Source organism: Pteronotus mesoamericanus, unplaced genomic scaffold (genome assembly GCF_021234165.1).
Source record: "Pteronotus mesoamericanus isolate MK-2021 breed Mesoamerican mustached bat unplaced genomic scaffold, CSHL_Meso_final contig_26, whole genome shotgun sequence".
Taxonomy (NCBI): Eukaryota; Metazoa; Chordata; class Mammalia; order Chiroptera; family Mormoopidae; genus Pteronotus; species Pteronotus mesoamericanus.
In genome coordinates, this window is record NW_026555109.1 from 3,071,614 (window position 1) to 3,359,971 (window position 288,358).

The 288,358-nt window shown below is 38.6% G+C and overlaps 1 pseudogene; it reads right to left on the minus strand.

Moving 5' to 3' along the window:
* Window positions 1–258,683: 258,683 nt before the first annotated feature.
* Window positions 258,684–260,116, minus strand: LOC129071170 (lupus La protein homolog; annotated as a pseudogene).
* Between the last annotated feature and the right edge of the window lie 28,242 nt (window positions 260,117–288,358).

Consider the following 288,358-nt stretch of genomic DNA (forward strand, 5'->3'; position numbering starts at 1 on the left):
GCACGTGGTTAAACATGGAGGAACAGCTGGGGACTGAGACAGACCATGAAACCCAGGGCTTGAGAGTGGAAAAGGAAAGCCTCAAAACCTCTGGCTGTAAAAATCTGTAAGGGTTCCAGCAGTGGGAGAAACTCCCAGCATAACAGGAGAGTTCATTGGAGAGACCCACAGGGCCCTAGAACATACTCAAACCCACCCATCTGGGAATCAGCACCAGAAGGGCCCAATTTGCTTGTGGGTAGTGGGGGAAGTGACTGAACACTGGCTGGGAGCCGAGCAAGTAGCATTGTTCCCTCTCAGACCCCTCCCCCACATACAGCACCACAATACAGTGACCTGGGCTGCCCCACCCTGGCAGATACCTAAGGCTCCACATCTTACAACATAGCAGGCATGCTGAGACAAAGAAATATGGCCCAAATGAAAGAACAGATCAAAACCCCAAAAACAGAACTAAGCAACTAATAGATAGCCAACTTATCAGATACACAGTTCAAAACACTGGTAATGAGAATGCTCACAGAAATGGTTGAGTATGATTGCAAAATAGAGGAAAAAGTGAAGGCTATGCAAAGTGAAATAAAGAAAAATGTACAGGGAACTAACAGTAAAGGGAAGGAAACCAGGACTTAAATCAATTATTGGGAGTAGAATGAGGAGACAAAAATTCAGCCGGAACAGAATGAAGAAACAAGAATTCAAAAAAATGAGGAGAGGCTTAGGAGCCTCTGGGACAACTTTAAACATCTCAGCATCTGAATCACAGGGGTGCCAGAAGGAGAAGAGGAAGAGGAAGAAATTGAAAACTTATTTGAAAAAATAATGAAGGAGAACTTTCCCAATCTGGCCAAGGAAATTGACTTCCAGAATATTTAGGAAGCTCAGAGTCCCAAAGAAGTTGGACCCAAGGAAGACCACACTAAGGCACATCACAACTATGTTACCCAAGATTAAAGGTAAAGAGAGAGAATCTTAAAAGCAGCAAGAGAAAAGGAGACAGTTACCTACAAAAGGGTTCCTATAAGACTATCAGCTGACTTCTCAAAAGAAACTTTGCAGGCAAGAAGGGGCTGGCAAGAAGTTTTCAAAGTCATGAAAAGCAAGGATCTACATCCAAGATTCCTCTCTCTAGCAAAGCTACCATTTAGAATGGAAGGGCAGATAAAGTGCTTCCCAGATAAGGTAAAATTAAAGGAGTTCATCATCATCAAGCCCATATTATGTTAAATGTTAAAGGGACTTATCTAAGAAAAAGAAGATAAAAAACTATGAATATTAAAATGACAACAAACTCAGAACTATCACCAACAACTGAATCTAAAGAAAATAAAAACAATCTAAGAAAACAATTAGAAGAGGAACAGGATCACAGAAATTGAAATCAGAAGGAGGTGGAAATGGGGGGAAAAGCACAGGGAATAAGAAGCATATTGGTAGGTACAAAATAGACAGGCAGAAGTTAAGAATAGTATAGGAAATGGAGAGGCCAAAGAACTTATATGTACAACCCATGGACATGAATTAAGGTGGAGGGTGATGTTGGTGGGAGGTGCTGCAGCAGGGAGAGGAATAAAGGGGAGAAAAAATGGGATAACTATAATAGCATAATCAATAAAATATATATTAAAAATAAATAAATCAACAAACAACAAGTGCTTGTGAAGATGCAGAGAAAAAGGAACCCTAGTACACAGTTGGTGGGAATGCAGACTGGTGCAGCCGCTGTGGAAAACAGTATGGAATTTCCTCAAAAAACTAAAAATCGAACTGCCTTTTGACCCAACTATTTCACTGCTGGGATTATACCCTAAGTATCTTGAAACAACAATTCAAAAGAACCAATGCACCCTTATGCTCATAGCAAAGTTATTTACAATAGCCAAGTGTTAGAAACAGTCTAAGTGCTCATCAGTAAATTAGTGGGTCAAAAACCTGTAGTATATTTTCACAATGCAATACTATGCAGCACAAAGAAAGAAGGAACCTCTACCTTTCATGGCAGCATGGATGGAACTGGAAAGTGTTATCCTATTCAAATAAACCAGGCAGTGAAAGACAAATACCATATGATATCACCTATAACAGGAATCTAATGAACAAAACAAACAAATGAGCAAAATAGAACCAGAGGTATGGAAACAAGGAACAAACTGACAGGGACCAGAGGGTTGGGGAGAGGGAGATAGGGGAGGAATGGAGGGGGAGGGCCTAATTAAAGAATAAGTATAAATGACCCATGTTTATAGACAACGGAGTGAGGATTGACTGCAGGAGTGGAGGATGGGCAGGGCAGGAGAGAGCAAAGGGGGAAAATTGGGACAACTGTAATAGAAAAACAATTAAAAAAAATAACAGAGAAAACCTACAATAGAGTCTAAAACCCATGCTTTAGTTATTGATGATGATGACTGGAGAGTTACCTTTCTTTGAATTGTTTTTACATCTCCCAAATTAATTTTTTTTACTGTTGCTTTTCTAAAGAAATCTATCCTTCCTATCCATGAAAAAAAAAATCCACTCAGACCAGTTTTGATCACCTAGTTGAGTTTTGCATGTCTAAAGCAAGCTTTCAGAGCAACTGGGCTCCCAGAACAGAGAGAAGGCTGTATTATAGTTTAAATTATTATATAGCAGTTGACAGTTTTGTTTTGATTTAAAGTCTTCTCTGTGATAATAGTATGGAATAGTATAGAATAGAATAGGAAACATGTTCACAGCTTATCTCTGGCTGTAAGCTTTTGAATGGCACTGCAGTTCAAAGCTAATCTTTGGGACAGCATTACTTTAAAAAAATGTGAATCTTTTCTGAGCTCTGGTAGGTTGTCATTCCTATATCAGACACAGTTTAGTTAAGAACAAGAATTCCAGTTTTATTTTTTCAGATATTCTTATGTGCAGATTCTGCACTGAGGACATGACTTTGACCAAATATGCCTATTTTAGATTTTCTGATGTAGTGTAATTAAATACTATTCTGTTATATTTGGATGGTTTATTGACATATGGATCAAAAGAGGTGAGAACAGTTACATAAAGACCTGCTTGTCCTAAGCTTAATTATGAGACATTAGAGTAAAGGAGTGAACTTGTGTCTGTGACTCTTAGAAAGCCCTTGGAGTCATATTTTTGATCACTTTTATTATACCAGGAATATTCTGTATTGCCTTTATTGGTTCACTTATTTCCTGTCCAAGAATCAAGAATGCTTTCCAGGTTTCACCTTGTAGTGCCTGTAATGTAAGGTTTATCTTCTTTCTCTAAGACCCCCAAGTGTCTTAGACTGTGCCAGCTGCTATAATAAATACCATGGACTGGATGGCTTATGAAAAACAGAAATTTCTCACAGTTCTGCATGCTAAGATATCCAATGCACTTGCAGATTGAGTATACACTGAGAACCTGTTTCCTGGTTGAAAATGGTTGTCTTCTCTTAGTGTGCTCACATGTTGGAAGGGACAAGGGAGCTCTCTGGAGCCCCTTTTATAAGGGCAATAATCACATTCATGAAAGTTCCACCCTCATACCTCATCATCCCCTGAAACCCTCCCACATTCTAATACCATCACATGAGGGGTCAGGATCTCAACATATAGCATTACAAAGATAGATAGATTTTTATTAAATACATGGAAATAACTACATTGCCATTGAAACTGGAAAAGCCGATGTATAGGCTGCCTGTCACCTACCAGACCCAATAAGTAGAGACAGGGATTGAATCTTTATGGACACTTTACTCAGATGGCCGACAATCTAAGAAGATGATGGGTTTGTACCCTAACAGATCGTTCCATATTTCCTTTCAAATCAGTCTTTTAATAGCAGATAACAAAGTGTGGTGAGGGGTTTGGAATTCAGGGAAAATTAGATTAAAAAAAAAACTGCAGCATTTTCACCGTGGGTGGTTAGATGTGCCCCAGGTGTCTGTTTCTCCCTGGAACACAATGGCTAGGATACCACCTTGATTGCTTATGGTCTCCTGTGGAGCACAAATTGCTGTGGTCTCCTGGGGTCAGGGTGGGCTGTACATGCAGTCCCTGAACAATAGCTTCTCACATGCATTAACTACTGTGTTTATTAACTACTACCTTAAACTAAAGTTTTCCAACTTTTGAGTCCCCCATCACCATGAGAAGTAAAGGGACTTGATTATAAGATGGTGGTGGAATAAGTGAAAGTTACACTGACCTTATCCCAGGACCAAATGGGAATTACAACTATATTAAGGAAAAATCATCCTGAATAACTAACTGAACACTAGCTGGAGAGAAGCATTTTAACCAAAAACAGAAAGAAAAAACTTCACCACAATGAAATTGGTAGGGAGTGCAGAGGAGGCACAAGAGGGCTGGCTGGGTTCCCACAGGTAGTAGCTAAAGTTCTGGAGAGACATTTCAGTGGCCATGGGTTTCTCCCTAAGTGAGGGGTCTAAACCCCAAGCTGAGCTCCCCAGCCTATAGCACGAGAACTGGGATAGGAACACAAATAATATCCAGCTGTGAAAAGGAGTGGGGTTTCTGTCTGCCAGGGAGAGATGGCTGGAGATGCAGAGAGCCTCTTAAAGGGCCAATGCACAAAATCTCATTTGCAGCCACTTAACCTGGGCACCAGCAGAGAGAGGGCAGGGTATACTAGAGACGTGTGAAGAGAGTCTGGGGAGGTGGCTCTGAAAAGAGAACTGAAGGAACAGCCACCAGGATCCTTGTGCTGAGTCATTTCCCATACTGCAGAAGCCCACCTTTCTTAAGCAGAGCACTCCCCTCTAAATGGCATTGGCCTGAGGGGAGCAATAAACCCACCCATAGGAATTCCTCTTGCCCATCCTGTGGTACTTAAGCCTGGTACTTCTGCTGAAGACTACAGCTGGACTATTTCAGAGACAAAACCTAACAGATGGACTTCAGACAAAGGCAGATCTCTGGGAGGTCTGAGACTTCAGATGACTCTCCCTCAGGCCTGATACTGGTAAAAGCCAGCCTTGGTGTGCAGCCTTGTTATTTATACACATACCAAGGCCCATAAGAGGGAGCCACAATCTGTGGATCATTGATAACTCTGAACAGGTTGCCTAGGGCCAGTCATAGGTGGTTTCTGACAGAAGGCTGCACCAGAGTCTTTGCAGATCTACCTAATACATAGAAACAAATACAAAGAGGCAGCCATAATGGGAAGACAAAGAAACAGGTCCCAAATTAAAGAACAAGAGAACTCTCCAGAAGTAAAACTAAATGAAATGGAGGCAAACAATGTATCTGATAAAGAGTTTACAGTGATGATTATGTGGACACTCAACAACGTGAAAAAAGACATAGAAACAATAAAAAAGTACCAGCCAGAAATAAAGAATGCAATATTTGAAATAAATAATACACTGGAAGGAATAAACAATTGGTTAGATGAAGCAAAGGATTCAATCAGCAATTTGGAAGACACGGTAGGAAAAAACGCCCAAGCAGAGAAAGAAAAAAAAAATAAAAATAAAAAATGAGGAGAGCTTAAGAAACCTTTGTGACCACATGAAGCATAACATAATCTACAACATGGGAATACCAGGAAAAGAGAGTAAGCAAAGTATTGAGAACCTACTTGATGAAATAATGATCAAAAACATCCCTAGTCTGGTGAAAAGAAAAGACACAGAAAAGAGTCCCAAACAAGATGGACCCAAAGAGGCCTACATAAAGATGCATCATAGTTAAAATGGCAAAGTTTAAAGACAAGGAGAATATCCTAAAAGCCAAAAGAGAAAGCAGGTAGTTACTTACAAGGGCTCTCCAAGTAGACTGTCATTTGATTTTTCAACAGAAACATTTCAGACCGGAAGGAATTGGAATGAAATATTCAAGGTGATGAAAATCAAGGACCTACAACCAAGGCTATTCTACCCAGCAAGGCTATAATTTAAAATTGAAGGAGATACTTCTGGCCAATATGGAGGAGAGGTAGACACACTTCACCTCCGTGTACAGCTATGGAAATAATTACAACCAGGTCTCAAAACTAAGAACACTCAGAACTGTCACAAAATTGAGCTGTATGGAAGTCACAACCAAGGATTTAAAGAAGACACATTCGTTTAGACAGGTAGGAGGTGTGGAATTGTAGGGATGGTTAGAGAGGTAGAGTGGCTCATAAAGGCAGAGACAGCCATGGTGGTGGAATGGATGGGAGGAATACCTTTTCAGTGAATGCTCCAAGCCCCAGGCCAGACCACATAGCCCAGAGTTCCAGCAGCAGGCAGATAGATTCCCATTACCACTGGCTGTAAAAACCAGCGGGGGTTGGGGTGGCAGAAGAAACTGCTGGATTTTCACTGCTTAAAGGGCCAGGATAGTCTTAGAATGTACACAAACCCAACTACTCCAAGATTCACCATCGGGACAGCAGGTGGAGGGCACCAGTTGCACATGGGAAGGGGGTGAAGTGGCTGAAAATGGGGTGAGTGCTGGGAAAACTGCCAGAAGGCAGGTGGCAGCATTGTCCCCTCTTGGGGACCTCCCCACACAACCACAAAACAGAGAAGTGGGTTGTCTTGCCCTGGCAATTACCTAAGGCCCCTACTCACAGTTTACAGGTGCCTCTTTTACATAGGCCACACGACTAAGACAGGAAGTAAAATCAGCTCTACTGAATACACAGAAACACAGATAGGAGGCTGCTTAATGGGGGGGGGGGGAGAGAAAAATGGACCAAATGAAAGAACAGAACTAACCCCAGGAAAAGAACTAAGCAAAATGGAGATAGCTAACCTATCAAGAAGGAGAGTTCAAAACACTGGTTATCAGGATGCTCACAGAACTCCTTGAGTGTGGAAAAAAATTAAAGGAGAAATGAAAGTCATACTAAGTGAAATAAAGAATAATCCACAGGGGACCAACAGAGAAGGGAAGGAAGCTGTTATTCAAACCAATGATTTAGAATATAAGGAAGAGATAAACATTCAACCAGAACAAAAAGAAGAAATAAAAATTCAAAAAAAGTGAAAGGCTGAGGAATTTCTGGGACATTTCCAAGTGTGCCAACATCTGAATCCAGGATGCCAGAAAGAGAGGAGGAAGAGCAAGAAATTGAGAACTTATTTGAAAAAACAATGAAAGAAAAGGTCCCTAATTTGGCAAAGGAAATAGACATACAAGTCCAGGAAGCACAGAGTCCCAAACAAGCTCAACCCAAAGATGACCACACCAAGACACTCATAATTAAAATGCCAAAAGTTAAAGATAAATACAGAATCTTAAAGACAGCAAGAGAAAAGCAGAGTTACCTACAAAGGGATTTCTATAAGACTATCACTGGACTTCTCAAAAGAAACTTTGCAGGCAAGAAAGGCCTGGCAAGAAGTATTCAAGGTTGCCCTGATTGCTGTGGCTCAGTTGGTTGGGCATCATCCTGCAAAGTGAAAGAAGTATTCCAAGTGATGAAAAGCAAGGACCTACAACCTAGATTACCCTATCCAGCAAAGCTATCATTTAGAATGGAAGGACAGATAAAGAGTCTCCCAGACAAAGTAAAGCTAACGAAGGACATCACCAGCCAAGCCATAATTACAGGAAATGTTAAAGGGACTTTTTGAGAAAAAGGAGGTCAAAACCATGAACATTAAAAGGGCAATACATTCACAACTATCAGCAACTGAATATTAAAAAAAACCCCAAAAAACTAAGCACAAAACAACCAGAACAAGAACAGAGTTATAGAGATGGAGATCATTTGGAGGGTTATCAGCTGGGAGGGGGAAGGAGGAGAATGGGGAAATGGTGCAGGGATTAAGAAGCATAAACCTTAGGAACAATATAGACAGGGGGAAGTTAAAAACAACATAGGAAATGGAGAAGCCACGGAACTTACATGTATGGCTCATGGTCATGAACTAACGGGGTGGGAGGTGATTGCTGGAGGGAAGGGGGTACTAGTTGGAGGTGGACAAAGGGAGAAAAATTGGACTAAATTTTAAATAAATAAAATGAATAAAATAAAATTTTATTTAAAAATTGAAGGAGAAATAAGGAGCTTCCCAGATAAGAAAAAGCTAAAAGATGTTGGTAACACCAAAGCAGTGCTGCAACAAATGTTAAAGGACTTGTTTTAAGAAGAAGGAAAAGAAAAAGGAGAAGAAAAGAAAAGACAGAGGGAAATAGTTTCAAAATAGAATAGCAATAAATGTGTATCTATCAATAATCACCTTAAATGTAAATGACTTAAATATTCCAACCAAAAGACATAGGGTAGCTCAATGGATCAGAAAACAAGATCCAAATGTATGCTGTCTCCAAGAGACCCATCTCAGACTGAAAGATCCACACATACTAAATTATTTTAGGAATGGAAAAAGATATTCCATGCAAAAAAGAAAAAAAAAAAAGCTGGGGTAGCAATACTTATATTTGACAAAATAGACTTTAAAACCAAGTCTATAGTAAGTGACAAAGAAGAATACTACAACAGAGACAAGAGGGAAGGAGGGAGGGGGGGCGGGGAAAAGGAAGGGAAGGGGAAAGTCAAGGAACATATAGCAAGGACTCATGGACAAAACCAAAGGGGAAGAGCTGAGGGAGGGAAGGAGGGAGGGGGCAAGAGAAAGTGGTGGGAGGGAGGCAGAGACAAATGTACTTGAAAAAATAAATTAAAATGAAATTAAAAAACAAACAAACAAACAAAAAGAATACTACATAATGATAAGGGAACAATCGAACGAGAGTATCTAACCCTAGCAAACATTTATGCACCCAATAGGAGCACCTAAATATGTAAAGCAAATCTAGATGGACATAAAGTGAGAGATTGACAGAAGTACAGTAATAGTAGGGGATACTTAAACCTCAATGACATCAATGGATACATCTTCCAGATACAAAAATCAAAAAGAAGGTAGTTGCCTTAAACAACGCACTAGATCAAATGGATATAATTGATATCTTCAGAGCATTTCATCCCAAAGCTGCAGAATATACATTCTTTTCAAGTGCACATGGAATATTTTCTAGGATATACTGATGTTAGGACATAGAAAATGTCTCAATAAATTTAAGAAATTGAAATATCAAGCATCTTCTCTGACCACAATGCTATGAAAATAGAAATCTATCACAAGAAGAACATTGAAAAACACAGAAAGACGTGGTAGCTAAATAACGTTACTGAAACTGAATGGGTTAACAATGAGATTAAAGAAGAAATTAAAGGATATCTTGAAACAAATGAAAATAAGAACACAACAATCAAAAATCTGTGGGACACGGGGAAAGCAATCCTAAGAGAGAAATTCATAGCATTATAGCCTATTTCAAACAACAAGAAAAAGTTAAAAAAAGTCCACTAACTTTACATTTAAAGGAGCTAGAAAAAGAACAAAAATAGCCCAAAGTGAGTAGAAGTTAGGAAATAATAAAGATCAGAGCAGAAATAAGTAAGATAGAGTCTAAAAATTGATACAAAAGATCAATGAATCAAAGAGCTGCTTCTGTGAAAAGATAAACAAGATTGACAGACCTTTAACCAGACTCATCAAGAAAAAAAGAGAGGACCCAAATAAATAAAATCAAAAATGAAAGAAAAGTCATAACAACTGACACCAAAGAAATACAAAGATTTTTAAGAAAATATTATGAACGACATGAACAACTATGTGCTAACAAACTGGACAACCTGGATGAAATGGATAAATTCCTAGAAACATTCAATATTCTAAAACCAAATCAGGAAGAATCAGAGAATTTGAATAGACAGGTTGCACATATTGAAATTGAAACAGTGATCAAAAAACTCCCAGCAAACAAAAGCCTGGGACTGAATAGTTTCACAGGGGAATTCTACCAAACATTCTGAAAAGAAATAACACCTCTCCTTTTCAAACTATTTCAAAAAAATTCAGAGAATGGGAGACTCCCAAGCTCATTTTATCAGGCCAGCGTTTTCTTAATTCCAAAACCAGGTAAAGACACTACAAACAAACAAAACAAAAATTTCAGGCCAATATCCCTGATGTACATAGTTGTTAAAATCCTCAACGATATATTAGCAAACCAAATACAGCAACACATCAAAAAGATGATGCACCATTATCAATTGAGATTTATTCTATGAATGCAAGTTGAGTACAACACTCGCAAATCAATAAATGTGATTTACCACAAAAAGAAGTGAAGGAAAAAAACACACATAATCATTTCAATAGATGAGGAAAAAGCATTTGGTAAAATCCAGCACCATATGATGAAAACTCTCAGCAAAGTGGTAATAGAGAGAACATACCTAAACATAATAAAGGCCATATGTAACAAACCCACTGTAAGCATCACACTCTATGGGCAAAAAATACAAGCATTCCCCTTAAGATGAGGAACAAGCCAAGGATGTCTGCTTTCACCTCTCTTATTCAACATAGTACTGGAAGTCCTAGCCACAGCAATAAGAGAAGGAGAAGATATAAAATACATCTAAACTGGAAAGGAAGAAGTAAAACTGTCTTTATTTACAGATGACATGATACTGTACAAAAAGAACCCCAAAGCTTCCTCCAAGTAAATACTAGAACTGATAAATTAATTCAGCAAAGTAGCAGGATACAAAATTAAAATGTAGAGATCAGTTGCATTTTTACATGTTAATAATGAACTAACAGAAAGGGAAATTAAGAAAACAATCCTATTCACAATTGCATTAACAAGAATAAAATACCTAGGAATAACTCTAAGGATGTAAATGGTCTGTATTCAGTAAATTACAAGACACTGAAGAAATTGAAGAAGATACAAATAAGTTGAAACAGTTACCATGTTAATGGATAGGAAGAATTAACATTATTAAAATGTTCATGCTATGCAAAACAATCTATAGATTCAATGTAATTCCTATCAAGATAACAATGATGTATTTCACAGAACTAGAATAAAAATGGAACGACAAAAGACCCCGAATAGCCACAGGGATCTTGAGAAAAAAGAACAAAGTTGGAGGAATCATGTTACCTAATATCAAACTATACCAGTACAGTACTGGCATAAAACAGACACATAGGCAGATAGAACAGAATAGAAAGATAAGAAATAAGACCACATCTTTACAGTCAGTTAATATTCAACAGAGGAAGCAAGCACATACAATGGGTTAAAGATAGTTTATTCCATAAATGGTGGTGGAAAAACTGACAGATGAAGAAAACAAACATGCAGAAAAATGAAACTAGACCACCTTGTTACACCACACTGAAGAATAAATTCAAAATGGATCAAAGACTTAAGAGTTAGAAGTGAAACCATAAAATTCCTAGAAGAAAACAGGCAGTAAAACCTAGAACGTTGCTTGTAGAACTATTTTATCTGATATATCTCTTCAGGCAAGGGAAACAAAAGAAAAAATAAACAAATGGGACTTCATTAAACTAAAAAGTTTTTGCACAGCAAAGAAAATCATTAAAAAAATAAAAAGACAACCCACAGAATGGAAGAACATCTATGCTGATTCCTCTGATAAGTGATTAATATTCAAAATTTGTAAAGAGCTTACAAAATTCAACACCAAAAAAATCAAACAATCCAATGAAATAATGAGCAAAGGGTGTGAATATACACTTCTCCAAAGAGGACATACAGGGTTTCAAGATGGCAGAGGAGTGAATGGAAATCACACTGACCTCCTCCAAGGCCAATCTGAAGTTACAACTAAATAGTGGAAAAATCACCCAGAACAAACAACTGAACAATAGTGAAAGAGGAGCCTTATAACCTCAGACTGAGAGAAAAATCAGTTTTAGCACAACCTGACTGGTAGGGAGTGTGGTTGAGACTGAAGAAGGCTGGCTGGGTGCTCATGGGCGATAACGCCAGAGGGATATTTAAACAGGCAGTTGGATCCCCCTGAGAAGAGTGGGGTCTAAACCATGAGCGAGGACCCCCAGTCTATGGCAACAGAGCTCAAAAAGTACAAGATAACAGCCAGCTCCGAAAAGCAGCAGGGTTGCTCTCTGCCAGAGACAGGCGGCTGGAGATGCAGAGTCATTTAAAGGGCCAACAGATTTTTATTTGCAGGCACTTACCCTGGGCTCTGGCAAAAGTGGGGGCAGAGTGGGCTAGAGACACCTGGGGAGAAAATGGGAAAGGAGGTTTTGGGGATAGAACTGAGGGAGCAGCGTGCAGGATCCCAGTGCTGACTCCTCCCCCATACAGCAGCAGCCATTTTGCTGAGGCAGACAACTCCCCTGAGCAGCAGCAGCATGAAAGGAAACAATAGCTCCATCCCAGGCAAGGACTCTGCTCTGCCCTGTGGTGCCTAAGCCTGACTGCTGAGTGCAGAGAGACTAGATTAACAACTGAAGGAGACAGCCACAGATAGTATATTCCTGGAAGTTTCGAACAGACTGCCTAAGGTAAAACAGGGTCAACATCTGACATCATCAGAGGCAGATAAAGAAACATAAAAACAGTGGTAAGTACTAGAGGCTATTGAGAAAATCTCCATTGTTGTCTTCTCCATGATTTGTGATATTTTCTTTACTACATAGCTTTTTAACGTTCATTTTGGGTCCATCAAGGCTGTGCATATTAAGTAACTAAATATTATACTAATAGTTTATTTCTCTTCTTCTAATAGTCTTGGTCTCTTTATAGACTATCAACACTGGTTCATTTGCTATTGATAGTATGATTGCAGGGGAGAGTTATTTTTGTGACTGTGGGTTTGTTTCCTGGGCTTTGTGGTTTTGTCTTTGCAGCACCTGCACAAACATACACAAGACTTGGTGGGAAGAGTGACTCTCAGTCAACCACCTGGAGGGTAGGACCCATCAAAGAAAAACCAAACAGCAATCAAAACCCAATTACTTACAGAGCCAACATAAAGGCATGAAAGGCATCCAAAAAGCATCAAGTTCAGGAGATCAAGGGGACTGCACCACTGAATCTTGCAGATCTCCTACCATGAGAGTTTACACCACAAAGTCAGGAAGTCAAGACAGATCAATTTAAGAAGCAGAAGCAAAAGAGAAGAGTCTCATAAATAATGGGAAGACAAAGAAACAGCTCCCAAATGAAGGGAAAGGAGGAATCCCCACAAAGACAACTAAATGAAATAGAGGCAAGTAAGCTATCAGATACTGAGTTCAAAACAATGGTTCTAAGGAAGCTCAATGAACTCAGAGAGAATTACCAAAAACTGCAGGGAAACTATGAGGAACTTGCTGAAGACTATATCATCCTGAAAAAGAACATAGGAACTATCAACAAGAGCCAAGAGGAAATGAAGAATACAATTTCTGAATTGAAGAACACAGTAGAAGGAATCAAAAGCAGGCTAGAAGAAGCAGAAGATTGAGTCAGTGAGCTGGAAGATAAGGTAGAAAAAAGCTCCCAGAAAGAGCTAGAAAATGAAAAGTGACTCAAAAAGAATGAAGAGGCATTTAGGGAAATGCAGGACAACCTGAAATGTAACAATATCCATATAATAGGAATACCAGAAGGAGAAGAAGAGGAGCAAGGGATAGAGAATCCATTTGAAAAAGTAGTGATGGAAAACTTCCCTATTTGGAGGAGAGAAAAAGTCACACAAGGCCTGGAAGCATGGAGTGTCCATTCAAGAAGAACCCAATGAGGCCCACTCCAAGACACATCATCATTAAAATGGCAAATATCAAAGACAAACATAGAATCCTAAAGGAAGCAAGGGAGAAACAGGGAGTAACATAGAAGGTGGCCCTGTTACAGCTAGCAGCTGACTTCTCAACAGAAACACTACAGCCAGAGGGAATGGCAAGAAATTTTCCAAGTCATGAAAAGCAAAGGCCTGCAACCAAGACTGCTCTACCCAGCAAGTCTCTCAATTAAAATGGAAGGTGAAATAAGGAGTTTCCAAGACAAAAGAAGGCTAAAAGAATACGCCACCACCAAACCAGCACTGCAAGATATGCTAAAAGGACTACTTTAAGAAGATGAAGAAAAAGAGTGAGAAAGAGAGGAACATAGGTACAAAGGGAAAAGAAGAAAAAGTACCTATCAATAATAACCTTAAATGTTAATGGACTAAATGCTCCAATCAAAAGTAGTCCAAGCAAATGGACATGAAAGAAAAGCAGGGGTAGCAATACTTTTATCAGACAAAAGTAGATTTCAACACAAAGGCCATAAAAAAAGACCCAGAAGGACACTTTACAATACTCAAAGGAAGACTCCATCAAGCATACATCAACATTGTAAACCTATATGGACCCAACATAGGAGCACCGAAATATATAAAGATAATCTTGGAGGACTTCAAGAAAGATATAGACAGCAACACACTGAGAGTAGGCAATGTCAACAGTCCGCTGTCAACAATAGATAGATGGTCCAAACAAAATATCAACAAGGATATTTGGAACTGAACGATGCATTAGATCAAGCAGATTTAACTAATGGATATAGAACCTTTCCTCCCAAAGAAGCAAAATGCACATTCTTTTCAAATGCCCAATGAAATATTTTCAAAGATAGATCACATGATAAGACACAAAACAAGCCTCAACAAACTCAGGAAAGTTTAAATCATAACAAGCATTTTCTCAGACCACAAGGGTTTGAAACTAGAAGGAAATCTCAAGGAAAAATCTCAAAAATATTCAAAGTCATGGAGGTTGAATAGCATGCTATTAAACAATGAATGGGTCCATAATGAGATCAAAGAAACCAAAAAGTTTCTGGAAACAAATGAAAATGAACACACAAGAGTCCAAAACCTTTGGGACACAGCAAAGACATTCTTGGGAGGGAAGTTCATAGCAATACAGGTCTTTTTAAAAAAGATAGAAATATTTCAAATAACCAACTTTACCCTATATCTTCAAGAACTAGAGAAACAACAAACAAAGCCCAGAGCAAAAAAAAAAAAAAAAAAAAAAAAAAAAAAAAGAAGAAGCAAGACATCCAGATGGTCAATAAACACATGAAAAGATGCTCAATGTCACTAATCATCAGAGAAATGAAAATTAAAACCACAGTGAGAGACACCTCATGCCTATCGGTATGGCTATCATCAATAAATCAACAAACAACAAGAGCTGGCGAGGATGTGTAAAAAGGGGAACCCTTTTACACTGTTGGTGGGAATGCAGATTGTTGCAGCCATTGTAGAAAGCAGTATGGAGATACCACAAAAAATTAAAAATGAATCTGCCTTTTGAGCAGCAATCCCACTTCCAGGAATATATCCAATGAAATCCAAATCACTAATTCAAAAAGACCGTAAGCATCCCTATGTTCAATTCTGTGTTACTTACTAATGCCAAGATCTGAAGCAGTCCAAGTGTCCATTAGTAGATGAGTGGATAAAACAATTATGGGATATTGGTACAATGGAATACTACTTGGCTGTAAAAAAGAAAGTTTTACTCTGCAAAAACATGGGTGGACCTGGAGAACATGATGCTAAGTGAAATAAGCTGGTCAGAGAAAGACAAATACCATATAATTTTGCTCATATGTGGAATTTAATGAACAAATTGAATTAACAAGTGAAAAGACACAGGCTCATAGACGGAGAACAGGATGACAAGTATGGGGGTGGGGTTGGTTAGGGGGCAGAGGGACTGAGCAAAATGGAAAAAGAACTCATGGACATGGACAAAAGTGTGGTGATTGCAGGGGGAAGGGAGGTATAAGGGGAGTAAATGGTAATGGAAAAATACAATAAAAATTTTAGAAAAAGAAGTAAAGGGACTCACGGCCTTGGCCAGGTTGTTCAGTTGGTTAGAGCACTGTCTGCATATACTAGGGTTGCAGGTTTGATCCCCAGTCAGGGCACATGCACAAAACAACCAGTGAATATATAACTAAGTGGAACAATGAATGGATGTCTCTCTCTCTCTCTCTCTCTCTCTCTCTCTCTCTCTCTCCCCCCACACCTTCCCTTCTACATACTCCTCTAAAATAAAAAAAAATAAAGAAGTAAAAGGACTCAGTGAAGGCACTTTGTTCAAATTAGTTTTGCAGATAAAGCCTATCAATATACAGTACAGTGTTTTCTACAGACTCGTCATCCTCAAGTTCCCTTGTTAATTTGTTAGCATATAACTCAATAAATTTTTCATAGGGTGTTTCCTATTAATTCTAAAGAGAGATTTAGAGTAGTACAGTATGCAATAAGTGTTTCCTTGCAGTTTTCCCAACATTTGCCTAATAAATTCTAGAAAGGAAAGATAGCTGAATATTAAAGGATTTTTTTCCCTAGAGCTGTAAGTAAAAACACTAATCACAGTTAAATTACCCATTTTACTTCCATTTAGTCCTACCACAATTGATTCCATTTTCTGCTGGCTCTTGGGTCAGCAGTTGGCTGTCAGTTACCTGCTCTGGGCTCCAAGAGTTCTGGACTCTTCATTCTCTGGGATAGTCTCACAGGTGGTGATGTAACTTCACAGTAGCATCATTACTATGTGGAACAATGCTCTCCTGAGGCTCTGATTCCTTTGATTTTCCAGATCAATTCCTGATGTGTACCTTGTAGCAGAGACATAAAAAAAGGGGGAACCACATTTTTGTGATAAAAATGAATGATTACAGTTAATTTATTACAGTAGTGTCAAAGAAAACTAGCACTAGTATCTACTCCGGTATCTACTAAGCTCAACTCCAATAAGACAAAAGTGGCTGAGGTTTTTAAAGGGAGAACATAAAGGGAAAAGGAGCTATGGAAAATTAAAAAGCAGGGGGTACAAAAAAGATGCTAGAGGGAATACGGGGAAATGGAAAACTGCAGGAGAGTCAGCAGAGAATTACAGAAAAAGGTTTGGCAATGTTGTTTGAGAGAAATGTACATTTTGACATTTGGTAGCATTGTGTTTTCTTGGGCAAAAACTCAGCATTAAGGGCTGGGGCCACCTTTAGGGGCATGGTGAAGTACAAGTATGAAGTTCAGCCAGGCCCCTTAGTACAGTGTTCCAACAGTTCTTTGCGCCATGTGGGAGTTCACTGTAACAGCAATGAAAGAATGGAAGTGAGTGAAATTCAACTATTTTGTAATGGCTAATTATCCTGAGGGTAAAAATATTTATGTCATCAAGGACACTAATAATTCTCTGGGACTTTCTGACCAAACCAGTAAAGAATATTTTAAATATAAGGATATTTTAAATTGAGGGAGGAAATCTTAAAAATGAATTTGTTAGTAAGCTAATCTTTACATTTCAGTGTGTGATTGCTCTGATCCATCCTGATAGGTCTATGATGGCACAATAATTCATATTAATAACCTAGGTATAATTTTACATACTTAGTGATATGGGGAATTGAGTCTCTCTTTGACTTCGTAGTTTTCATACTGTTGACTTGGTAAGCAGATCACCTCACACAACAGTACTGAGTTATTTGAAAATTTGGAGGATGCCAATGCTGATTGTTTTAGCATCCTTACTTATTCCTAAGGTTGCTGGGATAGGCCTAGTCACACATAAGATTTCCTGCCCTACTCTGCACATCTTTCCTAGTCCTAGGATTCTGGCTCTTAACTGGTGCCTGGAGCATTCTCAGGATAAGGCTGATGTATCTAATTTCTAAAGATTTAAGGATATTTTCTGCCTTCCTGACTTATTTCCCAACCCTTCCCTCAGGGTCCTACCCTCTATTTTTAGGTCAGCCAATGAAACAGTTAACTCCCAGGGCCCATCAGGAAGGGCTTAGACATTCGTATAAATCCAGTCTTCTCATTTTTCATATTTTTGATGCTTTGCCATCTCTAGGCCTTTTTGACTCTGGAGGGACTGCCCCTTCCAAGGTTTGTCTTTCAATTACTAGAGATAGCAAATGACTTACCTGTGAGTATGCCTTTCGTATGAAAACCAACCACTCCACAGTGCATACCCCGAGCCACCTCATTTATTGAGCTCTTACATCCAAGCCACTATTTACTTGCTCTACTTATCCCAGGGCCAGGTATGGGACAACTACGGACAGTCCCTACACCTAAGAGGCTGCTGAAATTTTTCAAACTAGCCAATCCTAAGCCTGTTTACCTTGCTTTGTATATTCCTTCCCACAGAAACCACAATGAAGGCTCTTCTCACAGATCCTATATTTCTCCCTTGCTCCCTAACCCTCTTGACCAGGCTAGTTCTCCTTGTGTGGTCCTGCATCATTGGACGTGTTTCCTTCTCTTGGGTTCTCTGAGTATAACAAACTATCCCTTCAATGGTAATCATTCCTAACCTGTTGGCCTCACCATATCTGAACAATAATAAAATGTACATTTTAAAACCATGGTAGAAATACCAGGTGTTCCTACCTCCTATGAAAATGTTGTGGGAATCAAATCCCCCTCCCATCTCAAATGAAGAAAACTACTTCTCTCTCTTTCCACATCAGCTCTTCTACCCCCACCTTGCCAATGACCCAAGGAAAGTAAGGAGGAACTTTCTGTAATAACAAGAAAATTCTAAGAATTTCATCCCACCAGGTAAGATTTGGTAGTCTACCCTGATGTGTTTCTATTTTTAAATCCTCTTCCTGTTTTTGTTTTTATTGTGTATGTTTAAGGCATATAACTTGATGATTTGATATATCTATACATTGTAAAATAATCACTTTAAACTAATGAACATCCTCACTTAGTTTGTGTCTGTGTTTGTGTGTGGGTGTGTGTGTTATGAACACTTAGGATCTACCCTCTTAGCACATGTTAATACAGCATTTCAAGTACAACATGGTTACCTATAGTCACCATGTTGTATATTAGGTGTCTGGAACTTATCCCTTTTTGGTAACTAAAACTCTGTATGCTTTCACCCACATCTCCTCATTTCCCCTCCCCCTAGCTCCTAGTAACTAATATTTGCTCTCTTCTTCTGTGAGTCTGGCTTTTAGATCCCACATATGAGTGAAATTGTACAGTACTTATCTTTCTGTGTCCGGCTTGTTTCTGTGTTTGTCCTCCAGATTTGGCCATGTTGTCACAAGTGACATTTTTTTTTAAAGCTGAATTATATTACATTGCATGTATATACCACATTTTCTTTCTCCATTTATCCATTGATGGGCATTTAGGTTATTTCCATATCTTAACTATGAACATTGCTTCAATAAACATAGGACTACCAGAAACTCTTTGAACCCAGACATGAGAAATGGTTGTACCAATTTACATTCCCATCAACACTGTACCAGGGTTCCCTTTCATCACATCATCACCAATATTCATTATATATTTTTAATTTTAATAATAGCCATCCAAACAAGTGAGGGCTTTAATTGGACAAACAATCCAATTAAAATATGGGCAAAGGACCTGAATAGATAATTCTCCAGGATGGACGTTATGAAAAATGTATCTCATTTTGATTTTGATTTTCATTTCTCTGATGGTTGGTGATGTGACCTTTCCTTTTCTTGTACCTTGTGGCCATTTGTTTGTCTTCTTTGAAAAAACATCTATTCAGGTCCTTTACCCATTTTAAAATTGGATTTATTTTTTTGGTATTGTGTTGTATGTGTTTCTTTTTTTTAATTTTTAAAAATTGTTCAAATACATTTGTCTCCATTTACCTGCCACCACTTTCCCCTGCCCCACCCACCCCTACCTCCCCCTGTCAATCCTTCCTCACCTTGGCATCGTCCATGTGTCCTTCATACCTGTTCCTTGATCTGATCCTTCTCCTTCGCTATCCTGCTCCTTCCCTCCCTCCCTCCCTCCCTCCCATCCCTATCAGTTTTTGTCTTTTTCAATGTGACTGGTCATATTTTCCTTGCTTGCTTGCTTTGCTGGTTAGGTTCCACTTATAGGTGAGATGATATGGTATTTGTCTTTCACCATCTGACTTATTTCACTTAGCATAATGCTCTCCAGTTCCATCCATGCTGTCGAGAAGGGTAGTAGCTCTCTTTCTTTCTGCTGCAGAGTATTCCATTGTGTAAATGTACCATAGTTTTTTGATCCATTCATTTGCTGATGGGCACTTAGGTTGTTTCTAGCACTTGGCTATTGTAAATTGTGCTGTTGTAACATTGGGGTGCATAGGTTCTTTTGAATTGGTGTTTTGGGATTCTTAGGGTATAATCTCAGCAATGGAATCACTGGGTCAAAAGACAGTTTGATTTTTAACTTTTTGAGGAAATTCCACACTATTTTCCACAATGACCGCACCATCTGCATTCCCACCAACAGTGGACTAGGGTTCCCTTTTACCAAGACTTTGCCAGCACCCATTTTTTGTTGCTTTATTTATGATGGCCATTCTGTCCAAGTGAAGTGGTATCTCATTGTGGTTTTAATTTGCGTTTCTCTGATGGCTAGTGATGATGAGCAACTTTTCATATGTCTCTGGGACTGTGAATGTCCACCCCGGAGAATTATCTATTCAGGTCCTTTGCCCATATTTTAATTGGATTGTTTGTCTTCCTGGAGTGGAGTCATGTGAGTTCTTTACATCTTTCAGAGATCAAATCCCTGACTGAGGTATCATTGGCAAATATATTTTCCCATAAGGTTAGCTTCCTTTTCATTTTGCTGATGTTTTCTTTAGCCATGCAGAAGCTTCTTATTTTGATGAAGTCCCCATTGTTTATTCTTTTCTTTATGTCTCTTGCTCTAGGGGACATATTGGTGAAAATATTGCTGTGTGGGATATCTGAGAGTTTGCTGCCTATGTTCTCCTCTAGAATTTTTATGATATCATTATTTATATTTAAGTCTTTTTTCCATCTTGAATTTATTTTTGTGTATGGTGTAAGTGGGTGGTCAAATTTCACTTTTTTGCATGTACATGTCCAGATCTCCCAACACCACTTGTTGAAGAGGCTATTATTACTCTATTTTATGCTTCTACACCCTTTGTCAAATATTGGTTGACCATGGAGACATGGGTTTAGTTCTGGGCTCTTTATTCTGTTCCTTTGATCTATATGTCTGTTCTTATGCCAGTACCAGACTGTTTTGATTACAGTGGCCTGGTAATATAGCTTGATGTCAGGTATTGTGATCCTTCCTGCTTTATTTTCCCTTTCTCAAAATTTCTGTGGCTATTCAGGGTAATTTACGGTTCCATATAAATTTTTGAAATGTTTGTTCTGTATCTGTGATATACATCATTGGTATTTTAATAAGGATTGTGTTGAATCTAAAATACTGCTTTGGGTAGTATGGACATCTTGATGATGTTAATTCTTCTAATCCATCAACACAGTATAAGCATCCTTTTATTTGTGTTTTCCTTAATTTTTTTTCAGTCCTGTATAGTTTTCTGTGTACAGGCCTTTTACCTCCTTGGTTAAGTTTATCCCTAGGTACTTTATTTTTCTTGTTGCTATAGCAAAGGGGATTTTTTTCCTGATTTCTGCTTCTGATATTTCATCTTTGGTATACAAAAATGCCTTCAATTTCTGAATATTGACTTTGTATCTTGCTTTTTTGCTAAATTCACTTATTAGGTCAAGTAGTTTTTTGGTAGAATCTATGGGGTTTTCTATGTACACTATCATGTCATCTGCAAACAGTGATAATTTTACTTCCTCCTTTCCAATTTGGATGCTTTTTATTTTTTTTCTTGTCTGATCAATGTGGCTAGGACTTCCAATACTATGTTGAACAGAAGTGGTGAAAGCAGACATCCTTGTCTTTTTCCAGATCTTAGTGGGAAAGCTTTTACATTTGCCCGTTGAGAATGAGGTTGGCTATAGGTTTTTCATATATGGCCTTTATTATATGGAGGTATGCCCTCTTTACTTCCACTTTGCCGAGGACAAAAGAAGGCTCAATCTATTCACTCTGCATTCAGCACGGTGCCTTAGACATCTCAGGGTGGGGCGGAGTCCCTCCTGGGGGCAGGGTTATTGGGTCCACTCACGCTGCTGCTGTATGAGGGAGGAGTCCGCACTGGGATCCTGCTGGCTACTCTCTCAGTTCTCTTCCCAAAGCCTCTATCCCCAGTCTCTCCTCAAGTGTCGTCAGACGTCTCTGTACCCCCTTAGCCAGGGATCTACTGTCTGTGGCTGCTACTCTGCACTCAGCAGCCAGCTTAGACAGCACAGGGTGGGGTGGAATTCCACCCGGGGGTGGAGCTATTAGGTCCTTTGATGCTGGTGCCACTCAGGGGGAGTGGTCTCCACCTGAGCAAGATGGCCTCTGCCACATGGGGGATGAATCAGCACCAATATCTCACTGGCTACTCTCTCAGTTCTCTCCCCAAAGTCTCCTTCCCCAGTCTCTCCTCAGGTATCTCTAGCCCACTCTCCCCTGCCTTTGCAGACCAGGGTAAGTGGCTGCAAATAAAAACTTATGCATTGGTCCTTTAAACAGTTCTTGGCATCTCCAGTGGCCTGTCTTTGGCAGAGAGCAACCCTGCTGCTTTTGCAACAGGCTGTTTTCTGTGTACTTTTTGGGCTCTGGTGCTGTGGGCTAGAGATCCCCACTTTTGATTTAGACCTTGTTCTTCTCAGGGAGATCAAACTGGCCATTTTTCAATATCCTTCTGGTGCTGCTGCCTGTGGGCACCCCGCCTACCTTCTTGAGTCTCTATCATACTCCTTACTCCTCACCAGTTAGATTGCACTAAAGCCAATTCTTTTGTCTCTGAAGTTACTAGGCTCCTCTCTCGCTATAGTTCAGTTGTTTGTTCCAGGTGATTTCTCCACAATTTAGTTGTAATTCTAGGTTGGTCCTGGGAGGAGGTCAGTGTGACTTACACTCACTCCTCCACCATCTTGATTCTCTGTTTCCAGAAACTTTTTGATTCCTTCTTTGATCTCACTATGGACCCATTCATTGTTTAATAGCATGATATTCAGTCTCCGTGAGTTTGAATGTTTTTGAGTTTTTCCCTTGAGGTTGGTTTCCAGTTTCAGGACATTGTGATCTCAGAAAATGCTTGCTATGTTTTCGATTTTCTTGAATTTGTTGAGGGTTGTTTTGTGTCCTACCATGTGGTCTGTTTTTGAAGATGTTCTGTGTGCATTTGAAAAGAATGTGTATTTTGCTTCTTTGGTAGGAAAGGTTCTATATGTATCAGTTAAGTCTACTTTATCTAATGTGTCATTCAGTTCCATAATATCCTTGTTGAAATTTTGTTTCAAAGATCTATCCATTGTTGAAAGTGGGGTGTTAAAATCCCCTACTATCAGTGTGTTACTGTCTATATCTTTCTTGAAGTCCTCCAAGATTTTCCTTATATACTTGGGTCCTCCTATGAGGGTGAATATAAGTTTACAATGTTAATTTCTTGATGGGTTCTTCCTTTGAGTGTTTTGAAGAGTCCTTCTGGATCTCTTTATGGCCTTTGGGTCAAAATCTATTTTGTCTGATGTAAGTATTGCTACTCCTGCTTTTTTTTTTTTTTTTTTTTTGGGTATCCATTTGCTTGGAATATTTTTCTACATCCCTTTATTTTCAGTCTGTGTAGGTCCTTTGTTCTGAGGTGGGTCTTTTGTAGGCAGCATATGTGCAAGTGATGTTTTCCTATCCATTCAGCTATCCTATGTCTTTTGAAAGGGGCATTTAATCCATTTACATTTAAAGTTATTATGGATAAGTACTAATTCATTTTTTTCATTTTTAACTGTGATCCTCTCTTTTTCACCCTTTTTCTTTACCTTCTTAAAGCAGTCCCTTTAGCATATCTTGTAGTACTCCTTTGGTGGAAGTGTATTCTTTTAGCCTTCTTTTGTTTGGGAAACTCCTTATTTTGCCTTCCATTTTAATTGAGAGCCTTGGTAGGTAGAGTAGTCTCGGCTGCAGGCCCTTGCTTTTCATGACTTGATTATTCCTTGCCATTTCCTTCTGGCTTGTATTGTTTCTGTTGAGGAGTAAGCTGCTAGCCATTTCGAAGCTCCCTAGTATGTTACTACCTGTTTCTCCCTTGCTGCCTTTAGGATTCTCTGTTTGCCTTTGATATTTGCCATTTTAATGATGATGTGTCTTGGAGTGGGCCTCATTGTGTTCCTCTTGAATGGGACCCTCTATGCTTCCTGGTCTTGTGTGACATTTTCTCTCCTCCAGTTAGGGAAGTTTTCAATCATTATTTTCAAACAGGTTCTCTATCCCTTGCTCCTCCTCTTCTCCTTCTGGTATCCCTATTATATGGATATTATTACGTTTCAGGTTGTCCTGCATTTCCGTGAATGCCTCTTCATTCTTTTTGAGTCACTTTTCATTTTCTTGCTCTTTCTGGGAGCTTTTTTCTACTGTGTCCTTCATCTCGCTGATGTGATCCTCTGCTTCATCTAGTCTGCTTTTGATTCCTTCTACTGTGTTCTTCAAAGCAGAAATTGTATTCTTCATTTCCTCTTGTGTCTCATTGGTAGTTTCTATTCCTTTTTTTCATCGTGTTATATTTTGCAATAAGGTCCTCATAGTTTCCCTGTAGTTCTTGGTAATTCTCTTTGAGCTGACTGAGTTCATTGAGCTTCCTTAGAACCGTTGTTTTGAACTCAATATCTGATAGTTTACTTGCCTCTATTTCATTTAATTCCCTTTCTGGGTATTCATCCTTTTTCTTCGATTGGGTGGTGGTTATTTTTATTCCCATTATTTGTGAGACTCTTCTTTTTGCTTCTGTTTCTTAAATTGATCTGTCTTGACTTCCTGACTTTGTAGTATGAACTTCTATGGTAGGAGACAGTTTTTTTTTTTTTTTACTTTTTTCTTTTTTCTGGATCTGCTTTTGATAATATCAGCTGTTGTCCTTGTGTGACCTTAGGCAGTCTTTAAGAGACTTCCAGGAATCTTCTTTCTTTGTCCGTCACCTCCAGTTGTTAATCTAGTCACTTTGCCCTCAATAGTCAGTCTTCGGCACCTAAGTGTGGGGCAGAGTCCCTCCTGTGGGCAGGGTTATTATGTCCTTTTATGCTGCTGCCACTCAGGGAAGTACTATGCCTGAGCAAGATGGCTGCTTCTAATAGGGAAGGAATTAGCACTGGGATCCCCTTGGCTACTCCCTCAGTTGTCTCCCCATGGCCTCTGTCTTCAGACTTTCTTCAAGTGTCTCTACACCACTCTGCTTCTCCTTTAGCCAGGGATTTACTTTCTGTGACTGCCACTCTGTAGTCAGCACCTACTCCTGCGCAACAGGCCATGGCCGAGCTTCCTCGAAGTGTGGCTATTATGTTCTTTCATGATGATGCTGCTCAGGAGAGTGGTCCACCTGAGCAAGATTGCTGCTGCTGTATGGGGGAGGGTTCAGCACCAGGATACCCCTGGCTACTTCCTCAGTTCTCTCCTCAAAGCCTCTGTATCCAGACTCTCCTCAAGAGCCTCCTGGGGGTGGGACTATTTATTGTCTTTTCATGCTACTGCTGCTCAGGGGAGTGGTCTTTGTGAGCAAGCTGTGAGCAAGCTGGCAGCTGTGGATTGGGGTGTGAGTCAGCACCGGGACCCCTGGCCACTTTCTCAGTTCTTTCACCAAAGCCTCCTTCGCCAGTCTCTCCTCAGGCAGCTCCAGCCCACTCTTCCCCTGACTTTGCTGGAGACTGGGTAAGTGGCTGCCACTACAAATTTTTTTTGTTGGCCCTTTAAATGGCTCTTTGATCTCCAGCTGCCTTTGTCTGGCGGATTGCATCCCTATGTTTTTCACAGCTGGCTGTTGTCTCTGTGCTTTTTGGGCACTGGTGCTGTAGGCTAGAGATCCCCGCTTATGGTTTAGAGCCTGCTCTTATCAGGGGGATCCAACTGGCCATTTCAATATCCCTCTGGTGCTGCCGCCCATGGGCACCTAGCTTACCTTCCTGGGCCTCTACTGCATTCTTTACCAGTTAGGTTGTGCTAAAGCCAATTCCTCTGTCCCTGTCCAAGGTTATAAGGCTCCTCTCTTGCTATTGTTCAGTTGTTTTCCAGGTGGTTTCTCCACCATTGAGTTATAATTCCAGATTGGTTCTGTGGGGAGGTCAGTGTGACTTCCACTCACTCCACCACCATCTTGGAAGTGCAGTTGTATGCGTTTCTTACATATGTTGGTTTTCAACCCCTTATTAGGTATATGGCTTGAAAGTATTTTTTCCCATCTGTAGGTTGCCTTTTCATTTTGTTGAATATTTTCTATCTTATGCAAAATCTTTCTAGTTTGATGTGGTCTTATTGTTTACATTTGCTTTTGTTGCCTGTGCTTTTGGTGTCATATCGAAAAATCATTTCCAAGACCGGTGTCAAGAAGCTGTTCTATGCTTTTATCTAGGAGTTCTTTGATATCAGGCCTTTTGTTTAAGTCTTTTATCTGTTTTGAGTTGATATTTGTGTGTTGTGTAATATACAGGTCCAATTTAATCTTTTCCATGTGGCTCCCAGTTTTCCCAGCATCATTTACTGAAAACCCTCTTTTTTCCCCTTTGTGTATTCTTAGTGCCTTTGTCAAAGTTTAGTTGACTGAATATGCCTATGTATATTTATAGGGTTCTTATTTTGTTCCACAGGTATAACTGTTTTTATGCCAGTACCATAATGTTTTGATTACTATAGCTTTGTATTATAATTTGCAATGAGGAAGTGTGATATCTCCAACTTTGTTCTTCTTTTTCAAGATTTCTTTGGATGTTCATGACTTTTTTTTGTGGTTCCATATGTGTTTTAGGACTGCTTGTTCTGTCCCTGTGAATTTTGCTTGAATGGGTCTCTGAGACCTTTCACTGGACTCCCAGGTTCCCACTGATGTATATCAATGGGTGGTTATCAAAACTTATGTTTCTGTGAATGTGTGAGCGCTGGAATATCCTATTTTATTATCTTGTTGATGTCATCTTTTCAAATCCCTTCTTTATACTTATTAAGAATAGTATTAGATTTGGAGTTGGAGGCTACACTGCTTTGTGTCCATCTGATTCTGTGAGCTTTTATGAGACCCAAAGCCTCAGCATTTTATTTTCTACCTTTATTTATAAGAATTTTGTATTATATTACCTAATTCCTCTGATACTGTTTTCTTAGGTTTTAACATTTAAAATTTCATGCTCTTATGGACATTAGAATATTTCAGTTATGAACAGAAACAAAACAATTTTATATATATATAAAAACTATATATATTTTATATATATAAAGTTTTTTTATATATATAAAATATATTGAGAAAATACTCTAGAGTATGGCAGTTTTACAGCTTATTTTATACATTAGAATCAAAGGAGGGGCCACAACAGGGTCACATGAAAATTCACTGGTGATAGATTAGGGAGGCAGGAGAGAACGAAGCAAAGGAAGTCTCTGAAATTTGATAGAAAATAAAAGAGAGACACATACTTCTTTTACATTGGTGGGTACAAGATAGTTAACATTTACAGTACATAGAATTAGACTGTGGGCAACAAGATAACAATGAGGAGTTCTGTGGTCACCTGCTGTGGTGGGAGGTTGTGCCATGGGAGGTCTGGAAAAGGAGATTATTCTTACATTTCAAACATATGTTATTTTAGATGCAGAAAGAGCAACTGACAAGCTGATTTAAGGTAAAGACTGACCTTTGTCAAGGAAGATAGCAGCCTAGGACATGACTACCCATCATGACTTGTTTTTACTTAGGAGTTTGTATGTTCAGACCATTGTATGTGATTACATTTGACCTCTGAGTTTCTAAAGTCCACCATGCAGGCATTCCCTGAGCTTTTCAGGTTTAGTATGTGGCCCCCTTTCCATCCACACTCTGATAATACTTAAGGAAATTCTGTTGTCTGCAGTAATGTAAACAGACAAAAAAAATGGAGGTTTGTCACCACAAAAGCCAAACTCATGAAGCAGCTGCTGTTGTAAAGGAAAAAAATGTTTTATTTGGGTCAGTGTGACCTGGGAGAATGGCAGACTCCTGTTTCAAAGCACACCTACTCTTTCTACCATGGAAAAAGTCCAGTCGTTCTCAGCAAGGCCAACACAAAGGCCAGTGTCCAGAGTCCCTGTTCCATTTTAAAGTTCAGTCCTTTGGAGCCGACTAGAGGCTGCTAGGTGGTCATAGTCTCCATCTAGGTAGCTTAGCTTGTCCTCCCGTGTTCATTTCAGGTTCCCTTCTGTAGCCTGTGTGTAGAGCCTGCACAGCCATGAGCCACATGTCTGCTAGGGCCACGAGGTCATGTACTCCTGGGACAGCATGCAAATGCACTGGCCAGTGCATCACGAGATGGGCAAGAGAGAGCCACGGAAGCTCCCTCCTGAAGATCATGGGCAATGTGCACCATGTGAATCCAGGTTATGAGCAAGAGTGAACCCCAAGCGTGAAAGATAGCCTCTTTGTTCCCCTGTCATTCTGTTAACTTGGGTGTGGGACAGACCAGGTGCTTCCTCAAAACGACCAATCAACTTCCCAAACTTTCCACTCTTTGCGTGGGTCCACCTCTTAACAAATCCCTTCTTTTCCCAGACTAGACTGACAAGCCTCTTTGGTCAGTACTTCACCAGTGCCATTTTGACTTCTATGGCACGTGTCCGACCCCCAATATGGTAAGGAGGGAAGGGGGAAGGACTTTTTCTCTGTCCATTTTTCTTTCTAGCTCTTCATACTTGGGCCCTATACATTGATATTTCTAGGTTTCTGCACATTCAGTCTAAGAACCTCCCCTGCCACCATCTTGGCCAATGGAGGAGACTTCCCAGCACTCTGGACAGACTGTTTACTGATAACTGTAACTTCCAGTAGCCTTAGTTCATTCTGGGATTTAGTGCTCAAATCTATGTCTTTGCACAGATTTTTGTTAATGCTTAGAGTTGCAGCATATCACCACAAACTCTTAATGATGTCAAATTGAAAACAAATATGAAGTTAGTAGGGAGCGACTTTTTTCCAAAGGATTATTGCAAGAGAGAGAGAGTGGGGGGGGGGGTAAGGAGAGATAAAATAATAACCATAAAGTCTGTACGTATCTTAAAAGTTAGGCAAAGAGGATTTTTTTCTTTTGTAGGGAGTAGCAAACAAAGCTAGATGTACCTGGCGTAAGGAAATACTTGACCCTCAGGCCAGCTCAGTCTATTACTCAGGCTGAAGATAGGCCAAAGTTAAGGGGCCTGGAAGAAGGAGAAAAGCCTAACTGAAGTTTGGTTTAAAAGAATTTTGTACTGGTATATAATTGAGCACAAGCCATTTAGCTAATCTTTTATGAGGCCAAAGATGGAAATTGGGGAGTCTGTCTGGCCTTGTCATAGGCTAACGGAGGCAGAGGTGGGAGGGCATCTGTGAGTCATATCTAAGTCACATAAGGAAGTGGGTACTTTGTAGTAAGCCACAAAGAGTGAAGAGTTTCCTTAACCTGCACTATTTTCTGGGATCACTGGGTTCAAGTAAAATCCAGCATTGCCAGTGGTTATGCTTATCAGTGAACTGATATGTTTATAAGTGTGGTATGCCAGGTCATGTGCTAACTTACCTGGGAGAAGACAGATTCTAATCAGCTAAAGCAGAGTGATGTTATCAAAAAGAAAGCCAACAACCAGGGTGATTATACTCAGCAAAGCCTTTTGTTTAGGGAGATAGATTGTTTTGGAAAGAGAACAACTCTCCTGAAACCAAAGTAGGAACAGACCAAGACCTATTCATTGCTAAAGAAGAACAAAGTCATGCTTAATAAGGCAATGTTAATGCAGAATTATGAGTGGGGCTTAGATAGGGAGTGGGTGATGATTTCTTTTTTTATTTTATTTGTATGTATTTTTTAAAAAATTAAAAAAATTTATTGTTCAAGTAAATTTGTCTCTATTTTACCACCACCACTTTCTCTTGCCCCACATGCCCCTACCTCCCATCCTCAAGGAAATGGGTGATGATTTCAAAGCTGGGAATGGGTAACATGCAAGAAAGGTTACATTTTCATTTTACTTTTGGTGTATGTGCAGTATTGTTTATTTATGATGTTCATTTCTGGTCTGCATTTGTTCAAGTACTTGCAAATGAATACTTATTTCACATGTATAAGAAATGAGGTGGTTCTGCATGTATTCTTGGTTGTTAAAACCTGAATTCATCTCACAGCTAATAAAATTAGAGCATAGTCCAGAAGAATACAAAATCTCCTTTTTGGGTTTGCTCCTCTCTAACCAGTGACAGGAATAGCAAACCAAGTCTAGGTCAGCTTCTATCATCTATCTTACAACTTGTGCCTCTAATATCATAAGCTTCAAGTGATATATACAAACTGTAAAGACAACCTGACACACTGTTCTTTAAATGTATTTGTTATTACATAAACACTTTTTGTTTTATGCAATTAAGTAATTATTTTATAAAGAGGACTTTTAAGATTCTATTTGTCTATGTTGATTACTAAGCTTTGACTACATGCACTTGAAAACAAACTTTAAAAAAAAAATGTAACTCATCTTTTATATTTACATGCTCATAGATTTTCCTATGCAATATTTTTGTAAAAGTGGATGGGACCTTTATTTTGAAGTCTTTTTCTGTGCTGTTCTCAAAGACATTTTCTCCTCTCTCTTTCTTTCTTTGTTTCTCTCTCTCTTTCTCTCTGTTTTTCTGCCCTGGTACATTTAATCTTTCATATTCCTTAGCTTCAATATACATGAATGGTGACTGAATAAATTAAGGTTAAGCATACTGTTTTGTTCTTCTAAAGTCTGTATTTATTGCTGTGATTTATCTGACAATTTACATAAAGTGCTAGTTAATATAGCTGAAATTATTAATTCTTCAGAGAATGAGATGTTCAACTGTTTCCACAGCTCCAGGCAGTTTTTCCACATTGATATTCAGGAATTACACAGACCACAACTTGCTTTTGGAATTAAAATTCATCATTGGTGCAAATTTTAAGGAAGTCTCTATATTGTACTCCTATTTAATCAAACATCACATTTCCTCATTAAAATATCAGCATCCATAATGAAGTACTCTGCTTTATAATTTAAAATGTCCCACTATGTTGAATGCACATTTGAACATTTAAATGTAATTCTGCTAATGTACTGATTAATTTATGTTATTCTCTTCCACTCACATGGCAGATTTTAATTGCAATTAGTTAGCTGCTGTTGGGTCTCAGCATGCCAAAGGCTAGGGGAAAATCTGATCTTCATGGGCCAATTACCAGGATTTTTGAGCAGGGCTGGTATTAGAGGGAGAGAAGGAACCATCAAAGTTTTGAGTCTTAATTCTCCTGGTAATAGCTATGCTTGGGGCGGGGTTGAGGGGCAGCATTTGCTCTGAGGAAAAAAGCCAAATAAATGGGAATTATCTGAGTACTATAATACAATTAAGCTGTCACAACAACTCTGGGGACTGATCTTTTGTACTCTTTCCACGTCTGTTGCAAATGCTTGGGGGTTGTTGTAGCAGGGAACATGTTCTCACTAGTGTCCTGGGCTTTTGATGTGGGCGATGTACAGCTGTAACAAGGCATGGGGTACAACACCCGCCTTTCATTCAGTGTTGTTGAGCTACAAATTCATGTAATTAATTTTAAGAAGGCATTGCTTTGATCTTCATAAATATGCCCAGGATTCAAATGGAAAACCTTGAGGGGCATTTTCTCAGGAGGATGATGATAGGGCCAGAATGCAATTTCATTAGGGTCTACTGCTTGTCTGTAAATGAGCCCGCCCCCTGCCATCCTTTATTTTAGCAGCTGCTATTACCAGCTGCACTGCTATATTATGCAGAAAATCTGCTTGCTTACCCTGCAAACAAACTGCCTTGGTTCAATGAGCTATTTGTAATACTACGCTGAACTTTGCAATATACTGCTATAATTTGGTTTAAAGCACTTTAGTTTTTACACTGGTGATATTATCTTAACTATAGGGAACTGGTCTTTATAAATGAAATGGAAACATAGTCTCTGCAGTATTCATTATTAGTGAGGTACAGAGGAGGGAGCTCTGGCCCCTTGAACTTGGATTCTAGTCCTATTTCTGGCACTTCTGATCTCTCTGGATCTCAATGCTCTCAGCTAATGAATGGGGATAATAACTTGGATTTTAGTCCTTGAACTTGGATTCTAGTTCTACTTCTGTCACGTCTGGTCTCTCTGGACCTCAATGTTTTCAACTAATGAATGGGGATAATAAGGAATGTTTCCTAGCTCAGGATTGTTAAGTGGGGCACATGACAAATGTAGGTAAAAGAGTTTTGTCAACATGAGATTGCGACACAGGTTTAAACCTTGATGTTAGAGTAGTTTTCTACCTTCCCTTTCTGTTGTCAGAATGATTTAAAAGTCTAACAGAAATGCTGTCTTAGAGAAATGAAATAAAAACTGCTATTCTCTGTCTTTGGTATATTATTTCTAATAACCTAATAAATAATAGAGTTAAAGAGTAAGTTTTTTATGCCTATTATTTTAATTTTTCAAATACATTTGTCTCCATTTTACCACCACCACTTTCCCCTGCCCCACCCATCCCCACCTCCCATCCTCAATCTTTCCCCACTATGGCTTTATCCATGGGTCCTTTATACTTGTTCCTTGACTTGATCCTTACCCTTTTTTCCCCTTTACCCTGCTTCCTACTCCATTTTGATTAGTTGGTTTGTTTTTTTCTTTCATTGTTGCTGGTTATATTTTCCTTGTCTTTTTATCCACCCCGAGTTTATTTTTGTGTATGGTAGAAGTTGGTCATCAAATTTCATTATTTTGCATGTACATGTCCAGATCTCCCAACACCACTTGTTGAAGAGATTTTTTTACTCCATTTTATCTGTCTGTCCCCTTTTTAGAATAATAGTTGACAAAGAGACATGGATTTATTTCTGTGTTCTTTATTCTGTTCCATTGGTCTATGTGTCTGTTCTTATACTATTACCAGACTGTTTTGATTACAGTGGCCTTATAATATAGTTTGATGTCAGGTATTGTGATGCCTCCTACTTAGTTCTTTTTTTCTCAAGATTGCTGCAGCTATTCAGGGTCATTTATGGTTCCATATAAATTCTGAAATATTTGTTCTATATCTGTGAAATACATCATTGGTATTTTAATAGGGATTGTGTTGAATTTATAAATTACTTTGGGTAGTATGGACGGTTTGATGATGTTAATTCTTCCAATCCATGAACACAGTTTATGCTTCCATTTATTTGTGTCTTCCTTAATTTCTTTCTTCAGTGTTGTGTAGGTTTCTGAATATAGGTCTTTTACCTCTTTGGTGAAGTTTATTCTTAGGTACTTTTTTTCTGTTGATAGTATAGCAAATAGGACTTTTTTCCCGTGGAATTTTGATTCTGGTATTTCAGAAACTGTTGTTGTAAAAAATGACCTCTATTTCTGAATATTGACTTTGTATCTTGCTGTTTTGCTAAATTCACTTATTAGGTCAAGTAGTTTTTTGGTGGATTATAGGGTTTTCTAAGTACACTATAATGTCATCTGCAAACAATGACAGTTTTACTTCTTCCTTTCCAATTTGGATGTCCTTTATTTTTTTCTCACCTGATCACTATGGCTAGGACTTCCAATACTATGTTGAATAAAAGTACTGAGAGTGGACATCCTTATCTTGTTCCAGATCATAGTGGGAAAGCTTTTAGTGTTTGCCCATTGAATTTGATGTTGACTGTAGGTTTTTCATATATGGCCTTTATTATGTTGAGGTATGGCCCCTTTATTCCCACTTTTCTCAGTGTTTTTATCATAAATGGGTTCTGTACATTACTGAATGCTTTTTCTGCATCTATCAAGATGATCATGTGGTTTTTGTTTTTCCTTTTGTTTATGTGATGTATTACATTTATTGATTTGTATATATTGAACTATCCTTGCATCCCTGGGATGAATGCCACTTGATCATGGTGGATAATCTTTTTAATGTATTGCTGGATGCAGTTTGCCAATATTTCGTTGAGCATTTTAGTGTCTATGTTCATCAGTGATATTGGCCTGTAGTTTTCTTTCTCTGTAGCGTCTTTATCTGGTTTTGGGATTAGAGTGATGCTGGCTTCATAAAAAGAGTCTGGAAATCTTCCCTCATGTTGGATTTTTTGGAATAGTCTGAGAAGGACACGAGTTAGCTCCTCCTTAAATGTTTTGTAAAATTCTCCTGTGAAACCATCTGGCCCAGGGCTTTTTGTGTGCCAGGAGTTTCTTGATTACTGCTTCAATTTCCCCAGGTCTTATCCCACAGAAATACAAAGGATTGTAAGAAATTACTATGAACAATAATATACCAAGAAATTTGAAACCCTCAAAGAAATGGACAAAATTCTAGAAAAGTATAATCTTCCAACACTGAATGAAGAAGTAGAAAGCCTAAACAGACTAATTCTTGAAGATGTAGGGTTAGGTTGATATATTGAAATATTCTACCTTTTATAGATAGACCTGTATTGCTATGAAACTTCCCTCTCAGGACTGCCTTTGGTGTGTCCCATAAGTTTTGGACTGTTGTGTGTTCATTTTCATTTGTTTCCAGAAACTTTTTGATTTCTTCTTTGATCTCATTATTGACCCATTAATTGTTTAATAGTGTATTATTCAGTCTCCATGAGTTTGAATGTTTTTGAGTGTTTTCCTCGAGGTTGGTTACTCATTTCAAGCCCTCGTGGTCTGAGAAAACGCTTGTTATGATTTCAATTTTCTTGAATTTTTTGAGGCCTTTTTTGTGACCTATCATGTGGTCTATCTTTAAAATTGATACGTGTGCATTTGAAAAGAATGTGTATTTTGCTTCTTTGGGATAATGGTTCTATAGACGTCAGTTAAGTGTGCTTGATCTAATGCATCATTCAGCTCCAAATATCCTTGTTGATATTTTGTTTGGAACGTCTATCCATTGTTGACAGTGGGGTGTTGAAATCCCCTACTCTCAGTGTGTTGCTGTCTATATCTTTCTTGAAGCCCACCAAGATTATCCTTGTATATTTGGGAGTTCCTATGTTGGGTGCATATATGTTTACAATGTTTATTTCTTCTTGATAGATTCTTCCTTTCAGTATTATAAAGTGTTTTTCTGGGTCTCTTTTTATAGTGTTTGTTTTGAAATCTATTTTGTCTGATGTAAGTATTGCTACCCCTGCTTTTTTTCCCCTGCCCATTTGCCAGGAATATTTTTTCCATCCCTTTACTTTCAGTCTGTGTATGTCCTTTGTTCGGAGATGGATATCTTGCAGGCAGCATATGTGTTGCTCATGTTTTCTAATCTATTCAGTTATCCTATGTCTTTTAATAGGGGCATTTAATCCATTTACATTTAAAGTTATTATGGATAGGTACTAATTCATTTTTTTCATTTGTAACTGTGATCCTCTCTTTTTCACCCTTTTTCTTTACCTTCTTAAAGCAGTCCCTTTAGCATACCTTGCAGTAGTCCTTTGGTAGAGGTGTATTCTTTTAGCCTTCTTTTGCCTGGGAATTCCTTACTTCCCTTTCCATTTTAATTGAGAGCCTTGCTGGGTGGAGCAGTCTTGGCTGCAGGTTCTTGCTTTTCATGACTTGGAATATTTCTTGCCATTCTCTTCTGGCTTGTAGTGTCTCTGTTGGGATGTCAGCTGCTAGCTGTATGAGGACTCCCTTATTAATACCTGTTCCTCCCTTGCTTCCTTTAGGCTTCTCTCTTTGTCTTTGATATTTGCCATTTTAATTATGGTGTGTCGTGGAGTGGGGACTCTATGGATTCCTCTTCAATGAGACCCTCTGTGCTTCATGGACTTGTGTGACTTTTTCTCTCCTCCAAATAGGGAAGTTTTCCATCATTACTTTTTCCAACAGGTTCTGTATCCCTTGTTCCTCTTCTCCTTTTAGTATCCCTATTGTACAGATATTATTATGTTTCAGGATGTCTTGCATTTCCCTGAACCTCTCTTCATTCTTTTTGAGACTTTTTTCATTTTCTTTTTCTTTTGGGGGCTTTATTCTACCTTGTCTTCCAGGTCACTGATTCGATCCTTGGCTTCATCTAGCCTGCTTTTGATTCCTTCTCCTGTGTTCTTCAATTCAGAAATTGCATTCTTCATTTCCTCTTGCCTCTTATTGATAGTTTGTATGTCTTTTTCATGCTGATATAGTTTCAATAAGTTCCTCATAGTTTCCCTGTAGTTTTTGGTGATTCTCTTTGAGCTCACTGAGCTCACTGAGCTTCCTTAGAACTGTTGTTTTGAACTCAATATCTGATAGTTTACTTGCCTCTATTTCATTTAGTTCTCTTTGTGGGGATTCCTCCTTTACCTTTGATTGTGGGGTGTTTCTTTGTCTTCCCATTATTTGTGAGACTCTTCTATTTTTCTTCTGTTTCTTAAATTGATCTGTCTTGACTTCCTGACTTTGTGGTGTGAACTTCTATTGTAGGAGACTGCTTTTTATTTTTTTCTTTCTTTCTGGATCTGCCTTTGATGATGTCAGCTGTTGACCCAGTCTGACATTAGGCAGTCTTTAAGAAACTTCCAGGAAATTACTGTCTGTGTCTGTCTCCTCTAGTTGTTTATCTAATCACTTTGCACTCAGCAGTCATGGCCAGGCCAAGTCCCTCCTGTAGGTGGGGCTATTGTTTCCTTTTACGCTACTGCCTCTCAGGGAAGCAGGGAAGTAGTATGCCTGAGCAAGATGGCTGCTGCTGTATGGCTGAGGAATTAGCACTGGTATCGCTCCAGCTACTCCCTCAGTTCTCTCTCCACCGCCTCCATCTCCGGACTTTCCTCAGGCATCTCTAGACCACTCCGCATCCTCTTTTGCCAGGGATCTACTTTCCGTGACTGCCGCTCTGTACTCAGTATTCAGGCTTGCCCAACACCCGGCCAGGGCTGAGGCTCCTGAAGGTGGGGCTATTGTGTCCTTTCACAGTGCTGCCCTCAGGGGAATGGTCTCCCTGAGCAAGATGGCTGCTGTCTTATTGGAGAGGAGTCAGCACTGGGATCTCCCCAGCTATTCCCTCAGTTCTCTCCCCAGCGCCTCTGCCTCCAATCTCTCATCAAGTGATTCCAGACCATCTATGTCCCTTCCAGCCAGGGACCCACTATCTGTGACTGCCTTTCTGCACTCAGTACCCAGGCCTGTGCAATAACTGCCTGGGGCAGAGCCTCCTGGGGGCAGGGCTATTGTGTCCTTACACGCTGCTTCCACTCTCCCCCTGCTTATTTTGTACCTACTATTGATGCTGTTTATACACTGTACCTTTCCTCCCATTCTTCCCCCTCACCTCGCCTCTGTTTTACTGCTCATAGTTTTTGATCTTCTTTTTCTTAGATAAGTCCCTTTAACATTTCATATAACAAAGACTTGGTGATGATGAACTCCTTTAACTTGACCTTATCTGGGAAGCACTTTATCTGCCCTTCCAGTCTAACTGATAGCTTTGCTGGGTAGAGTAATCTTGGATGTAGGTCCTTGCCTTTCATGACTTTGAAAACTTATGTCAGCCCCTTCTTGCCAGCCAAGTTTCTTTTGAGAAATCAGTTGATAGTCTCATAGGAATCCCTTTGTAGGTAACTGTCTCCTTTTCTCTTGCTGCTTTTAAAATTCTCTCCTTATCATTAGTTTTGGATAACTTAATTATGATGTGCTTTGGTGTGTGCTTCCTTGGGCCCAACTTCTTTGGGGCTCTCTGAGCTTCCTGGACTTCTGAAAGTCTATATTCTTTGCCAGACTGGGGAAGTTCTCCTTCATTATTTGTTCAAATAAGTTTTCAATTTCTTGCTCTTCTTCTCCTTCTGGCACCCCTATGATTAGGATGTTGGATGGTTTAAAGTTATCCCAGAGTTTCCTCAGCCTCTCCTCATTTTTTTGAATTCTTCTTTCTTCATTCTGTTCTGATTGAATGGTTTTCTCTTCCTTCTGCTTCCAGTCGTTGATTTGAGTCCTGGTTTCCTTCCCTTTACTGTTGGTTCCCTGCATATTTTCCTTTATTTCACTTTGTGTAGCCTTTGCTTTTCTTCCATTTTACAACCATAGTCAACCAATTTAGTGAGCATCCTGATTACCTGTGTTTTGAACTGTGCATCTGATAGGTTGGCTGTCTCTTCATTGCTTAGCTCTGTTTTTTGAGTTTTCATATGTTTTTTCATTTGAGCCATATTTCTCTGTCTCAGTGCACCTGCTACTTTGGGAGGGGTAGAGCCTTAAGTATTCACCAGGGAAGGGCAATCCAGGTCACTGAGTTGTGATAGTGTATGTGGGGGAGGGGTCCAAGAGGGAACAATGCTGCTTGTTGGACTCTCAGCCGGCTTTCAGTTACTTACCCCGCTGCCCAAAAGCAAATTGGTCCCTTCTAGTGTTGATTCTCAGGTGGGTGTGTTTGTGTTCATTCTAGGACCCCATGAATCTTTCCGACACACTCTCCTGTGAGGCTGGGAGTTACTCCTGCCTCAGCCCCCACAGGTTTTTACCTCCAGAGGGTTTGAGGCTTATTTTTCCATACTGGAACCATGGATTGGGCAATCTGTCTAGCTCTCCAGCTGTTCCTTTGGTTTATCTGCATGCAAATGTGGGACCACCCAGTCTGCCAGCCACTACCTCACCCACTTGGTCCTCTAGCTACCACCTTGCTGTGCAGCCTCTCCAGCCCCACTGCCTGTCTCCTGTTCCTCCTACTGGTCTTGAGGAATGTTTCTTCTTTAACACCCTGGTTGTTGGACCTCCATACAGTTCAATTTTCAGGCAGTTCTGGTTATTTTTTCTTTTTAAATTTGTTGTTGTCCTTCTTTTGTTTGTGCAAGGAGGCAAAGTATATGTACCTATGCCGCCATCTTGGCCAGAAGTTCTCCCCTTTTTATTATTTTCAATCTATTGTTCCTTTTTCATTTATTTTTGGTGCTTTAATTTTTCTTTCACATCTCCTAATTTATTTTTTATCTGTGATTACTCTATCATTCCCTTCTTCTTTCATTTTATTATTTTTGTTAATTTTTCTGTGTTCCTTTCCCCCATTTTTTCTCTTTCAGTTCCTTACTAGTATTAATTCTCTTCCTATTTTTCCTTTCTTAATCACTTTTTTTTCCTTTGGTCTTCTTAAGTTCTTTTTCTTTATCTCCTTCCTCTTCTATTCCATTTCTCTTTCCATTTTAATTATTCTTTGCTCTCTTGTCATTGCTATTGCTGCTATGGTTGGAGGGAGGATTGCTTGTATAGGTGTTTTTGTGTTGTTTTATTTTGTTCTGCCAGGACCTATACAACAGTATATAAGATGTGGTGGGAGATGAGACTCTCAGTCAGCTAGCCACAGTTGATTTCCCACCAATGTACTGGCCAATAACAATCAGGACCCAAATATAAGAGGAGAGTCTACATAAACCACACTGAGGACATTCTTACAGCTTCCAGATCCAGGATATCAAAGAACTTGCATCACTTGGTCCATCAGGACTCATAACACACAAGGCTACTCCACAAGACACAGAGTCAAAGCAGACCAATATAGTACATACAAACAAACACAAAGAGACAACTAAAATGGGGATACAAAGAAACAACCCACAGATGAAAGAAAAGGAATCTTCAGGAAAAAGAGCTAAATGAAATTAAGACAAGCAATTCATCAGACATGGAATTCAAAGTAATGGTTATAAGGATGCTCAAGGAATTTAGTGAAAATTACAGGGAACTTATTTGGGAACTATATCAGCATGAAAAAGGACATAGAAACCTTGAAAAAAACAAGTTGGAAATGAAGAATTCAATATCTGAAATAAACAATTCAAGAGAAGATATCAAAAGCAGTCTAGACAAAACAGAAGATCAACTCAGTGAGTTGGAACAAGGTACGAAAAAACCCTGTCAGAGCAACAAAATAAAAAAAGACTCAAGAATAATGAGGATAACTTAAGGGAGCTTTGGGAAAACATGAAACATAACATTTGCATCATAGGGGTACCATATGGAGAAGAAAGGGAGCAAGGATAGGAAACCTGCTTGATGAAATAATGAGAAAAAATTTCCCTAATTTGGTGAGGAAGAGAGTCATGAAGGTTCAGTATGCACAGAGAGTCCCAATCAAGGAGAATCCAAAGACACGTCATAATTAAAATGTCACAATTTACAGACATAAAGAGAACATTAAAGGCAGCAAGAGAGAAATAGCTAGTTACATAAAAAGAAGCTCTGATAAGTCTATACACTGATTTCTCAACAGAAACACTATGGGACAAAATGGATTAGAATGAAATATTCCAAGTAATGAAAACCAAGGACCTACAACCAAGACTACTCTATCCAGCAAGGCATTCATTTAAAAAAGAGGGTGAAATAAAGAGTTTCCAAGATTAAGAAAAAAAAAGGTTAAAGGAATACATTTGCACCAAACCAGCAATGCAAGAGATGCTAATGGGACTGCTTTAAGAAGAAGAAATATAGAGAGAAACAAAGTACAAAGAGGAAAATATCAATGAATAAATACATATCAATAATAATCTTAAGTGTAAATGGAGTAAATGCTTCAATCAAAAGACACAGGGTAGCTGAATGGATAAGAAAACATGACCTGCAAATATGTTTTCTGAAGAAGACCTACTTCAGAACAAAAGATTCACACAGGCTGAAAGTGAAGGGATGGAAAAAAATGTTCCATACAAATGGACATGAAATAAAAAAACTGAGATAGTAGTTCTTCTATCAGACATAACAGACTTCAAAACAGAGATCATAATGAGAGACAAAGAATGTCACTACATGATACTTAAGGGAGCAGCTCAACAAGAGGATATAACCCTTGTAAACATATATACAGACAATATAGGAGAACCTAAATATATAAAGAAAATCTTGGAAGACTTTAAGAAAGAGATTGACAGCAATACAGTAATTGTAGGGGATTTTAATACCCTACTGTCAATAATGAACAGATCTTTCAGATAAAAAATCAGCAAGTATATAGCAGGATTAAACAATACACAAGATCAAACAGACTTCACTCATATTTACAGAATATTTCACCCCAAAGAAGTGAAATATACATTCTTCTCAAATGCAACATGGATCATTTTCAAAGATAGACCACATGGTAGGACACGAAATAAGCCTCAACATTCAAGAAAATTGAAATCATATAATGCATCTCAGGTCATAATAACATAAAACTAGAAATTGATTTCAAGAAAAAAAGCTCAAAAACATTAAAATATAGAAAGGGCGAATAACATGTTATTAAACAATGAATGGGTAAACAATGAGATCAAGGAAGAAATCAAAAAGTACTAGGAAACAAATGAAAATAAACACACAACAGCCCAAAACCTATGGGACACAGTGAAAACAGTGCTAAGAAGGTGGTTCATAGTATTACAAGCCTATCTAAAGATAGAAAAGTCTCAAATAAATGACCTAACCATACACCTAAAAGAACTAGAGAAACAAAAGCAAATAAAGCCCAGAGTGAGTAGAAGGAAGAAAATCAAGATCAGAGCAGAGTTAAAAAACAGAGACTAAAAAAAACAGTTCAAACAATCAATGAATCCAGAAGCTGGTTCTTTGAAAAGATATACAAAATTGAAAAACTCTTAACCAGACTCATCAAGAAAAAAAGAAAGAAGACCCAAATAAATAAAATCAGAAATTAAAGAGGGCAAGTCACAACCAATACCACAGAAATACAAAGGATTGTAAGAAATTACTATGAACAACTAACTATATGCCAAGAAATTGGACAACCTGGGAGAAATTGATAAATTTCTAGAAACATACAATATTTCAATACTGAATCAGGAAGAAGCAGAAAACCTGACTAGACCAATAACAACTAGAGAAATTGAAACAGTAATCACAAAACTCCAAGCACACAAAAGGCCTGGATGAGAGGGCTTTGGGTGAATTTTACCAAAATTTCAAAGAACTGACACCTATTCTTCTCAAACTATTCCAAAAAGTCCAAGAAGAGGAAAGACTCCCAAACTCCTTTTACAAGGCCAGTATTATCCTAATCCCAAAATCAGGTAAGGACACAACAAAGAAATAAAATTACAGGCCAATATCTCTGATGAACATAGATGTTAAAATCCTCAACAAAATACTAGCAAGCTGGATTCAGCAATACATTAAAAACATCACACACCATGACCAATTAGGATTTATTCCAGGGATGCAAAGAGGGTTCAATATTCACAAATCAATAAATGTGGTATATGACATAAACAAAATGAAAGACAAAAATCACATGATCATATCAATAGATGCAGAAAAAGCATTTGATAAAATCCAGTACCCAATTAAGATAAAAACACTCAGTCCTCCTTGATCTCATTGTTTAACCATTCATTGTTTAATAACATGTCATTCCCACTAAGTGGGAATAGAGGTAGCATACATTAACTAAAGCTATATATGAAAAACCTACAGCCAACTCAATGGACAAAAACTAAAAGCATTTCCCTTAAGATTAGAAACAAGACAATGGTGTCCGCTTTCACAATTTTTATTCAACATAATACTAGAATGCCTAGCCACAGTGATCAGACAAGAAATAAAAAGCATCCAAATTGGAACAAGAAGAAAGTAAAACTGTCATTATTCACAAACAATATGATATGGTACATAGAAAGCCTTATAAGATCCAACAAAAAAGCTACTTGACCTAATAAGTGATTTTGGCAAAATGGGGTTCAGAGTCAATATTCAAAAATTTATGGCATTTTTGTACACCAACATAGAACTATCAGAAAAACTAAAAAAAAAAAATCCCATTTATTATAGTAACAAAAGCAATACAGTACCTAGGAATAAATTTAACCAAGGAGGTAAAAGACCTGTAGTTGGGAAACTATAGGACATAGAAGAAAGAAATTGATGAAGATACAAATAAATGGAAACATAAATCTTCTTCATGGATTGGAAGAATTACATTGTTAAAATGTCCAGACTAGCCAAAGCAATCTATAGATTTAACACAATTCTTATTAAAATACTAATGGCACATTTCACAGGTCTAGAATAAATATTCCAAAAATTTATATGGAACTAAAAAGACCCCAAATACCCTCAGAAATCTTGAGAAAGGAGAACAAAGTTGGAGGGATCAAAATACCTGATATCAAACTATACTACAAGGCCACTGTAACCAGAGTATGGCATAAGAACAGACATACCGATCATTGAAAAAAGGTTAGAAAGCCCAGAAATAAACCAATGTCTTTAGGGTCAATTAATAATTGACAAAGCGGGCACAAGCATACAGTGAAATAAAAACAGTCTCTTCAATAAATGATGTTGGGAGAACTGGACTTGTACGTGCAAAAAAGAAAAAGAGAAGAAAGAAACATGACTACCAATTTACACTATACATCAGAATAAACTCAAAATAGACAAAAAGGTTAAATATAAGCCATGATACCATAAATGTCTTGGTGGAAAACATAGGCAGTAAAATTTCAGACAACTCCTAGAACAATATTTTTGCTGATTATATCTCCAAGGGCAAGGGAAATAAAGGAAAAAATTAAAAATGAGACTGCATCATATTAAAAAGCTTCTGCATGGCTAAAGAAACCAGCATCAAAATGAAAAGGGAAATGATTGTTTAGAACATATTTGTCTATGATACACGAGACAAGGGTTTATTCTCCAAAATATACAAAGAAGTCATGCAGCTCAACACCAGGAAGACAAACAATCCAATTGAAAATGGGCAAAGGACCTGATTAGACATTTCTCCAGAGGGGACATACAGAGGGCCCACAGACATATGAAGAGATGCCCAATATCACTAGCCATCAGAGAGATGCAAATTAAAACAACAATGAGATATCACCTCACACCTGCCAAAATGGCTATCATTAATAAATCAACAAACAAATGCTGGCAAGGATGTGGAGAAAAGGGAACCCTAGTGCACAGTTGGTGAGAATGCAGACTGTTGCAGCTACTGTGGAAAATAGTATGAAGTTTCCTCAAAAAATTAAAAATGGAATTGCCTTTTGACCTAGTGATTCCCGTGTTGGGAATATACCCTAAGAATCCCAAAACGCAACTTCGAAAGAACCTATACACCCCAATGTTCATAGCAGCACAATTTACAATAGCCAAGTGTTGGAAGCAACCTAAATGCCCATCAGTAGATGATTGGATCAAAAAATTTTGGTACATTTACACAATGGAACAATACGCAGCAGAAAGAAAAAAAGAACTACACTTCGCGACAGCCATGGATGGAACTAGAGAGCATTATGCTAAGTGAAGTAAGCCAGGGGGTGAAAGACAAATACCATATGATCTCACCTATAAGTGGAACCTAATCAACAAAACAAAGATGCAAGGAAAATAAGACCAGCAACACTGAAAGAAAAAAGAAACCAACAGAGACAAGAAGGAAGAAGGGAGGAGTGGGTGGGGGAAAAGGAAGAGAAGGGACAAGTCAAGGAACATATAGCAAGGACTCATGGACAAAGCCAAAGTGGGGAAAGATTGAGGAAGGGAGTGGGGAGGGGGAGCAGGGGAAAGTGGTCAGAGCCAAATGTATTTGAAAAAATAAATTAATTAATAAAAAAAGCTTTAATTGACTTTTTGGTATTCTTTACCCATTTTTTGATTAAATTTTTGTAGAATTTTTTCTCTAAAAAAAAAATTAACCCTTTTTTAGGTGTGTTGCAAATACTTTCCTATTCTATTACATGTCCTTTACTTTTTTCTTATGTATATTACTATATAGTCTTCAGTGTTTAATATAGTCATATTGTCAGTGTTTTACTTTATAGCTTCTGGGTTTGAATATTTTACTTCAGGGTAAGAAAAATATTAGTCTGTATTTTCTCCTAAGACTCCTTAGATTTTGCATATTGATTTTTAACTCACCTGAATATTTGTTGTATAATGTGCTATATATTTGTTTTATTTCAAGTAATAGTTGTCCATGCACTTTATTTGTTGAATGAGCCTTATTTTCCCCATTGATTTGAACTATCAATTTAATCATATATTACATTGTTAGATATATATGTTTGTTTCTAGAATGCTCATTTTATTTCATTGATCTACTTGATTAATTCTGTCCTGGTGTCATGTGGTTTTAATTGCTGAGACTTTCTAATAGATTAAATTTTTTAATATTTTATAATGGATCTTGACATTTAAAAAAATAAATAAATAAAATCAATCTGCATTAAAAAAAAGGAAAGAAAGAAAGGAACTCCTACCTTTTGCAACAACATTGATGGAACTGGAGAATATTACGCTAAGTGAAATAAGCCAGTTGGTGAAAGACAAATACCATATGATCTCACGTATAAGTGGAATCTATTAAAAAAAATAAACAAATGAACAAAATAAACCACCAGCATGGAAATATGGAGCAGACTTAAAGTGACCAGAAGGGTTGTGGAGGGAGGACAATGGTGGAAGAAGAAGGGACTAAACCAAGAACATATATGAATGACCCTCGGATAAGGACAACAGGGTGGGAATTGACTGTGGGAGAGGGGGGCGGTGTGGGATTGGTGAGGATGGCAAAGGGGGAAAAATTGAGACAACTGTAATAGAATAAACATGATTTAAAAATAAAAAACATTTAAAGTTTAAAAAAGGTATAAAATAAATAAATAAAAATAAAAAATTAAAAAATGTAAGGCAGACCGAGGGTTGCGATTATGGACAAAATGCAAGTAAAGGAAGACTCTAAAATGTTCAGGGAAGAAATTGAGGCTAAAGGACCCTTAAGATCATATTGCTCTTATACCCTCAACACTCAGCACAGTGCCTGGGAAACAGCTTTTTCACAGAGTTGAGGGAGAGCATGAATGAAACTCTGATTAGTGAGTTACCAGGGACTCTTCCTCAGAGACACCAGGTTTGGACTTGGCCTTAAGATCAGGCTCTGAGTAGCTGAGGATGCAGGAGAAATGGAAATAAACAAAGGGAGCAGCATGAGTATGTAGTGATGAAGATAGCCCTACAATTAGGAAGACATCGTCTGTCATAAAACTGCCGGCCCATGGGCACAAGTTCTATTTAGTTGAACCCACACATTGGGGCATTTTTTATTTTTAGTTAGTTGCTGAAATTAAAAAGTGGATGATTTCATACAGAATTCCAGGCAAGCAGTCAACACAGACTCACATTCCCATGCAGCAAGAGAAAGCTGGAGAGCAGAGGCTACCCTTGGTAGGGACTTAACACTCAATGTCCACCTGACCCCCCTGGACACCTGTCTGGCTCCAGAGGCTTATGTGGTTAGCTCACATGTTGGGAAGCTATGGAAATAGTAGAGTGTGGCCACGCAACATAGGCCAAAAGCCGGGCTGTGGGCTGTCTCAGTCACCCATTGAGTGGTCAGGAGCCACCAGTATTGCCTCCTTGTCCCTATGACCCTTAATAAAATAGAGTTGAAAATAAATAAACAGGAGAGGTGGGGATTATAGGAGACATCTGTACTGTGTAAGTAGTTAAGAGGCAGAAAAGGCCTTTGGAAAAAACAGGATACAGTTTACTTGTATGAGGCTGACCTGGCCTAGCTCCCCTCCTTCTGTTCCAGGCTAGAAGGGCCCCAGAAGAGGTTTCTGTGTGGTAAGAACCAACCCATCCTCCAGCATGCACACATATAACATGTGCTGTTATGGGTTAAACTAATTATGTCCCCCAAAATTATGTTGAAGCCCAAACTCCATACCTCAGAGTGACCTTATTTAGAATTAAGGCCTGTACAGAAATAATTAAGTGACAACGAGGTTATTGGAGCAAACCCTAGTCCAACTTTGGAGACAGACATACACAGAAAGAATGCCATGTGAACATAAAGATGGCCATCTACAAGCCAACAAGAGAGGCCTGAACAGATTCTCCTCATAGTCCCCAGACTTCTCCCAAACCTACCAACACCTGGATCTCAGACTTCTAGCCTTTAGAACCATGAGACAATACATTTCTAGTTTCAGAACCCCCTAGTTTGAGGTACTTTGTTATGGCAGCCCTCGTAGACTGCTGTGCATGTGCACACATATAAGCACAGCTACACAGAGGCCCCTACATCTGCTCTGACTTTAGGGAGCTTCAGGCCTCTGAGAATTTAAGAACAAATTTGTGAAGAAAGTGTATATTATTGGCTCTGCAGTATACATTGCCCTCTTCTCCCCATCCAAACCCCTTGCTATAAATTCATCTGTGCGGTCAATCTGCCTGTGAACAGTAATTCCAAAGTGAAGAGCTAGTGGCACTAGCTGGCAAAGTAGGCATGATGCTCACTGCACATATTTCCATGTATGTGCAGTGTGCCACTGCTTTTATCTTATTTAAATGAAATAAAGGCTGACTCTGAGCCCTCTTCTGTTGGGCTGATGGTAAATTCATAATTAGGACTCTTCTTCTCATCCCCTGAGCCCTGGCATCTTGGATAGAAGAAAACATTTGGGGAGGTAATGGAGGGGCCACTGATCAAGCCCTGAGAGTGAGGGGTCCAGGGATCTTTACCCCTTTCTTACCTGGAGGAATCACCCCCTGTGTTGAATGTTTTCTCATCTTTGTAGCAGATTTCACACCAGTAGCTCAGTCTTCCTGAAAACCACTACTTTGGGGGACAGAATATACAGGCAGCTTTTCATCTCCAATCTGCAACCCAAACTAGAGGCTGGGGCTTGAGAATCTGGCTGCCTGTGGGAACTAGAGAGAAAAATGCAATGAACACGCGACTCTGGCCTCACCAGGGGAAATGCAGGACCCCATCCATAGCAAAAGTTTCTCATCTGTCCTGGCAGTACTCTAAGTGTTCTCATCTCCACAGTCATCTAAGAAGGTTAGTAAGGTTAGAGCTCTGATTTTACAAAGGAGAAAACTGAAGCTGGTAGAAGTTCACCAATTCTGGGAGAACCAGAATTCAAATTCAGGCAGTGGGCTTCAGCACCTACATTCATTACCTCTAGCTTTTCACTCTGTTCTAAGTCTGCTTCCCAGGGTACCAAGGGTTAGCTGGCTCCCCAAGAGCTGATAACACACATTCTAAAAACGCAACAGGAGTGTAGTAGTCATTAGTGCTGCTTATTAAATATTTCTAAGTCTCTTCCTTCAGGGCACCTGGAGGACCATAGTCCCAGCCCCTTTGAAGTCAGGCATGACCACATAACTTGATGGAGCCAATAACATGTAGGCTGAGGTTTCTTGCATGATTCCAGGAGGAAGTGTTAAAGAGTCTGTGCAAATGTCCTGCATCCTTTTGCCCTGCCTTGGTGGTCTCAGATACACCTATTGAGACAGTGACTCCAAGTAGCACAACAATGTACATGGTCTTAATGCTACTGAACCGAACACTTACAAATGGTTAAGATAATAAATTTCTTCTTATGTATATTTTTCTACAATTAAAAATAAAACAATATAGGGCCTCTGTTAGTCTGGGTCCCTGTGTGACCACATTCAGCAAAGGCACCCGGACATGTGGCTGAGCTAGAAATACATTTCTGTTGTATTAAACCACTGAGATTTGAGGATTGTTTATAATATTGTTGCATTTTATTGAAACCAGGGAAGATTTTTAGCTTCCATAATTCCTTTTGAAAACCTTACAGTTAAAACTCATCCTCTGAGGGCAAGATGGCAGAGGAGTGAATGGAAGTCACACTGACCTCCTCCCAGGACCAATCTAGAATTACACCTATATTGGGGAGAAATCACTTGGAACAAACAACTGAACAATAGCAAGAGAGAAACCTTAATACCTTGGACAGACAAAAGAATCAGCTTTAATACAGCCTGACTGGTAAGGAGTATGGTGGAGGCTCAAGAAGACAGGTTGGGCACCCACAGGCAGCAGCACCAGAAGGATATTTAAGCAGCAAGTTGGATCCTTCTCAGAAGAGTGGGTTCTAAATCATAAGCAAGGATCCCCAGCCTAGGGCACTAGAGCTCAAAAAGTACACAAATAACAGTCAGCTGCAAAAAAGCGGAAGGGTTGCTCTCTGCCAGAAACTGGTGGCTGGAGAAGCAAAGAGCTGTTTAAAGGGCCAATGCACAAATTTTGATTTTCATCCACTTACACTGGACTCTGGTAATGGCAGGTGCAGAGTGGGCTAGAGAAATCTGAGGAGAGACTGGAGAGAGAGACTTTGGGGAGAAAACTGAGGGAATAGCCAGTAGGAACCCAGTGTTGACTCATTCCCCATGTGGCAGCAGCCATCTTGCTTAGGCAGACCACACGGCTGAGCTGCAGCAGCAAGAAGGAGACAATAGCCCCAACCCCAGGAGGAACTCTGCCCTAGCCCTGTGGTGCCTAAGCTTGACTGCTGACTACAGAGTGACTAGATTAACAATGGAAAGAGATGGCCACAGACAGTAGATTCCTGCAAGTCTCGAACAAGCTTCCTATGGTCAAACGGTGTCAACATCTCACATCACCTCAGGCAGATCCAGAAAGAAAAGACAACGGTAAATACTAGAGGCTACTGAGACTAAATCTACTGTGGTCTTCTCCATGATTTGCGATATTTTCTTTACTACATAGCTTTTTAATGTTTATTTTGGGTACATCAAGTTTATGCTATTGTCATTATTTTACATTTCTCTCCTTTCTTATAATAGTCTTAATCTCTTTACAACCTTTTTAATACTGGCTCATTTCCTGTTGATCATGGAATTACAGGTGGAAGTTATTTTGTGGAAGTGGGTTTGATTCCTGGGTTCTGTGGTTGTGTTCTGTCAGCCCCTGTACAAAAATATATAAGACATAGTGGGTAGAGTGACCCTCAGTCAACCAGATGGAAGGAAGGACACACAAAAGGATGACCAAATAATAACCAAAACCAAATTACTTCCAGGGAGCCAACATAAGTAGCATAAAATGCATCCAAAGAGCAGCAAGTTCAGGATATCAAGGAGAATGCACCACTGAGTCTCACAGGTCTCCTACCATGGAAGTTAACACCACAAAGTCAGGAAGTCAAGACAGATCAATTTAAGAAGGAGAAGCAAAAGAGAAGAGTCTCAAAAATAATGAGAAGACAAAGATATACTCCCTAGTTGAAGGAAAAGGAGGAAACCTCAGAAAGAGAACTAAATGAAATAGAGGAAAGTAAACTATCAGATATTGAGTTCAAAACAGTGGTTCTAAGAAAGCTCAGTGATGTCAGTGAGCTCAAAGAGAACTACCAGAAATTACAGGGAGACTACAAGGAACTTACTGCAAACTATATCAGCATGAAAAAGGACATAGAAACTATTAACAAGAGCCACGAGGAAATGAAGAATACAATTTCTGAATTGAAGAACACAGTAGAAGGAATCAAAAGCAAGCTAGATGAAGCAGAGGATTGATCAGCAAGCTGGAGGACAATGTAGAAATCTCCCAGAAGGAGCAAGAAAATGAAAAAAAGTCTCAAAAAGAATGAAGAGGCATTTAGGGAAATGCAGGGCAACCTGAAATGTAATAATATCTATATAATTGGGATACCATAAGAAGAAGAAGAGGGCCAAGGGACAGAAAACCTTGTTGATAAAATAATGATGGAACAATTCCCTAATTGGAGGAGAGAAAAAGTCATACAAGTCCTGGAAGCCCAGAGGGTCCCATGCAAGAGGAACTCAATGAGGCCCACTCCAAGACACATCATAATTAAAATGGCAAATATCAAAGACAAACAGAGAATCCTAAAGGAAGCAAGGGAGAAACAGAGTAACATACAAGGGAGCTCCAATTAAACAAGCAGCTGGCTTTGCATCAGAAGCACTATAAGCCAGAAGAGAATGGCAAGAAATATTCCAAGCAATGACAAGCAAAGGCCGGCAACCAAGACTGTTCTACCCAGCAGGGCTCTCAATTAAAGTGGAAGGTGAAATAAGAACTTTCCCAGATAAAAGAGAGCTAAAAGAACACACCTCTACCTAACCGGCATTGCAAGATATGCTAAAGGTACTGCTTTAAGAGGCTGAATAAACAGAGTGAGAAAGAGGAATAAAAGTAACAAGGGAATAGGAGAAAAACTACCTATTAATAATAACCTTAAATGTTAATGGATTAAATGTCCCTATCAAAAGACATAGGGTAGCTGAATGGATAAGAAAACATGACCCACACGTATGCTGCCTACAAGAGACCCATTTCTGAACAAAGGACCTACACAGACTGAAAGTAAAGGGATGGAAAAATATTCCTGGCAAATAGACAGGGGAAAAAAAGCAGAGGTAGTAATACTTATTCAGACAAAATAGATTTCAAAACAAACGCTATAAAAAGAGACCCAGAAAAACACTTTATAATACTGAAAGGAAGAATCTATCAAGAAGAAATAAACATTGTAAACATATATGCACCCAACATAGGAACTCCCAAATATACAAGGATAATCTTGGTGGGCTTCAAGAAAGATATAGACAGCAACACACTGAGAGTAGGGGATTTCAACACCCCACTGTCAACAATGGATAGACGTTCCAAACAAAATATCAACAAGGATATTTGGAGCTGAATGATGCATTAGATCAAGCACACTTAACTGACGTCTCTAGAACCTTATCCCAAAGAAGCAAAATACACATTCTTTTCAAATGCACACGTATCAATTTTAAAGATAGACCACATGATAGGTCACAAAAAAGGCCTCAAAAAATTCAAGAAAATTGAAATCATAACAAACATTTTCTCAGACCACGAGGGCTTGAAATGAGTAACCAACCTCGAGGAAAACACTCAAAAACATTCAAACTCATGGAGACTGAATAATACACTATTAAACAATTAATGGGTCAATAATGAGATCAAAGAAGAAATCAAAAAGTTTCTGGAAACAAATGAAAATGAACACACAACAGTCCAAAACTTATGGGACACACCAAAGGCAGTCCTGAGAGGGAAGTTTCATAGCAATACAGGTCTATCTATAAAAGGTAGAATATTTTAATTAACCAACATAACCATATATCTTCAAGAATTGGGGAAACAACAACAAACAAAGCATAGAGAAAGTGGAAGGAAAGACATAAATCAAAATCAGAGCAGAGCTGAGTGACATAGAGACTAAAAGAACACATTAAACGCCAATACAAAAGAACCTATGCACCCCAATGTTCCTAGCAGCACAATTTACAATAGCCAAGTGTTGGAAGCAACCTAAATGCCCATCAGTAGATGACTGGATCAAAAAGTTATGGTACATATACACAATGGAATACTACGCAGCAGAAAGAAAAAAAGAAGTACTAAACTTCGCAACAGCATGGATGGAACTGGAGAGCATCATGCTAAGCGAAATAAGCCAGGGGGCGAAAGACAAATACCATATGATCTCACCTATAAGCGGAACCTAACCAACAATGCAAAAAAGCAAGGCAAATATGACCAGCAACACTGAAAGGAAAAGAAATCAACAGAGACAAGAGGGAAGGGGGGTGCAGGGAAAGGGAAGGGAAGGGGAAAGTCAAGGAACATATAGCAAGGACTCATGGACAAAACCAAAGGGGAAGAGCTGAGGGAGGGAAGGTGGGAGGGGGCAAGGGAAAGAGGGGGGGGGAAGGCAGAGACAAATGTATTTAAAAAGTAAATAAATTAAAAAAAAAAAAGAATATGACATTGAAAAAAAAAAAAAAGAACACATTGAGGATCAACCAATCAAAGAGTTGGTTCTTTGAAAAGATAAACAAAATAGACAGACTTTAAGCTGACTCATCAAGAAAAAAAGGGAGAGGACCCAAATAAATAATATTAGAAATGAAAGATGAGAAATAACTGATACCACAGATATACAAAAGATTGTAAGAAATTGCCATGAACAACTATATTCCAAGAAATTTGAAAACCTAGGCAAAATGGACAAATTTCTAGAAAAATATAACCTTCCAACACTGAATGAGCAGAAAGCAGAAAGCCTGAACAGACTGATAATATCTGGTGAAATTGAAGCAGTAATCAAAGAACTCCTGGCATACCAATGGCCTGGACTAGACAGTTTCACAGGAGACTTTCACAAAACATTTAAGGAAGAGCTAGCCCCTGTCCTCACACCATTCCAAAAATCCAAGAAGAGGGATGACTCACAAACTCCTTTTATGAGGCCAGCATTATCCTAATCCCAAAACCAGATCAAGGCACAACCAAGAAAGGAAACTACAGGCAAATATCGCTAATGAACATAGATGCTAAAATCCTCAACAAAATATTGGCAAGGCACATCCAGCAATACATTAAAGAGATCATCCACCATGATCGATTGGGTGTCACCTCAGGGATGCAAGGATGGTTCAATATTCACATATCAATAAATGCAATACATCACATAAACAAAAGAAAAGACAAAACCACATCATTATATCCATAGATGCAGAAAAGGCTTTTGATAAGGTACAGCACGCATTTATGATAAAAACACTCAGCAAAGTGGGAATAAAAGGGGCATAACTTAATATAATAAAGGCCATATATGAAAAACCTACAGCCAACCTCATAGTCAATGGGCAGACACTAAAAGCTTTCCCACTATGATCTGGAACAAGATAAGTATGTCCACTCTCAGCACTTCTATTCAACATAGTATTGGAAGTCCTAGCCACAACAATCAGACAAGAAAAAGAAATAAAAAGCATCCAAATTGGAAAGGAAGAAGTAAAACTATCATTGTTTGCAGATGACTTGATAGTGTACATAGAAAACCCCATAGACTCCACCAAAAAACTACTTGACCTAATAAGTGAATTTGGCAAAACAGCCCAATAGAAAGTCAATATTCAGAAATTGAAGGCATTTTTGTACACCAAAAATGAAATATCAGATTCAGAATTCAGGAAAAAAGTTCCCTTTGCTATAGCAACAACAACAACAACAACAACAACAAACACGTAGGAATAAACTTAACCAAGGAGGTAAAAGACCTATATGCAGAAAACTAAACTTCACTGATGAAAGAAATTAAAGAAGATGCAAATAAATGGGAGCATATATTGTGTTCATGGATTGGAAGAATTAACATCATCAAAATGTCCATACTACCCAAAGCAAATTATAGATTTGACACAATCCCTAGTAAAATACCAATAGCGTATTTCACAGACATTTCAAAAATTTATATGGAACAATAAATGACCCTGAATAGCCACAGCAATTTTGAGAAAGAAAAACATAGTAAGAGGGATAAAAATACCAGTCATCAAACTATATTACAAGGCCACTGTAATCAAAGCAGTCTGGTACTGGCATAAGAACAGACACATAGATCAATGGAACAGAATAGAGAGCTCAGAAATAAACCAATGTCTCTATGATCAATTAATATTTGACAAAGGGGGCAGAAGCATAAAGTGGAGTAAAAATAACCTCTTCAAAAAATAGTGTTGTGAGATATGCACATGTACATGCAAAAAAATGAAACTCAACCACCAACTTTATACCATACACAAAAATTAACTCAGGATGAATAAAAGACTTAAATATAAGTCACGACACCATAAAAGTTCTGGAGGAGAACAGAGGCACGAAAATCCCAGATATTCCATGCAGCAATATTTTCACCAGTATGTTCCCTAGAGCAAGGGACATAAAGGAAAAAATAAACAAATGGAACTTCATCAAAATAAGAAGCTTCTGCACAGCTAAAGAAAACATCAGCAAAATGAAAAGGGAGCCAACCGTATGGGAAAATATATTTGCCAATGATACCTCAGACAGGGGTTTGATCTCTGAAAGATATAAAGAACTCACACGACTCCACTCCAGAAAGACAACAGTCCAATTAAAATATGGGCAAAGGACCCGAACAGACACTTTTCCAAGGAAGGCATACAACAGGGCGGGAAACAAATGACAGGATGCTCAGCATCACTAGCCATCAGAGGCATGCAAATTAAAACCACAATGAGATACCACTTCGCACTGGTCAGAATGGCCATCATAAACAAATCAACAAACAGCAAGTGCTGGTGAGGTTGTGGAGAAAAGTGAATCCTAGTCCACGATTGGTGGGAATGCAGACTGGTTCAGCTGCTGTCGAAAACAGCTTGGAATTTCCTGAAAAAGCTAAAAATGGATCTGCCTTGTGACCCAGCAATTCCACTGCCAGGAATATACCCTAAGTATCCCAAACACCAATTCAAAAGAACCTATGCACCCCAATGTTCACAGCAGCTCAATTTACAATAGCCAAGTGCTGGAAGCAACCTGAGTGTCCTTCAATAAATGAGTGGATCAAAGAAAACTATGGTACATTGACACAATGGAATACTATGCAGTAGAAAGTAAGAAACAGCTACTACCCTTCTTGACAGCATGGATGGAACTGGAGAGCATCATGCTAAGTGAAATAAGCCAGACGGTGAAAAACAAATACCATATTATCTCACCTATAAGTGGAACCTAACCAACAAAGGAAGCAGGCAAGGAAAATATGATCAGCCACACTGAAAAAGAAAAAACTGACAGGGATGGGAGGGAGGGATGGAGGAGGGTAGTGGGGAGGGGAAAGGAAAGGGTCAGATCAAGGAACAGGTATGAAGGACACATGAATGAAGCCAAGATGGGGAAGGATTGAAGCGGGCGAGTTGGGGGTGGGCGGGGCAGGGGAATGTGGTGGTGGGTAAATGGAGACAAATATATTTAAAAAATAAAAAAAAGAAAGAAATGAAAATTAAAAAAATAAGCAGGAGCATGTTAAAAATAGTATAGGAAATGGAAAGGCCTAAGAACTTATGTGTACAACCCCTGGACAAGAACTGAGGAGGAGGGGAATGCTGGAGGGTGGGTTGGTGCAGGGTAGCAGGGAGTAAAGGAGAGAAAAAAAATGGGACAACTGTAGTAGCATAATCAATTATATATATATGAAAAAATATATTTATATATATAAGAAAATATATATATTTATTTATATAAAGAAAATAAAAAGGGTATTAAAAGGAAAAAATAGCACAAATAATGGGAAAAGCAAGTGGATTTGTTTCAGCTGAGTTTAGTGCTTTCCTGATGGTTTCTCTCCTTGGCTATCGTTCTAATATCTGAGTCTGATGTAAGTCAATATCAGGTAGTGTCTGTGTCTGACCCTTGGCAGCCTTTTCAAAGCTACAAGTGATCCACAGTTTGTGGCTAATTCTTCTGTTTTTGGCTCCTCCCAGGGTGGCCAAACTGCTCTGCAAAGCAGACTTTTATTAGCACTGGGTCCAGAGGGATGTCAATAAACATTCCAAGTCACTACAGCATCTGCCTTTGCCTGTTTCTGTCTGATGGCCTGCTATCAACCTTAGATTAGTTGCAGACCCTACTATTTCTGAAAGGACTTCTGGTGAAAACAAGGGGCTGTGATTTCTGGATCTCCTGTGGAAGGTGTCTTTCAGATTCAGGGGAGATGGCAGGTGTGTTCTATCTCACCTGAGCCAGTAGTCTGAGTCTGTCCAGGATTATTTTCATGTACTCGGCTTGGGTAGGGCCCCTAGTAGGCCTCCAGAGGCCAGATTTTGGGTCTGCTGTATGCCAGGAGTGTTTCTGCGGCTTTCCCTTTAGGGGGAGCATCAGTCTATTTCCCAGTAAAGTGTATGAATAACCATGCCCTTTAGCCAATCTCTGACAAACCCTGAGTCTGTTTATGTTGCTGTCTACTCAGCAATGGTTAAGATGCAGGATGGGAGAAAAGAAAGAAGGGGAAGAAAAAACTCAAACAAAACAAAACACCAAGACAGAGCAAAATTGAAAAAACAACAATAAAGGTGCAGGGTGGAGGGAATAAAATTTCAGAGGTTGTGGTGAGTGGAATTCCAGAGGGTGGAGGCAGTGGTATCCCACAGGGTATGGTAATTGATTTTCCCCTGGGAGGGTCTAGCTCTTCTTAAGTTTGATGGCTGCTGAGGGGCCAAAGTATAACCCAGTGAGAAAATTTCAGAGCCGCTCCCCCAAGTCTCCAGTGCCTCCCAATCCAGCCTCTCCTGCAGGACTCCAGTCCATACCATCCCTTTGCTGGGGCCCATGGCGAATAGCCACAAACATAAAACCTGTGCTTTGTCCCTTTAAGGAAAAAAAAATGATGAGTTTTGTCTCTAGCAGTTTTTGTTTCTCCCTAGCAGAGAGAGCCCCCATGGCCTTCCACCTTTGGATGCTGTGTGGTGGACCAATCTCAGCACTGGGTTTCTGTGCTTGGGAGCCTGGTCTCTGGTCCTGGCTTCACTCCTCTCAAGCGGAAGCTCCCGCACTGCTGACTCGGCCCACCCATGTGTGCAGGGCCAGTCCCATTAAGATGTCCCTGCCCTTCCTACCAGTCTAGGGCTGGTTTTTTGTCCATCTTTGGTTAAATATCTCTTTTTCAGGTAGCCTTCAGTTTAACTTGGGTGATTGTTCTCCATTTTAATTTTATTTCCAATCTGATTCTGGGAGGCGTGCGTGATATATTCTCCTACTCCACTGCAACCTTACCAGATCTCTCTCTCTTTTTTCTTTCAACTTTACTTTGTGTTGATCTCAGGTGTATAGTTTAGTGGTTAGACAATCATATACTTTCCACAGTGTTCCCCTCAATATCTCCAGTACCCCAGCAGGGGGATATGTCTTACTTGGATCCCAGCTTTTCTTCACAATCTCATACCTCAAGATAAGCTCCCTGTCACTCGAGTTCCAAAATTCTGACTTCTTAATAATGGTATTTGAGAAGGAGTTATGTATTCTGGTCTATTTTGGTCTCTGCACTATTTGTATAACCTCTGACATTAAGACCTTGTGTCAGAGAGGACTTGCCAAAGACAGCAGTCATTCATTTAGGGGGCATAGCTTGGGCACTGGTCCAGAGGCAAGTAAGCATACTATCAAAAGAAGTTTGGATGGTTGGTGGTGTAGGACCACTGTGAATTGTTGTGTAGCTCATGTACTGAACAATGATGGGGGTGACTTTTGCACCATAGTCTTCATGATTGCTCTGTCCCCTAGTGTTGGGCAGTGACAAACTGTTTGGCCACATACTGTCTCCAAGGGGCTTGTAGAGGGAAACAGAGAAGGAGAAGGTAAATGATGATGACAGAGAAAATCAGAAGTGCTAGATAAGGCATGGCCTTATAGCCATGTTGAAGAGTTTGGAATTTTTCCAGAGGAAGGTAGAGCCAGCAAAGGGACTGAAATAGGAGAGGGGCTGTACAGAGAGTGTCCTGGAGAGTGACCAGCCTAGAAGTGGGGAGGCCAGTTTGGAGAGATTATATGACCCATTACGTGATATATTGTGTGATTAGGGTCCTAAATGACAGTTGGGATGAAGAGAAGCAGCAAGACTTGAAAGATATGCAGGAAGCAATGTTAGCCAGACACATTAAGCCTGACCATGTTTGGATACATTCTCCTTCACCTTACAAATATTTTCTTTTGTTCCTTCAGAACACGCATGTTCTATTTCACTAATTCCATTTTGAACATTTAGAAGACAGGGATTATATGTCCTGTTCCTTGGATATGCTTAAATAATTTTCACTGACAAGATATTCCATAAATGTTAACTGACTCATCATCAATTCACTTGCCACCTGATCTAAGTTAGCATGCCAGAACCCCATTCTCCGGTGTATGGATAGTGGGAATGACAGAAAAGAGGGCCTGAAGGAACAGGTGTCCTCAGGGAGCATTTCCCAGGTGTCTCATGCATTGGTAGAATTTCCCTTGGAAATGAGATTGACTAAACCAGGTGATGCTTCCAGAGCTTTATAGATATTGTCACTGAGGTTATTTATCTTAACACATTTCATTCAGAAGCTCAAAAGATCAATTAATCAAACTTAGAGAACTCATTACATGCCTAGAGCTCTTCCAAAGAAAAGGTTGTATGAGATATGGAAATGCAAGCTGAAAACAGCTTATGATGTACTCAAGTATACTTCTTAAGAAGCAAGACAGAAGCACATGGAATAGTTAACTGCGTAATACCCTTATTCCCTTCATGCATTAGTTTCCTATTGCTGTTGCAACAAATTGCTACAAACTTGAGCAGTGCATTGGATGCTGTGGTGTAAAGAAGACAGGCTTTGGAGCAAGACTGATTTGGGGTCAAATCCTGGGTCTAATCATGCAGCAGGTTCCCTGATGCTGGATTGATATGTTTTCATTAGCTAATAAAGTTCCCTTTTCTTCTGTTCATTCATTAAACACATATTTAGCAGCAAGGTGGGCCCTGGCAGATATAAAGATGGATATGACTTTTATCTTCATTGTCCAGAGGACTGGGCTCCTGTATTTCCTGCCAAGTCTTCATCCCTCATAATTTTTAACATTGGTACTATGGACCAGAAAAATCTGCATCCCAGCATCAATAATTTCCTTCCTCTCTCTTTAGGAGCTTTCCCTGCTGCTTTCCATGCATGCTCTCTTTATCCTACTTTGCAAGATCATTTCTCTCCCCCTGTTGTGAGCATCTGGCCCACTTCATTATCCTCTGTCTAGTTTACCTCTTAAATGTCTCTCCTCTTTTATCTTCATGCCCACTGTCTTAAGTCATCATCATTTCTTAACTGGGCATTAATTTCCTGCTTCCTGGCTTGTCCCCTGTACATTGAAGACCCATAGTCTCTCTTAATAAAATGACATCCAGTTCACCTTGAGAATGGTGGTGGAGGTTCTTGGTAGGGAGTGAGGGTTACCTGGACCTCATGCTCTTGTTCTTTTGTTCTGGAGATTTAGCCTCAGTCATGGCTGTTAACTTTCCTTTTCCCATTGTCATTTTGAGGCATGGACCCTTTCTTCAATTTTTAATTTTATAGCTGAGACAAAGACTAACATGTAAGCACTATAAAAGGCTTTGCTCTCCATGAAAAAGTAAGACTGACAATATAAGGAGCCATCATGTACTTAACTAGTAAAGATGCTTAGTAACTTCATGAGATCGGCAATATTTCCTTTTGGTTTCTGTGCTCCTGAATTAGGGCACAGGCCATGTTTTCCCTTCAGTCAGGGAGTTCTTCCAAGAATCTATCTCTAGGGACCTCCTTTCCCTTTGATCTTACAACAAAACTTTAACTCCTCAGTTCACCCTAGAATCTGTCTTTCCAAGAGAACTGATATTGGGACTCTACTCCCTTTGGGGCAACTACACCCCTCACCTAGAAGGGTGTGGCCTAGCCCTGCCATCTCAACATGAAAAACATATCTAAAAATGATAGTCCAGCCTTATGACAAGAGAAGCATGAACAGTAGCAGGGACATCCGTCCCTGACCTTTCTCCTCACATCTCTTTATAGAGATAATTACTGCCTTTTCTCTGTCTCTAATATATATACACAGCTTCTTAGGGAAGGAAAAAACACTTCCTCTACTTTTCAGTTTCAGTGATTGGAGACTTGTGAATTAAATTGACAAATAACAGAGTAACAGGAAAAATAAATACATGTTTATCAACATTAATATTTTTACATGCTTGAAGGGTTCACAGGAAAGAAGTGAAAACCTAAAGAATTGGTAAGACTCAGAAGCTTATATACCATTTTAAGTAGTAAATTATGGAGAAGTGACTGCATAAGGAAAGGGAAATTTGGGCTTATAGGGGCAGTAAATTATGGAAAGGTAAACATATGGTGAAATTAGTGGAAGATAAGGGTTATTTTGGTAAGGTTGGTTTGTGCAGATTTATCTTGGTGTCAACTTTCTATCTTCATGGTCATAAACCTTCTTGGGAGACAATATTTATGGCAGTGCTCATTTCTCAGAAATATCTGTTTTTAAGCAGATAAGGAAGTTCTGAAGGGACTTTTCCTCTGCATCTGTTCATTCTCAATTGACTTCAGTTCAAAATAATTAAAGTGCCATATTTTGAAACAGCATTTTCTGATCTCCCTGTACTCTCTAATATGGCCTATATTACATTATCTTGATAGCTGGTTTATCTGTTTCCTCCTCTGATGAGAGGAGCCCATTCAGGAGCAAGATTGTGAATTATTTATTTTTGTATCCAAACTCTTACGCTTGGGTCTCATAGCCACAGATTCTCATGTAATTAACCGGGGTGCTGCCTAGACACTAAGATAGTTAAAAGCCCCCTATGTGATTCTAACCTGTAGACGGGTTGAGAACAACTGTTTTTGAGAATATTTTAGATAACAGCATTTTCCTATCCTTCTCCCAAACTTTTGAGAAACTTTCAAGGGGTGTCAGCGATGGAGAGGAAGATGCTGAAACCAACCCTTGGCTTTGGCTTTGCTGTAAAGCCAGAGTGTATGTGATAGAGAAGGTGGGTATTCTAAGCAGAGATCTAAAATCATATGGGTGTCACATTGGGACATCATTGCATTTTAGGCCCCACAATTAGAATGATGTTTATGATATTCCTTAGATAAGACTGCTGTTCTGGAAGCATGGGGCTTAGGTATTCTGGGCTGGGCGGGGTTGTGGAGACCCTCCTATTGAAAAACAATTAGATTGTCAATAAAACCTACTTTTTGATGTATTACTTAGCCTGAAGGATGGAGGGGATTTTCCCTTCCTGCCTTCCACAAAGGAGCAAATTGTGAGTGACCATGAGCAATAAGTTAGCAGGAGAAAAAGGGTTATGCTGAAGGAAATGCCAACAGCAGCATCTTATTCTATGATTGGGTACTAAACTAAGGGCCAGCACATGGAGGGCAGCTGAGCTGAAGACTTGGCATTGACTCACTGGAGCAGTGTTTGCTGGGTAAAATATACAGATTTAGGATAGCACAGAGCCAGACATTACAAGGAGGTCCCTGACCTTGGGTTGAGGGGCTTTAAAATGTATGGTTTGGAAAGGATACAATAACAATATGATGTGGCAGAACTTTGGCTCCAGCGCTGGTCTGTCAACTCAGTGTTCTTGGATGAGAAAGTACAGGGCATCCTCTGGCATGGTCAGAGAAGGCTGCAGGCCAAACTTTGAGGCTGACTAGGATTGATTGCGTTAAGCACTGAGTCATGGCTGGTTTCCATGGAATTTTGCAGGCAGCCAAGTACTTTTCCAGGAGGCCAACCTTTAGGGAATCTGTTTTGGACAAGTTAACCCTTACTGCTCATAGAAGATGGAGTCACAGAGATAAGCAAGCAATAGGAAACATTAGGAACCATCAAGGAGATTCAGAAAAGAACAAAATATAACTTCTGAAAATGAAAACTCTGTTGAAATAAAAAAAAGAAAAACCTCAGTGGGGTAAAGAAACAGTGAATTAGTCACCCCTGGAGAGAGAGTTACTGGAAGATATCTTTGAAGAAGTTGCCAAGAGCACACATAGATAAAAAGAGATGGAAAATATGGCAGAAAATTGAAGAGAAAGCATAAAATAAGTTATACAAAAAATCTAAGTGATTTTCAAAAGAGAGGATGGAGTAAATCAAGTGAAGAAATATTTGAAGAGATAATTGCTGAGAATTTTTCAGAATATTGAAAGAGCAGAATATATAGATTCCATGTCTAGACACAGCATAGCAAAAACAGAATATTAAAGCCAAAGAGAAGCTTTTAAAGTTGTCAGAGAAAAAGATAGATCACTGGTAATATTCAGACCACATTCTCTATCCACAATGCAATTAAGTCAGAAATCAATAGTAAGAAGATTAAATTGAAAAAAAATCTCCATACATTTAGAAATTAAACCACATATCTAAATAGCCCAACATATCAAGGAAGAAATCATTATGCAAATGAAAAAGATGGTCAAGAGTTGGGAATCATTTAGTCCAGTCTTATATGCACTTGACCCAGGGAACCAGGTAGGAGGGATAATGACTCTGACAATGACTCTGGGAAGCTCCAGAGAAGAACTTATACTGAAACAATTAAGGTAAAAACAACCAAATCTATGACCTGTGGAGATTTCAGTTCTCTTTTTCCTTCTTTATGAAAAATTAAATTTATTGGTGTAACATTGGTTAATAACATTATATAAATTTTAGGAGTATAACAGAATATGATATCTGTGTACTCTATTGTGTGCCCACCACTTGAAATATAGTCTCCTTCTGTCATCACATATTTGACCTCTTTGTCCTCTTCATCTTCCCCTCGCCTCTTTCCCCTCTGGTATATAATATGATACATAAAACAATAAAATATGTAGAAGAAAATATAGGCACTAAACTTATTGGCCTTGGTCTCAGAGGGGTTTTTGTAAACTTGTCTCCAAAGGCAAAGAACTACATCAAATTAAAAAGCTTCTGCAGATCAAAATAAACCATCAACAAAACAATGAAGCAACAAACCCAAAGAGAGAAGGTATTCACAAACAATACCTCTGATAAGGGTGAATACCTAAAATACAAAAAGGACTCATAACTCAACAGAAAAACAAACAATTGGATTAAAAAAGACAGAGGACCTGAATAGATACTTTTCCAAGGAAAGCATACAGATGTTTAAGAGATATATGAAAAGATGCTCACATCATTAGTTATAAGGAAAATGCAAATCATTTCTCTGTTTTGATTGGTCAAATGGTTCAAGTTCCCTAGTTAGGGTTATTTCTTCTCTATTAAAAATAACATGTTTCTATGTCATATTGCATAGTGCTGGGGAAATAGCCCATTAAGCAGAACTTATGTTGGAAGACCATGTTGGTAGGATGCACTTACCTTGATTTGGAGATGCCAACTGGGGTGTAATCCCCAAGATTACACAATCTTGATGCCCAAGAGGCATCAGTAGTTGTTATATGCCTACTAACATGTAGGCAGGGCCTTCTGGACACAACAGGAAAGGGCCTGAAGCCTGGAGGCAGCTGGTTATAATTTAATTACCAGGAAGATCATATCCTACTCAAGTGTGCAGACTTTCAGCTTTTGAACTGAAAAGCTAAAGGAAGTGACTGTATTTTGGGCTTCTCTCTCCTTCCAAACTCCACTTTTATTTCTCCACTTTCAGCTCCTGCTTACCCTGGAAGGAGGCAGGGTAAGAGAAGCCCATATTTGTTCTTCTGCCTTAACAGATTGCAAGGAATGAGGGGCATGCCTGTGCCAAGCACTGTGTAAACCTTAAGTCCAGTGCACACATGTCATTCTGACCCTAATCTTTTAGTATGTCAACCTAGAGAAATTCTATGCTGCTTTCTGCATTCTAAGGCCCATAATGCCAGGGCAGAGCCTACCAATCGAAATTCTTTTTCAACTTATTAAAATTAAAACACAAATCTATAGATGATAGAGAATCTTTCATCTATTCCTACTTCACTGAATCTAATTTCTTCATCATAAATGAACTGATTGATCCTAAATGGTTAATCCTAAAATTATAATGGAAACAAAGTCAAACCTTCCACTTCCCAAATACAAATGTTTAAATGAGCATCACTAGCCATCAGGGAAATGCAAATTAAAACCACAATGAGATACCACATCACACCTGTCAGAATGGCCATCATAAACAGATCAACAAACAACAGGTGCTGGCGAGGCTGTAGAGAAAAGGGAACCCTAGTACACTGTTTGTGGGAATGCAGACTGGTGCAGCCATTGTGGAAAACAGTGTGGAATTTCCTCAAAAAGCTGGAAATCGAACTGCCTTTTGATCTAGTGATTCCCCTGTTGGGACTATACCCTAAGAATCCCAAAATGCCAATTCAAAAGAACCTATGCACCCCAATGTTTGTAGCAGCACAATTTACAATAGCCAAATGTTGGAAGCAACCTAAATGTCCATCAGTAGATGGGGGAAAAGGAAGGGAAGGGGTAAGTCAAGGAACATATAGCAAGGACTCATGGACAAAGCCAAAGTGGGAAAGGATTGAGGGAGGGAGATGGAGGAGGGGAGCAGGGGGAAGTGGTGGGGGGAAGGCGGAGAAAAATGTATTTGAACAAACAAAAAATTTAAAAAAAAGAAAAGAAAAAATAAATGCAGCAAACTGCTGCTTGAGCCAAAATGCTGATTATTTCAATCTTTTGTGTATGGTGCATAAATGCGAAGTCCTTTAACGGACTTTTTTGTGCAAATAGAATTGGATTTGCCCAAAGGTGACACAACTAGAAAGCTCTGCCTGGCTTTCTTGTCTGTATTTTGAAGTACAACTAATCCTAGAAATTTAAATTCTGTTGTGTACATTTTCCAGGTGGTTTAGTGCTGGTATTTACCTCTCAATATGGAATAAATTTATTAGCAAACAAATTAAATCTCCAAACAAATCCTGCAAATAAATTACAGTAAATATGTGCTTGATATACATTTCATATTCAGTTCAAAATAGGCAGAGAAAAGAAGCATCCTTTTCTTTTTTAAGGGCAATTTTCAAAAATGAATTGAGTTGAATAATAATATCAACTAAAAGCTACAGCACATTCCAGAACCAAAGGGAGACATACGATTACTGTGTTTTATTCAAGCAATATCTAGGTTCTAGAATAAGGAGGTGGGAAAACACAGATGCATGACTTGAGGCAGGAAAATGATCCGAAAGAAGACAATTTGTTCCCACCCCTGACAAAATTGATATTATTTCCTTGTGTATTTTCTCACTTGCTCCTCGCCAATACTATAATTAAAAGCCTCTCTCCAAGGAGCTCAAAGTGCTTTGGAGACATGGTCTAATTAATTCTCCTCACTTGCCTGTAATGTCCACAAGCTCCTGGCCCATCTTGCTGGGAGAACTAGTCAGTCCCATCCAGGCCGCTCTTCTTGAGCAGCTTATGAAAAGTGACAGCAGCTGTTGAAACCAGACTCTCTTCCCAGGAGCTGTGAATACAGCCTCAGTTTAGTACCAGGGATAGTGTGTGCCAGCTGAAGGGCCAAAAAGCAACTATATTGATAATTTACACATTCATTCTTCCACATTATGGTCTGTTGCCTTGATTGTGTCTGGAGCCAAGCCTGTGGCTAGGTATGAGTGTGTTTGAGACTTATAGCCAGTTCCTCTTCCTAAATGAATTTGGTTTGGCCTTAGACATTGCTCTGTTCCTATTATCACTTACTTGTTATATATATATTTGTCCTCACTTGAGGACACTTTTTTCATTGCTTTTAGAGAGAAAGGGGGAAAGGAAGGGAGAGAGAGAAGCATTGATTTGTTGCCTCCCATATGTGCCTGGACCAGCGATCGCTCATGCCCAGACTGGGGATCAAACCTGCAACACAGGTATGTGCCCTGACTGGCAATGGAACACACAACCTTTTGGTTATAGGATGACACTCCAACCAAATGAGCCACAATGGCTAGGACTACTTGATTTTTGCTTTGTTTCTATTTTATCTTTTGTGAAGTGGGAGACAGTATTAATGTATTGGCTGAATTGATGATTATTATAAGTTGTTTTCTGTGCAATTCTGCTCCTGACAGTGTTAAACATTCTCTTGGCCATTTCAGCCCCAGAAATGTGTTGGGCTAATGGCTTTCAATAGCACTGTCCATTCCAACTCCGCATTTGCTCTCTATATGCGGTTCATCTTAGAACCCTCATGATGATGCCTGCCTGTAGTAAGTATGAGCATCTAACAAGTGGATATTGAAGGAATCTTATGAATAGATTGATTCGTTTACTCCTATATACTTGTTATTTTCTGTCATTTTTTTTCCTCACCCATATCAGTGAGATCTATGAAGGTGACAAGACATTGGGACAGGCTTCTAATTAAATGTAGCAGAGTCAGGGTTTTATAAAATCTTAAAGCTTACTTTAATTTTCTTATTTATTATACCACCTGCAAGTCACATAGCACTTTGATACACTCAATGTAATCTTTAAAATAATAGCAAAGAAGGTATAATAGTAAACATTAATGTCATGTCTCATAATGAAATGAAGGTCAGAGAGGTTAAATATGGTTTTCAAGATCACAGAGGTCAAATTCAGTTTTACTCCTTACAATATCAATTTTCTTGTCACTCTTATTTGTCAATATCCATTCTCTTTCCATTTCTACTATCATTATGTCTTTTTTTTTTTTTTTGGTGCCAGACACGGTGCTGTGGCCTAGATATACAAAATGTGCAACACACTATTCTTACTCTAAGAAAAACAAAAATATTTTATGTGAGAAAGGGTCATATAATAGATTGGTGCAATACTGTGTGATTGAGGCTATAATCAGATGGCATTACAAGAAGTAATTCTGAACTGGAAAGAATGATAAACAGAGAAGTGTACATATATGCAAAGACAGAAATCTGATGAACCAAGATGTGCTCTCTGGGGAACTCCAAGTAATTTTTTGCTAGAAGTGGGTAGAAAAGCAACAGAAGAGAAAGGTGGAGAGACTATTAGTACCATATCATCAAAACCATTCTAGGGAGTTTGACTTTGGTCCTCAAGCCATGGGAGGTCATTAAAATCATGTATGCAGGAAAATCACATGATCAGATCTGCTTATTCAACCAAACACTCTCTGTTTATTTGAGCCTATTTGATTGGCAAATATGGAGGATGATGAATGTGTTCCATGTTGCAGAGAAGGCCCTGAAGTGGAAATTCTTTGAAAATGTTACCAAAAGAATGAAATTATATATCCTTGCTGGAAAAAACTTTGGCAATATGTATTCAGAGCCTTAAAAATGCTCATTTTAGTTGTCAGTAGTTATGCTTTAGCAAATATATTTTAGGAAAATTATCTCAACTAAAATAAACATTCCAGGGCAAAGTTGTTGTTTGGATGGCTATTTTTTTAATAGCAAGATACTGGAAATAACATAAAATGTCCAACAATATGGTAATAGTTAAAAATGATATGCTCTCATCCATTTATGATGATGCTGATGAAAAGTTTGAAATAGAGTGAAATAGTGAACAATTGCATGATATTTTTTTGCTGCCTGACATGCACTCATGCTTATTTTGATAAAAGAACTTTGCCTTCTGTCTGGCTCCAGGTGGGGAACATGGACCTAGATCAAACCAATCAGCATATTTCATTGACTCTGGTCTTGGAGGCTGGTTTAAGGGAGATCGTGTAAGCTAAACCCATCTAATCCTAGTGAATCTCAAGAATTATTCTGGAAATGCTGGGACAAAAATGCACTCATTTGCCTGCTGGATCTGGACAGTTTGTGGTAATTTTTTAACAACAGAGATATAATACAAATAGAAAGGTTAAAGCAGTCTTTAACCAGATGCTAGGAATGGCAACATTTTATTATAGAGTTAATTAAAAAACATTTCAGAGGATGTGATGAGACGAGTTGTTTCTTTCAGAATATTTGGCTTTTGAAGAAATGTAAACTCAGTACTTCATTTATAAATTAAATAAGTTAACAGGTAAAAAAATAACTTATTTTGGGAAATTCTCCTTCAAACACTGAAATGCTAGAACAAAATATTAAAGTAGTGCACAAAGATTCAAAATTAATCCTATTGTCAGACTCTAGAACCTTTGTTAATTGAAATGAGAAAAAGTGACTTTTTCTTTAGAATTGCTGAGCTTCAGTGACCAAAACTTCAGGATTGTGGAATATGAAATGTAGGCAGCAAAATGCAGCCTCAGAAGATGAACTTGCTGAATTGACTTGTATTGTATGACCTCCAGCAAAATCTCTGAGTGTTACTGCTCTTAAAAGCATAGATTGATTTCCAAATCTTATTCACTCTAGGCTTACTATATGGTGAAGAATCGACAAATCTAATATAATATGAAGTTAATATCGTAGATGTTTTTTCCTGGGTATGGTGTTTGGCTTCTATTTGTCTTGGGAATATTTCAAGACACATTTGGCTGTTTGGGGATATTAAGGTTGAAGGTGACTGATAATCATCAAGGTCAATGCTGTTCCTTGCAGAACACAATATAAGCTTGCAGGAGGCTGAGGGCTGTGTGAGAAAATTAAGTATTGATTGGGGGAGTAGATATGATGTTGTGCAATGTAGTTATTAGGCTCAATTCAGTGCTGTTAATTTGAGGTCTCTCACTTTCTCAAAGATTATAGCAGTTAATAATACATTATTGAAAGCTGGGGTGCTTTTGTTCTCTGGTCACTGCATCCTCTTTTCTCAGCTGTAGAAGACTACTTTGCCCAATTGTGTTTTTATTGAACACAGTTGATGTAAACACTCAGCTCCAATATAATCATTTCCAGGAGTCTGTGACACTTGGCAAGGTCAACTTTCCTTCCAAATACTCTTTTCCTATCAAGAAATTGAGAATTCTGCACTTAATTGTCCCTATTTCCAGTTCCTATTAATTATAATGGGATCTCAGAAAAGAAGAAGAAAAGATATTCATTCTTTTGCTTTCAGTGATCTTTGCATTAAAATTATTTAAGGGCAGTGCAATTTACGGTGAATATAGACTGGACAAAATCCCTGGATATTGAAAGGGATTAGAACAGCAGACAGAAAAAAATCTTCAAAAAATTGTAGAACTGAAAAGGTCCTTAGAGACTACTAGGCATAGTTCCTTGGTTTTACAGATGATTAAATCCATATCCAAAATGGCTGTGGCATGCCCAAATATAGCTAGTTAGTGGCAGAGCTGGGAAGGTAATTTGAGTGTCTTGATTCTGAATCTAGTTTTTCCACTGCACATCCCACCTGCACAATAGCCTCCGAGTCAACAATTCCGTTTAGAACATTTACATTTATAAAAATCTAAATTTACATGAGATAACTTTCCCCAAACCCTTAAATGTCATATGTGGCTAATGTACAGACATCTGAAAACCTTGCACATGGTTTTATGGCATTTTCTAACAGCTCTGTTTCATAGAGAGCAAAGTTTTTAATTGTTCCCACTCTGCTGATGACAAAATTGAAACCCAGAAAAGCTAAGTGGCTTGTCTTAAATAGCATAGTCATTTATAATAGACAGGTAATACTCAAGTGTAAGTCTTTATACTTTTAGTTCAGTGCTCCTTCGGTTCCATGCAGCATGCATTGCTTATTCTAACACGTGTCCTCCTATAAGATTGCAGGCAGTTAACACTTCTCTAGTTATTCTTCCCCTTCCCTCAAGCCAAGAGCTCTGGAAGAGGATAATGTGTGTTTAAAATTTTAGCACATACTCTGGCTTAATGCTCACATGTAAAATTGAGGAGAGAACTATAATATTATTTCTATCTTCTCTGGGCCTGGCAAATACTGTGTTGATCACTTTACTCATTGCTTGCAATCTGTTTCATTATGGCTAAATTGAACATGACATATAATATGTTATAATGACTCATTTGTTAATCTCTCTAAATTTATGTTTGGTTAGATGTTTCTCACAGCCTGCACAAGTGAATGCACACAGGATTACTTGTAATAGGAACAATACCTTAGAAACAGTGTTCCTTCCTCAGCCATCCTCTGTGACCAACACTTTCCTTCCTAAGGAAAACCACTCTGGTGGACAAGGGCCTCCAATGTGGAGCTTCCTTCTAAAGTGATGGCAATTTATCTTTTCCAATCAAAGTGGGAACAATTTGTGCTTTTTTTTTATGACTCCAGAGCTTCCATAAATTGAGGTAATAGATTTTTCAATGTCTGGTAAGGAAAGTGCAGGCTGGGAGCTTTGAATGCAGTGCCAAACTCTCTCCCTTGCAACCATCCTATTTTATGTGCTTCTAGGGCAACCTAGAAAACAAGGCTGGAGGAAGACAACTTTAAATTCCTCATGCTAAATTAACTACTGTGATGCTTCTGGGAAAAGACTGCCAATGAAACTCGGTTTTGAAAGTGAAAATATTTATAATAAAATACAACAAAGTAAAATTTAAGTCCCAAATTGCCCCAACACAGAGGCACTAAAATTGCAATTGTGATTATAGTGACACCTCCAATTACTTCACTTTGAGGAAATGAATACTGGCTAAGGATTATTACACTCACACCAGAGGCTTCAAATCCACTCTCTGATGTTACTGCTGACCTCAGACAAGCAAAATATACTCACCATATCTGTTTCTGCCTCTAAAGGCACCGGTATTTACCAACAAGTCATGGGGCTTATGCCCTGGCTGTGAAGCATTGTCAGACAACTCTAGAAAGATCTGAGTACATATTAGGAACTTTATTTATTTATTTTTTTGCTGCAGTAGTAGTAATTAGTAGGAAGTAATTTAAAAATCTCAGTGCTATCACCCTTATGTAGGCGACACTAATCGCCATTGCCTCAAAACTAATTCTCATGAGTAAAGAAAATATATGACACAATCTGCTGGTTGCTTTGATCTTTAGTGAATAAATTCATATGTTTATTCCTTTATTTAGCAAATATTCATTGTATCCTTATTGTACATCAGGTGTCGTGCTTGACACTGAGGACACAAATGGGAATATGACTGATGTGGTCATTTCTCAACCAGATATTAAAGAAGTACATAGTCAATTCTTGATATTCAGAGTAGTTTTGTTCTAGTCACTGCATACATTAAATTAGTGCATACTGAACCATTGTGCCTAGTGGAAATACAGGATTAGGTTCTCATGAACCTCTGTCCACAACACTTTTTCAACTGATCAATACACACTTGTAACCTTACTTTATGTGCGTTTCTGTGTAAAGACTATAACTCATGCTTGAATGAAGCTTACCAAACATATGTATTTTCTCCACAGGCAGACTTCAGTGCTACATTTGGGGGACATTTAAAATGTCAAGACCATCAAGAAAAAGCACAAAGATGTGAAAAATGTGACACTGAATATGTTATGAAGACAACTATTTACAGGTTCAGAGCTGAAAGAAGAAGGGAGTACATTACGTTTTGCTATCTTAGCTGGCAATGTACACAACAGGTGACTCTAATTTCAGCTTTCTTAAGCATGTCCACAAATGATCATGAAAGTGGCTTGAGTATTAATTTTGGGGTTGCAAAAACATTTTAATAAGTAGGTGAATTTGCAAATACAACTGTACCTCTTTCACTCTCAACTTCTTAAACACTCTGACCTTGAAGTTAGGGACACTCTATCTTAGGTGGAAGCTCCCCCCATATCCCACACTTATTAGCAGGGCAATAGGAGGAAGTCTTGGCTAGAAGGTTTCTGGCATTAGGATCTACTTGCAGGGGTGTCCAAGTCACAGCCCATGGGCCGCGTGTGGCCCAGGATGGCTATAATGAGGCCCAACACAAAATTGTAAATTTACTTGAAACCTTTTTTCCTCATCAGTTTTTGTTAGTGTTTGTGTATTTGATGTGTGACCCAAGACAACTCTTCTTCCAGTGTGGCCCAGAAATGCCAAAAAGTTGGACATCCCGATACTGTTTTATTGGGAATTTGGGTTCCAAGAAATAAAGACTACCTTGAGTTACCTCATGAAAAGAGATGTTTATAATAAGGACACATTTGAAACTGAAGGCAGCTTGATGGACCAGCTGTCTTATGACTCTCATGACCATATAGCTCTACTGTCTGTCAGCTTCCTCCTCCTTTCTACCGCATGGTTGCCTCTGTTTAGTTATCACTTTTGCTTTCCCTTAACTCCAGCATGAATGGTGCTCATCATGGCTGCTCTCCCTCTCTATCATTCCCCTGTCTTTTTAGCTCCCTCTGAATTAGCTCTAACTCTCTCTGTTTTCTAACTAAGTGTCAAAGAGGGAAAATTTAAGGGTCTCAGCTCATTATTTCAGTTCCTCCTGTGTCATTGGTCCCTGACCAACCTCTGGATTGGCTCCCCTTAGGTCAGGTGCTGGCCTCAGAGAATTTTCATGGTTAAGCAATGGGTGGGATCATGTAATACAAAACTTATGCATAACTGGTAGAGTTAGCCTTGTATTGTTCTTGTCCCAATGCAACTGACCTTTGCCTTGTACTTCAGATCCAGAAGTCTGAAATCATAGTATCAGCAGGGCCATGCTCTCTCCCAAGGCTTCTTTCACCTTCTGGTGGCTGCTGGATTTCCTGTGCTTGGGTCCTGCAACCCTGCCCTCTCCTCTTCTGTATGTAATTCTTTCTCTGACTCACTCTTATAAAGATGCAAACTTATGATTGGGTTTAGGATAATCCCCATGTCAAGATCTTTAATTTAGAGGTTAACAGCTGAAGGAGACAGCCACAGACAGCAAATTCCTGGAAGTCTTGAACTGCCTTAAGGTCAGACAGGGACGATGCCTGACATCATCAGAGGCAGATCTGGAAAGTAATAACAGCAGTCTCCTACCATAGAAGTTCACACCACAAAGTCAGGAAATCAAGACAAATCAATTTAAGAAGCAAAAGCAAAAAAGAAGAGTCTCACAAATAATGGGAAGGCAAAGAAATAACCCCCAGTCAAAGGGAAAGGAGGAATCCCTGCAAATAGAACTAAACGAAATAGAGGCAGGTAAACTATCAGATACTGAGTGCCAAACAATGGTTCTAAGGAAGCTCAATGACCTCAGTGAGCTCAGAGAGAATTACAAAAAACTACAGGGAAACTACGAGGAACTTACTGCAAACTATACCAGCATGAAAAAGGACACAGAAACTATCAATAAGAGACAAGAAGAAATGAAGGATACAATTTCTGAATTGAAGAACTCAGTAGGAGGAATCAAATGCAGCCTAGATGAAGCAGAGGATTGAATCAGTGAGCTGGAGGACAAGGTAGAAAAAAGCTCCCAGAAAGAGCAAGAAAATGAAAAAAGAATAAAAAAGCACGAAGGGGCATTTAGGGAAATGCAGGACAACCTGAAACATAATAAATATCAATATAATAGGGATACCAGAAGGAGAAGAGGGTGAGGAAGGGATAGAGAACCTGTTGGGAAGTCATGATGGAAAACTTCCCTAATTGGAGGAGAGAAAAAGTCATACAAGTCCAGGAAGCACAGAGGGTCCCATTCAAGAGGAACCCAATGCAGCCCACTCCAAGACATATCATCATTAAAATAGCAAATATCAAAGACAAAGAGAGAATCTTAGAGGCAGCAAGGGAGAAAGAGGTAGTAACATATAAGGGAGCCTTGATACGGCTAGCACCTGTCTTCTCAACAGAAACACTGCAAGCCAGAAGGGAATGGCAAGAAATATTCCAAGTCATGAAAAGCAAAGGCCTGCAACCAAAACTGCTCTACCCAGCAAGGCTCTCAATTAAAATGGAAGGCGAAATAAGGAGTTTCCCAGACAAAACAAGGCTAAAGGAATACACCTCCACCAAACCAGCACTGCAAAATATGCTAAAGGGACTGCTTTAAGATGAAGAAAAAGTTTCTATGACTACCCAGTTCCTTTCAGAGTTGTCAATACTTGATATTACCAATATTTTTAGTACTTATTAATATGATTGTGACAATGATGTTATTTTAACTGTTCCTTTACTATTTGTTGAAACTAAACTTGTTGTTGTATATTTCTTACCTATTTCTATTATTTTTAAAAAGCTTTAAATGACTTTTTCGTATTCTTTATCCATTTATTGATTAAAGGTTTGTAGAATATTTTTCCCTAAAAAAAACAACTATTAACTTTGTAAAAAAAAAAAATCTGTAATTTAATCATGTCTACAAAGACTCTTTTTTTCCTTATAATGTAACATTTACAGGTTCCAGGGATTAGTGTTGGTATCTTTAGGTGGCCATTATTCACCCTACTGCATTACCTCCTAAGATTATTGTGAGAATTAAATTTGTTCATTTTTGTAAAGCTCTTAGAACAGAGACTTGATAAGCACTCCACTAATGTTACCAGTGAAGAAGGGCACACAAGGATTGTAGACAACAAGAAGGATGATTCAGCAGATATTTGTTATTTTTGTCTGGTGACTTGGCATCTGGATCCCAATGTTTAAAGAGTTCCCCAATTTAGGAATCTTGATGGATTGCCAAGTTGCCTTCCATTATAGGACCTTAAAACAACAGATACATGTTTTCTTTTTTCTGTGAGAATATGGAATTTGGTTCTTAACCCAAGGTTCATCAACTTGATGCCTTCTTCCTTTACAAAGATATTGGGATCAGACAGGTTCCAGTGTAGAGGCTTGTTCTAGCAGAAGCAGTGTCAGTTTCCAGAGCTCACAGTGGCTGTATTGCATGTCCTGTGCTTCATGTTGCAGGGGGGAATGAATCCTCACTGCACTGGTTTTTAGGGAGGGGTTTAGCTGTAGTAGCTACTGTCTATGCACCTTCTTTTCTGGTTTTTCAGCAGTACTGTCCAATGTGATAGAGAAAGGCACATGACTATTTAAATTAATTTAAATTATATACAATTATTTTTTTGTTTGCTATGTGCTAGCCATATTTCAAGTGCTGAATAACCATGTGTGTATTTGACAGTACAGTTATAAAACATATCCCATCATTGCAGAAAATTCTATTGGACAATACCATTATGCAGCCTTCCAGTAATTTTTTGAGTTTCTCAATATTCTTTAAGTAATGTTGTTCTTACTTAAATCAGAGGTCATTTTTGCAACAAATATTTGCCTGCAGCAAGTAATCTTTAATGATTGATATGGACAATATGGGCATTACGAGCAGCAAAGTATTCCTATGACTTATCATTGGGGTGAAAATCTCCCTTTTAGAGTACATTGCAAGTGTACTTTCAGAATGAAAATCAGAGTGTGATGCACACTCCTGAAAAATGATTAAATCGTTTTAAGATTGATGGTTGTCCAGGGACCTGAACATACATATCTTATATGGGAAACAAAATGCTTTCAGTGAAACTTAGATGACAGTATATATCTATTGATTAGTAAAATGCTGTTTCTTCCATGCCATTTAGCATTTCAGTAAAACGTTTTGAATTAATCACTTGGAAAAATTTGTAAAATACTTTACAAAACGATTTATAATCAGTTTTATTACTCACTTTCTATTTCTCTCCCTGACATTTAATAAAATCAACCCTAACAATTATGAAACAAAAATGGAGGTTCAGCTGCCTACCACCACCAAAGGCAAACCTGAAAGCCAGAGACTTATGAGAAAAGAAAGAGGTTTTTATTAAAATACTGCACAATCTGGGAGAATGGTGGACTCCTGTCTCAAAGCCCAATCTCATTTGGAAAAGCTGGGGGGGGGGGAGGGGGAAGCAAGCTATCCTCAGCCTGACCAAAACAAAAGGCATTGTTCTGAGTTCCTGTTCCCATTTAAAGTACCATCCTTCGGAACCTGTAGGTGGCTTCTAAGCAGTCATTGAGGTAGCTTAGCTTGTTCTCATCTGCTATCGACTTGCGGCTCCCTCCTGGAGTGCGGGGGAGGGGGGGGCGAGGGCGGGGGGGGGGGCCTGTGCTACCACTGGCCATGTGACTGGTAGGCCTGCCAGGTCCGGAGGACATGCCAGCCACTGCATTCACCAGGTGTGGTGGGGTCGGGGGGGGGGGGGGGGAGAAAGAGACTGACTCCCTCCTGGAGGTGAAGGGCCACATGACCTTAGACATGGCCATTGGAGAAGATAGGCCAGTGCACCATCCGACTACGAGTCCTGGGCAGCAAGCCAGGAGCAAGAGTTTCCTCTTCCCCTGAGTTTATATTAGTTTTGGTATGGAATGGGCCGAGTACTTTCTTAGAATTACCAGTTAACTTCCCAAACTTTCCTGCGCTCTGGGTGGGCCCAGCTCCCAACCACCCCATTCTTTCCCTGAAATAGACTGACAGACCTCTTTGGTTCAGCACCTTCCCCCGCTACCATTTTGATTCCTGTTGGGCCTGCCCTCCCATGGTCCCACCCGCAATGTTACTGGAAGGGGATTGGAGGGCTTCTTCCTCTATCCAATCATTGGTATCTTGCTAGCTATGCACAAGCTCAGTATAAGAACTTCCCCTGGCTGCCATCTTGCTTAGGCAGGCGAGACTCCGTAGCACTCCATCAGTTACACCTGCACCCCACCCATGCTCTAGTCCCCACACGTAACAGTTGCCCACATTCGGAGCCCACTGACAGAGAATGAGGGAACCAAAAGGCTAAATGAAAAGACCGTGGGAACCCCACAGAATCTCTCAGGCAGCGCCAAGGACGGCCACAGTGAGCAAGGCGCAGCATCTGCAGCCACGAACGGGACATCCGCACCAGGGTGGAGCTCGCCGGCACCACTCGGTTACCCAGGCAATGAGGCCTTGCTTGTGGGTCCTGGTGCTGCCTGGCCATGGCCCTGGGCGGTTAGTGAACTCCTACCCTCCCCATCCCCCACAGCCCCACCTGTTTGCAGCCCTCAGCCCACTTTCAGGCTATCAGTATCAATTAGAAAATATTTTAAACACATGTTACAAATAAAAAAAAAATGGCATTAGGCAAGTTGACAAAATGAAAACCTCAGGAGGGGATACACACGACTGTATGTTCCTGAAAAGGCAGGCAGCATTTGCCAAAATGCCCTGCTTTTATCTGCAATAATCTTTGTTTTTAAATTACTGAGGCTAAGGTTAGCCTTGTTTTAAGGTTAGTGGAGACAGCCTGGCTTCCTCACCCAAGGTGCTTGGGTAACTAGGGGGCACAGCTTCTCACAACCTTGAATGAGTCTGTTAAAGCAGTGTTCTCACAACCTTGAGCCTGGATGTGGTAAACTGCCCCTTAGCCTTGTGTAGGCTCACATACACAGCTCATGCGAGGTTACCTCCCACTTTGGCCTGAAGCTGGCTTTGTTTGTGCTAGTACTTAGGGAGGTAGGGACTTCTGGGGGGGCGGTGTGGAGAGAGAGGTGAGGGAGAGTAAGTGAGGGAGTTGGGGTGCCAACATAGACATGGGTTTGTGGCCTGTGTGACTCCCAAATAAAGGCATATCAAGCATCCCCATGGTTCCACTCATATTCTTCCATCTACCTGAGTCTCAAGAGGACCTGCCCAGCCTAGGGAGGCTGCAACAAACTTGCTCAGCTCTCAAATGTCCTAGAGCTTTTGATCAGGCTGTGCAAAAATTTAGTGTTGAGTAGAATTTGTATTTATTTGTGTGGTATTTAAAGTAGGATTTTAGTTTAGTTAAACTTCTATTCTTAATAACATGCTCAAAATATTTTTAAAGAAAGGAATCCTAAATCTTTCTTGCCATTCGCAACTATTCTTTTCACATATATTGACAACCGAGCACTGTGACTTAATCATGTGTGGCATAAGCCCATACCTTACATGTGATGTGTGAAGGAATACAGTAAAAGGCGAATATTCTTATAAAGGCAATTCCTTTATTATAGCTTAATACATTGTGAAAATCTAACTCCAACAGGCATTAACCAAAAATTGAAGTTTTTATTTTTATATTTTATACCTAGTTTTACACAGAAAACTATATTTTCATGTTTATTGTTTTACATGTTGTTTTCCAATGAATTAATTCTAAGATGGTACAATGTAGAAATATATAGATCACCGATACCACAGAATTATTAATAATTTTTTTGTAAAGCACTGATCAATGATGGCAAGAGTTGGGGAAAGGGGTCTTTATATGGATTACTGGGGATTGAACACTAATGTCCAAGTTAGGTGTGAAGGGAATGCATGTCCTAGGGAAAACCAGTTGAATTCTGACCTCTGACAGATTCTTTAGGGTACATTACTGACTCCCTGAGGCTCTTGTAACAGCTCAAGAAAGTTCCTGTGTACCACTACTCACACATGACTGAGACTGGATTTCCATCCCACTGTAGAAGCTTGTAGCTGAGTCATTTTATTTAACTTACCAGATGAAAGCCATTCATTCTTATACTTTTGAGTGTTATAAAGCAAAATTATACTGGACTCAAGTAAGTTAAGCAGCCACCTTGGTTTTATATATTCATATGATTTTTTTTGTAGTTATAGAATGTACCTGCTATAGTACTTAGTGTCTTTTTTTTTTTCTGGTAAGGAAATCAATCTTCAATTTGTCTTACAAGCCCCCTGGTTACCTTGAGGGAATTTTCAGTTGAGTGAGAATTTTGTTTTAATGCAACAAAATAACATAAAATTTACCAATTTGATCATTTTAAGTATACAATTCAATAGCATTAAGTACATTCACAGTGTTGTGCAATCATCACCACCATTTATTTCCAGAACTTTTTCATTATCCTGAGCTGAAACTCCATACCCATTAAACAATAACTCCCCATTTCCCCCTTCTCTTTTCTACTCTCTGCCTCTATGTTTGACTAGTCTAATTACCTTATATAAGTGGAATCATACCATATTTATCCTTTTGTGTCTGGATTACTTCATTTACCATAATGTTTTCAAGGTTCATCCATGTTGTAAAAAATATCAGAATTTCATTCTTTTTTAAGGCCAAATAAATATTTCATGGTATGTATATACCAAATTTATTTTTATCCAATCATATTAGATTCTATTTTTGTTCTAATTCTTTTCCAGGCTATGAGTCCCTGGAGGGCAGAGGTACTATATAGTGTATCTTTGTACTCCCAGTGCCTGGTGGGGTTGAAAGAAAGAAGGGATGAATGGTCTTTATTGAAAAATTCAATAATGGTCATAGAATTATATAGCTTATTCATCACTGGAAGGTACTCAGCTTGTCAGTGGACCTTGAGCTATAGTCCTAAAAGATAAAAACTGCCATTGTAGGCTGTGTCCTAACAGGGCAGCCTTCTGGAGACCAAATGCTTATTCCATCTCTGTGCTTTGGGGGAAGGCCACAGCATACAGTAGCTGTCCTTAGTCTGGGTTTTCACTCAAGGAGAGGCGGGCAGGATGGGCTGGTGGAGGTGTGTGTGGAAGAATGAGTCAGAATTCAGTTAGGGGAGCCTCTGACTCACTGCTTCACAGTATTAGGCAGAATGTAAGTGCAGAAATAGATTCTGAAGGGAAATTTAATTTTAGCCTCATCTTGCATTTTGCAATACGTTACTTTAGTATTGACAATCAAATGTAGCTTTTGGAGCAGATCCAACATTGAATGGAATTAAATAAAAGTTCATCCTGACAACTTAGTTAAGATGGCCCAATAAATGGTATTCCTCAGGTTTTTAAAAACAGCTTAGGGAATTTCTACAAATACAGAAATAGCTAAGCCACTGTGCTATATGACAGCAGAAGATATTTCCTTTAGTCCTGTAGTTAGTTGTGCTTTTCATCTTTTCCCATCTGGGGCCCATGTGTACATTTATTTCAAGTTTGACAACAGTCAAATATGGCTTTATTAATGTCAGAGAAAGAATGCTCTGGTAAAGAGAATTAAAATGTGTGGACGGCAAAATCAAAGAAACATGTGAAGTAGCAGAGGCTATGGCTCCCTGTGAAAGATGATGTTAGTGTCTGGAAGCAGAGAGACCTGGGTTTGAATTCTCAGCCTACATTTTAGTAGCTGGGTGACCAGGGGCAAGTTACTCTCTAAGATAAAAATTCTGAAGGATAAAAGAAACTGTAGTAGGCAGAATAGTGGTCCCAGAGATATCTTCTTCCCTATGTCTGGAACCTGTTACATGGCAAAAAGGAATTAAGGTTGCAGTTGGAATTAACTTTGCTAATCAGCTGACCTTACACTAGGGATATTATTCTGGATTATCCAAAGGGGCTCAATGTAATAACAAAAGTCCTTCGAATGAAAACAGAGGAGAGCCAGAGAGATGGCAATGGGAGAAAAACTTGACCTTCTATTTCTGGCTTTGAGAATGGAGAAAGAAGGACAGAAATTGAGGCATGTAGGTGACTTCTATAAACTGGAAAGGGCGAGGATTTGGTTTTCCCTCTAGAACCTCCATAAAGGAATGCAGTTCTGCCAACACCTTGGCTTCAGCCTAGTGAGACCCATTTCAACTTCTGAACTGCAGAACTATGAGAGAGTAAACATTTGATTTTTTTTAAGCCATAGAATTTTTGTTAATATGTTATGGCAGAAGTAGGAAACTAATATAGGGAGCAAAGTGAAAAGAGAAATGACCAAAAGAGTAACGGGAGGTGGGAGTATGCATGGGTGCCTTAATTGAAGACCTAGATAAGAGCATTGTCTATAGACTCAGAAGGGTAATTGATTAAATGCACATCCTTCCCACACAGAACCATCAAACAGAAGCCAGAGAATGTTAAATCTGGAAGGAATTCTATTAATCATCTAGTCCAGCCTCTTCATTTCTCAGATAACACACCCAATCAATGTTCAAGGACACATAATTACTAGAGTTCACAGATCAAAGTGGGGAATGAGCCAGGGTGAGGATTCTGTTCTCCTGATCTTTTGGTTAACACTTCATATATCACATCACACTCATAAAGTAATTATTTTTCAGATACAGGAATTATCTCTTTAAACTTCAAAGAAGTACTTAAGAATATATTTTAATCCTCCATTGCCAATTAGTGAGTTAACTCAGAGCAAGATGGCAATTCTGCCTCCTGGACTCCCTATGGCAGTGTCTCTGCCCATAGAGTCCTCTCCTCACTCTGTCATTTGGACCTATGATTGCATATCCTTAGGACTCTGCTCATCCACTGTCACCTGCTCAGGGAAGTAGAATATGGTGTTAAGAGAGCATGTATGGCTGGTGATAATTAACCAGAAGAAAGAAAGAGATTTATGGTGCTGTGAAGAGAAGTTAACTGAAGGAGTAGGGATTTTGAAAAATATGGAATCTAGAGCACAGAAGGGGGTTTGGGTTTCTTATAAGGTCAAGGACACTTGCTCTATTGAGAATGGAGGGCACACAATTTGGGTAAACATATGGCAGGTTAATAACTTTAGAATAAGAAAATGAGGGAGTTGTCTAATTATATTTTCTTTTTTATTGTATATAACTTTGTACACAGTTCTTAAATGTCTATTATCTTTAATTACTCTATTAAAGACTGTCATAATTTTGGCCTGGAAAAAAAAGAGAGGATGTGTGGGCATTGAGTCAAGATAGACCTGAGTTCTTATCTTGGTTTTGCCCCTGACATGATATGGTGTATGTGGATGTTCAGCATCCTTATCTGTAAAATAGGGATAATAATTGAATAGGATTCAGTAAGATAATTCATATGAAGCATTGAATGTGGAGTCTAAAACATAGAAGTGTTCTTATTGAGTGGTATCACACAGTGCTGTAATATGTAATTTACTTGGGGGTCTCAGTGCTCCAGATTGTAAGCAACTTGGAGTCAGTAACTGTGGCTTCTTGTGTTTGTATTTCCCAGTACCATGCACAGTACCTGACTCAAAATTTGATGAAAAAAAAACAACCCAGCTTTATTCCAGGCTTTCAGATGGTTACCTGAGTACCTCATATGGCAGAAATTCTCTCTCTCTCTCTTCTCCTCTCTCCTCTCTCTTCCTCTTTCTGTCTTCTTCTGAGGGCACTAATCCCATCAGACCAGGGCTCCCCTTTCATGACATAATCACCTTGGAAAGGCTCAACCTTCTAATTCCATCCCATTGGGAGTTAGGGTTTCAACATAGAATTGTTGGGGGAAACAAACATGTAGTCCATAACAGAGCTTAAAATGACCAACTTTTTGGAGGACAATTAGGCAATATGTATCAAAACTTTAACAAAGAGGCTATTTTGTTAAAATTATTCCCATAATAGGAATTTATCCTAAGGGAAAACTTGGATCAGTGTTCAAAAGTATACCTACAGGTTGTTCGCTGCAGGGGTGCTCACCTTAGAGAGGTGTTGGAAATGGTGAACAGACACATCACTCTGGGATGAACTAAAAAAGTTATAATACTCATATACCAGAGGTCAGCACTTTTCCTTAGAGGGCAAGATTAAAATATTTTAGGCTTTAGAGTCAAAAGGCAAAATTGACGATATTGTGTGGGCACTAATATAATAATTTAAAATGTAATTATTTAAAAAGATAAAAATAATCTTTAGCTGTGGACCATACAGAAATAGTCAGTGGGCCAGGTTTGGCTAGCAGGCCTTAGTTTGCCAATCTCTGGTCTATATAGTGGAATACTAAAAAGCTATTGAAAATAATGATAAAGATTTTTATTTATTGTTATGGAACAAAATCTCTGATAAATTATTAAGATGAAAAAGACAGAGGAGGGAGAATATGGCAGGGGAGTGAGTAGAAGTCACATTGACCTGACCAAACTGAAATTACAACTAAATTGTGGAGAAATCACCTGGAAAACAGTGGAATGGTAGCAAGAGAGGAGACTTGGATCCTCGGACAGACAGTGGATTTGGCTTTCACACAACCTAATGGGTGAGAATTGCAGTGGAAGTTCAAGAGGGTGGGCTGGGCACTCACAGGCACCAGCACCAGAGGGATATTGAAATGGCCGTTGGATCCTCCTGAGAAGAGCAGGATCTGAATCATAAGCAGGGCCCTCTAGCCTATACCACCAGAACACAAAAAAGCACACAGACAAAAGACAGCTTCAAAAAGTGTAGTGGTGCCCTCTGCCAGAGACAGGCAGTAGGAGGTGCAGCCATTTAAAGGACCAACACAGTAATTTGTAGTGGCAGGCACTTACCCTGGGCTCCGGCAGAGGAAGGGGCAGAGTGGGCTGGAGCCACCTGAGGAGCGACTGGTGAGGAAAGCTTTGGGAAGACAACTGAGATAGAGGCCAGCGGGGCCCAGTGATGACTCACTTCCCACTCCACAGCTTCCATCTTGCTCAGCCATTAAGGACACAGTAGCCTCACCCTCAGGAGGCACTGCCCTGGCCAGGAGTTGCACGCAGGCCTGAGTGTTGAGTGCAGAGTGGCCAGCACAGATAGTAGATCCCTGGGTAAAGAGGACACAGAGCTGTGTAGAGAAGCTTGAGGAGAGACTGGGGACAGAACTGAGTGAGTAACCGAGGGATTCCTGGTGCTGGCTCCTCTCCCTTTCTGCAGTCTCCATCTTGCTCAGGCAGGCCATGCCCCAGAGAGGCAGGCGGGAAAGGAAACAATAGCCCTGCCTTGAGGACACTCTGCCCTGGCAAGAAGTTGCGTGCAGGCCTGGATGCTGAGTGCAGAGCAGCCGGCACAGAAAGTGGATCCCTGGTTAAAGGGGAGTCAGAGCTATCTAGAGACAATTGAGGACAGACTAGAGACAGAGGTATTGGGGAGAGAGCTGAGGGAGTAGGCAGGGGGATATCAGTGCTGACTCCTTTCCCACTCAGGTAGATCACTTTCTGAGTGGCAGAAACCAGTAAGGACACAATAGCCCCATCCTCAGGAGGCACTGCCCTGCCCTGTGGTGCCTAAGCCTGATGGCTGAGGGCAGAGTAACTAGATTAACAATTGCAGGAGACAGACACAGACAGTAGATTCCTGGAAGTCTCAAACAGATGCCTAAGGTCAGATGAGGTCAAATCTGACATCATCAGAGGCAGACCCAAAAAGAAAAGAAAAAAAATACCCTTCTACTACCATAGAAGTTCACAGCACAAAGTCAAGAAATCAAGGCAGATTAATTCACGAAGCGAAACAAAAAGGAAGAGTTTTACAGGTAATTGGAAGGAAAAGAAACACCTCCCAAATAAGGGGAAAGGAGGAATCCCCACAGAGAGGACTAACTGAAATAGAGGCAAGTAAACTATCAGATATTGAATTCTGAACAATGATTCTAAGGAAGCTCAATGAGCTCAATGAGCTCAAAGAGAATTATGAAAAATTACAGGGAAACTATGAGGAACCTACTGCAAACTATATCAACATGAAAAAGGACATAGAAACTATCAATAAGAGACAAGAGAAAATAAAGAATACAATTTCTGAATATCTGAAATATCAATTTAATCATATATTACATTGTTAGATATATATGTTTGTTTCCAGAATGCTCATTTTATTCCATTGATCTACCTGATTATTTCTGTGCTGGTGTCATATGGTTTTAATTGCTGAGACTTTATAATGGATTTAAATTTTTTAATATTTTGTAATGGATTTTGGCATTTAAAAATAAATAAATAAAATCCATCTGCATTAAAAAAAATAAGGAACTCCCACCTTTTACGACAACATGGAAGGAACTGGAGAATATTATGCTAAATGAAATAAGCCAGTTGGTGAAAGACAAATACCATATGACCTCAGCTATAAATGGACTGTATTCAACAAAATAAACCACGGGCTTGGAAACATGGAGCAGACTGACAGTGACCAGAGGGGATTGGGAAGGAGGACAATGGTGGAAAGAAGAAGAGATTGAGCAAAGAATGTGTTTGAATGACCCATGGACATGGACAGCAGAGTGGGAATTGACTGTGGGAGAGGGGGACCGGGGTGGGATGTGTGGGGATGGTAAAGGGGGAAAAATTGAGAGAACTGTAATAGAATAAACATGATTTAAAAATAAAAAAATACAAAGATAGACCACATGATAGGACACAAAGCAAGCCTCAGTAAATTCAGGAAAATTGAAATAATACCAAACTTTTTCTCAGACCACAAGGCCTTGAAACTCGAAATCAAACTCAAAGAGAAACTTCAAAAACTTGGAAACTCATGGAGACTGAACAGTACACTATTAAACAATGAATGGGTCAATAATGAGATAAGAGAAGAAATCAAAAAATTTCTGGAAACAAATGAAAATGAACAGACAACTGTCCAAAACCTATGGGACACAGCAAAGGCGGTCCTGAGAGGGAAGTTCATAGCAATACAGGCTTACCTTAAAAAGATAGAAACATTTCAAATAAAAGACCTAACACTACAACTTGAAGAACTGGAGAAACAACAACAAATAAATCCCAGAGCAAGTAGAAGGAAGGAAATAGTCAAGATTAGAGCAGAACTGAATGACACAGAGACAAAAAGAACAATTCAGAGGATCAACCAATCCAGAAGCTGGTTCTTTGAAAAGATTCATAAAGTGGACAAACCTTTAAGCAGACTCATCAAGAAAAAAAGGGAGAGGACCCAAATTAATAATATCAGAAATGAAAGAGGAGAAATAACAACTGATACCACAGAAATACAAATGATCATCAGAAACTATTATGAACAATTATATGCCAAGAAATTTGAAAATCTTGATGAAATGGACAAATTTTTAGAAAAGTATAATCTTCCAACACTGAAGGAGGAAGAAACAGAAAGCTTGAACAGACCGATAACGGTTGGGGAAATTGAAGCAGTAATTAAGAAACTCCCAGCACACAAAAGCCCAGGGCCAGACGGTTTCCCAGGAGAATTTTACAAAACATTTAAGGAAGAGCTAACCCCTGTCCTTCTCAGACTATTCCAAAAAATCCAAGAGGAGGGAAGACTGCCAGGCTCCTTCTATGAGGCCAGCATCACCCTGATCCCAAAACCAGATAAAGACCCTACAAAGAAAGAAAACTACAGGCCAATTTCGTTGATGAACATGGATGCTAAAATCCTCAACAAAATATTGGCAAACCGCATCCAGCAATACATTCAAAAGATTACCCAGCACGATCAAGTGGGATTCATCCCAGGGATGCAGGGATGGTTCAATATACGCAAATCAGTAAACGTGATACACCACATAAATCAAAGAAAAGACAAAAACCACATGATCATCTCGATAGATGCAGAAAAAGCATTTGACAAGGTACAGCACCCATTTATGATCAAAACACTCAGCAAAATGGGAATAAATGGGGCATTCCTCAACGTAATAAAGGCCATATATGAAAAACCTACAGCCAATATCATACTCAACGGGCAAAAACTGAAAGCTTTCCCACTAAGATCGGGAACACGACAAGGATGTCCGCTCTCACCGTTTTTTTTCAACATCGTATTGGAAGTTCTAGCCACAGCGGTCAGACAAGAGAAAGAGATAAAAGGCATCCAAATAGGAAAGGAGGAAGTAAAACTATCATTGTTTCCAGATGACATGATAGTGTACATAGAGAACCCTGTAGACTGTACCAAAAAACTCCTCAACCTAATAAGTGAATTTGGCAAAACAGCAGGATACAAAGTCAACATTCAGAAATCAAAGGCGTTTCTGTACACCAGCAATGCAATAGAAGAAGAAGAAATCAGGAAAAATATACCATTCGATATAGCACGAAAAAAGATAAAGTACCTAGGGATAAATTTAACCAAAGACACAAAAGACCTGTATGCAGAAAACTATGCAACATTGAAAAAAGAAATTAAGGAAGACACAAATAAATGGAAGCATATACCGTGCACATGGATTGGAAGAATTAATATCCTTAAAATGTCCATACTACCCAAAGCAATTTATAGATTCAATGCAATCCCTATTAAGATACCAATGACGTATTTCACAGAAATAGAACAGACATTTCAAAAATTTATATGGAACCATAAACGACCTCGAATAGCCGCAGCAATTTTGAGAAAGAAACACAAAGTAGGAGGGATCACAATACCGGACATCAAACTCTACTACAAAGCCACTATACTCAAAACAATCTGGTACTGGCACAAGAACAGACCCATAGACCAGTGGAACAGAATAGAAAGCCCAGAAATAAGCCCAGGTCTCTATGGACATCTAATATTTGACAAAGGGGGCAGAAGCATAAAATGGGGCAATAACAGCCTCTTCAACAAATGGTGTTGGGAGAGCTGGATGGCTACATGCAAAAAATTGAAATTGGATCATCAGCTGACACCATACACAAAAATAAACTCAAGATGGATAAAAGACTTAAATATAAGTCGCAACACCATCAAAGTCCTAGAGGAGAACATTGGCAGGAAACTCTCAGATATCCCACGCAGCAATTTTTTCACTGATACGTCTCCTAAAGCAAGGGACATAAAGGAAAGAATAAACAAGTGGGACATCATCAAAATAAGAAGCTTCTGCACGGCTAAAGAAAACATCAGCAAGATGAAAAGGGAGCCAACCATTTGGGAAAATATATTTGCTAATGATACATCAGATAGAGGTTTGATCTCCAAGATATACAAAGAACTCACTCGACTTTACTCCAAGAAGACCAACGATCCAATCAAAAAATGGGCAAAGGACCTGGGCAGATGCTTTTCTAAGGAGGAGATACAGAGGGCCCAGAGGCATTTGAAAGGATGCTCTGCATCACTAGCCATCAGAGAAATGCAGATCAAAACCACCATGAGGTATCACCTCACACCGGTCAGAATGGCCATCATAAACAGATCCACAAACAACAGGTGCTGGCGAGGCTGTGGAGAAAACGGAACCCTAGTCCACTGTTGGTGGGAATGCAGACTGGTGCAGCCACTAGGGAAAGCAGTGTGGAATTTCCTCAGAAAGCTGAAAATGGAACTGCCTTTTGATCCAGGGATTCCCCTGCTGGGTCTATACCCTGAGAACACCAAAACGCCAATACAAAAGAACCTATGCACCCCAATGTTCATAGCAGCACAATTTACAATAGCCAAGGGTTGGAAGCAACCTAAATGCCCATCAGTAGATGATTGGATCAAAAAGTTATGGTACATATACACAATGGAATACTACGCAGCAGAAAGAAAAAAAGAAGTACTAAACTTTGCGACAGCATGGATGGAACTGGAGAGCATCATGCTAAGCGAAATAAGCCAGGGGGCGAAAGACAAATACCATATGATCTCACCTATAAGCGGAACCTAACCAACAATGCAAAGAAGCAAGGAAAATATGACCAGCAACACTGAAAGGAAAAGAAATCAACAGAGACAAGAGGGAAGGGGGGGGCAGGGAAAGGGAAGGGAAGGGGAAAGTCAAGGAACATATAGCAAGGACTCATGGACAAAACCAAAGGGGAAGAGCTGAGGGAGGGAAGGTGGGAGGGGGCAAGGGAAAGAGGTGGGGGGAAGGCAGAGACAAATGTATTTCAAAAGTAAATAAATTAATTAAAAAAAAATAAAAATAAAAAAATAAAAAAATAAAGTTTAATTACAGCTTTCTGTTTTAATTTGAGAACTTCACAAAGCCAGTGAGCATAAAGATCACCTAGCCAGAATGAGAATGTGACCTGGGGACAAAAACTTCAGGAACGCATCACTAAGCTATTTAGCTAAAATCAGTACAGAAATTATTTTTTATCCCAGATAAATTAGTTACCCAAAGCTTGCAAAATATCCTTTTTGGATGTGGTTTTTAAAATTAGCTTTTAAGCTTTTTTCACCACCATTGGAGTTTCTTTTTGAGTGGGTTCTTTGAATTGTTGATTATCCCTAGTGATGGCAGCTCATTTTCTTGCTTCCTATGGGAAATGCAGGTGTATATGTATGTTCAGTAAAAATTTACTGAATGCGTAGCAGTCACTAACTTCATGGAGATTTTAGTCTGGCTGGGAAGTAGACATTTAAATGTTTTGAGCTGTATAGTTCTGTTATAGAGCAAAGACAAACAATAATACTAAAGATAATAATTACAAGCTTTGATCTATTAAGTACTTATCAGGCCAGGCTCAATACTAGATAACACAAGTATTACTGCACTCATTTTGAGATATAAAATTAAAGTTCAGAGAGGCAAAATAACTTAAGTCACACAGCTAGTAGGTGATAAAGATGTAACTGAAACATAGATCATTTTAATTTTGTGTACTTTCTGCAATGCCAGTACACTGCCAGAAAGTACACTTCTGGCAGTCACCGCATTGTTGTCTGTGTCTATGGGTTATGTATATATGTTCTTTGGTTAACCCCTTCACCTTCTTTCAGCCAGTCCTGAGGCTCTACCCTCATGACTGCCCAGTATACAGTAAAAATATAAACTATAATTGTATTATCTGTTAGTCTTCTCATCAATCATTGTCATGCATAATGTCTTAGACAGTTTGGGCTACTGTAAGAGAACACCATAGATTGGGTATTAATAGTATTAACAGACTGGGTGTTAACTGGATTAAACAACGAACATTTATTTCTTACAGTCTGGAGGCTGGAAGGCTGAGATCAGGGTGCCACCATGGTCAGATTCTTGGTGAGAGCCCTCTTCCTGGTTATGTCCTTATATGACTTCTCGTTGGTTCATCCTCTGTTTTTTCTTTATTTTTGTTGTAGACGCTACTACATTGTCCCCATTTTCCTCCCCTTTGTCTGCCTCCACCCATACTTCTCCTTTCTTCCTTCTGGCAGTGACCGCATTGTTGTCTGTGTCTATGGGTTATGTATATATGTTCTTTGGTTAACCCCTTCACCTTCTTTCAGCCAGTCCTGAGGCTCTACCCTCATGACCCCATATAGATCTAATTACTTCCCAAAGGTATCACCTCCAAATACCATCATAGTTCAGGCTAGGCTTTAACACAGGAATTGGTGGGAGGCACAAACATTCAGTCCATAGCATGTAATAATGAGTTGATTAGTAGTACAAAACCATATCTGAAATAAATACAGTGAAGCTTATAAAACCATTATGAAGTTGTTGAATTCAGAGGCACTCAGTCTTGATTATTAAAAAGCCATTGCCTCAATGAAATTCACTGTTACCAATTCCTTTTCCTTTAGTATAGAAATATGCTCTTGACATGGTGCATAGTTGAACTAAGCTGGTATCAGATGGGCTTGGCATGTCTTATGTATCTCAGTCTTTTGGAGAAGAGAGATTTCTGGGGCATATTTGTCTCCTGGCAGAAATGTAAAGCTCCTAGAAGGGTGAGCAGAGACACACAATGCCTCTTAAGGCTCTGGCTCAGGACTTCCACACTATGACTTTCACCCATATTCCATCAGCAGAAACAAATTCCATAGCAAAACCTAACTTTAATGGGAAGGGGAATAAACTTTGCCTCTAGTAGAAGGAATTAAAGTCACAAGACAAAATGTGAGAACACAAAGATGGGTAAAGAGTTGGAAACAATAATGCAGTCTACTTTAAGGGTAGACTGCATTAATTCAGTCTGGATTTTTCTCTGTCTGAAGTGAACTGAATATTTATTTTGCTTCTGAGTATTTAGCATTGAGTAATTTTTTTCAGATTCTACAATGTGTGATAGTATGCTTGTACCATTTGGGTAATTTCATCATTCTTTTCTGGGACAACTACATTAGCAGTCACATTAGTTGAGTAGAAATGATCACAACCTGTTATCCAGTTGCTTCACTTGGTAGATAGAGCACCATCTATCTATTAATAGATAGAGAGCAATGAAGCTGATGTCCCAGGACTGATGTGTACATAACTGCTGTTTGCAGCCATGGATACTCTCAGAAGGTACTTTGTCTGGTGTAGGGGACTAGCAGACACTCATTGTCATGACTGTGAAAACATTTCAAAGTGGATGTCCCCTGACAAAGGGTCAGTTTAGAACAACATAACTAATAATGCGGTGTAAGTAATTTAAACACCCTGTAAGCAACCAAAGTGGAAGGAACACTAAAAAAGGAAGTATCATTAATGCATTTGCAGAAAGAGAAAATTGGAACAGCCCCTTTTGTAGTTACCTAGTAGGTAGCCCTTGGCTTATTATATACCCCAGCTATCCAGGTGAAGTAGGCTCCACAGAGATAAAGAGGAAAGAACTGCTAGGTGGCAGATTAATATCTATAGGGCTTGCAGTTAGACAGGAGAGACAGAAATAAAACAGATTTGGCCACCATAGGAAAGGAAATTTATAGGAAATAAATAATTACAACAAGTGAAGTAGACAAGAAAAAAACAAAAGCAGTGATATGAGAAATGGCAAGATTAAAAATTTCCAGAATGGTTATTCTTGACCTTCGGGTTTATAATTACATTCTCCAGGGTTCATGAGTTTTATTCAACTTTATGATCTTTATATTTTCACTCACTTTTATTTGATGGCAAGCTGGGTGACCTGCATGACTATCATTTAACTGGGTATTGTCTAGAAATTTCAGGCCTGCATTTGCCTTTCTATTTACCATCATACTTGTGCTAAAACATAAAGCAAAAAAAGTGTTCTAAGACACTGGATGAAAAAAATGATTCATAGTACTTCAAATATAAAAAATTTTGAGGTTAGATTAAGTACCCATGGTGTGCAGCAGCTAAACCTGAAAGAATCAATAATTAAAGTATTGATCGATATTACTTCGATCCTGAATGTATACATACCTCTTTGCAATAATTTATTAGTAATAGTTATAGTATTAAATATAATTTTTTTCTTTAAGTAACATTATAAAATATTCCAGTGTTTTGATTTTAGATGCACCAATGACAGATCTATCATAAAATGAATCTGGATTACATTTTAGTTTAGTGCCAAAGAGGAAAAATAACAATAGAGGTAATAGTGAAAGCTTTGATGATGATCCGTCTTGCTTAAAGTCCGAAGTCAATCTAATAATAAATGTTTAATGTTTTCTTGTTTTAAAAATATTACAATAAAATTATTTAAATTATTTAAATTGATACCAGTAGTATTTGAGAATATTTTTCTCAAGAGAAGTAATTTGTTTAAAAGCTTAACAAAAGAAAAAATGATAGGAGTCAGGTAATGAAGTAAAGATTTCCTAGGAGTATAATGATAGTCCAAGAAGATATATTAGTTTCCTATTCCTGCTGTAAAAAATTACTGCAAACTAGTGTTGTAAAGAAACATAAAATATTCTCTTCTAGTTCTGAAGGCCAGAAGTCCAAAATCAATCACACTGGGTAAAAGCCAAGGTGAGGCTCTAGGGGAGAATCTATTTCCTCACCATTTCCAGCTTCTGGAGGCCAGCTGCACTCCTTGTTGCATTATCCTTTCCTCAAACTGTTCTTTAAGTTCAGTTGTCACATATCTACTTCCTCTTGTGACAGTCTTGCTTCCCTCTTAAAGGACCCTTGTGGTTACATTTAAGATTTACGTGCATAATCCAGAATTATTCACTATCTCAAGATTCTCAGCTTACTCACATCTGCACTGTCTCTTTTGCCATATAAGGTAATAATCAAATTGTTTCCCTATTTTGGGGACAATTATTCAGCTTACCAGATAGGGACAGTTTTATTAAATCCAGGTTATAAGAAGGAATCTAAAATAGTGTTGGGCAGGGGAGGTGAATTCTTCATGGAATAATGTACCCAGCATTTAACTTAATCATTTGATGAGTGAAACAAGGCATGTAGGTAGTTTCTTTAGAAAGGAACATTGAACATAAGAAAAGATTTAGAAAATAAAATTTTGAGAGAAGAAAATATAAGGGTACTGTAAATTTTGGGGGGATATAGAAAGAGATATGAATATTAGTGATCAACCATTCTTCTTATCAACAACTACCAGATGTTAGTAAGCACTGATTTTTCTAAAGATAACAGAGTATGTCACTCCAAAATATGACTCTCTGGCATAAGGATTATTTTAAGATGATTATTTTTGAGAAAGAATGGATATAGAAGGAGCTCTGAATAGAGGGTAGAAGTTACCCTTTGGAAAAAAAACATGTTTGTAAGGAAAAGAAGAGAAGGATGGCTCTAAATCACAAAAGAATATTATCAATGGAGAAGGTTTAGAATTAAATCTTTGTAAACAACCATACCTTTGTTTACTCTGCTTTTTTGGTCACTTCCCATAACCCCATTACCCACTCCCTTTTCTTTCTTTTGTCTTTAGCTGAAGATTATATTTAAAGTAATGTCTTGGACCATTGTGACAGTGGAAAATTGTAATTGTGGGAAGCTGTAACACACCACACTATTGTTTTGACATTGTTTCTGTGAGTGCTAACTCTGACTAATATATAGCTTATAGAGAAACAGTATGTTTGTATAACAATCCTAGGAATTACCTTCAAAAGATACAGACCATGACCTTCAAACATACAGGCTCTGGGAGACTTGTTGACCTTCAACCAGGGAGCCAGGATGACATTAAGCCAGGATGATTAAACTAAGATAATCAATACCAGACCATCACTCACCTTATCAGACTGGACTGTGTCTATCTGCATATAGAGAATTTTGCCATCCCTCCTCCCTTGATCTCTTTGTTCTGTTCCTCTATCCCTTCTTATAAAATATCTCTGCCTCACTAAGAGGTAGATAAGGGCTTTGTGACATGAGTCCCCCATGTTCCAGATGGCCAGAATCTACAAATAAACCACTTTTCTTTACATCAGCACTTGCCTCTTGAGTATTGGCTTTCACAGTGGCAGGCAGTTGAAACTGCATTCAATTACAGCTTTTAGCAATGCCAAAAGGGACTATGTGGACCTCAGAAAGATGTAGAGGGCCCAAGGCTGAGGGGATCTCAGCTGCTTATGGCAGGTTGACCCCATGACAGGGACTGCAGGAATTTCCCAGTTCTTTATCTTGGGGACTCTTTCTGCTCTCCATTTCAAGAGCTCAGCCTCCTTTAAACACTTTCCTGGTGAATGGAAACGGTTCTCTGGGGAGTCAACAGGTTCTAGTCTGGGGGTGTTTATGGACTCAAATCTTAATAGTTATGTTTTTGATTTGGAATATTATTTTTCAGAGAAATTTGTATGGGAAACATACTGCTTTTTAACTGTAAGTTTTGTGTCTCTGTTCCCCCATGGGAGGAAGTCAGTTTCCTTTTGAGGGCTCTCTGCTGTCTGTCTCGATTACAGTTATTCTTTGCTTGCTTTCTTATCTTTTGGGGAGTTGGTTTGATCTTTGCTCTTTTGTATACACTGGGAATCTCCTGTCTTCACCATTTTGGCTGTTCTATTTGGACCTTGTAAAGGTTATTCACTGTACTAGCTGGTGTGAGAAATGTCTCTGCTGCTTGGGCTTTTGTGTATGTATGGTACCAGGTGGTATGAGGTAATGCCTCCACCATTGGACTTTGTGCATTTGGACCTCATCAGGGTCATTTGTGATACTGGTTGGTGTGAAATAAGATTCTAAGGCTAATGTCCCAGTCCCTCCTTGAAGCTCTGTCTTGGCTTTAGATTTCATTTTTGTTTCTGTTTTGAAAAGGAGCAGTTTGGTTTTGATTCAATCAGAGAATCTGTTAGGTAGGCAGTAAACCTCAGGAAGAAAAGAAAATGAGTCTTTTAACACCCTGAATTCTCCTTTTGGAAGCCTAGAAGCCCTGGGGACAAACCATGCCAAGTCTGATACCTCCTTCACCTCTGTAAAAGTTGTCAAGGTCACTAGATAATAAAACAGCTCACTTTTGAGCACAATAATCACCAAGGAAAAAGTGTGAGTGTATCTGCCAATGGGGAAAAAACTGTTTCTAAAAGTTATAAAATGTATTCATAAATTTTCCAATCTAAAGAATGCTAGTTACTTTTAGTTGTCACTAAAAATGAAAAATTCTAATTAAATTGGGGAAAATATATGGTTTTGGTAATAAAAGGTATAATTTATGGAATTGAAAGTGGGTAGGTTATTGCTAGATGAGATAAATGGGCAAACGAAAAGGGACTAGGAAACTTTCTGGAGAGTCTGTGTAAGTTGCAGAGGGTCTGTGTAAGTTGCAGAGGGTCTGTATAAGTAGAAGAGGGTCTAAGTTGAAGAGGAGCTGTGGAAGTCAAAGATGGTTTGTGTAAGTCGAAGTGGGTCTGTGCAAGTTGAAGAAGGATTGTGTAGAGGGAAGGAGCAAAAAGAGAAGGAATTGAGGTCATGAAAAAGAAGATGAGAAAAGATATAGAAAAGAGATAGAAATATAGGAAGTAAGGACATTTGGAGTAGGAAACTCAAGAAGTGACCTGGAAATAAGGAAAACTAGGAATAAGAAAGAAAATAAAGACACATGGATAGATGGTAGAGCAAAGAGATAATTTTAATAACAAATTAAAAAAAACAAAGGCTCCCTTTAATTTTTCTGAAACCAACTGTTATTTCCCAACAGAAACCCCAGGTACTATGGACAGTAAGGAATAACTTAATTGATTTCTTGGTCTGATATACTTTCTTTTTTTCTTTTTTCTTTTTTTTTAAAAGATAGTTTAACAAGTTTTATTTTATTTCTTTTTCTTTTTTTTAACATTATTTATTTTTTCAAATACATTTGTCTCTGCCTACCCCCCACCACTTTCCCTGGCCCCCTGCCTCCCTACCTCCTTCATCTCTTCCCCTTTAGTTTTGTCCATGAGTCCTTGCTATATGTTCCTTGACTTTCCCCTTCCCTTCCTTTCCCCCCGCCCCCCCCCTTACCTCTTCTCTCTGTTAGTTTCTTTTCCTTTCAGTGTTGCTGGTCTTATTATCCTTGCATCTTTGTTTTGTTGGTTAAGTTCCACTTATAGGTGAGATCATATGGTATTTGTCTTTTGCCCCCTGGCTTATTTCGCTTAGCATAATGCTCTCCAGATCCATCCATGCTGTCGTGAAGTTTAGTAGTTCTTTTTTCCTTTCTGCTGCTAAGTATTCCATTGTGTATATGTACCATATTTTTTGATCCAATCATCTACTGATGGGCATTTAGGCTGCTTCCAACACTTGGCTATTGTAAATTGTGCTGCTAGGAACATTGGGGTGCATAGGTTCTTTTCTATTGGTGTTTTGGTGTTCTTAGGGTATAGTCCCAGCAGGGGAATCACTGGATCAAAAGGCAGTTCCATTTGCAGCTTTTTGAGGAAATTCCACACTGCTTTCCACAATGGCTGCACCAGTCTGCATTCCCACCAGCAGTGCACTAGGGTTCCCTTTTCTCCACAGCCTCGCCAGCACCTGTTTGTTGATTTGTTTATGATGGCCATTCTGACTGGTGTGAGGTGGTATCTCATGGTGGTTTTGATCTGCATTTCTCTGATGGCTAGTGATGCTGAGCATCCTTTCAAATGCCTCTGGGCCCTCTGTATCTCCTCCTTGGAAAAGCATCTGCCCAGGTCCTTTGCCCATTTTTTGAGTGGATCGTTTGTCTTCTTGGAGTGGAGTCAAGTGAGTTCTTTATATATTTTGGATATCAAACCTCTATCTGATGTATCATTAGCAAATATATTTTCCCAAATGGTTGGCTCCCTTTTCATCTTGCTGATGTTTTCTTTAGCCGTGCAGAAGCTTCTTATTTTGATGAGGTCCCACTTGTTTATTCTTTCCTTTGTGTCCCTTACTTTAGGAGACATATCGATGAAAAAATTGCTGCGTGGGATATCTGAGAGTTTCCTGCCAATATTCTCCTCTAGGACTTTGATGGTGTTCCATCTTATATTTAAGTCTTTTATCCATCTTGAGTTTATTTTTGTGTATGGTGTCAGCTGATGATCCAATATCAACTTTTTGCATGTAGCCGTCCAGCTCTCCCAACACCATTTGTTGAAGAGGCTATTATTGCTCCATTTTATGCTTCTGCCCCCTTTGTCAAATATTAGATGCCCATATAGACCTGGGCTTATTTCTGGGCTTTCTATTCTGTTCCACTGATCTATGGGTCTGTTCTTGTGCCAGAACCAGATTGTTTTGAGTATAGTGGCTTTGTAGTAGAGTTTAATGTCTGGTATTGTGATCCCTCCTACTTTGTTTTTCTTTCTCAAAATTGCTGCGGCTATTCGGGGTCATTTATGGTTCCATATAAAATTTTGAAATGTCTGTTCTATTTCTGTGAAATATGTCATTGCTTTCTTAATAAGGATTGTGTTAAATATGTAAATTGCTTTGGGTAGTATGGACATTTTGATGATATTAATTCTTCCAATCCATGAGCATGGTATATGCTTCCATTTATTTGGGTCTTCCTTAATTTCTTTCTTCAATGTTGTATAGTTTTCTGTGTATAGGTCTTTTACCTCTGGTTAAATTTATTCCTAGGTACTTTATTTTTCTTCTTGCTATATCGAATTGTATTTTTTTCCTGATTTCTGCTTCTTCTATTTCATTGCTGGTTTACAAAAATAGCTTAGATTTCTGAATATTGACTTTGTATCCTGCTGTTTTGCCTAATACACTTATTAGGTTGAGGAGTTTTTTGGTAGAGTCTACAGGGTTCTCTATGTACACTATCATGTCATCTGCAAACAAGTATAGCTTTACTTCCTCCTTTCCTATTTGGATGCCTTTTATCTCTTTTTCTTGTCTGACCGCTGTGGCTAGGACTTCCAATACAATGTTGAAAAGAAGTGGTGTAAGCGGACATCTTTGTCGTGTTCCCGATCTTAGTGGGAAAGCTTTCAGTTTTTCCCACTTGAGTATGATGTTGGCTCTGGGTTTTTCATGTATGGCCTTTATTATGTTGAGGAATGCCCCCTTTATTCCCATGTTGCTGACTGTTTTTATCATAAATGGATACTGTATCTTATCGAATGCTTTTTCTGCATCTATCGAGATGATCATGTGGTTTTTGTCTTTTGTTTTACTTATGTGATGTATTACATTTATTGACTTGCGTATATTGAACTCTCCCTGCATCCCTGGGATGAATCCCACTTGATCGTGGTGGATAATCTTTTTAATGTATTGCTGGATGCAGTTTGCCAATATTTTGTTGAGGATTTTAGCATCTATGGTCATCAGCGAAATTGGGCTGTAGTTTTCTTTCTTTGTAGGGTCTTTACCTGGTTTTGGGATTAGGGTGATGCTGGGGTCATAAAAAGACTCTGGGAGATTTCCCTCCTCTTGGATTTTTTGGAATAGTCTGAGAAGGACAGGGGCTACCTCTTCCTTAAATGTTTTGTAAAATTTTCCTGTGAAACCATCTGACCCAGGGCTTTTGTGTGCCGGGAGTTTCTTGATTACTGCTTCAATTTCCCTAGCTGTTATCGGTCTGTTCAAGCTTTCTGTTTCTTCCTCCTTCAGTGTTGGAAGATTATACTTTTCTAAAAATTTGTCCATTTCATCGAGGTTTTCCAATGTCTTGCATATAATTTTTCATAGTAGTTTCTGACAATCCTTTGTATTTCTGTGGTATCAGTTATTATTTCTCCTCTTTCATTTCTGATATTAGTAATTTGGGTCTTCTCTCTTCTTTTCTTGATGAGTCTGCTTAAAGGCTTGTCAATTTTATTTATGTTTTCAAAGAACCAGCTTCTGGATTGGTTGATCCTTTGAATTGTTCTTTTCGTCTCTATGTCATTCAGTTCTGCTCTAATCTTGACTATCCTTCCTTCTACTTGCTCTAGGATTTATTTGTTGTTGTTTCTCCAGTTCTTGAAGTTGTAGTGTTAGGCCTTTTATTTGAAATGTTTCTATCCTTTTTACAAGGCCTGTATTGCTATGAACTTCCTTCTCAGGACTGCCTTTGCTGTGTCCCATAGGTTTTGTACTGTTGTATGTTCATTTTCATTTGTTTCCAGAAATTTTTTCATTTCTCCTCTTATCTCATTATTGACCCATTCATTGTTTAATAGTCTACTGTTCAGTCTCCATGAGTTTGCAAGTTTTTGAAGTTTCTCTTTGAGGTTGATTTCCAGTTTCAAGCCCTTGTGGTCCAAGAAAAAGTTTGGTATTATTTCAATTTTCCTGAATTTGCTGAGGCTTGCTTTGTGTCCTATCATGTGGTCTATCTTTGAAAAACTGCCATGGGTATTTGAAAAGAATGTGTATTTTTCTTCTTTGGGATGTAAGGTTCTATATACGTCAGTTAAGTCCAGTTGATTCAGTGGGTCATTCCGCTGCACAATATGTTTATGAATGTTTTGTTTGGAAGATCTGTCCATTTTTGACAGTGGGGTGTTGAAATCCCCTCCTATCAATGTGTTGCTGTCTATATCTTTTTTGAAGTCATCCAACAATTTCCTTATAAACTTGGGGGCTCCTATATTGGGAGCATATAAATTTACAATGTTGATGTCTTCTTGATAGATTCTTTCTTTAAGTATTATAAAGTGCCCCTCTGGGTCTCTTTTTATGGCCTTTGTTTTGAAATCTACTTTGTCTGATACAAGTATGGCAACCCTGGCCTTTTTCTCTTGCCCATTTGCTTAAAATATTTTTTTCCATCCCTTTACTTTCAATCTGTGTAGATCTTTGGCTCTGTGGTGGGTCTCTTGTAGGCAGTATATGTGTGGGTCATGTTTTCTTATCCATTCAGCTACCCTATATCTCTTGGTTGGTGCATTAGGCCCTTTATATTGAGAGTTATTACTGATAGGAACTTATTCATTTTTTCTCTTTGTACCTGTGGTTTTCTCTTTTTCACTCTTTTATTTCATCTTCTTTAACCAGTCCCTTTAGCATATCTTGGAGTGCTGGTTTGGTAGAGATGTATTCTTTTAGCCTTCCTTTGTCTGGGAAACTCCCTATTTCCCCTTCTATTTTAATGGAGAGCCTAGCTGGGTAGAGCAGCCTTGGCTGTAGGCCCTTGTTTTTCATGGCTTGGAATATTTGTTGCCATTCCCTTCTGGCTTGTAGTGTTTCTGTTGAGAAGTCAGCTCCTAGCCATATTGGGGTCCCCTTGTATGTTACTTTCTCCCTCTCCCTTGCTGCCTTGAGGATTCTCTCTTTGTCTTTGAGAGTTGCCATTTTAATGATGATGTGTCTTTGAGTGGACCTCCCTGAGTCCCTCTTGAGTGGGTTCCTCTGTGCCTCCTGGATCCACAAGACCCTTTTTCTCCTCAAATTATGGAAATTTTTTCATCATTACTTTTTCGAGGATGTTCTCTAACTCTTGCTCCTCTTCTTCTCCTTCTGGTACCCTATTATGCAGATATTAGTGTGTTTCAGGTTGTCCTGCATTTCCCTAAATGCCTCTTTTTTTATTTTTGATCTTTTTTCCACTTCTTGTTCTTTCTGGGAGCTTTTTTCTACCTTGTCCTCTGTTTCACTGATTGAATCCTCCACTTCATCCAGCCCGGTTTTGATTCCTTCTACTGTGTTCTTTAGTTCAGAAATGGTATTCTTCATATCCTCTTGTGTCTTCTTGATAGTTTCTATGTCCTTTTCCAGGTTGATATAGTTTGCTCTAAGATCCTGATAGTTTCTCTGCAGTTTCTCATAGTTATCTTTGATCTGGCTGAGCTCATTGAGCTTCCTAGAGCCATTGCTTTGAATTCAGTATCTGATAGTTCCCTTGCCTCTATTTCATTTAGCTCTCTCTGTGGGGAGTCCCCTTTTCCACTCATTTGGGGGGAACTTCTTTTTCTTCCCATTTTTGTTAAAGTCTGTTAAGTAATTTACTTACTTATTTATTTATTTATTTTGCTTCTGCTTCAATTGGGCCGTCTAGATTTTCTGACTTTGTGGATTATACTTTTGTGGTAGTAGGCGGGTCTATTTATTTATTTATTTATTTATTTATTTTCCTTTACTTTTCTTTTTGGGCCTTCCTCTGATGATGTCAGTTGTTGACCCTATATGGCTTGGGTCATTTGTTTGAGTCTTCCAGTCATCTACTGTCGGTGTCTGACTCCTGCTTTGGGCAGCTGTGTGACCCCTTCGGCCAGGGATCCACTATTTCTGTGGATTGCTCTGCACCCTCCTGTCAGCTCCTTTATCGTGCTCCCCGCCGGGCAGGATTCCCGCTCCTCCGCCTGGGCTCGTCCGTGCTTGCTCCAGCCCAGGGGCTTCTTCGCAACCTGGCGTACTTGTCTGGCCCCCAGGCCAGAGGACACCCCTGCACTGGTCTGTTTAGGGTCTTCTATTGTGTACTTTCCCTGCTTTTGGCTCTTTGGATGTGTTGCTTGCCCTCGCCAAATGGCGACTACAGAAATGGGAGGAAGTCAGCTCCAGGACTCTCTGGTTAATCCTGTCTCCAGTCTCTCCTCCAGGGAATCTAGGCAGCTCTGTGATCCTTTCGGCCTGGAATCCACTGTTTCTGCGGCCTGCTCTGCACTGGCGACCTGCAGGTCGGTTTACACCTGCGCTCGGGGATCTGTGCACTCCCTCGCAGGCCCCATCGGTGCCAACCTGTGGGAGGCCTTGCCAATCCGCGCAAGCCCTTGCCAGCCCACGCGGGTCCACACACACACTCGCCATCCCTCGCCGGCCACTCGGCGCAAGTGTGCGCGTCTGCACTGGGTATTTTTGGGCACTCTCTATTGTGTGCTTTCCAGTTTTTGGCTCTTTGTGGGTGTGTCCTTTTCCCACCCATGGAGACTACGGAAAGGAGAAGGAGTCGGGATTCCCCCGGTTCCTCCTCCTGTTCTTTCCCGAACGCCTCTGTCTCCAGTCTTTCCTCAGGGCTCTCCCAGCCAGTCTGCACTTAGCCCCCCAGCTCACAGGCACACAAGCTGTGTGCGGAGCGCACAAAAGGCAGGTTAATTGATTCCCTTATGCCTGATCGAGATGGTAGCTGCAGAGTGGGAGGTGTGTTATCTCCGGGGCTCCACCGGCTGCCGTCTCAGTTCTCTTCACAAAGTTTTCCTCATCTGTCTTTTCCCAGGCACCCACCCACCCTGCTGCTGCCTCTACCCAGAGATCAAGGAGGGTGACTGCCACTGCAATTTTTTGCGTTGGCTCTTTAAATGTCTCTTTGCATCCCCAGCCACCTGTCTCTGGCAGAGAGTGCCCCTAAGCTTTTTGGGGTTGCATTTTGTCTGTATTTTCCTGGTTTTAGCTGCTGTAGTTTAGAGGTCCCTGTTTATGATTCAGACCCCGTTCTCGGGGGAAGCTAACTGGCCATTTCAATATCCCTCTGGTGCCAGTGCCCGTGGGCACCCAGCCCACCCTCTCGAGCCTCCACCGCACTTCTCACCCGTTGGGATGTGTGACAGTTGAATCCACTGTCTGTCCGCGGCTCCAAGGCTCCTCTCCCACTATAGTTCCATTGTTTTCCAGGTGATTACTCCACTATTTAGTAGCAATTTCAGTTTGGTCTGGGAGGAGGAGGTCAGCGTGACTCCCATTCACTCCTCTGCCATCTTTCTTCTCTCTGATATACTTTCATTTGTAATTCTGATTGTTATCTTAAAATTCTGTTACAAAAAAAGCAAATTCCTTTGTCAATTACATTATAATCAGGTTTATGTCATTTTAAGTATTTTTTTTTGTCATTTAGATACAGTCATTCTTTAACTCTGATGCATTTGCAAAAATGTTACATCTTCTGACTTATTCTAAAATATAAGTTTCTCTTAATAAATTTTCAGATTATACCTTTGAAACAGATGGGGATTTTGGGGGCTCTGGAAAATGACTGTGTTCACAGAGATATTGGTAGATAATGGGGGTAAACAGGAATTGATTATGGGACTGAATGCACTAAAAATAATTTTTGTTCTTGTGACTTTGTTCAAAATATTGCTGATTTTTAAAAACTTGTTTGTTTCCTTAGAGCAATTTGGTAAATTCTAACAATATTGAATCATTTTTATTTTTTTTCTACCTGATCCCTCCAGAATTTGGAAATTCTTAATGAGTGAGTTTTATTATTTTCATGAAAATATGTTTATTCATAGGAATCCAATAAAAATCTGATTTCCTGTTTCCAAATTTGGATTTATTAACTAAAACTTTGACTGGAATGTCATGTCTAAAAGAGACATGCCTAGACTGAATGTCAGCAAAAGGCTTTAAGGAATAAAGATGGAGTTTGGAGCCAGTTAAAAGCTCCTTTGAAAAAAAGCCAGGTACTTTGCTTATTCTATGGCTCATGGTAGTCTTTTCAGGTAAGGAGAAAAGGTTGCCTTCTTGAGAGATGGCAAGGAAAGAACCTCAAGACATTTTGGGGACATTTGAGGAACTCACCCAAGCCTCAGGTACTTCAGGCAAAGCCTATGGCAACTCTGTGGCTTGGCCTCCCTGCCCTGAGGGGCTAATTAAAGTTCAATCTTGAAATTCCTTGTAACATTCCAGCAAGGTAAATTTAAGAAAGCCTATATGACCAATTGCTATTCTTGTGTGTATGCAAATAATCAGGCTGAATTGCAACTGGACTTAATACAATTAATAAATTGGTCCGATTTATCACTTTTATAATAATGAAGGTAATTGTGGGAGAAAAATTATGTTTCAATAGAATCTATTAAGTACAGTTTTGGAAATTAGACTCTCAGTCAATGAATTGTATGTAAAATTTCTTTTTCACCTATGAACTAGACTGGATCCTGAATTTTTCTAGTTTTCTGAAGTGTTTTGGCTAAAACTTCTAACTTCTATATAAATGGAATAAAAATTGACAGTAGAGGTTTGTAACAGTGAGAAATGGTAACCCACCCCACCATTGTTTTGACATTGTTTCTTTAAGGGCTAACTCTGACTAATATATGGCTTGTAGACAAACAGCATGTTTGTATAAAAAATCCCAAGAACTAACTTCAAAAGATACAGACCTCGACCTTCAAGCTCCCAGCTCTGGGAGATTTGCTGACCTTCAACTATGGAGCCAGGATGACATGAAACCAGAATGACTAACCAAGCTAATACACACTGGACCATCATTTGCCTTATCAGAATGGACTGTGGTCCTCTGCACATAAGTTTGCAACCACCCCCTCCCTTGACCTGTTTGCACTGTTCCCCTCTCCCCATTATAAAAAAACCTCTGTCTCCACTGAGAGGTAGAGACAGGCTTTGTGACAAGAGTCCCCCATCTTCTAGGAAATTGGTTTTGAGAAATGAGTCCCTCATCTTCCAGATGGCCAGCATTTGCAAATAAACCACATTTCTTTACATCAACACTTGTCTCTCAAGTATTGGCTTTCATAGCGCAGGCAGCTGGACCTGGGTTCAGTTATACCATCTTCTGTAGTTGCTCAGTTTTCCTGAGTCTCTCCCATGTATACATGAAGTATGCATGTTAATAAACTTGTTTGTTTTTCTCCTGCTAATCTGTCTTTTATTATAGGAGGTTTCAGCCAAAAACTCATAAGTATAGAGGAAATAATTTTTCCCCAATACAGTTCATATAAACACCAACAATATTAGTTTAGATTCTAGAGGAATGAGGAAAGTCCTACTATTTTTTTGATTGAATGAAATAAGCTACTAGTATAGATTATTAACAGATGTTTTGAAATATTCTGGAAAATGTTAAGATGAAGATAGGACACTATACCATGGAAGGTAGTGGGAGACTGTTAGAAGAGGCATTGTATGAGAAGAGTTTAGAAGCTTTTGAATGTAATCAATCATAGTTAGCCATTTTGGTAGAGCCTACTAGAAAATAAGCTTGTTCTCAAGCCTTTCTCATTGTTCAGCTGACTTGGAAAAACTTTCTGGTCAACAATGATTAGTTATCTGTCCCAGGGAGCAAAGATACAAAACTTTGTAAACAACCTTTTGAAGCTGTTTTTTCCATGTTTACAATGACACAGTGAGGGAGGGTTGCTGAGGTCTCCTCTGTTGTGTGTAGCAGCCTCCTAAAGTGCAGGTCCCATCAGGGATTCTGCAAACACAGTTCAGGCTGTGTATAGCCCGTACAGGGCCAGCTCCATGTGTATGCTATCTGAATGGTTACAAAGGACCCCATGCTCAGAAGGGTCCTGTGCTCTGCTGTCGTCATCATGAAAATCTTAATCATTTTAGAATAAAGGAGCCTGCATTTCCGTTTTGTACTCGGCCCTGCAAATTATGGAACTAGTCATGCCTGTACAACCTCACTCAGTGTTTATGTCACTTACTTCTATGTGGTCAAGCCTGTCCAAATTAAAAAACAGACATGCATCTGAAAATCATGCAGTAAGAACAGTAGAAAGAGCAATTATAACAGTCACCATGTCCTATGTTATTACATCAGGAATTGTTAGGCAATATTTTTCTTTCCCCCTCACAGAAACCCAGCAAAATCCATGCTATTGCTTCTTTTTTATAGAACAGGAAACTGAGTCTTGGCTGTAAGGAAACTTGCCCGTACTATTTCAGTGCTGGTACGTAGCAGAGCCAAAATCAAGCAGAAATCTGTGTCTCCAAATCTCATGCTTCACCAAAATTAACTATCTTCTCTGCCATTTCCCTGTATTTTAAGAGGAACAGTTGCCTTTCTGCCTAATTTCATAAGGGAACTCACTTTATTTGTGGACCTCTCCATCGACAAGAAAGTTCTTATTCATTCTGAAATACATGAAAATCTTCACACACAGGGATACTTCTTGTAACATAATTTAAATATGTAAAACATTTTGAAACAGCCTCAAAAACCAAAGTATAGGGTGGTTCATCCACAAAATGGACTGTTATATATTGCTAAAAGATAAACTGAAGGGTATTAATTTTTTTTAAGTTTATTTGAGCAAAACTTGATTTGAATTTGGCAACACCAAACTGGAAGTGGTTACAAGTGCTCCACCAATAGCAGCTCAGAGAAATACTTTAATAGAGAAAAGGTGGAACAAAGAAAAAAATTATTGATAAACTATAGCTTAAAGCCTAGTTGGCAGTTTGTGGTTGATTGTTCTTAGCATTTTGATTTTGTAAACCTGAAGCATTTATAGGCTTAGGTTTGCATATATATGACATCAATGGTCTCAGTCTAATGGCCTCCTTATTTTATTAATTAAACAATAGCTATATAAATTTTTTATGATAATTTTAATGATAAAGAAAATAATTTTAGTAATGTAAATAAATTACACAAAATTGTTTATTTAGACCATGCATAAAGTGCATAAAGAAAAGGCTTGAAGGATATGTTAAGATATTAATAGAGATTATCTCAGGACTAAAAGTAATTTTGATTTCTTCATTGTGATTTTCTGTGCTTTCCAAATTTTCTAAAATCCATATAAATTTCATTCCTAATTTAAAAATTTGGATGGAAAGTATGTTGTGTTACTTGTCTAATCAATATATATTGAGCACTTACTGTGTGCTAGGCAGTGTTCTTGGCTTCGGCAGTGTACAAGACAAAGTACTCTCCTAAATTAGCTTATAGTCTATAATTCTTATTTTAATAAAATCAGTTATCATTACTTAGGCATTCATGTCAAGCTCATAGACACTATTGAATTCACAGGCAACTAAAACTATTTTTTTTCCTTTTTTTAATTTTCTTTTTTTGTCTTTTTCTTTTTCTTTATTTTTTATTACTTTTTTAAATTTATAAATCATGTTTATTCTATTACAGTTGTCTCAATTTTTAGCCCTTTACCTCCCTCACCCATCCCACCCCCATCCCCTGCTCCCACAATCAATTCCCACTCTGCTGCCCATGTCCATGGGTCATCCATACATGTTCTTTGGCTAGTCCCTCCCCCTTCTTTCCACCATTGTCCTCTTTCTCCATCCCCTCTGGTCACTTTCAGTCTGCTCCATGTTTCTGTGCCTGTGGTGTATTTTGTTCGTTAGTTTATTTTGTTGAATAGAGTTCACTTACAGGTAAGATCATATGGTATTTGTCTTTCATCAACTGACGTATTTCACTTAGTTAATATTCTCCAGTTCCATCTATGTTGTCGCAAAAGGTAGGAGCTCCACCTCCCTCTCTCTTTCTTTCTTAAATGCATATTGATTTTATTTATTTTTTAAATGTCAAAGTCAATTATAAAATATTAAAAATATTTAAAACCATTATAAAGTCTCAGCAATTAAACCAACATGACACCAGCACAGAAATAATCAAGTAGATCAATGAAATATAATGAGTATTCTAGAGACAAACATATATATCTGTCTAACAATATAATATATGATTAAGTTGATATTTCAAATCAATGGGTAAAATAAGACTTATTCAACAACTAAGGTGCATGGACCACTATTACTTGAAATAAATATAGAACCTTATTTCATATATTGTACAAGAAATATTCAAGTGAGTTAAAAATCAGTATGTAGCATCTAAGGAGTTTTAGAAGATAATAGAACTAATATTTTTCATGACCTGAAGTAAAATATTCAACCTCAGAAGTTATAAAGTAAATATTAACAATATGATTATATTAAACATTTAACTATATAGTAATATACATATAAAAAAGTTAAAGGACAAGGAATAGAATAGGAAAGTATTTGCAACATATCTAAAACATGGTTTAATGGATTTTTTTTTTTTAGGGAAAAACGTTCTACAAACCTTTAATCAATAAATGGGTAAAAAAATACCAAAAAGTCATGTAAAGCTTTTTTAAAAAAAATAATAAAAATAAGCAAGAAATATAGTAAAACAGGTTTAGTTTCAACAAATAATAAAGGAACAGTTAAAATATCATCATTGTCACAGATTAATGAGTCTAAAAATACTGGTAATATCAAGTATTGGCAACTCTGAAAGGAACTGGGTATTCATAGAAACTTTTTCTTCATCTTAAAGCAGTCCCTTTAGCATATTTTGCAGTACTGGTTTGGTGGAGGTGTATTCTTTTAGCCTTCTTTTGTCTGGGAAACTCCTTATTTCGCCTTTCATTTTAATTGAGAGCCTTGCTGGGTAGAGCAGCCTTGGTTGCAGACTTTGCTTTTCAAGACTTTAAGTATTTCTTGCCATTCCCTTCTGGCTTGCAGTGTTTCTGTGGAGAAGACAGGTGCTAGCCATATCAAGGCTCCCTTATATGTTACTACCTCTTTCTCCCTTGCTTGCTTTAGGATTCTCTGTTTGTCTTTGATATTTGCCATTTTAATGATGTGTCTTGGAGTGGGCCTCATTGGGTTTCTCTTGAATGGAACCCTCTGTGCTTCCTGGACTTGTGTGACTTTTTCTCTCCTCCAATTGGGGACGTTTTCCATCATTACTTTTCCCAACATGTTCTCTATCCCTTGCTCCTCTTCTCTTTCTGGTATCCCTATTATACAGATATTATTGTGTTTCAGGTTGTCCTGCATTTCCCTAAATGCCTCTTTGTGCTTTTTTATTCTTTTTTTCATTTTCTTGCTCTTTCTGGGAGCTTTTTTCTACCTTGTCCTTCAGCTCGCTGATTCGGTCCTTAGTTTCATCTAGCCTGCTTTTGATACCTCCTATGTATTCTTCAAATCAGAAATGGTATTCTTCATTTCCTCTTGTCTCATTGATAGTTTCTACGTCCTTTTTCAGGCTGATATAGTTTGCAGTCAGTTCCTCGTAGTTTCTCTGTAGTTTTTTGTAATTCTCTCTGAGCTCACTGAGCTCTTTGAGCTTCCTTAGAACTATTGTTTTGAACTATATATCTAATAGTTGACTTGCCTCTATTTCATTTAGTTCTCTTTGTAGGGATTCCTCCATTCCCTTCAAGTGGGACGTATTTCTTTGTCTTCCCATTTTTTGTGAGACTCTTCTCTTTTGCTTCTGATTCTTAAGTTGATCTGTCTTGATTTCCTGACTTTGTGGTGTGAATTTCTGTGGTTGGAGACCACTGTTTTTACTTTCTGGATCTGCTTCTGATGATGTCAGATGTTGACCATGTCTGACCTTAGGCAGTCTGTTCGAGACTTCCAGGAATCTACTGTTCTTGGCTGTCTCCTTCAGCTGTTAATCTATTCACTCTGCACTCAGCAGGCTGCCTTACCCAACTCAAGGTTGGGTGGAGTACCTCCTGCGGGTGTGGTTTTCGGGTGCTCTCATGTTGTTGCTATAAGGGGGAGGAGTCAGCATTGGGATCCTCCGCCCAGCTACTCTCTCCATTCTCTCACCAAAGCCTCCCTCCCCATTCTCTCCTTCAGTGTTGCCGGACCTCTCTGTGCCTCCTTTAGCCAGGGATCTACTGTCTGTGGCTGCCACTCTGCACTCAGCAGGTGGCTTAGACAGCACAGGGTCAGGTGGAATCCCACATGGGGGCTGCCCTATTGGGTGTTTTGATGCTGGTGCTGTTCAGAGTGAGTGGTCTCTGCCTGAGTAAGAAGGCTGTCACCACACAGGGGATGAATCCCCACCGAGATCCTGCTGGATACTCTCTCAGTTCCCTCCCCAAAGCCTCCCTCCCCCATCTCCCTCCAGCCATCTACAGCCCACTCCGCCCCGGGCTCCACTGGAGACCAGGGCAAGTGGCTGCAAATAAAAGTCTATGTGTTAGTCCTTTAAACAGTTCTCTGTCTCCAGCTGCCCTTCCAGGGCAAAGAGCAACCCCGCCGCCCCCCACCCCTGCAGCCCACTGCCCCCTGTGCACTTCCTGGGCTCTGGTGCCATGAGCCAGAGATCCCCATCTCCTGTCCAGACCCTGCTCCTCCCAGGGAGATCCAACTGGCTGCCCTAACATCCTTCTGGTGCAGTTTCCTGTGGACACCCAGCCCACCCTCCCAGGTCTGTACCACACTCCCCTCCAGACAGACTGCGCCAAAGCCGACTCCCGTCCCTGAGGCCACAAGGCTTGTCCCTCACCACTGCCCAGCTGCCTGCTTCAGGGCCCCCCCCATAACCCAGCCACAACTCCAGGTTTGTCCTGGGAGGAGGTCAATGTGACCTCCACTGACTCCTCCGCCATCCTGATTCCTTTTTTCTTGTTTAAAGAAATTGTCGTCTTTGTTCTTGGAAAGTTGATTTTTTTCATGGGATAGGCTCAGTCACTTGATATGATTTTATTTCAGGAGTGTCAATTCTGACAAAAAAAATCTTAATTCTTCCTTCTAGCACTGAAACATTTATACATTATTCAAGCATATTTTCTCTGACTTTTGTAGAAGAGGAAAAATCTCTTCCTCTCTCTTTGGTTCTCTAGCTGAGACCCTTTACATTAGATTGACATAAGACACATTCACAAGAGAAAAAGGGCCAGAGGTTTAATAAGATGTACACCGTGCATGTAACACATGGGAGCACTCAGGGATAGGAAACTCATAGGTTTGATTAGAACTTGAGTTTACATAGCATCTTAGCAGAGGAACAGTACATTTTTATAGAAATTACAAGAGAAAAGGACCTTGTGTCCCTAGGGGCAGCAACTTGTGTGAAAGGAAATACAGGGGAAACTAAATGATCAAGGCTAGTTGGGAAAATTTGTTATGTGGATTCCTCTGGTGCCATCTCCAGGCTGATGAAGGGCTAATGTGTCATCAGTGATTAACTTTTGTCCTTCCTGGTAGAAAAGGGAAGAGGGATGCTTTTCCAACTGCTCTTATCAAATAGGAGGAAGGTAGGAAGCTTTTTTTATGGTTTGCTGTCTTCAGCTTAAAATAATTCTTATGTCAAAGAGACATATTTTGGAGCGACACATTCAGGTTTTGTTTACTTTATTCAGGCCAATACTAGACATATTGATGGAACAGTCCAAAGTATGGAGTCAGAATTTATCTACAAGTCATATCTTTGAGTCCCACGTATTCTAATTAAACTCTGGGTGTGATTGTTCAAACAACTGATTCATCTGCTAGGAAGTCACGAAAGATTTTCCTAAAAGCCTTAATGACAGTTGGGTATATTATATTTATGAAATTCTCCTTTTAGGCCAGTTTGGCAACTCTCTCAAAGAAGAAAATAAGGTTATTTGGGCACAACTTGTTCTTAACCTTCATTGCCTCTTAGAGTCCACTGCCTGTATAGAAAGCATTTTCTAACTACCTACAAGCCATCTGTCAAGTAATTTGTTATAGAATTTCCCAGTGAATAAATATTAAGTTCATCTGTCCATGGGTTTGAGAGTTTGCTTTTTTTTTTTTTGTAAATCAGAACAATATTTTTCCATAATAAAATTCTTGATAGGCTGAATGGAGAATCACAAATACCTTGATAGGTGGTCCTTCAGATGAAAAATTGTCTCTGATCCTGATTAGCCAGGAGACCACAGAGTGTCTTGGCCTCCTCTCTGTGGTTCTGAAGGCCCTCAGAGAGGTGAGCTCTGTTAATTAAATACTCTTTATCTAAGACAAAGCTTGCCAGCACAAGGAGATTTCAAGAGAACGATAAATGTAAATTTTATTTTGCATTTAAAAAGCCACGCTTTATGCAATTGATGTGTTGGAAAAAAGATTGATGGGGAACTTAAGTACATGAGAGGGGCTGGTGATTTGCATATTAATTTATGTACCCAAAATGAATGCAGACAGCCATAAAATGCACTTGTAATAATTATACTACTATTGAACTGTGGGCTTTTAATTAAATGGAATGTTTTTATCTCATGTTTTTCACGTTAGCCACATTGCTGTGGGTGTCAAGCTGTTCTTGCAAATCAAAGCTTTGGAGATGCCTGATCCTGGGCTTCCATCGCTATGTGGCCCCGCAGTGGCCTGAATTCCAGGACTGTGGAAGCAGGCTCTAGTGCTCTGGGCAAGCTCTGGGCACCTCTGCTTTATGCAGTCTTTAAAGGGAGGCACTGGAGACCCAGCTTATTCACATTGGCACAAACATGCATGACAAACCCTGGCTTTGGAAATGAGAAAGGATGCTTGCAATCTGTGAGCCTTTTTTTTCTTTTCATTTTTAAAAAAGAGTTTATTTATTTATTTTTAGAGAGGGGAAGGGAGGGAGAAAGAGAGGGAGAGAAACATCAATGTGTGGTTGCCTCTCGTGCACCCCCTACTGGAGACCTGGCCTGCAACCCAGGCATGTGCTGTGACTGGAAATTGAAGTGGCCACACTTTGATTCACAATGTGTAAAGATTAAATTAAAGCACCAAGAGTTAATATTCTTTTTTTTTTTATAATAAATGCTTTATTAAACTCTGAGAAGATGAGGGTGATCCCAGCTCAACCAAACATATCTGTGAGAAACCTATGGAAACACTCTGCTTAATAGTAAAACATTTAAAATAGTTCCATGAAGCCAGGAACATGCAAAGAAATTGTCATCAAGTTACTTAAAGAGTTAATATTCTTATCATTTTGTCCATGAACCTCATGTAATCACCAAAAGCCCACATGGAATTGCTGGCATTCCTTTTTTCTGACCTCCAAACACAGCAGTTTCACAATGTCCAATATGATGTACAAGTAAAAGGGGAATATGAAATGCTGGTATATGATTTAAACTAATTGCTCAGAGTACATTTTGCCAGTTTGGAGGAAATCATCATAGGATTGGACACAGCTTTTAGATGCACTATGATCTTTTCAGTTTATGACCAAAAGAAAAAAATAGAGAAAAAAAACCCCAGTAGTTGAGGATTCCCCTGGGACTGGAAGCTGAGTGATGAGAGCTGAGCCCCAACAGCACGTCACTCTGACTTGGGCAATGACCCTGTGATGCCGCTTTAAAAGAGAAGATGAGATAGACCCTAAAAGTAGTATTCAGACTTTTCAAAACCTGGAAGATCCATGAGCAAGAGAAATGAAAGACTTTCCTGAGGTTATGAAACCAAAATGATAACAGTTATGCTACTTAACTTATACCCCACTTTTACCATTACTTTGAATCTTAAAAAATAATACCTTTATTAAAAGGTTTCTGTGAGCCTTTTAAATAAACCAGAAATAAAACCCTGGGTGTTCTTGAGACACTTACGTATTATTTGTTTGTCGATGCTAGCTATTTTGATCTCCATTGTACAGTGTGGTCATATTAGTGTTCAAGGAAGAAGCTGTATTACACAAATGATTATTTTCACACATTTCTTTTTTTTCTTTTTAAAAGAAAGTGTTTATTATATCATTGCTAATTAATTTTTTCCCTCTTTTTTTAAAATTTATTTACTTTTTAAATATATTTGTCTCTGCCTACCCCCCACTACTTTCCCTTGCCCCCTCCTTCCTTCCCTCCCTCAGCTCTTCCCCTTTGGTTTTGTCCATGAGTCCTTGCTATATGTTCCTTGACTTTCCCCTTCCCTTCCTTTCCCTGCCCCCCACCTTCCCTCTTGTCTCTGTTGATTTCTTTTCCTTTCAGTGTTGCTGGTCATATTTTCCTTGCATCTTTGCATTGTTGGTTAGGTTCCGCTTATAGGTGAGATCATATGGTATTTGTCTTTCGCCCCCTGGCTTATTTCGCTTAGCATGATGCTCTCCAGTTCCATCCATGCTGTCGCGAAGTTTAGTAGTTCTTTTTTTCTTTCTGCTGCGTAGTATTCCATTGTGTATATGTACCATAACTTTTTGATCCAATCATCTACTGATGGGCATTTAGGTTGCTTCCAACCCTTGGCTATTGTAAATTGTGCTGCTATGAACATTGGGGTGCATAGGTTCTTTTGTATTGGCGTTTTGGTGTTCTCAGGGTATAGACCCAGCAGGGGAATCCCTGGATCAAAAGGCAGTTCCATTTTCAGCTTTCTGAGGAAATTCCACACTGCTTTCCCTAGTGGCTGCACCAGTCTGCATTCCCACCAACAGTGGACTAGGGTTCCGTTTTCTCCACAGCCTCGCCAGCACCTGTTGTTTGTTGATCTGTTTATGATGGCCATTCTGACCGGTATTTCAATGAAGTGACAAGAGTGCTCTTTTCTCCTCTTTCTTCTTCAAAAGGGCTATTAAGTAGAGCCACCTGTGATTGATGTAAATGATTGGCATTGTGTTTTGATGTTCTGGGCTGGACACTCCTGGATTTCTTGTTTTTTACTTGTTGCTTTATCCCAATCCATTATTTTAATGGCAATGGAAGACACTAGGTGCATCCAAGCCAATGACAACCAGTCAGAATCTCTGGGAGGAGCCCAAGGGCACTCGAGTTGCAGTTGGAGAATGTCTGTGATATAAAATGAGTAGTATGCAGACTCTGTTTTTATGTCCAAGAAAATTCACAAGGGGAGTACATATGCAAGGTTTTATTGTTTGTTATGACTTTTGCTACAATTAAATTCCAGGGACTTTTTATAGTAGCTATGCACTATATTTCTTTCTTGGTTTCAAGTAACAAAAATAAATTTAAAAGCAGGAATTTATTTTACGAGAATGATGTTAATTAAACAGGAGGTCATTAAACTGAGGTGGTTGGGGTGCATTAGTAGCTACTTAAGAAAACCAAAATCTAAGCTTGAAATGCCTCAAGGTTACTAAATTGAAACCTAAGGACAGCTCAATCACAGCCCACTAGGCTTTAAGTTTAGCCAATCAATGATTTCTTGCTTTGCTCCTGCCTTTTTCTATAATAGTCTCTTCCCAACTCCTGTTCATGGACTGCTCCTATCCACTTGTAGTCTGGCCCGGCCTGATTATGATAGATTTTTGCTCAAATAAACCCTTAAAATTTTAATAGACCTCAGTTTCTCTTTTAATAACAGGTAGGTATGTTTTATAGAAGTTAAAGACAAAGATGGGTCTGGGATTTAAAACCAATCAGTACAGGAACTGGTGATTTCACAGACTCAGAGAATGTTCTGCCCATCACTTGGTATATTTTTCTCTGTATTCGTTCTTTGTTCTTTTCTCTCGGTAGACTGGTTCTCCATGCTTCTCTGTCAACAGGGCAAGCAAAGCCAGAGACCACTGAGACCTCTCAAGTACTGAACTAGACTCAAAACACGTCTATGTCACTTTTTGTTTCCTCAGTTCCAGTTTGGGACCCTGGCCTAACCTGAATCAATTGCCTAACCCAATCCAATCAACTGTGACCAGGAGTGGGGGTGTGTAACACAGCATGAATGTGTGTGCTTATCTGTGTGTGGGAGTAGGAGAAACTGATGAATATGACTGTGGGCTGGTAAAGACAATTAATGACACCCACACCACATGTCCTTACCTCTGCATCTACCTCTTTTTAGTGTGAAGCTCATTGACTCCATCTAGGAAGTTTCCTAATAAGGCAGAAAGTCATGAAAAGTAAGACCATGATGGCTAGGTGTCGGTGATTCATATTTTTTAAAAACGAAGGGAGCTCTAAATACATTACATGTTCTTCAAATGAGTCACTTGGGGGAATAGCAGTATAGCATAACCACAATATAATTCCCAGAATTGACAAGCTAGGAGGGAGCAGAAAAGGGTTGTGATTTCTCAGGCTGACAAAATGCTTCTGAGAGCTTCTCCAACACACTTACCCCTTCATGAAAGAAAGGCTTGGTCAGAGAGTGTTCTGAAATTATACTCATCATGCACTGAGTGATCCACTTAAAAAATTCTTACTATAACAATAATCAGAATTTTGAAAGTAGGATCATAGATTTCATCTGTGACTGACTGCAATCTCCAAAATTTTAGTTCCTGCTTTGTCCTATAGCTTCAAGCTCTCTTCTTCCTCTTTCATCACCCCAATTTGCTGTCATGAAGTCACATAATTTATGGCTTTGTACATTTTTCTGCAATTCTCAAAAGTGAAAAACAATTTTTTAAGCTGTGAAATTAAAAGCTGAGGAAGGGAAAACCTGCAACTGTGAAGTTTTAATCATTGCTATTATGACATGAATTATCAGGGAATAGTCAAAACAAATTTCTTTCTAATCCAAGAAACAAGATAAAATAAGATAGTGCCAGAATTCATTAGGGAGCTTGGAGTTGTTCTCTCATTTCCATTGTTATAAATCTTGAGTGACATCAGAAAAGGTGCTCAAGCATTACCAAGGAAATGCACACCAAAAGGGGGCTGACAATACAATTTGGTTTCTGTGTAGTTCATGCCTTTCTTTCTGTCACTCAGTCAGTCTCATAGTACTTTCTGTCTCTATAGTGCCACAGTCTGTTGTGTATTAAAATCACGTGTATTCATATTTTATTTTCTTTAATAGATAGTAAGGTCCTTGAAGGCAGTGCAGGCATCAAATTTTACAATTTGTGACTACAGTTGACCCTTGAACAGTGTGGGTGTTAGGAACCAGGATTCTGCATATAACTTTTGACTGCAATCTGCGCCTTGCATCCACAGATTCAATTAACCACTGATGAAACAGTATTTTCCATCTGTGGTTCGTAATCTGTGTAAAAATACTGTTTTCTATTCACAGTTAGTTGAATATTCAGCTGCGAAACCCCTGATCCAAAAGACTGACTGTATTTATTGGGGAAAAAAAAAAAAAGGAAGCAGCATATAAGTGGACCGCTGCAGTTCAAACCCGTTTTTTAAGAGTCAACTATACTAATTGGGTGTTTGCTCATTGTTTTTCCCTTTTTCAGTCTCCTCTATTCAGACTCCATGGATATCTTTGAGGGAACCTACTACACAATATTCTCTTCTCCATCTACATTTTGGATTAGTGGGTAAATAAGATAAAGAGCCATGAAAGGGAAATGGAAGTCTCACCCTGTCAGTGATGGAGGCTAAGGTATAAGACTGTAAGACTGGAAGGTATAGATTAATGTCTGAGCTCAGATGGCTGTGCACCTTCATTTTCCCTGTTTAGCCTTTGGAAAGCCCACTTGGGAGAAAGTCTTCACAACATTCACACTTGACCACATATCTGGTCCAAGCAACAAAGACAGAGAGCAGATTCTACTGTCTTCCTCCTGCACTGAATCTTTGAAAATTTAGCTCCATACATTGAAGAATTTGAACCAAACCAACCAGGAAAGCCATTCTACCTATGTGAGGAGGGGTTAGTAGTGGGGCAGGAGGCCAGGAGTGTTTGCAGTAGAGTTTTCTCATGGAAACAGGAAGCAGGAAATCCTCTTTTCCCCACAGACTGTGAGCCCCACAAGTACAGGAGCCATGCCTTTGAATCCCCAAATTACACAGCACAGATCATGGTGCCTGGCACTGAGTGCTCCATCAAACTGCCAACAGGATAGATGGAGAAACTTGCACATGCCAGGCTCTGAAAAATAGAGGGTGCCCCATAAATACTCACTGAATAAATAAATGTTGAAATGCTTTAAGCAACAAACTGATCCTGAAAAGAATTATAATTGATTTTTTATTATGATCATGTTCTGCACCCTTTGACAACTTTTAAGAATGGCAACTAGCAGAGCTGTGTATTCAGCTCTGAAACAGGACCAGAAACATGAACTTTGGTCTCAGAGATTCTGATTTTGTGATTGTGAATCTTGCTGTCTGTGTGTGTGGGTCGAGACTGACCACCAGCATCAGAAGGATCTGACTTGCTGAAGTGGTGCAATTTATTTTTCTTTCTTTTTTAAAAAATTTATTTATTTTTTCAAATATATTTGTCTCTGCCTACCCCCCACCACTTTCCCTTGCCCCCTCCCTACCTCCCTCCCTCAGCTCTTCCCCTTTGGTTTTGTCCATGAGTCCTTGATATATGTTCCTTGACTTTCCCCTTCCCTTCCTTTTCCCTGCCCCCCCTCCTTCCCTCTTGTCTCTGTTGGTTTATTTTCCATTCAGTGTTGCTAGTCTTATTTTCCTTGCATCTTTGTATTGTTGGTTGGAAGCAACCTAAATGCCCATCAGTAGATGATTGGATCAAAAAATTATGGTACATATACACAATGGAATACTATGCAGCAGAAAGAAAAAAAGAACTACTAAACTTTGCGACAGCATGGATGGAACTGGAGAGCATTATGCTAAGCGAAATAAGCCAGGGGGCGAAAGACAAATACCATATGATCTCACCTATAAGTGGAACCTAACCAACAATACAAAGATCAAGTGGTGCAATTTCTTGAGTCAGTCTCATTCAAGGACTACGTGAGCTCACTTTACATTTTTTTCCGCTTCCTAAATCCTAACTAACCAACTATTTTCTGTGCAAAGTTTGATGCAATTGCTGCTGATATTTGGGGATAATTAGCCTTGGCTCCAAACACCCAAAGGGCATTCTTATTCATCTTGACCAGGAGGGGTCTTGCTATCTTGAGACTTCCATTACACACACACACATACACACACCCCCCACACAATATTTCTAGAAAATGTAAATTTTGGTAAGTCATATCATTTTCCTTCCTGTGCCCCTGGATTAAAATTTCTGATGGTTAAATGAGATAATATACTTAATAGCTATTATGCTTTAGGCAGGCCACACATAAAACTACCTTTTGAAATACTTTTAATTCATTTTTAGTTTTTAATTCAAATCTAGAGTTAGATACAGGTACCGTGTTAGGTGGGTGGTGTCAACTGCTCTACCGGCTAAAAGTGACCAACTACATGAGGCACAACTGGTTACTATTGAAATGAAGGCATTTCTGTTGCCTAAGACAAGCACTCCAAAGCTCATGGATATGTTAAATTAACTTGTTTATAGAACAAATAGAAAACAATGAAATGAAGCCTGGGTTCAGTTCAAGGTTGCTGCTGTCTCAGATGATGTGAATAATCTTCCCAACTGCCTGTGATGTCTGCCATGTATGTGAGTCAGGAAAACTTGGGCTTGAAGTGACTGTCTTGCTGAGGGGCCAGTTTCTCTTTCTGCCTCATCTTATTGGGTATGTTTAAAATAAGCTGCTGTGTGCTGAATTGTGTCCCCTAAAAGGATATGTTACGTCCTAATCTCCATTACCTCAGACTATGACTCTATTTGGATATAGGATTGTTGCAAATGTAATTAGTTAAGATGAGGTCATACTGGAATTGAATGGACACTTAATCCAATATGACTGGTGTCCATACAGGAAGATGGTGTGAAAACAAGCAGGGAAAGTGCCATGTGATGATGAGGCAGAGATTCGAGTGATGTGACTGTGAGCCAAGGAACACTGAGGATTGACAGTCCCAGGCTTCTACCCAGAGTTTCAGAGGGAGTGTGACTGCTAACACCTTGATTTCATACTTCTAGCCTGCAGAACTGTGAGAGAATTTCTGTTGTTGTAAACCAACTTAATTTGTGGTACTTTGTTCCAACAGCCATATCAAATGAATACAATGTAAGGTGATCTTTCGGCTCTCTTCTTCAAGATTCTGAAGGTCTAAACTCTTCAGGTCCTCTTAACAATCCAATTCCACAAATCAGGAAACTCAAGAGTCAGAGATATTAAGTGTTCCCCTGAGGCATATTTGAGCCTGGGTTTGCCTGAACCCAGAACAAACTACTGTACACACTCCATGCCTGAGTGACTTGGCTAAAAGTGGCCTTAGGCTCCCATCTGATATGCTTCCATGGCAAAGGCATTCTGCTTACCCCCAATGGCTTCTCCTTTAATCATGTCTTTGGTGGATGTTTGAAGCTCACACATGTGATACCCTTCTCCCAAGTACCCCATTAGTAAGTTGTACCTTTAAGTTTGCTTTTGTAATAGTTGTGATGTCTGATGTCAAGCTCTTCACACTGGCCAGGGCTTGAATTGCCACATGCCATCATCAGCAGTGAGGACACCAGATGTAGGAAAAAGGCTCTAGTTCTAGAGTTGCTGAGATTATGCTTTTTGTTCCATAATTGAGCCTTCTTTGAAAAGAGTAATTCTTCTCTTCAGAAGGATCCAAGGATGAAATTGAGTAGTTAATCAATGTTTCTGATCCCACTTCACAGAGGTGAAGCTGAAGTTTTGTGTTTGGTAAAGACAGGGAGCCATCCTTTGGCAGCTGTAGGTGTTAACATAGAATGCTTTGGAGTTTTCAGCAAGGGTCACAGAAGGGAGAAGGAACATCCCTTATTCAGGCCCTTGCAAAATTCATAAGAGTTGGGAATGGAAGAAAAGCCTGGTTGTTTCTTGTGTTTGTGTTTTTTCTTGTATGAGTTTGTGATGGCTGCTATAACAAGGTACCACAGACCAGGTGGCTCACATGCAGAAATTTATAGCCTTACAGTTCTAAAGGTTAGAGGTCTGAGATCACAGTGTCCTCAGGGTTATTTCTTGGCTTGGGCATGGCTGCTATCTCCCTGTGTTTTCACATGGTCTTCACTTCATGCATATCTGTGTTAAAATTTCCTTTTCTAATAAGGCCACCTGTCATATTGGATTAAGGCCCACCCTCAAGATCTCATTTTAACCTAAAAATAGGTTAAATACCTTAACCTATTCTCTTTAAAATACCTCTTTTAAATCTCTTTAAATACCTTATCTCTAAATATATTCTGAGATACTGGGAGTGAAGACCTCAACATGTGAATTCCAGGGGGACACAATTCAGCCCTTAAGAGTTCCTTTGACTAGGAAGGACTCCTTGAGGGCATGGACTGCTTCACACAATTTGATGCCTCTAGACCCCAACATAGAACAGCCCAAGTCAATGCTCAAGCTTTTTGTTGAATAAATGTGCTATATTCTCAAAGGAAAAACAAAAACAAAAACAAAAAAGCTGGTGTTTGCTTCTGCGCTTGCTGTACATAGACCCTTGTCTGCAACTGAAATCCACATGACATGTTGAAAATGTACCTATGAGAAGAGGAGAATAATCAGGAAAAAAAAACCATGGAAGAGGTATGCTGACATGTAACAATAATAGTAATGATGCATGGCTGTTGTTGTTCTCAGTGAAATGTTCTTAACTGTATGATAGTTGCAAAATGAAAAATGCCCATTGATATATTTTGAGTCTTGTTTCATAATCAAGTCTTGTTTCTATCAGTTAACAGAAAACAAAGAAGTAAGACATGCTCCCCTCTGGGAGTTGCTATCATTCTCGCAGTGTCCAAACAGCTCCATGCCTGCTGAGTCACTTAAGGTTTCAGCAAGCCTCTCTTGTATTCTTCTGACCACCCCTTTGGTGGTTGTTCCAATCCAGCCAGCTCTGCTGAGTTTCTATGCCAACCTGTTCTTAGAATGGCAAACCATTTACAAATCTGAATTCATTTTCCTCAAACTAGATAAGAAGTAGGTACACATACATTTGATATAGTTTATGAAAATATATTGATAATTACGGGAAAAAGTGAATCTTTTATTCATTTGAATTTTTTCATTTATTTATTCATGTATTGCATTTGATATATGGAAAGCTTACTTACCTGCCAAATACAAAGTTAGACACTATAAGATTTTTTCCTTCTTACAATGTTATAACCACTCTTCCCTTTGCTTGGTTTCCTTTTTGCCTTGAGACAGGTCTTTGTAAATTCTAAGTCAGTACTACTTATATTTTTCTGTGAATGAGATTCCTCTGGGAGGTTATTAAAAATGCTCTCAGAGATCCTACAGAGATCCCTAAGATTCTGACTAACTAGGTCTGGTGTGGGGCCTAGGACTCTGAATTTTTAACAAATACTCCAGGTGATTCACATACAGGTAGGTGGTCAATGGACCAATGCCTTTTGAGAAATACTGCTCTAGGGTTGGAAGTATAGGCTGAAGGTGCTATCCTGATGTTAGTTGCATTAGTACGTTGCTCTCAACACTGAAGTTGGAAGCCCATGGAAAGAAGTGTGTGTGGTGGGACTTGTGGGGTGTGCCCATGGGGATGGAGTGTGTGTCTGTGAGTTGAAGAGAGGAGAGGGATGAGGAAAATGAAAGGGGCCTCCCTCAGCCTGGATTTACTTTCCCTGTCTGTTTCCTCTGAGAAGTCTCTGGTTCTGATGGCCAGGCTACATATTCCTTTCCTGGCTTTATTTTACTCCATGCAGCTCATCAGAGTTCAAAATTAAATGGTCATAATAGAACTTGATTTTCCGCTTCTGAAAACATGATTAAGTTGTATGGCTCTTTGACTTGGGACTTAGAACATCTTTTTACTGGTTTATGCCAAGTTGTCTGTGATAAGATTCAAGCTGCACCTGGAATTTCCACAAAGACTATTCTTTGCTGCTCTGAGAAATAATCATTTTGACACCTATTATTTTCAGATTAATTTCAAATGTTTATTGTGAAGGGAAATGGCCTTTGTTTATACTGGGAAGTCTTTTGTTGCAATCTGAGGCTTCTGTAATTACAGAATGAATATTCTAGCTTGGACAGACAGCTATTTTGATCACCTTCATATGCTGAAAACTAATTGGGAAATAGGACTTCTGGCCAAGATGGAGGTGAAGGTAGATACACTTTGACTCCTCGCACAACCAAAAGAAGGACAACAACAAGTTTAAAACCAAAGAATAACCAGAACTGCCAGAAAGTCAAACTGTATGGAAATCTGACAACCAAAGAGCTAAAGAAGAAATATTCATCCAGACTGGTAGGAGGGGCAGAGACGGGCAGCTGGGGTGGAGAGAACACGTGGCAAGGGAGCAGCTGTAGGACTAGGTGATCTCACATTTGAGTGCGGATAAACTGGAGGAACAGCTGGGGAAGCGAGGTAGACCCTGCAACCCAGGGTTCCAGTGTGGGAAAAGAAAGCCTCAAAACCTCTGGCTGTAAAAATCTGTGGGGGTTGCAGTTGCAGGAGAAACTCTCAGCCTCACAGGAGAGTCCATTGGAGAGACCCATGGGGTTCCAGAATGTACACAAACCCACCCAATTGGGAATCAGCACCAGAAGGCCCAATTTGCTTCTGTGGATAGCAGGGGAAGTGACTGAAAGCCTGCCAAGAGCCAAGAAAGCAGTATTTTTCCCTCTCAGGCTTCCCCACAGACAGTACCACAACTCAGCCACCTGGGTTGCCCTGCCCTGGTGAATACCTAAGGCTCTGCATCTTCCAACAATTTCCAAGGAGGACTGAGATCAAAAAACATGGCCAAAATGAAAGAACAGATCAAAGCTCAAAAATAAAACTAAGCGATGAACAGATAGCCAACCTACCAGATGCACAGTTCAAAACACTTGTTATCTGGATGCTCACTGAATTGGTTGAGTATGGTTGCAAAATGGAGGAAAAAGCGAAGGCAATGAAAAATGAAATAAAAATTTACAGGGAACCAACAGTAAGGGGAAGGAAAACAAGACTCAAATCAATGATTGGGAGCAGAAGGAAGAAATAACCATTCAGCCAGAACAGAATGAAGAAACAAGAATTCAAAAAGATGAGGAGAGGCTTAGGAACATCTGGAACAACTTTAAATGTTCAAACATCCATTTCATAGGGAACAAAGAAGAAGAAGAGGAAGAGCAAGAAACTGAAAACTTATTTGAAAAAATAATGGAGAACTTCCCCAGTCTGGCCAAGGAAATAGACATCCAGGAGATCCAGGAAGCTCAGACAGTCCCAAAGAAGTTGGAACCAAGGGAGCGCACACCAAGGCACATCATAATTACATTACCCAAGATTAAAGATAAGGAGAGAATCTTAAAAGCAGCAAGTCGAGACAGTTACCTACAAAGGGGTCCCCATAAGACTATCAGCCAACTTCTTAAAAGAAACCTTGCAGGCAAGAAGGGGCTGACAAGAAGTTTTCAAAGTCATGAGAGGCAAGGACCTACATCCAAGATTACTCTACCCAGCAAAGCTATCATTGAGACTGGAAAAGCAGATAAAGTGCTTCCCAGATAAGGCCAAGTTAAAGGAGTTCATCATCACCAAGTCCTTATTATATGAAATGTTAAAGGGACTTATTTAAGAAAAAGAAAATCAAAAATTATGAACAATAAAACAGAAGGAAGGGTGAGGGGGAAGAATGGGGGGAAAAGTACAGGGAATAAGAAGCATAATTAGTAGGTACAAAATAGACAGGGGGAGGTTAAGAATAGTATAGAAAATGGAGAAGCCAAAGAACTTATATGTACAACCCATGGACATGAACTAAGTTGTGGGGGGGTGGATGCTGGTGGGTGGAGCAGTGTAAGGTGGAGGGGAATAAAAGGGAGGAAACAAAAGTGGGACAACTGTAATAGCATAATCAATAAAATATTTTTTTAAAATGAAAAGATAAAAATAAACATGGTAAAAAAAGAAAACTAAATGGGAAATAAATCTATGACAACTAATGGGTAATTGTACCTCCTATGGTAACTCATTTCAGCATATAAATTTGTTTTCTTTTACTTTTAACATAAAAATCTTCTGTAAGTCTCCCTTGGTAGTATCCAAATTTGCACATCTGATGTTTTATCTCCAATCACTCCTGAAAATATCCTTGCAGTTTCAATGCTAACTGGAGTAGTTACTGTTCATATTTTATGCAAAGGTCTAATGGAAGATGAGGAATACATACTATGGCAGTTATTACTCTGAACTTCTATTTTAAGCAACAAAGCCCAAGATTTTTATGGAGACACAAGGATATCAAACTATATCTTTTATGGTCATATCTAAACTGGGCAATAATAGAGCATCAATAAACCTCAATTACACTCAAGGAAATACTAAAAGTGAACCTCTAGTGATGCTCAATAAAGTCTACAGGTGCATTAGAATTATATAGAGCAGCGATATCCATCTGGTATTTTTTGGTGACTTCTAGTCAATTACTACATTTCATCATGTGTAATCCTCTTTTATTTCCAGTTCCTGCTGGTGTGGTAATTCTCACTCTGCTACATCTGTGGCATTACTGTGAATTTTTATCACCTACGAGTCACAGCATCCCTTTCTGCCCCTGGGTGTTGTTGAACTGTATTGGCTGAAGATTTAATTGCAAGGTGGTAAAAATATGGAGTTAGAGACACAGAAAGTTTGTAAAGTGATTGGCAACATATTAAAAAATAGGCATGCTTTGAAATAAAAGATTGCATTTCAGGCAAAGTATGGATTCCTTTAGAGCATTGGACCTGGAGTTTGCTGTTTTGTTTTTGGAGGGTAAAGAGTAAGCAAAAGAAAACAAAAACAAAGAAGCAAAACAAACCTTGTCCAATGTAGAACTTTTGGAAAGGAGATTTTGTACATTTTATATATGTGTGTAAAATGTTTTGTGTGTATATAAAAATGTACATGTATATAAATATTAAATGCATATGCTTATTTGTATAGATGTTAGGAAACATATACTTTATATTTTGGAAAGTTGACTGTATTTTTTAATGGGCTTGTTTTCTAGAACAACTTTTGATTCACAGAAAAATGGGAAATAAAAACAGAGTTCTCATATACCTGCTGTCCTCACATACCCACAGCTTCCCCCACTATCAACATCTCCCACCAGAGTGGTATGTTTGTTATAATTGAAGAACTTATTGACACCCTGTTATTACTCAAAGTCCATAGTTTATATTAGAACTCTTAATGTTGTATATTCTCTGTTATGACTAATGTATAATAAGGTGTATCCATCTTTATAGTATCTTACAGAGTATTTGCAGTGCTCTAAAAATCCTCTATGCTCTTATCTGTTCATTATTCACTTCCCACTTGAGTCTGATTTTCCTCATCCTGGGATCTTTGCTCTATCATTATGTATATGCATTTTTTCTTTCTTCTCTTTCCTCTTTTCTTCCCATTTACCTCCATCCTCTCTCGCTCCCTCCCTTGCTTCCCCCTTTCTTTTGAAAACTATTTATTGTGCATCAACTATCTGCAAGCTATTGGGAATACAATGCCGAGCAATACAAACATGATATCTTTCTTCATGGAGTTAGAGTATGATCAAGAAAATATATTTTAAAATGTTTACCAAATAAAAAGAGTGACATAATTTCTGGGAATAATAAGAAAGATGCTAGAGTAAATAATAAAGAGAGGGCACAATTTAAGGAATGGGAATATCTTTGAGGAGTCACATTTAAGCTGAAATCTGAAGGAAGAATTAGAGTTCACCAGGAATACAGTGTTCTAAGTCAAGGGAATATGTTCCCTTCTATATTGGGAAGCATCTCAAGATTTCTTTTGTTTGGTTTTAAATAAACGTTTCACTTTAGATTGATTTTAGGTGTACAGGTAACACAGAGATAGATTACGAAGATAGTACAGAGATGGTGTTATTATCTTACATCACTATAGTATACTTGCCACAAATAAAGAATCAACATTAGTATATATTATTAATAAAACTCCAGACATTATTCAGATTTGACCAGTCCTCCTTAATGCCTGTGTTCTGTCCTGGTTCCATTCCAGAATACTGCATTGCATTTAGACATCGTGTCTCCTGAACCTCCTCTGGTCTGTGACAGTTTCTGACTTTCCTTGTTTTTCAAGAACTTGGCAGTTTTGAGGAGCCCTAATCAGGTGTTTTGTAAAATGTCCCACAGTTTTGGCTTTGTCTGACGGTTTGCAAGTGGTTAGATGAGGGTAATTGATTTTTGGGAGGAAGTCAATAAAGTGCCATTCTCATCACATTATATCAAGGGAACATATTACATGCTATCAACATGACCTGTCACTGATGACATCAACCTTCATCACCTGGCTCAGGCACTATTTACCAGGAATCTTCATCGGAACTTTTTCCCTCCCACTTTCCATTCTTTACTTGTTGGAAGCAAGTCACTAATAGATATTCAAACCATTCTCTTAGAGTATGGTTTTCTTGACCAACTCTAAACTCTATGAGGACAAATACCATGTCTGTACCCCCTCAACTCCTTGAGGGGGGAATATCTACACAAATTATTTGGAATTCTTCTGTATGGAAGATTTGTCTCTGCTGTTTATTTATTTAGACAATCATTTATATCAGTATAGATTCATTAACATTTATTTTGTACATTGTGTTATAAGCCAATACTACATTATTTATTTTGTTGTTCAAGTTGTCTCTGTGTCCCTTTCACATGCTCCTATGATTTTGCTTGTTTTTTTTTTTAGCACTTCCTGACTTTTTGGCTCATCTTATAGAATCCTTTCCCTAGCCCTTGAATCAGCCATTTCTCCAAGGAGCTCTGGTTTCTTTTGTTGGATGTGGCATCAGATATGCTGATTGTTACTAAGTTGTCACTGCTTTTTGGCTTTCTCAGTTGAGACAGCAAGAAAATACATGTGTGTGTGCTAACCTGTGTATATATGCACATCTATAAATATTTCTCGATTTATCCATCTGTATCTGTATTAAGCTAAACATGACTTCGTAGTGATGTTTAAGACTTTACTCCATTACTACATTGCTCATTGTAGCCTTCTTTTGTTTGTTCATAACCTCCAACGCCAGCTCTGAAGAACGTGTTTCTCACTGTCTGTTGTCCACTTACTAATTGTCCAATTCCAGTATACATGAATCATGGTTTCAAAATTGTTAACCTGTTCTTATGTGGAAAAAAATATCATCTAGAGGACCATACTTTTGTATAGTTCCTTTTGCATTTAGTCTTAAGCCCCCAATCATTTCCAAAGTTATATAGGTTAGCACCTTTTTCTCCTACCATCCCTTACAATGAGGTTATTTCCTATATTTGTAATAAGTTAGTCTTTTACCTCTACTCCTTTCTGTGATATCCTGACCTCTTAAATCATTTTTTAATTTTGCCTACATTGTTTTACTCTTTGTGCTGTAAAGTTTATGGGTTTGACAAATATATAGCATCATGTATCTGCTATTACTGTACTATACAGATTAGTTATATGACCCTAAAAAGTGCCCCTTGCTTCCACTAGTAAAAAACACTCTTCTCTCTTTAAACACCTGCCCACCACTGATCTGTTTTCTGTCCTTAGAGGATTTCATTTTCTACAATGTCATGCATACATAGCCTCTTAGACTAGCTTTTTCTTTTTTGACAAAGCAAAATGTGTTTAAGATTCATTAATTTTGTGTTGATTTAATAACTTGTTTCTTTTTATTGCTGAAAAATATACCATTTTATTCTTGTATTGTATTTTTATTTATTCACTTACCTATTGAAGGACATTTAGGTTGTTTCTAGTTTTTAGCAATTATGAATAAAGCTGCTACAATAATTGCATATATCTTAGTAGGTCAGGCTGTTATAACAAAGTACCATATGGGGTACAGAAATTTGTGTATCATATAATAATCTGGAGGCTGGAAGTTTAAGATCAGGGAGCCAGCATAATCAGGTTCTGGTGAGGGTCTTCTGAGTTATATTGCTAACTTCTTATTATATTCTCACATGGAAGAGGGCAGAAAGGGAGAAGCAAGCTTTCTTTTGATTCTTTAAGGGTACTAACCCTATTCATGAATATTCCATCCACATGACCTCATCCAATCTTAATTGCCTCCCAAAGCCCCCAACTTTTAATACTATCACATTGGGGGAGGGGAGAGTTCAATGCACAAATATTGAGATGACAACAAAAAGAAACTTACGAACTGTTTTCTGAAGTGACAGTACCATTTAGAATTTCCATTGAGAATGAGTGAGAGCTTCCTGTTGCTCCACATCCTTGTTAGCATTTGGGGTTGTCATTTTTTTAATGTTAGCCATTGTACTAGATGTATCAAACAGTATCCTCAAAGGTTTTAATCATTTTTATAGCCTCAATGGTTTACATACGGCATACTATTGTTGGAATTATCCAATGAATAATTAAATAGAATAAGAAACTGTGATTTTATAATTTATTGTTTTTACAGGATAACTGCATATTTGCAAACCCTTTTTAATGTATATTTTATTGATTATGCTATTACAGTTGTCCCATTTTTTCTCCCCTTTATTTCCCCTCCCCCCTGCACTTCCCCTCTCCCCAGCATCTTCCCACCCCTTGTTAGCCCATGCTCATGGATCATACATATAAGTTCTTTGGCTTCTCCATTTCCTATACGATTTTTAACCTCTCCCTGCATATTTTGTGCCTACTATTTATGCTGCTTATTCCCTATATCTTTTCCCCCATTTTTCCCTCTTTCCCTCCCCTCTGATCTCAATTTCTGTGATTCTGTTCCTGTTCTACTTGTTTGCTTAGTTTGCTCTTTTTTTTTTTTTTTAGGTTCAGTTTTTGATAGTTGTGAGTTTGTTGTCACTTTATTGTTCCTAGTTTTTGCTCTTTTTCTTAGGTAAGTCCCTTTAACATTTCGTATAACAAGGACTTGGTGATGATGAACTCCTTTAACTTGGCCTTATCTGGGAAGCACTTTATCTGCTTTTCCAGTCTCAATGATAGCTTTGCTGGGTAGAGTAATCTTGGATGTAGGTCCTTGCCTCTCATGACTTTGAAAACTTCTTGTCAGCCCCTTCTTGCCTGCAAGGTTTCTTTTGAGAAGTTAGCATATAGTCTTATGGGGACCCCTTTGTAGGTAACTGTCTCGACTTGCTGCTTTTAAGATTCTCTCCTTATCTTTAATCTTGGGTAATGTAATTATGATGTGCCTTGGTGTGTGCTCCCTTGGTTCCAACTTCTTTGGGACTGTCTGAGCTTCCTGGATCTCCTGGATGTCTATTTCCTTGGCCAGATTGGGGAAGTTCTCCTTCATTATTTTTTCAAATAAGTTTTCAGTTTCTTGCTCTTCCTTTTCTCCTTCTGGCACCCCTATAATTCAAATGTTGGGATGTTAAATTTGTCCCAGAGGTTCCTAAGCCTCTCCTCATCTTTTTGAATTCTTGTTTATTCATTCTGTTCTGGCTGAATGGTTATTTCTTCCTTCTGCTCCCAGTCATTGACTTGAGTACTGTTTTCTTTCCCTTTACTGTTGGTTTCCTGTAGAGTTTCCTTTATTTCATTTTTTCATTGCCTTCACTTTTTCCTCCATTTTGCAACCACACTCAACCAATTCAGTGAGCATCCATATAACCAGAGTTTTGAACTGTGCACCTGATATGTTGGCTATCTGTTCATCGCTTAGTTCTATTTTTGAGCTCTTTCATTTGGATCATATTCCTTTGTCTCAGTGTGCCTGTTATGTTGGAAGGGATGGAGGCTTAGGTATTCACCATGTCACAGTAACCCAGGTCACTATGCTGTGGTGCTGTCTGTGGGGGAGGGGTTCGAGAGGGAACAATGCTGCTTGCTTGTCTCTCCACCTAATTTCAGTCCTTATCTTTAATTTCAGTCACTTCCCTGCTACCCACAAGCAAATTGGGCCCTTGTGGTGCTGTGTCCCAGGTGGGTGGGTCTGTGTAAGTTCTAGGACTCCCTGGGTCTCTCCAATGGACTCTCCTATGAGGCTGGGAGTTTCTCCTGCCTCCGCGACCCCCACAGGTTTTTACCTCCTCAGGTTTTGAGGTTTTCCTTTCCTGCACTGGAACCCTGGGTTGTGCTGTCTGTCTCATTCCCCAGCTGTTCCTCTGTTATCAACACACAAATGTGGGACTTCCTGGTCTGCCAGCCACAGCCATGTTGCTTGTACTTTTACCATGGCTGTCCATCTCCATCCCTTCTCCCGGTCTGGATGAATGTTTCTTCTTTAGCTCCTTGGTTGTCGGACTTCCATACAGTTTGATTTTCTCTGATTTTTCAATTTATGTCTTAGAGGTTCCTCTGTTATTGAAAGGGTGCATTTGGATAGGGATTACATTTGGAAAGAGATTGTAACCTCAATCCATTACAAATTGAAATAGAGAGTGAAGACAGTTGGGAATCATAGGGACTGTGGCAATGTGGAAACCCCAAGAGCATCAATAGATTTTTCTAAATTTTTAGAGTAAGTCATAAAACCAAATTTATAGGAAATCTTGTAATTTGTAAATTTTAGTAATCAACTAAAATTTTTAAAACACTTTGTGGGATAGATAATATGTGGTTGTAGGACAAATTTGAACAGGAGTCTATCAGTTTTTAACCAATTTACAGTTTTTTTCACCTCTCCTGCTGTGGCATCTAGGCAATGCATTCTTAATAGCCTAAGATTTTAGTAATGTTTGATTGTTATTTATTATTTGAGATTATTTTGATTTTCTCATTAAGTTTGAGATGTGGGGGTAGAACTGAGGAGGAGAGGAAAATCAATATGAAGACTTCAACATTAGAAGGGAAACTAGAAAATGTGACTCTATGTCCAGTTTACAAGCTTATATTAAGGAACAGTATTTAATGGTTAATTATTTGAATGTTTTTAATTGTGAGAACACCAAGTTAAGAAGTTGCCTGGATCAGTCAGCTTCATCTTGGAATGTAGATATTCTATTTAACTCACTGACTTTCAGAACTTTGAAAATCTCTTTTTTTCCTCCATAGTGGGGTTTTGTGGAGGAAATGAATGAAAAAGGCCATCGAAGTGGGGCCAGCCATTTCATTTGTCTGTTTTGTTCATTGTCTTCCTACATTCCCCCCCACCCCAGTGATGTATAAAATATGAACACATTTTATAAATTATAGGGTGGAGAAAGAAATTAGATGTCACATACAACAATCTGGTTAATATTTATGAATTTTCTGCTTCTTAATATGAGGGTATGAAAATAACTAAACTTCTGATTGCATATTAGCAATTACTATAAGTCTGGAGAAGATAAGAAATATGCAGCCCTGAATAAGTTCTCTGTGTTTGCACAGAAATGCTTGTTGACTTTTCTCTTCTCTTGGATATGCTTGACTGTCTTTCATTTCATTACCCTTCTAGTAAACCTGAAGCTGTGTTTCAACAGAACCAATACATTCTCTAATAAGAGATGACTTGATATATGGTAAAATGGTTTCTACATTCTGTGTAGACTAGACAACAAGCAAGAGAAGAAGTCCCTTCTTCATTTTAATTAGAATTGGAAGGCTCTGCAGGCTGATTTACTAAGTCAGAAAGAACACCCCACAGAGGCCACATTCTGACCCTCCCATGGACCAGTTAATTTTGTTTAGCTCAGTAATCACAGTATGTGTCTCCAGCTCAGCACAGTTATCTAGAGAACATGTCCCCTTAATTGTTAAGGAAATGGAATGTTTGAGTGTGAGTGCATCTGCATTCTGCCAAAACGACTTTCAATGTAAGCCCTATTGATGTCTGAGGTCAGCACCATTATATCAATAGCCAAAGAAGAGAACACCATATGGAGAGAATTCTACTTATTATCTGTGTGATAATGACCTTCTTTGACCATTCAGAGTCTCAGATTTCTTACCAAGAGCTGGCCATTAGGATTTAATGCAAAGAGTTATACAAATCCAAAACAAGACTGTTAACTGTTTCCTCTCTGTGGAAAATAATCTTTTGTCATGATCACAGTTTTACATGGAAAAATCTGCATTTTACTTATTTCAAGAAATAATATTTTGTTTTTATAATTTTTCTAATTTTTTGTTGATTTATTTTATGTAATTTTTTAAAATTAATTAATTTTTCCAAATACATTGGTCTCTGCCTACCCCCCATGACTTTCCACTGCCCCTTTCCCCCACTCCCTCCCTCAATCCTTTCCCACTTTGGTTTTGTCCATGAGCCCTTGCTATATGTTCCCTTCCTTTCCCTCCACCCAGCCCTCCTTCCTTCCCTCTTGTCTCTGTTGGTTTCTTTTCCTTTCAGTGTTGCTGGTCTTATTTTCCTTGCATCTTTGTATTGTTGGTTAGGTTCCACTTATAGGTGAGATCATATGATATTTGCCTTTTGTCCCCTGGCTTATTTCACTTAGCATAATGCTCTCTAGTTCCATCCATGCTGTCGCGAAGTGTAGTAGTTCTTTTTTTCTTTCTGCTGCATAGTATTCCATTGTGTAAATGTACTATAGTTTCTTGATCCAATAATCTACTGATGGGCATTTAGGTTGCTTCCAACACTTGGCTGTTGTAAATTGTGCTGCTATGAACATTGGGGTGCATAGGTTCTTTTGAATTGGTCTTTTGGGATTCTTGGGGTATGGTCCCTGTAGGGGAATCACTGGATCAAAAGGCAGTTCCATTTTCAGCTTCTTGAGGAAATTCCACACTGCTTTCCACAATGGCTGCACCAGTCTACATTCCCACCAACAGTATACTAGTGTTCCCTCTTCTCCACCAGCCTCGCCAGCACCTGTTGTTTGTTGATCTGTTTATGACTGGCATTGTGACCGGTGTGAGGTGGTATCTCATTGTGGTCTTGATTTGCATTTCTCTGATGGCTAGTGATGCTGAGCATCCATTCTAATGTCTCTGGGCCCTCTGTATCTCTTCCTTGGAAAAGCATCTGCCCAGGTCCTTTGCCCATTTTTTGCTTGGATCATTTGTCTTCCTGGAGTAGAGTCAAATGAGTTCTTTATATATTTTTGAGATCAAACCTCTATCTCATGTATCATTAGCAAATACATTTTCCCATAGGGTTGGCTCCCTTTACATTTTGCTGATGTTTTCTTTAGCCGTGCAGAAGCTTCTTATTTGAATGAGGTCCCACTTGTTTATGCTTTCCTTTGTGTCCCTTACTTTAGGAGAGATATTGGTGAAAAAATTGCTGTGTGGCATATCTGAGTTTCCTGCCAATGTTCTCCTCTAGGACTTTTATGGTGTTGTGACTTATATTTAAGTCTTTTATTCATCTTGAGTTTTTTTTTGTGTATGGTGTCAGCTGATGATCCAATTTCAATTTTTTGCACGCAGCCATCCAGCTCTCCCAACACCATTTGTTGAAGAGGCTATTATTACTCCACTTTATACTTCTGCCTCCTTTGTCAAATATTAGTTGCCCATATAGACCTGGGCTTATTTCTGGGCTTTCTATTCTGTTCCACTGGTCTATGGGTCTGTGTTGTGCCAGTACCAGATTGTTTTGAGTATAGTGGCTTTGTCATATAGATTTATATCTGGTATTGTGATCCCTCCTACTTTGTTTTTCTTTCTCAAAATTGCTGCAGCTATTCAGGGTCGTTTAAGGTTCCATATAAAGTTTTGAAGTGTCTGTTCTATGATCTCATTCCAGCTCAATACTATGACCAAGTAGAGGTGTTCAAAAGTTTCCTTTGAACAGAAATCCATGCTTATCTACTAATTCTCCACCCCAGAGTTGTTCAGACCGAAAGCCCATGACAACTATTGTGCAGTCCCTGCTTCTGGTGTGGCAGGAGAGGGTCTCATCTAAGTGGACATGTTTGGGCTCTTCCAACCCACTCAACTCCAATAGGAAAGTTGCACCTTCTCTTTTCTCTCTCCATTGCTTGCCTCTAGGAGTGCACCCAACTGTATGTCATTAAATGTTATTCTAATACTGAGAACTCTTAAATCTTTATCTTTAGCACTTCTACCTCCCACAACTTGCAGACCTTTCTTTATGACTGCACATGTTCCATCTAACTTAGATGTGCAAAATACATCTCAAAATTAACATGTTCTGAACTTATCTTGTTATTGCCCTACTTTCTCTCTAATACCAGTTCTTCCTGTTATTAATGGCAAATCGGTCATTCAGTCATTCAAATGAAACATCCTAGTGTTATTCTTGTTAAAAAAAAATATTGAGATGTTCTCTTTGCCACATGTTTTGTGAGGATGAAGACCATTCTCCGCAATCAGACTGTTGACATTCCAGAAAATGTCAACACCATTCTGAAGGGATGCACAGTTATTGTGAAGGGCCCCAGAGGCACCCAGTGAAGGGACTTAATCACATCGATATATAACTCAGTCTCCTGGGAAAGGAAAAGAAGAGGCTCTGGGTTGACACACAGTGGGGAAATAGAAAGGAACTGTCCACTGATTACACTGTCTGCAGTCATGTTATAAGACCAGGATTGTTCAGGATACCAACGCTGTTCAGGATAATGGTTCTCATGAAATAAAAAATTTCTTGGGTGAAAAATAAATCCTCAGGGTTTGGATCAGTCAGCTATTGCCTTTCCATTGTCTCAGGCCCAGAAAGATGAGTTAAATCTTGAAGGAAATGACATTGAATTAGTATCAAATTCAGCTGCTTTTATTCAGCAAGCCACAACAGTTGAAAATAAGGATTTCTATATATGGGATGGTATTATGTTTCTTAAAAAGGGACAGTTCAGGAAACTAAGTTGTCCAGCTATAAAAACAGCAAGATGCTGGATGATTCTTCAGACTTATTTGTGATATCTTAAAGATACATCAAAATCTGTATATTAAAAAACAAAATAAAAAATAAAAAATTCAAATATTAGTTAAAGATAGTAAAGCAGACTTTATTAAGGGGGACTGCTACCATGGTGTTTGTTGTTGGGGAGAGAAATTGGGCTCAACTCTGAATACAACAAAGAATAGTGGGAATCTGTAGTCAAGCAACAGGATGGGGGTCAGTTGGTGGAAAATTACTAGAAGAAACATGCAGACAAGGGAATTCATGCTAGACTAACTCAACAGGATTCTTGTTGAAGTCAGGCCAGGGTGTTAAGCTATTGTCTTAGTTCAGGTTACTATAACAAAGTACCAAAGACTGAGTGAATTATAAACAACAGAAACTTATTTCTCACAGTTCTGGAGGCTGGAAGTCTGAGATCAGGGTGGCACAATGGTTAGCTTTTGCTGACAGCCCTCTTTGGGTTGCAGATTTCCAACTTCATGAATTCTCATGTGATGGAGAGAGGCAAGAGAGAGAGGAAGTGAACTCATGATGCTTATAAAGTCATTAATCCCATTCATGAGGGCTCTACATTCACATCTTCACTATATCCCAAAGGCCCCATTTCCTAATACCATCACATTAGATTTCAACATATGTATATTGGGAGGGACACACACATTTAGTCCATAACAGATATCAAGGATGGAAAATGAGAAATTTGATCAGACTTTTTGGTAAACTGACTCAGTAAGTACCTAGCTAAAACCAGACTCAGTGGACCAGGACAGAGCCTAAGGTTGGAGCTTTGAGGGCTTAGAGGAGCCAGACTGGAATTAGGTCAAACAGAATCTTTGTAACCTTCTCTTTTGCTCATACCATAAGCTGGTTTTCTATTTTATTTAGAAATAAATAGCAAACTTTATTTTTGGCTCTTCCTCCAAAATAGATCCAACATTTGACCACTACTCACCACCCTCAGTCACTACACTGATCCAGGCCACCATGTGGTACAAGCAGAAATAGCCTTCTGCTTTTGCCTTTAAAAAAAATTTTTTTTCTGCATTAGATTTTTAACACTGAACCAGAGTGACCCTGCTTTAACCTAAGTCAAAGTGCTTTTCTCCTCTGACTAATACCATCCAATAGTTCTCAACTCACTCAGTGCAAAAGCCAAGGTCCTCATTCTAACCCATACAGCTGTTTGTGACTTGATCCTCATAACCTCCCTCATATCGTCTCCCATTTCCCTTCTTACTCATACCAGTCCAGCCACTCTGCCCTCTTTGCTGTCCTGTAAACACCCAAAGATAGTTTTTATTGTTCTTATTGTGTTTCTATTCTGACAAGGATGTAAATTCCATGATATTATTGTCCATTTTGTGTTTTTCAGACCCCTGGATAATGACCCACATATGGTAAGCAGGCATTGACTCTTTCTTGAGAAAACAAATAAATTAATTTTCAGCTTGAAAAATATGTTTAAAGGTAGCTATTTAAAGAATAACAGAAATGCATATGATTTCCAACTAATTAGAGGAGAAAACTGGAATAAAGAAAATTTTACCAACGAGAGATTAGAGGAAAAAAGTAAAAAAGATGCACACTAAAAAGAAAACCAAAACAAGATAACAGAAAGGAAAAACATGTCAAGAATCACAATCTATGTGAATGACACAGACTCTCAGAATTGAATTTAAAAATCCAGTTAAGAGCTGTTAACAAGAGGCAAATATAAAATCAAATGATGCAGAACATTTAAAAATAAAGAGAAGGAAAATTATATGCCAAGAAAATGTTAATAAAAAGAAAACAGAAGCAACAAATGTTAAATTGACATAATATAACAATGGCAAAGGCATTGAAAAGGAAAAAGATACATTACCTTAATAAAACACCTACCAAGAAGATAGAAGAATCACAAAGCAATTTATAATTTTCATCTTAGCTTTGAAATACAAATGAAGTGAAAGAATACATTGACAATCTACATTTGCTGAGAGATTTTTAACATCCTTTTCTCAGAAACTGGCAGATCAAGTAGATGAAAAATGAGGACACAGAGTATTTGAATATCCCATTATTGCTTTTCTTGGACATGGGCTGAAAATTAAATTTTAAAACAAAGAGACCTATGTGGGGATGATAAAAATAATTATATGTTGTATATGAACTGTCTACATATAGTCAACTGAGAATCCCAATCCATTTTCTAATCTTTCTACACATCTTGATCCTGACATTGCATAGAAAAATGGTAGCAGCTATTGAAAGTCTGTTTCTTTCCTCTGTAGTGGTGAGAAATAAAATTTTACTAGACAATAAGCATAGTACCTTACCTGATTTTTCAGATATCATAGTTTTCTTTACAAGGGAAAATGGATGGAAATTATAACATTTTTGTGGATTGATTAATTTTACTGGAAACTAGCCACCCAACTACTTTTTTCAATGGTTCTTAAAGTCATGGACTATGCTCTTTGTCTAACTCAGTTATGCAGATGTGTGAAGAATAAAATTCCCTCTTCTCCTCTTCCTTCTTGGGTACCCTGTGCTCCCCCTTACATGCTTGTTCTGCTGTGTGTCACTTGGGATCTGTGCTACTGGAGCTGTTTATAAAAGCCAGACCCAGCATCTGTCACTACTCCGTGGTGTGACTGTGGGTGTGTCCCTTAAACATTCTTTAAAAATGGAGAATGTATTCTAGATAAACTGCTAGATCCAATCTATTTCTAATGTTTTCCAATTCTTCATTTAAATTATAATACTTCTATTAATCTCACACCTGAAAACCATTCTGTGAGCATGGAAATTAATGTGCAAATTAGCTTGCAAAGTGTGGTTCATAGACCACTATCATCATCTTGGAACTCATCAGAAATGCTTAATCTCAGGCCTTACCCAGGCCTCCTGAATCATAATTTTAGTAGGATCTGCAGGTGATGTGTATCCTATTAAAATATGAGAAGAAATGTTTATTTGGTCATATGAAATTCACTGCCTTGACCTGCAAAGTACCTCTGTCTTCAGAAACCACATCAAATCCCATAAAATTCCTATGAGAAGGCTCACACTCTAACAATTTTTATAAAGGGAAACTGAGTCAGAGAATTAAGGGTGCTTTGTGAGGGATTGAGGATGATTGTCACATAGAGAATGCTACCACAATCACATTTGTACAGCTGTTGTGTCTTCCATGCTTGCTGTATATAAAATGCTAGGATTCCCATTGAAGCCATATCTGCCTTTTGATATCTGTTGGTCAAACAGTTAGAATATAGTGTGTTATTTGTACAAGATGATGCCTTATAGAAGTTGTTGAAGTTCCTTTGAAATTAAAAAAACTGATTTGTACACTGGTATTTTTTTTCCTTTTTGTACCTTGATTTTTATTTTTTACTTACCAGTAAGTGCATTTGTTTAAAAAGGATACCTCACTACTACTACAGAGAAAAGCAATAAGGTGGTAAACACAGCTTGCCTCTTCACACAACCACATCAAAATTACAACTAAACTGTAAAACAACCATCATTCATAAGTGTCAGATGCTGAGCTGCATGGAAGTTCTATAACTGTGGAATTAAAAAAAATTCTTTTCACAGTTTTATTTATTTTTTTAATTTTAATTTTTATTACTTTATTTTTTTATTGTTCAAATTTGTCTCCATTTTCCCACCAACACTTTCCCCTGACCCACTGACTCCCAACTCCCAGCCTCAATCCTTTCCCACCTTGGCTTCATCTATGGGTCCTTTATAAATGTTCCTTGACTTGACCTTTCCTCTTCTTTTCCCTGTTACTTCCCTCCTTCTTCCCATCTGGTTACTGTTGGTTTGTTTTTCCTTTCAATGATGCTGGTTATATTTTTCATGTTTGTTTGTTAGTTGATTAGTTTCCACTTTAAGTGAGATCATATGGTATTTGTCTTTCATCCCCTAGCTTATTTAGCTAAGCATACAGCTCTCCTGTCCCATCCATGCTGTCTTGAAGAGTAGTAGGTCTTTCTTTCTTCCTTCTACATAGTATTCTGTTGCAAAAATGCCTTATAGTTTTTTGATCCACTCATTTATTGATGGGCATTTAGCTATTGTAAATTATGCTGCTATGAACATTGGAGTGCATAGGTTCTTTTTACTTGGTGTCTTGGGATTCTTAGGGTATAATCCCAGCAGTGGAATCAATAAGTTAAAGGCAATTCCATTTTTAGATTTCAGAAGAAATTCTGAACTGTTTTTGACAGTGGCTTCACCACTCTGCATTCCCACCAAAAATGTACTAGGGTTCCCTTTTCTCCACAACCTCACCAGCACTTGTTGTTTGTTGATTTCTTTCAGTGGCCATTATGACTGATAAGAAGTGGTATCTCATTGTGGTTTTAATTTGCATGTCTTTGATGGCTAGTGATGAATGAGAATCCCTTCATATGTCTCTGGGCCCTTTGTATGTACTTCTTGGGGAAGTGTCTATTCAGGTCCTTTGCCCACTTTTTAATTGGATTGTTTGACTTCCTGGAGTGGAGTCGTGAGAGTTCTTTATGTCTTTCAGAGATCAAACCCCTGTCTGGGGAATAATTGTCAAATATATTTTTCCATATGGTTGGTTTTCTTTTAATTTTGCTGATTTTTTTTAGCCATGCAGAGAAGCTCCTTATTTTGATGAAGTCCAATTTGTTTATTTTTTCCTTTATGTCCCTTGATCTAGGGAACATATTGGTGAAAATATTGCTGTATGGGATATCTGAAAGTTTCCTGTGTTCTCCTCTAGGACTTTTATGGTGTTGTGACTTATATTTAAGTCTTTTATCCATTGTCAGTTTATTTTTGTTTATGGTGTAATTTGGACATCAAATTTCATTTTGTTTCATGTAGCTGTCCAGATTGCCCAAAACCATTTGTTGAAGAGGGTATTTTTACTCCATTTGATGCTTCTTCCCCCTTTGTCAAAAATTAATTGACCACAGAGGTATGGGTTTATTTCTGAGCTCTCTATTCTGTTCCATTGATCTATGTGTCTGTTCTTATTCCAGTACCAGACTGCTTTGATTACAGCAACCTTGTAACATAGTTTGATGTCAGGTATTGTGATCCCTCCTACTTTGTTCTTCTTTCTCAAAATTGCTGCAGCTATTTGGGATTGTTTATGATTCCATATAAATTATTCAAATGTTTGTTGTATATTTCCAAATTATGTGTTTGGTATTATAAAACAGATTGTGTTGAATCTGTAAATTGCCTTGGGAAGTGTGGACATTTTGATGATGTTAATTCTCCCAATCCATGAACATGGTGTATGCTTCTATTTATTTGTGTCTTCCTTAATTTCTTTAGTGTTGTGTAGTTTTCTGAGTACAGGTCTTTTACTTCTTTGGTTAAGTTTATTCCTAGGTACTTTTTTTTTCTTGTTGCTATAGCAAATGGGTTTCCCCCCGTGATTTCTGATACTGATATTTCATTGTTGGTGTACAAAAATTCCCTCTATTTCTGAACATTGACTTTGTATCCCACTCCAAATTCACTTATTAGGTCAGGTAGTATTTTTTGGTGGAGTCTATAGGGTTTTCTATGTACATTATTATGTCATCTGCAAACTGATAGTTTTACCTCCTCATTTTTAATTTAAATGTCTTTTATTTCTTTTTCTTGTCTGATCACTGTGGCTATGACTGCCAACACTATGTTGAATAGAAGTGGTGAAAGTGGAGAACTTTTTCTTGTTCCTGATCTTAGTGGGAAAGCTTTTAGTTTTTGCCCATTGATTATGATGTTGGCTATACATTTTTCATATATGACCTTTATTATGTTGAGGTATGCCCACTTTACTCCCACTTTCTTGACTGTTTTTATCATAAATCAGTGCTGGATTTTATCAAATGATTTTTTAGCATCTATTGATATGATCATGTGATTTTTATCTTTCCTTCTTTAATGTGATGTGTTATGTTTATTGATTTGTGAACATTGAACCATCCTTGCGTCCCTGGGATAAATCCTGCTTAATAATGGTGGATGATATTTTTAATGTATTGCTGGATGTGGCTTGCCGATATTTTGTTGAGAATTTTAGCATCTATGCTTATCAGTGATATTGGCCTGTAGTTTTCCTTCTCTGTTGTGTCTTGATCTAGTTTTGGGATTAGGATGATGCTGGCCTCACAGAAAGAGTTTGGGAGTCTTCCCTCTCCTTGGATTTTTTGGAATAGTCTGAGAAGGGCAGGGGTTAGCTCTTCCTTATGTGTTTTGTAAAATTCTCCTGTGAAACTGTCTGGTTGAGGGATTTTTTGTGGTGGAAGTTTTTTGATTACTGCTTCAATTTCACCAGCTGTTATCAGTTTGTTGATATGTTCTACTTCTTCTTCATTTGGTGTTGGAAAGTTATACATTTCACCCAGGTTTTCAAATTTCTTGGCACATACTTGTTCATAGTAATTTCTTACAATCCTTTGTATTTTTGTGGTACCACTTATAATTTCTCTTTCAATTCTGATGTTATTTATTGGAGTCCTTTCATTTTTTCTTGGTGAGTCTGCTTAAAGGATTGTCAATTTTGTTTATCTTTTCAAAGAACCAGCTCCTGGATTATTGACCCTTGGAATTGTTCTTTTAGTCTCTATGTCATTGAATTCTCCTCTGATCTGGATTATTTCCTTCCTCCCACTCAATCTGGGCTTTGTTTATTGTTGTTTCTCCAGTTCTTAAAACTTTAGTGTTAGGTCATTTATTTGAAATGTTTTTATGTTTTTTAGGTCGACCTATATTGCTATCAACTTCCCTCTCAGAAATACCTTCACTCTATACCATAGATTTTGGACTGTTGTGTGTTCATTTTCATTTGTTTCAGAAAGTTTTTGATTTCTTCTTTGATCTCATTATTGACCCATTCATTAATTAATAGCATGCTATTCAGTCTCTATGAGTTTGAATGTTTTTGAGGTTTTTCCTTGAGGTTAGTTTCTAGTTTCAGGCCATTGTGGTCAAAGAAAATGCTTGTTGTGATTTCAGTTTTCTTGAACTTGTTGAGGCTTGTTTTGTGTCCCATCATGTGGTCTATCTTTGAAAATGTTCCATGTGCACTTTAAAAGAACATGTATTTTTCTTCTTTAGGATGAAAGGTCTATATAAATCAGTTAAGTTGATTTGGTCTAAAGCATCATTCAGTGTCACAATATCCTTGTTGGTATTTTGTTTGGAAGATCTATCAGTTGTTGATATTGGGGTGTTAAAATTCCCTACTATCAATGTGTTGCTGTCTATATCTTTCTTGAAGTCCTCCAAGATTTTCCTTATATATTTGTGTGCTCCTATGTTTGGCACATATAGGTTTACAATGTTTATGTCTTCCCAATAGATTCTTCCTTTGAATATTATGAAGTGTCCTTCTGGCTCTCTTTCTATGGTCTTTGTTTTGAAAACTATTTTCCCTGATATAAGTATTACTACACCTGGTTTATTTTCCTGTCCACTTACTTGGAAAATTTTTTTTCCCCATCCCTTTATGTTCAGACTGCATAGGTCCTTTGTTTTGTGGTGGGTCTCTTGTAGGCAGAATATCTGTGGCTCATGTTTTCTTATTCATTCAGCTACCCTATGTCTTTTGATTGGAACATTTAATACTTTTGCATTTAATGTGACTATTATAGGTATTTATTCTTCTTTAACTTTGGTACCTGTATTCCTCTCTTTCTAACTTTTTCTTTTTCTTCTTAAAGCAGTCCCTTTAGCCTATCTTGCAATGCTGGTTCAGTGGAGGTGTATTCTTTTAGTCTTATTTTGTCTGGGAAACTATTTCACCTTCCTGTTTAATTGAGAGCCTTGCAGGGTAGTACAGTCTTGGTTGCAGGCATTTGCTTTTCATTACTTGGAATATTCCTTGCCATTCCCTCTGGCTTGTAGTGTTTCTGTTGAAAAGTCAGCTGCTAGCCATATCAGAGCTCCCTTGTATGTTACTACTTGTTTTTCCTTTACTGCCTCTAACAGTCTCTGTGCCTTTGACATTTGCCATTTTAATGATGACGTGTCTTGGAGTGGGCCTCATTGGGTTCCTCTTGAATGGCATCCTCTGCACTTCCTGGTCTTGCATGACTTTTTCTTTCTTCAAATTAAGGCAGTTTTCCATCATTACTTTCTCAAACACGTTTTACATCTCTTGCCCCTCTTCTCTTTCTGATATCCCAATTACATGGAGATTATTACATTCCATGTTGTCTTGCATTTCCCTAAAGCCTCTTCATTCTTTTTGAGCCTTTTTTCATTTTCTTGCTCTTTCTGGAAGCTTTTTTCTACCTTGTCCTCCAGCTCACTGATGCAATCTTCTGCTTCATCTAGCCTGTTTTGATTCATTCTCCTGTGTTCTTCAATTCAGAAACTGTATTCTTCATTTCCCTTTGTGTCTTATTGATAGTTTCTATGTCCTTTTTTATGCTGATATAGTTTGCAGTAAGTTTCTTGTAGTTTGCAGTAAGTTCTTTGTAGTGCAAAAACTTCCCTGTAGTTTTTGGAAATTCTCTCTGAGCTTAATGAACTCATTGAGTTTCCTTAGCACCACTGTTTTGAACTCAATATCTGATAGGAAGGCCACTCCTTGCCTCTATTTCATTTAGTTCTATTTCTGGGGATTCCTCCTTTTCCTTCGATTGGGGTGTATTTCTTTGTCCTCCCATTATTTGTGAGATTCTTCTTTTTTGCTTCTGCTTCTTAAATTGATCTGTCTTGACTCCCTGACTTTGTGGTGTGAATTCCAATGGTAGGAGACCTTTGATATTCAGTGGTGGAGTCTTCTTGACCTCCTAAACTTGATGCTCTTGGGATGCCTTTTATGCCATGTATGCTGGCTCCCTGGAAATAATTGTGTTTTGATGGTTGTTTAGTAATTTTTTGGTGGGTCCTTCCCTCCAGTTGGTTGACTGAGGATCACTCTACTCACCACATCTTGTGTGTTTTTGTGCAGGTGCTGCCAGATCAAAACCACAAAGCTCAGGAAACAAACCCACATCCGCAAAAATGTCTCTCTCCTCGACCCCCACTATCAACAGCAAACGATCCAGTACTAATAAGGCTGTAAAGAGATTAAGACTATTATTGAAAATTATAGAAATAAACTATTAGTATAAAATCTAATGACTTAATATGCTCAAACTTGATGGACCTGAAATGAATGTAAAAGCTATATAGTAAAGAAAATAATGTAAATCATGGGGAAGACCACAATGGATTTCATCTCAGTAGCCTCTAGTCTTTACAACTGTTTTTTCTTTCTGGATCTTCCTCTAATGTTCTCAGATGCTGACCCTATCTGACTTCAGCAATTTGTTCATGACTTGAAGTAATGGGTCATCTGTGGCTGCCTCCTTCAGTTGTTAATCTAGTCACTCTGCATTCAGCAGTCATGCTAGGCACCACAGGGAGGGGTAGAGTCCCTCCTGGTGGCAGGGCTATTGTTTCCTCTCATGCTGCTGCTCAGGAGAGTGGTCTTCCTGAACACAATGGCTGCTGCCATGTGGGGGATGACGCAGCACTAGGATTCCACCAGCTACTATCTCATTTCTCTCCCCAAAGCCTCAATCTCCAGTCTCTCCTCATGTGTCTCTAGTCCACTCTGTGCCTCCTTTAGCCAGGGGTCTAGTATCTGTGGCTACCACTCTGTACTCACCAGTCAAACTTAAGCACCACAAAGCAGGGAAGAGTTCCTCCTGGGGCCAGGGCTATTGTTTCCTCTCACACTGCTGCCACTCAGGTGTGGTCTGCCTGAGCAAGATGTCTGCTGCTGTATAAGGGATGGGACAGCACGAGGATCTCGCTGGCTGTTCCCTCAGTTGACTCCCCAAAGCCTCCTTCTCCAGTTTCTCCTCAGACATCCCTAGCCCACTCTGCCCTGGCCTTTACTGGAGCCCAGCATAAGTGGCTACAAATAAGAATGTATAGGTTGGCTCTTTAAACGGATATTTGTTTCTCTAGTTGCCCATCTCTGGCAGAGGGCAGCCTTTTTGCAGCTGGCTGTTAGCTGTGTACTTTTTGGGCTCTGGTGCTGTAGGCTGGCGATCCCTGCTTAGGGTTTAGATCCCACTCTTCTCAGGGAGATCCAACTAGCTGTTTAAATATCCCTCTGGTGCTGCTGCCTGTGTCATCCAGCCAGCCTTCTTGAGTCTCAATCACACTCCTTACCAGTCAGGTTGTGCTAAAACTGACTTTTCTATCTGTCCGAGGTTATAAGGTTTCTCTTTTGCTATTGTTCAGTTAGTTGTTTGTTCCAGGTGATTTCTTCACAATTTAGTTGTAATTCCAGATTAGTTCTGGGAGGAGTTCAGTGTGACTTCCATTCACTCCTCTGCCATGTTGCTGCCTCTATAACTGTGGAACTAAAGAAGAAACCACATTGAGATTGTTAGGAGGGGTGGAGATGTGTAATAGTCAGGTCTTATACCAATGTGTGATGGATAAAAATCAGGAGGGATATCTCAGGAGCAAGGAGTCCTAGCCCCATACCAAGCCTCCCAACCAAGTGTTCCTGTGTCAGGAAGATAAGTCTCCATACTTCTGGCTGTGAAAACCAGCAGGGATTAAGGCAGTGGAAGACAGATACTTTTGGAATTTCAAGCAAGTACTTTTAAAGGACCCATGCACAGACTTACTCAGACTCAGTCCCTCTGTGCTCCAGTGCTAGGGCAGAAGACTGGAAAGCATGAGACATACAGAGGGAAACTTAACTGTTTGAAATCAAGACAAGAGCTGGGGGGCAACTTTCTCCCAGAAAGAAGTGCTGGCAGAGGCCATTGTTCATTTTGTTAGCCCTCCCCCTACAGAACCAGCAGGTGGGTGTCTTATCTGAGACTCCAGCAGCCTGGTTCACACTGTTTTCCCCAACCTAGGAATTCTCTGAGGCACTGCCCCATCCAACTTTCAGGACCACCCAAGCTGTTTCCAGCAGATTTTCCATATAAGTGGCTTATCTTGACCCATGATTCAGATTTTCCTAAATTCCCTGAAACAAACAGCATCTGGCTTCAGTGAGCTCTGTGCTTCTCACTAAGATGCCCCAGGCCTGGCACTAGCAACAGCTGGACTTGGCTCATAGCTTGGCACCTGCTAGATATCTCCAGGCCTAGCACAAATAGCAGGCATATGCAGATCACTTTGTAGCTAATGTTGTGTGACCCCATATAGAACACAGGAAGTGGATGACCTTGCATATGCCAAGAACAATCAAGGTTCAACTACAAGAGGAGGATATATACAGCCCACAGAGTGAGTACACCTTGAGTTCTCAGCTTGGAGATAGGGGAGGCTGTGCACTGGACCCTTCAGGAAATCTACTACATTAAGCTACTCTATCAAGCCTTGGAGATGTAGTAGTCCTGTCTAATATGTAAAAACAAACACAGAGAGGTTGCCAAAGTGAAGAGACAGAGAAACATGGCCCAAATGAAAGAACAGAACAAAACTCCAGAAAAAGAACTAAATGAAATGGACATAAGCAATCTATTAGATGCAGAGTTCAAAACATTGGTTGTAAGGATGTTCAAGGAACTTAGTGAGGACCTCAACAGCAAAAAAAAAAAAAAACCAAAAAAAACACAAAAAACAAAAACAAAACAAAAACTCAGAAATGAATGTTACATTAGTTGAAATAAAGAACAATTCACAGAGAAACAACAATAGAGTAGATAAAACAAAGGATCAAATCAGTGATTTGGAACATAAGGAAACAAACAAATAAAACCCCAATCAGAACAGCAAGAAGAAAAAAGAATAAAAAAAAGGATAGTGTAAGGAGATAGTGTAGGAGAACTTTAAGCATACCAACATTTGCATTGTAGGGATACCAGAAGGAGATAAAAAGAGCAAGAAATAGGAAACCTACTTGATAAAATAATAAAAAAAAAACTTACTTAACTTGGTGAAGGAAATAGACATATGAGTCCAGGAAGCAGAGAGAGTCCCAAACAAGATGGACCCAAAGAGGCCCACTCCATGAGATATCATAATTAAAATGCCAAAGGTCAAAAACAAAGAGAGAGCTGTCAGAGGAAAGCTGTTAGTTACCTACAAGAGAACCCTCATAATATTGTCAGCTGATTTCTCAAAAGAAACTTTGTAGACTAGAAGGGATTGAAGAAATATTCAAAGTGATGAAAAGCAAGGACCTACAACCAAGATCACTCTACCCAGAAAAGCAATCATTTATAATTGAAGGACAGATAAAGAACTTCCCAGACAAGAAAAAACTAAAGGAGTCCATCATAACCAAACTAGTATTATATGAAATGCTAAAGGGTATTCTTTAAAAAAAAAGATAAAAAATATGAACAATAAAATGGCAATAAGTACATATCTATCAACAATTGAATTTAAAAAACAAAATAAACAAGCATAACAAATGGAATAATAGATATGGAGTCCATTTTGATGATTGCCAGATGGGCGGGGTAGCAGAAGGTGAGGTGGAAAAGGTGAAAGGATTTAGAAGTACAAACTGGTAGTTTTGAATAGTAATGGAGATGTAAAGTACAGCATAAGGAATAGAGTAGCCAAAGAGCATATATGCAGCATCCATGGACATGGACAATGGTGTGGGGATTACCTGTGTAGAGGGGGACAAAGTGGGAAAGTTTGGGATAAGCATAATAGCATAAACAATAAAATATAATTAAAAACATTCCCAGATTTGTGACTCTCAGAAACTGCTATATAATAAAGTGTGCTATTTTAAGTTGCTAAAAAAAAAAAAAAGAAAAGCAATATGGCCTTACATTAATAGAAGGTAGACTTCATTAATGCAGTCCTTTTTATTTTGGTACTTCTGATATTTAAATATAAAATTATGCAGTTTGGAATGAGATTGTTGGTCCCCATCTTTGCCAAGTTTAACTGAACACATTTCTCTCTGATCTCTTGTCATGTATGGGCTTCAATGTAAAAAATAAACTGCCTTGCCCTCAAGCTCTTGAGCTCCCCTTCTGTAGTTCCTATCATGATTTTTTTAAAGACAAACTTTCATTGCTGAAGCTGGGCCAGCTGCTTATGTACTTGCTGTCAAATGGGCTGCTGAGGAGACAAACTTCATTTGGCTGCTAGATGAACAGGTGAACCTGAGCTGTTTCTCTCAGGCCATTTGTTCTGCTCTTGAGTTTTTCTTGGCATGTGAATTCTTTCTCTGTAAGAGGAATTACAGGTGGGCTATTAATAGTGTGTCCATGTGGAAGCTTATGCAAATCTGATGAAGGCTCTTAAAGTCTTTCCCCTTATTGTTCATGTGCTGTGTAGTTTTGCAAACCACATTATCATCATTTGGAGACTCTTATAGCTTATGGTTTTAAAAAAAGAGCTAACCCAGTCTCATCTTGCATCCATCTATGATTCTTAAATAAGCAAGCATGAGCTTTTGGGATAGAAGTAATGGGGAATAGTACTAGGACAAATTCCTTTTCAAACACTTCTGGCTCCAGATGGTAGTTTTGAATGGTACATTTCCTAGACACAGTTATATTAGGTACCTGTTTCCCCTACTCATCATTTTTGGACATATTTTAAATTATTGTATTTAAACTTCAATTTTATAAGTTTTTTTAAAAGAAACCAAATACATAATATTTATTGTATAGATCTGTTTTTTCATTCTTAAATCTTCTAAATAAAATTTTGACATGCTTTTTAAGATCTCATCTCTGGTGAAAATTAAAATGCTGCTTAAAATCACATCATGAAAATTTGTGTAGAATGTGACATTTTCATACCACCTGTTGCTATTACATATCATTCACATTGAGTAAGTGTCAAAAACCACTAGGATTTAGTAGCTTAGGCAATAAAATTCTTTCTCTCTCATTCTTATCCAAAGTATTCTAGTGTAGGTTGAATATCTTTTCTTTTTCAATCCTCACTTGAGGATATGTTTATTTATGGGGCAGGGTGAGAGGGGGCAGGGTGGGAGGGGGAGAGAGAGAAAGAGATACAGAGAAACATTGATTGGTTTCCTTCTGTATGTGTCCCAACTGGGGATGGAACCTGCAATTTAGGTATGTGCCCTGGCTGAGAATTGAACCCACAACCTTTTGGTGTATGGGATGATGCTCCAACAAACTGAGCCACCTGGTCAGGCAGTTTAAATATCTTGAGAGTTGAGTTTTAGTGTTCTGTGATGATGAAGATTTTTTTCTATATTTATTATGTCAACTATGGCAACCGCTGACCACCTGTGGCCACTGAGCACTTGGATTATGGCTAGTGCAACTGAGAAATCAATTTGTAAATTTCATTTCATTTAAATTAATGTAAATTTAAATAGCCACATGTGGCTAGAGGCTACAATATTGGTCTAGACCAGGGGATTGACAAATTATGGTCCTTGGGCCAAATCTAACCTACTGCCTGTTTTTGTAAAGAAAGTTTCACTGGAACATAACTACGCCCACTTGTTTACATGTTGTTTTGGCTGATTTTGAGCCACATCAGCAGAGTTGTATAGCTGCAAAAGAGATGAATCCACAGGGTCTAAAATATTTACAAACTAGTTCTTTCCAGGAAAAGTTTGCTGACTCTGGTCTAGACTGATGTTCAATGAAATACAATCCATATGGCATGAAGAGAAGCAGTCATGCCAATCCAGAGATAATTAACTTTGGGCACATATATAAAACTGAGGCCTTAAAAATTTTGTTAAGAGACTGGCGATTTCTTCATTAGTATCTTTTTTTCCCTGTAAAATGTAGTTTATGGTCAGGGTAAAATTTCAGAAAAAAAATGAAAAGTGAAAAGTGAAAGTCATTTTCCATGCATCGATAAGCACATATATCTGTGTTATAAATCAATTAATATCATTCCAAATGTATTCCACAAATTTCATGTTGCCTCCATTTAATGCCTTGTCTTGACATTTTAAAGATCTCCAACATTAATCTCTACCACTTTCTTTTTATATATATATATATATTTTATTGTTCAAGTACAGTCATTTTCAAGGTAAAAAAATCATTTCAAGGATTTTTTTTTACTTTCTTACTGCATAATTTTTGCAGCATTTGTGCTTAAATTTAGAAATGAGAGTTTCACATTTAGCTATGTTTGAAATCTCAAGTAAAGTTTTAAATATATATATATTCCTAATTTCAAAGATAAGAATTTTGATAATATTTCTTATTAGTTAGAGTTAAATGTGAGAGAAAACTTAAACTTACTACTTACTCTGGAATTGAGGTACAAAGTAAGAAAATGGACATGTATGTCATGAGAGATTTCAAGCCTTTGAAAAAAGCCATGCAGGTTTATTTTCTACCTACTGGGAACTGGGTGTAGCAAATAAACAAGACAGTGATTCAGCCCAATTCTTTGGGCACTGGCTCAGTAATGGTTAATGGAGCTGTAATACAAATTGAAGATATGATAGTGTCTTGGTTTATGGTTTCTCTGGGCATCTAATCATATAAGCATAAAAAGGTAAAATGCAAGATGATGTGCTATTAGAACTCACTCAAAGTATACAGGAAATGTCAAGGAATATCTATTGTTGCTTATTCTAACCTGTGTTGTGGTGAAAAAATCTCAATGAGGCACTTTGATGTGAAGCTCCAGAAGAAGAAATGAGCCCTGCCTTTCAGGATGTCCACATCATTTTGGTAAATGGGAAAGATGATTCTTGGTGAGAACAATGGAGGATAATGTGTAAAGGAAAGGAAACCATGCAAAAAGCTGAAAGACATAAATTCTAGGGGAGGTTCAAATGATAATTACAAACTAATCATGTAGAGACCATACGGAATGAAAATACTACAAAATTTCCTTTTTTTCTTATGGTCATCCTTTGCTAAGAATGTATAATATTGGTTTAAACTATATTGGAAAGAGAATCCTCTGAGTTGTATGAAATGCAACTATTTGGGTGAGACTAAATAAATATGTCCAGGGTATAGAGATGGGTAAACTTGGAGGGGACAATTAGTCTGGTACTTATTTTGTGCCAGAAGAAAGTCATTTCAGTTTACACCAAAGTTGATTTGTGCAGACTGCTATAATAACACTTTCCTTTGGCTCCAAATGACTAACGATGTGCTTCCCAAATCTCATTGTGTCATTAAGGTGTTGTGAGGGACACTTATTCCAGTCTCCCTAGGGAACATTGTGAGCAGGCAATGAGGATAATGAATGCTTTCTTTGGGGGTAGATGGGCCCCTGAGTAAGCTATAAGTTGGCAATGTGAATACAGCTGTGTTTTGTGTTTCTATTTTGGGTAAGTGCTTTGTGATTTTGAGGGACAACAAGAGAGCCCTGTTGGAAGACTTGGCCCTGATGATGTAACCTTGAACAAGCCATGCAATCTCTGTGTTGATCAGTTTTCTATAATTTCCCTGTTCCATCTTCTTCACATTCAATAAGAGGTTGTGATAATAAACAATGATTTGAGGCTTCTGGTCAAGATGGAGATGTAGGCAGACATGGCTTGTCTCTTAGTGCAACCACATCAAAATTACAAATAAAATATAGAACAACCACCACTCAGGAATTTTACAAATCATTCTGAATGGAAGCCTGACAACTATGAAGTCAGGTTGAATGGAAGTCTGAAGACTATGCAATCGAAGAAACCACATCTATGCAGATTGGTAGGAGTGGTGTGGACATGGAATGGGCTGGCCTCACACTAACATGGGTAAAAATTCAGGAGGTATATCTCAGGAATGAGGAGTCCTAGACCCACACCAGACCCTCCAGCCCAGGATTCCAGTGCTAGGAAAATAAGTCCCCACAAATTCTGGTCTGTGAAAACTGGTGGGGATTGTCTGTGGGGGAGACTGCTGGAGCCCTAAGCAGTTCCTCTTGAGGAACCCACACATGGACTTACCTACTCAGACTTGCTCCCTCTGATCCTCAGCACCAGTGTGGCAGCTTGAAGGACATCAGTGGTATACAGGGAGAGACTCAAGTGTCTGGCATCAGGCCATTGTCCCTCTGCAGAGCCCTCCCCCCACTATAGAGTGGGCAGACTGGTGTCATATCTGAGACTCCATAAACCTGGCTAAAACTGTGTGAGCCACCTTGGAGATCCACAAAAGCTCTACCCCACCTTATTTAAAGGCCCACCCAAGCTGCTTTTCCATGGAAATGGATGATCTTGGCTCTTAAATCCTATGAAACAAGCAACAGCTGGATTCAGTGAGCCCTAGTGGCAGCCATACTAGAGTCACAGCTTGGCGTCACTTGGGAATCTCCAAGTCCAGAACAAGAAGCAGCCATCTCAGATTGCTTTATAGCTCAGGCAGGATACCCTGGGCAAAACACAAGTGGGGCTGACCTTGGCCTGCCACTAAGGAAACCCCAGGGCCAATGCACCCAGTGTATAACTGCAGACCATGTTGGAGCACCACCACCCTGCTTCTGCACAGCTGATCTTCCACAGAGAGTGGAGATTGGTGGTCAGTTGTCACAGCCCATCCTTGCTGCTGACTGGCCTGGGTAAATCCCTCCCATTGATCTTCCAATAGCAACCAAGACTCAACTACAAGAGGAACGTGTACTAAGCTCACAAAAAGGGTTCACATCAAGTACCCAACTTTGGTGATAGAGGAGGCTGTGCCACTGGACCCTATAGGACACTTACTACATTAGGCCACACTACCAAAACCTAGAGTCAAAGCAGCTCTACCTAATACATAGGAACAAAAACAGAGAGGCTGCCAAAATGAGGAGACAAAGAAACACACAAGAGAACAGAACAAAACTCCAGAAAAAGAACTAAACAAAATGGACATAAGCAATCTATCAGATACAGAGTTCAATACACTGCTGATAAGGATACTCAAGGAACTTAGTGAGGACCTCAGCAGCATAAAAAAGACCCAGTCAGAAATGAAGGATACAGTAATGTAAATAAAGAACAATTTACAAAGAAACAACAGTAGAATGTATGAAGCCAAGAATGAAATCAATGATTATGAACATAAGGAAGCAAAAAACAACCATGCAGAACAAGAAGAAGAAAAAAATCCAAAAATATAAACAGCCTCTGGGACAACTTCAAGAGGTCCAACATTCACATCGCAGGGGTGCCAGAAGGAGAAGAGAAAGAGCAAGAAATTGGAAATCTATCTGAAAAAATAATGAAAGAAAACGTCCCTAATTTAGTGAAGAAAATAGACATGCAAGTCCAGGAAGCGCAGAGAATCCCAGTTATGTTGGATACAAAGAGGCCCACTTCAAGACACATCATTTTTAAAGGCCATAAGTTAAAAATAAAGAGAGACTCTTAAAAGCCAGAGAAAAGAAGTTAGTTACTAGAAGACTGTTAGGTGGGAGGGAGAGATGGAAAATTGGTGAAGTGTGGGGATTAAGAAGTGCAAATAGGTAGTTACAGAATGGCCATGGGGATGTGAAGTACAGTATAGGAAATGGGGTAGCCAAAGAACTTATATGTATGACCCCCATACATGAACAATGGTAGGGGGATTGCCTGAGGGAGTAGGGGGCACTGGGTGGAGAGGGGCAAAGGGGGAAAAATCAGGACAGCTGTAATAGCATAGTCAATAAAATATAATTAAAAATAAAGAATGATTTGAAAAAGTTTTTTAAAAGTCAAAAAACAAAAACAACAACAAAAAACCTGTTCATAGTTAAATAATCATCACTATAGAGTCAGGTCCAATGGTGAAAATCAGAATTGGATATGATGTCAGGGGAAGGGAGGAAGGAGTCACGTTGAGGCCAGATCTGATTTAGATTCTCAGTTGGAGCCCTTTGGGGATTGGGATCTGTTCCATGGACAGCAGAACCTGCCTTTATCTGACTAATGGAGTGATCACAGATTTTGGTGAATGAATGAGTGAAGGGACTTAAAGAGAAAAGAATCATATTCCTCCAGCAGAAGAGGAACCAGAACAGGGGGAGTTTGGAAAAACCAGCTAAGACAAACAACCCAGAAATATTGGTGTGATGAAAGACTGTACTAGGCCTGGTGCTTTCCTCTCTGCTGGGTGTAATCAAGCAATTCAAGGTTAGAACACCACGACACAGGCCACTTTCCACTGGTAATCTCACTTGAAAAAAGTTTGTGTCCTGGCATTTCCTTTTCTTATAGCAACATTTACTCCTGTGTTTTGATTATCTTGTTTGCTAGACTTTACTGGATGAAGTGGAGAAAGAGGGCAGCATAAGGAAATTCATAAGGTAAAGAGCAACACTTAGACAAGAACTTTTCTTCTGGTGGGCAGAAGCTAAAGAGAAATCTGATTTCATCCAATAAACCATAAACCACAATGCAATAAGACACAATGGCTGGATTAGGTTGTAGGGGTCTAGGACCTAAGTGGTTTTGCAATTAAAGGCTCATTATATCTCAATTTTTAACATCTCTTGGAAAAGTTGTAAAAATTTACTTAGTCCATTGCATCAATTTATTTCTGGAAGTATCACATTTAACTTATGAAGCTGTCAGCAGAACCATTCATAATTCATCCAAGACACTTTCAAGTCAAGATGACTAGTGTTCCCTTGATGTAAAACTACTTATAAAGTACAAAGGTTGACATTTCTAACATCCAGAGAGATTATTGTATTAATATCATTGTTGTTCATATATTTATATTCTATCAAGTTCAAAGACTTGTGAAGCCAGCCATACTGAGTCACTGTTATTGAACACTTAGATATGCCCAGCATTTCATGTAATTTATCTCATTTAATCCTCATAACAGCTCTATGAGATAGGCAGTATTATTCACGTTTTACAGATAAAAAACTTGTTTCAGAAAGGTGAAGTAAAAGTTCACACCATGAAGAAGTAATGGCATTGTAACTCCAACCAAGCTTTATCTGAACCCCAACACATGCTTCTACCCAAGAAACCATGCTGCGCTCTAATGTGAAAATAAATGGTATATTAGTTTTCTAGGGCTAACATAAAATACCATGATCTGGGTGATTTAAACAACAGAAATTTATTGCCTCATAGTTCTGGAAGCCAGAAGTCCAAAATCAAGGTATTGGCAGGGTTGGTTCCTTCTGAATCTAAAGGAAGTATCAATTCCAGGCCTCTCTCCTTGGCTCGTAGATGCTATCTTCTCCCTGTGTCTTTATATAGTCTTTCTTCTGTACAATTAATATCTGTGTCCAAATTTTCTCTTCTCACAAGGACACCAGCCATATTAATTAAACCCTAATAACCACTCTAGAGACCCTATCTCAAAACACATCATACATTTTGAGGAACAGAGGTTAGGAGTTCAATATATGAATTGTAGAAAAGACACAATTGAGCCCATAAAGATATGCAGTCAATTTGTTTTTCTAAGAGGTTGCATTACTCTTTACTTTAGGGATGTGGCCTTCATTTGATGCTTCTGACTGGAATTTCAGTAGCCAAGTCAGAACTTGAGCTATGTCTGATTAGTATTTAGCCTCCTTACGGCTGAGTTTGGAAGTGCCACCTAATAGTGAAGGCCATGACATGGAACCTTAGCAGCATTTTGCGTCAGTGTGCAAAGGGATACATGAAAAAGATAGACTTAGGTATTTTAGTTTATTGACTGAGTCACTGCTCTTTTTTTGTCTCAAAGACCTATTTAGAGATTAATTTCATAAAAATTTCAACATGATTGGGTAGTTGGGATTTGGAGGCAGTGACTCATATTCTTCCCAGTATCTGCTATAAATTGCAAGTGATGGCAGGTACAATGCCTTTGCATCTCCATGTGGAGGGGACATTATATTTTGATTGGGTTGAATGGAAAGAATGAAGGACTTGGGACAGACTTTGATGTTTGTGTGTGAGTATGTAGGTATGTGTTTGGCATGGGGAGGATGTGTTTGATACGGGCAAGTTGAGAACACAGAGGTAATGACTGATTAAAGAGGAACAGCAAGCCTTAGTTGGAGTGGTAGGGGGCAGAGAAAACTCATGAAAGGAATGGCAAAGAACATCTTTATGGACCATACTGACCTTTTCAGACACAGAAATCTAAGTTTTGGTCTCTGAGAACAGTGACACGCTCTCAGAGAACAGATGCTTTAAGTTGGCTTCTTTCTTCAGTTTCTTAGGGATGGAACTTTGGGACGTTCTGAGTCTCCATACTGTGTTGCTTTTGCCTCTTTCTGGTCTCAGATCTCTTAAAACATTATGATGAGGGGCCTGTCTATATCTGTTTTGGCAATGGATGCACATCCCAAAGGTGGCTGTCTCAACTTTGCCCTGCCCACTGGACTCGAGTTCTAGAGGACTCAAGCTGAGTGTTATGCAACTCACTCAATCATCTCTTGAGTTCTCAAAAGGTGAGCACATTGTGTCCAGTAAGGTCAGATAATATTAAAAGTTCTTTGTTGAGGAAAGACTTGCTTTAGTTATCCCATGGGGATAGTGTGCAAAGGGAGGAAAATTTTGTTTTATCCCATTTTTAGAGTAAAAATCTTCTTGTTCATGTTGATGGCTCCCAGTGGCTCTTGTCTGAACCTTACATGGGATATAGAACTTGATAGAATATTTAGAATGGTTTATGATCATTAGGTAGAAGATATTAATTTCCCTAATGGAAATCTTATTCTGCTTCTGCAATTCTGTTCTTACCTAATAGTATAAAAGCTACTCTTTTTTTTTTGCTCTTATAAAGAGAAATCTCTGTTTCTGATCTCTAAGTCAGCTGAGTTCAGGGTGGGATGAGATTTCAGCCCTTTCCTCTGTCATAGGCTTCTTAGAATGACATGTTAATGGATGCAGACACACTTTTACATGGATGGAGAATTGTTTTTATAGGAGGACAAGATGTAATGTTCCTTGTATAAGTCAGTCTAATCTTTAGTTCAAAACCTGCCAACATGAAAGATTCTCACAGTGTAAACAGCTATGCATTTCTAGCTTGTGTTCTCCCTGAGGTGCTGTTTCTTTGCAGTTCACTGTTTTCTCCTTGTTATCTATGTCCTTGGGTTTATTTATGTATTTCTCTTTAAAAAAATACTAACTCCTGAACAGAAACAATGTTATCTTTCTAACATACTTGGTTTTGTATTTTCCACAGTATGGTAGAAATATACAAGCATCTTTATTACTTATTAACCTTCAGGAAAAAGTATTAAAAAGTATTAAAAGTTGCTGGGGATTGAATTTGAAACTCTGTGGACTGATCATGCAGGATAATTAGCCATTCATTTACCTTTGAAATGCTGAAAAGAAGAGAGAAGATGAGTTTAAGATCCAGTTCTTTATGAAAGTAAATTAGGAAAGAGAAGGACCAAAGAGATGGTCCAGGCACTTGCTAGATGGTTCCACCAGCCTTGGAGGCTGAACTGAGCACAGGAACTGGGACCAGAACCTTGTATATGCAGGAACAAGGAAGGACTCTTGGTCTCTAGACTGCTGTGGAAGTGTTTTTTTGCTCATCTCCCCTCTTTTTGAAGGACAGGGTAGTATTGGCACTGTCTGTTTACTAGCCTTAGGGCTAGAATAAAGTCAGGGCTGGGATAGTGAGAAGTCTGTGTCTTTGGTATAGCATGAGACAAGGATCAAATGTGTTAGCTCTCTATTGCTATATAATAAATCTATTCCAAAACTGGGTGTCTTAAAACAACAAACATTTACTATTTCACTATTTCTGTGGATTAGGAATCTAGGTGCTGCTTAGCTGGGTATCTCTGACTCTAGTTCTCTCCAAAAGCTGCAGTCTAGTTGTTAGCTGGGCCTGCAGTCTCATGTGATGGCTTGACAAAAGAGGGATCTGTTTTCAAGCTCATTCATGAGATTGAATTCATTGGGTGACAGGATTTCTCAGTTTCTCATTGGCTGATGAACTGAGGGCCTGTTTCTTGTTGGTTGTTGGTCAAAGATTTCCTTCAGTTTATTGCCACATGGGCCTCTCCAAAGAGCAGCTGGTGTCCTCAGAATGAGCAAATGGGAGAGCAAGAGAGGATGTCCAAGATGAAAGCCAATCTTTTTGTAACCTAATCTCACAAGTTAATATCTCATAACTTCTGCTATCTTCTTCTTCCTTCTTCCCCTTCTCCCCACTCCCTCCTCCTTCCCCTCCTTCTTCAAAGTAAGATGGTATTTCTAGCCAAGACTCAAGGGGAGAGGATACACTAGATGTGTTTGTCAGGTGACAGGATCATCAGGGGGCATGTTAGAGGATTCCCACCTTGTTAAGGCAAAACAAGATGGGAAGAGCAGAGAACAGGCCACATGAACAGAAATATATAGAATCCAAAGTCTATTAATAAAAACAAACTCAATAGGAGTGTGGGTTTCAAAATAGACAGTCAGGAATGGCAGACATGAGACCATGAGATCTAAGGAGACAGAATAAATTTTCTAAACTCATAAAAAGGGCAAAGACATGGTCTTATACACCCTTATATTCACCAGAAAGCCAAGTAAGTACTATGTCTTCTAAATATTTGTTGAATGCATGAAGCATAGCATTTCTTATTTTTTCTTAGTTATAGTGTTTGATCTTTCTGGTTCTACATTGACTTCTCATCTCACTTGAAGTGAAGGCCAAATTTATCACAATGATTTTCAAGATCCTTCATTAACTGGCCCCCAGTTACTGCTGTAACCTTGTACTCTTTCCCTTTCTCCTTCCATTACACACACAATCTAGCATCCTTGCTGAACCTCTAACCACTCTCACTTCTCTCTGCCTGGAACGCTCCTCCCCATGACATCAGCATGGCTCACTCCTTTGCTGCCTCCACATCCATATTCAAATGTGAAGCTTTCCCTGACTGTTCTATTTAAAATAAAACCTCCACAACATAATTCACTATCTCTCTTCCCTGTTCAGTTTTTCCCTATCACCAATGAACTTACTACATAATTTAAAGAAATTTTGTACTCTAAAATTATTGACCATGAGAAACTTGCTGTTTGACATTATATCAGTAAGAATGAAACATTCCACTGTTGACTAAGAATCTAAGTCACTTTGACAGAGAAGCATTCTTGATTAACAATCAATGCAGAGCTTCAGCTAAGAAGCTTCTTGATTCAGTATTCTACATCTGTCTTAACTTTGTAGGTTCCAAAGAGAAAGGAAACTTGTGTTCACTTTACAGTCCATATCTGATGTTGCTTTAAGAGTAAACTCCATCCTTCCTTCAAGTGCTATAGTACTTCCTTCTTTCCTATTGTTTGGTGAGATATCTAATAATTCTTGGTCGATGGTTTCCCTGATGGCTGTGGGCCAATGAAACAGATTTTTTTCATATTACAGATTTCATAGGGAAGATCCTAAGGTACTAGTTCACAGATTCGTACTTTATTATTATTTTTAATCTGTGCATGTATGTTTTATAGCACACACATGGAGGTTTCTTGGTTGTATAAGTAAACTAGGTTCTCTTTATTTATTGAGAGAAGCCAAGAAGTTTCTGAAGTAAGTATTCAAATATGCTGTGACATATCAAAAATTGTAATGATTTCATATGTCATTCTCAATTCACAAAATGTCTGACTCTCCCAAAGAGTCATGTCTCTTCCTTTGCTGACATAGTCTGACTGTGAGTGGCCAGATCAAACCATTCAGTTCAGGTACAAGGATGTCAATAATCTCAGAGAGTGGGCTCTCTCCTGAATAAAGCTGGCAATGAGGCTATAAAAACTAGGCCCTCCTACCTCACTACTGTTCCATAATGTCCTTGGCAGATATTTCTGTCAGATTAATGGGGTGTCCATGTCTCTTTATGTTTCATTTTCCTTTAGTGGTTATTACACCAGCCTGTCTACTTTTTGAGGGAAAAAACCCTCTACCATTAAGGGCCTAGACATTGTGTACTTATTAGACATAAGTGTGTCTCAAAAATAAATTACACATATTAGTTTTTTTCTGTGACTAGTTTATTGAGTATAGGTAAGCAATAGTGACAATACAATAAGCAAACTTTTCAAAGAATCAATGATTTTCTGATCATCTGTTGACTTTTAGCTAGAATTCATCATTTGATGCCATAGTGTAGTCTATAATTTTTCTTCATGTTTTCATTGGAACTTGTTGACATGTTTCAACTAAAGATTTCCAACAGAATAGCTTCCTCCCCATGAACTAAAAAGCTATTCTCCTTCAGGAAAGAATTAATAAATTTTACTAAATGTTTCATTGGCCCACTGCAGTGAGGGAAACCACAGACCAAGAATTATTAAGTATCTCACCAAACAATGGAAAAGATGGAAGTACTATAGCACTGGAAAGAAGGATGGGGTTTACTCTTAAAGCAACATCATACCTGGACTGTAAAGTGAACATAAGGTTCCTGTTTCTTTGGAACCTACAAAGTTAAGATAGACATAGAATATTGAGTCAAGAAGGAGGATAGCTTTCCCCACCCATGAACTAAAAAGCTATTCTCCTTCAAAAAATAATTAATTAATTTTACTGTTTTTTTTATTCTTTTTGAAAACCTCACACAGGTCACTGATCTCTAGCTAAGATTATTTAGAAATCCTATTTAGAAACCTTATTTAGAAAGTAGTGTTATGTGTTTAAGTTCTTTTCAGCTGTAATGAGTTATTACTATACCAATCATGACAATGGGACTATCTAATGTTAGCTGTGTATTTACTATGTGCCAGTTAATTTACAAACCTACATGGTCTCATTTGATCCTTATGACAATCTTGAAAAGGAAGTATCATTTTCAGCATCTAGGGATGAGGAAATGTTGGCTCAGAGAGATGAGGTGACCTGTTCAAGGGGACAAAGCTGAGTCAGGATTTGAACCCAAATCTGTCTAACCCAAAGTTTAGACAGATTTGTCTATACTGAGTCTGCTCTTCCAGCTAGTTAGCTGATAGCTAATCCTTTGTTTCTCTGTGAAGAACAGGACTCCATTTCACTTTCATATTCACCAGTTACTAGGACATTCTCAAGCATGAGGTATATTAAGACTTCTGAAGAGAGAGTTAAAAGGGAGAGAAAATCAGGGCCATACTGGATGAACAAACTGCCCTGATGCTAAAAAGACTAACTCTTCTTCAGTGACCAGTGCCTGAAACAGAGGATGAAAGGGAAAGGTCAAACACAAGTTGGAACAGAAAAGTATAAATAAGTGAAACCCCAAAGAGCCATTACATGTACTTAGCATCACAAAGGCAGCAGCACATAATGCTTTAAATCAGATGGCAACATTGAAGTCCAGAACTGCAGCCAGAAGCTGGGAGGCATAAGAGTCAAGAGACAGCCTTCCAGGGGTGCCAATAAGAGACTGGAGAACTAGCAGAAAAAGTGAAAGATCATAGTGTTATGAATGGATCTGGCCAGAAAGAAACTCTCAGTGGGTGTCTGGCTCCAGGTGGTGAAGTAAGGCTTTTGCTCACTACTGCTGGGTAGAACTGGCTGAGAAGTAGGATTAATGTCATAGATGAAAGACACTTGAGTATTGAACTGGGCAGGTGAAGAAGACTAGCAAATAGCTTTTGGTTGAGTGGATGGAGCAATTCTTTTATTGTTTACCATCTTGGAGGAGAAAAGTTTTTGAAACAATGCATCAAGAAAACATTTTAGAAGGCAATGGAGGGTGGCTTTAACCTCATTCCTTCCAAGTTCAAGAAGTAATGAATACTCCAAACCCAACCAGGCCTCAGCAGCCTACAGATTGTGAAAATATTGCATCAGTTCCAAAGTGAGCAATAGATCTCCAGACTATTGTCAATCCATAGGAATAACAGTGAAAGTCTCCATTGACTCTTTCCATCTTTCCCATCTACACCCACAAAAAAATTAGAAACATTTCCCCCCGCCCCACTCCTGCTTTCCTTCCTGTCTCTGTTGGTCTCTTCTTTCTTTCAGTGTTGCTGGTCTTATTTTCCTTACATCTTTGTTTTGTTGGTTTGGTTCTGCTTACAGGTGAGATCATATGGTATTTGTTTTTCATCCCCTGGGTTATTTCACTTAGCATAATGCTCTCTAGTTCCATCCATGCTGTCATGAAGTATAGTAGTTCTTTTTCTCTTTCTGCTGCATACTATTCCATTGTGTAAATGGAATATTAATGAAAATAATTTTCCTCACTTTGATGTAATATGTTTTAAGTCTGGAAACAAAGATACAAAAATTATTATGGTGTAAATGTTAATACTTCAAAAGACCAAACAAAAGACCACCTGGAGGATGCCTCCTGAGTGCTCTATTATTAACAATTACTAATAATTGTGCTTTTTTTGTGGTCTTTCACATAAAAATTTAATAACCATATTGTATTAACACTTTCATTTATGCATCACATCTATGGGGTAGGTTTAATTATTGTTTCTTTCTTATAGGTAAGGAAGCTCATCTCCAGAGATATTAATTGACTTGCCCAAGGTCATAGAACCAGAAATATTAATACTGGGTCTAAATCTCATTTTCTGCTTCTATAGCTTATGCCTTGCTTCTCTCCACCACACCTTGCTACCTCCACCCTTCAAGAATCTCTTTTCCAAAGAAATAGAGGCCAGGCTCTGTGCCCACTGCAAGGCTAATCTCTAAGATGGACTTTTCTGAGGTCCTTCAATAAAACACTGACAATGCCCTATGGCATGGTTAAGGCACAAATATGATGTGCTTACACCATAGGAAGTTCTATGGAGCCTCAAAAAGAAAGAAGCATCCTCAATTTCAATTGTGGCACATTAATTCTGTGATCATGCTCTTCTGGTCTGGTGTGTCATCTCTTTTTAATCTCTACATAAATCAGAATTTCACAAGCTAAAAACCTATGAAATTCTGAGCTTCCCATGAAAATATGACCTCTGATACATGTCAAAAGAAATTGGCCCACTCAAGCGGAACTTCTTCCAAGGGAAGCTTTGCATATTTCAGCCCATTGTTTTCACCACAATCACTGCATTGAAAACAACTTTATGGGTTAAATGGTTACTTTTTTGAAATTCATTAAAGAGGTACCATTTAGCTATCTCTGCATATTTTGGGATAAAAGAAATTATCCTATTTAAGACTCTCTACCCAGGGGTCTTTTTCCATTACATGAAATAAATTGTAGAATTTCTTATTTTGCCATGATCATACTGTAGAAATCTATTGTCTTTCTTCACAGTTTCCATTTTTCCTTCCAACTTTATAAATCAGATGAATTTTTCCTAGAAATATCAATGGAGTTCAATCAGTAACACAGTTTATATTTTCATGCCTTGGCTAAGGAGAAAAGCTAAGATGTGCACATGATGATATTTCCCCTCTTGTTAAGGTACACTGGCTCAGGGTGAGGGAAATAGATCTTTGATTTATAAGATATACATCCAGATTCAACCTCAGAGATCTCCAGCTAATTCTACAAGTGACTAGTCAATTAAAATTGAATAGTTCAAAGAATCAGCCTTTATGTCATCTAGAGTAGTTTCTCCTCAATGCTACTTTCTAACTTACAACTGACCCAGTTAGTTATGATGGTTCACTCACATGATGCTTTTGCCTACCAGGGGCAGTTATGGCATAAGACATACATGACACCTAGCCTCAAGAGCAATCACAGCTTTCAAACACTGATCATTAAAGGGTATTGATTTTGAGACAAGAATAGGTCTATTTGTAAATACTATGATAAATGCTGAAGGTAAGTAATAATTACTTCCATTTTTTAATTTAGAAAATATTTAAAATGTTATAATCTTTATTTCCATCACTCTAGAACATAAGTTATTTGAATTTATTTGCATAAAAAGGATTTTTTTTCAAATTTTACAGGGAAAAAAAGGTACAGTCAGTGGATAAAGTGGTTTTCAAAGTCATAATTTGAGTTTGGATTAGGAACATTTGCTCATCCACACAATCGTTTATTCACCCATGGTCCACTTACTCACTGTACCCAGGAGACCCTAAAAATAAATTAATTTCCAGAAGGGTGAAAAAATGTAATGGTCAATTCCCAGGTGAAAAAGGGACTTTGTCTCACATCCTTCTTACTCTACAAATGAGGCAGCTGTGGCCCAGACTAGAGGAAAAGAGTCCTCCTGGCAGCCTCTCTGGTCCAAGATTCCAAGGTCTTCCCCAAACCAAGGATTCTAGAGTCATTTCAGGGCTGTCCCAGGTCATGGGATGCCTTCAGGGAGTTTTGGGAAACAGCTAGAATGACTATATACCTCAGTTTCCCAGGAGACCTTAGTGTATATTTGTTGACCTTCCCCAGTAATTAATAGCTATGGTTACACAGGTTACAGAAGGACACCAAGATCTGACTTATGGGTTGACAGAAACATTTGAGTGGCTGGGCTGAGAGTAGACTCAAGAATGGCAAAAGCAGAAGAAACATGGAGACCAGTTAGGAGGCTGCTGCAATAATCCAAGAGAGAGTTCAAAATGCTTTAGACCTGAGTGGGTAGGAGGAGAGGTGATGAGAAATGGCCAGACTCTGGATAAATGTTGAAGAGCTGACAGGATTGTAATGATCTGTGTCTATTCCTTTATTCTCTTAGTGTTCACAGTAGCTATTTTAACCTGCCAATTCAATTTATCAAATCTAAAATTATTAACATATTTACTGTACTCTTAAAGACCTTATAACACTTTAATTATTTTAGTCTTCTAAATATGTTATTGGTATCTATTATTTCCTATCCTATTTCTCATATATTCCTACATATTAGATATAATTTTGTTATATGCAATGTTTTCTTGTATAGATTTTCTCTACATTTTTGTTCATCATTATTCTTCCATCTTGGATCTTTTACCTGGTATCACTTTTATCTGTCTGAAGTATATTCTTTATATTCAAAATAACTTTAGTTAGTTTTTTCAATTTTAATAAACTTTTAATTTTAAAATAGTTCTAGATTCACAAAAAGTTGTGTTCCTATATATCTCACACAGTTTTTCCTATTATTAACACCGTATATTAGTTGCATTTAGTTGTTCTGTCTCTTAGCCTTCTTTTGCCTAACAGTTTTTTAATATTTTCCCTTGTTTTCAGAAATTTGGATTAGTTATTTTATAGAATATCCTTCAATTGGAATTTGCTATTTTTGTCATGATTTTACTTGGGTTCTGGACTTCTAGGAGGATGATAACAGAGATAAAATGTCATTCTCATCATATCATATCAGGGTACAAGTCAACATAAATTACCACCGTTGGTGTTAGCTTTGATCAACCAGCTCAGGCAGTATTTGTCAGTTTTTTCCACTGTAAAGTTAATCTTTTTTTTCTTTCTTTCCATACTATATTCTTTGGAAGGAAGTCACTATGCACAGCTCACGTGTATGGAGTGAACGTTATTCTCCACTTCCCATTTATTTATTTAATCATTTAGATAAGTCTGGATACATGGATATTTATTTTACACAACGGGGTTATAATCCAATACTATATTACTTATTTAATTGCTCAAATTGTTCCAGCTTTGACTATTGGGACTTCTTTCAGGTTGTCTTCTGTGTCCTTTTGACATGACCTTGATATTTTGGAATTTTTTTTTTTTTAGCACTCTCTTATGTTCTGATACTACAACATGCTCTAGTATTTTTCTACATAATTCTAGCACTGCCCTAGAATTAGCCATTTTTCCAAGGAGCTGTACTTCCTTCAGAGTGGATTTAAAGTTATTTCTTGCAGATAGTGATAATCTAAAGCTGTCAACCTGAAAACAAATTAAAAGGTTTTTTTTTTCCCCTCTCAGTTAACATAGATTACATCACAGACTTATTAGGGGGTATTTTTTTTGGCTATGACTTCTCAGGGAAATTTTTTCCCCTCTTCTGTCAAGCATCAATGTCAAAACATACAGGTTTCCTTGATGTCTTCTTCTGATTGGCCAGTTTATTTCTCCTCATCTTTATTATCAAGGTATAGTTCTTTGGTGTCTCAGTTTTCATGGCAAGCCTCCTCTTGGCCTCTTTACTTTTTGGTGATACCTAGGCTTCATCTCCTCTTCAATCTCTGAACTTAATAAATCATCAGAGTATAAACACAATAGATCAGAGTTCAGCAGAAACCTTTCGATTGAAAAAGCTAGCTTAATGATTTTTTTGTTTTGGTCTACTTTTTTGCTTTTATTTTAATTTTGGCCATTGTGAATTATTTCCCTTGTGTCAACTTACTTAAAAAATATTTCTCATGTTTTTTCCTTTTTTTAAAGTGATTTCACTTGGGAGAGTTAAGTTTACTTACCCATTCTACCATATATAATAGTTTAGGTTCATGTTTTGACACTGTTGTTGATTAGAGGAGAATCCTTATTATTGATTTCTTAGAAGTCAACAGCTTACCTGGTTCAGGAGCACCAACAAAGTACTAAAATGCTTCTTTTGATGTGGTTACCCAGTGTATTACTAGTTTAGGCTGAGGGGACAGGGAAAAAGAGTGGAAGGTAATGTTTAATAATCTTGGACAGACACAGGCTTTGCAGTATTGTGATGGGGATGTTATTGAGTTGAGGGCTGTGTGGACTTCCTTCCTTTATGTAGGAAGGCTAAAATAAGCACTCTGACATGTTCTACCCTAACCATGGCCTCTCCATCCAGGCACATACCAGGCCAGTAGTATGTGAGGATGAGCAAGGAGTAAAGAAGTGTCTTTTTCTTTCAGTGACTGTCCTATCACTCCACTGCCCTTATTTCCCATGCTTTTTTGTTGTTCAGTTTCTATTTGGTAGCTTCTACTAATTCACCATCCATTCAGTTCTCAAAAAAATTCCATCTGACTTTCATCCCACACCACTCCACTGAGACAGCTTTTGCAAAGTTCATCAATGATCTGTCTATTTAAATTGATCTCCTTCCAATTCTCATCCTACTTGGCCTCTCATCATTGGGCACTCGAACTATTTCTTATCCTTGAAATTTTTATACATAGTGGCTTCCTGTTTTTTTCCTCTCTATGGCCATCTCATCTCCTGGATGTTCTTTCCTCTTTTCTGAATGGCCTTTTCTTATTTTTCAGCCATTCTCCCATTCTTCTCTCTCCATCTTCATAACAATATTGATTGAACACAATGTTTGGGATAGAATAGAAACATGAATATTCTATAAGCATTAGCCCTGCTGCATAAACCTTACTGTCTAGGGGGATATAGACCATTATTACATTGAGCCATGTAACAAGAGACCCTGGTCAAGTCTGTGGGGTTGACCTCAAAGCTCATATATAAAAAGTGAGTAATAACTAGTCAGTCATAGTTAGTAGCCAGGCATGGAAAGCAGCATGTAGCATGTTTGTAGGTCCAGGGACAAGAGAGTATGTTATATTTAAGTAGTTGAAAGAAGTCTGGCATGGTTTGTAGATCCAAGGGGAAGAGCAGTGAGAGACTGGAGAGATAGGCAGGGGTCATGGAATCTTGTGAGCAGAATGTGGAAAGTGAAATGGAATCTGGTCAGAAGGGAAGTGGTTGAGTCATTTGGAGTCCATTGTTGTATGCCAGGAGAGAGAGAATGATGACTTGGCCAAGGGTGATGCATAGTGCCAAATTAACAAATTCAAATTATGAAAGCAGGGATTTTACCAGAAAACAGTATTGCAACTATTGTCAAAAAAGACCAATTGCATGAGGGAGAACTTTCTGGTCATAATATCTGCAAACATCTCTAAGGTCAAGCAGAAAAAGCTTCTCCTTCAGAGAGAGGAGTGATCAAGGCTTGAAAGAACTGAGTATGAGCAAGAAGAATGAATGAGGAGAGTGGTATGATAGGACAGTAGATCAGAGAATGTTTTACTTTGAGATAATTCTATTTGGGGGAGGAGAATTTATAGAGGAGTTGTATGCTTACATAGGCTGAGGGTGAGTCCAACTTCAGGAACCCAGAGAAAGGAGAGAAGTTTTATAAAACTTGATAAAGTCAGGTTAATATGCATTTTATTCTGATTGATCAGTGGGGACAAATAGCTCCTCTAATCATTTATGAGGCAAAGAATAGGAATTTGGAGGGTCTGTGTCTGATTTTGTCATAGGTAAATAATGGGTCATCCATGACTTTTGTCTATGTCATGTGGGAGAGAGGGGTTCTTTGCAGTAAACTGTTTCCAGGAACACAAGAAGATAGGGTATTTCTTCATTAACACTGATTTACATGAGCACAAGGCTCAAGTAAAATTCAGCTTTATCAAGTGGGTTGGAAGAAGTAAACATACTTAAGAAATAATCAGCAGTTGATTTCAGTGGGTTTGCTGATAGATTGAATGTCAGGATAAGGAAAAAAGAAGAATTAAGAATGTCTTCCAAGTTTCTAGGCTGCGGACTGGATGAGTGATTGTGTATAAATGAAGATAGTGACATAGAGAAAAAAGCAATTTGGTGTGATTGAATATGGAGAAGATGCACATGGGGTATTTTCAATTTCTTTTCCAACCATACCCTCTTGGTCATCAATTTCTTTCTATTTAATGTCTTAAATATATCTTAAAGTCAACTCCTATGCTCCTGACTTAATTTGGATTTCCAACATATGTTTCCTGTACTATAAAATTATGTTTCTATCAGGCTTTTTACACTCAGGTTTCCTACCACTGCCCCAAATACATATTTCATATTCCACTGGAATAATATATCTAAATAGACTGTAGCATGTCACTTATGCTTTTAAAATTTCTCAGTTGCACACATCTTTGATACTGGCATAAACTTTCTTTCTTAGTCTGTGGGAAACTTTCATTTATTATCAAAACTCTCCTTAAACAGTATTCTTTTGTGAAATCATATCTCACCTTATCCCCTTCCCAACTGAGTTAATGTCTCCCTCTTTATTTTTTTATTTTTATTTTTTTAATTTTATTTTAATTTATTTTTTCAAATACATTTGTCTCTGCCTCCCCCGCTCCACTTTCCCTTTCCCCATCCCTGCTTCCCTCCCTCAGCTCTTCCGCTTTGGTTTTGTCCATGAGTCCTTGCTATATGTTCCTTGACTTTCCCCTTCCCTTCCCTTTCCCTGCCCCCCACTCCTTCCCTCTTGTCTCTGTTGATTTCTTTTCCTTTCAGTGTTGCTGGTCTTATTTTCCTTGCATCTTTGTATTGTTGGTTAGGTTCCGCTTATAGGTGAGATCATATGGTATTTGTCTTTCACCCCCTGGCTTATTTCGCTTAGCATAATGCTCTCCAGTTCCATCCACGCTGTTCCGAAGTTTAGTAGTTCTTTTTTTCTTTCTGCTGCATAGTATTCCATTGTGTATATGTACCATATTTTTTGATCCACTCATCTACTGATGGGCATTTAGGTTGCTTCCAACACTTGGCTATTGTAAATTGTGCTGCTATGAACATTGGGGTGCATAGGTTCTTTTCTATTGGTGTTTTGGTGTTCTTAGGGTATAGTCACAGCAGGGGAATCACTGGATCAAAAGGCAGTTCCATTTTCAGCTTTTTGAGGAAATTCCACACTGCTTTCCACAGTCGCTGCACCAGTCTGCATTCCCACCAACAGTGTACTAGGGTTCCCTTTTCTCTACAGCCTTGCCAGCACCTGTTGTTTGTGGATCTGTTTATGATGGCCATTCTGACTGGTGTGAGGTGGTACCTCATGGTGGTTTTGATCTGCATTTCTCTGATGGCTAGTGATTCTGAGCATCCTTTCAAATGCCTCTGGGTCCTCTGTATCTCCTCCTTAGAAAAGCATCTGCCCAGGTCCTTTGCCCATTTTTTGATTGGATCGTTTGTCTTCTTGGAGTGGAGTCGAGTGAGTCCTTTATATATCTTGGAGATCAAACCTCTACCTGATGTATCTTTAGCGAATATATTTTCGCATAGGGTTGGCTCCCTTTTCATTTTGCTGATGTTTTCTTTTGCCATGCAGAAGCTTCTTATTTGGGTGAGGTCCCACTTGTTTATTTTTTCCTTTATGTCCCTTGCTTTAGGAGACATATCAGTGAAAAAATTGCTGCGTGGGATATCTGAGAGTTTCCTGCCAATGTTCTCCTCTAGGACTTTGATGGTGTTGCGACTTACATTTAAGTCTTTTATCCATCTTGAGTTTATTTTTGTGTATGGTGTCAGCTGATGATCCAACCTCAACTTTTTGCATGTGGCTGTCCAGCTCTCCCAACACCATTTGTTGAAGAGGCTATTATAGTTCCATTTTATGCTTCTGCCCCCTTTGTCAAATATTAGAATCCCATAGAGACCAGGGCTTATTTCTGGACTTTCTATTCTGTTCCACTGGTCTATGGGTCTCTTCCTGTGCCAGTACCAGATTGTTTTGAGTGTAGTGGCTTTGTAGTAGAGTTTGATGTCCGGTATTGTGATCCCTCCTACTTTGTGTTTCTCTCTAAAAATTGCTGCGGCTAATCGGGGTCATTTATGGTTCCATATAAATTTTTGAAATGTCTGTTCTATTTCTGTGAAATAGGTCATTGGTATCTTAATAGGGATTGCGTTGAATCTATAAATTGCTTTGGGTAGTATGGACATTTTGATGATATTAATTCTTCCAATCCATGAGCACGGTATATGCTTCCATTTATTTGGGTCTTCCTTAATTTCTTTTTTCAATGTTGTACAGTTTTCTGCGTACAGGTCTTTTAGGTCTTTGGTTAAATTTATGTCTAGGTACGTTATTTTTCTTCTTGCTATATCGAATGGTATTTTTCTTTGATTTCTTCTTCTTGTATTGCATTGCTGGTGTACAAAAATGCCTTTGATTTCTGAATGTTGACTTTGTATCCTGCTGTTTTGCCAAACTCACTTATTAGGTTGAGGAGTTTTTTGGTAGAGTCTACAGGGTTCTCTATGTACACTATCATGTCATCTGCAAACAATGATAGCTTTACTCCCTCCATTCCTATTTGGATGCCTTTTATCTCTTTCTCTTGTCTGACCGCTGTGGCGAGGACTTCCAATACGATATTTAAAAGAAACGGTGAGAGCGGACATCCTTGTCGTGTTCCCAATCTTAGTGGAAAAGCTTTCAGTTTTTGTCCGTTGAGTATGATATTGACTGTAGGTTTTTCATATATGGGGTTTATTACATTGAGGAATGCCCCATTTATTCCCATTTTGCTGAGTGTTTTGATCATAAATGGGTGCTGTACCTTATCGAATGCTTTTTCTGCAGCTATCGAGATGATCATGTGGTTTTTTGTCTTGACTTTTATTTATGTGATGTATCACGTTTACTGATTTGCATATATTGAACCATCCCTGCATGCCTGGGATGAATCCCACTTGATCGTGGTGGATAATCTTTTTAATGTATTGCTGAATGCGGTTTGCCAATATTTTGTTGAGGATTTTAGCATCTATATTCATCAGCGAAATTGGCCTGTAGTTTTCTTTCTTTGTAGGGTCTTTGTCTGGTTTTGGGATCAGGGTGATGCTGGCCTCATAGAAAGAGTCTGGCAGTACTCTCTCCTCTTGGAGTTTCTGGAATAGTCTGAGAAGGACAGGGGTTAGCTCTTCCTTAAATGTTTTGTAAAATTCTCCTGTGAAACCGTCTGGCCCTGGGCTTTTGGGTGCCGGGAGTTTCTTGATTACTGCTTCAATTTCCCCATGTTCAAGCTTTCTGTTTCTTCCTCCTTCAGTGTTGGAAGATTATACTTTTCTAAAAATTGGACCATTTCATCAAGATTTTCAAATTTCTGGGCATATAATTGTTCATAATAGTTTCTGACAATCCTTTGTATTTCTGTGGTATCAGTTGTTATTTCTCCTCTTTCATTTCTAATATTAGTAATTTGGGCCCTCTCCCTTTTTCTCTTGATGAGTCTGCTTAAAGGCTTGTCAATTTTATTTATCTTTTCAAAGAACCAGCTTCTGGATTGGTTGATCCTCTGAATTGTTCTTTTTTGTCTCTATGTCATTCAGTTCTGCTCTAATCTTGACTATTTCCTTCCTTCTACTTGCTCTGGGGTTTGTTTGTTGTTGTTTCTCCAGTTCTTGAAGTTGTAGTGTTAGGTCTTTTATTTGAAATGTTTCTACTTTTTTTTCGGTAAGCCTGTATTGCTATGAACTTCCCTCTCAGAACCACCTTTGCTGTGTCCCATATGTTTTGGACTGTTGTCTGTTCCTTTTCATTTGTTTCCAGAAATTTTTTCATTTCTTCTCTTATCTCATTATTGACCCATTCATTGTTTAATAGTCTACTGTTCAGTCTCCATGAGTTTCCAAGTTTTTGAAGTTTCTCTTTGAGGTTGATTTCCAGTTTCAAGACCTTGTGGTCCGAGAAAAAGTTTGGTATTATTTCAATTTTCCTGAATTTGCTGAGGTTTGATTGTGTCCTATCATGTGGTCTATCTTTGAACAACTGCCATGAGCATTTGAAAAGAATGTGTATTTTTCTTCTTTGGGATGTAAGGTTCTATATATGTCAGTTAAGTCACTTTGATTCAGTGCGTCATTCAGCGCCACAATATGTTTATGAATGTTTTGTTTGGAAGATCTGTCCATTTTTGACAGTGGGGGGTTGAAATCCCCTACTATCAGTGTGTTGCTTTCTATATCTTTTTTAAAGTCATCCAACAATTTCCTTATAAATGTGGGGGCTTCTATATTGGGATCATATATGTTTACAATGTTGATTTCTTAATAGAGTCTTCCTTTAAGTATTATAAAGTGTTCCTCTGGGTCTCTTTTTATGGCCTTTGTTTTGAAATCTACTTTGTCTGATACAAGTATGGAAACACCGGCCTTTTTCTCATGTCCATCTGCTTGGAATATTTTTTTCCATCCCTTTACTTTCAATCTGTGTATGTCTCTTGCTCTGAGGTGGGTCTCTTGTAGGCAACATATGTGTGGGTCATGTTTTCTTATCCATTCAACTACCTTGTGTCTTTTGATTGGGGCATTTAGTCCATTCACATTGAGAGGTATTACTGATAGAAACTTACTCATCTTTTCTCTTTGTACCTGTGTTCCTCTCTGTCTCATTCTTTTCCTTCATCTGCTTAAACCAGTCCTCTTAGCATATCTTGGAGTGCTGGTTTGGTAGAGATATATTCTTTTAGTCTTCTCTTGTCTGGGAAACTCGGTATTTCCCCTTCTCTTTTAATGGAGAGCCTAGCTGGGTAGCGCAGCCTTGGCTGTAGGTCCTTGCTTTTCATGGCTTGGAATATTTGTTGCCATTCCCTTCTGGCTTGTAGTGTTTCTGTTGAGAAGTCAGCTCCTAGGCGTATCAGGGCCCCCTTGTATGTTACTTTCTCCTTCTCCCTTGCTGCCTTGAGGATTCTCTCTTTGTCATTGACATTTGCCATTTTAATGTTGATGTGTCTTGGAGTGGACCTCTTTGAGTCCCTCTTGAGTGGGTTCCTCTGTTTCTCCTGGATCCAAGAGAGCCTTTCTCTCCTCAATTAGGGAAATTTTCCATCTTACTTTTTTGAGGAGGTTCTCTATCCCTTGCTCCTCTTCTCCTCCTTCTGGTATCCCTCTTATATGGATATTATTGTGTTTCAGGTTGTCCTTCATTTCCCTAAATGTCTCTTCATTCTTTTTGAGTGTTTTTTCCATTTTTGTTCTTTCTGGGAGCTTCTTTCTACCTTATCCTCCATCTCACTGATTCGATCCTCGGCTTCATCCAGCCTGCTTTGGATTCCTTCTACTGTGTTCTTCAATTCAGAAATGGTATTCTTCATATCCTGTTGTGTCTTCTTGATAGTTTCTATGTCCTTTTCCAGGCAGATATAGTTTGCTGTAAGATCCTGATAGTTTCTCTGCAGTTTCTCATAGTTCTCTTTGAGCTGGCTGAGCTCATTGAGCTTCCTTAGAACCATTGTTTTGAATTCAGTATCTGATAGTTCCCTTGCCTCTATTTCATTTAGCTCTCTCTGTGGGGAGTCCCCTTTTCCACTCATTTGGGGGGAACTTCTTTTTCTTCCCATTTTTGTGAGAGTCTGTTAAGTATTTTTGTCCTTTACTTTTCTTTCTGGGCCTGTCTCTGATGATGTCAGTTGTTGACCCAATCGGACCATGGATTGTTTGTTTGAGCCTTCCAGGAGTCTAATTTCTGTGCCTGACTCCTGCTTGGAGCAGCTATGTGATCCCTTCCATTAGGGCTGGGCTATTTTTTGGGATCTCTCTGCACTCTCATGCGGGCTCCTTGAGCAAGCTCCCAGCGAGGCATGATCCCCCCCCTGCCTGGGCTCGCATGTTCTTGCCCCAGACCAGGGGGCTTATTCGCGACCTCGCTTACTCATCTGGCCCCCCTGGCCGGCGAGCTCCACGGCACTGGTCAGTTTAGGGTCTTCTATTGTGTATTTTCCCCGCTTTTGGCTCTTTGGGTATGATGCTTACCCTCGCCAATGGGGACTACGGAAATAGGAGGAAGTCAGCTCCAGGACTCTCTGGTTAACCCTGTCTCTGGTCTCTCCTCCAGGGACTCTGGGCAGCTCTGCTAATTTTGTGGGCCGCTCCGCAATCGCCGGCGGGAGTTCAATTTATGCCTGCCCTTGCCGCTTTGTGCACTCCCTTGCAGGCTGTTTTGGTGCCAATCTGTGGGAGGCCTTGCCAGCCACTGCAAGCGTTTGCCAGCCCGCGTGTGTCACACACAAGCTCGCCAACCCTCCCAGGTCACTCGGCGCACGTGTGCGCGCCTGCACTGGGTGTTTTTGTGGTGTCTATGTGTGCTTTTCAGATTTTGGCTCTTTGGGGGTGTGGCCTCTTCCCACTCAATGGAGACTATGGCAAGGAGAAGGAGTCGAGATTCCCCGGTTCCTCCTCCCATTCTTTCTCCAACGCCTCTGTTTCTAGACTCTCCTCAGGGGCCTCAGGGCAGTTCTGTGACCCCTTCAGCCAAGGATCCACCCCCTGTGTGGATTGCGTTTCAATCCCAGGCAGTCTGGTTCCTGCGTGCCCCTCTTCTGCCTCTTTGGGGGCACAACTTTCCAGTCCACAATGGAGACTATGGAAAGGGGAGGGAGTCGGTGCTCCCTGGTTTCTCCTCCTGATCTTTCCCCAACGCCTGCATCTCCAGTCTCTCCTCAAGGCTCTCCCAGCCAGTCTGCACTCAGCCCCGCAGCTCACATGCACACAAGCTGTGTGCGGAGCGCACAAAAGGCAGGCTAATTGATTCCCTTATGCCTGAACGAGACGGTAGCTGCAGAGTGGGAGGTGCGCCATCACCGGGGCTCCACCAGCTGCCATGTCAGTTCTCTTCATAGTTTTCCTCACCAGTCTTTTCCCAGGCATAGCCCACCATGCTGCCCCCTCTACCCAGAGATCAAGGAGTGTGGCTGCCACTGCAATTTCTGTGTTGGCCCTTTAAATGTCTCTTTGCATCCCCAGCCACCTGTCTCTGGCAGAGAGCACCCCTAAGCTTTTTGGGGTTGCATTTTGTCTGTATTTTCTTGGCTTTAGCTGCTGTAGTTTAGGGGTCCCTGTTTGTGAGTCAGACCCCGTTCTGCTCGGGGGAAGCTAACTGGCCTTTTCAATGTCCCTCTTGTGCCAGTGCCCGTGCGCACCCAGCCCACCCTCTCGAGCCTCCACCGCACTTCTCACCCGTTGGGCTGTGTGAGAGTAGAATCCACTGCTCATGGCACCAAGGCTGCTCTCCCACTATCGCTCCACCTCTTTCCAGGTGATTACTCCACTATTTAGTTGCAATTCCAGTTTGGTTTTGGGAGGAGGTCAGCATGACTCCCATTCACTCCTCCACCATCTTCTCTCTTCAAGATGGTATAATGTTTCAATTGCAAATTTTTATCTGTTAAAAAATGCAATAGAAGAAACCTCGTAATGTGTGAGCTGTGACAAAGTACACCTGAAACTTGAGTGCTCTGGTGCTTAGAATAATCCTAAACCTCTTAGGCCACTCACTGAAGCACTGCAGTCTAGTTCTTGTTCCTCTGTCTCTCCTGAGTTTTGTCTTCTTTTCTCCTTAGCTAATGTCTCCCTCTTTAAAAATATGTTTTCACATTCTTTTCCCTTCTATTATTTAATTTATCTATTTATTTTATTAGATTTTAGAATTCATTTAAGAAAGAGAGCAGTTTTCTTAACCTCAGTCTCCCCAATGCCGACAGAACCGCTTTGCATACAGTAGGTATTCAATAAATGCTTGTTGAACTGTTATTGATATAAGTTCATGGAAATTTACATGAATGGAGCCTCACTGAGGTTGTCTTATACTAACTGCTCAAACTCTGTCCAGTAAGTGAAGGAGGTTTCTCCTATAGGTTAAAACTTGAGGGGAGCTGTGAATTTCCTCACATTCTAGTATTTCAGTATCTCTTCATTTGTTTGTTTTCAGATTTTTTCTCTTTTCTCTGCCCTCTCTATAATTGTCATGAAAAGGGTAAGCCATGATTTCCCTATATCTTAGTTTGAGGACATTCATCTGGTAGCTTTCCTCATCAGCAGGAGACATTATTTTGTTTTGGGGGAGTGGGCAACGGGGCACAGGTAGGGGGTGGAGAATACTGAAAGTAGACTTTATTTGAGTCATGATCTGTCTTGGATAGCCCTGCTTAGCAGCATTATTTCTTGTTAGTAATTTACTATGCTTGTTATTATGAACAGTAGTGTTGAAGAACAGATTTCAAAATGTGTTCTGTGGAATCTTAGCCTTCTATAGAGGTGCTTCTGAGACTTCTACTCTTGTTGGGCGGGGATAGTCAGAGGACCTGTAAATGAGGCCACAGGCCTCCTACTCTCACCTTCTTTCAACCAAGTTAGCCCCCTAATTCAAATATGGCTTCACACCTGCTCCATATAAGCCAGTAAACCAGCCATACATATGTATGTATGTATGTATGTATGTATGTATTTATACTTTTAATGTTCATCTCCTTTCTGGGAGAAATGTATTATACTTTTTCCTTCAATAATTTTAGCACACAGTAGAACCATGATGGTGGAGGAGTGGAAGTCACACTGACCTCCTCCCAGGACCAACCTGGAATTACAACTAAGTTGTGAAGAAACCACCCAGAACAAACAACCAGAATTCCTTACCTGACTGGTAATGAGTGCAGTACAGACTCAAAAAGGAGGGCAGGGTGCCCAAGGGTGGTAGCACCAGAAGGATATTGAAATGACCAATTGGATCCCTTTGAGAATAGTGGATCCTAAACCATAAGCAGGGATCTCCAGCCAACAGCACAAGAGCCCAAAAAGTACAGAAAACAGCCAGCTGTGAAAAGTGGCAAGGTTGCTCTCTGCCAGAGACAGGCAGCTGGAGACACAAAGAGCTGCTTATAGAGCCAAAGCATCAATTTTTATTTGCAGCCACTTACTATGGGTTCTGGCAAAGGCTGGCTGGAGATGTCTGAGGAGAAACTGGGAAAGGAGGTTTGGGGGAGAGAACTGAGAAAGTAGCTGGGTGGAATCCCAGTGCTGCCTCATTCCCAAGACCACAGAAGCCATCTTGCTCAGGCAGATCAATTCCTGGAGTAGCAACAGCATGAGAGGACCCAATAACATCACACCCAGGAAGAAATTGCTCCACGCTGTGGTGTCTCTAAACCAGACTGCTGAATGCAGAGGGACTAGATTAATAGTTGAAGGAGACAGCCAGAGACAGTAGATTACTGGAAGTCTCAAACAGACTGCCTAAGTTCAGACATGGTCAACATCTGACCTCATCAGAGGCAGACCCAGAGAGGGAAAAGAAAGCAGTCTCCTGCCATAAAAGTTCACACCACAAAGTCAGGAAATCAAGACAGATCAATTTAAGAAGCAGAAGCAAAAGAGAAGAGCCCCACAAATAATGGGAAGACAAATAAACACCCCCCAGTCAAAGGGAAATGAGGGATCCGCACAGAGAGAACTAAATGAAATAGAGGCAATTAAACTATCAGATATTGAGTTCAAAACAACAGTTCTAAGGAAGCTCAATGAGCTCAGTGAGCTCAGAGAGAATTACAAAAAACTACAAGGAACTTACTGAAAACTATATCAGCATGAAAAAGACATAGAAACTATCAATAAAACACAGGAGGAAATGAAGAATACAATTTCTGAATTGAAGAACATAGTAGAAGGAATCAAAAGCAGGCTAGATGAAGCAAACGATTGAATCAGTGAGCTGGAAGACAAGGTAAGAAAAAGCTCCCAGAAAAAGCAAGAAAATGAAAAAAGACTGAAAAAGAATTAAGAGGCAATTAGGAAAATACAGAACAACCTGAAACATAATAATATCCATGTAATTGGGATACCAGAAGGAGAAGAAGAGGAACAAGGGATAGAAAACCTGTTTGAAAAAGTCATGATGGAAAACTTCCCTAATTGGAGGAAAGAAAATGTCACACAAGTCCAGGAAGCACAGAGGATCCCATTCAAGAGGAACCCTATGAGGCCCACTCCAAGATACATCATCATTAAAATGGCAAATATCAAAGTCAAGCAGAGAATCCTAAAGGCAGCAAAAGAGAAACAGATAGTAACATATATGGGAGCCCCGATACAGCTAGCAGCTGACTTCTCAACAGAAACATTAAAAGCCAAAAGGGAATGGCAAGAAATATTCCAAGTCATGAAAAGCAAAAGCCTGCAACCAAGACTTTTCTACCCAGCATGGCTCTCAATTAAAATGGAAGGTGAAATAAGGAGATTCCCAGAGAAGAGAAATATAAAAGAATACTCCTCTACCAAACCAGCATTGCAAGATATTCTCAAGAGACTGCTTTAAGAAGATGAATAAAAAGAGTCTATGAATACCCAGTTCCTTTCACAGTCACCAATACTTGATATTACCAATATTTTAAATACTTATTAATATGATTGTGACAATAATGTGTTATTTTTTGTTACTTTATTATTTGTTGAAAATAAACCTGTTTTTGTATATTTCTTGCCTATTTCTATTATTTTTAAAAACCTTTAAATGACTTTTTCATATCTTTATCAATTTTTTGATTAAAGGTTTGTAGAAAAATAAAAACCTAGTAACCCTTTTTTAGATGTGTTGCAAATACTTTCCTATTCTACTACTTGTCTTTTAACTTTTTAAATAGGTATATTACTGTATAGTCTTAAATGTTTAATATAGTCATATTGTCAATATTTTACTTTCTAGCTTCTGGGTTTGAATATGTTACTTCAGGGTAAGAAAAATATTATTTTGAATTTTCTCCAAAATCTCCTTAGATTTTACATATTGATTTTTGACTCACCTGAATATTTCTTGTACAATGTGTGAAATAGCACTCTGTAATTGTTTTATATCAAGTAATAGTGGTCCATGAACCTTATCTGTTGAATAAGCCTTATTTCCCCCATTGATTTGAAATATCAATTTAATCATTATTACATTATTAGACAGATACACACACACATTTGTTTCTAGAATGCTCATTGTGTTTCATTGATCTACTTGATTATTTCTGTGCTGGTGTCATATGGTTTTAATTGCTGAGACTTTGTAATTGATTTAAATTTTTTAATATTTTGTAATGGATCTTGACATTTAAAAAAGTAAATAAATAAAATCAATCTTCATTTAAAAGAAAGAAAGAAAGAAGAGAGAAAGAAGAAAAGAAAAAGAAAGAAGGAAAGAAAGAAAGGAAGAAAGAAAGGAAGAAAAGAAAGAAAGATCTCCTACCTTTTGCCACATCATGGATGGAACTGGAGAATATTATGCTAAGTGAAATAAGCCAGTCAGTGAAAGACTAATACCATATGATCTCCCCTGTAAGTGGAATCTATTCAACAAAATAAACTAATGAACAAAATAAACCACAGGCAAGGAAACATGGAGCATACTGAAAGTGACCGGAGGGGATGGGGATGGGGGACAATGGTGGAAAGAAGAAGAGACTAAACAAAGAACATGTATGAAGGACCCATGGACATGGACAACAATAGAGTGGGAATTGACTGTGGGTGAGGGGCAGCGTGGGATGGGTTGAGGAGGGCAAAAGGGGAAAAATTGAGACAACTATAATAGAATAAACATGATTTAAAAATAAAAATTAAAAAAATAATTTTAGCACACAGAGCTCACAAACTGATTTCAGAAAAGATGTAATGGGAAATTTTTTTAGCCTAACTCTCTTTACCTAATCTTCCCTATGAGGGTCCTGATTCTGAAGATTGACAAGAAGGCCCTGATTCTGTTTCCCAATATGCAATAGAAGTTACAAGAGGCTCAAGAAATCTCAAAAATATATGAGAGAATTACTTTGTAAATCAGGCTCTGCTGAGTGGCACTTATGGCCTCTTGAAGGGCTGAATCGCCTGCATCTGTGTTTTAGCTAAGCAGCACTACTTTGATCTCTTTTAATTACTGGGGCTTTGTGGAACATTTCAGTTGAAAACAGGGTTCTGCTGCTAAAAGACTTTGAATACCACTGGCCTAGAAGATTCTTAAAGCCTGTTTCAGCTAAAATGTGTCCATGTTCCTTCTTATGAGGCCATGACAAAGGGGAAGTTATCATTCTTTTCATTGTATGGGACATAAACTATGGCTCATGAAGCACAGAGGATTGACCTTTGATGTCATTGTCTCAGAACAGCATACCTGAGTCTCTCCTACATGAGAGAGAAGAACGAATCTTAGTTGCTGAAAAGGCATGGTGAACTCTAGGAGTATGCATTTTAATGCCAGTGTCAAGGCAGACTTCCACCATCTGTCTAAACATTTACCAAAACAAATAATAGCATGTAAGATATGGGGGCTTCAGATACTTGCCATCTTAAAACAGCACATAGTTATTAACTTAATCATAGCTGTTATATGCTAACTAATGTATTTTGTTTGTAAACAATGTATCTGCTTCAGGCACCCGTCAGGGGCTCTGCTGTGGTAGTCTATATAGCAGATTGGTTAATGCAGAGATCATCCTGAGCATCTGAAACAAAAGGGTCCATCTCTCAGACTGAGCCTGTTGACTCTAGCAGGGAAGCAAAAACTTGGGGTTTATTCCATCTAAGGTGCTATTGTCATGGTTTTTCTTTCAACACAATTCAACATTTGGTTTAGAGAAACATCCTGATGTTCATGAGGATATGTTCATTTGAAATGAGACATATCCTCTAAATAGTTCATTGTTTACCCTTTGCTATGGACTGAATATTTGTGTCCTCTTTCCAAATTCATGTGCTTGAAGCCCTGACTCCCAAAGTGACTATATTTAAAGACAGAATTTGATAAAGGTTAAATGAGGTCATAGTGGTGAGGCCCTAAACCAACAGAGCTGGTACCCTCTTGAGAGTTCTCTCTCTCTGCCATGTGAAAACACATTGAGAAGACAGCTGTCTGCATGCCAGGGAAAGAGCCTTCATCAAGGACCATTACCTTGATTTTGGACTTCCAGCCTGCAGAACTGTGAGAAATAAATTTCTGTTTAAGCTGCTCAGTCTGTGGTAGTTTCCCGTGGTAGCTGGAGCTGATTAATACACCTTTGTTTCTCCTTTTATAAATTCTTTAATCTAATGTTTCTTAATGCCAATGCATATCATTAAGACTTCCTATATCTTAATCCTTGTTTCTCATTACTGAGCAGCTATTTCAAAATAGTTTATTTGGCCATACCACTTGTTGTCTCCTTTCAGTATTGAATGAATTCCTTAATGTCTGCCTGAAAGAAAACAACATGACTTCTTTTGGGTGCCTGTAATATAGCTGAGGCCATTTGTTCTTTTAATCCCAGTCCCAAGGGATTTAGGTTGATTTGTTTTGACATGAAGTTGTATGGTTGACTCTTTAAGTTGTCTTGGTGCAATCCTGTCCTCCTGTCCGCCTTGCTGCAAGTACTCTAATTTTGCTCTGGGTGGTATTATGCCCTAGCTCTAAGAAGAGAAATCAAAATTGGTCTAAATCAAGACTGACAATTTTTTCTGGCTTTCATAGGGTTACTATATGACGTACTTATGGCATAACACATGAAAAACAAAAAGAGAATTGCCAAGTTGGATTCTGATATGAGGTGGACAGATGTTGCTGGTACTTCCCTTCCCATTTTTCTCCTGCCTTTGATATGAATGTGATGTCTAGATGTGTAGCAACTATCTTGTGACTGGAGAATGAAAATCAGGATGGTAAATGTGGTAGAGCAGAGAGAGGGAGAGCTTTGGTCTCTGAGGTATCACTGAACTATTGAACAATATCAGGAACTGCCTACTCTAGATTTCTACTATATTTTTTAAATTCATCTGTATTGCACAAGGGTTTATTACTTTTTATTGTGTATGTTCCATTATGTAGATATATCACCACTATCCTCCTGTTGATGGATATTCTACAGTTTTTTGGTTATTATTAATAAAGTTGCCATAAGTATTTGCATACAAGTTTTTCTGGACATGTTTTCAATTTTGGGGTGGGGTAAAGGCCCAGGAGTAGAATATCTGGGTTGCAAGTTAAATGCATATTTAATTTTATAAGAAAAAGATAAACTGTCTTCCAAAGTGGTTTTTCCATTTTCTGTTCCCATCAGCAATGTATGAGGATTCTAGTTGCTTCACATTTGACAACACTTGATATTGGCAGTCTTACTGATTTTAGTCATTCTGTGGGTTCTAAGCCACATCTCATTTTCTTATTAATTTGCATTTCCCTCATGACTGATGTTGAGCATTTTTTTCATGTAACCATTGGCCATTTGTATAAATTTGTTGAGTTATATGCATTTTGAAGTCTTTTGCCTATCAAAACAAAATCTAATTACCTTTTAATATTGAATTGTAGTAGTTCATTATTTTGAAATATATATCTTTATTTGATATATTTATTGTAAATATTCCCTCCTAGTCTGTGCCTTGCTTATAATTCCCTGTTCAAAAATTTCCTGTCATGCCCCAATGTCTGCAAACATTTTTCTGCTACTCTCCATCATCTTTTGCTTCCAACGAATTTGTTTCCTCCTCAGCTTCCCAAAGTGCAATGATAACTATCAGCTTTATGGTTTTACCAAAACTCTGTTTCAGTTTGGAAACCTGGCTACCATACCCTGCCCCACAGTCTTTCTCTTCCCTGAGTGGCTGCCACATTTTTTGTCCACAGCACTCATCTTTGCATACCATAAGACATCTGGTTTCAATTAGTGTTTTACATCTGTATGTTTTGTCTTACCATCTGGATGTCATCTCCTTGAGGATATGGTATGTTTTTTGTTTTTTTCCTGCTATACCTAAACCAGTACTGTGCAAATATACTTGGAAACTTTTTTTAAATAACTAATTTATTTATTTTTAATTGTTCAAATATATTTGTCTCCATTTACCCACCACCACTTCCCCTGCCCCACCCACTCGTACCTCCCTCCCCTCAATCCTTCCCCACCTTGGCTTTGTCCATGTGTCCTTCACACCTGTTCCTTGATCTGACTCTTCCCCTTCCCCTCCCTGTGACCCACTTCCTTCCTGCCCTCTCGTCCCTGTCACTTTCTTCTTTCAACGTTGCTGGTCATATTTTCCTTGCCCACTTGCTTTGTTGACTAGGTTCCACTTATAGGTGAGATCATATGGTATTTGTCTTTTGCCCCCTGGTTTATTTCACTTAGCATAATGCTCTCCAACTCCATCCATCCTGTCATGAACAGTAGTAGCTTTTTCTTTCTTTCTACTGCATAGTATTCCATTGTGTAAATGCCCCATAGTTTTTTGATCCACTCATTTATTGATGGGCACTTAGGTTGTTTCCAGTGCTTGACTATTGTAAATTGTGGTGCTATGGACATTGGGGTGCATAGGTTCTTCTGAATTGGTGTTTTGGTATTCTTAGGGTATAATCCCAGCAGTGGAATTGTTGGATCAAAGGCAGTTCGATTTTTAGCTTTTTGAGGAAATTCCAAACTGTTTTCCACAGTGGCTGCACCAGTCTGCATTCCCACCAAAAGTGTGCTAGGGTTCCCTTTTCTCCAAAACTTTGCAAGCATATGTTTGTTGATTTGTTTATGATGGCCACTCTGACTGGTGTGATGTGGTATCTCATTATGGTTTTAATTTGCATTTCTCTGGTGGTTAGTGATGCTGAGCATTCTTTCATATGTCTCTGGCCCTTCTGTATGTCCTCCTTGGAGAAGTGTCGATTCAGGTCCTTTCCCAATTTTAATTGGATTGTTTGTCTTCTTGGAGTGGAGTCATGTGAGTTCTTTATATATTTTGGAGATCAAACCCCTGTCCAAGGAATCATTGGCAAATATATTTTCCCATATGATTGGCTCCCTTTTAATTTTGCTGCTGTTTTCTTTAGCTGTGCAGAAGCTTCTTATTTTGATGAAGTCCCATTTGTTTATTCTTTCCTTTATGTCCCTTGCTCTAGGGGACATATCAGTGAAAATATTGCTGCATTGGATATCTGAGAGTTTCCTGCCTATGTTCTCCTCTAAGACGTTTATGGTGTTGCAACTTATGTTTAAGTCTTTTATCCATCTTGAGTTTATTTTTTATATGGTGTAAGTTGGTGATCAAATTTCAATTTTTTTGCATTTAGCTGTCCAGGTCTCCCAACACCATTTGTTGAAGAGGTTATTATTACTCCACTTTATGCTTCTGCCCCCTTTGTCAAATATTAATTGACCATAGATACATGGGTTTATTACTGGGCTCTCTATTCTGTTCCATTGATCTCTGTGTCTGTTCTTGTTCTAGTAGGAGACTGTTTTGATTACAGTGGCTTTGTGATATAGTTTGATGTCAGATCGTGTGATCCCTCCTACTTTGTTTCTCTTTCTCAAAATTGCTGCAGCTATTTGGTGTCATTTGTGGTTCCATACAAATTTTTTAAATGTTTGTTCTATGTCTGTGAAATACATCTTTGGTATTTTAATAGGGATTGCAATTGAATCTATAAACTACTTCGGGTAGCATGGACATTTTGATGTTAATTCTTCCCATCCATGAACACAGTATATGCTTCCACTTATTTGTGTCTTCCTTAATTTCTTTCTTTAGTGTTGTAAAGGTTTCTGTGTACAGCTCTTTGACCTCCTTGGTTAAATTTATTCCTAGGCAGTTTATTTTTCTTGTTGCTACAGCAAAGGGGATTTTTTTTCCTGATTTCTGATTCTGATATTTTATTTTTGGTGAACAAAAATGCCTCCAGTTTATGAATATTGACTTTGAATTCCACTATTTTGCCAAATTCCCTTATTAGGTCAAATAGTTTTTTGGTGGATTCCATAGAGTTTTCTATGTACACTATCGTGTCATCTGCAAACAGTGATAATTTTACTTCCTCCTTTCCTATTTGGATGCCTTTTATTTCTTTTTCTTGTTTGGTTGCTCTGACTAGGACTTCCACTACTATGTTGAATAGAAGTGGTGAAAGCAGACATCCTTGTCTTGTTGCTGATCTTAGAGGGAAAGCTTTTAGTTTTTGCCCATTGAGTGTGAGGTTGACTGTAGATTTTTCATATATGGCCTTTATTATATGGAGGTATGCTGCCTTTATTCCCACTTCGCTGAGTTTTTTTTAATCATAAGAGGTGTTGTGTCTTATCAAATGCTTTTCCACATTTATTGATATGATCGTGTGGTTTTTGTCTTCCCTTTTGTTTAAGTGATGTATTACATTTAGTGATTTGTGAATATTGAACCAATCTTGTATCCCTGGGATAAGTTCCACTTGATCATGATGGATGATCTTTTTAATGTATTGATGGATGTGGTTTGCCAATATTTTCTTGAGGATTTTAGTGTCTTTGTTCATCAATGATATTGGCCTGCAGTTTTTTTTCTTGTTTGTGTCTTTATATGGCTTTGGGATTAGGATGATGATGGCCCCCTAAAAAGAATTTGGGAGTCTTTCCTCTTCCTGGATTTTTTAAAATAGTCTGTGAAGGACAGGGGTTAGCTCTTCCTTAAATGTTTTGTGAAATTCTCCTGTGAAACTGTCTGGTCCAAGGTTTGTGTGTGTTGGGAGTTTTTTGATTACTGCTTCAATTTTGCCAGCTGTTATCGGTCTGTTCAGTCTTTCTACTTCTTCGTTCAGTGTTGGGAGGTTATATTTTTCTGGAAAATTGTCTATTTCATTAAGGTTTTCAAACTTCTTGGCATATCGTTGTTCATAGTTATATCTTTCAATTCTTTGTATTACTGTTATATCAGTTCTTATTTCTCATCTTTCATTTCTGATATTACTTATTTGGGTCCTCTCCCTTCTTTTCTTGATGAGTCTGCTTAAAGGCTTGTCAATTTTGTTTATTTTTTCAAAGAATCAACTCTTGGATTGGTTGATCCTTGATTTGTTCTTTTAGTTTTTATGTCATTCAGTTTTGCTCTGATCTTGATTTCTTTCTTTCCTTTCACTCATTCTGGGCTTTGTTTGTTGTTTCTCCAGTTCTTGAAGTGTAAGGTTAGGTCATTTATTGGAAATGTTTCTATCTTTTTTAGGTAGGCCTGTGTTGCTATGAACTTCCCTCTCAGGACTGCTTTAGGTGTGCCCCGCAGGTTTTGGACTGCTGTGTGTTTATTTTCATTTGTTTCCAGAAACTTTTTGATTTCTTCTCATCTCATTACTTTCCAATTGATTGTTTAATATTGTGCTATTCAGTCTCCATGAATTTGAGTGTTTTTGAGTTTTTTCCTTGGGGTTTGTTTCTAATTTCAGGCTCTTGTGGTCCAAGGAAATGCTTGTTGTCATTTCAGTTTTCCTGAATTTGTTGAGGCTTTTTGTGTCCTATCATGTGGTCTTAAAAAAATGTTCCATGTACATTTGAAATGAATGTGTATGTTGTGTCTTTGGGATGAAAGGTTCTATATATGTCAGTTAAGTCCACTGATCTAATGCATCATTCAGTTCCACAGTATCCTTGTTGAAATTTTTTTGGAAGATCTATCCATTTTTGACTGTGGTGTGTTAAAATCCCCTACTATCAGTGTGTTACTCTCTATATCTTTCTTGAAGTCCTCCAAGATTTTCCTTATATATTTGGGTTTTCCTATGTTGGGTGCTTATAGGTTTACAATCTTCATGTCTTCTTGATGGATTCTTCCTCTGAGTATTACAAAATGTCTTACTGGCTCTTTTTTTATGGCCTTTGGTTTGAAATCTATTTTGTCTGATATAAGTATTGCTATCCGGCTTTTTATTCCTGTCCATCTGCCTGGAATAATTTTTTTCCATCCCTTTACTTTCAATCTGTGCAGGTCTCTTGCTCTGAGGTGGGTCTCTTGTAGGCAGCATATGTGTGGCTCATGTTTTCTTATCCATTCAGCTGTCCTACAACTTTTGATTGGGGCATTTAATCAATTTTCATTTAAAGTTATTATTGATAGGCACTTATTCATTTTTTCTCTTTTTACCTGTGATCCTCTCTTTCTCACTCTTTTTCTTCATCTTCTTAGAGCAGTTCCTTTAGCCCATCTTTTAGTGTTGGTTTGGTGGAAGTGTATTCTTTTAGCCTTCTTTAGTCTGGGAACCTCCTTATTTCACTTTCTATTTTAATTCAAGCCTTGCTGAGTAGAGTAGTCTTGGCTGCAGTCTCTTGCTGTTCATTACATGGAATATTTTTTGCTATATCCTTCTGGCTAGTAGTGTTTTTGTTGACAAGCCAGCTGCTAGTCGTATTGGGGTTCCCTTGTATGTTACTACCTGTTTTTCTCTTGCTGCCTTTAGGTTTCTCTCTTTGACTTCGATATCTGCTATTTAAATTATGATTTGTCTTGGAGTGGGTCTCATTTGGGTTCCTGTGTAATGGGACCCCCTGTGCTTCTTGGATTTGCATGACTTTTTCTCTCCTCAAATTACAGAAGTATTCTATCATTACTTTTTAAACATGTCCTCTTTCCTTTGTTCTACTTCTTTTCCTTCTGATATCCCTGTTATATGGATATTATTACATTTCAGGTTGCCTTGCATTTCCTTAACTGCCTCTTCATTCTTTTTGAGTCTTTTTTCATTTTCTTACTCTTTCTGGGAGCTTTTTCTTTGTCCTCCAGCTCACTGATTCAGTCCTCTGCTTCACTGAGCCTACTTTTGATTCCTTCTACTGTGTTCTTCAATTCAGAAATTGTATTCTTCATTTCCTATTTTGTTTTATTGGTAGTTTCTATGTCTTTTCTCATGCTGATGTAGTTTTCAGTAAGTCCTTGTAGTTTTTGGTAATCCTCTCTGAACTCACTGAGCTCATTGAGCTTCCTTAGAACCATTGTTTTGAACTCAATATCTGCTAATTTAGTTGTCTCTATTTCATTTAGTTCTCTCTGTGGGGATTTCTCCTTTCCCTTCGATGGGGTGGTGTTTCTTTTTCTTCCCATTATTTTTGAGACTCTTTTGCTTCTGCTTCTTAAATTGATCTGTCTTGATTTTCTGACTTTGTTGTGTGAACTTCTATGGTAGGAGACTGCTTTTTTTCTTTTACTTCTTTCTTTCTGGATCTGCCTCTGATGATGTCAGCTGTTGACCCCGCCTGATCTTTGGGAGTCTATAAGAGACTTCCAGGAATCTACTCTCTGTGTCTGTCTCCTCCATCTGTTAATCTCATCACTCTGCCCTCACCAGTCAGGCTTAGGCACCACAGGGCAGAACAGAGTTCCTCCTTGGGCAGGGTTATTGTGTGCTTTCAGGCTGCTGCCACATGGGGGAGTAGTCTGTATGAGCAAGATGGCTGCTGCTGTTTGGGAGAGGAGTCAGCACCGATTCTCTTGGCTAATCCCTCAGTTCCATCCCCAATGCCTCTGTCTCCAGACTTTCCTCAAGTGCCTTTATACAACTGCGTGTCCCCTTTAGCCAGGGATCTACTATTTGTGACTGCCGCTCTGTCCTCAGTATTTGGGCTTGCCCAACACCTGGCTGGGGTCAAACCTCCTGGGGCCTAGGCTATTGTGTCCTTTCATGATGCTGCTGCTCAGGCAGTCATCTGCCTGAATGAGATGGCAGCTGCAGAATGCGGAGTGAGTCAGCACTGGGACCCTGCTGGGTACTCTCTGTTTTTTCCCTGAAGCCTCCCTCCACAGTCTCTCAACAGATGGCTCCAACCCACTCTGCCCCCTTTTTGCCAGAGCCCAGGGTAAGTGGCTGCCACTACATATTTATGCGTTAGCCCTTTAATCGGCTTTTGCATCTCTAGCCACCCATTAATGGCAGAGAGCAACCCTGCCGCTTTTCACAGCTGGTTGTTTTCTGTGTGCTCTTCGGGCTCTGGTGCTGTAGGCTAGAGATCCCTGCTTATGGTTTAGACCCTGTTCTTCTCAGGAGATTCAATGGGCTGTTTCAGTATCCCTCTGGAGCTGCTGCCCTTGGGTGCCTAGTCTACCTTCTTGAGCCTCTATCACACTCCTTATTGGTTAGGTTGTGCTAACACCAATTCCTCTGTCTGTCCAAGGTTTAAAGGCTCCTCTCTCACTATTGTTCAGTTGTTTTTCAGGTGACTTATTCACAATTTAGTTATAATTCTAGATTGGCCTGGCGAGGAGTTCAGTGTGACTTCCACTCACTCCTCCACCATCTTGAAGTCCTCTATATTTGGAATCTTATACATGCAAATAGTTCAGAGTAAAAGTCCTCAGAACAGGAAGCTTTGGAAAAGATTCTTTTTCAACTTCTTGGCTCAATTCAGTTGTGTATTTGCTATTTCTTCCTTTCCATTTAGATGAACTATTGAGTTAGGCTTGTATGTTTTCTCAGTTTCTCTGCAAGTTCAGGATGTGTTTTTACTTTATAGCTACAAATAGTTTATTAAATATGTGCAAATTTGGAAGTACAGGTGACTTTTATGAGACATTACACTATTATAGTCAGGCTTTAGAGAACTCAACAAAATCACATACTCTAAAAACTAGAGTGTTTAGAATATCACTATAATAATTTGGAGGAAATAAGAAGAAAAAAACTACTTCTTTTTCATCTTTTAATAATTAATTTAAGGTGTCAAAGCATGTGAGGTCATGTACTTAGAACCATATCAACACTTAAGTCAATTAACCGGACAAGAAACCGTATTTTGAGGAGAATGATCCTGCTTTTTGAGAGAATGGAAAATCTAAGAGTAATACAAGATATTATATCCTTCTTGGGAAATTTATAACATACACTAGTCTATAATTTCCTTTCTTTTATCCACAATAACAAAATCATAACAAAACTCTCCTATAAATTAATATATTTCTGTGGTTCTTTGGGTTACGCTTCTTATATGGCCATGCTGGGAATTCTGAGGAGTCAGGGATGATCCACTGTAAAGAAGAGTGAAAAGAGCTTTAGATATTTTAAAACTATCTATCCATTAATTTATTCCACAAAAGTTGCTTGATTATTTACTTTTGAAAGAAAATTGATTATATACCTTTGAAAACAGAAGAGCTGAGGAAAAAGTTTATTCATGACTGATTGTGAGGCATAATCTTAATTTTTGGAGATAATTTCATGGAAAACAACTATGCTCTTCCACAAAATGTTGAAATGTCTCTTAATGAATTCTCAGAAACAACTTGCTGAGATCAGTGGTCAAGTGGTATAGCCAAGCACTGCATTTCCTGCATCTTTTTAAAGTAAGGTATGAACTAGGTTTGTAAGTGTTCAGGGACTCAGAATATAGACATGACAATTTGCTTTTAACTTCCATATATATCAGTAATCTGATTATAGGTCACTTTTCAAACATATATTGAGAGCTTCATTCAGGGGATAAAATAACTACCTTATTGTAGGGAACCGCTTTCAGTGGTATTGGAGACTGTAGTCCCATGCAAGCTGGGGCCTGGGAGAGGACCCGTAAGACTTGGCAAGAACACTGGTAATGCAGTTGATAGGCAGGACCTGATAATAACTCCGAGGGCCCCTGGGGGAAATCAAGCCTAGAAGTAAAGTAGACTCCTTGAAGCATGCTTTGTTTCTCCCTCAACCTCTGTTAATCTTATACCAGATAATCAGCTTAAACCTGGGAAAGAAACATAAAATTCCTGGACCCTGACCCAAATCCCATCTGGCCCCGTAATGTTTTCTCAACTCAGACTCAAGCAATTTGGTGTGTTCCTGCCATTGTTTTCTTTAAACATCACCTATTCTCTGCAAGTTTAAATTACTGGTGTAATTAGATTACCTGTACATTTCTGCTACCTATCCCTCAACTGTAACCCTCTCAATAAAAGCCATTGAGCATGGGGGCTCAAGGCATTCTCCTTCAGAGAGAATCACCTTCCCCTTTCCTTGATAGGCAAACAGTGTCTGGAACAACTCTTTCTTTCATCTGTGGCGAATCCAGGGACTTTGCGGGCTGGAGTCCCCCATACCTTAATGTATATTTTCCACTTGTTTCTCTACATGTTTTCTTTACGTGCCCTCTGCCTGGACACGTAATGCCTGACTTATAGGCATAATATCAAGGGCTTTCTTATTCTCTGGCTTCCACTTAGGGCTGACCAATGGAAATGCTGGCAAGACATTGGAGGGATCAGGAAAATGTAGTCATTTTAAAAAAAACCCTGGCTTCCTCCCTGTAAGATCACTTTAGACTGGCTGTCTTTGTTGATTGAAGGTCATTGTTCATATCTAGGTGGCTTCTCAACTCATCTCTCACCTTCCAAATGCCAGTAACTGCTTTCTCCACTCATCCCTGTAGCCTAGGTATGATAATAGTGCTGACTATTAACTCCAGGTTACTGTCTTATTCTTCTGGCTCCTGTCCTCCAGGTCTATGCATTTGTAAACATATGCTTTCTAAATAAACCTCCTCAAATAATCTTGTTATGAATGTACTATGTTGTTAGGATCAGCAACCGGGCTAACACCTCACAGTATAAAAGTACATTCTATTTACCATTTATTTATTTATTTTTAAAGATACAAGTAAACTTACAGCAATTAAAAATGTGCCCAATCATTTCACATTTCACATCCAATTATCAGAAATAGGACATAACAAGTGTTAATGAGGACATGGAACCCTGTGCATTGCTGGTAGAAATGTAGAATGATACAGCTGCTATGGAAAACAGTATGGCAATTCCTTAAAAAGTAAAACATACACTAAATCACCACACAACACAGCGATTCTGCTTCTATACAAAAAGGTATACATGAAAAGAAGTGAAAGCAGGTGCTAAAACAAATAGGTGTGCACCTGTGTTTATAACAATATTATTCATAAGGACCAAATGGCAAAAACAATCCAAGCATTCATCAACAGAAGACAGATAAACAAAATATAGTATATTCATACACTGGAATATTATTCAGTCATAAAAAGAAATGAATTCTGATAAATACTGTAACATGAATGGACCTTGAACACATTATGCTAAGTGAAATAAGCCAAACATAAAAGAACAAATATTACATAATTCCACTTATATGAGGTAGCTAGTGTACTCTCATTTACAGACACAGAAAGTAGAATAGAAATTTATCCATTTTGCCAAGGTTTTCAAATTTCTTGGCATATAGTTGTTTGTCGTATTTTCTTACAATCCCTTGTATTTCTGTTGTATCAGTTGTAATCTCCCCTTTCATTTCTGATATTATTTATTGGGGTCCTCTGTCTTTTTTCTTGATGAGTCTGCTTAAAGGCTTGTCAATTTTATTTATCTTTTCAAAGAACTAGCTCCTGGATTTACTGATCCTTTGAATTGTTCTTTTAGTCTCTATGTTGTTTAATTCTTCGCTGATCTTGATTATTTCCTTCCTTCCACTCACTCTGAGCTTTGTTTGTTGTTGTTTCTCCAGTTCTTGAAGTTGTAGTGTTAGGCTGTTTATTTGAAATGTTTCTATCTCTTTTAGGTAGGCCTATATCTCTATGAACTTCCCTCTGAGAACTGCCTTCACTGTGTCCCATAATTTTTGGACAGTTGTGTGTTCATTTTCATTTGTTCCCAGAATCTTTTTGATTTCTTCTTTGGTCTCATTATTGGCCCTTTCATTGTTTAATAGCATGCTATTCAGTCTCCATGAATTTGAGTGTTTTTGAGGTTTTTTTCCTTGAGGTTGGTTTCTAGTTTCAGGCCCTTGTGGTCCAAGAAAATGCTTGATATGTCATAGAAGTACAATTTACATTAGACAAGTGTTGGAAGCAACCTAAATGCCCATTAGTAAATGAGTGGATCAAAAAACTATGGTGCATTTATACAATGGAACACTATGCAGCCGAAAGAAAGAAGGAGCTCATACTCTTAGCAGCAGCATGGATGGATCTGGAGAGCATTATGCTAAGTGAAATAAGCCAGGGGGTGAAAGACAAATACCATATGATTTCACTCATAAGTGGAATCTAATCAACAGAACAAACAAGGAAGCAAAATATAACCAGAGACATTGAAATAAAGAACAAGCTGACAATAACCAGAGGAGAGCAGAGAGGGGATAACAGGGGGGAAAAGGGGAATGGTAATGAAGGAACATGTATAAAGCACACACAGACCAGACAAAGCCAAAAGGGGGTAAGATCAAGGGTGGGAGGTGGGGATGGGAGGGGCAGGGGGAGTTGTGGGGGGAAAATTGACAAAACTGTACTTGAACAAAAAATAAAAAAATTTAAAAAAAGAAAGTAGAATAGAGGTTACCAGGAACTGGGAAGAGAGGGGAATTAGGATTATTTTTTTGGGGGGATACAGTACTTCTGTTTGGAATAATGAAAACATTTTTGATAAGGATTGTAATAAGGTGTTCATACAAAATGAAAAAGGGTTTAATGCCACTGAAGTGAGTACTTAAAGTGGTTAAAATGAAAAATTTTATGTTATGTACATCTTACCACAATCAAAATAATCTACCCCCACACAGCCAACTGAAAGAAAGAAAGGCAAATATGCAGGCGCCAAACTTAAAGACAGCTTTAGGAGCAGGGAGCAGATGCTGAATGCAAATACCTGACAAAGGTAGTGAAAGCAGATTTTGGCTAATATATATTGTAAGGAGTGGTTTCAGTATTACTTGCACATTGAAATCACCTGGAAAGCTTAATAAAGTACTGATTCCTGGATCTCACCCCCAGTAATTATGGTTTAATTGGTTTAGGACTAGCCTGAGCTGCCTTCCCAACCTGGGGCTGGGTACTCCCATGGAAATGAAGCCTCTGTATATGAGTTCACAGCCAAAATTATTAATTCCATGAATAAAGGAAGGAGGGTGAGAAGACATAAAATTAAGGGAGTATTGTTATGACCAAACAAAAGAAAAAATGTAAAAGAGGTTTTAAAAAATGTACTTTCTAGATCAAAGATTTAAAGGAAGAAGTAGAAACCACAAAGTAGAGACTTGATAAGATAATAAAGAACAGGCAGATTTGAAAAAAAATCCAAATAAAATTGTAGAAAGTAAGTGGAGAGAGACCAAGAGATTAAAAATTTAAAAGAGACCATAAAAGGCTTGAAAGAGAACTTAGAAGTGACCAGGTCCACCATGTGCCTAATAAACATTATGGAATAAAAGAATAGGAAGAATGGAGGAGAACATTTCATACTGAAGACACAAATTATCAAATTGAATGAACATCCAAGTACTAAAAGAATAATAATTTTTTAAAATTCACCCCAAATGCATCAAAATTAAACTGTGAAAAAAAAAAAGACAAAAATAACATCTCACACTCCATTTGAGAAGGAAGACTGATGACTTAGGAGACATAAAAACTAGATTGACAGCCTTTTTCCCTGAGCAACAAGTGATACTTGAAACTGTCTTCAGCAGGCTGAGAGAGAACACATAGCATCCCGATCATTCAAGAGTCAATTCAAAATCTAGACACATTTAGATCTACAAAGAAAAATGAAATACATTTCCCCAGGCCTCTACTGAAGGAACTAGCAAGGAAGGACATCAGAAGAAAGGACATTACACAGTCCTACCTATCAATGCTTGCAATGCAAATTTATTTAGGGATAAATTTACAGCCTTCTATGTGTAGATGAGAAAAAAAAATTAAAAACATAAGAGTCCAAGTCAGAATGGACAAAAAAAATGGAGTAAACCAAAATAGAAGGGTGTATATAATAAAAAGAAATCAGAAATTAATGAACTGGAAAATGTTCATTAGACATGATTAATAGACATGATTAACAGAGTTATCTGAAATTTATTTAGCAATCAAATGATCATTATTCAAACTATCTATACATATCTATATATGTCAGTATGTATCTGATCCAGAAATTAATTAAAAACAAAAAATAATTTGAGTGCAAAATTATTAGCAGGCATTTCATATGAAAGAAACATATAAAATCATTAATAAACATGAAAAGATGCTTAGCCTCACTACTAAACAGGAAAATGCCAATTAAAAAAATGACATACTATTTCACATCCATCAGATTGTTAAAAATTAAATGAAACTTTGTCAGTGCAAGTGAAGATGTGGGGAAGCAGGAATTGGATTCACTGCTGGTAGGAATACATGTAAATGAGTTCAATGATTTTAGAAAGCATTTTGGCACAAAAATTGCTGAAGATGCACATATCCAGCATTTCTACTTCAGGTGAATTTGCTCCATGTTCATGGCAGCATGACTTTTGTTATTGCAAAAATTTGAAAATTATGTGCATCAATGTTAGTTTCTTTCCTTCATTACATACTTAAGGACAACACATTCTTCTAAGAAATGATATGAAAATGCCGTGTGTGCGTGTGTGTGTGTGTGTGTGTGTGTGTATTCTTAAAGTTTGATCCGACCTACCATTATTTCTTCACAAAGTTCTTTGGTCAGTGGGGCATAAGCTTTCTTCAAATTACCCATGAAGTAAAGTGGATCAAAATTTTTCAATGGAAAAATGCATCTTGCACAAAATTCTTTGGTTCAAATGTCCCTGTTTCCATCACTTTCTGGCTTAAAAATTGTGGGCAGGCATAAGCTGGTAGAAATGTTTCCTTCTTGTGCAATTGCTTTTCTTTACGAATTTTACTTTGTTTTAATAACACACTTTAGTTTAATATCCTTTTTACTTCTTGGGGATTCAGTGGTTAACTAAATATTTGCCTTAATCACAAAATTTTTGAATAATAAATAAATGGGTAATGTTTAGGTACTTACTAAAAATGTACTTTTTAATATTTACAGTTTCTAATTTTGGACAAATGGTTAAATTTTACTCAAGCACTTAATTTTTATGTGCCCTGTTCCATAATTCGATAAAATCATCTTCATTAAAAAAAAGTCCATCAATAGGTATGTGTTTTTGTTCTCGCAGCACCTGCACAAAAGTACAGAAGACGTGGTAGGCAGAGTGACCTCAGTCAACCAGCTGGAGGGAAAGACCCACCAAAGAACTACCAAGCAACAACCAAAACACAGTTACTTCCAGAGAGCCAACATAAATGACATTAAAGGCATCCCAAAAGCATCAAGTTTAGGAGATCAAGGAGACTGCACTACTGAGTCTCACAGGTCTCCTAACATAGAAATTCACACCACAAAGTCAGGGAGTCGACAGATCAATTTAAGAAGCAGAAGCAAATAAGAAGAGTCTCACAAATAATAAATAATGGGAAGACAAAGAAACACCACCTAATCAAAGGAAAGGAGGAAAACCCCAGAAATAGAAGTAAATGAAATAGAGGCAAGGAGTGGTCTTCCTATCAGATACTGAGTTCAAAACCATGGTTCTAAGGAAGCTCAATGAGCTCAGTGAGCTCAGAGAGAATTACCAAAAACTACATGGAAACTATGAGGAACTTATTACAAACTATACCAGCATGAAAAAGGACATAGAAACTATCAGTAAGACAAAAGAAGAAATGAAGAATACAATTTCTGAATTGAAAAACACAGTAGAAGGAATAAAAAGCAGGCTGGATGAAGCAAAAGATCGCATCAGTGAGCTGGAGGACAAAGTAGAAAAAAGCTCCCAGAAAGAGCAAGAAAATGAAAAAAGACTCAAAAGGAACGAAGAGGCATTGAGAGAAATGCAGAACAGCCTAAAATGTAATAATGTCTGCAATAATAGGGATATCAGAAGGATAAGAAGAGGAGCAAGGGATAGAGAAACTGTTTGAAAATATAATGATGAAAAACTTCCCTAATTTGAGGAAAGAAAAAGTCACACAAGTCCAGGAAGCACAGAGGGTCTCAATCAAGAGGAACCCAATGAGGCCCACTCCAAGATACATTATAATTTAAGTGGCAAATATCAAAGACAAATAACCCTAAAGGCAGCAAGGTGAAAACAAGTAGTAACCTGCAAGGCATCCCCGATACAGCTAGCAGCTGACTTCTCAACAGAATCACTCAAATCTGAAGGGAGTGGGAAGAAATATTCCAAGTAATGAACAGCAAGGGCCTGCAGCCAAGACTACTCTACCCAGCAAGGCTCTGAATTAAACAAGAAGGTGAAACGAAGAGTTTCCCAGACAAAAGAAGGCTAAAAGAATACATCTCCACCAATCCAGCATTGCAAGATATGCTAAAGGGACTGCTTTAAAAAAATGAAGAAAAAGAATGAGAAAGAGAGGAGCACAAGTACAAAGGGAAAAAATGAGTAAGAACCTATCAATAATAATGTTAAATGTAAACGTATTAAATGCCCCAATCAAAAAGCTCAGAATAGCTGAATGGATAAGAAAACAGGACCCACACATATGCTGCCTACAAGAGACCCACCTCAGAACAAAGGACTTACACAGACTGAAAATAAAGGGATGGAAAAAAAGAAATTCCAAGTAAATGGACAGGGAAAAAAAGCCAGGATAGCAATATTTATGTCAATCAAAATAGATTTCAAAACAAAAGCCATAAAAAGAGATCCTGAAGGACACTTCATAATACTCAAAGGAAGAATCCATCAAGAAGACTGGATGCACCCAACATGGGAGCACCCAAATATAAAAGTAAAATCTTGGAGGACTTCAAGAAAGATATAGACAGCAACACACTGACAGTTGGGGATTTTAACACCCCACTGTCTAAAATGGATAGGTCTTCCAAACAAAACATCAACAAAGATATTGCGAAACTGAACCATGCATTAGATCAAAACCAATGGGGCCTGGGAAAGTGGTTCTGGGCAAATGGAGAGAAATGTATTTGAACAATAAAAACAAAACACCAAAAAATGTTCATCAATAGAGTTATGGATAAATTATTTTTTCAAATATACTGGAATTCTATACTTTCTATAGAATATTTAAGATAAATAACCTAGATTGTAGGTATTAATATGGGTTGACATAAAAAACAATGTTGATTTGCCAAGCAAAATAAGCCAAACTAAAGAACGTATATTGTATGATTCCACTTATGTAAGCTCCACAGAAAAGGGAAATTCATAGAGGTGGAAAATAGAATGGTGGTTGTTAGAGTCCTGGGGGTAGTGAGAAATGGGGAGTTAATGCTTAATGCTTACAGAGTTCTCTTTGGGACTATAAAAAAGGTTCTGGAATTACATAGTGGTAATGGTTATACAACATGTGAATGTAATTAATGCTGCTGAATTGTACACTTAATATTGTTAAAATGGTAAACTATATGTATATTTACAATAAAAATGTAGAAATACATAATGTTGAATGAAAATTTATAGAAGGATATGTACATATACTAGTTAAATATATGCAAAATTGTTTGTGATATGTGCACATGTATTCAACGTATGAAATGTGAATGAACAGGATGTACATCAACTTCAGGATGTTTGCACCAGAAAGGGGTGGCAAAATTGGGGACTTCAGTGGTGTCTGTGATATTTCTAAAAAAAGTAAAAGTTTTGCAAGGAACATAACAAAATTCATAGTGGTGATACATAAATATTGGAAATATTTACATTTGTAAGTGCCCAGAATTACAGTGTTGAGGGATAGTCCAATCATCTAGTTGACAATATCCAAACTTTACAAAACAAGATGGTGATGAGGTGGAGGTGGGGAAGGGAGAGAAAATGTCAGAGTCCAGGTACCATATAACTTCTCTGAAATGTCTGCTTACATCTTTCTTACACCAAAGAATTTAATTACCAGACATTTCCATGTAATGTGGTGGACCAAGTGCAACAAGAGTAGCTGCTGTATTTCAATACATGAAAGTGAGCCAGATTTTTGTGGAAGACTTTCCATACAAGGTGCTCAAGGGAAATCACATGGTGCCTTCTGGCTGGCTGAATTGTACATGGATTCTAGCTAACTGTAAATAACCATGAACAAAGAATATCTCAGTAGCCAATATTTTTCTCTGCTGGCATCAAATGAAATTCATTTGGTATCAGCTGGAGTTTCTATAGTGCTAATGGAAGTTATTTTCAGTTATCATGTCAGTCCATAAGTATACAAAGGCAGCAATTTCACTGGTAATCTGGAGATCAGTTTTTATGTAGGGGGTACACTTTAGACTGTTTCTGCAGTGTAAGCTTTTATCTTAAGAAACGTGAGGGACTCATAAATAAAAAGGAAATGATGAAACAGAACATCCAACAAAGGCTAAGGTGGAGCTTCGCAACATTTCATAGTCTGAACATCTGAGCTCCAAGATGTGGTGGTGTCCAGGAAGTCCTGAGCACAATGGAGAACTCATGCATCTGAGAACTCATTCCACCAAATTTTAGTTTGCTTCTCTCCTTATTCCAATGGTAGCTCTTTATATATTGGCAGTTCTTGCTTCTATGAAACCTCTATTTGATCTCATTCTGTGGGGGAGAGGAACAGAGTTGGAATGATCAATTTTTGTTTTTTTAATAAGCTCATGTAATTTTGCCGTACTCTCACCAAGTACAAGAACAAGAAAGGTACCCTGTAAATAAAAATATGCTCCCTGCAGGACTTAATTATTTATGTTCTTTTAGCACACAGAACCCCTAACCATTGTGATGACAGCATGTGTAAAGATTGGAGGATCAAAATTCAGTGTTAAGATTATTAGCCTAGAGAAAGGCAATTTAAGTGTCCCCACCCATGAACATGGGGATGATAAATGCCTGAGCTATGTATACCAAATATCGTAACTGGTAGCATTGCAGAACACTTGTTGGACTCTGGAGCCTAAGGGATTTTTTCCCCCCAGAGATCAGAGGCATGGTAATCTGCCTCCCATTACCATTCTATGTGTCCAACTCTTGGTAGATGAGAACACTTCTTTAAGAAGGAGTAAACAAGAGTGGTATATCTAAAATGGTTAAAATGGTATATTTTATGTTTTATGTATTTTACCACAATAAAAATACATTTTACCATAATAAAAATAACACAATCAAAAATGAGGAAGCAAGTAAACAAACATTAATTAATGTGATTAGGCATAAACACCATGCCAGGTATTGTAGGGGAATGGTAAAGTTTCCTTGAGATACGAATGCTATCTTAATTCCATTTTATATTTGCTTTCCTTTATGACCCTTATCCAGCTCTGTATAGAGTGCCTGTCTAACAATGGGCAGACAAATGTTTACTGAATGAAATAAAAGATATCCTCCCTGTTCTCAAAGAGCAAGACAGAAAGATCACTGTTTTACCAAAAAAAAAAAAAAAAAAAAAAAAGTTGTGAGAGGAGTTAATTATCTACATGTATATATCCTTTGTTTGAGTGCATCTGGAATGCATGGGCTGAGTCTCATGTGTCTGCATTCTCAGCCCTGAGTCAAGTGCATGGGTGGGCACCATCAGGACCCCACCTAGACCCCTTTACCAAGCTGGTTCACCTGTCCTGCAGTTGCTAAGAGCCATGGTGCTTATAGCTCACAGCTGTCCTTGATAAATGGAGAGCTATCCTCTAACTCCTTCAGATGGCTGCATTCTTGCTTTGCTCTATTTTTCTATTCTACTCCACAATTCTCCTTCTACAGTAATGAATCATAATAATGGAGCTTCCTGGTGGAAGGCTGAGGTGGTTTATAGCAATGGTCTCAACTGAAATGTGCTTTTCAAGGGGTATATGAGCATGGAAAGTTTTTAGGGAATCAGTGTTTATATCCTTAGGTTCTATAGGTCCTTTTTCCTACAACTCATTCCTGAACAACTTGCCTGAGTTCACATAGTCCTTCTTCCCATTGATAAACCAAAAGCATACCTCTAATCCTTCCCAAATCTTATCCATGGATTAGAAGTGTGAAAACCACAAGAGCTTTCAAGAAAAGGAGCCTTCCTTTAAATATTAATGAAGTTTCCATAAAGCCATAGGAATTCCTTTCCTTTCATTTATTTCTCTTAATCACTATTCTGTTCAGGTGAAATTAGGTGTTTGGGATGTGGTTTGGAATGTTCTAGTTCAGATGCAGGAGAAGTGAAAGTTATGACAATTTTTGTTTAATGATCTCATCTCTTCCATTTCCTTCCTTCTGTCAAAAAATGTAAGATTCTTTGAGAGCAAAGCAAAGTGCACTTTAAGAAATATTGAATGCTAGTAATATTTCATGTATTTAACTGTAAGCAATTCTTTTTTATTTAAATTTTTTATTGGTGTTCAATTATACTTGTACCTGTTTACCCCACATTATTCTCCCCTGCCCTCCACCCCTCATCTTCCACTTTCAATCCTCCCTGCCCCATTGTCTTTGTCCATGGGTCCTTTATACATGTTCCTTGACTTGATCCTTCCCTTTCTTTCTCCCTCTGTTATCTGCCCCTCCCCCCTCACTTCTGGTCATTGTCAGTTTGTTCTTTATTTCCATGTCTTTGGCTCCATTTTTTTTCACTTGTTTGTTTTGTTGATTAGATTCTACTTATAGGTGAGATATTCTTTTCAGCTACTGTTAGAACTTATCCTTAGACCATTTTCTCTGAAAGAAGAGACCTTTTTTTTTATTTGATATCTGACAAATGTTTGCTACTATGAACAAAAAATAACATCTTTTATGTTGTTTCCTTAAAAAAATAATAAATACATGTTGATTCTAGTTAATGTCGTATTTCAGCCACTTTGATTTTCTAGACTGTCTGGAGCCTTCTCACTAGCTTGATTTCCAACCTGCACAAAAGTGCAGGACTAATTTTGCTATAGTGTTTGGCAGGACAAGGGAAGTGGCAGTGAAGCAACTAAATATACATTAACTCTAATTAAGGTTTCTTTTAAACATGTGCTAACAAAGAGAAGACATACGATATGTTTTAAAAGATTATGTCTCTGATTTAAAGGTAAGCTTTAAAAAAAGTTTAAATAAAAGTAGAATTTGATGTGCAAGATTTGTCATAATTAACTACGTACCTATAACCAGGCATTTTCTTTTCTTTTTCTTTTTTTTTTTTTAGCTGATATGAAGTTTTTTTTCTTTCTTTTTTTTTCTTTCTTTCTTTATTTTTAAATACATTTGTCTCTGCCTCCCCCCTACCACTTTCCCTTGCCCCCTTCCTCATTCCTTCCCTCAGCTCTTCCCCTTTGGTTTTGTCCATGAGTCCTTGCTATATGTTCCTTGACTTTCCCCTTCCCTTCCCTTTCCCTGCCCGCCCCTCCCTCCTTCCGTCTTGTCTCTGTTGATTTCTTTTCCTGAAAGAAGAGACCTTTGAACAGTCTGACAGTTGGTTGGCATTGCAAAATGTAATCTTAAATGTAAGTGGAATGCTTCTGGAACTACTGAAAATTTTAGGATTCTTTACATAGATAGAACCTTGGGTAAAATTCTTTTGCAATTTTTTTAAAATCCTAGACGTGTTGTTCAATTAGATAATTAAAAAATATTTTATATTATATTATAAAATATTTATTCTAGGTATAGTCTGTCTTAATCTTACTTTACATTATAAAATGTTTACTATTTTTAATTTCTTGTAAATGTAAAATTTTATATAGTAGGTGTTGAATGGATTTCCGGCAGTATTTATATTTCAAAGAAAAGTTTTTAAATGGTTAATTATTATTTGATTTAAACTATATTTAGGTTTCCAGAAGATGGCAGAGGAGTGAATGGGAGTCATGCTGACCTCCTCCCAAGACCAAACTGGAATTGCGGCTAAATAGTGGAGTAATCACCTGGAAAGCAGTGGAGCGATAGTGGGAGAGGAGCCTTGGTGCCACGCACAGTGGATTCTACTCTCACACATCCCAACGGGTGAGAAGTGCGGTGGAGGCTCGAGAGGGTGGGCTGGGTGCCCACGGGCACTGGCACCAGAGGGACACTGAAAAGGCCAGTTAGCTTCCCCCGAGAAGAACGGGGTATGAATCATAAACAGGGACCCCTAAACTACAGCAGCTAAAACCAAGAAAATATAGACAAAACGCAACACTGAAAAGCTTAGGGGCGCTCTCTGCCAGAGACAGGTGGCTGGGGATGCAAAGAGACATTTAAAGGGCCAACACAGAAATTGCAGTGGCAGCCACACTCCTTGATCGCTGGGTAGAGGCGGCAGCAGGGTGGGCTGGTGCCTGGGAAAAGACTGGTGAGGAAAACTTTGTGAAGAGAACTGACACGGTGGCCGGTGGAGCCCCGGTCATGGTGCGCGTCCCACTCTGCAGCTACCATCTCGCTCAGGCATAAGGGAATCAGTTAACCTGCCTTTTGTGCGCTCCTCACACAGCTTGTGCACATGTGAGCTGCGGGGCTGAGTGCAGACTGGCTGGGAGAGCCTTGAGGAGAGACTGGAGACGAAGGCATTGGGGAAAGATCAGGAGGAGAAACCAGGGAGCACCGACTCCCTCCCCTTTCCATAATCTCCATTGTGGGCTGGAAAGGCGTGCCCCCAAAGAGGCAGAAGAGGGGAACGCAGGAACCAGACTGCCTGCGATTGAAATGCAGGCCGCACAAGTGGTGGATCCTTGGCTGAAGGGGTCACAGAACTGCCCAGAGAACCCTGAGAAGAGACTAGAAACGGAAGCCTTGGGGAAAGAATGGGAGGAGGAACCAGGGAGTCCCGACTCCTTCTCCTTGCCATAGTCTCCATTGAGTGGGAAGAGGCCACACCCCCAAAGAGCCAGAAGTCGAAAAGCCACATAGACACCACAAAAACACCCAGTGCAGGCATGCACACTTGCGCTGAGTGACGGGCGAGGGTTGGCAAGCGTGTGTGTGACCCGCGCGGGCTGGGGAATGCTTGCTCCGGCCGGCAAGGCCTCCCACAGATTGGCACCAATATGGCCTGCGAGGGAGTGGACAGAGCGGCAAGGGCATGTGTAAATGGAGCTGCCCAATAGCAATTGCAGAGCGGCCCACAAAATTAGTAGAGCTGCCCAGAGTCCCTGGAGGAGAGACCAGAGACAGGGTTAACCTGAGAGTCCTGGAGCTGACTTCCTCCCATTTCCGTAGTCCCCATTTGGCAAGGGCAAGCAACGCACCCAAAGAGACAAAAGCGGGGAAAATACACAATAGAAGACCCTAAACTGACCAGTACGGCGGAGCTTGCGGGCCAGGGGGGCCAGATGAGTAAGCGAGGTCGCGAATAAGCCCCCTGGTCTGGGGCAAGAACATGCGAGCCCAGGCGGGGGGCGGGGTGGGTGGATCCTGCCCCGCCGGGAGCGCGCTCAAGGAGCCAGAATGAGTGCAGAGAGATCCCCAAAAATAGCCCAACCCTGAGAGAAGGGATCACATAGCTGCTCCAAGCAGGAGTCAGGCACAGAAATTAGACTCCTGGAAGGCTCAAACAAACAACCCAAGGTCCTATAGGTTCAAAACTGACATCATCAGAGACAGGCCTAGAAAGAAAAGTAAAGGACAAAAATACTTAACAGACTCTCACAAAAATGGGAAGAAAAAGAAGTTCCCCCCAAATGAGTGGAAAAGGGGACTCCCCACAGAGAGAGCTAAATGAAATAGAGGCAAGGGAACTATCAGATACTGAATTCAAAACAATGGTTCTAAGGAAGCTCAATGAGCTCAGCCAGCTCAAAGAGAACTATGAGAAACTGCAGAGAAACTATCAGGATCTTACAGCAAACTATATCTGCCTGGAAAAGGACATAGAAACTATCAAGAAGACACAACAGGATATGAAGAATACCATTTCTGAATTGAAGAACACAGTAGAAGGAATCCAAAGCAGGCTGATGAAGACGAGGATCGAATCAGTGAGATGGAGGATAAGGTAGAAAGAAGCTCCCAGAAAAAAACAAGAAATGGAAAAAAGACTCAGAAAGAATGAGGAGGCATTTAGGGAAATGCAGGACAACCTGAAACGCAATAATATCCATATAATAGGGATACCAGAAGGAGAAGAAGAGGAGCAAGGGATAGAGAACCTCCTCAAAAAAGTAATGATGGGAAAATTCACTAATTTGATGAGAGAAAGGCTCTCATGGATCCAGGAGGCACAGAGGACCGCTCAAGAGGGACTCAAAGAGGTCCACTCCAAGACACATCAACATTAAAATGGCAAATGTCAATGACAAAGAGAGAATCCTCAAGGCAGCAAGGGAGAAGGAGAAAGTAACATACAAGGGGGCCCCGATACACCTAGGAGCTGACTTCTCAACAGAAACACTACAAGCCAGAAGGGAATGGCAACAAATATCCAAGCCATGACAAGCAAGGGCCTACAATCAAGGCTGCTCAACGTGATACATCACATAAATAAAAGAAAAGACATAAACCACATGATCATCTTGATAGATGCAGAAAAAGCATTCGATAAGGTACAGCACCCATTTATGATCAAAACACTCAGCAAAGTGGGAATAAATGGGGCATTCCTCAATGTAATAAAGACCATATATGAAAAACCTACAGTCAATATCATACTCAATGGGCAAAAACTGAAAGCTTTCCCACTAAGATTGGGAACACGACAAGGATGTCCGCTGTCACCGCTTCTTTTCAACATCGTATTGGAAGTCCCAGCCACAGCGATCAGACAAGAGAATGAGATAAAAGGCATCCAAATAGGAAAGGAGGAAGTAAAGCTATCATTGTTTGCAGATGACGTGATAGTGTACATAGAGAACCCTGTAGACTCTACCAAAAACTTCTCAACCTAATAAGTGAGTTTGGCAAAACAGCAGGATACAAAGTCAGCATTCAGAAATGAAAGGCATTTTTGTACACCAGCAATGAAATAGAAGAAGAAATCAGAAAAAAAATACCTTTCGATAGAGCAAGAAGAAAAATAAAGTACCTAGGCATAAATTTAACCAAAGGCGTAAAAGACGTGTACGTAGAAAACTATACAACATTGAAAAAAGAAATTAAGGAAGACCCAAATAAATGGAAGCATATACCGTGCTCATGGATTGGAAGAATTAATATCATCAAAATGTCCATACTACCCAAAGCAATTTATAGATTCAACGCAATCCCTATTAAGATACCAATGACATATTTCAAAGAAATAGAACAGACATTTCAGAAATTTATATGGAACCGTAAACGACCCCGAATAGCCTCAGCAATTTTGAGAAAGAAACACAAAGTAGGAGAGTTCACAATACCGGACATCAAAGTCTACTACAAAGCCACTACACTCAAAACAATCTGGTACTGGCACAAGAACAGACCCATACACCGGTGGAACAGAATAGAAATGCCAGAAATAAGCCCAGGTCTCTATGGGCATCTAATATTTGACAAAGGGGGCAGAAGCATAAAATGGAACTATAATAGCCTCTTCAACAAATGGTGTTGGGAGAGCTGGATGGCTACATGCCAAAAATTGAAATTGGATCATCAGCTGACACCATACACAAAAATAAACTCAAGATGGATAAAAGACTTAAATGTAAGTCGCAACACCATCAAAGTCCTAGAGGAGAACATTGGCAGGAAACTCTCAGATATCCCACGCAGCAATTTTTTCACTGATATGTCTCCTAAAGCAAGGGACATAAAGGAAAGAATAAACAAGTGGGACCTTATCCAAATAAGAAGCTTCTGTATGGCAAAAGAAAACATCAGCAAAATGAAAAGGGAGCCAACCATATGGGAAAATATATTCGCTAATGATACATCAGGTAGAGGTTTGATCTCCAAGATATATAAAGAACTTACTCAACTCCACTCCAAGAAGACAAACGATCCAATCAAAAAATGGGCAAAGGACCTGGGCAGATGCTTTTCCAAGGAGGAAATACAGAGGGCCCAGAGGCATTTGAAAGGATGCTCAGAATCAGTAACCATCAGAGAAATGCAGATCAAAACCACCATGAGGTACCACCTCAGACTGGTCAGAATGGCCATCATAAATATGTCAACAAACAACAGGTGCTGGCGAGGCTGTGGAGAAAAGGGAACCCTAGGCCACTATTGGTGGGAATGGAGACTGGTGCAGCCACTGCGGAAAGCAGTGTGGAATTTCCTCAAAAAGCTGCAAATGGAACTGCCTTTTGATCCAGTGATTCCCCTGCTGGGAGTATACCGTAAGAATACCGAGACGCCAATGCAAAAGAACTTATGCACCTCAATGTTCCTAGCAGCACAATTTACAATAGCAGAGTTTTGGAAGCAACGTAAATGCCCATCAGTAGATGATTGGATCAAAAAATATGGTACATATACACAATGGAATACTACGCAGCAGAAAGAAAAAAAGAACTACTAAACTTCGCAACAGCATGGATGGAACTGGAGAGCATTATGCTACGCGAAATAAGCCAGGGGGTGAAAGACAAATACCATATGATCTCATCTACAAGCGGAACCTAACCAAGAATACAAAGATACAAGGAAAATAAGACCAGCAACACTGAAAGGAAAAGAAATCAACAGAGACAAGAGGGAAGGAGGGAGGGGGACAGGGAAAAGGAAGGGAAGGGGAAAGTCAAGGAACATATAGCAAGGACTCATGGACAAAACCAAAGGGGAAGAGCTGAGGGAGGGAAGGAGAGAGGGGGCAAGGGAAAGTGGTGGGGCGTAGTCAGAGACACACGTATTTGAAAAAAATAAATTAAAATAAAATTAAAAAAACTATATATTTTATTTGTTTACTACTAATAATTTTAATTATTATACAATATGAAGAATTTTTAACACTTAGAATATCAGGAAATGAAATATATTTTAAAAATTTAATTTCTTTATTTTTATTTTAAAAATTTTTTGCTTTTAAAATTTAGTTTCTTTAAATTTAAAATAGACCAATCTTGGGAAGATGGCGGTGAAATAGGTGGGAGCTGAACCTACTTGCTCGTGTGCCCACTGGGACTCCTAGTTGAGTTTCTGAAGAACAGAGTGAACAGCAAACAGAATCCCAGCTGATATGAAGTTTGGAAGCCAAAGGTTGCGGAGGATGCTTAAAAAGAGATGATTATGAGATTTTGAACGCTGGTGGGAAGGACCCTGAGCCTTGCGGGAGAGACCATGGCTGCCGCTGGAGCATTGGAGAACCATGATTGGAACTTAGCAGCTCCCTTGCCTCCACGAGCAGGCAAGTCACAGATCCGAGTCAGGAGAGCCCTGGCTGCTTAAAGTTGCTGGAAGGACAAAGAGACAGAGACACACAACCCATGGCCTACCCAAGCTGGTGCAGAGGTCAGCCTGGGACAGCACCAGAGAAACTGGAGCCGGGTGACCCCTGGAGCTGGAAGAGATGGGCTGTGACTGGCCATGACACAGATAGACTCTGGACTGGTCAGAGAGTTGGCCTGTGTGGAAAGCCCGGCCACACTTGTTAGGAATGCCAGGCTGCACCCAAGGGGACTTCTCTCAAAAGCGGATCTCAACTGCTGTGCAAGGACCTCGCCCTCAGACGCGCACAGGATCCTTGCGCACAGCAGCTAGTACAGCAAAGAGGGAGGAGTAGGGGTGTGATTTGCTCCTACTCAAGGTGCCTCATGGATTGATCAAAGGGGGGCAGCAGGGAATCTGAGAGGTAGCACACTCAGATTTCTTTCAAAAGGGGGACTGAGCTGCCCTAGAGGGACTTTGCACATAGGTAGCACCCAGACCAACAAATGGGAGGGGCACGATTTGCTCCCATTCAATGCATCTCATGGACTGATAAGAACACTAATTGCTTCCTTTTTATTTGTCTAATACAGAGTTGGGGTTTGGTTCTTTTCACTCTGTTAAAAGAACAAGCATTTTACTTTGGTTTTATATTTTTCTCCCAACCTGATCCCTCCAGAATTTGTCAATTCTCAGTGAGTGAGTCATGGCAATACATTTGTTTGCATAAATTAAGTGAGAACTTATCATCTTTATAATAGGACACATAAAACAAATTTCCAATTATGGTTTTATTAACCAAGACTTCAACTGGAATGTCATGTCTAAGAAAGACATGCCTGGACTCTGGATGTCACCAGAAAGTTTTAAGAAATTAAAATTGATTTTCAAAGCTAATAAAAGCCCATTGGAGAAATAAAAAAAAAAAAAAAAATAAAGGGCTTCAAAATGAGCTGGATTATCAATGCCAGCCTGGTGCATATGCACAAAGTGGACGGTATAGAGCTCTGGGGGAGTGGGCTCCCCCACTCCCCCACTGAGCACCTGTGATTATTGTAGCCCAGACTGCGCCCACATCTCTGTGGTACCACAGAAAAGGAAAAAATGGAGCCCAGCCCCACTCTGGATGCCTGCAAAATTGGGGAAGACTGGCAAAACCCACTTGGCAGGTATAAAAGTGTAAAGTCAGCTGGAGGCTTTTTTTTTTCCACCCAAGAGTTAAGACAGTAAGACCTGGATCTGTGAAAAATCAGAGATGGATCCAGAAAGGAGTCAGAAGGTGAACACTAACAGCTGAGATAAATTTCACTTTGCTGTCCTTCAGAGCTTGCACATCTTTTTTTAATTTCTTGTCTTTCCATTTAGTTTTTGTTTGTTTTGTTTGATTTCATTATTTGATTTGTTTTCTTTATTTTTCCTTTTATATTGCATTTTAACTGTTTTCTTTCACTTCACTTGTGTTCCCAATAACACATTCTCTTGGCCTTTCACTTTTTATTCTTTTTATTTGGATTATCTATTTCTTATCATACTATTGTTATTCCAAATCCCAGACAGCACCCTTCTCTGGTCTTAATCCATTTCACCACCTTCCTGAGCTTTATTACTATTGTGGTTAACTTTATTTTTTCACACACTACACAAGCCAAGTTTCTATCCCTTACTCTCACTGTTTCTCCTCCATGTAACCTCACATAAGCCCTCTGCTTTCTAAAGTCAGCTCATATTCTTTTTCTCTTCTAATAAGAGTCTTATCTCTTTTTCACCTTTTATAAAAAGTGGCTAATTGGGTGAAATATCATGGTTATTGCTGTACTTCTCCAAAGAATCTCCTAATTGTTCACTACTTGTTAGTACTTTAAATACCCTAGAATACTCTCCCTCTGTCCTGCACCTGATCAGCTGAGTAAGGGATTGTATCTCATTGTTTCCTCTTTTGTTTTTTTCTCTTTCTTTCTTCTTTTTCCCCTCTCTTCTTTTTTTCCTCTCTCTCAACCTGAGCTTTACTCCTTACTCTTATTAGTTTGCTTCCCCCATCCTCTCAAAATAATTTTTCTTTATGGTAGACATCTCATATTCACTTCTCACTTTCTATAACATTCTTATTCCCATTCTACATTTATTAATTTTCATTCAACTGTTGTTGCTATCAACCCTGCTGTGGGTTTTCTACAGTTTTGCTCCAGTAGGTCCCGTACCTTTTCAATTTTACTTCATACCTCATAATGTACTCTTTCCACTTCTTACCCCATTGTTATAGCCCTTTCATGTTATACTTATATTATAACTTTTGCTCTCTCCTTTTCTTTGCCTTAGTTCTACCCCAACTCATATCAATTCTCCTCCCTCTTAAGACACAACAACATTTTCCCCTATTTTAGACATTTCATATTCCCTTTGTCATATCATATAATACCCTCAATCCTCTTCATATACATTAATCTTAGTTCTATTGTGGTGAGGTTGCTGATGTAGTATGGGGGTTCTTTTTGCTGGCATAGGTTTGGTGGTCTGGTAATACTGCTTTGTTAACCAACACCTGTACAACAGCATACAAGACAAGGTAGAAATTGTGAATACCAGTAAACCCACTGGAAGGGAGACTCCACCAATGAAGGAGCCACCAACAGGCAAAGCCCAAGTACAACAAGGGAGTCCACACAACAGAAGATACAGTAAACCTAGAGCATCTAGACAAGGAAATAAAAGAGACTGCATCACTGAGTCCCAGAGAATTCCTACCATAGAAGTTCACCTTATGAAGACAGCTGGAAAAGCAGAGCATCAGGAATGTAAGAAACAAACAAAAAGAGTCACATAAAAATTGGGAGACAAAGAAAGAACCACAATTGAAAGGAACAGAAGACTCCTCAGTAAAAGAGCTAAATGAAATGAGGCAAGCAAACTATCAGATATAGAATTCAAAAGAATGGTTATAAGGATGCTCAAGAAACTCACTGACAACTACAGGGAACTGAGCAGGAACTACACAGTATAAAAACGAAATAGAAACTATAAATAAGAACCAGGAAGAGCTGAAGAATACAATATCTGAAATAAAGAATACATTAGAAGGAATTACAAGCAGGCTGGATGAAGCAGAGGACTGAATTAGTGAACTGGAAGACAAGGTAGAAGAAAATACCCAGATAGAGCAGCTCCATGAAAAAAGACTAAAAAAATATGAAGATAGCTTAAAGGAACTGTAAAACAACATGAAACATGACAACAATTGAAAGATAGGAATATCAGAAGGAGAAGAATAGGGGCAAGGGATAGAACCCTGTTTCAAAAAATAATGACAGAAAACTCCCCTACCCTGGAGAAGGGAAAAGCCAAATTACCTCAGGAAGCACAGAGGGTCCCAGTCAAGGTGAACACAAAGAGACCTAAGACACAACATAATTAAAACCCCAAATTTTATTTTTTATTTTTATTTTTTAATTTATTTTTTCAAATACATGTGTCTCTGACTACCCCCCACCACTTTCCCTTGCCCCCTCTCTCCTTCCCTCCCTCAGCTCTTCCCCTTTGGTTTTGTCTATGAGTCCTTGCTATATGTTCCTTGACTTTCCCCTTCCCTTCCCTTTCCCTGCCCCCCACTCCTTCCCTCTTGTCTCTGTTGATTTCTTTTCCTTTCAGTGTTGCTGGTCTTATTTTCCTTGCATCTTTGTATTGCTGGTTAGGTTCCACTCATAGGTGAGATCATATGGTATTTGTCTTTCACTCCCTGGCTTATTTCGCTTAGCATAATGTTCTCCAGTTCCATCCATGCTGTCGCGAAGTTTAGTAGTTCTTTTTTTCTTTCTGCTGCGTAGTATTCCATTTTGTATATTTACCATAACTTTTAAAACCCCAAAACCCCAAATTTTAAAGACAGACAGAAAATTGTAAGGCAGCAATGGAGAAACAGGAAATAACATACAAGGGATCTCTGAGAAGACTAGCAGCTGATTTCTCAAAAGAAACACTACATGTGAGAAAAGAATGGCAAGAAATATTCCAGGTAATTAAAGGCAAAGGCCTGCAACCACCACCACTCCATACAGCAAGGTTCTCAGTGAAAATGGAAGGCAAAATAAGGAGTTTCCCAGATAAAAGGAGGCAGAAAGTGTACAATCCACCAAACCAGCACTGCAAGCATTGCTAAAGGGACTGCTTGAAGAAGAGGAAGAAAAAGAATGAGAGAGAGAGGAACACAGGCACAAAGGGGAAAAATGAGTAAGTACCTATCAATAATAAACTTAAATGTTATTGAGAGTAAATGTCCCAATCAAAAGATATAGTGTAGTTGAATGGATAAGAAAACAGGACCCACACATATGCTGCCTACAAGAGACCCACCTCAGAACAAAAGGCCTGTACAGAATGAAAGTGTAGGGTTGGAAACATATATTCCAATCAAATAGGAGAAAAAATTTGGGGTAGCAATACTCATATCAGACAAAATAGATTTCAAAACAAAGGCCATATGAAGAGACCCAGAAGGACACTATAATACTCAAAGAAAGAATCTACCAAGAACACATAAACATTATAAACCTATATGCACCCAACATAGGAACACCCAAATATATAAGGAAAATCTTGGAGAACTTCAAGAAAGATATAAACATCAATTTGCTGATAGTAGGGGATTTTAACACCCCACCATCAACAATGGATAGAGCTTCCAAACAAAATATTAACAAGGATATTGTGGAACTGAATGACACATTAGACCAAATGGACTTAACTGACATATATATATAGAACCTTTCATTCCCCAAATATCAAAATAAACATTCTTTTCAAGTGCACATGGAATATTTTCAGATAGACCACATGATAAGACACAAAACAAGCCTAAACAAATTCAAGAAAACTGAAATCACAACAAGCACTTTGTTGGACCACAATGGCCTGAAACTAGAAACCAACCTCAAGGAAAAAATTCAAAAACACTCAAACTCATGGAAACTCAATAGCATGCTTTTAAACAATGAATGGGTCAATAATGAAGTCAAGGGAGGAATTAAAAAGTTTCTGTAAACAAATGAAAATGAGCACATGAGTCCAAAACCCATGGGACACAGGGAATGCAGTCCAGAGAGGGAAGTTCATGGCAATACCTGTCTACCTAAAAAAGATAGAAACATTTCAAAAAATCAACCTAACATTACCTCTTCAACTGGAGAAACAACAACAAAGCCCAGAGTGAGTAAAAGGAAGGAAATCAGATCAGAGCAGAATTGAACAACACAGAGACTAAAAGAACAAGTCAAAGGATCAATAAATCTAGGATCTAGTTATTTGAAAAGATAAAATCAATAAGCCTTTAAACAGACTCATCAGGAAAAAAGGGAGAGGACCCAAATAATAATATCAGAAATGAAAAAGGAGAAATTACACCTTGATACCACAGAAATACAAAGGATTGTAAGAAATTACTATGAACAACTATAACCAAGAAATTTGAAAACATGGGTGAAATGGACACATTTCTAGAAAAATATAACCTTTCAACACTGATTGAAGAAGCAGTAGAAAGCCTGAACAGACCGATAACAGCTGGTGAAATTGAAGCAGTAATTAAAAGACTCCTGGCACACAAAAACCCTGGACCAGACAGTCTCACAGGAGAATTTCACAAAACATTTAAGGAAGAGCTAACCCCTGTACTTCAGAGACGTTTCCAAAGAATACAAGAAGAAGAAAGACTCCCAAACTCTTTTTATGAGGCCAGCATCATCCTAATCTGAAAACCAGATCAAGGCACAACGAAGAAAGAAAAATACAGGCTGATATCATTGATGAATATTGATGCTAGAATCCTCAGCCAAATATTGTCAAACCACATCCAGCAATACATTAAAAAGATCATCCACCATGATCAAGTGGGATTTATCCCAGGGATGCAAAGATGGTTCAATATTTAAAAATCAATAAAGGCAATACATCACATCACATAAACAAAAGGAAAGATAAAAATCACATGATCACATCAATAGATGCAGAAAAAGCATTTAGTAAGGTACATCACCAATTCATGATATAAACGCTCAGCAAACAGGGAGTACAGAGGATGTGGCTCAACATAATATAGGCCATATATGAAAAACCTACAGCCAACCTGATACTCATGGGCAAATGTAAAAGCTTTCCCACTAAGATCTGGAACAAGACAAGGGTGTCCACTTTCACCACTTCTACTGATGATAGTATTGGAAGTCCTAGCCATAACAATCAGTTAAGAAAAAGAAATAAAAGACAACTAAATAGGAAAGGAGGAATTAAAACCATCATTGTTTGCAGATGACATGATAGTGTACATTGAAAACCCTATATAGACTCCACCAAAAAACTACTCAACCTACTAAGTGAATTTGGAAAAGCAGCAGTATACAAAGTCAATATTCAGAAATTGAAGGCATTTTTGTACGCCAACAATGAAATATCAGAAAGAGAAATTAGGAAAATAATGCATTTGCTATATCAAGAAAATTAAAGTATCTAGGAATAAACCTAACCAAAGAGATAAAAGGCCTGTGCTCAGACAACTGCACAACTCTGAAGAAAGAAATTAAGGGAGACACAAATAAATGGGAGCATGTACCATGTTCATGGATAGAAGAATCAACATCATCAAAATGTCCATTCTACCCAAGGTAATTTGTAGATCCAATGCAATCCCTACTAAAATACCAATGACATATTTAACAGATATAGAGCAAACATTTCAAAACTTTATATGGAAACAAAAATGTCCTTGAATGGCCACATTAATTTTGAGAAAGAACAAAACAGGGGGGAATCACAGTACCTGACATCACACTATATTACAAGCCTGGTGTTATCAAAACACCCTGATTTTGACATAAAAACAGACACATAGATCAATAGAATAGAATAGAGAGTGCAGAATAAAGCCATGTCTCTGTGGTCAGTTAATAGTCAACAAAAGGAGCAGAAGCATGAAATGGAGTAAAAATAGCCTCTTCAACAAATGTGTTGGGAGACCTAGACAGCTACATGCAAAAAAATGAAACTCAATGACCAACTCACACAATACACAAAAATAAACTCAAGATGGATAAAAGACTTAAACATAAGTCTTGACACCATAAAATTCCTAGAGGAGAACATAGGCAGGAAAATCCGAGATATTCCAAGCAGCAATATTTTCACCAAAATATCCCCTAGAGCAAAGGATAAAAAGGAAAGAGTAAACAAATGGGATTTCATCAAAATAAAAAACTTCTGCATGGCTAAAGAAGACACCAGAAAAATGAAAAGAGAACTAAGCATAATGGAAAATATATTTGCTAATGATACCTCAGACAAAGGTTTGATCTCCAAATATATATAAAGAACTCACACGATTCCACTCCAGGAAGACAAACAATCCAATTAAAAAATGGGCAAAGGACCTGAACAGACACTTCTCCAAGGAAGACATACAGAAGGCCCAGAGACATATGAAGGGATGCTCAGCATCACTAGACATCAGAGAGATGCAAATTAAAACTACAATGAGATACCACTTCACACTGATCAGAATGGCCATCATAAACCAATCAACAAACAGCAATTGATGGCACAGTTGTAGAGAAAAAGGAATCTTAGTACACTTTTGGTGGGAATGTAGGCTGGTGTAACCATTGTGGAAAACAGTATGGAATTTCATCAAAAAGCTGAAAATGGAACTGCCTTTTGCTCCGGCAATTCCACTGCTAGGATTATAGCCTCAGAATCCTGAAACACCAATTCAAAAGAACCTATGCATCCCAATGTTCATAATAGAACAATTTACAATAGCCGTGTTGGAAGCAAACTAAGTGCGCACCAGTAAATGAGTGGATCAAAAAACTATGGTACATTTACACAATGGAATACTATGTGGCAGAAAGAAAGAAAGAGCTACTACCCTTCTCAATCACATGGATGGCTCTGGAGAGTGTTATGCTAAGTGAAATAAGCCTAGAGGTGAAAGGAAAATACCACATGATGTCACTTATAAGTGGAACCTAATCAACAAAACAAGCAGGCAAGCAAGCAAAATATAACCGGAGACCTTGAAATAAAGAAGAAACTGACAGTAATCAGATGGGAGGGGTCTTGGGGATAATGGGAAAAAGAAGGGGAAGAGTCATCAAGAAACATGCATAAAGAACCCTTGGACAAAGCCAAGTGGGGAAGGATTGAGAGTGGGAGTGGGTGGGATAGGGGAAAGTGGTGGCAGGAAAAGAGACAATTGTACTTGAAAAATAATTAATTTTTTTAAAAAAGTCAATAAATAAATAAAGCACAAGCTATTATTCTATTAGATGAAAAAGACTTTGAGAAACAAGTGAAATTTCTGCAGGTAATCCTTGACAGAGAGTAGTATTGGGTTCTGGGAGTCTTGAGAAGGGATTTAGCGGCAAATGATTAGCATCCAGAAATGTGATCAGAATCCACTGATGTGCTCCCAGTGGGTCCCAACATATTGAAGAATGGTGCTAGGAATAATGTGAGCACATTTACAGTAGAATTTGGAACAGGCCTTGAAGATTGGAGACAGGAGAGAGTGAAGGTCTTTAAGCAGAGGGGATGGCTTTTGGTGCAGATGAACATGAAGGGTAATAACAAACCACCAGGGGGTTTTGAAGAGAGAGTTGACACTGTCAGAGCAGCAAGTGAGAAAAAAAATTGTCAGCTGCATGACGGATTGACGGCAGGGGAGCCCTGCTAAAAGTGGGGAAGCCAGTGAGAAATGAGTTGTGATTATTAGTCTTGAAACACAAGCATTTCCTTGCCATTAAATTGATCTTACCATAATGTCACAGTGTTTACCCAGTCCTGTGATAAAATGAGTCAGTATTTTAGAGTAAGAAGTCTCCAAGGAAACCCCAATATTCAAGATCCAGATACAAAAGGGAGATATAGAAGAAAGAATGTTTTAAAAGAGAAAAAAAACAGAGGAAAAATATAAGGACTAACATATCAGTCCAGTGATCTGTATTTGAGAACTAGCATTCCTTTCTTTCAAAAAATAACTGGACTAGTTAACTCTAGCAAAAGCAATTTTTAACATTTCACACATTGATGAGTGTTTCTTCCTAAGATCATTAAGTCACCTAAAACTCTTATGGGACAGAATAGCACGCACAAAAGAAAAGGACAGAAGAAGGAAAGTATATCCTATGAACAATAAGGGCCACATTCCCATTAGAATGTAGGGCATGAGTGAGTTAGAAGAATAGGTGTGCATGTGTGTGTCCATGCATGTGGGAGCATGTATATGCACACAGTGGAAAACATAAGAGAGAACCAAACAGACTGGAGGAAAAGATGGTGCTGGCTGACATATAGGCTTTATTATCAAATATGTTTGCCAGCAAAAAATAAGCTCATGAAAGAGCATGAATGTAGCTAAAAAGAAACCTATATTTAAATCCCAGTTCTAGATATTTTTTGTGCCTTGGACAAGTAACTTTAGTTCATAAAGTTTAAGTAAATATATGCCTAAAACCAGAAGAACACACTTAATGAGAATGTTCAGAGGATTAGAAATAATATATGTAGAGTGCCTGGAATAATGCCTGACACATAATAGTGAAAAATTATAACACTATAATGAAAATGGGATGCATTATTTATATATGTTTATATATAATATTATTGTTGTAAGCAAATTTACTTTGTCATGTACCTTTACCTCAACATACATTTACATGCCAACTACTAGGTACTAAAGGGGCATTGCAGAGTCTCTGCCCTTAAGACCAAATTTAGCCTGGTTTATTTGTATAATAACTCTCCAGAGGTCCATTTGTTGATATAAAGTCAAAAGCACAAGGGAAAATCTAGTTGATGGAAGATGGAAGAACCCTGGTAACCACTCACCATCACAGCACCCAGGTCAGGGGCTGGTCAGCCTGTGGAAGAGCAGTACTGTCCTCTATTTGAAATAGGACTTGATGACAAAGGGGTCTTATTTCCAGAGTCAGAGGTGGGTCCCCCATGTTGCTCAGCCATAGTACTTTAGAAAGTGGGATAGGAGAGAAAGAGCAGCATGAAGAAGTGTGTCAGTGGATGAGGTCAGGGGTGGCCAGCTGACCCAGGGAGGAAGGACATCTGCTATTCCCCCTTTGCAGACACAAGCAATATCCAAATCCACAGGGAATCCTAGCAAATTCAAAAATCCAGTGCACTGAGGGTGCTATTGCCAGGAAAAGGGTCTTGTTAAGAAGAATGAGTGAGTCTCCCCACACCCACAGGGCAGCCCACATCACTACTTTGATCTGTGGCAAATAGATGTTTGGCAACATCCAGTGCTCTCCAGCATGGACCATTTTCCATTCAGCCAACAATGCTCATGCCCCTCAGCGACACATGATCATGGTAATCATGTCAGATGCCCCCGCCTACATCACACAAGGTAGAACATAGACATAAAATAACATCTAATGTCATCATATGGTGCTGCTCAAGGGACATTAACATTAAGTTGTTTGTCAAGGGAAGTTGTATAACGATGACGAGGCTTCGTGTAAGCCTCAACGGAAAAGTACTCTGACAAAGGAGAGAAATGAAGGTGCCACAGGAAGACTAGTGGGTTTATGTGGAGGAGCTGGGGGAGAAGAGCAAGTCAGGAGCTAGTTCTCAAAATTATCTAGTAACAGACTCACTATGTAGACAGTGGTTCTTTTTGGAGCTAAGTATTATCACACAGGAAATTGAATTTGAATTTGAGGAATATTCATTGTCAAGTTTAACTCAAGGGGACTCAGTGGAATTCTTCTCCTTCCCCTTCACCTTCCCCTTCCTCTCCTTCCCCTTCCCCTCCTCTTCCTCCTTCTTCTTCCTCCTCTCCTCCTCCTCCTTTTTCTCCTTTCTCTTCTTCTTCCTTCTCCTCCTCCCTCTCCGCCCTCCTCCTCTCCTCTTCCTCCTCCTTCCACTCCTTCTTATTCTTTCTCCTCCTTCTTCTTCCTCTTCTTCTTTCTTCTCTTTCTTCTCTTCCTCCTTCATCTTCTTTCTTCTTCTTCTTCTTCTTCTTCTTCTTCTTCTTTTCTTCTTCTCTCCCCATTTCATATGCTCTTTTGCTGAATTCATATCTTCATTAATAACACTATCACCCACCAGTTACCTTAGATAAAAGCTTGGAAGTCATCCTAAACTTTTCTTTGGTCCTGATCTTGATATCTATGCAGACACTAAGGCCTGTCTATATTGCCTTCTTTAAATATTTCTTAAAATCTTCCCCTCTCCATCCCTGCTAGCAACCCTATAATTTCAGGCCCTCATTACATCTTGGTCATCTTGCCTCAAATTTAATGCTCTTCATTTTAGCCTCTGCATTGCCAATGGTGGCTCTCAAATTCAAATGAAACCATGCTACCACCTATCACACTAATTTATCAGCTCCTATTGATTTCATAAGGAAGTCCTTGGCTTGTCACATGAGTCTTTTCATGATCTAGTACTCACCGATCATTCCCTGTTCTAAATCACTTGTACTCTAACCTTATCAAACTACCTGCTTACCCTGTTTTGGACAGTTTCACACTTCAGGTCTTTGCATGTGCTGTTTCAACTTCAATGGGCCAGGCTGTTTTACACCTTAGGACATTTGCACGTGTTGCTCCTTCTCGGACCACCATTCTGTTTTCTGCATATTCTTCATCCACCTAGTATTTACTTATTCCTGGAGACAAGAATTCAGGCCCCAACATTACCTCTTACATGAAGCTCCTTGGACAGCTCAGGCTGATGTTAGAACTCCTTTTTGCTCTCTCCATGGTATACTCTGCTACTTTCATTATAGCACATGTCAAACTGGATAAACTGGGGACTTAGATGTCTGTTTCTCTCCACTGGATCATTTTATGCAGCCCTATGTCCCCAGTACCTATCAGAGTGCTGGCCTCATGGCAGATTTTTAATAATTTTTTTCCATTTAATATAAGAAGAACATCAACAAATGATAAAACTCTGTGCCAGAGAGAAAGCTTGGAACTCTTGAGATCTTATATCTTAAGCATCCTTCCAAATGGAAACTTCCAAGAGTAAAATGAAGCCATAACTTAGAGAAAGTTTCACTGAGGCCCAAGTAACTTGGCCTGATGTGTACAGCCACTTATAGAATCAGATTATAAAAACAGAAATATTTTTATATTTTTATATTTATATGCCCACATATATGTGAGTTTTTTATTCTTATTGTACTCTGTCTTATTCGGCTTAGAATGACCCCCAAATATTTCACTTTGGCATGTATAAAGGAACTGAAGTTATCTTGCTGATATCCCGAGATGTCTGCTCAGTATTATCTGGCCAAATTGGTGCCCCATTGAGCCCACTTGCTCACCTCTGTCACCAAATGCATTTCCTGACCTTGGATGTGGAAGTATATCAGAATGTCAAGACATATCTCCTACCAGGCAGGGCTCTGAGTCATCCTACTATTTTACAGAGCCAAAGCAGAGCCCTGCATCACCTCAAATATTTCCAAGTTAACTCAGAAAGACAAGTGGAGGGCAAGCATAACAGAAATATACACCTGTAAAAATAGCCATGTAATCACAGCCGCTTATGAGCTAGGTGGGAGCAGTAACAGATGGCTACGTTTGTCTAATTTTCCAATCCCTGAGGTTGTCCCTCTATGCTTCCCTTCCATCTCTTTTCCTGGAACATGGTTTTGGCAGGCAGTAAGTCCCTTGGAATTAACATTATCCTTCAAAGTCATTCCAGAATGGTACAGCAATCAAGGCCAACCCACATGCTACCCAGAATCAGACACCCAGAGTAATAAACATGAGTCAGGGCCAAACTACATCAGTAACCTTGTCAGGATGTTTCTGCACTTTAATAAAGTATGTGAGTTGATCAGCGTTCCTTTTCAGAACTATTATTTATTTATTTATTTATTTATTTATTTATGGAGAAAGAAGGAGGGAGGGAGAAAGAGAGGCAGAGAAACATCAATGTGAAAGGGAAACATCAATTGGTTGCCTTTAGCATGCACTCCGACAGGAACTAAACCTTTAACACAGATATGTGCCCTGATGGGAATCAAACAAGTGACCTTTTGTTTTTCAGAACAATGCCTAATCAACTGAACCATACTGGTTAGAGCACATCAATGTCCTTTTTTAATGTAAAGACTGAAGAAATTGGGCTCAGATGAAAGTGAAGAGATATTTAGGCAATGTTATTTGCTGATTGTCAGCCACATGCCTGGGCACAGGTAGGCCATGCTGCCCTAATTCCTGCCACCTTCCTGCCACTAGGGCACTACCTATGGCCAGTTTCCTCAGTTAGAAAGTGTCTGGAACTTTGGGTAAACATTGACTAAAGCTGACCTTCCAAATAGTGTTCCCCAGAACATACTACCAGCATCTTGCCAATTACTAATGCTTGTAAAGATTTTATAGTAACTTAAAAAATGTAAAACACAATGTTTTCAAAATCACTCAAGCTTCTTTTTGAACTCTGTTTTGATAGCATCCTCTGTAAACTGCCTGAGTCCAGTAATTAAAAGAGATTATACTTTAAAGTTTTATACAAATGAAATATTTAATATATTTCTCCATATTTATTTTTTTATCATATAGGATGAAGAAATTGTACCTAATTTTTTCACCAAGCCCAAGTTGGTGTTCCCAGATCCCATTCAGGTGACCCCAGTGTTCCATACAAATATTATCACCTTCTATGAATAGCAGAAGTGAGCAAATTTAAGAGATAACATGCTAAAAAAATTGGGCATAATCTGTCAAACGTTTTTTGAGCACTAATTAAACATTATTCTAGGCCCTGTAGAAGAATATTATATTGATAAACTATCTCCAACCTCACAGAGCTTTCCATCTAATGAGAGAAATAAACAACTAACTCTAATGCCTAGCAGGATGAAAGGGGTGGGGCACACTCAGAGAGCACTGAATATATGCCAGGAGATTAATCTTCATTTCACTAATTCCCACCACAGTCTTCTGACTAGACAGTATCACCCTTCCAAAGATGGGAAAATTGAGGCTTAGAGAGGTTATGTGACTTGCCCAAAGTCACATGCAGTAAAGCATTGATTTCATTGATTATACATAAGCCCAGATCTGTCAGTCTCTATACAGCCCATGTTCTTCCTCTAAAATGAACCATGTTCCTTCTCAATAAAAGTAGTAACATGCTGCGGTGATTAAGCAAGAAGGAGTTAATGATGCTGGTATAGGTACCAGAAAGGGGTTCATGGAGGAGGTGGCATTGGGCTGAGACTTGAAGGAGTATGAATGAAATAGGGAATTCATGGGAAAGAAAATGTCAGACTAAAGAAACTAAAGGAGTGTGAGCTTCTTCATTCATTCATTCAATACACATTTTATTTAGCACATATGTGTGATGAACCCAGCTCCAGGTACTGAAGAGACAGAGGTGAAAAAGACAAGCAGACAAAGGCCTTCCTTAAAGGCCCCGAGGTTCTAGTGAAAGAAAGAGTTCTAAATAAGCACTATAACAAATTATGGATGCTACAATTGTGGCTGTAAAGTGGGCATGGTGTCAGGTTGAAAGTGATGTTTGGGGCAAGGGGAGGAAGAAAATATTCTGGATAAATTGATCAAGGAAGGCTGTCTGGGGTGTTATTTGAGCAGGGAGCTGAATGGAATGAGGAGCAAGCTGTGTTGATGTCCACAAAAGGAGTTCTCCAGGCAGAGTCTGTGAGGAGGGAATGAGCTTGACGATTTCAGTACAGCAGAGGCAGCCTGAGCAAGGGGGACATGGTAGGAGATGAGGCAGGAAGATGGGCAAGGGCTGATGCCAGAGGGCTTTGGATTTCAGTCTCAGAGTGATGAAATGCCCCAAGAGGGTTCTGAGAAGGAACATAACGTGCTGTGATACATTTCAGGGGGACTTCTCTGGGGGCTGGATGGAAAATTGTCTATGGGGGCAAGAGGGAGAACAGAAAGCTGATTTATGCGGCTATAGCAGCCCAGATAAAAGACTGCAGTGGCCTGGGAAAGGTATAAGCAAGAGAAGTGATCTGATTTGGGATACATTTGGGTGGTACTTCTACCGGATTCTTGGTGTGTTGAGGAAGAAAATTTTTTAAAAGCCTAGGATTAAGGGTAGATTGTATATACCTGAGATAAAAGACTGACAGTGAGCCAAAGGTCTCCCTGAAAGAGGAGAGTGACCAGAAGGTATTGTGGAGGAATAAACATCTGCCTTGGAGATTAAAAAGGACCATAACCCAAATGAGAGTTTTCATTGGAGAGGAAAATTTTCAACAAGAACCAGAAAATTGATGAAGCATCTGTGTCTAGGTTAAGAGTATATGCGAAGTTGTTTGTAATTAAGTAGAGGTTCTGAAGAGTGCAGTAAAAAAGATCAGGAGGGGAACAATTACATGTGATTCAAATGCCACAAAGAGAAGCATTTTTCAGTTTTGATGAAAAACATAGGTAGTCATGGGGAAAATAACTGGCCTAGAAATTTCCACAGAACTGGACCTGGAAGTCTTTAATGATTGAGGTCACTGATGGATTAAAGGACTTGGACCTCTCTAGAATAAGCCAGCTGCTCCTGGAAATCCTATGTCAGGTAAGCTGCCAATGGGATTGTTTGGTTTCCCAGGAGCCTCACCAAGAGCTGGATTTAAAATTAGCTCCAGATGGATGGGCAGCCTTTCTGGATGGAATTCTTCACAGCTTCTTAACTGTGACTCCAAGGGAATGAATAAAAAATGGCATCATTGATTTTAAAATAACTCTAGGTGATATCATTACCTGTACTTTCTGTTTTCCTTTACTCAATTTATACTTCTCAATCCACAAAAATCTGACTTCAACCAATTTCATTTTATCAAAAAAGCTCTGGCCAAGTTCACTAGTGGCCTGCCTTCATGTTGCTTGATCCAATGGGCATTTTCCAGCCTTTATCGGACATCTCAGTCCTATTGACCAACACTTCTTCAAGAAACACTTCCTTCCTTTCCATTTCCTTGGTGACACTGCCTCTCTTGAGTATGATCCTACCCCTTTGTTGTTGGGGACCACTTTGTGTGATATTGGGAATTGCAGTCCCACATGAGCCAGGGCCTGCTTGTAAGCCTAGACTGGAAAGCCAGGAATGCTGGGAGGCTAATGACCTGATATTAGCATCAAGGGTTCTAAGGGGAAATTAGGCCTAAAGAATGCCTTATCTTTATTGAAGCTTGCTCTGCTTAGTATTGCCCTGCTAAGGAAAAACCAGGTGCCTAAGCGAGGGAGAATATTCCTGAGCCCCTAAACCTTGGCTTAATGACTATTCGGCATCAGTATGTCTGACAGACCCTAACCCAAGGCTGATCTATGTATCCCTTTTATTGTTATCTATAGCCCTCTGACACAGATTGATAAGCTTTGCATGCACATATGCTGTATACCCCTGTACATATCATTCTCAATAAAAGCCATTTCAGAGAAGGGCTTGGGGCATCCACCACTAGAGAGAATAGCCACTCCCTTCTCCTTACAGGCAAATCGTGTCTGGTACAATTTATTTCTTCATCCGTGGCAGCTGGGAAGGCTCTGTGGGACAGGGCCTTCCTCATTTCGTCACTCATTTACTCAGTTTCTAAAATATTCTTTTACTTATTCTTTAAAATGTTGGGGTTGCTTTATACTTGATTATAGGCCTTTTACAGTTTTCATTTTATCTTCTCTATATAGGCAAGCTTGTTCAGATCCATGATTTCTGCTTGGTACAATGGTGGCATGTGAAAAATGCTGTGGGAGTGTTCAGAAGTATACATGACTCAGACATGTGGGAGGCTGCTTGAGTTGAGTCATTGCTACCCAAGTGGAAAATGTGGTCTTAGGGTGGATAATAAAGCCTGAAGAGAATATATAAAGAAGGAGAAAATAGAATCTAAGCTAGATAAAACTCTGGGAAAACTATTCACTGGACTGGAAGATGAATAGGCACCAATAAATAAAAGTACTTGTTGTCATTCATCATGATTACCATTATTCTGCAAGTTAAGTGCTTGTCTGTACATTTCAAGACCTGTATTAATTATCTATGTATTAACTTGTTATTAGCATTTCCTATCTTCCACCTATTGCCTTTATCCAAAATATTCATGCATACCCTTTCATCAGTGTCTATTAGGGAAAAAAAATTAACCATATGTTTATCAATTATTTTATCAAGGGAACAACTATAGTAGAAGACCACTTGCAAACAATCAACACCAATTACTGCATGTAACTAAAAAGAGTATGTTCTACTTTTTAAAAATCCACAATATAGCCAATTCTCATGAATACACTAGATAGTTTTTTACAGGGTATCTCATGGAAACTCTGCTGTTAAGCTCAATGATCTGCTCTAATAAATTACCTGCTTTGTTGACATCTGTACTATCAAATTCTAAAATTAACCACACATTTTCTTGATAGCCCACCTCTCCATTTTCTTTTATTTTCAGACTGTCTGCTGAAACAATCCATTATAAAGGCGGTAACACTCACCTTTACCTAAGGGTCAAAGGACCTAAGGCCCTTAGGCCTAAATTCAAGCCTTGACTTGTAGTCATTCAATCATGCACAAAATCTCATCTCTGTATCTGTGAGAATAATCTTACATCCCTTCCTCACCTCCCACAAAAAGGCAGGTGGTAGGAGTATTAATTTAGGGAAAGCTTTGGAAACCCAAACGTAATCATTGCTCTTGCTCAGTGGAAAGTTTCAGTGAGTCATCTGTTCACTATAGCTTTAAGGCTTGGACTGTGGGGAGCTGCCTCACAAAAGCCACTGTTAATTTTTTACGAGTGTATTTGCAGAATATTAGATACACCTAGCTTCAGTTCTACCTATAACATATTAATTCAATTAGAGCCTCAAAATTTCAAAATTGCTCTTGGAAAGGGCTATTAATTCCATTTTGCAAATGAGAAAAGAGAGACTCGAGGCTGAGCAAGCTGACCAAAATCACACAGCTAGAAAAGGACCACACCAAGACTTACTTTTTCAGATTTTCTAACTCCAACTTGCACATCTTGCAACATTTTTAACAAGAAGGAATAGATCCTTTCTCAGTGCACAGAATGACTATTTAATAACCTGTGTTAATGCACCTCTAAAAGAGGATTTATTTCTTCACTGCCTACGCTGGGTCATGTTTACTCAAATTTTAAAAAATTGATTTGTAAGAATCAGGAGAAAGTGCATGAAACTTTACTTATACAACATAAATAATAATACTTAGCACTCAGATGTAACTTCACATTTTGTAGATATTGACAATAAACAATTAAAAATTTATTTCCTAGATGGCTATTAAAATTACTTCACAACACAAACCACCTAGATATCTTTTTATTGGACAGAAATGTTTTACAGATCAATTTAACACCACTTTAAACACGCAGCGCTCCCAGCCTCATTCTGGGGACACGTTCTTGAAGTCTTGCACATTTAATTTACAATGAGCTTCAATAAATTGCTCTCTTTAGCAGTCTCACAGGATAATGGTCACACACAGACTGAAACTTAGTTGTAGGCAGACACTATACAGGACATTCTAGTCATTTTTGGCTTGGGAAACAGAATAATCCACACTCATGATAATTAAATGTTGACAATCTCTTTGATCCAGTAAATGAAATGCCATTGACCCCTGTTTAAATTCTTCTCAAGTTTTCAGAGAAATAGAGTGATTCCAAAGCAGCTTTTACAGATATTTGTCTCCATGAGTAAAACATTATATAGTCTGACAACTGTGATGCTTGCATGGTGAAGGATGTGTTTGAGACAAAAGCATTTTATACGTGCAAAGTGGTTTGGGCCAAGAGAGCCACATGTGAGCTCTTTACATATAACTTTGCTTGACTTGGCTGCACTAGTTAGTTTTTATAAGTGTTCAATTCATCAACAAATAAAATAGAAGGTCCAAGCCCACCTTTTTAATTACAAAATGCTTCTCCCTCTCCCACCATCAGACTTCTACTCATTTCAGTTCTGAAAAAAAGAAGTCATCACAATTCTTAGTAGCTTGCTTCCGTTTCTGCTTCAATAGATACCTCGTAGATGGGAAGTCACAAAACAGCTTTGCATCCCATCAAGTTGCCTCCACCTCAAAACAGCTGCAATGCTTATCTAATTAAACCCCAGCACCAAACTGTGAGCTTCTGCATCAATCATTAATATTGTATTTCAGAACACTTTAAATTCTGACTGGGGGTATGTGGCTCCCTGCACACTGGTCTCTAAAGGAGATTTTTCAAATAATCTTTAAGTGGCATTGAAAAAATAAAATAAGCTGCCTGCTGTTTGATGAGCACTCCACTACCCTGCTGCACCCTGATTAGCTGTTAATACTAATTGAGAGATGAATATTACTTATTCCAAAAAGCTAAAGATATTTTTATTCTTATGAAAAGAAAAAATACAGTTTTCCTACCCTCAGAAAATGTGGCTTCATGCCCAAATTTTAAACAGCACCAAAGAATGGTGGTTTCTGGGTCTTTCATCTCCAGTTTGCAGCCATTACATGGAATCACATCTTTTCTCTGGGGGGCCATCCACAAGTTAGTGAACTGTGATCTCCATGTGGGACTTGCACATTCATGCCCTGCATATGGAACATGGAAATGCTCTCACAGAGATCCGATGGCCCAGAATATTTATGTAAATCTTTTTTCTGCCAAAGCTCATGTTGGTGCACTTGGGTTCAAGCTCATAAACCAAGAGAACAGTTTCCTACATCACTATTCTAATAGACTAAAACCAACAGGCCAAGCCAAGTGGAACAATTTAGACAAAGAGAAGCTGGCAAAAACAATTGAATGTCTGCTTCCTTCTAGCATTCTAGGAACAATACCAAGCAGCTGTGCCAAAGCACGTTGCTCTTCTTTGTTTGGAAAAACAATGACCTACTCAAAGTCAGGGGATACAGTCAGCACCAGGTTCTGGAAAAATGTATGCAAGATAGACTTCCTAACAAAGAACAATAGACTGCAAAAACACAACATGCATTAAGCTCAGCATAAATACAGCTTAAAAATAATAAGAAAATAGGACACAGTGTGGGATCCACAACGGTCACATTCCCATAAGCCAAGACTGACTGGGTCTTTGCCAGGCTATTGCCTGGCACTCAGCCACACCAGCTACAGGGTGATGGGGAGTCTCAGAGAATACAAATAGGAGAAAGAGCATGATTCAAGAGTGGCAAAAGTCTAAGGAAAAGATAGAAGTCTCAGAGTGGCTTACTGCAAAAAAGAGAAAGCTAAAAGGTTTAGGGACAGTCTGAAAACTCATGTTAAAGACCCTCATGAAAGGAGTAATCAAAGATCTCTCCCAAGTCTACTGAACCAGTCAAAAGGTCAAGGTGTACGGATTAGGACTGTGTCAATTTAACTCAGCTAAAACTACATTTCTCAGAATTTTTTGCATATACATGTGCTCATGTATGCATGTGTAATTCTGGGAGGAAGGCAAGAGACATTTTTCAGGTAATAAAGAAGAGAGATGTGAAGTAGCAGTTATATGGCTTTTTAGTCTTTGAAGGTCAGAACAGGGCTCGAAGCTCTGGTACAGCTCCTGTCATTGTTGATCCGCTTGCCTACCCTGCTGGTCGGTAGCAGCTCTAGATCCTGCTGGATCTCCTCCAACAACTTCTGTGACTCCGAGGCCAGAAGAGTGTTCAGGTTGCTCAAAAATGGTGACGGCTTTTCATGGTAGACATCCCCATCATCAAAGTTGGAGGTCAGAAGGCTCTTAGAAACCAAGAGAGATTCCAGTACATCTTCCTGGATTCCAGCTAGTACCCACAGCTCCTGGTTTATCATTCTTTCCCAACCTTACATCTGTCTTTCCTCCAAGCCCCTAATCTTGCATGCACTCCTATCAGTGGGACCACCTTGACCACACTCAGAAGGAATAGTAATTTTCCTTGACCTATAATGGTTTAACTACAGCATTCTAGATAACACCATGCAGCTCTGTAGGGATTGGAGCTCAGGAATAGATGTTACAATATTTTGTAATAAACCATCTCTGATACAGAGACCACATGTTTTCATGTTTATTTTCCTGTATATATGAGTCTATACATATATACATATATGTACGTATATACACACATGTATAGGGCTGTAGGTATATATAGCTATGGCAGGCTAATGTGTTAACTTGTAAAGACAGGTGAAATCTCACAGCCTTCTCAGTTTCAGACTTAGCACTTTTTACATGTATTCCTATCATTTCCACATCCTTAACTCATTCAATAAGGAGACATTCCAGAAGAATAATTCCTTCTCCTGATTCCTCTACTTTGTAAGCAAGGCAAAACAAGAATGTGCCAGATTCTTTGCTTTGACTAGAATGAACTTCTAAGAGATTTCTGGGAGATGGGTGACTCCCATCAGTGTTTAACCTTTCCTCTGTTCCATTACTACACTCCACATTAGGAAAGAGCTCTCTATATCCTTTTAGAAAGGTATTCCACAGTACCCTGCCAGAATAACATCATGCCTCACTAAGCAACCTGTGTAAGGGCAAAGAGTGCCCAGCGTAAAAATGAATGGACTATGAATCTCACTTCATTGCCTACCACCTCAGTAACTTTGAGAAGTCATGTAACATTTCTGAGTCTCAGCTCCCTTATATGAAAATTTGAAATACTCATGCTTGTTCTGCATACCTTATAGGGTGTGAGCATCAAAGAAAAACATGTATATGAAAATTATTTATAAATGCAAACGGTATAGGACCCAACTCACTCCAGCTACTGAAAAATATTTTGATTTAGTTAAGCAATAATTTGGTGATCAGCTATCATAGGTATATCTGGTGTGCATGTGCCAGGTATACCAATAAGCTTCTCGGCCGTGACAAGCCCTTCCCTTTTGCCTCCCCATTTCAAAGTCTACTTAATTTCCTGCCTAGACTCTAGTTTTCTCCCACTGTAGGACAGAACCTAACCTTGAATCTCAACTAGCATGACTACAGCCTTCAGACCTTACTAGTTCTTAATTGTCCTTTCTCTAGAGGACTGGATTTTGCTCTCAATATTCTCTAGCTACTTGATGAAGATGAATTTTTTCTCATGAAAAGACAAATTATCTTAGATCATAATATTACACATTCTCCTTACTTTCATTTTGTTTTCTGTCCTGTCTCCATTATAACCATGGTGCCCTACATCTGCATTGGACCTCTACCTTCTATTCTGACATCAAAAAACATTATCTCTTAATATTTGAAAAGCTGTACTTGATTCCCAGTTGAACACTGGATCTTGGATAACTCAACTGTCCCTCATGGGCCAACATTAGAGGTAATGTCCTTTTTCACTTTCCATCTGTGTATCCGTAACACTAATGACCCTAATTTTTTATTTGTCCATTTATTCTCACTTTTTAGTTAACAGGGTCATTACCCTTAGACTTGACCACACAACTTATTTTGGCCAATAGGATATTTGTCAATGCAATAGAGTCTTGAAAAGCACTTATAAATTGCTTTATCTCAGGCACTGTTGTGCCCATGAGAACTTAAGTAGGCTAGCCTCCTGGAAGACAAGAGACATGTGGAGCAGCACTAAGTTGCTCCAGTGATATCAGTCACAGCTGTCCTAGAACAGCTGACAGCAAAGCAACCTCCAAATATAAAAGTCCATCCAAGAAACTAGAGGTAAAATAAATAAACACATTATTTAAGAAGGAAGTGAAAGAGTTTGGGGCTGGTAGTTATGTAGCATTACTGTGAAATAAATAACTGATTCAGAAATCAGTTCACAGAGTGAGGTGTTGCTTTAACAAAAAGTGACATTGGCTGTGTGACTAAGTAATAGGTAAAGCTTAGAAAAATGGAAATGAAACTTGTAGAAATATGGAAAACATTAAGAAAACTCATAAGAGGAGGGAAAATTGGTGATTCATGTTTTTGTAGTGGCAAATTGTGAATGGAGGATAGAAAATATCATTGACAAAATTCTAGAATTCAGCAAAGAAATTTTAAGGCAGAATATTAGAAGTGTCAGCTTGCTCTAACTACCTGTGTATAATAAAGTATTACAAGGAAAAGATGAACTCAAAAAATAACTGGGCAATATGCAAGTTAAACTTAGAATATAGAGGTGCCGTATTCTGCTAATTTAGAAAATAAAACTGTTTTTCATCTCTAGCCTTTTAAGTCAGTAAAATATTCTCAAATTAAGATATGGTCATGGGTAAAGACCAAATTAAGGGGTATCTATGAGACCTTTTGTTAAAACTTATTTGATCATTGAGGAGGTACCTTTTTGGTTCTAAAAAGGGGCTTTCAAGATTCTTAAGGACATTGAACCACATCAATTAAAATGCACAAAACATCAGGGATTAAATATATAGGAGAGAGGCATGTCTTCAAAGAATGTGGAATTGGATTTTGACACATGGACTACCTTATATTAAAAGGAATCATGACTGTTAAGAAATGAAAAGTTGCTCTACATCCCCAACTTTTTGTGAGCAAGAAGCAGGCTAAGAAAGTTGTTTGAAGCCAACATCTTCCAAGCCCTCTTCAGAATTGGCCAAGGAGGAAGAATAAGGACATGTCAGAGGGCAGAGATAAGAGCTGTAGAGAACGATGGACTGGGGAGCCAATCATAGAAAGTAGAATCTAGGTGTAATCAAAACATATTCCCCATTTGCAAAGTGAGTTTGCTCTTGTGACTTGCTTTGGTCTATGGTATTAACAGGTATGGTGCAAATAGAATCCTAAGCAGTACTTGTGCATTGGTGCTTGCTCATTCTTGCCCTCTGCCATCATCATGAGAATGTGTCTGGATCATAGGTAGATATACTTTGCTTCCTCACACAACCAAGACAAGAGAAAGAACAAATTAAAAAAAGAAAAACAGAACTGACAGAAAATTGAACTGTATGGAAGTCTGACAACCAAGTAGCTAAGGAGGAAACAGTTATCCAGGCCAGTAGACAGGGTGGAGATAGGCAGCCAGGTGGAGAGGATGCACAGTAAGGCTGTGGCTGGTGGTCCAGGTGGGAGAAGTGGCAGCTATTGGACCAGGCAGTCCCACATTTGCGTGTGGATAAACCAGGAGGAACATCTCAGGAGCTAAACAGACCATGCATCCCAGGGTTCCAGTGCAAGAAAAGAAAGGCTCAAGACCTCTGGCTGTAAAAACCTGTGAGGGATGTGGCAGTGGGAGAAACTCCCAGCCTCACAGGAGAGTTCGTTGGAGAGACCCACAGGGCCCTAGAAAGTACACAAACCCACCCACCCAGGAATCAGCACCAGAAGGACCCAATTTGCTTGTGGGTAGTAGGGGAAGTGATTGAAAGTCAGCCAAGAGTGGAGCAAGCAGCATTGTTCCCTCTCGGACCCTTCGCCCACAGACAGCGTCACAGCACAGCGACCTGGGTTGCCCTGCCCTGGCAGATACCTAAGGCTCTGCTCCTTCTAACATGCGGAGGCAAAAAACTATGGCCCAAGTGAAAGAACAGATCTAAGTTCAAAAATAAAACTAAGTGATGAACAGATAGCCAACATATCAGCTGCAGTTCAAAACACTTGTAATCTGGATGCTCACTGAATTTGTTGAATATGGTCACAAAATGGAGGAAAAAGTGAAGGCTATGCAAAGTGAAATAAAGAAAAATATACAGGGAACCAACAATACAGGAAAGGAAACTGGGACTAAAATCAATGATTTGGGGCAGAAGGAAGAGATAAACATTCAACCAGAACAGAATGAAGAAAGGAGAATTTAAAAAAATGAGGAGAGTCTTAGGAACCCCTTGGACAACTTTAAATGTCCCAACATCTGAATCATAGGGGTGTCAGAAGGAGAGAAAGAAGAGCAAGAAACTGAAAACTTATTTGAAAAAATAATGAAGGAGAACTTCCCCAATATAGCCAAGGATATAGACTTTTGGGAGATCCTGGAAGCTCAGAGAGTCCCAAAGAAGTTGGACCCAGGGAAGCACGCACCTTCCTTGATTAATTACATCATCCAAGATTAAAGATAAAGAGAGACTCTTAAGAGCATCAAGAGAAAAGGAGACATTTACCTATAGAGGAGTTCTTATAAGACTATCAGCTGATTTCTCAAAAGAAACCTTGCAGGCAAGAGAGGGTTGGCAATAAATATTCAAAGTCATGAAATGCAAGGACCTACATCCAAGATTACTCTATCCAGCAAAACTATCATTTAGATTGGAAGGGAAGATAACGGGCTTCCCAGATAAGGTCAAGTTAGAGGAGTTCATCATCACCAAGCCCTTACTATGTGAAATGTTAAAGGGACCCATCTAAGAAAAAGAAGAAGATCAAAAACTGGACAGTAAAATGACAACAGACTCACAACTATCAACAACTAAAAGTAAAAAAAACAAAACAAAAAAACTAAGCAAACAACTAGGACAAGAACAGAATCACAGAAATGGAGATCAGAGAGGAAGGGGAGGGGGATAATGGGGGGGAAAGGTACAGGGAATAAGAAGCATAAATAGTAGGTACAAAACAGACAGGGGGAGGTTAAGAATAGTATAGGAAATGGCAAAGCCAAAGAACTTGTATGTATGACTCATGGACATGAACTAAGGGAAAGGGGAATGTTGGTGGGTGAGGGAGGGGAACAATAGGGAGAAAAAAATGGGACAACTGTAATAGCATAATCAATAAAATATATATTTTTTTAAAATCAAAGAAAAAGAAAGAATATGCCTGGGTCAGCCTGATGGAAGATGTATGGAAAAGTTCAGAACCATCTCAGTTATTCAAGCTGAACCCATTCCACATCAGCTGGCAGCTAGCCAACCACCTCAAAATAAATTCTTACTTTATTTAAACCAGTGAGTTTTGGAGTAGTTTGTTGTGCAGCATAGTTCTGAAGTAAAAGACCAATATACCGTTCTTCTTGGTTCTACTTGCCTTCCATGTGGCCAAAGTCTTAATGTGCCGCCTACCTTCAGGCACTCTCTTCATGGATATTATTTTTATTAGCATATCAGCATCCTCACTTCTTCCCTCAGAAATTTTGTTATAGATGTATACATGTTTAATATATGAGGTATGTCCAGAAGGCATCCATCCATGTAATATGAAAAATAGAGACATTTATTGAAGAAGATACAGGATACAAGAAACATTGTACATAGGAAAATGATGCCTCAGTAGCCTTCAAAGAAGACACCTTGGGACCTCACACAGTTCTCCCAATCACCATCAGCTGTCCCATCATATTTTCCTGAATCTCATCGAAGGTCTGAAATATCTTCCCTTTCAAAGATGATTTTAGTTTTAGGAAAATCCGGAAGTTGCAGGGCACCAAATCTGGGTGAAGGGAGGCTAAGTCACCTGAGTGATTTAATGTTTTGCCAAAAACTGCATGAGACATGATGCATGAGCAGGTAGGTGCGTTGTCGTGATGAAGCTGCCAATCACCAGTTTTCCATGGCTGCAGCTTTCTGAGTCATCTGAATAGTTTCCACAGAGGGATGTTCAAGCTTAATGCAAAATTTGATGCAGATTCATTGCTTTACTCTTTCAGTCATTTCGAATGCTACAGCAACACCATACATATGCTAACTCCATGGCATCTACTGTCCCCACTAACTAGTATAGTGAAAGTGTCATTGTTCACACATGTGCATCCCAGTGCATTCTCTTTGGCTTCTAGGTTTCATTGATGTCACACAAACCATTCTCATTATATTAATAATGGCTAGACTTTTTCTGGACAGATCTCATATAGCCCTACTACACCACTTTCCTATAATTAGAGGTTTTCTATAATCAAGGTAAACACCTCCCCATGGCCTCCACCTCTGTTACAACATTCTGAGCGTGTATCCAGTTCTAGGTAGTGGTGAGACCTTGAACATGTTGGTGAATCTCTCTAGGTCTCATTTTCCTCATCTGTAAAATACGAATATAGAAACATATTTAAATACAATTTATACTTATTTATTACTTTCTTCATAAACACATCAAATGTGTTTTTATATGTTACCTATTGTCCTAAAATAGAGTGTGGTAAACGTTGTTATTTCCATTTTAAAAATGAGGAAATACAGGGCACAAAAATTTTTCAAAGCTTCCAAAGCCATAAGTAAGTAACAGAATTAAAGTCTTCTTAGCCTTGCTAAAAAAATGAAAACAAAAACAAAAACAAAAAAAACCCCAGAAAGATAACCACAAAAATAAAGAAAACAAACACAAAACTGGTAAATACTTCAGTAGAAAGAAGCCTATGTTTACTCTCTTTATAAGTAAGCATAATTTGTAATATTTGCCAGGAAGGACTGTAATACTCTTGAAATTTGATAGACTTAGAACAGCCTTGCTTGCAAGTGACCATTATCTGTGAATCAGGAATTTTGCCTCAGGCACTTTTCCCCCACTACAGATAACTGAAACCCTGAAGTTGGCAAGCAAGTCCTTTATACCAAACATTGCTCTTTCAACTTGATTGTTCATTCAACACAAATATTTATTGATTATTGTCTATGTGCCAGGCATTGTGCATTCACTCTGCCAGGCATATAACTTAGAGCCGGAGAGTCTGGTATTTGAGTTTTTAAGGCCAAAAATCAAACACTTATGTCTGGCATTTTTTTTAATTAAGTAAACTATTTTTATGCAATAATTGTAGGGTCTTGAAATACAATGCAATTGTTGACAAGCCGGCTGGACTCAAAGAGAAGTTGTGAGATCACCTCCCCCCTACCCAAGTCCAGGCTCTATGACAGGATGATTCTCCAGTCTAATTTTTTCACTTCTATGAGGCTGGAAACCAAGCACAATGTTTGGCCCACAGCTGGCAGTTGTTTCTTCCCACTTGCTTGAATCTCCTAGAAAGCGCATTAAAAACAGGTACCCAACCACACTCTCTCCTCCCAGGAGATGCTCATCCAGTGGGCAGGGGATGGGAGAAAGTTGTCTGTAGTTTTCATGCCCTGTAGATGATTCTTATGCATATCCAGGGATGAAAACCACTCAGTGTGAGCTCTATACATATATGCAATGTATAAAAAATGAATAAACAAATATTATTAAAGCAAATGGCTACCATACTTTCTAAAACCATTAAGTGCACTGCTGGGTATAAATTCTAAAGTTAAGAGAGGAACAGGAGGAAATGTAAGACTAGCATTATGTAAGGGACAACAACACATGCTATACCATATACCATAATAGTATCAAAATACTGGCAAAAATGGTACCAGAAGAGAGAGGTAATATGGAGTCTCTTAGGTTAAAAATTAGAAACTTTTAACATCAAAACATTTCTTAGGTTCTTATAAGACACTATTTATATTTTTTAAATCTTTTTACTAAGAAAATAAATTTAAAAACAAACTCCTATGAATTTATTAATACTTTCAAATTACTTGAATTTTATTAATTTATGGGCCCACCTATATTTGAAAAATATTAATGTATACATATGCAAGGTATTTTTTAAATTCTTACCCAAGGATATGTTTATTGATTTTATTTTTGTTAGCAAAGAGGAAGTGGGAGAGAGAGAGAGAGAAATATCAATGTGAGAGAGAAGCATTAATTTGTTACCTCCCATAAGTACCATGGCCAGACATCACATCTTCCACCTAAGCATGTCCTCTAACCTGGAATTGAACCTGCAACCTTTTGGTGTACAGGACAACATTCCAACCAACTGAGTTCCCCTGGCCATCACTGTGAGACATATTTTTTGTTAGGCTTATAAACAATGTTTAGTGAGTATGTGGACTCAGGAAGTAACTCTGTGACCCACCAGAATTCATGCTCAGCAAATCAGGAACTTCAGATCTGTACCACTTAACAAGACTAGAAAGAAATGTTTACTCAAAAGAAGAAGAGGCAAAATGATACTAGTAGTAAGGAACACTTTAGATGTCTACATAGAGGCAAAATAATTTACTAGGACAAAATGAAAATGTTGGGTTTTTTTTTATGTTGCTACTCCATAGAATAATTACAGTATACAGGAAGGAAGGAAGGAGGGGAGGGAAGGAGGGAGGAAGGAAAGAAGGAAGAAAGACAGAAAGGGAAATTAGGCCAGGCTATGATCCTGGTGTTGAAAGGTGATGAAAAGAATATCTGAGGTAGAACAATTTAATACTTTCTCAGCATAGGCTCAAATTTAAAGTAATACTATCTGGAAGGACATGGCCAGAGAAGAAAAATCATTTGATCATTCAATTTTGGGAAGAGACACTATTATAAAATGATAGCATTGATTAGGGAAATAATATCAAACATGCATAGCTTAAAAAAGTAAAAAACAAAAATCCCATAAGTCAAAACGTTTTTTAATGTATCAAAAAGTGGTTCTCGAATAGAAACACTTTGTGATTAAAAGGTAAAGCAAAAGTGGTTGTCATAGAAAAATGCATCTTATTATTGAATAAATAAACTGTCAATGAAAGACTAGTATTTTATTGTACATGAAGGTCACAGAAGGTCATGATGTAAAAAATGACCTGTTGCTCTGACTGGTCTTCATTCTTTGCTGCATGGTCCTGAGCTGTTCTCAAGAAATTATTAAAGCCAAAGAAATAAGTAGGTGATAAGATCAGCATTAAACAACACTCAAGGCTCACATACCATAATTTCACTTTTTCCACACATACTTCACAATATTATTGAAGATTTAATAAAGATTACTTCATTTAAGGGGACATATCTAATCTCCTGTAATATGTTCCTATTTATACAGAATTGAAATCCACCAAAATCCCAAAACAATCAGAATTTCCTATCCTTTCTATTCACCAATATTTCCCAAAGCCAATTGCTTTAAAGATTACTCAAGATTCTCCTCTATAAAGAGGGCTCTGTGATGAAATATTTAACAATGTAAAGATTCTGAGAAATTTTACATTTACATCTGTTTATCTATGTTTTTCCCATCATTTCTCAGATATTTTTGACCTCAGATCTCCTTTATCATGTGATATTTATTTACATTCCATAGAAATAATCTTCCATGACACACAGTTTGGAAAACCTTACTAATTATGACCCTGAGTACTTTGAAATTTACTCCTTCTGTCAATAAATATACTGGCTTCAACTATGTGCCAGGAAATAGTCTAGTGCAGAGGATGCTCCAGTGAAGAAGAAGACATTTTCTAGCAGGGAAAAGACAATAAGCTTGTGCTCTAATACATACTCCTGATTATTCCAGGTGGTGTTGAGTGCTATAAGGAAAAAAAATAAAATCATACCAGGAGTAGAAAATGGTTCGAAGGGGGTAGGATGAGACTGTAAATGGGATAGTCAGGAAAGGTTTTCTCTAGAGGTGATATTTGAGATCAGATCTTAATTACGTTCACCTCATTTTAACATGAAATGTATTTTTCTAGTTGTTTGAAAATTAGAAATTGAAAAGCAAAAAGGCAAGATTAGAAATTTTCTTTTAATGAATAAAAGTGGATTAAACAAAGCAATCATTCCCCACTTAAACAAACATGTTTTGTACATGGGTTAAAAACTTGTATCTGTCAGGGATTTCACATCCAGCTCTCAGAGTAGGTGCTTTGGGATGCCTTTGAATCAAAGCCATCAGTGGCAAACCAGGGTTTGCCACATAACCCAGAATCCTGTCCCATCTATTGGCATTGCAACAATCTTTCCTTTTACCCTTTTCTGAACAGGATACACAGGCACAATCAGATGCCTGGTAACTTCTGTATGGCAAACTGACCAAGGATAATCATCTTAGTGGCTGGTAATTAAGGAGAGTAGTAATGTTGGGAAATCAAGTTTGGTAGCACTTAAACTATGAACCACTTTTCACTAGCCTAAGTTCCTACTGATTGCTCATCAAAATAGCTCCCAAAACTCTTGGGAAAGCAACATGGAAGGTTGCGTAAATGCTTTTGTATTATTAAGGTACTTCTTAATGAAATACTTCTCTCCCACAACAACAAACCTTTTCAATCCAGGAAACTGCGTTTACAAGTGCTTTTGGTAAATAATCTTCATAATTATCAATTTTTATTTGTTAAAATGGTATTGAATAACAAAATCTCTCTCCAAAAAGAGGCTCCAAATGATTTTTTAAAAAGCACTAATTTAATGGGAAGCTGTTTTTGTTTTTAATGCCAACATGATTCTGAGATATTAACTTAAACATTTGCAGTAACAGAAGAACATCTTTAAGCAGACAAATGAAAAATTTCTTCTCATTGTGTTTGGTATAGTCAAATTGCACACAGTATTATAAAATAGAAGTGCTTTGTAAAAAACATTTACAAAGCTGCTCTTAATAATAATGTTTGCATATATATAGAAAATCCTTTTTCTCCCAAACAATATTCAATAGACAGCTTTTTAATATTTGTGTAAATATTTGATGTATAATTGTGATTGGAATTGGTAAAAGCTTAACTATGCTTAAGTCTTGTACTAGTATGAATACTGCATACCCACTACATTGGGATCAGTCAGTTGAGTTCACCTAATGTAGTTTTTGAATAATGTAATATGCAACATGTACATAAATAGTGTATATTGGCATTTATCTGTGAAATTTTATATATTTAGAAGTCTCTTCTCCCTCTTAAATTAAAAATAATTTTATTTTTGCCATCTGTAGTGAAGTTTGTGTTGCAGGTTGTTGATAGTATAAAAATGTTATTAAATCTGTGTAGTGAGATATTTTTAGTGTTAAAAAATACAGCATTGTTATTTTTCTTTCTTTTCCATGATCTAACGGATTGTATTTATTTTCAAACCTGTTTATAATTAAATGTTTTCTGTCAAAGGAACTAAAGAAAAGTGCTTTGATGCTAGGCAATTCCATGAATCATCCCAAATTGGGTTTTAACCAGATTGATGAAAGTGTTCCCTGTTTATTTTTTTTCTTCACTATCTGCAAATTTATTTGAGGATGCGGACATGGGGATTCATGCAAACAAAGAGACATGCACCAAGGACCACCTTCAATCTTTAAGCCAAGTATAGGAGACTGAAGATGGCAGTTGAGTAGGTGGAAGCTGAGTCTACTTGCTCCCACCCCCAACTCAGATTTTCAGCTGATCTGCCGACAACCTGAGCAATCAACAGAAACTTGGCTGCTATGAAATTCTGAAGCCAAGGAGCACAGAAGGTGCTTCATACTGTTCTGTGAGAAGATTTTATAAGTTGAAGAGGAGACACCCTGTGCATGGCACCTGCAACAATGGAGAGACCAGAGAGAAATCACAGCTTTGGAGCTCCCTCCTGCCTCAGGGCAAGTGAACTTAGTCTCACACAGGGATCCTTATCCCTAACTGGGAGTGCCGTGGGGGTGGTATACTGAGTCTGGGAGATCCAGGTTACACACACACAGTGAACAGCACGTCTATAGCTGTAACACCAACCTGGACAGCTCCAGATAGGGACTCAGTCTCCTAAAAAATCAGGTTACCACACCTGGGCTGCAGCCAACAGTGACGTTGAGAGACATTTTGCTTTTTGAGGAGGTTGTATGTGTGAAGAAAAAGACAATGACTCGGTACTCTAGTGTGGATACCACAAAGACACTTTTTAAAAGGAACTGAAAACATGGCTGGGCAATCTGGTCTGCCAGCCAAGAGACAAGATTGAGATTGCAGTTATGGAGAGAAATCTAGCAGAATGGGAAAAGCACTTTCCTTTGGTCTGTACTGACCTTCCCTCAGATGCACTGAGCCACACTGGATCTATAGGTATTTTCCCACTGAGACCAGCTGAGCAGAGACCAGAGATTTGTGCAGTGAATGGGGAAGGCCAAAACAAAGCTCTTGCTGAGTAGATTGGGAAAGAAGACAGGTTTCCCCAGCCTTGAGTGCGTGGGTGGTGCCCATACCCTCAGCAGAAGCTACCACTGTTGCTGCTGCTACTGCAGCTGTGAAGAGGAGGCTTGCGGAAAGGGAAAACTGTTTTGTTACCTGTCCTGAACATTTCTCCACCACAAAAAGCTATGCTGGATCTCTGGATCTTTTCCCACTGAATATAGGTGGGCCTGGAGATCAGAAATTTGTACAATAAGGGATGTGCAGGGTCCCACCCAAGCTTAGCTTGCCAGCAAGCCAGAGGTTGCACAGAACAAAGAGTTTCTTCTGCAAGGGCACTGGGCTGGTAGTTAGACAGACAAGACTTGAGTGCCTGGGATTCTTTTCATCCAGGCAGACCCCCTTGCCAGTACAGTCCTCTGGGAGGGGAGGGGCATGTGCATTCTCCTCCTGCAGGATTGCAGATACCAGATCCAATGAAGAAACTCTGTAGAGCAGTCCTGCAAGGATCCCTCCGCCCCCCACTGCTGGATGAATATTCACAGAAGGAAGAAAGAGAATCTCCAAATAAGGCTGTTCTGAACTTTTCTCAACCACATCAGGTCACTCAGGTTCTTCAGGTCCAATCCACTGAAACCAGCTGGGCAGAGAGTTCAGAAATTTATGTAACAATTTCTGGTTTTCTGGACCCTGCTAACTTGGCTCTCAAGCAAACTGGGAGCTACATTAAACAAAGAGTTCTAGACTGTGTCTCCTGCAAAGGCTGCAGGCTAGGAATTGAGCAGCCAGGCACATCCCTTCACAGAGTAAAATCCTCTGGGAAGGGAGGGATGTGCCTGTCCCCCATCTGCAGGGTCGCTGACCCCACATTCAATAGGGAAACTCCCCAGAATCATCCTGCCACATACAAGATTCCCCTTCTGGGTGCATTTCCACAGGAGGAAGAAAGAGAAACTTCAAATGGGGACTCCCACAATGTGACAATTTTGGAAGATAGTGCCTTGGCACAGGACAGAGAGCTTGGTCTCCTGCTGAGGTCTTAGATTGAGAAATAAAGTTTTGTATCCACATGCAGTTTGTTCTTGCCACAACCCTAATGGGAAGCTCTTTTGATCTAAATTCTGAAGTTCAGAGATTCTGAGCCCATCTCTGCAAAGAAGAAAGATGAATATACCCATCCTGAAGAACAGTGAGCTCCCTGAAGAAGCAAGAGCCCAAATCTCTGACAAAAACTGAAGGGGTTGGCTCTGAGTAGGGAATTTTCTCCCCTCACCGAGTGCCCTACAGACTGCAATTCCAACAAAGTGGAAACCTATTAGCCCTATATCAACAGGCTTGGTCTCAGCTTACAGACCTTCATTTAAAGGTTCTGTACAGAAACCAAGCAACCTCAGGGAAGGACAGAGAGGCTGAAGAGGGAGACCGACCACAGGGAGCCTCTGTTCTTATACAGAGATCCCATCAGCTCCAAGCAGGAAGGAGCTGACTCTTTTATGCAAATTAGCCCCTCACATTAAATGAACAGCTAACCTATTAGAAACTACACACTACTGGAAATAATCTGGGACAGGCCAAAATATGTGGCACAGGGGCAAGGGAACACACCCACCTATGCCCATGAAGTCTGAACAGCTCCTCCAAAGGGAGATTCTGGGGTTCCATCCTCCTGATGGCACCAGGAGCCCTCTCAGAAACAGATGAGTCAGTGGCTGGCTAAGACTAGAATGGCAGGACAACAGATAGAGGCAGGTGGAGGGAGTTCCTGCCATGCTTTTGGTCATTAGATAGCCCATCCCTAGGCTTTGGGCTTTTGGTATAAAGTTAGGAGTGCAGAGCAGCAAGAAGAAGACACACCTAGATGCAGCCACATAATGTGGATTGTACCTTCTAACAGACTGCCTAGAGCTAGACAGGGACAGTATCTGACATTGGCTTACACCAGCTTCAGACAACACCAGAATCATAACTAGGAGGAGAAACCAGCAGACAAGTACTAAATTCTGCTGAGATGAATTCCACTTTGTTGTTATTCATTATTTATGTTATTTTTCCTTTGAATAGCTTTTTGTCATGTTTTATTTTTCTTCAACTTTGTTCTTATTTTTTTACTTTTTATCTCAAATCTCATATTTTACTCTTCCTTCTTCTACTCCATTTTTGCTTTCTTCCTTTCCTTTCTTATTTTCATTTTAAATTTTACTTTTCTCTTTTTTAGACCTTTTGTGGTAACTCCTTGCTTCTATTCCTTACTCTTATTATTTTTTCTCCTTTTCTCCTCTCACAATCATTTTTCTTTCCTTTGGCCATCTTATGTTATATTTATTATATTTCTTTCTTTCTTATAATATTCTTATTCTTTTTAGACCTTTATTAATATTTGCTCACTTGTTGATGCAGCTGTTGTTGAGGGATATTTTCTATTTTGTTTCTTTTCTATTTTTTAAATTTGTTTTCTTCTGGAAACACCTGTACAACAGCATATAAGAAGCAATGGGGTTGAAACTCTCAGTCAGCCAGCTGAAGGGAAGAACCCACCAATGTACTGGCCAAAAGAATCCAAACAGAAGTGCAACTGGAAAGCCCACATAAATTGCATAAAGAGCATCCCTGGAACATCTAGCTCAGTAGATCAAGGAGACTGTACCACTGAATCCCACAGGACTCCTACCACTTAAGGCTACCCCATGAATACAGGTAGTCAAAACAGATCAATCTAATATGTACAAACAAACAAAAGAGTCAGCTAAAATGGGAAGACAAAAAAAAAATACCCCCAATCAAAAGGAAAGGAGAAATCCTCAGAAAAGAGCTAAATGAAATCAAGGCAAGCAACCTATCAAACATGGAGTTCAAAGTAATGATTATAAGGATGCTCAAGGAACTTAGTGTGAACTACAAGGAACTTAGTGGGAACTACATCATCATGAAAGAGAGCAAAGACACTATGAATAAGAACCAGATGGAAATGAAGAATACAATATCTGAAATAAATACACTAGAAGAAATTAAAAGTAGGATAGATGAAGCAGGGGATAAATCAGCAAGTCAGAAGATAAGGTAGAAAACATCACCCAGTAAGAACAACACAATGAAAAAAGACTTAAAAAGAATGAAGATAGTTTAAGGGAGCTTTGGTACAACATGAAATGTAACACTATTCTTATCATAGGGATACCACAAGGAGAAGAAAGAGCAAGGGATAGAAATCCTGTTTAAAAAAATAACAGAAAACTTCCCTAAATTGGTGAAGAAAAAAGTCATGCAAGGTTAGGAAGCACAGAGAGTCCCAATCAAACGAATCCAAAGAGGCCTACTCCAAGACACATCCAAGTTAAAATGGCAAAATTTAAAGAGAGAGAATGTTAAAGGCAAAAAGGGAGAAACACCTAGTAATATTCAGAGGTCCTCCAATAAGGCTATTAGCTGATTCCTCAACAAAAATGAAACAAACCAGAAGGAACCAGCATGAAATATTACAAGTAATGAAAAGCAAGGACCAACAAAGACTACTTTACCCAACAAAACTCATTTAAAATGGATGGTGAAATAAAGAGCTTCTCAGATTTTAAAAAATGCTAAAGGAGAACATCTCCACCTAACCAGCAGTAAAACAGATGTTAAAAGGACTACTTTAATAAAAATAAGAAATAGAGAGAGATAGAGAGAGACAAACACAGGTACAAAGGGAAAAAATGGCAATAAATAAGTATTTATCAATTATAACTTTAAATGTAAATGGATTAAATGCTCCAATCAAAAGACATAGGGTAGCTGAATGGATAAGAAAACAAGACCCACATAGAGACCCATTACAGAACAAAAGATTTACACAGGCTGAAAATGAAGGGATGGAAAAAATATTCCATGCAAATGGACATGAAAGAAAAGCTGGGTAGCAATACTTATATCAGACAAAATAGACTTCAAAACAAAGATCATAACAAGAGACAAAGAAGGTCACTACATGATACTTAAAGGAGTAATCCAAGAAGAGGATATAACCCATGTAAACATATATACACACAATATAAGAGCACTTAAATATATGAAGAAAATCTCAGAGGATTTTTAAAAAGAGACAATGATACAGTCATTATAGGGGCTTTTAACATCTCATTGTCAACAATGGACAGATCTTCTAGACAAATAATAACTGAATATTACACAATGAACTAGGTGTGGCATTTATTTGTTGACTGGTTCAAACCTCAGAAGCAGAGGGACAGATGCTAATCTGAAAAATTTGGAGATTAGTTAGTGGAGTAAGTACCCTAAAGTAAGTAGACTGTAGGTTTTAAGTGTTTTAGCTCTTTTTAAAATTATTTTTATTGTTCAAATACATTTGTGTCAATTTCCCTGCCACCACTTTCCTCTGCTCTTTTAGCTCTTTTTCATTTTTATAGTATTTATTGTAGTTTTGTGATGTTAAAACATGTTTTTGGTAGACAATATGGGAAACCCATAAATGTGTGTGGGGTCAGCTTGCTAGGTGAAAAGTACACATCTTCTTTCTTGCTAAGAGATATCCCCCAGCTGATTCTGACTGCCTCTCCCATACCTCTCATGGGTTGTGCTCCCGTTGTAGATAGAGCCCCAGGAGCCATCCTGAAGTACATGTGAATTATAAGGTTTACATTTTTCTCTTGCATGAGACCTTTCCTAAATGTGACTCCTTTCTTCTCACTCTACACCTCATTTTACCTTTGACCCTTAATCTTCTTGGGGCAAAACACATGGGAAAAGAGGACACCAAAAAAGTGCACCAAGGGCAAAAATTTTTCCCTAAGTACCATTGCAGAGCTGGCCCATCCTTCCCTCTTCTTGACAGGAACCTATCTGGGGCTATTTACCGGAGGCAGTGGCCTTTCCACGTGAAGACCAGGCTCTTCCTTCCTTTTCCTCCTTCCCTCCCTCCTTCCCTCCCCTCCTTCCTTCCTCCCTCCCTCTCTCCCTCTGCCCCTCCCTCCCTCCCTCCCTCCCTCCCTCCCTCCCTCCCTCCCTCCCTTCCTTCCTTCCTTCCTTCCTTCCTTCCTTCCTTCCTTCCTTCCTTCCTTCCTTCTCTCTTTCTTTATTTCCTTTGCCATTTAGTCCCCTTATAGCCTCCTACTCCCCCAGCAGTCACCACACTGTGGTCCATGAGTCCTTTTTCTTGATTACTCAGTTCCTCTACCCCCTAACTTACCCTCCATCCCTTAGCTGTCATCCTGCTCTCTGTCTATGGGTCTGTCTCTGTTTTCTCTGGTTAGCTCAATATGTTCATTAGATTTCACATATGAATGAAATAATATGGTATTTGTCTTTTTAAAAATTTTTTGTTCAAATACATTTGTCTCCACCTTCCCGCCACCACTTCCCCCTGTCCCCCTCCCCCACTTCCCTCCCTCAATCCTTCCCCACTTTGGCTTTGTCTATGGGTCCTTTATACATGTTCCTTGACTTGACCCTTCCCTTCCCTATCCCCGCCCTCCCTCCTTCCTTCCCTCTTGATTCTGTTAGTTTCTTTTTCTTTCAGTGTTGCTGGTTATATTTTCCTTGCTTGTTTGTTTTGTTGGTTAGGTTCCACTTATAGGTGAGATCATATGGCATTTGTCTTTTGCCCCCTGGCTTGGTTCATTCAGCATAATGCTCTCCAGTTCCATCCATGCTGTCACCAAGGGTAGTAGTTCTTTTTCTCTTTCTGCTGCATACTATTCCATTGTGTAAATGTATCATAGTTTTTTGATCCACTTATCTACTGATGCGCATTTAGGTTGCTTCCAGCACTTGGCTATTGTAAGTTGTGCTGATATGAACATTGGGGTGCATAAGTTCTTTTGAATTGGAGTTTTGGGATTCTTAAGGTATAATCCCAGCAGTGGAATTACTGGGTTATTTCCCTTAGTATAATATTCTCCAGGTCCATCCATACCATCACAAAGGGGAGATTTTCTTTTTTCAGCTGAGTAGTAGTTCACTGTTTAAACATCCCCTAGTTATCCACTCATCTACTGATGGACATTTGTGTTGTTTCCATATTTGGTAATTGTAAATAACACTGCAATGAAAAAGGTGCTTATGTTCTTTCGAATTAGTGTTTTAGTTTTCTTCAGATTTATAAGTTCTGTGCAGAAAAAGTCACCACTGTTAATATAATGAGAATGGTTTGTGTGACATCAGTGTAACCAGGCAGGCAAGGAGAGTGGACTGGAATGTGCATGTGTGAACAACAACTCACGGTATAGTCAGTGGGAGTAGTAAACACAGTTGAGTATGTGTTCTGTGTGGCTGTCGCATTCAAAATGAGCAAGCAGAGCAGTGAATCTGCATCAGATTTTGCATTAAGTTTGAACATTCCTCTCTGGAAACTATTTGTATGATTCAGAAGGTCGAAGCTATGGGAAACTGGTGATTGGCAGCTTCATCACAATAATGTGCCTTTACATGCATCACACCTTGTGCAGAGATTTTTGTGAAACATCAAATCATCCATGCGACTCAGGCCCTGTACACCCAGGTTTGGTGCCTGGTGTCTTCTGGCTTTTCCCAAAACTAAAATCACCTTTGAAAGGGAAGATATTTCAGACCTTTGATGAAATTCAGGAAAAAACAGTGGGGCAGCTGATGGCAATTGGGAGAACTGTGTGAAGTCCCAAGGTATCTACTTTGAAGGGAACTGAGGTGTCATTGTCTTACTTATAGTTTTTCTTGTATCTTGTATCTATTTCAGTAAATGTCTCTATTTTTCATATTACATGGCTGAACACTTTCTAGACAGTCTTCATAATCCCAGAAGTGGGTTTTGCTGGGTCAAACGGCAGATCCATTTTTAATTTTTGGAGGTATCTCCATACTGCTTTCTACAGTGGCTGCACCAGTCTGCATCCCTAACCACAGTGCAAAAGGGTTCCCTTTTCTCCATATCCTCTCTAGCATATTTTTGTTAGGTTATTTGTTAGCCATTCTGACAGGTGTGAGATGATATCTCATTGTGGTTTTATTTGCATTTCTCTGATGATTAGTGACATTGATGGTCATTTCTTATGTCTATAGGCCACCTGCACATCCTCTTTGGAGAAGTGTCTATTCAGGTCCTTTGACCATTTTTTAAAATTGGGCTGTTTTTTTTTGTGTGTGTGTGTTGAGCTTTTAAGTTCTCTATAAATTTTGGATATTAACCCTTTATCAGATGTATTGGTGAACATGTTCTCCCATTCAGTGGGTTGTCTTTTTATTTGGTTGATGTTTTCCTTTGCTGTGCAAAAACATTTTAGTTTGATGCAGTCCCATTTTTAATTTTCTTCTTTTGTTTCCTCTGTGTGAGGAGATATATCAGAAAAAATATTGCTACCAGGAATGTCCAAGATTTATTGCCTACGTTTTCTTCTAGGAATTTTATGTTTTGGGGTCTGACATTTAAATCTTTAAACCATTTTGAATTCACTTTTGGGCATGGTTTAAGAAGGTGGTCTAGTTTCATTTTTCTGCAACTATCTGTTCAATTTTCCCAACCCATTTATTGAATAAACTTTCTTTTTCCCATTGTATGTGTTTGCTTCCACTGTCAATTATTAATTAACTATAAAAGTGTGGGTTTATTTCTGGGTTCTCTATCTTGTTCCATTTTGCACTGTGGGTGGGAATGCAGACTGGTGTATCCACTGTGGAAAGCAGTACGGAGATAACTCAAAAAATTAAAAATGGAACTACAATGACCCAGAAATTCCATTTCTGGGAGTTTATCCAAAGAAACCCAAAACATTAATTCGAAAGAACATAACCCCCTATGTTCACTGCAGTGTTATTTACAATCATCAAGTTATGGAAGCAGCTAAAGTGTCTATCAGTAGATGAGTAAGTAAAACAACTATAGGACATTTGCACAATGGAATACTACTTGGCTTTAAAAAGGAAGAAAATTTTATTCTTTGTGACAGTATGGACTGACCTGGAGAACATTATACTAAGTGACATAAACCAGTCAGAGAAAGACGAATACCATATGATTTCACTCATATGTGGAATGTAATGAACAAAGTGAACACTCAAGCAATATAGAGACAGATTCATAGAGAGCAGGATGACAGCTAAAGGGGTGTGGTTAGAGGGTGGAGGACCAAGCAAAAAGAAAAAAGGACTTAATGGACATGGACAAAACAGTGCGGTGATTGTGGGTAGGATCAGGTAGGAGGATATATGGTAACAAAGAAATGAAATTAATAAATAAAAGTTCTGGTGAGATAAAATTGGAAAGCCAAGCTTCCTTCATTTTTATTGGTGTATCTCCTTTCTTTCTCCAGTGCTTTTATTCTTGTTACAATCTCACCTTCCTTTTTAATCCCCAGCCTCCATATGACATCCATTTTTCTGGACTTTTAATTTTGTGTCTAGGATCTGGAATTTGCCCTCATCCTTATAGTTACTCACAGTAGGTTGAAGAAAATGAAAGTAACAAAGAGATTCAAGTTCCTATGGGCTAACAGTTTGCTAAGCAGACTTCTTGCTTCTCGTTAATATGGGACAAGAAAGATACTAATTAAACAATTGATAAATTCTTTAAAAGACCCTTTATGCACAGAACTCCCCAAATAATTAAGATATGTTTTCATTTCCATATCTTATTTTCTATCAGAATTTCTTGTGGTGGCTTTTAACCAACAAAGCCACAGCTTTTGACATAAACTCATTAAAATAAATGAGGAGACCACAGGAGAGGGTCCCCAAATGACTGATGTTATATACTGGACAGAAGAGAGAGACCTATACTGAATTCTGTTTATCCTTTCCAGTCTCTAAGCTGTTGAATCAATAAGACCCTGTATGACATCTTAGCAGAAATGACCCATTTTTTTTCCTGGTTGTCTAAACTGAGGTTTGTACCTTACTGAATGGTTCACATACCTTCCAGCTCATATTGGAGTTTCTCTAATATACTATTTGTATTAGAGTGAAAAGAGAACTAAGATGGGGGTGGAGGTGTGTGTGTCTGCAAATAACACCTAGTTCAATTCTCACACTACTTAGAAAATATATATTGGTATCCTCCTTTTATAGATGTAAAAAAAGGTCAGAGGTGCCACATAATTTGTTTGACATCTCACAGTAAGTGACAAAGCTGGGATTTACTAGGGTTCTCTGCTTGGAAAGATGATATTCTTTTCATCTACTGTATTTTGCCATGTGTAATTCCCAGATCACGTTTTCATACACATTATAAATAAGATTATTATGCCCATGGTATGTATTTATTATGCCCATGTACAATACACATCCTTATTTTTCCCTAAAAAATTTGGGCAAGAAAGTGCACATTATACATGGCAAAATATGGTACATCATGCTGTTTATTTGGTTGTAAAAATAATGATTATTAATCTATCCCTTCTCCCACCATATTCACTCAAACAACGTCTGGCTGACAATAGTTGTCTAACAGTTTTTAATTCAATTTTTCATTTTCCTCCCACTCCTATTTGGCCAGTTTTCTTTGTTGAATGCATTCACAGACTATGAAAATTCCCTAAACAATTCTTTCATGTATGAGTGGAATATAGAATCTGTCAATGTTGGCAACTCCCGTAAATTATGTTTTTATACACTATGACTTTCAAATTGGGGCCAATCAACTTGTCATTCATTGAAATGTTTTCAACAGAGATTATGCTGATACATTGGGATGCATATGTCACATTTAGAGGAAAAGTTTTAAAATATGATAATTCTACAACCATCAATTCTTTATCAGCCAAATACAAGATTATTTAGATGCATTGAGTGAGGCTCTTTTGGATCACTAAGCTACTTGTGATTTTTCCCTAGGCTTTTAGAAAATCCTCCAGGAAGGATATAAAAAACAAAATCACATTCTTCTGATAATGCCAAAAATGATTAAATATATTGTAGATATTGGATAAATGGTACTATATTCAATTGTACCAAAATCAGTTTATAAAGGTTCATCTCACACTGTGTCTGAAGTTCTGTAATAGGGTTTCTACCATAAGAAGTCAGACAATAAGCTCCTGATTGAGAGTCCTCTTAAGCAACTGGTTATTCACGGGTAACTGGTTATTTTTCTTGGAGATGAGACCCACATGTATTTGAGGCGCCAGGTGGGTACTGACAATTTATTGTCACTGCAATGTTTCTCATTCTGGAGAAGTCCAAGCTATGGCTATAGAAGGTACCTTGTGCTGGATTGAGCACCATACCATGAGGTCATATCTCAGTCAATGAATGTCTACTTAAATCCAGATTTGTACAGCCAACAATCTTCTCAATATCCCCCCCTAGGTGAACAGCTTATACTCCTCTTGTCTGAAACCAACCCTCTGTTTTTCTTCTCCATATCTGTCCACATGGTTTTATCCCTTTAGTGGTTGGCAATACCATGGTTCCAGTTGCTCAGGACAAAAACTTTAGGACTATCCCTAATTCCTCTTTTTCTTTTACACTAATGTACCCAGTCCCTCAGCATATTCTGTTAGTTTTGTCTCCACAATACATCCAGATTCTAGTCACTTCTAATTACCTCCATTGCCAGCACCTCGGTTCAAGCCACCACCATCTCAAGCCTAGATGACTACAATAGCATACTGGCTTTCCCGTTCCATCCTTATTCGGGAGAGACTGACATAAATCTAGAAGCCTTGTTAGAAACAAGAGGAAATAATGTTTCTCTTCCTTGAAAACTCCCTACTGGCTCCTCATCTCCCTCGGAGTAAAAGCCACTGTTCTTCCAGTGATTTTCCTGGATCCACAATCTTACTTCTGTTTCCCTTCTTGTCTCTGTTACGGTTATCTCCTTCCCTCCCTCACTCTAGTCGTAATGGCTTCCTCATTCTTTGTCTCAGCCACCAAACCTGCTCAACATCGGTCTGGGGCTGGACTTGTTACTAATGTTGCATCAAGTGTCTTCATCCACTGTCTTTTGAGCCTGCTCCAAAAGTCATCTCAGCACCTTCTGGAGAAAGCATAACCCATCCATATAATTAGTCAATGAGACAAATCAGTTTTATTTCTAAAATATGTGTTTAATGAGTTCTCTTTTCATTGCCTTCACTGCTCATAACACCCAATTTACACCCACCACAAAAAATTTATGTCTGGACTAGTACCTTCCAGTTCTGAATTGTCTTTTCTCTTTGCTTGGCTATGTGTCCCAGCAATATTCATATGGCTAATTTCCACACCTCTTTCAAATCTTTATTCAGATGTTTCCTTATCAAGGAGGACTAGCTTGACCATCCTATTTAAAATTACAACCTATGTATTTTTCTACTAGAATTTAAACCCTATCAAAGCAGATATCATTGTCTTAACAAAAACAAACAAACCCTGATGTAGCCTAAGAACTTAGAACTGTGCCTGGCAAAGGTAGTCACTCATTGTACAGTCGTTTAATTAGTAAGTAAATTGGAAAGTCCTAATTCCAGACTGGAATTTGGCATTATAAGACTTTGGTTTAGACTCTTTAATATCCTGAAGTCTGTTTTTGTTTTTGTTTTTGTTTTGTTTATTTTTTACATGCAGAGAGACTAGGATCTCTGCATGTACTTCATGACTTTAGAGTGACTCTCAGTCCTCACTATGATATAATGTGATTAAAGAGCTGCAGAGATCGTGGATGGCACAGGGGGCTCATGCTCAGCCCTGGGGCTGCCCTGGCTATCTGCCCACACACTCAGTATTGCTCCTCTGAAAGATTATCACTGCAAAGTCTTTTTAAATTCTATCTTAGGGGTAATAATTGTAGTCTGACTGAACCAGAAAAAAATGCACCATGGGAGGACTAGGCAGCTGCAGTATTTACATACTTTTGGTAAAAAGTCATTGCTGTGGAAACTTTCCACTTTGCTTTACATGGGTAGCCTTGTGAGAGTGAATATTTGCCAGAATGATATATAGCTAGATTCTTGAAATATTAAAGATCACATCTCATATTATTATGGATTTTGTGATCCAATCTTATGTTAATGATGTGGTTGTGTTCTGAAGCTCAAAAATATTGTTTCTAGGGGTTTAAAAATTTTAAATAAGTTCTTTATTAAAAATACTTGCAGTAGGATTACTTGTTATTTTCTCTGCTAAGTTGTAATTAGAGCAGATTCACCGGTACATAGAATTTTAAAAATCTTATTTTAAAGGGTTCTTCTTCAGCTTAAGTGAGTTTTCTACCTTTATGCATTGTGTTATATGCCTTCATTTGTCCTAATTAAGATTTCTAAGCAGCTTAAATATAAAATAAAAACCTTACTTGCAAAAATAGTAGATATTCAGCTACAAATAAAAAACTTTTTCTAGAGAGGAGAAAAATAATTTTTACTCATCTGTTTATACATTCACCAACTGTCTATGAGGCATCTACTACGTGCCAAATCCTGTATTAAGGAATGAAGAAACAATAGCCTACAATTCCCTCTAGTTCCTATCTTTATTCATGGAGTGTACAGTCAAGTGGGAGAAAGATAAATCAAATAAATAACGACACATAATTTAGTTGTAACTGCGCTAAATGTTACTGAGGAAAAATGGGTCACTGGACAGTAGGATACTTTGGCTGGTAAGGAGAGAGGTTGAAAAACCTTTCCAAGGTAAGTGCCCTTTCCACCTGGGACCTGAAGGACCTAACTAGGTAAGGACAGAGGTAGGGGCTTGCGGGGGGTGGAGATGAACATTCAGATGAATGGGAGAGAGTATGTGAAGATTGTGAAGATCTTGCCATGAACAGGAATGAAAAGAAGAGCAACATGCATGGAATATCTTGGAAAGAAGGAGAAAGGGAATAAAATGGGGAGTGCCAGACCACACAAGGCTTGTAAGATGTGTGAAGAATGCTGGATTATTTTGGCAGTAAGAGAAAAGGTGTCCAGCAGGAGGATGACATAATTGGATTTTATTCATTTTAAAAAGATCATTCTGTGTGATGAGTGGAGTCTGAGCTGGAGGTAGGGTGGGGATGGATGGATAAATGGCAGCTCTTAGGAGGCTTCTGAACTAGTCTAGACATAAATAATATTTATGGTGGTGGTGGTGGTGGTGGTAGGCAGCAAAGATGGAGAGAAAAAGAACCTATTGGACACCTATTTCAGAAGTAGACTGAAGAGTCTTGTCATTGGGTGGATTGGAGGTGTAGTTTATGCTTTCTCCAGAAAGTGCTGAGATAATTTTTGGAGCAGGTTCAAAGGACACTAGGTGAGGACACCTGATGGAAAGAACATCATTAACAGATTCATACTTAGACCAAAGATGATGGATTCAGCATGTGGAGCTGGCTTGTTATATGTGGCCGATGCCTCAGGGATCTAATTACATTTCCTCTTGATGTCCAGCTCACAATGTTGTATTTATGTATCTTTGCTTAAAACTACCAATCTCAGACTTTGCTTCTCTTGTGGTTTCTTACAAGTGGTTATTCAATATGTGTGTGAAAAAAAGGCTGATTCTCTACTGTACCCTAAGAACAGATTTCTAGATCTGATGAGATTGTCTATTTCTTGGGGCAATTTTGATAATTTGTGTGTTTTTAAGAATTTCATCTAGATAATTTCAATTTGTTGAGATGTAATTGTTCATAGTATTCTTTTATAGTCATATTAATTTCTGTAAGGTCAGTAATATTTCCACTTTTTTATGACTTGATATTTTCGCCTTCTTGCATTTTTTCTTCGTCTAGATAATGGTTTGTCAATTTTATTGGTCTTTTAAAAAAACCAACTTTTAATTTCCTTGATTCTCTTTATTGTTTCTCTATGTTATATATTTTTTTATCCTTACTCTGATCTTTGTTATTTCCTTACTCCTTCTGGCTTTAGGTGTATTTTGTTCTTCTTTTCCTAGTTCCTTAAGATGTAAAGTTAGATTGTTGATTTATCTTTCTTCTTTTATTAATATAGGTGTTTACAGCTATAAATTTTCTCTCGGTACTGCTTTTACTACATCTTATATGTTTAAGTAAGATGTGTTTTCATTTTCATTTGCTTCAAGGTATTTTCTAATTTCCTTAGTGATTTATATTTTGATTCATTGGTTGTTTGAGAGGTTTTTTTTTTTTTAAATTTTCACATATTTGTAATTTTCCCGTTTTCCTTCTGTCACTTATTTCTAGCTTTACTCCATTGTGGTTAGAGAAGATACTATAATGATTTCAATCTTTTTAAATTCATTGGTTAAAGCATGACACGGAATATTCTAGGGGATATTCTATGAGCACTTGAGAAGAATGTGTATTCTGTGGCTGTTGGTTAGTGTTCTGTAAATGGATCCTAAGTCTAGTTGGTTTATATTGTTTTTCAAGTTTTCCAGGTCCTTATTGATCTTTTGTCTATATGTTCTATTCATTATTGAAACTAGAATGTGATGAAATCTCCATCTATTATTATAGAACTGTCTATTTCTCCTTTAATTTGGTCAATTTTTTGCTTCATGTATTTAGGGGCTCTTTTGTTTGGTGCATAGATATGAATAATTTTTATATAGTTTTGATGAATTGACACTTTTATCAATATAAAATGTCCTTTGTCTTTAACTTAAAATATATTGTATGTGGTATTTATAGAGCCACCTCAGGCCTGTTTTGGTTACTAGTTTCATGGAATATCTTTTCTATCCTTATACATTCAACCTGTTTGTGTCTTTGGGTCTAAAAAACTCTGGTAAGCATTATGTAGGTGGGTTATATTTTAAAATCCATCTTGTCAACTCTTGGTGAGTTTAATGTAGATGTTTACAACTATTAATTTTTTTCTTAGTAGATAGTATATGCTTTCACTATATCCCATAAGTTTTAGTATGATGTGTTTTCATTTTCATTTGTCTAAAGGTATTTTCAAATTTTCTTAGTGATTTCTTTTTTGACCCATTGGTTTAAACTGATGATGCAAGACTTACGTCTGCCAATTTGCTATTTGTTTTTCATAGGTTTTATATCTATTTCCTCCAATATTGCATTCTTGTTTTTGATTATTTTCCTAGTGAACCATTTTGATTCTCTTTTAATTTTATTTTCTGTATAGTTTAAAATCTATATTCTTAATTGTTACTATAAGAATGGAATTACAGTTGTCATCTTAAATGAATTTATAGCAACTCAGCATGAATAATATGCATACAATAACTCCATTCCTAGCAAGCTCTATACCTCCCTTGATGTTGTTATTCTTACAGATTTCATCTATTTACATTGTATGTTCCTTAGCATATTCTTATAATTATTGCTTTTTAAAATATTTTTCTTTTTAATTATTTTTTATTTTTTGTTCAAATACATTTTTTAAATTAATTTACTTTTCCAAATACATTTGTCTCTGCCTTCCCCCAATCACTTTCCCCTGCCCCTCCCCCCTCCCTCCCTCAAACCTTCCCCAGTTTGGTTTTGTCCATGAGTCCTTGCTATATGTTCCTTCACTTGCCCCCGCCCACCCATCCTTCCTTCCCTCTTGTCTCTGTCGGCTTCTTTTCCTTTCAGTGTTACTGGTCTTATTTTCCTTGCATCTTTGTTTTGTTGGTTAGGTTCCGCTTATAGGTGAAATCATATGGTATTTGTATTTTGCCACCTCGCTTATTTCGCTTAGCATAATGCTCTCGAGTTCCATCCATGCTGTCACGAAGTCTGGTAGTTCTTTATTTTCTTTCTTCTCTGTAGTATTCCATTGTGTAAATGTACCATAATTTTTTGATCCAATCATCTACAGATGGGCATTTAGGTTGCTTTCAGCACTTGGCTATTTTAAATTGTGCTGCTATGAACATTGGGGTGCATAGGTTCTTTTGAATTGGCCTTTTGGGACTCTTAGGGTATAGTCCCAGCAGGGGAATCACTGGATCAAAAGGCAGTTCCATTTTCAGATTTTGGAAGAAATCCCACACTGCTTTCCACAATGGCTGTACCACCAACATTGTGCATTCCCACCAACAGTGTAGTAGTGTTCCCTTGTCTCCACAGCCTCACCAGGCTGTTTGTTTGTTGATCTGTTTATGATGGGCATTGTGACCGGTGTGAGTGGTCTCTCATCGTGGTTTGGATCTGCATTTGTCTGATGGCTAGTGATGCTGAGCATCTTTTAAAATGTCTCTGGGCCCTCTGTTTCACCTCCTTGGAAAAGCATCTGCCCAGGTCCTTTGCCCATTTTTTGCTTGGATCATTTGTCTTCTTGGATTAGAATCAAGTGAGTTCTTTATATATCGTGGAGATCAAACCTTTTTCTGATGTATCATTAGCAAATATATTTTCCCATAGGGTTGGCTCCCTTTTCGTTTTGCTGATGTTTTCTTTAGCCATGCAGAAGCTTCTTATTTGGATGAGGTCCCACTTGTTTATTCTTTCCTTTATGTCCCTTGCTTTAGGAGATATATCAGGGAAAAAATTGCTGTATGGAATATCTGAGAGTTTCCTGCCAATGTTCTCCTCTAGGACTTTGATGGTGTTGCGACTTATATTTAAGTCTTTTATCCATCTTGAGTTTATTTTTGTGTATGTTGTCAGCTGATGATCCAATTTCAACTTTTTGCATGTAGCTGTCCAGCTCTCCCAACACCATTTGTTGAAGAGGCTATTACTGCTCCGTTTTATGCTTCTGTCCCTTTTGTCAAATATTAGTTGCCCATAGAGACCTGGGCTTATTTCTGGGCTTTCTATTCTGTTCCACTGGTGTATGGGTCTGTTCTTGTGCCAGTACCAGATTGTTTTGAGTGTAGTAGCTTTGTAGTATCATTTGATGTCTGGTCTTGTGATCTCTCCTACTTTGCTTTTCTTTCTCAAAATTGCTGCGGCTATTCGAGGTCGTTTAGGGTTCCATATAAATTTTTGAAATGTCCGTTCTATTTCTGTGAAATACATCACTGGTATCCTAATAGGGATTGTGTTGAATCTATAAATTGTTTTGGGGAGTATGGACATTTTGATGATATTAATTCTTCCAATCCATAAGCACGGTATATGCTTCCATTAATTTGTGTCTTCCTTAATTTCTTTCTTCAATGTTGTATAGTTTTATGCGTACAGGTCTTTTACCTCCTTCGTTAAATTTATTCCTAGATACTTTATTTTTCTTGTTGCTATGTCGAATGCTATTTTTTTTCTGATTTCTTCTTCTATTTCATTGTTGGTGTACAAAAATGTCTTTGATTTCTGAATACTGATTTTGTATCTTGCTGTTTTGCCAAATTCACTTTTAGGTTGTGTAGTTTTTTGGTGGAGTCTACAGGGTTTTCTATGTATACTATCATGTCATCTGCAAACAAGGATAGTTTTACTTCCTGCTTTCATATTTGGATGCCTTTAATTTTTTGTCTTCTCTGACCACTGTGGCTGGGACTTCCAATACAATGTTGAAAAGAAGTGGTAAAAGCAGACATCCATGTTGCATTCCCAATCTTAGTGGGAAAGCTCTTAGTTTTTGTCTCTTGAGTATGATGTTGGCTGTAGGTTTTTCATATATGGACCTTACTATGTTGAAGAATGCCCCATTTATTCCCGTTTTGCTGAGTGTTTTGATCATAAATGGGTGCTGTACTTTATCAAATGCTTTTTCTGTGTCTATCAAGATGATCATGCTGTTTTTGTCTTTTATTTATATGATGTATTACATTTATTGACTTGCGTATATTGAACCATCCCTGCATCTCTGGGATGAACCCCACCTGACAGTGGTGGATAATCTTTTTAATGTATTGCTGGATGCAGTTTGCCAATATTTTGTTGAGGATTTTAGCATCTATGTTCATCAGCGAAATTGTCCTGATTTTTGTATTTTTTTTCTTTGTAGGGTCTTTATGTGGTTTTGGGATTAGGGTGATGCTGGCCTCATAGAAAGAGTCTGGGAGTCTTCCCTCCTCTTGCAGTTTTTGAAATAGCCTGAGCAGGACAGGGGTTAGCTCTTCCTTAAGTGTTTTGTAAAATTCTCTTGTGAAACCATCTGACCCAGGGCTTTTGTGTGCCAGGAGTTTCTTGATTACTGCTCAATTTCCCCAGCTGTTATCGGTCTGTTCAAGCTTTCTGTTTCTTCCTCCTTCAGTGTTGGAAAATTATATTTTTCTAGAAAGTTGTCCATTTCATTGAGGTTTTCAAATTTCTTGGCATATAGTTGTTCATAGTATTTTCTGACAATCCTTTGTATTTCTGTGGTATCAGTTGTTATTTCTCCTCTTTCATTTCTGATATTATTTTTTGGGGTCCTCTACCGTCTTTTCTTGATGAGTGTGCTGAAAGGCTTGTCTATTTTATTTATTTTTTCAAAGAACCAGCTTCTGGATTGGTTGATCCTTTGAGTTGTTCTTTTCATCTCTTTGTCATTCGTTCTGCTCTGATCTTGACTATTTCCTTCCTTCTCCTTGCTCTGGGATTTATTTGTTGTTGTTTCTCCAGTTCTTGAAGTTGTAGTGTTAAGTCTTTTATTTGAAATATTTTTATCTTTTTTAGGTAAGCCTGTATTGTTATGAACTTCCCTCTCAGGACTGCCTTTGCTGTGTTGTTCAAATACTTTTTTCCCCACCTTTCCACCACCACTTTTTCCTGCCCCCCTCCCTCACCTCCCTCCCTCAATCCTTCCCCACTTTGGCTTTTTCCATGATATAATTATTGTTTATACATTTGTGCTTTAAATTAAAATAGAAACAAAAGGGGAATTATAAACTAAAATACAATAATACTATATTTCACTGCTGTCATTTTTTTAATTGAATTAAAATAATTGCCATGTTCAAATATGCCTTAAGATGTAAGATATTGTGCATATTTGAGTCATGTCAGCAGTCAGGTTCAGCTGATGGTGAGTAGACATGTAGTTAGCAGTATATTGGGGTCAACAGTTATATATTAATGCAGAATGTGGAAGGTTTTGCTTTCAGGTGCCTACACCCATAATTTTGGCCCTGGCTTTCCCCAGACTCATTTTTTTGCTCTTTTTTTATAATATCTATTTTATTAGTTTGTACTAATATATTCTCATATTACAAAGGGAATTTAGTACAAGAATCTTTCTTTGACATTTGAATTGCCTGAAATAACATAGAACTGTACATAAGAGTAAATCATCATCTAGACAACAACAACAAAGGAAGACAAGTTAAAGAACAAAAAGGTTTCCTCTTTTACAGATGGATTTTTAAATGGATTTAATTCAGTTTTCTTTTTAAAAGCCTCCAAAGAGAAAAGCAGCACAAAACCTAATTAAAATGAATAAAAAATTTGTTTACTAAACTGCTGGTTTCTGGCCCCATTTTCTGTTTTATGCTGTTTTGATTCAGGTTCATTTTTGTCATTTCTTCTCTTGCTCTTTCTGCGGGTGCTTATGCACCACTTCCAGCACTTTCATCATCACTGTCAAATTTAGTTTTTTTTCCCCTGAAACTGTACTCTAGCAGACCCAATCTGGGTAGCTTTATTTCCCTTTCCTTACTCCTTTAAATCTATGACTTTTTTTGCCTTCCATTTGTTTAAAGATTCTTGTTGATCTTCTATGATTTTTTCAATGCTCCTTTTTCCACATCTCCATCTACTACTTTCCATTCATTTCTTTATTCCTTAATTATAGGTTACCATTATTTGCATCTTTGGCTTTATCCAATGTTTTCTTAGCTCTTTATATAGAAGTATTCTCCTGTGACAACATCTATCCATTTTATTTCACCATGATTTAAGAAAAAGATGTGCATTTAAGTTCCCTGAAAGTTTCAGCAAGCAACCAATCTTTTCTCTTAGAGATTTCATGTTCTGCTAACTTTTGTTTTTCCTTTTGCTTTTGTTTAGCCCATAATTTAAATTTTATTTTTTAATCCACACTCAAGGATATGTTTTTATTGATTTGAGAGAGAGAGAGAGAGAGAGAGAGAGAGAGAGAAAGAGAGAGATAGAGAGATGACAGAGAAACATCAATCAAACACTTCTTTTATGCACCCTGACTGGGGCTCAAACCTGTAACATTCTGGTGTATGTGACAACACTCCATTCAATTGAACCACCTGGACAGGGCTACCTTATAATTTAGCTTCTATTTTCCTTCTTTCTCTGCTTCTCCTTCCCCTCCTCTTCCTTCTCATCCTTCTTCTTTTCTCTCTCTCTCTTTTCAAACTAATCTTTGAAAAGTATTAATAGATTTGTGTCTTTGTATTTTGTCCAGAGTTCTCCACAAATTTTTAACTGACTCAGTGTTATTAAATGTTTTGTACAATGTTCTTCTCATCCGCATATTTAGTACTTGGCTTCTACCTTCTAACCATTATTTTATACCATCAAAGGTTGCAACAGGGGGATAACCTTTAATATAAACAGATCTTTTTTTAAACATAATTTTTATACTCGTCAGTCACTTCAGGGAAGGATTGGTTTGGAGATCTTTTTATTTCAGTTTTATATTCACTCATTTCCCTGAGTTCTGCCTTTGATTTGCTCAGTGCTTTTTCTATTACATTGAAGTTTATTTTTAGATAGTTTAACCTATTGAATTTTATCAATGTTTCTAAAAGTACACAGCCTTAATCCAGTTTGATTTTTTTTTTTTTACTTTGTCCCATGGCAAACTGAAGTGTCCAAAATAATACTCAATTTGATTACAGATTTTGACTTCCAGAGAAGCTATTTTTTTCATCATTATTTTCAGCCATTGTGACTATCTTTAAGGTCAGGGTCCTGCAGAACCAGGCCACAGGATCACTAAGAGTAACTGTAGCATCTCATCTTCCTTCTGATTCAATTAAAAACAGAGAGATTTGTGGTTTTATCTTTTATGTTTTTGTTTTCTTTGTTTCCATCCCATTTTCTTTTTATTTCTTAATCCTCATCTTTTTTTCTTCATGGAGAGTAGACACCCAGTCTGCACCTGTGAATGAAGGGGACATCTATGACTTTCACTTGGATATTATCCCTGTTTTGAGCTTCATGCCTCATCTCTGTGTTCCTCAGATGCTTAAATGTAGAGACTTTCTAGAGAATTACTGATTAGTCTGCCACTCCTCTGCTTGTATTCTGGGTTATGGTTTCCTTCACTTTGGTTCATCAGTTACTGAGCCTACATCTACTTCCACAGAATAGGAATTATTGAAATCTCTTGTCAACTGACAAATCCCCTCTAATAATCATTTTATGCTGTGAGTTCTGTCAGTTCCTGTCTCAATAATGTTGTAATGAACAACCATATTATTTCTCAGTGATGTAAAACAACAAACTCCCCAACTCTATGGGTCTACCAGTCAGATGTGAAAGTTCCTGAAATTGTGTTTCAATTATTTTATTCTTTTAACGTATTTTAATTTATTTTTATTTTTTATTTTTTAAAATTTTATTTTAATTTATTTTTTCAAATACATTTGTCTCTGCCAACACCCCCCCCCCCCCCACTTTCCCTTGCTCCCTCTCTCCTTCCCTTCCTCAGCTCTTCCCCTTTGGTTTTGTCCATGAGTCCTTGCTATATGTTCCTTGACTTTCCCCTTCCCTTCCTTTTCCCCGCCCCCTCCTCCTTCCCTCTTGTCTCTGTTGGTTTCTTTTTATTGTTGTTCAAGTACAGTTGTCTCCATTCCCCCCACCACCACTCCCCACACCCCACCCATCCCTGTCTCCCACCCTCAATCATTCCCCCTTTGGCATTGTCCATGTGTTCTTTCTACATGTTCCTCCACGACACTTCCCCTATTTTCCCCTTTAAGGTATTTTAAATTGCCTTCTTTCAAATGTTTCTTTTGACTTTTTTTCCTGCAATTATATTTTGCAGAAAATCCATTTAAAACTAATTTTAAACAAATGTACCCAAGCCTATTTATGTTGCCATTCAATGACCTGGTTTCTGAACCAGGAATAGCTAGACAACTGGATGCATTAACCTCTATGACCACAACCACAGAATTGCATTTTCTAGTAAGTCTTCAAAAATTCTAATGAAGTATCACAAAAGAAAAAATGCTAAATCAGTGATTTTCATTTTGCCTGTGTATGTTTATTTACAACATAATTTCTGAGTAAATAAGAACTCTTTAGCTGTCAGATGGCTTATTGTTTTTTTTTTTTGGAAGCCTCAAGGGCTAGAAAATGTGAGGGCTGGAGAATGTCATGACGTTCAAACAGCTAAAGGTATACCTGAGATCGCTCCAGGAAAATTGAGAAGGTAGTTCTTCCCTGTCAGTACTTACCTGAGGCATGCAGTGTCTCATGCTCCTCCATTATGGAACTCTCCCTTCCAAGGGAGGGAATGTTATTATCATGAATTTCTCAGTGATGGAGGGAACATTGTTAGCCCTCCCATGACCATGTGCATTTTGGCAGGAATCAGGGTCTTAAGCTGAAAAAATGAGGTCACATCATTTTTGGTACCAGCCATGGTAAAAGGACAGATAAAGCAGATGGCTTTTTGAAATATTATCATATTCAGAGGATAGAAACTGAGATAGTTTCAGTTTTTTTTGACTCTGTGTAGTAATTTCACTTTTCAAGTTTTTAAAATAAATTTCACCTTTTTTATTATTTAATTCCTTGATGTCTTATAGGAGCCTTATGAGCTATTTTGGCTAAAAAAAGAGGTCTTGTATTGTTTTCCATAAATAATGCAGCTGTGGTAATGAACATTATGCATTTGACCAAGAATTGCACCTATGGGTTGTATTTTTCAGATTAGTGTTTTATTGTCCATATTCAGTTCATTACTTGCCTATCTTGCTTTTCTCAGCTCTGATTTGTGGGATTCACATTATTTGTCTGTATTGGAAACTTTTTAATAATTGATATCATTCCCATATTCCAAAAGGATTTGAGCAACTCATAATAAAAGATAAAATGATAATAATCTTTTAAAAATAAAAATCAGAAATTAAAAACTATATAGTAGGGACAATATTATAAACAACAGGCTTTGAAGTCAGACATCCCTAGGAAAACTAACTTTTCTGAGTCCTTTTCCCTTTTAGGTAAATTGGAAGTAACAATTGTACCTACATTTTAAGGTTATTGCACCAAACTATTTAGCTTGTTTGCTAAACTATTTACATTGGCACAAATTATAATATATAAGCTATTATTACCACATGGTTAAAAGGATAAATAAATGTACTAAAATTTCAGGCTTCTCTGGTTCCTATGCTTTTACTTTTTAATTACAGTTTCATGGAAGGCCAGGCAAAAATATGGATTCATTAAATAAGATAAACCCTGAAGTTGTGTGCCTGCTTTAGATGTGTGATACCTGTTTTAGAGAATAAGCATATTTGATTTTATTTAATACTCTCAATAATTATATCAAAGATATATTATTTATGCAAATGTGCTAATGTGCTAGTATATTCCATTTATGGATGAATAAATTAAATTTAAGAAATTTAACTAAATCCAGAGTCATCTAAACCCTTAGGTCTAGAATTTGAATCTAGGCCTATCTGATGCCAAACCTCATGGTCTGTCTATGCCAACATTACCTATGTTGCCTAACCCAGAACATTAAGTGAACAGGGGAGCAGAGAATCCACAAAATGTCTAGTTATGCCTAAGTGACCATTGAAAAAAAGGTTTTCATCTTCGCTGACATTGACTGCAGATGTGGTGAGATTTTCCAGTCCCATTTTTCTCTGACCATTTTGTGCTTTTGTGTCTTTCTTCTTCTATGTGGTCTTCATCTTGGACATTTTCTCTAGCTTTTTCAGGATTTAAAGGAAGCAGAACAGTCAGCTGTGTATTCTAGTATCTAGAATATGCTGAAATCCACTGGTAGAACACACATGCATTTAGTTGGAAAAAGAGAAAGCAGATTGTAGTTCTCACTCCTGTGTGTGTGTCACTGGTAGCTTGACTTCCTCCCCCAACTATGGTTTTTAACATTGTTGTTACTTTGTTTTCTTTCTTTCTTGGAAAAGCTCAATTTTTGATATATTTGCCATTGAAAACTCTCCCCTTCATAAACCCATCAATATACCTTACCTTCACCTCCCACCCACCATCTCTTCTCAGTGTCCCTTTAAGGTGACAACATCTGGGCCAAAACTATCTACTAGAGCTTTCATGTCTACCCACACATTCAATAGAGTAATATTATTTCCATTATCTGATAGAATAGATATTATCATAGCAGCATGAAAAATATTCTTTTCAACAGCACTACTGAAGCTCTAAAAAGTATCCTTTTATGTTGAGCCACAACAATAAAATGCATGCCATTTAAATTTATATCCACGTGGACCATCTTCCAAGTTTGGTAACAGCACTAAAACTCCCTTTGCATTCTTCCAGTGATTACTTTAAATATTTACCTAGTTGAATGACTTGTAAAAAAGGGGCAAAGATTTAGTGAGCCCAGTGGTGATGGACAAGCCATAGACTGGAAAGAATATTTGCAATATGTACATTAAAAAATGCTCATATGTAGAATACATGAAACAAAAACTAAAAACATAACTTTAAAATAAGACAAGGGCTTAACAACAAATAAAACAGGTAAAAGATTTGAACAGAAATTTTACAAAAGAAGATTTAGGAGTGACCAATAAGCAGATAAAAAGATGTTCAACATTGTTAACCATCAGGGCAATACAAATTAAAACCACAGGAGGTAGCCTTCTATACTCAATAAAAGGGTATTTTTAAAAAGATTGAACATACCCAGTGTTGGTGAGGATGTGGAGCAAATGAAATATTCCTACTGTTGATGGAAATATAAAATAGTATAGCCAAGCTGAAAATAGTTTAACAGTTTCTTAAAAAATTCAACATACACTAATGTACAATTTAACCCCATACCATTTGGTATTTACCCAAGAGATATGAAAACTATATCCATACAAATACTTTGACATGAAAGTTCATAACAACTTTATTTGTAATAGCTCTGAAGTGGAAACAACCTGTATGCCCATTGACAGGTGAATGAGTGAACAAAATGTGGTCTATCGATATAAGGGGATATCACTCAGCAATAAAAAGGATCAAACAACCAATACATGCAACTACATAGGTAAATCTTAAAATCATTATGCTGAGCACATAATATATGTGAGTAACATTCTGGATCATCTTTCATATGAGAGAGAGAAGTAGGAAAGGACATCCTGAACACATAAAATTGGTGGAGTCAGGGACAATAGCTTCCATAGCAATAGGAGACATCACCTCAATAGTGATCTCAATCTAGATCAATAGTGAGAATAAAAGAGGAGGAAAATGGTGGCTATAGGTACTAGTGATGTCTACAAAGTGCAAATGAAGTAAGTGCAAATAAAGTGAGCCTTAGGGACTCCTAGAGTTGTTTGGGGATACATTTTTAGGGTGGCTGGAATTTCTGCAATTGTGAATAGAGATAGAGACAAAATATTCTGTTCATATTGCCCCTCTAATTTCTTCTAGAATGTTCGTTTGAGAAACATGTTTTAAAACACACTAACATGGAAGCAGTCAGCAATAAAGTGTACTTTAAGGAGATAATATTACTTAATAGGTTAAAACAACTTATGAAGATAGTTTATACAGTAACTAAGCAGTAGTCTTACATTCATCAAAAGAAATTTTGTCATATCCATAGATGACTGTATTCATCCTTACCTAAAATTTTTCTGTTTGATGAGAATATTATTAGCATTCTTTATTTCATCTTTCTCATGATCTGAGCTTTTAAAAATCATTTTATTTTATTTTTTGCATAATATAAAATTTACCATTTTATCCATTTTCAAGAGGCATTAAGTACATTCACAATATTGTACATTTTTCACCACTATCCATCCTCACAACTTTTATTTTATCATCCAAAACACTGGATCTCTATACTCATTAAACAATAACTCCCCATAACTTTATTTCTATAGCCCCTGGCAGCCATTATTCTACTTTATGTTGTTATGAATTTGTCTATTTTAGCTATTTCATATAAGTGGAATCACATATATTTATCTTTCTATATCAGGCTTATTTCACTTAGTATAGTGCTTTTAAGACTCATCTGTGTCATAGTATGTATCGGAATTGTACACCTTTTAATGGCTGAATAATTTTTACATATGGCTTTTTTATCCTTTCATATGTTGATAGACATTGGGTTGCTTCCACCAAAATAGCTAATTCTAATCCTAACTCTAACCTTTACCCTTCCCTAATTGGATGGTTTTGTGACTAATGATACTATGAACATTGATTGGTGCATGACTATCTGTCAGTCTCTGCTTTTGATTATTTTGGATCTATACCCAGAGGTGAAATTTCTAGATCATATAGGCATTCTATTTTTAATTTTTTTGAGGAACTGCCAAATCTCACTAGTTTTCAAATAAAATTTCACTATTGCTTGTTTGTCTTCTTCTCACCTTTTAAGGAGCGCTTGACCTCTGCCCTCTCAATTCCCAGGCATATTATAGAGTTGAAGTAGGAGAATTATAAAGTAGAGAGGAGAATCAAATGATGGGGAGAAAATGGAAAAGCTTCCTATTAGCCTTGTTAAACTATAAGTGTCCTTTTGTAAAGGATCATTCAAGTAATAGGCAAAGTGGAAATAAGGCCAAGAACAAAGATGATGTTCATAATAAAGAGCTAGGGTAGGATTGAGGAGGTGAATGTCAGCTGCTTGGCAAGGGAAAGGCACTGGAGCAGTTGCAAGATGTAAAGAGACATGGAGGAAAGACACTTGTTATAAGTGTTACTGCTGTGGCTTGTGAACTGAAATTGCTAATTGTTCTTAGATAAACCTGAGGTTTGGAATTTCTCCTAAGTTTCTCTTGATTTTTGGGTTGGGTTTCCTGGAATTTGATTCTTTGTGGAGAATGAATCCTATAAAGTATGTGTGTATACACACACACACACACACACACACACACACACACACAAATATAATTTTCACCCGAATTTGATAACATAGTTATAGTTTCTGTTCTTATATTAGCAATCCCCTAATATTTCAGTAAATGAAAAAATATATAAAATAAACCACACTCAATTAGAAGCAAATTTCTGAGACTATAACAAAACATTAATTCTTTTTTTTCTTAGGATTTTAGACTACAGCTTGTTAAGTAAATAAATGTAGGTGTGGGAAGATCATTTTCATTGCCTGTATCACAGTGCTAGCCTTTACTGGAGTTGTTCATTTGAATATTTATAAGTATGAATTGGAAACTCACATATTGGGACTTTTTTCTATATATGATGCCAGTGAGAAATAACATCACCATTTATTTGGAAAAAACAGTATGGTGTATGGGATGGAATGAAGTTATGGTAACAAAATATCCCCAGCCCTAAATTGGGCTGTGTTCTGACACATGGTCTGATAAGGCGAAACATTTTAAATCAGTATAGTCCTGAAAAAACTAGGACGTATGGCTGCCTTAGTTTTGGTACTTAAACAGGATCTCTTTACTCAGTTATGATATTTTCAGTAAAGTAAACATCATTACCCTGGTACATTCATGGATTCAGCTACTTCTTAGCACAGTATAGCATCTCTTCAACATACATTTCCAGTCTCATCTTTTGACTCTACGCTCTCTCATAGCCAGATCCATTTCTGTGTGTATGTGTATGTGTTTGTGTGTCTGAGGAAGCAATTCTGCAGAGATAAAAGTGAGTTTTTTGGGGGGATGAGGGAAGAGATCTGAAGGTTTTTGTCTAGCTCAAGATATTTGACAATGGAAGAAATAAAAAAGAGCAACTTTGGTGTAGCTGGGTCAAAGAAAAAGTTTTTATATCATCTCACTTTTTTCTTTTTGATTTAGGGAAGGGAATAACTCAAAAGAAGAATGATTTTTTTTGGTGCCAAAACCTAGGAAGAATTCTGTTATAAAAGAGAAAAAATAATTTTACCTCTACCTTGTAACTTATCTGGGACCTCTTTAACAAAACAAGAGAAGAAAAAATAGAAGTTTATTAACATGTATACCTCATACATACATGGGAGCTACCCAGGGAAATGAAAATGACTATGACTCAAAGAGATGAAATATCATGAGAAGTCAGGGTTCTTTGAAAAAGACAATAACACTGAAGAAAAAAGAAAGCACCAGGAAAAGAGGAAGGCCAAATATAGGATGGATTGACTCCATAAAAGAAGGCATAGCCATGAGTCCACAGGAGCTGAGCAGGGCTGTTGAAGACAGGACAATGTTGTCTGTAGCTGTCTACTGAGGGCTCAGGCTCTGAAGTTTCTTGGGTGGCACAAGACAAGGTCAGCCCTCACCTGTGTTTTGCTTGGACTGCCTGAACTATAAAGCAATCTGAGATGGTTGCTACTTGCACTCAGTTCAGGGATTCCCAGGTGAAGCTGAGCTGTGAATCTAGGCTGACTGCTGCTAGTGCTGGGTCTGGGGCCACTTAGCAAGATGTAAGTGGGGCACTGGAGGCTCACTAAGGCTGGCTGTTGCTTGTTTGAGAGGATTTAGGAAGTTGTGAAGCATAAGCCAAAACCAGCCATTCATATGTAAAAGCAGCTTGGGTGGGCCCATAAGCTGGGTGAGATGGAGTCTCTGAAATCTCCAAGGCAGGACAAACTATGTTAGCCAGGTTGATGGAGCCCCAGATATAGTGCTGCCTGTTGGCTCTGTGGCTCTCTCAGGGGGAGGGTTCACAATAGAGACATTGGCCTCTGCTCCTCCACACTGTTCCCTGTACAACTGATCCTTCACAGAGGGTGAAGGTTGGTGGTCAGTGGTCATAGCCAGCCCCTGCATCTGACTGGACTGGGTAAATCCCTCCTGTTGACCTGCCAACAGAAATCAAGGCTCAATTACAAGAGGAGGGTGTACTAAGCCCACATGAAGAGTGCACCCTGAGGACCCAGCTTGAGTGAGGGGGGAGGGTCTGCCACTGGACCCTAAAGGACACCTAGTACATTAGGCCATGCTAACAAGACAGGGAGTCATAGCAGCTCTACCTAATACATAAAAACAAACACAAAGAGGCTGCCAAAATGAGACAAAAAAAAATGACCCAAATGAAAGAAAAGATCAAAACTTCAGAAAAAGAGCTAAACAAAATGGAGATAAACAATTTATCAGATACAGTTTGAAACACTAGTTATAAGGATGCTGAAGGAGCTTAGTGAGGACCTAAGCAGCATAAAAAAGATCCAGTCAGAAATGAAAGATTAACTAACTGAAATAAAGAACTATTTACAAGGAAATCAGCAGTAGAGTAGATGAAACTGAGAATCAAATCAATGATTGGGAATATAAGAAAACAAGAAACAAGCAATCAGAACAATGAAAAGAAAGAAGAGTCCAACCTCTCCCCCCCGCCAAGATAGTGTAAGAAGCCTGTGGGATAACTTCAAGTTGATGTCAGAAGGAGAAGAGAAAGAGCAAGAAATTGGAAATCTATTTAAAAATATAATGAAAGAAAAAGTTCCCTGATTTGATGGAGGACATTGATATGCAAATCCAGGAAGCTCAGAGAGTTGCAAATAAGACGAATCCAAAGAGGCCCGCTCCATGACACATCATAATTAAAATGACAAAGGTCAAAGACAAGGAGAGAATCTTAAAAGCAGCAAGAGAAAAACAGTTAGTTACTTACAGGGGATTTCCCATAAGATCATCAGCTGATTTCTCAAAAGAAATTTTGCAGGCTAAAAGGGATTGGCAAGAAATATTCAAAGTCCTGAAAAGCAGGGACCAACAGCCAAAATTGCTCCACAGAGCAGATATCATTTAGAATAGAAGGGCAGATAAAAGACTTCTCTGACAAGAAAAAACTAGAGGAGTTCATCATCACTAAACCATTATTATATGAAATGTTAAGTGGACTTATTTAAGAAAAATATCAAAACTACAAACAATAAAATGTCATTTAATACATATCTATCAAAAATTTAATCTAAAAAACTAAGTAAACAACAAGAAGAGACAGAATGATAGATACAGAGAACATTTTGATGGCTGCTAGGTGGGAGGTAGGTGAGGGGGAATGGGTGAAGAGGTGAGGGGATTAAGAAATACAAATAGATACAGAATAGCCATAAGAATGTACAGTATAGGAAATGGAGTAGCCCAAGAACCTATATGCATGACCCATGGATATGAACAATGGTGTGGTGATTGCCTGATGGAGTAGGGGGTGCTTGGTGGTAGGGGACAAGGGGAGAAATTGGGACAACTGTAATAGCATAATCAATAAAATATAATTTTTAAAAAAGACAATGTGTGTAACATTCATAGAGTCACCGGGAGTTGGTGCAAACCCACTGACACAATAGAGCAAAAAGATGACTTAAAATTCAGGCTTAAATAACCATCTTCAGCAAAATTAAAGAAAGAAGGGTACAGGGGAGGCAATTAATGGGAGAGGCCAATAAAGGGGAAGTGACAAGGAAAAGCATAGTAAACAAGGAAAAGGTTGCTTATGGAGATTTAAAGCTCAGCCTTCTCCACTGACAAGATTCTCTTGTGGTTTAGAATTATCCTTCTCTTCAGGATACGGAGGAGACATTTGTGAAAGGAGATTTCCTTTATAAATTTCTCTTACAAAAGGAACTCAGGTTGTTTTAAGAGCTTCTTTTGTGTCAGCTGTTTTTGCAACATAATCCTTATGCCAAACAAACATATTTGGGGTGGCATATTCTGGTTTCCTACAGTATTGAGGAGAGAGAAATTTGAGTGTGTTGGAGGAGGAATGATAAAACCAAGTCTCAGAAACAATGTGAGGATGGGATTAGGGACAAAGGTAGAATGTGTGGGTGTTCAGAGGAGGATCAAGTCCTCTTCTTGAGAAATAGCAGGGCCAGGGAAAAAGGAAATTAAAGTTCTTATAAATGTCAAAATCCAGTCTAGAAAGTTAAAACATGGGAGGCAGATGTGCAGATGGGTTTTGAAAAGAGTGAAAAATGAGCAATGTCAGCAGAGAACATACTTGTGAGACAAAAAAGGTATAAAAGTTTTGCATGACTCTGTAGGGAGTTCCACTAATATGCAACCATGGTTTTATGGTGCAATGCTTTGGAGTTCAGGGTGAGAGGAAGAAAAAGTGGTCAGAAGTGTTGCCCAGACAATGTTCGGCATAGTAAAAATCTATATGGTGAGCAATTCCAGGGTGTTGTGAAGGACCTTTACAAAATATCTCTACCCATGCTCCAGAGTTATTTGGCAGAAATGAGTTGAAGTGGCATGAGACAGACTTATATGTACAACCCATGGACATGAATTAAGTAAGGGTGGTGGTACACGGTGGAGGGGAATAAAGAGGAGAAAAAAATGGGACAACTGTAATAGCATAATCAATAAATATATATTAAAAGATAAAAAATATAAAAACAAGAAAATAAAATATGAAAATAAAAGTGAAGACTAGAGAGTATCCAAGGGTCTAGGGATTGAGTTAGTGGGAAGTGTTTTTGATCCATGCAGGAAGTGGGAAAGATGCTAGGAAAAACCTTTTGTGGCCCCTGGTGCAGATTTCAGGTCTCTCCTAAATTGCAACTCTCTGACTCTTCTCATCTCAGAGTGAGCATTTCATTGTGGCCATAATTTCTCTACCTAAAGCACCTTATAAAACAAAAACTCAGGGTAAACATTTTTTTAAAATGAAAAGTTCTTCATGCTCTATAACAGTGGAACTCATGGTTGTACAAATATGAACTCACATCTGGTGATGCCATCAGCTCCAAGAGTCCCATAACTTTTGGTCCAATGTTCTAAGGCAGAGAAGAGGAGTCCTAAAAAGGTTGGTGACTTCAAATGAAAGATCCTTGTGTCATGGGGAGTCTACAGCTAGAATGGGTTTCTTAACTCAGAAGCCAAGTCCCAACTGGGAAGATGGCGGAGGAGTGAATGGGAGTCATGCTGACCTCCTCTCAAGACCAAACTGGAATTGTGACTAAATAGTGGAGAAATCACCTGGAAAACAATGGAACGATAGAGGGAGAGGAGCCTTGGAGCCGCAGACAGACAGTGGATTCAACTCTCACACATCCCAATGGGTGAGAAGTGTGGTGGAGGCTCTAGAGGGTGGGGTGGGTGCCCATGGGCACCAGCACCAGAGGGACATTGAAATGGCCAGTTAGCTCCCCCTGAGAAGAACAGAGTCTGAATCATAAACAGGGACCCCCTAGACTACAACAGCTGAAACCAGGAAAACACACAGAAAAAACACAACCCCGAAAAGCTTAGGGGCGCTCTCTTCCAGAGATAGGCAACTGGAGATGCAAAGAGACATATAAAGGGTCAATGCAAAAATTTGCAGTGGCAGCCACCCTGCATGATCTCTGGGTAGAGGGGGCAGAAGAGTGGGCTGGTGCCTGGGAAAAGATTGGTGAGGAATACTTTGTGAAGAGAACTGAGACAGTGGCCAGCAGAACCCAGGAGATAACTCACCTCACACTCTGCAGCTACCATCTGGCTCAGGCATAAGGAAATCAATTAACCTGCCTTTTGTGTGCTCCGCACACACCTTGTACACCTGTGGGGGGTGTGTGGCTAAGTGCAGACAAGCTGGAAGAAATAGAGGATCCCTGGCCAAAGGGGCCACAGAGCTGCATAGAGAGCCTTGAGGAGAGACTGGAGACAGAGGAGTTGGGGAAAGAACAGAAGGAGGAACCGGGGAGTCCTGACTCCTTCCCCATTTCATAGTCTCCATTTTGCACAGGCAGGGAGTGTCCTCAAAGAAGCAGAAGGGGGCGCGCAGGAGCCAGACAGCCCGCAAATACAACATGGGTCACAGAAATAGTGGATCCCTGGCCAAAGGGGTCACAGAACTGCCCAGAGACCCCTGAGGAGAGACTGGAAATGGAGGCGCTGGGGAAAGAAAGGGAGGAGGAAATGGGGAATCCCAACTCCTTCTCCTTTCCATAGTCTCCATTGTGCGCGGGCAGGCCATACCCCCAAAGAGCCAAAAGCTGAAAAGCACACAATAGACAGCCCAAAACCACCCAGTGCAGGTGTGCACACACATGACGAGTGGCTGGCGAGGGTGGCGAAGTCTCCCACAAATTGTCGCAAGGGGGCCTGCGAGGTAGTGCACAGATTGGCTAGGGCAGGAGTAAACAGTCCCCCGCGCAGGCCCACGAGTGCAGAGCAGTCTGCAGAAATAGTGGATCTCAGGCTGAAGGGGTCACAGAGCTGCCCAGAGACCTTGGAGGAGAGACTGGAGACAGAATTAATGGGAGAGCCCCGGTGCCAACTTTCTCCCATTTCCTTAGTTTCCATTTTGCCTGGACAGGCGATGCCCCCAAAGAGCCAAGAGCAGGAAAAGCACAAAATAGAACACTCTAAACTGACCAGTCCCGGGACGCCAACATGGCATGGGTGCCAGACAAGTGCTCGAGGTTGGGAGATTAAGTGCCCAGGCAGGTGGGGGATGCTGCAAGGCCAGGAGCGCACTCAGAAAGCCAGTGTGAGAGTGCAGAGTGATCCACAGAAACAGTGGATCCCTGGCTGAAGGGGTCACAGACTGCCCAGAGCAGAAGTCAGACACAGACAAAAGACACCGGTAAAGTTCAAACAAACGACCCAAGGTCATATACCATCAACAACTGACATCATCACAGGCAGGCCTAGAAAGAAAAGTAAAGAAAAAATAAATAAAAATAAAAACAAACAAACAAACAAACAAATAAATAAAAAGACCTGCTTACTACCATAGAAGTTCAATCCACAAAGTTAGGTAATCTAGAAAGCCCAAATGAAGCAGAGGCAAAAATAAATAAATAAATACCTTAATAGACTCTCACAAAAATGGGAAGAAAAAGAAGTCCCAACAAATGAGTGGAAAAGGTGACTCCCCACCGAGAGCTAAATGAAATAGAGGCAAGGGAACTATCAGATATTGAATTCAAAACAATGGCTCTAAGGAAGCTCAATGAGCTCAGCCAGCTCAAAGAGAACTATGAGACACTGCAGAGAAACTATCAGGATCTTACAGCAAACTATATCAACCTGGAAAAGGACATAGAAACTATCAAGAAGACACAACAGGATATGAAGAATACCATTTCTGACTTAAAGAACACAGTAGAAGGAATCCAAAGCAGGCTGGATGAAGCTGAGGATCGAATCAGTGAGATGGAGGAGAAGGTAGAAAAAAGCTCCCAGAAAGAACAAGAAATGGAAAAAAGACTCAAAAAGAATGAAGAGGCATTTAGAGAAATGCAGGACAACCTGAAATGCAATAATATCCATATTATAGGGATACCAGAAGGACAAGAAGAGGAGCAAGGGATAGAGAACTTCTGAAAAAGTAATGATGGAAAATCTCCCCAATTTGAGGAGAGAAAAGATATCATGGACCCAGGAGACACAGGGGCCCCACTCAAGAGGGAAACAAAGAAGTCCATTACAAGACACGTAATCATTAAAATGACAACTATCAAAGACAAAGGGAGATTCCTCAAAGCAGCAAGTGAAAAGGAGAAATTACCATACAAGGGGGTCCTGATATGGCAAGGAGGTGACTTCTCAGCAGAAACACTACAAGCCAGAAGGGAATGGCACCAAATATTACAAGTCAAGAAAAGCAAGGGCCTACAACCAAGGCTGCTTTACTCAGCAAGGCTCTCAATTAAAATAGAAGATGAAATAATGAGTTTCCCAGACAAAAGAAAGCTAAAAGAATACATCTCTACCAAACCAGCACTACAAAGATATGCTAAAGGGACTGGTTTTAGAAGATAAAGAAAAAGAGTGAGAAAGAGAAAAACACAGGTAAAAAGAGAAAAAATGAATAAGTTTCTATCAGTAATAATTCTCAATGTAAATGGACTACATGTCCCAATCAAAAGACACAGGATAGCTGAATGGATAAGAAAACATGACCCACACATATGCTGCCTACAAGAGACTCACCTCAGAGCAAAGACCTACACAGATTAAAGTAATGGAATGAAAAAAAAATATTCCAAGCAAATGGGCAAAAGAAGAAACCAGGAGTTGCAATACTTATATTAGACAAAGTAGATTTCAAAACAAAGGTCATTAAAAGAGACCAGAGGGGCACTTTATAATACTTAAAGGAAGAAGCTATCAAGAAGACATATACATTGTAAATTTATATGCTCCCATAATAGGAGCTCCAAAGTATAAAAGGAAAATCTTGGATGAGTTTAAAAAAGATACAGACAGCAACACACTGATAGTAGGGGATTTCAACACCCCACTGTCAAAAATGGACAGATCTTCCAAACAAAACATCAATAAGGATATTGTGGAGCTGAATGATGCCCTGAATCAAATAGACTTAACTGACATATATAGAACCGTACATCCCAAAGAAGAAAAATATAACTTCTTTTCAAATGAGCATGGAACTTTTTCAAAGACAGACCACATGATAGGACACAAAGCAAACCTCAGCAAATTCAGGAAAATTGAAATAATACCAAACTTTTTCTTGGACCACCAGGGCTTGAAACTGGAAATCAACCTCAAAGACAAACTTCAAAAACTTGCAAACTCATGGCGACTGAACAGTAGACTATTACACAATGAATGGGACAATATTGAGATAAGAGAAGAAATCAAAAAATTTCTGGAAACAAATGAAAATGAACAGACAACAGTCCAAAACCTGTGGGACACAGCAAAGACAGTCCTGGAGGGAAGTTCATAACAATACAGGCTTACCTAAAAAAGATAAAAACATTTCAAATAAAAGACCTAACTCTATAACTTCAAGACTGGAGAAACAACAACAAATAAATCCCAGAGCAAGTAGAAGGAAGGAAATAATCAAGATCAGAGCAGAACTGAGAGACAAAGAGACGAAAAGAACAATTCAGAGGGTCAAACAATCCAGAAGCTGGTTCTTTGAAAAAATAAATAAAATCAACAAGCCTTTAAACAGACTTAGCAAGAAAAAAACGGTGAGGACCCAAATAAATAATATCAGAAATGAAAGGGGAGAAATAACAACTGATACCAGAGAAATATAAAGGATTGTCAAAAAGTACTATGAACAATTATATGCCAAGAAATTTGAAAACCTCAATGAAATGGACAACTTTCTAGAAAAATATAATTTTCCAACACTGAAGGAGGAAGAAACAGAAAGCTTGAACAGACCAATAACAGCTGGGGAAATTGAGCAGTAATCAAGAAACTCCTGGCACACAAAAGTCCTGGGTCAGATGGTTTCATAGGAGAATTTTACAAAACACTTAAGGAAGAGCTAACCCCTGTCCTTCTCAGGCTATTCCAAAAACTCCAAGAGGAGGGAAAACTCCCAGACTCTTTTTATGAGGCCAGCATCACCCTAATCCCAAAGCCAGATAAAGACCCTACAAAAAAAAAAAAAAAAAAAAACTACAGCCAATTTCGCTGATGAACATAGATGCTAAAATCCTCAACAAAATATTGGCAAACCGCATCCAGCAATACATTAAAAAGATTATCCACCATGGTCAAGTGGGATTCATCCCAGGCATGCAAGGATGGTTCAATATACGCAAGTCAATAAACGTAATACATCATATAAATAAAGGAAAAGACAAAAACCGCATGATCATCTTGATAGATACAGAAAAAGCATCTGATAAAGTACAGCACCCATTTATGATCAAAACACTCAGCAAAATGGGAGTAAATGAGACATTCCTCAACATAGTAAGGGCCATATATGAAAAACCTACAGCCAACATCATACTCAACGGGCAAAAACTAAGAGCTTTCCCGCCAAGATCAGGAACATGGCAAGGATGTCTGCTTTCACCACTTCTTTTCAACATCATATTGGAAGTCCTAGCCACAGCGGTAAGACAAGAAAAAGAAATAAAATGTATCCAAATAGGAAAGGAGGAAGTAAAACTATCCTTGTTTGCAGATAACATGATAGTGTATATAGAAAACCCTGTAGACTCCACCAAAAAACTACTCAACCAAATAAGTGATTTTGGCAAAACAGCAAGATACAAAATCAGTATTCAGAAATCAAAGACATTTTTGTACACCAACAATGAAATAGAAGAAGAAATCAGAAAAAACATAGCATTCGATATAGCAACAAGAAAAATAAAGTATCTAGGAATAAATTTAACGAAGGAGGTAAAAGACCTGTATGCATAAAACTATACAACATTGAAGAAAGAAATTAAGGAAGACACAATTTAATGGAAGCATACACCGTGCTTATGGATTGGAAGAATTAATATCATCAAAATGTCCATACTCCCCAAAACAAATTATAGATTCAACACAATCCCTATTAGGATACCAGTGATGTATTTCACAGAAATAGAACGGACATTTCAAAAATTTATATGGAACTCTAAACTACCTTGAATAGCCTCAGCAATTTTGAGGAAGAAAGGCAAAGTTGGAGGGATCACAAAATCATACATCAAACTATACTATAAAGCCACTATACTCAAAACAATCTGGTACTGGCACCAGAACAGACCCATACACCAGTGGAACAGAATAGAAAGCCCAGAAATAAGCCCAGGTCTCTATGGGCAACTAATATTTGACAAAAGGGGACAGACCATAAATGGAGCAATAATAGCCTCTTCAACAAATGGTGTTGGGAGAGCTGGATGGCTACATGCAAAAAGTTGAAATTGGATCATCAGCTGACAACATACACAAAAATAAACTCAAGATGGATAAAAGACTTAAATATAAGTCGCAACACCATAAAAGTAATACAGGAGAACATTGGCAGGAAACTCTCAGATATCCCATGCAGCAATTTTTTCCCCGATATGTCTCCTAAAGCAAGGGACATAAAGGAAAGAATAAACAAGTGGGACCTCATCCAAATAAGAAGCTTCTGCACGGCTAAAGAAAACATCAGCCAAATGAAAAGGGAGCCAACCCTATGGGAAAATATATTCGCTAATGATACATCAGATAGAGGTTTGATCTCCAAGATATATAAAGAACTCACTCGACTCCACTCCAAGAAGACAAATGATCCAAGCAAAAAATGGGCAAAGGACCTGGGCAGATGCTTTTCCAATGAAGAGATACAGAAGACCCAGAGACATTTTAAAAGATGCTCGGCATCACTAGCCATCAGAGAAATGCAGATCCAAACCACAATGAGAGACCACTTCACACCAGTCAGAATGGCCATCATAAACAGATCCACAAACAACAGGTGCTGGCGAGGCTGTGGAGAAAAGGGAACACTAGTCTACTGTTGTGGGGAATGCAGACTGGTGCAGCCACTGTGGAAAGCAGTGTGGAATTTCTTCCAAAATCTGAAAATGGAACTGCCTTTTGATCCAGTGATTCCCCTGCTGGGACTATAACCTAAGCATCTCTAAAGGCCAATTCAAAAGATTCTCTGCACCTCAATGTTCTTAGCAGCACAATTTACAATAGCCAAGTGTTGGAAGCAACCTAAATGCCCATCAGTAGATGATTGGATCAAAAAATTATGGTACATTTACACAATGGAATACTATGCTGCATAAAGAGAAAAAGAACTACTAAATTTTCCAACAGCATGGGTGGAATTATAGAGCATTATGCTAAGCGAAATAAGCCAGGGAGTGAAAGACAAATACCGTATGATCTCACCTATAAGTGGAACCTAACCAAAAATACAAATATGCGAGGAAAATAAGACCAGCAACACTGAAAGGAAAAGAAACCAACAGAGACAGCCAGAAAGGGGGGGTGGGGAAAAGAAGGGAAGGGGAAAGTCAAGGAACATATAGCAAAGATCATGGACAAAACCAAAGTCGAGAAGGGTTGAGGGTGGGACAGGGAGGAGGGGCAAGGGGAAGTGGTGGGGGGAAATCAGAGACAAATGTATTTGAAAAAAATTAATTAATTAATTTTTAAAAACCCTAAAAAAAAAGAAGCCAGTCCCTCATTTCTAAATGTGTTATCAGAAATATCAATATATTTTTATTTCTTAAAAGTAAACATAAAACACATTCTTTTTAGTAATGGAACCATTGAATCAAAACTTATTTTGGCACTTGTGTTATTAGCCTTTGAGTAGCTTTTCACATGGAGCTGGGATTTTATTCACACAAAACCCTTTTGTCACATCGTCATCATCCTTTTCTTCTCTCGCAATTTCTCATATTATATTATACATGTTTTGCATCATTACCCCAGATTGGAGAATTTCAGGCAGAATAATCTGAAAGTTTTGATGTAAAGATAAGCCATTATAGGCTGTTGAAGTCATCCTGAGGCCTTCTTCATTACTTTTCTGCTCATTTTACTGCACTTAACCCACCAGAAAAGGAACTGAATGATAATCAAATACAATTTACCAGTGCTAATGGAGGGGCAAAGAGGCATTGGAAACACAAGATAGTGAATAATAAGAGAAAAATGTAGGAAAAGGACAACATATGCATGCATGCTTTTGAAGTGATATAAATATTATAAATATCTGCCCTAATAATTTTGCAATTGAACTAGGGCAGTCTGTGCCCTGGGATGGGGAAGGTAATAAAGCAAGATCCCCCAGAGACAGTGTACAATTACACATTGGCAGAAGCAGAGAGCTGTGTTAGATAATATATCAAACAGAAAATTGAGAGCTGATTTGTGGCCAACTCCAGTACAAAACAGCTGGTATATTTGAGCCAGACTTGTTTATCATGTTCATTTTCTCACTTAAAAATTTGCCATACTACTTTTATTCTGTGACTTATTTTTGTATGAATCACCTGAAAATAGACCTTATTTTTTGGTGACTTTTGGGGGAAATTTTGAATTTAGTATGGCTCTCAACTTTTACTCCTGTAGAACTGGACATGAGGCTTGGCACATGCCATTCTGATAAATCTTGAAACAAATCTTGACTGTCCTTGAAGGAAAAGACTGGGAGATAGGCTGCGGCTGCCTGTGGGTAAGATACAGCATTCTTTGCATCTTGACATCTTATTTCTATAAAAAGGCATGGATTATTTTGCTAGACTCTACAAATAAGTCAAAATAAATCAAGATCTTCACTCAACCCAAAATCTTCATAGTTTTTTTCATTAGATTTTCTTGGGCTATACACATAGGTGGGACAAAAGGGCAAATGTAGGATGTCAAACAAAGAAACCATCCTTTTTTTCTCTTCTTTGTTTTGTTCAAATACATTTGTCTCCATTTTCTCGGTACCAATTTTCTCTGCCCCAAGCACCCCCACCTCACACCGTCAATCCTTCCCCACTTTGGTTTTGTCCATGGGTCCTTTATACATGTTCATTGGCTTGACCACTATCCTTCCTTTGCTCATTACTCCCCCTCCTCCCTTCTCATTACAGTTGGTTTGTTTTTTTTCTTTCAGTGTTGCAGGTTATATTTTTCTTGCTGTTTTGTTGATTAAGTTCCACTTATAGGTGAGATCACATGATATTTGTCCTTCAACCCCTGGCTTATTTCACTTAGCATAATACTCTCCAGTTGCATAAATGCTGTCACAAAGGGTAGTAGCTCTTTCTTTCTTTCTGCTGTGTAGTATTCCATTGTGTAAATGAATCATAGTTTTTGATCCACTCTTTCACTGTTGGGCACTTAGGTTGCTTCCAACACTCAGCTATTATAAATTACTCTATTATGAACATTCACGTGCATAGATTCTTTTGAATTGGTGTTTTGGGATTCTTAGGGTATAATCCCCGCAGTGAAATAGCTGTTAAAAGACAGTTCCATTTCTAGCTTTTCAAGGAAATTCCATACTGTTTTCCGCAGTGGCTGCACCAATCTGCATTCCCACCAACAGTGTAATAGGGTTCCCTTTTCTCCACCACCTCACCAGCATTTTTTTGTTGATTTGTTTATGATAGCCATTCTGACCAGTGTCAAGTTTTAATTTGCATTTCTCTGATGGCTAGTGATGCTGAACATCCTTTCATGTCTCTGGGCCCTGTGTATGTCCTCCTTGGAGAAGTGTCCATTCAGGTCCTTTGCCCATTTTTAAATTGGGTAGTTTGTCTTCCTGGAGTGGAGTCGTGTGAGTTCTTTACATGTTTTGGAGATCAAACCCTTGTCCAAGGTATCATTGGCAAATACATATTCTCATATGGTTGGCTCTCTTTTGAGTTTGCTGATGTTTTCTTTCACCATTCAGAAGCTTCTTATTTTGATGAAATCTCATTTGTTTATTCTTTCCTTTATTTCCCTTACTCAAGGTGACATATCGGTGAAAATAATGTTGTGTTGAATATCTGAGAGTTTCTGACCTATGTCCTACTGTAGGAATTTTATGGTGTCATGATATATATTTAAGTCTTTTATCCATCCTGAGTTTATTTTTGTGTATGGTGTAAGTTGGTGGTCAAATTTCATTTTTTTGCATGTAGCCATCCAGCTCTCCCAACACCATTTGTTGCAGAGGCTCTTTTTACTCTATTTTATGTTTCTGCCCTTTTTGTCAAAGAAAGATGGGTTTATTTCTGGACTCTCTATTCTGTTCCATTGATCTATGTTTCTGTACTTATGCCAGTACCAGACTGTTTTGATTACAGTGGCCTTGCAATATAGTTTGGCGTCAGGTATTGTGATCCTTCCTACTCAGTTCTTCTTTTTCAAAAAGCTGCAGCTATTCAAGGTCATTTATGGTTCCATATAAATTTTGAAATATTTGTTCTATATCTGTGAAACACATCATTGGTATTTTAGTAAGGATTGCATTGATTCTATAAGTTGCTTTGGATAGTGTGGACATTTTGATAATGTTAATTCTTCCAATCAATGAACACAGTTTATGCTTCCATTTATTTGTGTTTTCCTTAGTTTCTTTCTTTAGTCTTATGTAGTTTTTTGAGTACAGGTCTTGTACCTCCTTGGTTATTTTTATTCCTAGGCACTTTTTTTTCTTGTTGCCACAGCAAATGGGGATTTTTTTTCTTATTACTGATTCTAATATTTCATTTTTGGTGTACAATTTCTGGATATTGACTTTTTATCCTGCTGTTTTGCCAAATTCACTTAGGTTGAGTAGCTTTTTGGTGGAATCTATGGGGTTTTCTATGTACACTATCATGTCATCTTCAAAAAATGATAGTTTTACTTCCTCCTTTCCAATTTAGATGCCTTTTATTTCTTTTTCTAGTCTGATTGCTGTGGCTAAGGCTTCCAATACTATCCTGAATAGAAGTGGTGAAAGCAGACGTCCTTGTCTTGCTCCCAATCTCAGGGGGAAAGCTTTTAGTTTTTGCCCATTGAGAATGATGTTGGCCGTAGGTTTTTCATACATGGTCTATATTATGTTGAGGTATGCCTTCTTCACTACCACTCTGCTGAGTGTTTTATCATAAATGAATGTTGTACCTTATCAAATACTTTTTCCACATCTATTGATATGATCATGTGGTTTTTGTCTTTCCTTTTGTTTATGTGATGTATTGCATTTATTGATTTGCAAATATTGAACCATCCTTGCATCTCTGGGATGAATCCCACTTGATCATGGTGGATGATATTTTTAATGTATTAGTGGATGTGGTTTGCCAATATTGTTTTTGAGGAATTTAATGTCAATGCTCATCAGTGATATTGGCTTGTAGTTTTCTTTTGTTGTTGTTTCTTGATCTGGTTTTGGGATTAGGATAATGCTGACCCCATAGAAAGAGTTCAGGACTCTTCCCTCTTTTTTAATTTTTTGGAATAGTCTGAGAAGGACATGGGTTAGCTCTTCCTTAAATGTTTTGTGAAGCTCTCCTGTGAAACTGTCTGGTCCAGGGCTTTTGTGTGCCAGGAGTTTTTTGATTACTGCTTCATTTGATCAGCTGTTATCAGACTGTTCAGATTTTCTGCTTCTTCATTCAGTGTTGGAAAGTTATACATTTCTAGAAATTTGTCCATTTCATAGAGGTTTTCAAATATATTGGCATATAATTTTTCATTGTAATTACAATCCTTTGTATTTCTATGGTATCAGTTGTTATTTCTCCTCTTTCATTTCTGATATTATTTATTTGGGTCCTCTCCCTTTTTCATCTTGATGTCTCCTTAAAGACTTGTTGATTTTGTTTATCTTTTCAAAGAAACTTCTTTTTGTATTGATCCTTTGAATTGTTCTTTTAGTCTCTAAGTCATTCAGTTCAGCTCTGATGTTGATTATTTCCTTCCTTTTGCCACTCTGGGTTTTGTTTGTTGTTTCTCCAGTTGAAGAGGTAGAGTTAGGTTGATATTTTGAAATGTTTCTAACTTTTTTAGTTCAACTTGTAATGCTATGAACTTCCCTCTCAGGACTGCCTTCACTGTGTCCCATAGGTTTTGGACTGTTGTGTGTTCATTTTCATTTGTTTCCAGAAACTTCTGATATCATATTGACCCATTCATTGTTTAATACAGTAGCCATTGTATTCAGTCTCCATGAGTTTGAATGTTTTGAGTTTTTTTCTTGAGGTTGGTTTCTAGTTTCAGGACCTTGTGGTCCGAGAAAGTGCTTGTGATTTCAGTTTTCTTGAATTTTTTCAGGCTTGTTTTGTGTCCTATGATGTGGTCTATCTTTGAAAATATTCCATGTGTTTTTGAAAAGAATGTTTATTTTGCTTCTTTGGGATGAAAGCTTCTATATATTAGTTAAGCCCATTTGATCTAATGTGTTGTTCAGTTCCACAATATTCTTGTTCATATTTTGTTTGGAAGATATGTCCAGTTGTGACAGTGGGGTGTTAAAATTTCCTACTCTCATTGTGTTGCTGCCTATATCTTTCTTGAAGTCCTCCAAGATTTTCCTTATATATTTGAGTGCTCCTGTGTTGGATGCATATATGTTTACATGTTTATGTCTTCTTGATGGAGTCTTCCTTTGAGTATTATGAAGTGTCCTTCTGGGTCTCTTTTTATGACATTTGTTTTGAAATCTATTGTGTCTGATATAAGTATTGTTACCCCTGCTTTTTTCACCTTTCCATTTGCTTGTGATATTTTTTTCCAATCCTTTACTTTCAGCCTGTGTAGGTCTTTTGTTCTTAGGTGAGTCTCTTGTAGGCAGCTTAAGTGTGGGTCATCTTTTCTGATCTATTCAGCCAACCTACATCTCTTGATTGGGGCATTTAATCCATTCTCATTTAAAGTTATTATTGATAGGTACTTATTCATTTTCTCCCTTTGTACCTGTGTTCCTCTCTCTCTGACACTTTCTCTTCCTCTACTTAAAGCAGTCCCTTTAGCATATCTTGCAGTGCTTGTTTGGTGGAGTTATATACTTTCAGACTTCTTTTGTCTGGGAACCTCCTTATTTTACCTTCCATTTTCATTGAGAGCCTTTTTGGGTAGAGCAGTCTTGGTTGCTGGCCTTTGCTTTTCATGACTTGGAACATTTCTTGCCATTCCCTTCTGGCTTGTAGTGTTTCTGTTGAGAAATCAGCTGGTAGCCATATCAAGGTTCCTTTGTATGTTGCTGCCTGTTTTTCCCGTGCTGCCTTTAAGATTCTTTGTTTGTCTTTGATATTTGCAATTTTAATTCTGATGTGTCTTGGAGTGGGCCTCACTGGATTCCTCTTGAATGGGAGCCGCTGAGCCTCCTTGACTGTGTGACTTTTTCTCTCCTCCAATTAGGGAAGTTTTCCATCATTACTTACTCAAACAGGTTTTCTATCCATTGCTCCTCTTCTTCTCCTTTTGGTATCCCTATTAATTGGGCATAATTATTTTTCATGTTGTCCTGTGTTTTCCCTAACACCTCTTCATTCTTTTTGAGACTGTTTCCATCTTCTTTCATTTTCCTGGGAGCTTTTTTCTACCTTGTCATTCATCTCAATGATTTGATCCTCTGCTTCATCTAGCCTGCTTTCACTTCTTCTACTGTGTACTTCAATTCAGAAATTGTATTCTTCATTTCATCTTGTCTCTTGTTGATTCTATGTCCTTTTCCATGTTGATATAGTTTGCAGTAAGTTCCTCATAGTTTCCCTGTAATTTTTTGTAATTCTCTCTGAACTCACTGAGCTCATTGAGCTTCCTTAGAACCATCGTTTTGAACTCAAAGCTGATAGCTTATTTGCCTCTATTGCATTTAGTTCTCTTTTCGGGGATTCCTGCTTTCCCTTCAGTTGGTAGTGTTTCTTTGTCTTCCCATTATTTGTGAGACCTTTCTTTTTTGCTTCTGCTTCTTAAATTTGTCTTGACTTTCTGAGTCCGGGGTGTGAATTTCTCTGGTAGGACACAGCTGTTTTATTTCTGTCTGGATGTTGAACCCATCTGACCTTAGGCAGTCAGTTTGAGACTTCCAGGAATCTATTGTCTGTGGCTATCTCTTCCAGTTGTTAATCTATTCACTATACACTCACAGTCAGGCTTAGGCACCACAGGGCCTGGGCAGAGTCCCTCCTGAGGGCAGGCATATTGTTTCTTTTGATGCTGTTGCGGCTCAGGGGAATGGTCTGGCTGAGTGGGGTGGCTGCTGTCTTACAGGGGATAAGCAAGAACAGGGATCCTGTCAGCTACTCTCTCAGTTCTCCCCTCAAAGTCTCCTTCCCCAGTTTCTCCTCAGGTGTCTCTAGCCCTCTCTGCCCCGACATTTGCCGGAGCCCAGAGTAAGCGACTGCAAATAAACATGTATGTGCTGACCCTTTAAATGGCTCTTTGTGTCTCCAGGCGCCCATCTCTGACAGAGAACAACCCTGCCCCTTTTTACCACAGGCTGTTATTTGTGTACTTTTTGGGCTCTGGTGCTGTAGGTTGGGGATCCCCATTAAAAGAAACCATCTTTATATTTATATTTTAACTGTAGCCAAAATGTCAACTATATATGACCTTAAGGTTTTAATGCCTTCCAGTGTGAGACAAATCTAAGCATTTCCAGTTTTTCCCTTTTTAAAATGTCCTTTCCTCCCTTTCCTTATCTGTCACATATGGTGTCATGTTAATCCATGACATACTCTTCAACCTTGAAAGATCATATTGAAGAGTCATGGTTTCTTAATATTTGTTTGGTAATTGCCACCTTTCAAAACCTAGTTATTACTGTAGCCAATTAACTTGTTCACTGGTTCATGAAAGCTCTGATGCTTCTATAAGCAATAAAATTAAAGCACGGTCTCTTTTTTAAAAAGCATGGAGAATTGGCAGACTTTCTGTTGTTGCTGCTGTCACCAGTAGCTGTCCTTCATGTCTGAGAAGCCCAAGATATCAGGAGATTTACAGTATCCTTTGATGTTTGAAGAATCTAATTTAGAGCTTAGTCTGTGCATATTTTTGAGAGATTAAGCCAGGTGTTTAGGATAGGGGAATGGTGTTTATATGGAGGAATTCATAGCAGAGAAGATTTTTTTGCCAGGACAAATTTAGTGTAAACTGGTTAGTTCTTAAATAAACCCATTTTTTCTTCCCTCTGAGTCTAGAGTTAGATTACATTTTCCAGCCCTGTTTGTGGCTGAGTATGGCCACATGATTGAGATATAGAGGTCACATTCATACTTCTAGGCCTGGCTCCATGTCTTTTCCTTCTGACTTGATGCAGACAAACATGATAACCTGGGGAACCTGGTATTGAAGATGATGGAGATATATATATACAAAGAGCCTGAGTCCCTGAATCACTGCTCAGATGCAATCAGTCCACTGTTTGGAAATAAGTGTTATGTGAGTAAAATAAACATCTATTCTCTAAAGCCACTAAAATTTAGGATTTTATCTGTTATATCTTTGGTTCTTTCTTAAAAACTCTAAACCAGCATATGCCCAAAATTAATGCCTATTGACAATACTTTGACTCAACCATTGCAAGCAATTTAGACTCATCTTTCTTAGAATAAATCAAATTCTATACACTTGCAAGAGTTATCAATTCAAAATCCTTAACACAAGCATTTTTTTTCCTAAAGGTCAGTTAACATTAGTGATAAGAAGGTCTCAGTGATGAGTGATAAGTGATTAGTGATAAGAATGTTCAAATTACCGTTGAAAGTATTGGGTAAGCATGCTGATCATAGACTAAGATAAATGGGGTCTTTAATTGAGGAGGTAAAATAAATGTATAGAAGTACTATAATAAAGGAACACACAAAAGCAAGGATAAGTAAATTAAGTATATACACTGCGTAAGTTAATGATAAAAACTTGAAAAGTGTTGTTATAGGAGGTTCTAGGAAGTTCTGAGACTTTCCAAAGACACACTCAGAGTCAGGGGCTAAGTCAAGGTGAGAAATCAGTGCTTGTACTCAAGGAGCTGAATTAATTTTGGTTTCCTTCTTAGACTGCTTCAAGCCTGAGGACACAGACAAAGACATGAGTTATACAGAATTATGGTGAGAGTGAGTGTTTTTCACTAGAGGTCTCATGCAGGGATCTCTAGCAGTCTTGCTAGAGATCTTTTTATAAGATTCCCCATATAAACCTTAGCGCTTTCAGGCTGTTTGTATGAAAATTAACAGAGACCAACCCTATGAGAAAAACAGACACTTTATTTAGAGCTTGTTATAGATTGTCAGCCACTGCTACTTGCATTCTACCAGATTCTCAAAGGCAGGCAGAAGACTGGGAGAGCTTCATAGAGGAACAAAGGAAAGGCTCCAAGTGTGCCCTAAACTCAGGCTTTTGAGCTAGGGAAGATGGAGGTGGCTAACTGAAACTGGGCTATCCTGTGGCATTGATTAGGGGAGAATCTTTGGCTTTCTTTGCTTGCAAATGAGGTAAAAAATAGGAGAAGCTGTTGGTTATTAGCTAAGTCCTGTGCATTTGGGGCTGATTGTAGGAAAGTTATTGTTTAGCTTCCTGGATTGTCACTGGAGATAGCAATCTGACTACCTGCAAGTCTGACTCATAGCAGGATGGCTTTCCATAGTGTTTAGTGTAGATAGGGGGTTGCCTTCCAGGGCCAGCTACTGAAGCTTATTAGTCAAAGTTTTATTTGTATAAATGGTCGTCATTGTACATTTGTATATTCAGGCTCTCATATGTTTGTTTGTTTATTTTATGAGTACATTTTCTAAACAAACACCTTCCTTGAAGAAGAAGATGGAAGACCCATAACTCCTACAGTCATATTAAAAAGTCTCCCTCTCAGCTGATTATAAACCTGTCTCTGAGCATGGGTTTCCTCCCTTAATGTCCTTCTTACCTAGGAACAAGTTCCTTTGGCTTCCTGGGGAACATTTCCCATCGAGATTCTGAAGTAAAAGTTATCTCTGCAGTTTTGTTCCCAGAAAGTCTTCATCTTAGTCCTCAAACTATCCTTTTCTGTTTTCTCTGGGGGCCATAGCAACATCATGCAAGATGGTTTATTCATGGCTGCCCCCTTTGACTCAGTCTGAGTGGCCAGGAAGAATATGTTACATTAAAAAAAAGAGAGAAAGGAAAAGGTGAATTAAGATAAAGTTTTGTGAACTGAGTGTGACTATTGCGTATGTATAAATTTGAGCATATTTTTTAACTTATTGATTATTCTGTTTTTAAATCAGAAATGGATCTGGCCAAAAAAAGAAACTAAAATTATTTTACATTTCCTTCATCAAGTAAAGAAAGAGCACCCCCCCCCCCCCCCCCCCCCCCAGTCCATTTAACATTATGAACATTAAAAACACCCTCAAGTATCAGCTCTTTGGAAGCTGAATGTCTAAATTTGCAAAACAGGCAGGCAGGGCATGATTCCTTGTTTCTAACTCCCTGGGGCTCATTTTAAGAGTCTGATAAACCTTTGGTTTGGCTCAGTAAAGGGAAGCTGAAGTGACTGCTCAGAAGAATAGGTAGGAGGCATTCAAATGAGGGCTGTTGTCTGCCAAGATCAAAGCAGCGTTTCACATTTTAAAAAGTCTAAATCATAGACCCTTGGGTAGTTGCAGTACCAACTTGAATCCTATTTGGTCAGAAGTGGCCACTTGAATTGAACAAAGGTTTCTTTATTTCAGAAAGTGCCTCCCACTGGGAGGAAGGAATGTGAAGTAAGGGAGTCCTCTTTTGGAGAAGGACAACTAAGGAGGAAAGTGAGGGAGAGTGGGAAAGACCAAGTCAAGAGTTGGACAAAAGATGTAAGCTAAGGACTCTAGGTTTGTTTTTATTGGCAGTAGGTACTCAGAAGGTCAGTCTGCATTTCTGAATTTAGATTGTGGGAAAACAAGC